At 46.0% G+C, this 285310-nt stretch overlaps 5 protein-coding genes across 13 annotated transcripts in view; 3 read left to right on the top strand and 2 right to left on the bottom strand.

Annotated features, from left to right (window-relative positions):
* Positions 1–86114, top strand: part of LOC102088147 (mitogen-activated protein kinase kinase kinase 3) — a 91104-nt gene extending 4990 nt beyond the window's left edge. Inside the window, exons 1-17 of one of the 3 annotated variants that reach the window (XM_065050353.1) lie at positions 19284–19367; positions 21326–21405; positions 38104–38213; positions 47692–47735; positions 48751–48850; positions 55159–55272; positions 56735–56846; positions 65356–65489; positions 68516–68589; positions 72574–72641; positions 74530–74622; positions 75599–75793; positions 76508–76656; positions 78374–78505; positions 81492–81621; positions 82198–82375; positions 83707–86114. In XM_065050353.1, the coding sequence (XP_064906425.1) occupies positions 21402–21405; positions 38104–38213; positions 47692–47735; positions 48751–48850; positions 55159–55272; positions 56735–56846; positions 65356–65489; positions 68516–68589; positions 72574–72641; positions 74530–74622; positions 75599–75793; positions 76508–76656; positions 78374–78505; positions 81492–81621; positions 82198–82375; positions 83707–83935 (1866 nt within the window). In that variant the 5' untranslated portion in view covers positions 19284–19367; positions 21326–21401 and the 3' untranslated portion in view covers positions 83936–86114. Of the gene's footprint in view, positions 1–19283; positions 19368–21325; positions 21406–38103; positions 38214–47691; positions 47736–48750; positions 48851–55158; positions 55273–56734; positions 56847–65355; positions 65490–68515; positions 68590–72573; positions 72642–74529; positions 74623–75598; positions 75794–76507; positions 76657–78373; positions 78506–81491; positions 81622–82197; positions 82376–83706 lie in introns of those variants that run through there. The other 2 variants (XM_065050354.1, XM_065050352.1) reach the window with 2 other exon arrangements.
* Positions 86115–86942: 828 nt separating this feature from the next.
* On the top strand, positions 86943–100805 carry ACAA1 (acetyl-CoA acyltransferase 1). Of its 2 annotated transcripts, XM_065050355.1 has the most exons (12): positions 86943–87189; positions 89259–89352; positions 89634–89691; positions 90448–90527; positions 91450–91492; positions 93986–94084; positions 94501–94581; positions 96427–96617; positions 96716–96895; positions 97792–97847; positions 98675–98820; positions 99717–100805. In XM_065050355.1, exons 1-12 carry the CDS (start codon positions 86992–86994, stop codon positions 99790–99792), a joined length of 1302 nt encoding a protein of 433 aa, XP_064906427.1. In that variant the 5' UTR covers positions 86943–86991; the 3' UTR covers positions 99793–100805. The 2 variants fall into 2 exon arrangements, with proteins under 2 accessions (XP_064906427.1, XP_064906428.1); XM_065050356.1 differs by lacking the exon at positions 93986–94084.
* Positions 100806–101873: 1068 nt separating this feature from the next.
* On the bottom strand, positions 101874–146294 carry DLEC1 (DLEC1 cilia and flagella associated protein). Its single transcript, XM_065050351.1, has 38 exons — positions 145885–146294; positions 144683–144823; positions 142339–142495; positions 141703–141813; positions 140427–140611; positions 139957–140177; positions 139605–139686; positions 139110–139197; positions 138155–138328; positions 137265–137401; positions 135713–135805; positions 134448–134538; positions 133376–133538; positions 130679–130871; positions 129305–129363; positions 128217–128391; positions 126420–126513; positions 126088–126218; positions 125617–125775; positions 123679–123818; positions 123308–123461; positions 121481–121591; positions 119461–119591; positions 118260–118445; positions 117718–117785; positions 116436–116587; positions 115801–115904; positions 114993–115063; positions 113998–114149; positions 112855–112989; positions 110372–110494; positions 108968–109062; positions 108795–108879; positions 107973–108173; positions 106933–107094; positions 105354–105507; positions 104634–104754; positions 101874–102333 (listed from the first exon to the last, which is right to left on the bottom strand). Exons 1-38 carry the CDS (start codon positions 145915–145917, stop codon positions 102183–102185), a joined length of 4983 nt encoding a protein of 1660 aa, XP_064906423.1. The 5' UTR covers positions 145918–146294; the 3' UTR covers positions 101874–102182.
* Positions 146295–165102: 18808 nt separating this feature from the next.
* Positions 165103–222714, top strand: PLCD1 (phospholipase C delta 1). Of its 5 annotated transcripts, none has more exons than XM_065050346.1 (15): positions 165103–165254; positions 179609–179773; positions 190743–190971; positions 196195–196324; positions 200288–200516; positions 202413–202614; positions 204313–204457; positions 205520–205669; positions 213567–213734; positions 215334–215490; positions 215810–215926; positions 216964–217142; positions 217669–217801; positions 221012–221161; positions 221520–222714. In XM_065050346.1, exons 2-15 carry the CDS (start codon positions 179746–179748, stop codon positions 221609–221611), a joined length of 2109 nt encoding a protein of 702 aa, XP_064906418.1. In that variant the 5' UTR covers positions 165103–165254; positions 179609–179745; the 3' UTR covers positions 221612–222714. The 5 variants fall into 5 exon arrangements, with proteins under 5 accessions (XP_064906418.1, XP_064906417.1, XP_064906416.1 ...); XM_065050345.1 differs by having other exon boundaries at positions 165254–165649; XM_065050344.1 differs by lacking the exon at positions 165103–165254 and adding an exon at positions 165311–165649 and having other exon boundaries at positions 200213–200516.
* Positions 222715–225497: 2783 nt separating this feature from the next.
* Positions 225498–263724, bottom strand: VILL (villin like). 2 transcript variants are annotated; one of them, XR_010469915.1, is made up of 20 exons: positions 263429–263672; positions 249919–250000; positions 248559–248633; positions 246287–246483; positions 244361–244469; positions 243940–244050; positions 241759–241958; positions 241593–241671; positions 240269–240367; positions 237827–237980; positions 236710–236810; positions 235920–236057; positions 234985–235143; positions 233666–233845; positions 232762–232907; positions 231858–232002; positions 231012–231200; positions 228630–228698; positions 227563–228071; positions 225498–226722 (listed from the first exon to the last, which is right to left on the bottom strand). XR_010469915.1 is itself a non-coding variant. In XM_065050342.1 (20 exons), exons 2-20 carry the CDS (start codon positions 249985–249987, stop codon positions 226609–226611), a joined length of 2586 nt encoding a protein of 861 aa, XP_064906414.1. In that variant the 5' UTR covers positions 249988–250000; positions 263429–263724; the 3' UTR covers positions 225498–226608. The 2 variants fall into 2 exon arrangements, 1 of the variants encoding a protein (XP_064906414.1); XM_065050342.1 differs by having other exon boundaries at positions 227563–227814; positions 263429–263724.
* Between the last annotated feature and the right edge of the window lie 21586 nt (positions 263725–285310).

Raw genomic sequence — 285310 nt, 5'->3', positions numbered from 1 at the left:
CTGAAAGTTTTGCAGCTAACAGTCATTAGCCCAAACATCACGTGCAGAAACGAACCCTGTGTTGTGCTGTGAGTTGTGCTGCTGCTGGTCTCGGTGCAGGGGTTTGGAGGAAGATGCTGCTTCTTTGGAGTGTCTATTGAGGCCCGTCCTTGTCCTTCAGTCCTCAAGGGGTCAGGCGGTTGGACTAGATGATTGTTGTAAATCCTTTCTTACTGTACTGTTCTATTCTGCAGATGTACATGCAAGTCCATTATGATGAGGATGGTTGGTTACTTGGCTTGCGTAGTGCTTTGGTGCTACAACCTCTGCATTTTTGCGGTTGAGCAGAGGTCAGATCATCACAGTTGTTACCTGAAATAGTGTAGCACTCTCTGTGGTAAAAGCTTAAAAATAATCAAGCAGATATTTGATCTCTTTACGGTGAGCTGTTTGCACCTTTTGCTCTATACAGTGGCAGCAGCGGTGCTGAGGCATGAGGAACCTGCAGAAGGGTGGTGGGCACATTTCTCGAGAATGCTGAGATCTCACTTCGGGTGTGGATTGAAGGGCTGGGGCATCCCCTGTGTGGGGCAGCCCAGGTGCTGTGATAGGGAAGGTCAGAGAAAATGGCTTGGGAGAAAGTGTAAGCTGAGATCTTTTCTAGCTGGTAGTGAAGCTGAACTAAAGTGAAGTCGTGTGTGTGCACAGAAACAGTGTTTTAAATCATAGAATGGTTTGGGTTGGAAGGGACCTTCTAAGTTCACCTAGTCCTGCCATGAGCAGGGACATCTTCACCAGCTCAGGTTGCTCAGAGCCTCATCCAGCCTGGCCTGGGATGTCTCCAGGGATGGTTCATCCACTACTTCTCTGGGAAACCTGGGACAGGCTTTCACCACCCTCAGTGTCAAAAATGTCTTCAAGTCCAGCTTGAATCTTCCCCCCTTTTAGTTTAAAACCATCACCCCTGTCCTGTTGCAACAGGCCCTGCTAAGAAGTCTGTCCCCATCTTTCTTATAGATCTGTGTTCAGCCCCTCACCTCTTCTCTGCCATTACCGGGGAAGTGCCCTGGAGAGGACTGTCCCTTTTTTGTGTGCTGGCTCAGTGCAGTGTGATTGCCAAGGGCACCTGATAGTGTTATTTGCATCTGGATGATGCTGACAGATTGATAACTCAGTATCTGCAGCAGAACTAACGTGGTGGCTGGAGGGAGGTGTGTGGGCTGGGACGGTGGGACAGAGCAGCCCAGGAGTGTGTAAGTGATGAATAACCAGTACCTGGAGAACGGAGATGTGGGCTGGCTTCTGTTGAGGTGGGTCAATGCATTGATGTGCTGTACAGCAGGGCTCGTTTTGCTGAACCGATAAAGCATCATCCTCAGCTAGAGCTACCAGGCTGGGCCAAGCTCCTGGAGAGCTTTCCTTGCTGATGCAAGGTGCTCACGCTGCAGCCTCGGCGCCTTCTGTTTGCCTTTCGGCACAGAACTACAGCACCGATCCTTCTGCTGCCTTTTGGAAACCTGAGCGCCCGGTTAATAAACCGGTGGAATGTGTTTGCTGCTCCTTGGTCTTATTCCCTCAGTGCGGGTGCTAACAGACTAAGTCATTAGAGAAATATGCGAGATATTTCAGTTATTTCTCTTTGGATGATGCTGGTGGTGAGTAAAAGAGATAAACAGAGACTGTATTGAGCTGTGCTTAGTTTATTGCATCACTGATTTTATTGAAAGGTTCAAGGTCCGGCTCTGAACGTTGTTGCTGCTGAACCCAGCAGCAGAGTGAATTTGAGCTGTTCCCAAGCTGTGCTGTGTCTTGCCAGAGGAAAAAGGGACGGGAAAGGTGGTGGTTTAGTGTTCCGGATGGGTATTCCCTCCCAATGGAGGCTGCAGGGGGTGATTGCAGTGCCTAAGGAGAATCATGATGGGGCAAGTCCTGTCATGCTTCCTTCTTGAGTTTTCACTGGAAAACTCTGCACTTGGCTCCTCTTCGCTCCCAGGAGCTGCTCCTGGGATGGTGACAGCCCAGGAAAGCCCTGCTGGTGTCTCCTCTTGCAGCCTTCTGGGTGTTGAAGCTGGGATGGGACCATCAGGGCTGCCTGGATGTGGGGCCACACTCCTGCCCCCCATCCTCAGCACTCCCAGGCTTTGCTGGACGGGAGGATCTGCTTCACTGGTGGCCTGGGCTGATGTCCCCTTGCTCCCCCTCTTGTGATACAGTCACTTGTGGCTGTGCTGCATGGGGAATACAAAGTGCTCCTGGATGCTGGCTGGAGTTACAGGTGGCTCTCACAAAAGGACAGTTCTTTTGTCTTCTACATACCCTGATGATGGTTTCTGTCTCAAGACTTGGCTTCACCTCACTTTGCTGAAATGTTGTCTTGAGCATGAAGGATTTGAGGAACATGCCTGCTCTGGCTTGTTTTTGTTTGCAGTGGGGATGCTTGCTGGGGCTCTCCACAATGCTCTCCCCAAGGCACTGCGCTAAGATCTTCATGACTTACCACTGTGTTACCTGGCCCAAGAAACAGGAAAAAGTGTTTAATTATCACAATATTTCAGCAACTTGACCTGCAGCATTGTTGGTGTGACCAACACCTGGTGCATGCCTGGTTGGCTTCAGGATGGGGCTGTAGGTGGTGAGGATGTCTTCTATTTGTAGTTTGTGTTATAGGAAGTGAGGCCAAATAATTGATTTTTGGACCCAGTGCAAAGGTGCTGAAGGTTGTAACTGCCTTCATCTCTGGAGGGAAAGCTGGAGATGAGCTTGTTCAAGTCTTGGTCTATGTCTGGGCAATCTTGTGCAGAAGGAGTTGCCTTTCATGTTGGACTGTCCCACGGGGGTGGTGTGGCCTGCTGGGCTTCCATCCTGGACCACCACAGAGTCCCAAAGCTATTTGGGACTAGGACAAGAAGCAGTAAGACTTTCCATACGTGGGAAGCTGATTTGGGTTTCATAGTTTGCGTTGGCAGAGGTGCAGTTTGGTGTCTCACGCTGTGTGGGAGTCACCAAGAGGTGAGAACGGTGAGAGGTAGTTGTGGAAGAACATGGAATTTGTTGGGCAAGGTCTCCCCTTGCTGCAGGAGGTATTTCCCACCTCTTTGACATGTCTTGGGCTGGATTTGCAAAACCTCAGAGCTGGAATTTGATGAATGGGTGCCTTGGTGTGGTTGAAGGGCTTTAGGCTGGGTCACCACCATGTTCAGGAGTGTCACCAAGGGCTTTGAGTCATGCCCCTGCAGTAATCTCTCTCACCCAAAAAGAATGGTAGGAAAATGATATATAAAAATATATATGTATAAATATATTTTGAAAGCCTTTGTGGTGTTCAGATAAATTGCATGTACATTAGTTGTGTCTACCAATGCCTCCAGACTCACAGAACAGTGTTCTCCTTAACCAGAGGCTGGCATCCTTCTGGTTATCAGCTTGCGGTTCTTCAGTAATAGTTTTAAACTAAAAGAAGGGAGATTCAGGCTGAAATTTGACACTGGGGGTGGTGAAACCCTGGCCCAGGTTGGCCAGAGAGGTGGTGGATGAACCATCCCTGGAGACATCCCAGGCCAGGCTGGACGGGGCTCTGAGCAACCTGAGCTGGTGAAGATGTCCCTGCTCATGGCAGGGGTGGCACTGGATGAGCTTTGAAGGTCCCTTCCAACCCAAACTAGTCTATTCTATGAAATTAGAAGATCAAGCCATTTGGTCAGCAACTGATTAAAGCTTAAGTACATCTTTTATGCACCTGTGTGCCCCGTGTGCGTAGAGTCCTGTGTCTATGGGCTGTGCGGTCACCACAGACCCCTGGTTGGATGGGGTCTGGTGGATGGAGCAGCCTGCAATTCCTCACACAGGCCTGCATGCCCCAGTGTTGGCTTTGGGTTGATGGGCAGTAGGTTTCCTATCTGCCCTGGCTTGTAGGCAGAGTGTGAATGAGGGACTTGCCTTCTTGCTGTTCCCCATCTCTGTCTGTCCCTTCCACATGTGTTTCCAGCTCCGGCTATTTTTGCAGGCTCTGAGCAACACCCCTACAATGCAGCGATCTGGACTGTGGGGGATCCTGGCTGCCAAATGCTTTGCTAAGTGCTTTTATAGGCCATGCTTTCTTACATAGCCTCCTGTGAGGTAAATTTGCCTCGAGGCTCTATTTTGGGGCCGTCTCTGTCACCTGTCAAGAGGTGTTCTGCTCTCTGACTTGGTGCCGAAAGGCTGGCTGTGGATGGATGACCAGTTGCTTACCTAGCATTACCAAAGCAACGAGTTGTTGCTTTCCATGACTCATGAAAATGCACTGTAGGCTCTCTTAAGAATGGCTGAGATCATTTTTTTGGCTGGCTTTGAGAATCTGGTTTCCTTAGCAAATAGCACTGGGGGTGGAGGGAGGGGGATTTCCGAGCTCCTTTCTTTGTATGTGTGATCTGGATTTTTGAGCTTGCCTAATAAAATACTTCATTTGAAAAAGCGGGGGGGGGAAAGACCTGTAACTTCCACCTCTGTTTAGTTTTCATAATGTGTCATTAAGTTGTGTTTAGCTGTAAAAAAAGGAAAGGTGCTAATAACATTAGAGCCGCATGCTGTATTTCTCTTAAATAAGCAAGCATAGAAATGTTATGGGTGGTGTTTTTGTTTTAAAGCAAATTCTTTTGGGGAAGGAGAATGTGCAGAGAAAATTTTGCGAACAAAACTCATAATTCTCAACAAAAAATAATTGATGCAAAGTTTGCTCAAATAGAGGACTGATTCTATAGCGATGCGGCAAGGCAGAGTATTAGCAAGAGGGGGTTTAGTGTTTGGTAAATCTAATTTTTTTAATTTATTTTGAAATAAATATTTATTTGTAGATCCTTGGTTCACTTTCTGGTTCTGTCTGCTCTGTCTAAAGCAGCAGCACCCGCATTCCTGAGAACCAAGCACTGCGAAATGAGCATTAACCGGAGGAGAATCAGAGCGGCGATGGCTGCGGTGACTTTGAGAGCAGGAGGTCCCCAAGTGTTTTGCGAACAGGTTGCAGCAGGCTCTGCAGGGTCTTTCCAAAGTCTGATTGTCCTTTGCAGTCCCTTGAGTGCTGGTAGAGAAGGGAGAGGAAATCCTTGGTAGGCAGAAGGTGTGGAAGGATTCCGTAAGGAGATACGCGGGGTGGTGGGTTTGAGATTTGCTTTGCAGATGGTGGAAAGAGTGAAGGTTGGGCTTGTTAAACCCTGTACACAGCAATGTGAGCTGAACTCAGTAATTGAATGGATGTGGACTGACCTCGTGCTGTGTGTTCTCTGCCGGTGCTCGGCTGTGGTTAAATTCCCCGCTGGGGTCGGCAGGACCGTGTCCCGAGGTGCTGCAGAAGGGGTTGGAGCTGCCCCAGGGCTGCGGAACAGCAGGAAAACGAACAGTAATGACCCGGCTGTTGGCCAGGGCTGAGCGGGAACTATGCGACTGAACAGGTTTGCGCTCACTTCCTCGTAATCTCAAAGATGAGATAATACAGAAACTCAGCAGCTTTTGCCAGCGAGAGCAGCGAGGCTTTTTTTTCTGCCCCCGTGCGAGGCGGGAGCAGCTGACTTGCTGTTGTCTCTGGTTGCAGGGCTGGTGAAAAGCAAACTCGTCGTGCTCAAGGAACACACAGTTGAGCATCCATTGCTTCAACTTGGGCTGCCCGGTGGGGTTGGCTCTGGGGTTGCTGCCTGAGCCAGCACCCAAAGTGGCTCCATGTGCCATGATTGCTCAGGTCCTTCCTGTTCTCTTCCTTCTGTGAATTTCTCTGCGTCATAGCTGGTTAGTTACTTGGAACTGTAGAGTAGTTAGGGTTGGAAGGGACCTTCAAGGCCACTTAGTCCAACCCCTGCAATAAGCAGGGACATCTTCACCCAGCTCAGGTTGCTCAGAGCCCCGTCCAGCCTGGCCTGGGATGTCTCCAGGGATGGTTCATCCACCACCTCTCTGGGTAACCTGGGATACTGTCTCATCACCCTCAGCACTGAAAATTTCTTCCTCATGTCTGAATCTCCCCCCTTTAATTTAAGACCATCACCCCTTGTTCTGTCACAACAAGACCTGCTAAAAAGTCTGTCCCCATCTTTATTACAGGCCCCTTTTAAGCACTGAAGGGCCACAATAAGGTCTCCCCAAGCCTTCTCTTCTCCAGCTGAACACCCCAACTCTCTCAGCCTGTCCTCCCAGCAGAGCTGTTCCAGCCTCGGATCATTCCTGTGGCTCCTCTGGCTCCACTCCAACAGTCCGTTAGCTTTGGGCAGAGTGGGTAATGACCGCTGCTTTCAAGTGTGGTGTTTACCCCCTTTGTCCATGGTTATAATCTATTCCATGCATAACATAGGACACCCCAGATCCAAATCTTCTAGATACTGATAGTTTTCTTCAGTAAAAAAAAAAAAGGAAATGGATGTGACCTGCAGTTACCTCGTCTTCATGGTGCTTGTGGATATTTGAATGCAGGGCTGGAGTTTATTACTCCTAGGTGGTGGTTATCTGCAGTCACGGCTGTAGGGCCATGGTGGCCACAACAGTGGGCTAGCACTGTCACAGGGCTCAGCAGTTGGATGAGCTCCATAAGAGCCAACCAAGGCTGTTCAGAAGGTCAAGTCCTAATTTACCATCTCGTTATTATCGTAAGTTATTTCTGCTGGGCAAGACCTGCCGCTGGCTGTAAATTTGGTAGTTTTGGTGAGCCAGCAGATGAGCTGGCAGAGCTGCCTTCCAGGGCTTCCCCTGCTTGCTGCTGGTTAAAAGTGCAACCACAATTTGCAAACTTGTTCTGTATTTTTTTTTAAACTGCTGTGCCTTCATATCGCCCCCCAATGCATAATATTCTTTTGATTAGGTAAGCCAGCATCAGGTACCTCAAAGGGGCTACCACATTTCTAGGCAGGTGTTGCTATGGTCACTGTGTTTTCCCATCTCTAACTTACAGGTGGAAATGTTGGAACCTCCCTTTCTGACCCCATATTAAGCTATTCCCAGCCCAGTCTAAGGTTTCCAGTGTATAGTGTTGGGGAAAAGAATCCGTTATAATTACATTCCAAATCCAAAAGAATCAATCATTCCTCCCCCAAAAACTTGAATAATTATATTTAAAATAGTGATTTATTTTCTTACTTTTTGCTTGAGCATTTTGAACGTCATGACTTATTCTTCAACTTTTGACATCTACAGCTCCTTTTTTTTAAACAAAAAAAAGGAAGCGTGGGTTCCAATGTAATCATATGACTCCAGGAACTGGGTACTCGTGAATAACACTGAATGCTATGAGAACTGGCAATGCTCAGGGTCATCCTGTGGTCCAGCAACTGAACTAGAGAATGGAGCAAAACCTTCTGCTCCCAACTCCCTTTCCAGTGTTCCTTCCCCATGCCTTGGTGTTGTCTTGTTGCAAGAGATCTCAATTGTGTGGCTTTTGTATTTTTATTTATAGGGTACAAGGTTTTTTTCTGTTTATAATGAAATTTGCTGAGCTCTGATCCTGAGTCCCTCAATTGCTGTCTGGATTATGTATAAGGATGGTCTCATGTAAACTGTGCTTATCGGTGCATGCTTTGTTTTAACACGCTTTGGAGACGTGGGAGAGATGTGACTGCTGGACCTTTCTCTGCTTAACTGCACTTCTTGGGCATTTTTAAACTAAAAAAGAGCCTTGATACTGCTAGTGGCATGAATCAATGCAAATTGCAATGTAAGCTTTCATTACACAGGGGGCTTAGAGGGAAGATGAGGACAGACTTATTAGCAGGTCTTGTTGTGATAGGACAAGGGGTGGTGGTTTTAAACTAAAAGAGGGGAGATTCAGGCTGGGCATAGGAAGATATTTTTGACACTGAGGGTGGTGAAACCTTGTCCCGGGTTGCCCAGAGAGGTGGTGGATGAACCATCCCTGGAGACATCCCAGGCCAGGCTGGACGGGGCTCTGAGCAACCTGAGCTGGTGAAGATGTCCCTGCTCATGGCAGGGGTGGCACTGGGTGAGCTTTGAAATCCCTTCCAACCCAAATTATTCTATTCTACATTGGATTATGTTCTCATCAAACCCTTTGGTTCCTTGCATTTCCCTTTCTGGTGTTTGGGGGTTTTTTGAGCTGATTTCTGACAGTGTCTCAGCAGGCTTGGCCTGGCTGGTCAATGGAGGGCATGCTTTTCCCTGTGCTCTTGCCAACCTGTTTTCTGCAAAAAAGTATATTGAGTGCTTCTGCACGTTGGACAGAATCAGGCTTGAGTGCTCAGAGAAGCACAGGTACTCAGGTACCACAGAAATGAGGTTTTTGTGCTGCTTGTGGCTGCTGGGACAAGAATTAGGGGACTTGCTTGGGTGCCTCGGAGCTCCCTGAAACCAAAAGCCAGGCAAATGCAAGTCTTTGCTGATCTCTTCTCCTATTAGCGTGAGTGTATTAACAGCTGGAAAACGAAATGTCTTCAGAGGGCAACGCTCTCCCAACATAAGCAGGCAAGCAAAGCCAGTGTGTTTCTTTACAACGTGGGAGATATTTATCTTATGACTAAGCATAAAAGTTGAGAGATGGAAAAGGTCCTATTAGATTATCTCATCCACCACCCTGCTGGAGTGCAGCTTTACTCCTTGGGGTCTATTTATTACTGGGCTGTTGGGCAGACAGGAGTAGTTTACTCGGGGTGCTATGGGTTAGTACCAGCCAGGCTGTGCAGGTGAGGACTCCACATGCCTGTGCCTCGACCTGCACAAGTTGCAGCAACAGGATTTTGTAGTAAAAGGACGAAAAGCTTTAGACTCGACATTGTTTGAGTGCTTGGAGCCTTCTTGTTGACTTGCTGGGACTCAGCGTGTGCAGGCATCAGCTCATCTTTTTTTAGTGTTTTAGGAATAAGCTTATTTTACCTTATATTTATGATGGAGCTGGTGGTTTGGAAACTAATAATAATAGCAAAAGAAGTCTTTTGGTAAGGAGAGGTCAGCCAGCTAGACATCTGCACAGCTGGCGTGGGCTCCGTTGACCATGATCTATGACAGTGGTGTGTGAGAACTCCCTGAGGGGATGTCAGAAAGGTGCAGGTGGGAATGTTATTGCTATGACAAACACAGCAGTGCTGGAGTTTCAGGCCTGAGCTTGGGGACCATCAGCACTACTTGGTTTATTACTCCTCAGTAACCATAGCACGGGCCCATGCACGTGTACTTTTTGTTTCGCACTCCCTGATTTCATTTGCTGCTCAAAGCACTTAGCATCTCCTAGATTGAAATGGCTGAGTGTTGAGTATAAAGGGACAGGTTCTGTCCTTACCTAGAGCATGTTAAGCCTGACAGTGTTCAAGAAGAGACTGGACAACGTCCTCAGACACATGGTGTGAACTGTGGGGTTGTCCTGTGCAGGGACAAGAGTTGGACTTGATGATCCTTGTGGGTCCTTCCAACCCAGGACATTCTAATGTGCTGAACACAGGGCATGGGAGCAGGAACTTCACATCTCGGCGTGTGCTGAGCTGCCTTCTTGTGTTGAGCCTGCTGGCTCTCACATTTAGGATCTCTCTGCTGGCTCCAAAGGTGTCTCCTGGTCAACAACAGTACAAGATCAATATTTAGGGTTTAGAGACCAGGACCATTCTGTGGTGCAGGTGAGCAAGCCTGTAGCACCATGAGCAAGATATTTTTGCTGGTGGTGGTACTGTGTTGAGCCCCTGGGGCTGTGCTGTGGCCTGATCCTGTGTTTCCTGACACCACAGTCCATTTTGTGCAGATTTCTGGAGTTACTATGGGACATCTCTTGGTGAAGAGGTTGATTTTTTGGAATCAGAAGCTATCCCCTAGATCCATGGAGGGTAGGGGCTGGGTGTCTCATGGTACAGACCGTGTCCCTGGCACCAATGGTCTTTGTCTTGGCATGTTCTGTGGAAGTGACACTATCGCAGTTGATGTTTTCCAGGAAAACTTCCAACCCTTGTAAACAAACTCCAAGATGGGCTTTGCCTCCCTTCCCTCAACTCAGTATCTTGTGGGGAAGAGTGAGTTGCAGTAGGGCACAGTCATGCAGGCAGCAAATCTGCCTTGTTATTATTTAATTTAGCCAAAACTTGGTTTGAAGATATTAAAAGCAATTTGAAACACTGTCTGGACACCGCCTCTTCTCATCAATTAGTAGCATTAAACACTCAGCGGGGAGGATTAATTAGAAACTGCAATCTTTCCATCGTGACAACCTTCTGGTTTCCATTGAAATGCAGCTGAAGAACTGGAGGAGCTTCTGTATTTTGTTTTGATATGCAGGCGTATGATTCTCTCCATCCTGGAAATTAATTCATTCTTTCTGTAAATGGGGCTGTGGGAATCAATACTGAGTTGAGCTCTTTCTCCAGAGCTTTCTTTTAAAATAAAGTAGTTGACTGTTTCCCCACTGTGCCTAATAAGTGACCTGATTTTTGGAGCAGCTGAGCAACTGTTCTGATGGTCTCCTAGTCTGGAGGTTTTGTGTGGCTGCCCTGATGGTTTGGGGTTCGTCAATGGTCTCTTGGGGGTGATGGGCTTCTGTCTTTCGAATATCTTCAGGTCAGGCTTCCTCTGAGATGGCATTAAAAGCCCACAGCCTTCTGTTGCCTGTGACTTTGCGTTGCACCACTGGATGCTGTAGGAAAGGAAGTTACTCATCGCTCTGCCTCCCTTGCAGATGTCTTTTGGCCTTGGTGACCTGTTGTGCTCTTAGCCTGACACTCTGCAATGCTGTAAGCTGCATTTAGAGTTGAGATCTGCCTTTTCCTCAGTTTCCTCCTCTTTTCTTCTGTCCACCAGACTCAGGGAATGAATGAGAGGCAGCACAGCAGCTCCCTTGCTGTATTGTACTGGGGGAGCAGGTCCTAGAATAGTTTGAGTTGGAAGGGACCTCCAAAGCTCACCCAGTGCCCCCCCTGCCATGAGCAGGGACATCTTCACCAGCTCAGGTTGCTCAGAGCCCTGTCCAGCCTGGCCTGGGATGTCTCCAGGGATGGTTCATCCACCACCTCTCTGGGCAACCTGGGATAGTGTCTCACCACCCTCAGAGGCAAAAATTTCTTCCTCATGTCCAGCCTGATTCTCCCCTCACTTAGTTTAAAACCATCACCCCTTGTCCTATTGCAACAGGCCCTGCTAAAAAGTCTGTCTCCATCTTTATCAGCCTCTTGGAAGCACTGAAAGGCCACAATAAGGTCTCTCCGGAGCTTCTCTTCTCCAGCTGAACACCCCAAGTCCCTCAGCCTGTCCCCCCAGCAGAGCTGTTCCAGCCTCGGATCATTCCTGTGGCTCCTCTGGCCCCTCTCCAGCAGGTCCATGTGTGTCCTGTGCTGAGGAACCAGAGCTGGACCAGCACTGCAGGGGGGTCTCACCAGAGCGGAGCAGAGGGACAGAATCACCTCTCTCCACCTGCTGGCCACGCTCCTTGTGGTGAAGCCCAAGATACAATTGGCTTCTGGCCTGCAAGTGCACATCGCTGGCTCACATCTGATCTCATATCCACCAAGTCCTTCTCTGTGGGTTGTCTTCACCCCCAGCCTGTATTGACATTGGTGTTGCACTGTTAAATGACAGCTGCAGGTCATGTTTGGGCAACTCAGGGCTGCTTCTCCTTTGGAAGAAGCTGCCTCTTGTGTGCTGCAGCCCATGGCAGTCTGTGTGTGTGTTCTGCAGAGCAACAACTGCATGACAGTCAGGTGGTGAAGGACCAACAGAGGCAGGGCAGAGGTGGGAGGCCCTGAGCACTTTGACTTTGGTCAATACATATGCTCTGCAGATACTTGAAGTTGTGTAAGTGTATGGCCATGAGGATATTGAACAAGTTCTTCACAGAAAGGGTTGTCTGACATTTGAACAGGCTGCCCAGGGAGGTGGTGGAATCACCCTCCCTGGAGGTGTTGAAAAGACACATAGACAAGGTTCTTATGGACATGGTTTAGTGACAGTGCTAGGTTATGGTTGGACTCTGTCTTGAGGGTCTCTTCCAACCAAAATGCTTCTGTGATTCTGTAACTGTGTGCGCGCTGACCAGTCTGGTTCCTGAGCTGTTGATGGCTCACTTATCGTGTCTAGTCACACACAGGCGAATGTACTTGAGTTCATGTGATGCTACAAGTGAAGAGGACAAGGAGAACAAACCCTCTGTGGAAGCTGACCCACGTGTTTGTTTCATATCCCTATCACCACCCCACCAATAGCACGCACAAGCCAGGAGCTTGTGGAGACAGCAGTGTCCTGGGGCTGTGCAGAAATATGGTCCTTCTGCCCCAAAACACAATCTGTCTTTTAATCTCTGCTTGCCACCAAGTGTTTGCCAAGCTCTGCTTACTCACCCTGGTCTAATCTTGATCTAGAAGTGCATGGCAGAAGCAGTGTGAGCAGGAAAAGGACCTTGCAAGTTCTGTGGTGTCTCTTGGGACCTGATCCTCAGGTCCTGGTCTCCCCATGTGCTGCGGAGCTCGTGCTTCTTGCCCATGAGGAAGAAGCAAAATAACCGGATAGCTGCTGAGAGAGCAGAAAGTGGTTAATTAGTCCCGGCCCTTGGTTTCGCACTCGATTGCAAAGTTGTGTTGTGATCAATCGAATCTAGATGGGCTGCGGGGATGGGGCCGCAGCTTGTTAAAAAAGAAGCTGTGCAGTGGGATGGCTGCGAGAGGGACTATTGATTGCAGCCTGTTGAGGGTAAATGGCGGGATACAAGGGCTGGTAGGACAACTCGTAGGAGATGTGTTACCCTGGATGCTGTCAGCGGGGTGTTGCAAGTGAGAGAAAGTGGGTCAGCTAGAAGATGGGATGAGTGTGGGAGATGGCACAGTGGCTGAAAAACCCTCATGCTGCTGTGAGATCTTGCTGGCCGCTTAGGTGATGGGTTGGACCTCTCTCCTTCCCAGTCCAAAGCTTGGTCACTTAGCATTAACCTCCCCATTAGAGCATGTTGGACCAGTCATAATGTTTGTAATGCTTTTGAAACTGAGGCAAAGCCACAGAGACAGGGTTGGTTCCCACCTGTTGTTATCCCTGGGGAGACCTGGGTGTCCCCATCCCCGGTTAAGGTGCTGCTTTCATTCAGGCCAAGTTCTCCTTGGCACCATGTTGGCTTTGCAGCTCTTTGGCGTCAAGCTTCGTTCACAAAGACTTCAAATTTCTTGGTCCGGATAGCAGCTTGGTGCTGTGCAGATGCTTTTCTCCCAGTTGCTTTTGCAGGGAAGATTTTGGTCTGAGACGAATGCTTTTCAGAGAGCAAGTTTGTTTTATGTGAAGATTTTAGTATCTGTTCCTCCTTTTCCATTTCTGCTCTTTTTTCTGTTTTCTCCTAGGGGCACAGGAAAAAAGAGGCCTGAAGCCTCACTTTTCCAGATATACTTCGTTTTAATTTCCCCCTCCCCAAAGTCTTCAGTCATTTGAGGCAAAAAAAGGCATGAAAACCTGCAGGAGGAAGAAATTAGTCTCTTTTGTTTTGGCTTTTATCTTGTGCATAGAGGTAGACCTTCCCCTTTGCTGTGTTAACTTATGGGTCACAGTAATGGAGATCAGAGGGTTTCTGTTGGTGTAACTGGCATCAGAGTTTCTCACTGCTTTACAAGTGCACAGGTAACTATTTGAGGGCAGTATTTTTGCCCTATAAAAGGGGGAATGATGCAGAACAGTGCTCTCCTCTAGCTGCAGACCTTCTGCAGACCTTCATCCCCAGCGAGCAGGGATGTGTGTTAAATAATCCTGGCTTGACTGGCTTTTGGGGAGATGAACGTACTGGGTTGCAGGAGATGAGGATCCTTTAGACTTTATCACATGAGTGCCTGATTTTAACATTTCCATTTAGGTGCAGCGTGTGGTGGGACTGAGATGGGCTTTGGGTGTAACCAAGGCGTCTGAAAATTGGTTGGGCTTCGCCCCTTGCTGGAAGAGGCAGCTCCTCTGTAACAAGGGGGAGTTAACAGGGATGCACTTCTGTGCTGTGCAGGCCTTGATGCAAGTAAAAAACCAAACAGGTGGGGACCATAGGTTCTTTGGGTATTTGCAGAGCAAATACACATTTCACCAAATGAATGCATGAATGATCATGAACTGGTTGGGTGGCAGAGCTGGGGGGGTGTGATGAATGGTGCAGAGTCTGGTTGGAGGTCTGTAGTTAGTGGGGTTCCCCAGGGGTCAGTACTGGGTCCATCCTTGTTCAACCTGTTCACCAATGACCTGGATGAAGAGACTGAGTGCACCCTCAGCAAGTTTGTTGATGACACCAAACTGGGAGCAAGGGCTGACACATCAGAAGGCTGTGCTGCTACCCACAGAGACCTGGACAGGCTGGAGGATGGGGCAGGGAAGAACCTGATGAAATTCAAATGCAAGTGTAGGGTCCTGCACTTTGGGAGGAACAGCCATGGGCACTGGTACAGGTTAGGGGTTGACCTGCTGAAAAGCAGCTCTGCAGAGAAGAGTTTGGGAGTTCTGGTGGACAACAGGTTGACCATGAGCTAGTGATGTGTCCTTGTGGCCAAGAAGGCCAATGGTACCTGAGGTGCATGAAGTAGAGTATGACCAGCAGGTCGAGGGAGGTTGTTCTTCCCCCTCTACTCTGCCATGGTGAGGCCACATCTGGAGTTGTGTGTCCAGTTCTGGGCTTCCCAGTTGAAGAAGGACAAGGAATTACTGGAGGGAGTCCAGTGGAGGGCTACTGAGATGCTGAGGGGTCTGGAGCATCTTTCTTATGAGGAGAGACTGAGAGAGCTGGGGCTGTTCAGCCTGGAGAAGAGAAGCTGAGAGGGGATCTCACCAATGTTTATAAATATCTCAGGGTGGGTGTCAGAGGATGGACCAGACTCTGTTCAGTGGTGCCCAATGACAGGATGAGGGGTAACGGGCACAGACTGAAACACAGGAGGTTCCATCTCGATATGAGGAGAAACTTCTTTCCTTTGAGGTGCCAGAGCCTGGACCAGGCTGCCCAGAGAGGTTGTGGAGTCTCCTTCTCTGGAGACATTCAAACCCACCTGGACACCTTCCTGTGTGATCTGCTCTGGTGACCCTGCTTGAGCAGGTGGGTTGGACTGGATGATCTCCAGAGGTCCCTTCAACCCCAACCACTGTGTGAAAACATTATCTCTGACCTTATAGGACTGTGTTTGTTTTTTGCTGATGGAAGAGTTGACTTTCTAATCCTTTTGATTTGCTTCCTTGGTTTATGGGTTTTAATAAGCTTGAGATCTGTATGCGAAATCAAAACTATTGTGTATGCCAGTGCAAATTACTGATTATTCCACTGAATTTGGTAAAAGGATTATCACAATAAGGCAACAACACTGAAAAAAACCCACCCTCATTGGAGCATGTTGTCTGCAAGGTTTCATTTACTAAGTCATTTGTGGGAAGAGAGAGCTGAGAGGGGAGAGATTTCAAGATCTCAATGGCTGTTTTAACGGGTTGTCAGGGAGGTGTTAAAGCTCATGTTGTGCTGGAGTCAACAGGATGGCTCAGGAGGTGTTTCTCTAGAAGCAGCTGTGGAATACAGCTGCATTGGCTGGGTCACTTACTAAAGGTATCCTCCATCATGCATGATGGCTCTTAAAGAAGCACAGGCTAGCTCTTCTCCAGCAGAATAGCATAGTTTGAAAGATGCTTAATTACTTTTTGGGTGCTGTGCCCAAAAATGGGGAGAAAAAACCCTCAAGTGATGTGTGTTCATGTGGCATGGCTTGTGGGGTTTTGTGTGGAGTAGCTCCCAGAGAACTGGTTTGCCCCTTTTGTGATCTGTGGTGACACATGTATGTCACTTCTTGCTTAGCAGCCTGGCTAGTGTGTGCTCAGGAAAGGTGGTTTTTTCCTCCTCATCTTGCCTCACACAGTTTGTCCCTTAAGGCCACTTGGGACATATTTCTGCAAACCCAGCCCAGTCACACGCAAGTCCTGGATTTTGCACCTGGGACACGGCAATCCTGGCTGTACACACAGACTAGGGGATGAGAGGCTGGAGAGCAGCTCCATGGAGAAAGATCTGGGGGTTCTGGTCAATGGCAAGTTGAACATGACCCAACAGTGTCCCTGGAGCCAAGAGGGACCCGTGTCCTGGTGCATCCAGCACAGCACGGCCAGCTGGGCAGGGAGGGGATTGTCCCACTTTGCTCTGCACCTGGAGCATTCACTGTGTGCAGGGCTGGGGACACCGGGTAAAAAGGAGATAAAGGTACTGGACAGTGTCCAGAAGAGGGTATGAAGTTGGTGAAGGGTTTGGAGGGGAAGCTGTATGAGGAGCAGCTAAAGTCACTTGGTTTGTTCAGCCTGGAGAAGAGGAGACTGAGGGGAGAGCTCATGGCGGCTCCAGCTCCTCACAAGGGGAGGAGGAGGGGCAGGGCTGAGCTCTTCTCTTTAGTGACCAACGACAGAACCCGAGGGAATGGCAGCAAGATGTGCCAGGGGAGGTTTAGGTTGGACATCAGGAAAAGGTTCTTCACCCAGAGGGTGCTGGACACTGAACAGGCTCCCCAGGGAGGTGTCACAGCCCCAAGCCTGACAGTGTTCAAGAAGAGACTGGACAACGTCCTCAGACACACGGTGTGACCTGTGGGGTTGTCCTTTGTGGGAAGGGAAGTTGGATTCAATGGTCTTTGTGGGTCCTTCCAACCCAGAACATTCTATGATTCAGTGTTTTCAAAATGTCCATCCCAGCTGCATGCTCACAGATGTAGGTGCGTAGTCTCTAACAGCTACTTGTTGGGTGACTCTGTGTGACACATCTAACCTGAGCAGAAAAATTCCAGAGGAGTAGTGTCTTCCATGCCTGAAGTGTCACCAACATTTAGCTGTTATTTTGTGTAACTTCTAGATATGGATCCCATTTCCAGGGTAACTCTGTGTGCACCAGATCAAGTGTCCTATAGCATCTAGAGCAAAATTACAAGAATGAGGTTGAGATGATCTGAGGAAACCTGTAATATTTCAGTTGCTTCTTCTTGGCATATGAATCCGTCTTTTCCAAGCCTGCAAGCTCTTTGAGCTATCAACATGCATACATTTGTCTTCTCACCATTATAACAATCTCACAGGCTTTGCTGTTGTTTTTAACACTACCCCAGCCCTGGCCTCTGAAACATTTTGAAAATACCGTTTACAATAATATTTTTAACAGTTCCGTAGTATACAAAACTCCAGTGCCCTGGCAGGACTCCCGGAAACTTGCTGAAAGTTAATGTGGTCAACGCTTAAAAAGGAGAGATTTTTTCCGCTTGACTCTTGCTTGTTCAACTCTGAGCCCAACATGTTGTTCCCTGCTGCTTGAAAAAACAAGGAAAGTCCCAATTTTAGCAGTGCTCGTTTGAGTAGCTTTCCAGCTGATCCACATTTCAGGGACAGTTGTGGCTTTTTTATTTAATGGTGGTGTATCCCCACGTCTTCGAAGTGTGAAGTGGTGCTCAGGTTGGATAAGTAGGTGCTGCTAGCCCTGGGGATGATAAACTGTGGAGGGAGATGCCAGTTGCTTGTGCTGTGGTGCTGGCAATATGTCCTGACTCAGACTGGTTTATGATGGATGCTGAGCCTTTCTGGGGTAAAACCAGCCTTTTTTGGGATAGCTGATACTATAAATCCCATTTCCAATCCATGGTAGGCTGTTGACTCCAGCTCTCAATGCTGGGCTATCTGTTTGTCCTAAATCCTTCCAATAAGTCTCTTCCAGTAATTTTTGTCTTCCCTCAAACCCAGGGAGAAATTGCTTTTCTGTCTTCCTCTGCTTTTCTTTGAGACTTTGATGCATAGATGCTGGAGCCATGTACATTGCTGTTCTCTCCCTTGAACTCAGTTTTGCTTAATCCCACCCTAGCCAGGAATATGGGGAGAAAAGGGAAGAACTGGGATTAATTTTTGAAATGAATTAATGCTCTTACATCCAGCTCTCATGCAGATACTCTGCACTCAACTGTAATGAAGCTGAGCCACTTCAGCTGCGGAATTTAGTTCCGCTCAGTCAAGTCAAAGCTGCTCTTATTCTCGATAAGAGCATCTATATTGGGTTTTCCTGCAGGTTAAGTTACCTCCAGTAGTTTCCTAAGCAGCTGAAGTATTTTGCGTGCACAACATAAACCTGAGACAGGAGTCCTGCATCACCCCGACATCCCTGGGAGCCGACACTTTGAGCTCTTAATTCCACTGCTCTTTAGGAAGCCTGTGTGCACGGCGAGGTGACCAGGGCAGCAGTTTGATGGGGATTTACAGGAGAGGCTGTGAGAACGGTGGAGTGTGGAGCAGGAGCCCAGTTTCAGGCATTCACTGGTTTGCATTGCAAACCACCATCACTTGGAGGCTTTGAGGGAGCTTAGTGGGAGGAGAAGTGGGATGATGCTGCTTTCAAGTGCATCAGAGTAGAAAAAGCATTTCCTTTTTTTCTCTTTTTTCCCCCCTTTTTCCTCGCTGTTTTTAAGGGAGATAATAAAAGGGCACAATTTGTCCTACAAACAGGAATTTGTCCTGTAACAGGAAGCTGCTGGTATATATTTTTGGGAAGCCACGGAAATTGCTGGTGTTTGCAGGCAGTTTAGAGACTGGCTGTCCTCAGGACTGAAGTGATCTGCTTAAACTGAATATCTCTTTTTTCTTGTGTATCTGTGGAGGTTTCTTGCACTGTGTGTAGGGGCTGCTTTGCTCATGAGAGTGGGGGCTTGGGGGCTTTTTATGGCTGAGGTGATGGAGAAGAGCACCAGGGAGGGCTTTCACAGAAACACACAATGTCAGGGATTGGAAGGGACCTGGAAAGCTCATCCAGTGCAATCCCCGCATGGAGCAGGAACACCCAGATGAGGTTACACAGGAAGGTGTCCAGGCGGGTTGGAATGTCTGCAGAGAAGGAGACTCCACAACCTCCCTGGGCAGCCTGGGCCAGGCTCTGGCACCCTCACTGAGAAGAAGTTTCTTCTCAAATTTAAGTGGAACCTGGAAAGGTCAGCGTTTTTTCCAGGTTTGCTTGCACGGTTCCTATAGGTGCATGTTTTGTAACTAGATAGAGATTGCAAAGGTCTGGAAGGCCTCCAAAAACCCCGTAGAGAAGTCTGTGACACTGATGGGAGACTTAACCTGGGCTAGCCCAGGACTTTAGGGTTAATCCAGGCTATCCATACGTGGCCTTTGGTGCAAACTGCACCAAGCTTAATTGCTGGAAGGGCTGCATCAATTTTGAAAGCAAAAGCAGTGAAGATTTTTGCACCGTTTCCTGCTGTTGTTATAATCAGATGGAATTTTTACACCACTTTTTGGTGCTTTTTCTGCTCTTTCAATCCACTTTTGCATAGACCAACCAGTTCCTTCTCAAGATAGGACTTTAAACCTTTCCAAACCTTTTAGTTACTTCCTTGCCTCTTCCTTTGTTTTGAAAAGAGTCCCTGATGGACGTGAGCTCTTTGGCTGAATGATGCTGTCCTGAGGAAGCTGCAGCAGCAAAAGGAACAACGCACTTTGGGGCACACGTATGTCTCTGTTCTTATCGCTTTCCCTTCCTGCTCGTCTCTCTCAAAATAGGCTGGATAAATATCCTCCTGCTTGCCAGCACCAAGGCGCTGGAGCTTCACAGAACGGTTTTAATCCACAAGTGTAGTTGTTCCTGCTTCACTTCAGATTTGTCACTCTATTTAAATAGATTTGTCTGAACTGGGAGGTTTTCTAAGTGCCTCTTTCTGCTTCTCCTGCCCAACCTGTGATGTGTAATACTGTGAAATTTGCATTTGTGTCCTGGCACACACACATTGTGTTGGCTTTGTGGTGATATTGCCTGTTGTGACTGCAGAACAAGGATGTTTTCCTCTCTCTGTGCAAGTCTGAAGTGTTTGAGGTGTCTCTCCATTTACTTGTGCTATCGCACAAGTTTTCCACCAAGAAATCCGTGTGATGATCAGCTAGCTCAAGTGGGCTGGTTTTTGCTCATCACGTCCATCACTGCTGCTTATAAACGGTGCCCATCTTGGGGTGTTTTGTGCCTTTGTTCTGTCTAAAATGAGGGTGAGCAGGACTGACTCCAGCAGGCTCAGCTGTAGACTCTTAAGTTTCTCAGTAAGCAAAAAAAAAACCCCTTTTTGCTGGGCATAGAGCTTTGGCTAAATGTAGCATGGTGGGTAACTGAACCCTGTTCTGCATCAATTTGGGGCTAATTAGCAGGTAGCCATGAGTACCAGTTGGCAACAGGCAGGGCTGTAGGAAATGTGATCTCCATGAGGAATGTATGGGACATACGTTGCTGCTGAGAGCTGCCCAGACTCAGTTTGTTGGTTTTCTTTTTCCCGTGTGGTCAGAGAAAGGCTGGTCCAGGGTTGAGGAACCTTGGCTGGAATTTGGAAGGCCTGAATTGAGGTCTTTGCTTTGATACAGGCTGCCTCTGGGACTGACTTTCCATGTCCTGCAGTCAGTCTGTTACCCAAGTGTTATCCCATAGGGAAGGTTCAGGCCATCCATGAAGAAGAAATTCTGTACACTGAGGGTGGTGAAACCCTGTCCCAGGTTGGCCAGAGAGGTGGTAGACGTCCCATCCCTGGAGACATCCCAGGCCAGGCTGGACGGGGCTCTGAGCAGCCTGAGCTGGTGAAGATGTCCCTGCTCATACTCCAATACTTTAACACCGTAGAGGTACCAGGTTTGTGGTGTGTGACCTTTGAGGTGTGCAGGGGAGGGCAGATTCCTGCTCTCAAATCCTGATGTAGAGGGTTTTGATTGCAGGGTGACAATAAAACCCTGGCAGATGAATTGTTAATCTCCTCTCTTCCCTCCCTCTCCCCCCTTCCCACTCAGGACAGGTGATTGGGAGGAAAAGGACAGAGAGAAGAAAGTTAGAAAACTGAAAAAAGTTTTACTAATGGTACTAGTAAGAATAGAGAAACTAATACAAAATATACAAAACCGATCTTGAAAGTCCCAGCAACTGCAGAGCCGGCAACCAAAGTCCTGGACTGGACTCTGCAGCCAATCAGAGCTGGATTCTATCTGTCAATGGCCTCAGTTTGCAGGGATTGCTAGCAAGGTCCTCTCCTAATGTCGGCCATAAGCAGAAGGGAAGAAAGGGACAAGATCCTTTTATGTGAAGTATTCACATGAATGGAATGTTATACACAGTTGGTCAGGTTCTTGGTCACCTGTTTCTCGTTGTCCCTCTGGTGAGATGTCCATCCATGCTTATCAATAACTTTGCATTCCATTGCTATGTTTACCAAAACATATACCTGGTTCTCCAGGAAAATGCAGCTAATATGAAGCTTTAGCTGACAGGCAAATTCACTGAAAGAGAAACTTGTTTTTAACAAAACCAGGATGTCTGATGAAATTCTTCTTTCTCCCAGCCCAGGTGATGGTGGGGAAATGCTTCATGAAGGGTGGTCCTGTGCAGTCTCTGTCCCCATTGACATGTAAAAATTAACCTGTAAACTGTTTGTTATTACAGGGTGGATACTTGAGAGCGGAGGATCAGGTACAAGTGTCTGGGACCGGTGGAATGGAGGCCTGATGTAGCTGGAAAGATGGGTAAGAGCTGGATTCCCCTGAAACAATTGATATTCTGCAGCCTGATAACAGAGCAAAAGACATTGCCAAGATGGCATGGATAAACAGTACACTGCTTTCTAATTTTTTTGCCTTCTAGTCACATCAAAATTGGATAAATTCTCTTTTGACTGTCAGTGTGATCTGGTGGGTCATATTCTAGGTGGAGCTTCTTCCTGAGTCTGCCTTGTATTTCTGGGCTGAACATCTTCATTCTCTGTATCTCTTCTCCCAAGGAAGCTTCAAACAGAGTCTGAGTATATTGCTTTTGTAGTCAGTGACCTGCATTACTTGCACCTTCTCCCTCTGCTGCTGGATTAGTTGTGTATCGGATGCTCTGTGGTGCTGAGACTTTTTAAAGTGAATATTATTTATAATTCTGGAGATCCTTGCAAACATGATAGAAAAGTGATTTGGAGATTGGTAGTGGTTTGAATTTAAAAAATGAATAAAGTGAAGCTATAAAAAAAAAAGGGGGGGGGGGGGGGAGAAGATAAGAGGAAGTCCAGATCTGCTTCTCCAATATGTAAAATGACAAATTTCAGCTTAAAATCCCTTGTGGAGAAACTCCAGGTTTTTAGGATGTTTTCACTTTGAAGGTGAAATCCACTGCTTTGTTCCTTTGTCAATGAAATATTTTAAAAAGGAAGTTCAGGTTTGCTCTGAGCACCAGTGGGGAATGACTTGCTGGCTCCGGTCCAGTTCTCAGCAGATTGTCAATTTGACTTCTTTTATAGAGAGTGTGGTTGGTGCAATCTGTTCAAGGTACCTTCAGACTGTCAGCTGTATAATTTATATGGGTACACTAGGGAAAGCAGTAATTGTGGGAATACTGTAGTGTGTGCACAGCACAGTTTGGGTTGGAAGGGACCTTCAGACTCATCCAGTGCCACCCCTGCCATGAGCAGGGACATCTTCACCAGCTCAGGTTGCTCAGAGCCCCGTCCAGCCTGGCCTGGGATGTCTCCAGGGATGGTTCATCCACCACCTCTCTGGGCAACCCGGGCCAGGCTCTCACCACCCGCAGTGTCAAAAATTTCTTCCTCATGTCCAGCCTGAATCTCCCTCCTTTAGTTTAAACCATCATCCCTTGTCCTGTCAAGATAGGACCCATTTGCGAGGCGCTATGACTGTTTTTTGGAAAGCGATATAAATTGGCAGGAGTTTTGTGTAGATTTGCAGTTCTGCTCGCAGTTGTGTGTGGGTGGCAGGTGCTGTGCGTGTCCCCTTCCCCACATGTCATTGCTGTAACTCATCACTAACGCAGCATCAATACCTGTGTAAGGATGGCTTAGATCTGTCTGGCTGCATTCAGAAAGGATTATTGTGTGGTCCTGAGTCTGGTCTCTGTCCTTCATGTTTGGGTGAGATGGATTAAGTTCTGTGTATCTTAATCAGTGTTACCCAGTGGTGTGTGTTAGTTAAGGGATAATTGCAACAGCTTTGCACAGAAAATTAGACTAAATTTTAAGGTTTTATTAGTTCCCTCTCTCCTCTTGTGTTATTCCTCTATGAATTGGGATGGGGGAGCATTTTCAATGGAAGAGCAGGAACATTGCTGTCGTGTCATTGATCCCCTCCTGGTAGACCACAGAGGTGGTGTGTTGGATGCAGTGATCTCTTAAGGTCTGTGCCAGCTCTCCCTTTCTTCCTAAGAACCTATTTATAGTCTGCTCAGCGTCTCAGAGTTCAGGACTGTCACTCCTGGACATGTTCTGGGGAAGCTGCGTGACCTCGTATGGAGACCACAAGGTGGGAAGTGGGGACTTTGGCTTCTGTGTGGGCTGCACATGTGCCAGAGCAGTGTGGCTGTGTCATGGGATGCAGTGCTGTGTGGATGAGCCCTCTGCAGCTGTGGCATTCCCGTGCTGCAGAGGTTGCTCTGCTTTTGCAGGTCCAAGACAGTTGCTCTACATGTGGCAGTGTGGGGCCAGTCTAAGAGGAGGTCCTTGGTGTTGGGTGGTCTTACGGTGTGTAGATGTGGCCATGACCACATCACTTGACACTTGAGAATCACAGAAACATTTTGGTTGGAAAAGACCTTCAAGATCATCAAGTCCAACCATTAACCTAACTAACTCCCAAGGCCACCTTTAAACCTTGAGAACCTCATCTCTGCATCTTTTAAACCCCTCCAGAGATGGTGATTCCACCACTTCCCTTGGTAGCCTGTTACGATGCCTGACAACCCTTTCTGTGAAGATTTTTTTCCTAATATCCAATTTAAACCTCCCCTGGTGCAACTTGAGGCCATTTCCTCTCATCCTGTCACTTCTTCCTTGGGAGAAGAGACCAACCCCCTCCATGCTCCAAGCTCCTTTCAGGCAGTTCAGAGATCAGAAGGTCTCCCCTCAGCTCCTGTTCTCCAGCTGAACCCCCCAGGTCCCTCAGCCGCTCCCATCACACTTGTGCTCCAGCCCCTCACCAGCTCCGTTCCCTTCTCTCAACTCGCTCCAGCACCTCAAGGTCTGTCTTGTAGTGAGGGGCCCAAAACTAACCCCAGGTTTCTTTTAGTGCTGTCTGTAAAGCACCTGGGCAATATCTCTGTAGTGTAGATAAGGTGTAATTTTGGACAGAATAGCAATTGGATGCAGCATAGGATCTCAGGACAGAATTTTTCTGGGTTTGCTTTACACTTTGGTCTTTGATAAATCGCTTGGGCTCCTGTTTAGTGTTGTGTGGGGACAGTTTACTCCAGATATGTAGTGGTAGTATTTCTACTGAAGGATTTGACTCTTTCTTTCTATGGAAAAGGAAGGTGATGAGAACAGTGGGATGGGAGGGCAATGACATTGTAAGTACTTGGTGATTTCTAGAGGGAGAGGTGTGACCACACACTGTGGATGTTCGCTTGCTGCTTCAGCAGCTGACCATGCGTTTCCTGAGTGGGTCAGGTCTTGCGTATGAAGTGGGTTAAGATGACTGAGCATGACTCAGAGACATCTTCAAGAAGGCTGGTTCTCAGTGCACCTCACTGGGTGCTGACTGATCATCTAAAATGGTCCCAGAGCCTGAAATAGTGATTTGCTGTCAGCTGGGTGCTGTAATTCCTGCTTGTTGGAAGAAATATGAACTCATTTTTAACACGGTTATTGGGTTGCCATTCTTCTGAGACCTCAGAGTCTGAGTGACATGTGCCTCTTACATTGGTTTTTTTCAGCCTCAATAATGGGAGAAAAATTGGAGTGGAGAACAAGTGTCCTAAAGCAGAATGTCCCACTTCTCAAGACCTCTTTATAATCTTACCAAAATGTAGCTGTGGAGCAACAAGTGCATATGATGCTTCTAAAGATATCCATGTCTCCAATGCAACACAGCGAAAGGACCACGGTCCATAGTGGTTAAAAATTGCTGTGTCTAAACATGACATCGCAGTAAAAGTACTACTAAAAAACTGCAGAAGTTGGTATAAAAAGCACCAGTATGTTTATTGCCTACTTTTTTCTTTGTTTAAAGATGGTTTAAGTTTTCTTTATTCTGGTTATTAAATGCTGTGTGTTCCTCATGCTAAAAACTCCAGGAATGCCTATCTCTTCTGCTCAGTGTATAACTCAAAGCTTTAAGTCTTTAGACCTTTTCTGGAGTGAGTGTGACTCTTGCTTCAGCATAAAGAGAACCTGAGTTGTGGGAAATGGGCAAATGATGCTTGTTTAAGGTATTGTTGTGACAGTTGATGTCTCAGCTCTCCCATGCCTTGTTTTCTTCATTCCTCAATCAAAGGCAATGCTTTTGCTCTTTGTATGCTGCGAGTTACTAAAAGTTCAATTGCTGGATTTCATCTTATTCGAAGGCACATCAAGCTTTCTGGCTTGGCTTTTCTTATTTTTAATAAGTGTCTGTTTCTCCTTCTCCCTTTAGTGGTGTCGTGCCCAGACCTGCATCGCTGTATTTGGGATGTTTTGGGATGTTGCAGCCATGGCTGCAGCAATAGATGAGGAGTTCACGGGCTCTGGGCTGCGGCTTTGGGCATTGCAAGTAGCTGGGCTGGGAAGGAGAAAGAAACCTTTATGAGCCTGCAAATAACCTTCAGAAGTATCAGAGGCAGTCAAGGGAAATAACTTGCTAGCTATGTTTCTTGCTGGGTAAACTTTTTTCCCCTTTCAAGTGTGCTCAAGAGAGAGGTATGGCTTGTGGGGAGAGGTAATACATTTTATTAGACCAAACTGATGGAGGTGGAAAAAAACAGGCTGTCTTTAAGGTGCATAAGCCCTTCTTCAGAGGAGCAAATTTCAAATGTAGTGGGAAAGCAGGCTGGAAAAATTGGCCTGGGTTTGATTTAATTATGTTAATCTGTGAAAGGAAAAGGTAACTAGTGTCTATGGAGCAGAGGGGGAGGCTTAGCAAAAAGCTGTGAAAGTTGGTTGTGGGATGAGGGCAGCCAGTACCTGGTACCTTTCAAGTGGTCAGGGGTTTTGTAGGCAGATGCTATGGGACAAAATGCATCACACCATAAAGCCAAACAGCCCCTCTATTTAACTTGTTTTAATGCTCAGCGGAGCCATAGGAATACAAAAATTTCTTAAATGTGGTTATTTTTGCTTTTTTTAAGGGTCTAGCCCCTAATTGCAGCTCCCCTGGACTAGCTAATCTGCAAAAGCAAATGAGAAACAATGGGTTTGTCTGAGAGGCAGAGATTTAGCATGGCTTATCTTGCGCTGCTCTGTGCTCTCACAGCAAACTCTGCCTTTGGTCTTCCTCAGGGCTGCAACTGGGAGCCACCCAGTTCAGGAGCCACTTCAGGGCTGGGAAACCTTTGGCAGCTGGAACGGTCAAGGCTGGGTTAAGTTTTCCTTTGGAACTCCATAAAGGCTTGTTCTTTGGCTATCATAGATTTGCTTATTTTATCTTGTGCTTTAGATATCTTTGAGCTTCAGTAGCAGGGGACTGGGGTGCACTCTTGATCCCTGTGCACCTCATGGGTTTGCAACCATGGTCTGTGTTACTGTCCCTGCCTCAGAGCCAAGTTTAGAGGCAAAGCGCCTCACCCAGTGACACATGTGGGAGCCAGCAAAGCATATCACAACCCATGCTTTGGCACTGTGTTTGTGGGTATGACCAAATTCCTTCCCCTAAATGGGGTGGTTTCATCTGCTCCCCTTACAGGAGCCAGCCCAGGGGTTGGGGAGCTGGTTTGGGGGCCCATGAGGTGGCATGGGGCAAACAGGCAGCAAGCTGGCAATTAACTATGGAAGATCACAGGGAAGATAGTGGAAGATCACAGGGCTTGGGTGCTGGTTTTGCTTAGTTGAGTAAAAATAAATATAGTCTAAGGAGCGCAGAGCTCGTAAGAGCTCCTCCTGTGGGTCCTGGCCCCATGTGGTGTGCTTGGCACTGATTCAGGGCTGGGTGCCATGATGCTGCCCCCGTTTTGGTAGCAAAATGATGCCTTCTGTGGGCTGGAGAAGTTTGAGAGGTGGCTTCCTAAAGAGAAGTTGTCCATGATCATGATACCAGGTTCCTGTCCTGTTCCTCATGGCCTGGGGACACGGCTGGGCCTGTGTACCTCATGGTAGAATGCGCTGCCATGGTGGCCGGGCCTGTGGTGACAGGGTGTGAGGACAGTTAGCAAGTGCTGGATAAGCACCAAAACCCTTTATATCACTGAAAACTGGTGTCATATTGAATACTGAACCATCATGTCTTCCTGCTCAAGGATCCAAGTTGCTGGCTGGATATAGAATCATAGAGTAGTTTGGGTTGGAGGGACTTTCCAAGCTCATCCAGTGCCACCCCTGCCATGAGCAGGGACATCTTCACCAGCTCAGGTTGCTCAGAGCCCCGTCCAGCCTGGCCTGGGATGTCTCCAGGGATGGGGCATCCACAACTTCTGGATATGAGGGACAACACCTATTTCCCCAACTTTGACCTCTTCAGCCAGTCTTTGCCCCGACTGTTCACTACCCCAGGGCAAAGATGTTTTGTCCATCTCCAAGCTGCCCAGCTCGAATACCTGCCATAGTGCAGCCTCTGAGCAGCTCTCCTCATTGTGTAACACTGCAAAATTTGTGCCCTAATCCCCAAGCTGCCTTGCCTTGACTGAATCTGGCTGTTGGGATGTTGTCTGGGGACAAAATGGCTTTTTAGCTGGGCCTGGCCACCCTCCATGTGTGCAGGGCTGTATGTGGGATGTGTGGTGAGAAATGGGATGGGGAGGAGGGCAGCACGTTGCAGAGCATGGGAAAGCTCTGCCGCCGGCTCTGATCCCATGGAATTTTACTGTACTGTCAGAGGGATGGCTATTTTGGGAGCAGAAGGTTGTAATGAACCACAGACGTAACCCTGCTTTCCCTCCCTGCTCAGCTAAACCAAACACCTTTTGGATCCTGAGTCCTTTTCCATTGCAGCAGTCCCTGGTAAATCTCCAGTATGAAGGTACATTGGTGTTGTGCCACAGCCCTTCACGTTTGGCAAGTGAAATTTCTTGTCTGATTTGTGTCTTAGCCAGTGAAACTTTTACATAAGTGATACCACTTGTCGTTCAGTGCTCTTGAAAGGTTTTGGGTTTGTTGTCTGCAAGGTACGAATCACTCAGTGTTGTAAGAGCATCGTTCTTGCCCGACCTAAACTGGGGTGATTTCCCAGTTGTGTTACCTTAGCTTTTTGTTTTCCCTGGGGAAATTCAGAGGCCAGTTCAAGTTCTTCATTTTCTCACACCCTGGATCTCAAATATGTTGTGACATAATGTATTTCTTTATTTGCCAGTTTATTCTCTTGCTGTTTTCTCAGTACTCTTATAAACACGTTAAGAACCCAATCACTTTATGTTGGTGTTTGCTTATTTGTGTACGTGTTTATTTTGGGCACTGGTTGGGTCCTGTTGGTGTAGTGATAAGAATTAGTTGTGTATGTGATACAGTTTTGCTAATTATAATTTAAAAGATAGCTGGTTTGGCTTTTTAAAATATATTTCCCACTTCCCCTCAGGCTCATTCCTGAGCACTAATTTCTGCCCCTTTTGCAAGGGGGTGTGAAAGGAAGGCTTGTTTTTGGTCTAAATTTGTTTTCTGATGTGTTGACTGTGCAATTGTACTGGTATAGTTTTATGGGTCACCTGAGGGTTAGTGTGGCATAGAGGGGGAATATGAGACAGCAACTCTCAAAATAAGCTTTACCCTGAGTAAAGGGTTTGTGAGATAACTGTACCTTAAAACCACAGCTGTTTTATTGGGCATTCGGTGTGATGGGCATCTGTAGCTGTCAAAAGCCTCTGATTCGGTTTTGTTTCCGTTCATAAAGTAGTCACTGCTTGTGCCATAAAAACAAAATTCAACATCCGAACCGATGTTGCTTATGGAGAACAAACATTTACTATTGATTTGTTTGATAAATTAGTAATAATTTTCTCTACCTATTGGATGGTGCACCCCTTGACATAATTCCTCAATAAGGAGAAATGTGCATTCAGGAGACCACAGCACCTCACAGCATTAATTATCTCCATGAGTTTGTGTATCCCGAGCCCAAGACGTCAGCGAGCAAACTCCTGCCAAGAAATCCTGCCTTATCACAAGGGTCTTTCCTCACTTCCTGGTGTATAATTGCTCGGTTCGACCTGCCGAGCTGTGCCCTGCCCTGCCGTCCTTCACGGGTTGACCTTGCCATCCCCTGGGTGGGGTTGCAGGAGGGTGAACCACAGCAGGATCCAGCTGCCGACCAGCCCTTTGACTTGCAAAGGGAACGTGCTCCGCTGGCGCGTCTGCTCTGCTGCAGCCCACGGTCATCTGGAGCAGGGGATTGATAATTTTTTCACTATATCAGATACTGAACGCTGCTCCAGACAGTGGCAAAATGCTTTGTGTGCGTGAACGGGATTAGTTTCTGCAGAGGTTTATCTGTGTCTCTGTCACTGGATAGACGTATTCAGCCATCAGGTCATTCACAGACAGCACTTCTAAGGGCGATGAGTTGCAAAACAGTAGTTGTAGCTGCCTGTGAGAGTGTCTGGGTCCCTTCTTTACTTGCTTAACAGCTGTTGTTATGGTCCAAGTCAGGCACTTGAGCTTGTAGCTCACTGGTCTCCTTCTTGGTCTTGACTGGGACAGTTACTGTGACCATGTTTACTTAGTAATTGATGCCTTCTGCTATGTAGAATCATAGAATCATTTAGATTGGAAAAGAGCCTTAAGATCATAAAATCCAATGTGTCTTGCTTGTGAAGCAGTGGAACAGGCTGCCCAGCCAAGTGGTAGAGTCGCCATCTGTGGAGGTGCTTCAAGGACCTGTAGATGAGGCTCTTAGGGACATGGTTTAGTGCCAGAGTCAGGTTATGGTTGGACTTGATGATCTTAAGGGTGTCTTCCGATTATTCTGTGTTTCTGTGGTACCTTTACGTCTGGTATTTTGTGCATGGCCTGAATCCTGGTGGCAGTACATGTCTATGGATGGTGTTTGCAGGTATTGCAGAAACCCAGAAGTCCTAGGTTTAGCTTCATTTCCAAATGTGTTGTATGTTTGTTTTCCTCTCTGGCTTTTAGAGAAAAAGCAGCATTTGTCTTCACAAACAAGTTCTTTGACATCTGCTTTCACATAGGTTAATGTTGTCAGGGTCCCTGGGCCAGCAAAGCTAGGACTGGTATGACTTTGACCTTCTGACAAAGGCAGTGAGTAATCCAAATTGCTGCTGGTCTAGTAGACATGAACTTTCACTCTAACACATGGGCCAAGTTTGTTACCCCATGCTCACATTGCAAATAGAAATGAAAAGGTGTTGTGGCCGTTGAACATTATAGGCCACTCTGTTTGCTCTGCTCCTCATAAAGAAACAAAATAAATTAAAAAGGCAACTGGAAAGAGCTCTAGGAATGAATTAAGGATTGCTCTAATGTAAGAAGCTATGTGTTTCCATTAAGTTCAATGAAGAAGGGTTAAAAGGGGGTGAGATTGCATTTGGTGAATACCTGCAGAGATGAGGGCATGAGATTTCTGTTAATAGAGGGGGTCTCCTAGATATAGGGGTGTCAAGATCTAATGAGTAGAATTCAAAGCAAGCTATACTAAAACTGGAATTTGGAGAGTTGTTACAGAGGGCTTACTAGAATAAGTGTGTGAGCTCTTCAAACAGACTTTCTGGACAGCTTTCTGAAAAAAAAGCTGTTTTGAGTGATTCCAGGTCAAGATCATGATGTAGGGGCTGCTGAATGAGGTTTTTTTGACCTTTGTATACAGTTGGGAAGGCTAGATCCAGTTAAATAATTTCTGAGTTTAAGCTCCATTAATGTATTTAGCTCTGGCTCCAGACTTGTGTCATACTGAACAAGACTTCTGTCTGTCTCAGATTCCTGTCCATTAAATGAGACATAAATGACAGCTCGTCTGTCTGTCTCACAGTTTAGCTGAAAGTCCATCTGGCCTTAACTGCCCCTTACAGATAGTGAGTGATGCTGAGGCGGTGAGTCATGGCTTTTGGTTGAGGTTCTTTGGTAAATGATAAATCACAGAATAGTTTGGGTTGGAAGGGACCTCCAAAGCTCACCCAGTGCCACCCCTGCCATGAGCAGGGACATCTTCACCAGCTCAGGTTGCTCAGAGCCCCGTCCAGCCTGGCCTGGGATGTCTCCAGGGATGGTTCATCTACCACCTCTCTGGGCAACCTGGGACGGGCTTTCACCATCAGTGTCAAAAATTTCTTCATATCCGGCCTGAATCTCCCCTCTAATATAAAACCATCACTCCTTGTCCTATCACAACAGGCCTTGCTGAGAAGTCTGTCCCCATCTTATCTACCTCTTTTAAGCACTGAGAGGCCACAGAAAGGTCACCCCAGAGCCTTCTCTTCTCCAGGCTGAACACGAACTCTGTCTTACTAGGAGAGATGTTCCATTGCTCTGATCATTTTTGTTATATACCAGTTAATAAATTTATGTTTTCCAAAAGCAGAGGAAATGAAAGGTTATGTCTATTGCAGGCCAAGGTTAAGATTGTCTGGTGTCATAGTCACGTGGTTCCATATTTCTTTTCACTATGTCATTTCAGTACTTTTGTCACTATGTGTTCAAAGCCTTGCCTTTTGAAAGGGCTTTTACTGATGGTGACAGTGTTCCTGTGAACATCCTTCCCATCCTCTCCTCATCCCCTCTGTCTTCTCAGGGGTGTCTGCAGGAGCTGCATCACCTTCCAGAAAGGTCAATCACACATCAGGGATTGGAAGGGACCTCAAAAGCTCATCCAGTGCAATCCCCCCATGGAGCAGGAACACCCAGATGAGGTTACACAGGAAGGTGTCCAGGCGGGTTGGAATGTCTGCAGAGAAGGAGACTCCACAACCTCCCTGGGCAGCCTGGGCCAGTGTTCTGATACCCTTCCTGAGGATGCTGGCGATGGAGGCTGCTAATGGAATTTACACAGGCACAAGGGCTGAGCTGGGATACCAACATCACGGCTGCAAAAAGCACAGTGAGATGTTCAGTGGTCACGCCTGTGGTTTTACGCTGGATCCGAGCAGAAGCGTGGTGACAACATGCAGTCCCGGGGCCGCAGGCTCCGGCCTCGCTCAGTAATGACTCAGGATGTTATTCTTCCCTTCTGCAACGCCCAGGATTTTTCCCCGATTTTTCCCAGCCCCAGCTCTGCCTGGTGTGTGAGAGAGGCCAAAATCACAACTTGCCATGTTTTAAAAGACTCCTTTACTTCTGCAGGCTGTTCTGTGTGCTTCATCCAACTGGTGATTTTTTTAATATTTGCACTGTTGATGGCAGCAGCTTCATGGAACTACCGTAAGCTGCCTCTTAGTAATGACCTATTAGTGAAGCCAACAATAACAGCACTGTCTAGACCATCTGAACTCTAAATTATTCTTTTGTCCCGTCTTCATTTGCTTCCTCTCCTGACTGAATTGTTTTGGGTAGTTCACGTTGACCTCCAGGTTCTCTATTTCTCTCTTGTTTTCAAGTTGTCTTGTTCAGCAGCAAACCTGCTGTACTAAGACTGAAACTCCAGGTTCCTCCCTCTCGCACGAACGCTGGAACCAAAGCAGTGTAACAGCACCAGAAATGAGTATCTGGAGGGTGGAGAGATGTGTCATCTTGGTGGTTTTTTGATTTCACGTGGTAGTTGATTTTACCGAGTGTTGAATGCCCTAGATTCACATTGGTAGTGCCTGGGACCTCTAAGTCTTCACATCTTACTGAACTGACAACTTGATGAGTATTTTGTGCCAAGGTATTAGGATTTTTATAAGATTTTGACCCAATGGATCAGTGGACTTTTTATGAAGGTATAAACCTAACATTCCCATGTCCACTGGTCATTGCTTCCCAAGGGGGCTCTTGGTTTCTTCTGTGCATTCCTCTCTTCTGGATGACTATGGATATTTCCTCTAATCCCCAAACCTTTGGGAAATTTGGAACTTTGAGGCTTCTCTTCTATTTGTTTGGAAGTGGTCCTTGGTTGGATGGGCTGGCAGTGTGATTGAATGAGCTTTGTCACATGAAGGTGATGTAAAAAGCAGAAAATTAGGGTATTGGTGTGAAGTAAGGAAGAAATGAGTCTCCTACTAAGGGAAACAGCTGATAATAGAGAAAGCTGAGGATGGAAGAAGAGATGCTGAGGATGGAAGAGATGCTGGGGACAAGGGGACAGTGCTAAACACAACTGATTTTTAGCTGTCAGTATAATCAGCTTTTTGTCCTGTTCTTTCATTGTAGAAATACTCCTGTTTACATGTTGTGCTCAGGAGAGTACAGGCTTCACTGTACAAGTAATTCACCCCGTCAACCTAAAGTAACTTGAATGAATTTATACAAAACAGTGTGAGAATGAAGCTGGGCCAGAAGGTTGTTCAAGAGCAAGAACCTTCATGTGTTGCGCAAAGTTGGTGGTTTCCACGAGTCTCCGTGTCCATCTGAGCTCTGTGGCTATTTCCTTGGTCAAAAAATCACAGAATCGACTGGGTTGGAAAAGACCTCAGAGATCATCAAGTCCAACCCTTGGTCCAACTCCAGTCCATTGACTAGATCATGGCACTAAGTGCCATGTCCAATCTCAGTTTAAAATCCTCCAGGGCCTGTGAGTCCAGCACCTCCCTGGGCAGCCATTCCAATGCCTGACCACTCTCTCTGCACAGAATTTCTTTCTAATCTCCAGCCTAAATTTCCCCTGGCAGAGTTGAAGCCCATGGCCCCTTGTCCTGTTGCTGACTGCCTGGGAGAAGAGACCAATCCCCACCTGGCTAGAACTGCCCTTCAGGTAGTTCTAGAGAGTGCTGAGCTCACCTCTAAGCGACTTCCAGCTGTTTTGCAGTGTTGTGCAACTTCCAGCTGTTCTGTTCTGGAGCTGCTGCAGACCTTGGGAAGGTGTTTGTGTAGGCTTAATGCTGCCTTCTCCCAAGGCCTGGAGCTACTTTGGGTCCTGCCAGTGCTGGATCAGGAGTACCTCATCTTGCTTGTCCCATGGGCTTGGGATTCCTCTCAATTCCCTGGCATTTTCCATCCCATACCCTTTTCTCGCTTGAACCAACCCAAGCAGGGGGAGCGAGCAGCCTGGGACAGCCCTTTTGCTGGAGAGCTTAGGAGCGGCATTTGGATTTAATTATCCAGTAAGTCTCAGCGCTTGTTTGAATTTTGCCTGAACTGGCTGAGCTGGCTGTGTGTTTCCATGGAACAAAGTCCTCCACCCTTCTTGGGAGTCAGCTCAGAGACCCCAAGAGCAGTAATTAGGATGGGTAAGAGGCTTATTCTGGAAAGCATCAGTTCCTGTGCGAAGCTGTCATGGAGAGGAGTGGGAAGCGTTGGTTTTGCAACCAGTGATGCAAGTCGTGCTCCTGCTCTGAAGTTGCTTCAGACTGCAGTATGGGGTTTTTCTCGCTTTGTTTTGGACAGTTGAGGCTTTGACCACAGTTCCTTTGAAACTGCAGTTGTCTCATTCTAAACACACACTGTGAAAAGTGGTTTAAAAGCTATTTAAGCGTATAGAAATACGTTACTTCAAGGAAATAATGTGTTTCTGCTTGTGCTTAAGTTATTCTTTCACACAGGAAGGAGTTTTATCTTATTTTTCTAGTAGTGATGGCATGGGTGTGTATTTTTGTTGTTTTTTTTTGACAAGTAACACAAGTTTTCTAATAAAAAATTGTCAAGTGCTCTTCAGAATACTCTTTGGCATCATATTTTTAATAGATGGAAGAACAAAGATGACAGCCTAAATATTAGGAATACCTTTATCTTTCTTCAAATACCTGATTCAGGGCAGCTGGGACCCACTGTTACACCACTGATTCTAGGCTGGTTAAGTTGATGGTTGGGTATCTCTGAAAATGGGCTGAATTTGTGTGGTTACTGCAAGTGAGTGGATGCTTCTTGGCTTGAGGTGTTGGGAGAGATGCAGGAGGATGCCCCTTGCAGAGATGTGCTGACTTTCTAAGGAAATGTGATTTTTGGCAGCCATGCAGGTGGGGTTGCAGCACCATGGATTTTTGAATCTTTGTTGGGTGGACTCACAAGACTGTGCTGCAAAAAGTTTTGACAGGATTGATGGGTAGGTAGAGGAGGAAGTTTCAGTTCATAGAATCATGGAATAGTTTGGGTTGGAAGGCACCTTCAAAGTTCATCTAGTCCAACCCATGAGCAGGGACATCTTCACCAGCTCAGGTTGCTCAGAGCCCCGTCCAGCCTGGCCTGGGATGTCTCCAGGGATGGTTCATCCACCACCTCTCTGGCCAACCTGGGCCAGGCTCTCACCACCCTCTAAGCAGTTATTGCTTCAAGGGCAATGAGATGTGAACCAAACCCTTCCTGGACACTGGGTGTCTCCTTGGTGTTCAAGGATAAGACAAGAGTCTTTGAGATATTGGCCTTCTTTGCTTTTTCTATCAGTAAGAACTTGTCACGAGTTACTTTGAATACCCTGATGTGGTGGCCAGTGTAAGCCCCATGTGGTAGGTGAAGCAGTGAGGACATCCAGGCTTTCAGTAGGTGCTGCAAAGGTGATTTCCAATCGCAGCCTCCCTGTGTTTTGCAGGGTTGCTCACTTCCAGTGTCCTCCTAGTGAAATTACATTCTAATCCCTTGTCACTATTGTCTTTCCAATGGACAACACAACGTACCCTGTAGGAATAACACTCAAGTGGTGACCCTGTATACTCATTTTGAGTGGTGTCAGTGGTAAGATCCACTTCAGCTCAAAGATCTCTCTTTTTTGAGGTCTTCAGTGGTGCCATGTGCTCATTAGACATCCTAAAAAACATATGGGTCATGGACCGGGCTGCCCAGGGAGGTTGTGGAGTCTCCTACTCTGGAGGCATTTAAGACCTGCCTGGACACCTTCCTGTGTAACCTCATCTGGGTGTTCCTGCTCTGGTGGGGGATTGGGCTGAATGAGCTTTTGAGGTCCCTACTAATCCCTCACATTCTGTGATTCTTTTGTTCTCGGCTCTGTGGTCAATCCTTGCAGGTACCTGTGGGATGTGGTGGGATCTCTGGTATGTGGCCTATGGGGGTTTGGGGCAGCTGCTGGCTCCTTTTGGGAAGGAATAGTGGGAGCAGCTGGCACTCACTCCAGAAAACCTTGAAGTTACTCTACATCTGTCAGTTTATCCTTTATTGTTATTACTGTTGCTTTCCAGAAGATACTGGAAGATCCATGAGGGCACCAGTGGGTTAACCAGAGATGCAGATGCTGCTGGGCATATCCAATGAGGTTTGGGGCTGATGAGTTGGTGGTGAATTGATGGTAAATACAGTGGTTTTGCCAGCAAAAGCCCAGTTTCACCACTGCCCATTCAGGCCCCATTTCCCCATGACATCACGGCCAGCGTTTGGTGTTGGTGAGTTCAGGAAACTCTTGTTGTGACTCGGGTTGGAAAAAAGAAAGGGGTGAGGGGCACTGTAGAGATTATGGCTTTGGTGGAAAATTCCTGGAAGGTGGCGTGTGGGGTTTTTTGTTGTGTGTTCTGTGTGTGTTTTTAAACTTATCCCTTCCCTGTTTCCCTTCCCCTGTGCTTGTCTGCAGAGGTCCCTTGTAACAAAAACAAACCAGAGCACTAAACCCCAAACTATGAGAACATTCTAGTTCTTTTTTATTATTATTATTATTACTACTTTTTTTTAGTATTATTTTCTGAACTAGAACTGAAAGTTATCTTGGCTGTTTTCTTGGAGCATTTCAGGTTGTGCTCCTGAACCCCTCTGGATAAAACATACCTTTGTTTTTAGTGGGTAGGGAGATGTGGAAGAGAGGACAAATGGAACCTTAATCCACTTTGATATTTTATTTTTATTTATGATATATCTAATATTTATATATACTCACAGTATATTCTTTATATATAAACACACATTGCCTTCATGAAATCGTATGTATTTTCCTAATGCCTGAGGTAGGCATTAGGGCTCATTTCTGAGCTCTACACTAAAAGTGACACTGGATTTTAAACATTTTCCCCCATTTCTTTTCCCTTATTTCTATAATGAGATGGCTCTGGTTGCCCAGCATCTATGAGAAGGCTTTTTCTCACACTTTCAATATCTTTTTCATAGCTTCAGACCAGAGACAACCCAGCAGGAAAAGAGGAGGTGATGCTGGATCCGAGCATGAGGATCCAGGGCATCTTTTACTGGGGAAAGAACCTCAATATTTGGGTCCAGTCCTGTGTGATCACATAGAATTACAGGGTCATTTTGGTTGGAAAAGACTCAAGATTGAGCGCAACTGTTAACCCAACACTGTCTCTAAGCCATGTCCTGAAGAACCTCATCTATGCCTCTTTTAATCACCTCCAGGGATGGTGATTTGTATAGTTTTTGACATCTTTGCAGGATTTGAGTTAAATCTGCCAGCTGGCTTGGGGTGGGGATGTCTCTATCCCTGGAGACACTCAGTTGTACACAAAATGTAGTAGCTGTGTCTGTATTTTTACATTAATAGCTACGTGTGCCTCATACCTGCCTGTCTAGACTGTATCGTGAACATGGTGGCATGCAACAGGTTTTCACACCTTCCAAAAGAATACGCAGAGCCCTTGATCTTGATGGGGCTTGTGGTTGGTATGTCGCAATGAAATAGTTTGTAGCTGCTTTAAGAGACCATGGGTCTAGATACAGAAGTATTGAAAAAGGAGATGGGTTTCAGATCAAATGCGTCACTCCAAGTTGTTTAATTACTGCAGGAATTAGAAATAACATATGGGCTCTCAATGTGTGTCTCTCTTCTGCCTGGGACAGTCAAGCTTGGTGCCTCTTCTAATGGTTTCTTGCCTTCTCCTGTGGTTTCTCATTGGCTTTAATTTGAAAGTCACTTGTTGCTCTTGAGCCTCTTTAATGGAGAGGGAGGAAGAGAGGAGGTGAAGAACTGCAGTGTATTCTATCACCTGCTGTGTGAGCTTTTTGGGTCTGGAAAGGTTTCCATCCTGTAGAGCATCATCTTACATCTCACAAACTGGATCCAGCACACTGGGAAGTACATTTGACCTATGGGTCCCTCTCCGAAGGGTCCCATGAGCAGCAGCTGGAGGAGCAGTGGCCACCAACACTCAGCCACTGGCTTTTCTGTGATCTGTCTCACCTGTGATAAAGAAACCTGTATTTCCAAGAGCCGGTGGGCTGCAAGGGACCATAAGTGTGGTCTTTGAATGTCTTTCTTAGGAATAAGGCTGGACATAGTGTCTTGTTACTGAGTTGAAAGATTGTATTGGTGTTACTGTGTTTTTACCCTGCACTTCCAGGGATGATCAGTTCTCTCCTTTTGCAGATGAAGAGGAAGCTCTGAACTCGATTATGAAGGATTTGGCAGCGTTGGGCAAATGTGGGGGGCTGCTGGACAACAACAGGAATAAAAACAGTGTCCACTCCAGCAAACAGGTAAGACATTGCTTGAATCAACCCCAAACTCCTGGAGACCAGAGAGGTGATGGGCATGGTGCTCACCATGCTGGAAGAACAGAGTTTAAATGTTAGGACTGAAGTTAAGAAGTGCTGCAGGAGCTCAGGACTTGAGAAATAAACTAAGTTAACATAGGCATAGGCTTTAGGACCTTTTGAAGAGCTGAAAAGCAGATACAGGCATCCCTGTCTCACAGAGGGACAACGGAGGAGCGGAGAGGAAGAATGATACCCCAAATCATTCCTAAATATAGTGATAGAGCCCCAAATTGGTTTTAAATCTTAAATCCCACCCCCCTCTGCCAAGGCACTTCTCTATCTTGTTTAGGACTGAAAGTACAAGAGCTTGTTACAGGCTATGCAGCTTTAAGCTTTGGCTTAGTCAGATGTTTTCTATTGACAGTGCTGATGAAATACAGTACTTATCATGTGCACATTTTACTTCAGATATTAGAAAGACAGACTGCCAACTTGGAGCTGTAGACACCCCGGCACTCTGGGGAAGGATCATGTCATTCTTACATAAAGTGTTTAAATATTAATTATTGGTGTTTATGCTCTAAAACACGAACGTTTTGGCCCTGTCGCTTGTTTGGAGTTGATTTGGTGAGCAAAAAGGTTGTCCCTTGAGCAATGTCAGAAATTATTCGCTGACATGGAGATAATAGCTCAAGCCTCTTTATGTATGGAACAGTTATACAGATGTGAAAGTGGGGAAGAAAGAATTCAGTTGTCAAAATAGCAAGGAAAAAAGGGGGAGAAATAGAGGGGACAGGGAAGCTGCTAGAGAAGCAGATCCACTTGGAATTCCGCTTCTAGTGAATAGAATAAGCTTGCAGTCAACTTTGCAGCTAACAAAGAAGAAAACAAATTGTCATTTATTGCTGTCATGCATATTTTAACTAACAAAACTCTGGATGCAGATGGGGGAAAAATCCTTTCCTGAATCCCTCTAGACTTCCGAGCCACATGCAGACGAAAACACGTGCGCACGTAGCACGTCTGTTTTAAACTGTGTCTTGGTGGTAGCAGCTGTCCAAGTTGAATCATTGGGTTTGCGTTCAGCTCATGCTGAAATAAGTCCAAGATGTTTACAAATCTGACCGGAGAAGTTCAGAGCTGGCTCCCTGCAGCTTCGGATGCTGCGAGAGCGGCGTTTTCTGTGAGCCGATGGGTGGGGACCGTACCGAGCCATTTCGGGATGCTTTGGGGATAGCGAAGCTTTGGGCGCTTCTCTTAAATTACACGCTTTTCTCACAATCGGAAGATCCCCACTGTCATGTTTGAAAACTGTAAATGCTGCAGATACAGAGTTAACCGGATATTTAGTTGAAATTAAGAAATGTAATAATTTTCATTGGCTGGATTCATACCTACAAAAGTTTCATAAAACTCAAGTCTCGCACTCCAATTTGTATCCGCAGCCCATGCACTTTGTGTTTCCATGTGTAAATCACCATTAGAGCGACATCGTTCTCTAACATGAGCTTTAGAATTGTCACCTGCCGCTTGCATTTCATTATATTATATTAGGAATCAAACTGTTCTTCCTGATTACAACACTAATGCTTGGAAAAATTGCCTCCTTTGTTTTCTTTATATCCATAAGCAGACCTGCCGTAGCTGTGTGCTCGGTTACTCAGAGCTCTCTGATGGAGGAGGCACAAATACTCAGCATCCTGCTTTCCTTGTGCATCCGTGGCTGAGGATTCAGACCCGCAGTCCCCACGAGATGATGGGCGTTGGAGTCTGAATTGTTGCTTCACTAAATTGGCCTAACTAGACCAAGTCTGGCTCGTGGGACGGCAGGAGTCTGGTCTGCGAGGTGGGGAGTGGCCAGAGTAGGTGGATTCAGCGAGGACTTGGTTCGTGTTTGCAGCTCTGAGACTTTTAATCAACTTGTTTGGGTCACTTTTAGTTCTTTTCCTTGTTTTTTAGCTGAGAAATTGCTGGGGGGAGGGAAAGATGGCTTTGGAAATGCTGTCGTCATGCTTGTGATTTGTTGTTCCTTTGGTACATGGTGTTCCCGTTTATTTGTTTTCATTTCTTTCCGGTGATCAGGTTGGCTGGTAGGGCTGAAGGATGCTCTGCACAGTCTCCCTTCTTGGAGGAGGGAGATTGAGGTGTTTAGATGCTAAATCATCCTCTTGGGAATCTCATTGTAGGTGTCTCTTGAGGCCCTGCAGCAACATGTTCCCATTGAAATACTTGGGTCTGGATGTTTAGATTTTAGATTAGAAAAAAGCAAAAATTTCTATGGAAAAATGCTTTCCTGAGGCATGAGAATCCTTCCGTCAGTGTTCCAAATTTCCATTGAAAAACACTTTAAAAGAAGAATGTGTTGACTAGCTAGTCTGTCCCTTTGTGGCTTGCAGCAGTTTTTTTGGTCCACAAAGCAGCACAACCAAAATGCTATCTCATCCCTGTCTCCTGGAGGGGTTCCTGAATGCTCTCTTGATAGAAATTGAAATTTGGAGCCTGCCAGATAATATTCCTGGTGGGCCTGGGCCACACAAAGTCTGTGGTGGTGTGTGCTTCACAGTATTTCTTCTCCAAAAATATTGACAGTTTTGCTTAAGATCATTTTATGAAATGAACTTGGGCAAATTGCATAAAATCCATCTTTTTTTAGTCTGCTTTCCTCAACAAATGAGTAAGGCTGAGGTTTTTGGATGTCTAATACTTCATGGTAGAACAAGCTGGAAATGAGAATGATGGCACTTGATGTGTGGTGTGGTTTTCTCCTTTTAGGTGGTCCAGGCAGCAGATGTGATGGATGAGCTTGAGTTTGCCAGGTCCTGGTCAGGTGTTGGCCACTGTGTTACGCTGCTTTTCTACCTTGGGAGAAAACAGGGTAGAGGGATAGGGATGGACACTGTTTTCCTTCCACATATGAGTCACAATCTCTAAAAGGGAGCTGTGATTGGGAGCTGAGGGATCATCCTGACATTATCCGTGGTGCATCATCTGCACTATTATTCCATTTATCACTCCGTTAGTGCTCGTGCATCCTCTGGCATGGCTGCAAGGAGCCCTTTCAGTCAGATTTCTGAGCAGACAGATGAGTTTGTTTCTAGAAGCTCCTCTGAAGAGGGGGAGGAGGAAATAACAGAATAAAGATCTGCATTGCTATCCCTAAGGAAAAAGATGAGTGGAGTAAGGAGAGAAACCACAAAGAACTAGAAATCCCAAACATAAGTGTGGAGGAGAAAGGAGCAATTATATACATTTATTTTGCATCTATCTGTATGTAATTTATTTATATAAATAGTGCTTGGCAACTTGCAGTATGATGCTGGTTGTCGGTGCATTGGTGTGGGGCTCCATTGTGGCTGATGACACCAAACAGCTTCTCTACCACATTCGTTTTGATTGCAAGTTCTCCCGTGGCAATGAAGTCCAATATTTGTGAGGAATGTTTTTCCTATGCACAACAAATGTCAGAATGACCTAAAAGTTGTTCTTTTAGTAAATTACCTCTGGACTCTTTGGCAGGTTGTGTACAGGACAAGGCTTGCTCATGTGTAGGAAGAATTACAGCTTGTGTTCTAGGGCTCTCTGTAGGTCTTCAAGCAGCCTAAAAGGAGTGTGGCTCTATCACCTTTGTTTTACCATTGGGGAATATGATGGGCATCCATAAATACCACCTTAAAGACAGGAGTTATGAGATCTGTGGGGTTTGCTGCATCTGTAGGGCAAAAGCGGGGGACCAAGAAGCAAGACCAGCTGGGAAGGGCTTGGCTGGAGGTAGCCAAGGCGATGGAGTCCCAAAGGTTTGGGGAAGAGGTTTTCCCTTGTCTGTGTGTGGAGCTGATTTGGGTGCTTAGAGGGTAATAACAAGGAATCGAGCTGGAAAAAGCTGTTCCCTGCCAGGTAGGTGGTTTTGGATAAACATTTTGAAGCCTGTGATTTCTGCTGCTGTATGAACCGAAGATACCTATAAGAGGGGGCAATGAACCCTCTAGACATCATCCTTCCAGTGGCCTCTGAGCTGCTCATGTGGAGGGTTTGTTTTTTAGGAGGATAAGTGTAAGGATCCAAGGGGACCAGGGTATTTTGTAGCTTCCACCCCCGCTGAGAGAAGGGGGCAATCCCAGACAAAACCCCTTTCTGTCTGATTGCTGAATAACCCGCAGCGCGTGGGGGTTCTGTGCAGATAATTCCTAATGACGCGGATTAGTCATCTCCTATTGCGGTTTAGGGCCGCGGTCCAGCCGTCTGGCTTCTAACGAACGTCCCGTTGCTAAAAGCAGGGGCGAGCGCAGGGCTAATGCAAACAACATGCACGTCGGGGAGGTGCAGGAGTCCCCTCAGCCTGGCCCTGCAGGGCTGGTTTCTCTTGGCCGAAGCCAGAAGTTGAGCAGAAATCCCACAGTGTTGTGGCTTTGTACAAGGAGTAACTAGAGCGCTGATGTTTGAACGCCGCACCGCTCAGCGGGGTTTTCTCATTGTTTCCTAAGCCAGCAAGTAGAAAATGAGAGAAGTGAAAATAATCACTGGTTTTACCCTCCAGGATGCAGAAGTGGGTCTCCCTCGTTGCCCCTGTTTTAACCAGGAGGGGGAAACTGAGGCAATTTAAGTACCAAGTGTCTCATTGGTGGGTAAGAGCAAAGCTGCAATGAGCCCCTCTTGGTGCAGCGATGAAGGGAAGAACCTTGCAGTGATTTTCCTGACTTCCTTGACCTAATAAGGGTTAATGCTGGAGTTGGAGGTTTTGTCTGTGTTGTCCCAGGTGGTTTGTGAGGCAGCCATGGATTTGTGTGGAAGGAGTGATACAAAAACCCTGGTTGCTGTGGTGTCTCAGCATGGACAAAGCTGTTGTCTGGTTAGGTTTGACCAGAGCAGGTTTAAAAGCAAACCCTAGATTTGAGGTCCAACAAAACCATGTTTCTGATGGTGGCTGAATTTGGGAGGAGGAGGGGACATGATGGGGGGAGGCTTTGGACTAGGTGCTGGTCCGGGATTTTGCAGTGTGGCAGTTTTAGGTGCTTCAGCTCTCGGTGCCACACATGTGGAGGCCCTTGGTTTGCAGTTGGTGGCATCAAGATGAGGCAACAAGAGTGTCCCCGTGCCATTTTTCACCCTTCTCCATGAGCATGGCATTGCCCTGCTTGGCCCCATACCCCAATCTGATCAACCCTCGGGGTGTTCAGCACCTCCTTGTTCCTCCAAAACCGCTTCCATTTTAGGCCCAAGAGCATGTTTTCCCGCTCTCCGTGTGTGCTTTTATTGCAAACAGCAGTCAGCTCTTCAGGGATCTCTGTATAAGATCATGATTCACCTCATTTGGAAACACTTTTTCCATATTTTTTCCAGTCTTTTCCTTAATCTAAACCAGTGTGCAGGGCTGTTAGATCCAGCTCTGGGGGCTGAGCTTGGCCGAGCCCACCGGGGTTCATGTTCCCCAGCCTAGAAGAAGCAGTCGCCCCTTTCTACCCGACCCCAATTCCTGTCAACGCTTCCTCTGAAGCTTGGCAGTTGTGATCTGGTCTTTTCTCTTTGTGCAATTAGAAGTTTTGAGGAAGGAGCTAAAAATACTTAAGGAAAGCCTGGAAAGATGGCGATGGGTTTGCGGCCACTGCGGTGGCTTTGCTTTTTCCTTTCCGAGGCGGATGGCAAGAAACAGTAAAATACCATTTGTTAGCGGGGCTGGAGGAAATGCCACTACAAGTATCTCTGAGAAGAAATTATTCCAGAAACGAAGGGAATTACTGTGGTATTTCCTGTCAGGGTTGTCGCTTATTTTGTTTGTGTCGCAGCAGGGCCTACAGGCGCCAGCCGAGATGGGGGCTCCTCTGTGCCCCTCATTGTGCGGAAACGCACGTGGAAAGGGAAAAGTTGCTTGGTATTTACGACCCAGGAGATCAAACATGTACATTTTGTGCTTGGTTCTGCCAGTCTGCTTCAGAGAATGAATCACAGAGTAGTTTGGGTTGAAGAGACCTTCAAAGCTCATCCAGTGCCACCCCTGCCATGAGCAGGGACATCTTCACCAGATCAGGTTGCTCAGAGCCCCGTCCAGCCTGGCCTTGAACACTTCCAGGAATGGGGCATCCACAACTTCTGCTTTTCTAGTGTCTCACCACCCTCATAATAATCAAGTTCTTCATTATACCCAACCTAAATCTAGTCTCTTGCAGTTTAAAAGCGTTGCCCCTTGTCTTGTCACTACAGGATGTGGTTAAAAACATCTTTCCATGTTATAAAGGCTGCAGTAAGGTCTTCCTGTAGCCTTCTCTTCCACAACTGGGGCTTTTCCTTCACACCCTTAGGCAAAGCACCTCCTGCCTTTGTGCCTCAGTTTCCCTGTGCTTGCTTTGTCATGTGCCTCAGCTTTTACAATGCTCCATGAAACCATCAATGAAATCTCCTGCCAGCACTGAAGGCTGGTTCCTTGTGACATGGCCTTACCCCTCTCCTCCACCACGTTTAACACATGCCCTTCTTTGATGTCTCTGCTTGTTCTACACTAAGTGGCCTCTTGATTGTGGGGAGAACAAGGCTGCCATTAACCTCAGTTGACATTTGATGGCAGGGGGAGGTTAAATAGCACAATTTGGATTGTGCAAGGAGAAGTCTGTGTTTCCATTCCTCATAAAATTACTTAAGTGAGTAGGACCCAGCAGCTTCCACCACCTGCATCTCTTCGACAACCTGTCCTGAAGCATTTGCATGTCGTGTTGACATCCTCACAGAGAAGATGCTGGTCCTGCCTTCCTCTTCATCACACATTTGAGATGCTGGCTGTGGGCTTGCGTGAGATTTTTGCTCCAGCATTTGGCACTGCCCCAGCCTCCCTCTGTAATCTCAACCCAGTTGCTCCAAACCAGATTTCCATGGGTGTGAAAAATCACAGCCTGCTCTGGCATTTAGGAAGTGCTTTGCATCCCCATGGGACTTCCTAGTGCTTTGGGTACTGCCCACTTTTTTAAAAAAGAAGGAAAAAAGTATTTCTTGATAGCAGTGGTGAATTCTGCTTTAGCTGTGGCTCAAAAACATGAGCAAGCCGAGGCAAAACTGCCAAATAAAACCGTAACGGACTTCTCAGATTATAGATGAATATGTATTTATCCCTTTTGGAAATGCTTGTGAGCTTAAGGTCTTGGTTTCTTTGAGGTGGGCTAGAGGTTATTGTGGTTTATATCAGAAAACAAATAGTATCTAATTAACAAATGAAACGAGTTTTCATTCCCCTGTTGCAGCTGGTGTGTGTGTGTTGCTCTGTTCAGAAATGGAGCGGAGCAGCTGCCTCTTTTCTCTTGGCTTCGGACCACAGCACATCCACAGCACATCAGCCCTGTTGTTGATGCAGAAGATGCAAAGTGGGGGCTCTTTTTTATTTTTCCTTTTTTTTTTTTTCTGCTCTCTGGAGCTTTAAATGAGCGTTTTGACATTTTTCCAGCCACAAGCTGTTTTTCACAACTTGTCTGTGCGATTTGCGTTGCTCAGCACCAAGGGGCAGCGTGTTCCGTCCCAGCTCGTGAAGCGCTGGGGTCTGCGCCGAAAGCGAAACCCGTGCTTTGAAAGGTTTCCTGCAGCGAGGCCGGAGCCACGGGAGCTTTTCCCTTTGCACCTCCTGCTCCTTTCTCAAGGTTTCTCCTTACAGTTCCTCACCTTGATTTTTAGTGGTTTTGGGTTTTTTTTCTGAAGCCACACTTGGCGATTTGCTGCCAGCATCCAGGGGGATGAACCAGCCAGGCCCTGTTCAGGGGCACGTGCAAATTAAAATTGGCCCAGAAGAGCCCGTATCTTTTCCCTTTTCCAACAGATATAATACAAACTGGCAATCTCACCTATATTAGTCTGTTTCTCTAGAATGATTTAGACCTTCAGCACTAGGCTGGTTACAGTGATCTCTTCTCCTTTTGAGTTTTGGACTATTTTAGAGTCAGTTTGGTGTTTTTATGGCTTAGGCCTGGTTCTAGAAGTAAATCTGGAGGTTCTCCAGACATTGTGGGTCTGGAGAACTGGCTGCAGATACCGAAGTGATGTAAGTGCTTGTTATAATGCTGCTGGAGTGCCCCATTTGGTGACTGTCACGGTACCGGTTCTTCCCAGCCTTTCTGGAAACGCAGAAAATGCCGCTAGCAGAGATAAAAAGGATGTGTTTTGGATGATCCAACATGTTTACTCTGAATCTGCTGGGCTTATTTAAGCATTTCAACCGAATCGTCTCCAGCTTTGACTTCCTGAACTTTGGGTGTTTGCAGAACTTGAGGAGCTGTCAGTTTAAAAATAAACCCGAGGATACCCGTCCAGCTCATTTTCCTCGTTAGGGACGGGACTGTTTCACTGCGGCTCTGCTTTCCCTCTGAGAGGATGGAAATTGTGCCTTCACACGCTGGCAACCCGGGGTTGGAGATAAGGCCCTTGCTCAGGAAGGGCTGTCACCCACCCATCGGGCATTATCCATGGAGATGCCGGCGATCCAGGACCAAACCCTTGTGTTACACCTCAGAGGGAGGTGACGAGCACTTTTTTCTCGGTGGGACTAAAACTACTATTTGAGGAGGCTTGTGTGCACTAGCAGGGACAGAGCCTGGTTAACCAGGGTGACTAAAACTCGTCTTGGGAGGTAAAGAGGGTTTTGATCTGCTTTGGAGGCCATTGGAAAGTCCTGGTGTGAGCCAAGGGCTGCTGGAGGGTTGCTTGGCTCAGGCTTGCTCTGAGCTGAATGAATGAAAAGTCTCCTTGTGGTCTCGTTTGCTGCTAAATATGTATAAATAGGGGATAGGAGAAGTGGCTTTTACTAGGCCCTGCACAGTTGTATGCCCAGTCTGCCCATGACTCTTCTGGCTCTTCTTTGGGCAAACTTAATGATTTCTCTTGAGGTGAGCAACAGGTCAGTTCAGGGTGGGCATTTACTGTGTATAGCGTAGTGATTCCTGATGTATTTGGCATTCTGTAGGTCCTAACAAAACAACAGCCACCACTCCAGCACCGTTGCCTTTTAAAATCCAGCACTCTCTCTCCACTCTCCACAGTATAGGGTGCTTGCTTTTACTTATTTCTTTGCCCCAAATATCCCTGTGGTCTATTAGACATCCTCTGACCTTTGTTTTCTGGGTTTCAAACAGGAAGGTACTGGAGTAAAAGCTTGGGAAGCACTGAATGTGGGCAGACATCAAGCACTTAACCTGTTTGTATCTTTGATAACAGTGCTTTGTTCCCAACTGAGTTCAGAGCATTCACCATTTTCCACTTTTATTAATGTATTTTATTGAAATTAACAGTTATACAGATGAGTGTTCTCTAGCTTATAGAAGACCTTATTCTTTGACAAGCACATTTCTCAGCAGTGTGGAGCTTCCCCAAAGTCCACGAGTCCAGTTGGCCTTAAATAGACCAGACCCAATGGATTTAGCGAAGTCTCTGTGGGAAATGCTGTCAGCTTTGGATCTGCTTGTCCATCCGGGATTCAGCTCAGGAACTAACCATGTTCTGCTTTTTCTTTCAGCAGCGAAATGTCAGGATCAAGTTCGAATACGAAGGCGAGAAAAGGTATGTACCAAACCCAGTCCCCCGCGTGTACAGGGACAAATTACCCTTTTTACCCGATGTTGTCCTACTGACTTCAGCCAGCTGCAGATGAGCTCACAGCAGGATCCATTCCCCTAACATCTACTACAGTTTTATATGCAAGAGCCTTGCCTCGTCATCCCATTTGCCACAAGTACCTCCTGGGATTTGTATTCAGGCTAAGTGGTTCCAAGCTGGAAGTCGTTAAATGCCTCTTACCAGGGACACAGGGCACATGCTTGGATCGTTCTCTCTTTAATTCTTGAGCCTTGCTGCGCCACAGCTGAGCTGCAACTGTACAGAAACATGTCCTTTGATTAGCAGCCTATGACACTTACTTAAGATAACCAGATTTTGGGCATAGGTCCCATAAAAATAGAGCTGGGAGTTAAAACTTGCCCGCCCTTCCCTGCTTGACATTTTCATAGAATCACCTCTGCTTGGTGCTGGGTGACAGCGGCAGGGCAGGACATGGGGTGGAAACTCACAGGCTGATGGTCCAAGTTGCACATTAAAGCCAAAGAAAACTTAGGTAACATTACTATAAGGTCAGATTGTACCTGCTGATAGGTGCCTATAGAGCAGCTGCATGTGATGGTATAGGAGAGTCACAGGATGCCGAACTGCATCATTCTCCTTTCCATCTCTCCTCCCTGTTCAGAGCCATGTGCTGAAAATGGAGATGATAAATACTGACCAGTGCCTGACTCTGGGTCTTCTCCTGTGAACGGCTGCTGGACTTTTTGTTTTCCACCTGTACCTCACAGCAGAGGGAAGAACAGAGGAGCTGCACTAGGATTTTTGGTAGATATTCATGCAGGGTAGATCAATCCTTCTCTTGGGTGTTGCAGATGAGCAGCATTTCTATGTGTAAAAGCAAGGAGCAAGCTTTATGCTTCATAAAAAAAGATGACAGGTCTTCTGAATTAGTCTAATCCCAAATTCCAGTGTGCTTCTACTAAACTGAGACTGTTGTTGTGTTTGTTTGTCTATATAGGATTATCCAGTTTCCAAGACCAGTCAAATTCAAAGAAGTGGTGCAGAAGGTCACAGATGCTTTTGGACAGACGATGGACTTAGTCTGTGTGAACAATGAGGTACTCTGCTCCTTATTGCTATGGGGGAGTTTTAGGGTGCCTGATACCCGCTCCAGACTTGAGCAGCAGTTTGTTTTTAAGGCCCTAATTTAACCTGGTACATAGATGTGAAGAAAAATACTCTTATTTAGTGGTTCCCAGCTGGTGAGCATACAAGAGCTGCTGTCTGGACACAGTTCAGTTGGACTCTCAGACTCTAAGCCAGGCCTTCCCCTCCTCAAAATTAAGGCCTATTAAGTGGCAATCCTTGCATTTTAAGGCTTGAAGACCTTTCTACTCCAACCTTCTTCATAACACAGGCCAAGTTGGCTTTCCAGCTTGTTCTTTGAGCCCAAAACTGTGTCTGAAAGGAGCTTTTACCTAGAAGGGGGAAATCCTTGGCATCTGTTTTGGTGTGCTCGGTGTCTTCCTATGAGCCATCTTGCTATAAACTGGGCAGGCAGCTGATGCCACTGGGCTCTCAAGGTGGGTTTGGCTTTGGGAAGGAGGAGAAAACCAGATGACAAATAGGTAGGGTTTTATAAACACAAATTCTTTTGGATCTGCCCTGACAGCTTGGTTGTTCAAGTATAAATTGCAAATGACTAACAACCTTTCAGTATGAACAGAGAGAAGAGGTCATGAAGAAAGCTTTCTCCCTTTTTGCTTGTTTTCCTTTCTGTTTCAATGGAGCTTTGATCCACAAAAACGTTGCTATTCTTTTATAATAGGTACCTCATGATACCAAAGCATTTGCTGGGTTTTGGCTTTGAATGCAGTCAGGTTTCTAATCTTGGGCATTCTCTGACAGCCCTCCCGGGAAAAGCCTGCCATTGAATTCTCCAGGAATGACTCATTTCATTCCAGGTCTCTTTCCACTGGAAGAGGAATTTTTTCCAAAGACAGCAAACAGAAGCTTAAATAATGCATTTTTATCCCATGTTTGAGACTGTCTTCCTGGGCATGTGCACAGCACATAGCAGGACCTTGAGCAGCCTTTGCCTACTCCTAATAGTGTAGAGAAGGACCATCAATGTTTTGGGCTTTTATACATAGATTCCTCCCTGCGAGAACCCCCACACCTTTGGGAAGAGGTATGAGCAGCAGTAATTCAGAGTTGTTATTGTGGAAACACTATAAATAGACAAAAGTGACCTTTGGGGAGAGATGTCCACATGGTAATACTCAGGTATCTGGCTCTTAACGTGTCCCGGGTCAGGTTTTTTGGTCTCGTGACTGCAGGTCTTAGAGTTAGTCTAACTCAGAGTTAGACTGACCACAGATTCATTACAACTAAGTGTTTCACCCTTTTTTCATGCTGGAAGGGAATCGTGCAGTAGTTGTTTGTTGCCATCAGATGTTTCTCTTGCAGTAGCACTTCGTAGACCAATATTACACTGAGGTCAACCAGCCCCTACACAAGCTCACTAAATGTTAGTCCCTGTCTGGGTGAAGCAGGAGTCCTGAAGCCAAGATCAGTGAGATGAACGTCCCAGCTGGGTGGAGCAGGGGCACGCATGAATCACATCCTGGTGGGACCACGGAATCAGCGGCTTTGGGCTGGTGTAGATAAAAGCGGGGCCTGGCCATGGGTGTACCGCATGGGGCATGTCTGCGTGTTAGTGTTAAGCTGGGCTCATCTTTCTGATGAGCTGGACAGCAAAATCTGCCTGACCATGGACAGCATGGTGTGGTGTTTGTTGTGCATTGGCTGTGTTATAGATTGAAAGACTGGCTTCTGCAGTGAGCACTTGGTGTGAATTTGGTCTGCGGGCTGCCCTGGGTGTTACAGGATCATAGAAAGGTTGGGGTTGAAAGGGACATCTGGAGATCATCTGGTCCAGGGGTGTCAAACTTATTTTCCCCACGGGCCACATCAGCTTCATGGTTGCCGTCAACAGGCCAAATGTAATTTTATGACTGTGTAAATGTAACTACTCCTACATGTATAGATGCCTAAAATTACATTTGGCCCTTTGAAGGCAACCGTGAGACTGATGTGTCCCCTAGGGAAAGTGAGTTTGACAGTCCTGATCTAGTCCAACCCCTGCTCAAGCAGGTCCACCAGAGCAGATCACACAGGAAGGTGTCCAGGTGGGTTTGAATGTCTCCAGAGAAGGAGACTCCACAACCTCTCTGGGCAGCCTAGTCCAGGCTCTGGCACCTCAAAGGAAAGAAGTTTCTCCTCATGTTCAGATGGAACCTCCTGTGTTTCAGTCTGTGCCCGTTGCCCCTCATCCTGTCGTTGGGCACCACTGAACAGAGTCTGGTCCCATCTTGACACCCACCCTGGAGATATTTATGAGCGTAACTTGTGACTTTGGGCAGGAGCACTGAACATCGGTGTGCCACCGGTTCCCTTCTGACCTCCCCTTGCTTGTCTCCTGTGAGACTGTCCCTCAGCATCCTTTTGGAAGGTTAAGGAGAGTTAAAGCCTAGGGAAGTGGTAGAAACTCTGTTGCTGGGGGGGAGGAGTGGTGATTAAAAGCATATTTAACAAACATTTGTCGAGAATTGTTGATGCCAGTTGGTTCTGCATTGAGCAGGAAGATGAACTAATTGACCTCTCAGATTTTTCCCCAACCCTGTTTCCTACTATTCTTTGGCTTTCTGCGGTGTCTTACAGAATGAGGTCTAGTAATACTGTTGTAGTCAGTGAAAAGTCACCCTTTGCGTTCACTTTCTTAGACTGCAGTGGATTGACTACCAAGTCCTATACTAAAACCTTTGACTTAAACAGTGTACTATTTAAAAGAAAGAAAGAAATCTCAAGCTCTGTTTAATGAAACTTCTGTGTAGGTGAAATTTGCTTATCAGTGGCTGCTCACGCTGTAGAGAGAATAAACCCAGTCACTGGAAATGCACCCTGGAAATTACTTCCGTGGTTTCACATGAGTTTACATTTAGTTTTGTGCCTAGTAGATAACTGTACCTGATATCCATATGTGCCACACTTTGGAAGCCGAATAGAGCAAAATTTACTTGCCAGATGCGGGTAATAGGTAAAGCCAAGCTAAAAACTGGCTCCAGTCCTTTTTACAGGAGGTCACTTTCTGCCTGATGGTTTTGGCTCCTCTGGAGCAAGCGTGCAAACATGGGATTGTTGTGATATTGGAGTGACCTGCAGAACGTCCCGTGCGAAGCAGTAGTGGAGGGATTGCAGCTCTGAGGAGCTCAGTGAAAGGATGGGTGAGCAGTGGGGCTCTAGTTAGAGTCCAGAGTCAAATTCGGCTTGGGGAGCAGCTCTCCACCATTCTCATTTCTGTTTTGAGGACTGTGGGAGAGAAGGTTTTTCTGGTTGATGCTCCTCTGGAGGCCTTGTGAACTTCATGAGGCTGAAGCAGTATACCAAGAGAATATATCTTAAGCTTTGGGGACAGCTGCACAGCATTTGGGGGACTTATTCAATACTATCTTTGTCTGGTATCTGCTGTGATCAAGGGTGATTCATTCAGATCCCAAAGTTTAACCGTAAACCACAGTCTAACCATTTATTCCATGGACCTACTGCAAACCCTGAATAGTTGAAATCTACCTGGAGAGTTCTTTCATTCGTGTCCAAACCTTGTCCCAGATTGGGAATCTGTTTCCAACCTTGCTTGTCAGGCCCAGCCCAGATGAAACTGGTGTTAGTGTTCTGGTTAGGTCCATTGCTTGGGGGCTAAGGGACATCTTAGAGAGCTGGAACAGCTCTCCTATGAGGACGGGCTGAGAAACTTGGGGGTGTTCAGCCTGGGGAAGAGAAGCTCTGGGGAGACCTTATTGTGGCCTTTCAGTGCTTAAAAGGGGACTGTAAGAAAGATGGGGACAGACTTTTTAGCAGGGCCTGTTGCAATAGTACAGGGTGTGATGGTTTTAAACTAAAGGAGAGGAGATTCAGGGCAGATGTGAGGAATAAGTTTTTGACACTGAGGCTGGTGAAACCCTGTCCCAGGTTGCCCAGAGAGGTGGTGGATGAACCATCCCTGGAGACATCCCAGGCCAGGCTGGACGGGGCTCTGAGCAACCTGAGCTGGTGAAGATGTCCCTGCTGATGGCAGGGGGGGCACTGGGTGAGCTTTGGAGGTCCCTTCCAACGCAAACTATTCCATAGTTCAATGATTTCTGTGAACTCTTTGCCCATCTGGTTTAGTTGAGAACTCAAGTCCCTACAGCCTGTAGGATATTCTGGGGCAAGGCATTCTCAAGAGTTCCTCTTGGCATCTTTTCCTACACACAAACAACTATCTAGTTTTCAGACAGAGGGTGCACAGCCTGATTATCCCTTTTCCTGTGTGGATGTGCTAAATGCTTTGCTCTAGAGTTTCTTTTTTGTCGTTATGTAGAATTTTCTCAACCACATTTGCATACCTTATACCAGAAGACCGCTCCTAGGCCACTTGGGAGTTCCTTGCCTAAGTATTGTTTGACAACTGGCCTTGTCTTCCCTCAGCATTTACCACTGCTTCCAGCAATTACACCTGGCAGCTTCCTTTCCTCACCTGTTAATCCTGGTTTTGGTTATCTAACTCTCTAGTGCAAGCTACAGGGGTCCTGGGTATCTAATTTGGGACTATAAACTGTAAAGAACAGAGGGTTGTGTTAAACTCAGCTATTGCAGTGCCCAGTTGCAGGCCTGGCTTTTAGCATCTCAAAGCTGGGTGCCTTAAGTAGGTATGAGCTCAGGGCTACCTACTATCCACAACTGTGGGAGCTTGGCTTTTTTGGGTCAGCCTGATGTTTATCATATGAAATAGGTGGCCTGCACAAGGCTCGGTTCCCCATCTTCAAGATGAGGACAATAGATAACCTCCTCAACACACAGGAGAGGAGGAACTCAATCCAAACCTTCAGGTGCTCACCCTGTAGAAACAACAGCCACATGAGCATCTAGGATGGAGCTTGGTGGGCTCAGGCTGTGGTCCTTGGGTGGAGAAGGTGACTGTAGGTGGAACCTCATCTGTGTTGGCCAGGACCCATGGCCTTTCCTTGACCTGTTATCCCCAAAGTTCTAACCCCCAGTGCACACAGTCTGAGGTGTATTTAGGTACAGGACAACAGCCAAACCCTTGGTAACACCCTGGGATCAAAAAGGTAGATACAGGTGGCTCTTGAGTGTTGTTTTGTGGAGTGGTTGAGCTGAGGTGCGTTTGCTGTGGCTGGTGGCATGAACCCTGATCACCTGGAGGGCTGAGCTGCCTTTCAGAAGTGCTGGGCAGCTGTGACTCCAGCAAGACCAGGGAGAGCCTATTGAGATCTCTGGCTACTTGATACCTTTAGTAGGTGGAACTGCTGTGTACTTTGGCACAGGCACAAGTGTAACATGTGCTGTGTTGGCTGGATTCGGTGCCAATGCCCAAGGCAACCCACAGAGGCTGAGGACTGTTTTTTACAAGATGAGGTACAATGAGGGGCAAAAAGCTGTGGTTTTAGCCTTAGCTTAGGGACACAGAACCCCTCTGAAGTGCAGCTGTGTTGGAAGCTGTGAGGCTGTCTGCAGGACGTGGTATACCTCACAGCAATGTCAGGAGGGTCAGGTTCCCTCTGGAGAGATGAGGGCCATAGTCTGCCACTTACCAGGAAAACATCAGGACCTTTAGCTGCCTTATAGACACAGCAGTGTGTAGCCCTCAGTTCTGTTTACCTTCTAAAGAGCAGAAGCTGAATTTGTCCTGCTGGGAGTGAAAGAAGTGGTTCTTGGAGGGAGAGCAATGCACGCCTTTCACATCAAAAGGGAAGAAACTCTTACTTGTGAGATGTTCCCTGATTTCACCTGATGCCCAAACACTTGTGAGACTGTCTATGTACAGGAACGCAGGGAAGAACATGTTCCATGTGCAGGAACGCAGAGAAGAACGTAGGGAAGACCACTGAGGAACTGCCAGAGTAAATCCTTGGGTGCAGCTCATTTCTTTTTTGGAACACCATGGCATGACCGCTTTCCCGGGGAGAATGGGTAGGGCTGTTTTGGGGCTGGGGAACAGCAAGGCTTGCCTACAAAGTCTAAGACCAGAGCAGCCCCAGGCTAGCAGGCAGCAAGCCTAAGGTTTCATCTCAGCCCTCTTCTCTTTCCACTAGCTGAATTGGTGGTGTGACCTTTAAGCTGTCTCCTTGCAGATGTTTTTTGTTGTGATATTTTTTTTTCTGTCTGTTCTTTGGTAGATGAGAACTTGGAAGAAAATTTAGAGCTCAGCAAGCTGGAGGGCATGGGGGCTCTGTTTTCCATTCGCCTCCTCAGGTTCCTCCTTTGTCCCCTGATTCCCAAGCTGCTCACTGTAAGGGTCTGGCTTCCTCTGTTTACCCAAAAGTGTGACACTACCATGCTCCGGTGTTTTTTCTGTCCGTTCCAGCTCCTGATCCCGCTGAAATCCCAGGAAGACTTGGACAAAGCGGTGGAACAGTTGGAGCTGAGCCCTTCCTTGAAGAGCCTGCGGATCCTTGTGAGCGCTCCAAAGAAAGCGAATGTGAGCCCTTCACCTTCTCTGCTCTTTTGTGTCCAGAGTGAAATGTCTTGTTATTGTGTTGGGGAGTGGAAACGAGTCTCCTGACAGTGCAGAGCAGAGGGCAAGCTGGTCATGAGGGGGGTCAGCCCTGCTCTGGCTCAGCTGCTGGGAAATCCTCCTGTGTTGGCAGCCCGGAGACTGAGCTCAGCTCCCTCTAGCTCCTCCTGCAACCTGGGAAGGGTTAAATAGCATTCTGATCCTCAAAGAAGGTTCAAACCCAAGAGAACTCCTTGTGTTTTCTGCCTAGCGATGCTGCCAGCACCTCCACATACATGGTGATGCTCTGGTCCTTGCCATGCTGGCTGCAGCATGGGGACCGTTCTATGTGGTCTTGCAGTGCTAAAGGCCAGAGAGAGCAAACTGGAGAATCCTTCAGTCTCGTGCAGCACTGTCTTTTTTTCCCTCCCATATTTATTTGTTTGTTTTGCCTGAGCTCAGTGGATTTGCAGTTAAGCCTTTTAGCCTGACCTCGCCTGCACGGAGTGTCTTGCCAAAGCACATGTCGTGCTGCCCCAAGCGCAGGCTATAAAGTAAGGGATTTACAGATGTTGCAACTCCGTTTCTTCCTTACATTTCCTAGAAGTACCAGAGAGGCTGAGAGTCTTGAAACTCGAAGCATTTGTCCTCATGCTACCCCTGGTGCTCTTGGAGCCTCTCCGCTCCTTTCAAGAGGCTCTCAAAAGGTGCAGGGGCCAGAGTCCCAAGGGAAAACTGAGCCATCCGCTGTGGTTTCCTAAACCCTGGGCAAAAATGGGGCGATCTGCTCTAATAACTGCAGGAATGTTGCAGTATTGCAAGTCAGCTACTCAGATTAGGGCTGCCAGATGGATTGAGGGTAAGTTGAACTCTTCCAGAAGCATGTAACCATGCAAGAACATATGGTTCCCAGGTCATAAATAAAACTATCACAAAACCACAGCGCATGTTAACTTAGTAAGACTTGGCTGCTACCTTTTAGGTTAGCAGCTGGATATGCATTTCTTTGCTCTCCCCCTTATCTGTTTTCCCTGGGAGAGCCTGATCCTCCACTCTCTGCCCCTCTGCTCTGTTACGAAGGAACCTCTGCAGTGCTTGGGCTGCCACTGAAGTCTGGGGACCCTAGAGGATTTTGGGACAGCAAATTTTGATTCAGGGCAGGGATCAGTGTTTCTATCCATCTGGAAATAATGCAATGCGGGAAGAGTCTTTTATGTCAAATATCTGTGCTTATTATTGTCAACTACAGCTCAATCTTTAACATTGGAGTGTTTTAATAACAAATGTGAATTGTTTGTGAAGGAGTTTTGGATCATCCTAGATTATATACGTGTCTTTTCAATGGTTTTGGGGTAATATGGTCATGGGGAGCCCAACACAGGGTTTCACATGGTGCATCTGCAAGGGCTCTGGCAGAGTCTGACCTTTCCCTTTGTCTCATTACCAGCTTCTGCAGCCAAACAACAGTAAACAGCACGAAATGAGGATCTCCAGATCCATGGGCGATATCATGGGATCCCTCTACAAAGACTCCGAGAGGACGCGGAAGTATTCAACAGGTCAGTGAAATGCAATGTTTTGCGGGGTGTTTTGTGCTATTACAAGCTGGACCCACCATCCTCTTTCTCTTCCCTATGACAACCCTGTAGCTGCTGTCACCCTGATGTCTCCCATCAGCAGCTCAGTGCTGTTACTGCTTCTCCTCAGCCTGAGAAAAAGACTCTGCAGGCTGCACAGATTGTGCTGAGCAGAGAGTCATGTTGGGCATGAAAACTGAGAAGAGCAGGGGAGCTGAGGTGTAATTTGAGGGGGAAAACGCAGTGATAAAAATCTCCAGTGAATATGGTGGTACTGCGCTTCACCAAAGTGAAGAGTGAGGCTCTACAGAAAGCCAAGGCTTTTTAGGCATCCTTTCTTCCTTTACCCATATGCTGTTGTTCTATTTGCATCTCTCCCACTTTCCCCCTTAACAGAATAACACAGATGACTGGGCTTGGGTTCCTCAGCTCCTGTGCTCACACCAGTTCCACTATGTGAGGACCAGATACAGGTCTCTGTGCCACCAGCCTTTTTTTTGTGGTGAAGTGAAGTCTGTGGCAGTTGCTTTTATGGTATCTCAGGAGGATGGATGTGTTCAGTGTTTTGCAGTGGTTACATTTCAGATGGACACTTTCCTTTGGAGGTGCTGGGAGTAGATGTGGCCAGTCTCTTCCTGAAGCCCTGCAAGGACTGGACTTTGTTCGTAGGCTTGTGTGGTCTTTTCTTTGGCTTTCTGTGCTTGATTTGATGCTTTTCTTGTCTTTCTTGAAGTGACAAGTACTCTTGATAAGCTGTTTGTAGGACCTTTTGTGTGGAGATACTTGTGGGATTTTACAGAGAGCAGGGGGCAGTGTTTGGAACTAGTAAAGCAGCCTGTAGGACTATATGGCAGGGGCATAATTACTCATTATAATCTCTGCTGCATCTGTGGGTGCTGGTTACAGGGTCATCTTTAAAGACCCCAATTGTTTTCATACAATTATTCAACAACTGTAGAAATGACAGCGTCAGAGGCCTTGAATAAAGTGGGGCCCTCCTATACAAATATACATGAAAATATGCTTCGTTTTTCAAAGCTCCTCTGTACTTATATGGCAGCAAACACTTCCAAACTCTTTTCTCCGTGCAACAAAGAGTACTTTTCTCCAAGGATTTGTCCTTTTAATGTCTCACAGCCTGTGCTGCCTTGATAACGTATCCTGTGGTTTGCTGCATCTCAGACAATGATACGTAGGAAACCTTCCTCTAGGGTAGGTCCAGCTTAGCCCCTTGTGTGGCCATGCCCAACTCTTTCTGAAGCCAGGGACGGGTGGTACGTGCACGTGAGCTCTCTTTGGGCCTGATGTTTGGATATGCCAGGGATGTCTTTTTCTATTGTGTCGTTTTTTTCTAGCTCAAATGGCTATTGAAAGTTTGCCCAAGTCTGGCAGAGTCATAGGTGATTCTGAATGAAATGCACACACAGATGGTAAGGCACTGAGCCTCAGCAGAAACTGCGCTTGAGCTAAACATCTCTGCTGCTCTTTTTTTGGCACTTCTTAAGCTGTTAGTGTAAGGCAGCAAAGAGCTGTTGCACCGGGAGCTGTCACTGATGTGTGAACCAAGTGTGATGGTTAGAATTGATCCCATGTGTGGCTATGCTAGTGAGAAATTCTTGGTAAGTTAGACTTTCCTACTGTTTTTTTATGCCATGCTTTGGCCTTTCCTCACTGTTTCGGAGCTGCTGTAATACCAAAAGAGTCTCTGACCAGGTCCTTGCTGACTGTGAGGTGTCACTGCCTTGAAGAGCATCCTGTAGATCAGACAAGGCAAGAGATGTCAGCTCTGCAAAAGTGTGAACCTGAGGTACAGATGGGATTTGGGGGAATGCCTGAGCAGCAGAGTATAATCGGAATAACATAAAATGGGAATGGGTATAACATGCTGTTTTGATCTAGAGAATCACAGAGTGGTTGGGGTTGGAAGGGACCTCTGGAGATCATCCAGTCCAACCCACCTGCTCAAGCAGGGTCACCAGAGCAGATCACACAGGAAGGTGTCCAGGTGGGTTTGAATGTCTCCAGAGAAGGAGACTCCACAGCCTCTCTGGGCAGCCTGGGCCAGGCTCTGGCACCTCAAAGGAAAGAAGTTTCTTACATTCAGATGGAACCTCCTGTGTTTGTGCACATTGCCCCTCATCCTGTCATTGAGCACCACTGAACAGAGTCTGGTCCATCCTCTTGACACCCACCCTGAGATATTTATAAACATTGATGAGATCCCCTCTCAGCTTCTCTTCTCCAGGCTGAACAGCCCCAGCTCTCTCAGTCTTTCCTCATAAGAAAGATGCTCCAGACCCCTCATCATCTTTGTAGCCTCCGTTGGACTCCCTCTAGTAGTTCCTGGAGGAGGAGGACTGGGCAGCACCAGATGTAAGATGCAGAATATTCTAACTTTGGGATCCTCAGGACAGTCTGCTGCTAATGGACCAAAACCAGTGTCCTCGGTGCTGTTATATGGTTGTGTAGCAAAGGTAACCAGCCCATGCTACAGCCATCCATCTGTTTTTTTCTATGCAGATAGTTCATCTTGCTCTTAGTTGAAAAAGTGGTTGCAACAAACCCTCTGCAGGGTAGCAGCACACCAGGCCTCTCTTTGGAGTTATCTGGGTTCTGTATGAAGCTACTACAGCCCTACTTAGGAGGTGTTCACAATCCAGCAGGTTGTTTTTTCACCTCCAGAGTCAGAACTGGGTAATGTAGCAGCTGGGCAGAAACTCCAGTGGGCGGAAAGGGAGAGCGGTGTTTCAAATGGAGCGTAGAACAAAAATTCAGGCACTAGGCACACAGACAGGATCCCGTGTTGTGGTTCCCTGAACGGGGTATTTCTCTGAGCTTGGTAGAAAGTTAAAAGGCAGACGAAGAGGCTGCGATTTCTATAGGAGAAATTGTTCTCCACAATACAAGGTATTTCACAGCGTTCCCTTCTGCTGTCATCTAAGCGATGGCTATCAAGAGATAATTCAGCTTTTCTCTTGAAACCACATGTTAAAGGAGGTTGAAAGTGACCTTATAGAAAAAGGTGGTTCAGGGTCATGTTCTCCATGTTTCTGAGATGTCTCATGTTTTTCTGCTGACTTTGCCATGTTAGCGGCAGAAAGACTAATAAAACTGCGTGTTGTTGGCACGAGCACATTGGAAGCGGGGGGGTAGGTGTTCTGGGGAAGATTTGGCTATTTTTGCTTCTGCTGGACAGAAAATGTCTTCACTCCATGTCCCTGAAAAACCTTATGCAAAGTCGGTTATTTTTTCCCATAAACTTTTTAACTTTTTTCAGTGGAAGTCCCCCCTCCCCTTTTTTATTTTTGGGAAGTGGAAAATGTTCAGTCTCTTGGTGCCCAGCATCTGCAAATGTGCAGCTGAGTGCCAGGAAACTTCAGCTAAAATCTATGTGGGTTCTGGATTTTCAGATAACCGAGGGTTGTTTTTATTTACTTTGAGGAAATACTTGTTTCAGAACACTATCCACAAAGTATTCAAACATTTGCCAAAAGCTTTATTTATAATTTTTGTTTGTGGTGGCAAACCAGGCTGCTGAGCTGTGGCACCATGTGTCTGCCAGGCCTCTCCAGATGAGGAGCAAATGCTGGTTGGGTCTGTGCTGTCAAATATGGCCCAGCAGAACTTTTGCCTTGGAGAATTGCCACCGTGGTGATGGGACACGGGTTTTCATGGGTGCCTGGACATGCGTACAGCTGCATTGAACCCCTGCTAGTGCCGGGAGGATTTGAATGCAGATCTCCAGAGAGAGCCAGCGCAGAGACTTTGCTGGTGCACTGGCTGGCCAGATGATCATAGAATCATAGAGTAGTTTGGACTGGAAGGAACCTCCAAAGCTCATCCAGTGCCACCCCTGCCATGAGCAGGGACATCTTCACCAGCTCAGGTTGCTCAGAGCCCCGTCCAGCCTGGCCTGGGATGTCTCCAGGGATGGTTCATCCACCACCTCTCTCGCCAACCTGGGCCAGGCTCTCACCACCCTTATTACACCCAGTTTCTTCCTCATGTCTGGCCTGAATCTTCCCTCTTTTAGTTTAAAACCACCACCCCTTGTCCTATCACAACAGGCCCTGCTAAAAAGTCTGTCCCCGTCTTTCTTGTAGGCCCATTTTATGATTCTGAGACACAAAGGACTGGAGGTGATATCTGTGCTGTTAAATTCACAGGGTCAAGACATGAGTGCTATCCAGCTCTTAATGAGATTGCTTAATTAATAGCACATTCCCTGGCTGACCCTGTACCAAAGGCTGCAGTCCCAGCAGTGCCTGGGTACAAACCGGGGGGTATCATGGGTTGGAGACCTGTTGTTAGAGTTGGGATGGATGAGACCCCTTTATTTTGAGAAGAGGAGGAGAATTTGGCTGTGTGTATCATGCCAGTTGCTTTAGGGTGAGAAAACAGGCTCTGTCCTGCGTATTGGTATAGAAGTACACTGAAGTTTGCCTGAAATCAAGATGTAGGAATCCATCACAGAATACTTGAAGTTGGAAGGGACTTTCAGAGGTCACCCAGTGCCACCCCTGCCATAAGCAGGGACAGCTTCACCAGCTCAGGTTGCTCAGAGCCCCGTCCAGTCTGGCCTGGGATGTCTCCAGAGATGGGGCATCTGCCCTGTCCATCCTCAGAGGATCAGCATGGAGAGCAGGGAGGCTGAAAAAGAAGAAACTGAGGGAGATTTGGTCTGTCTTCTCACACCTCCCCTTAATAGCCACAGAAGTGAGAAATTTCCTGCAGGGTTAGTTCTTCTTCTTGTGCCACTGTGGCCTGAGCCTCGTGGTTCTGCCAAGGTTTGGAGGAACGACACATCTTGATGTCATGTCCTTCTTTCGGCTCCGCGGCGACGTCATCCCAGGGCTGGGCTCTCCATGGCCGCAGCTGTGAGCGTAGGCGGCCACCAACAAACCCTCCCCACCTCTGACTTGTAAGGGGCTTCTGTTCTCCATCAGGACTCTTGCCGATCGGTGATGGATGAAGTTTTGGGAAGGATTTGCTGGGGAAGGGAAAGGGTGAAGCCAGAGAACACAGAGGCAGAGGGAAGCCAAGCCTGGCATGGGGAGCAGGCTGTACGTGCAGCACCACAAACTCCACACATACAGCAGGAAAGACGCTTTCTTAAATAAAAATAACAGAAAGGAACACGAAAGAACCCAGTAGATGCCAGCAGTGACTGAAAGTCTCCGTGCTGGCCTGGTTCAGCCTGCTCAGGACATGCTGTGCTTTAGGCTCAAACATATGGCTTTACACTAGTGTGTGTAACATGGAGCAGGAATCCCCTCCCAAAGCACCTTGCTCCAAAGGGTAACTGAGGTCAAATGCTCAACCAGTGCCAATCTGCAGAGTTTCTCCAAGTTTAGGAATCCTGAATAGAGTTGCTGAGATCCAGCCAGCATTCAGCTTATAAAGCAGTGCCTCAGAGCCTGCCCTGTCCCTGCTGGGCCTGAGGACCAGAGCTGACCTGTAATCCTGTAGAGATCCCAGGAGATCAGTCCCATGGGGGTCTCTGCCTGCTGCTGCTGTTTTTTGAGGATTAGGTCAAGTGTGAAGAGCATCCGTGTTGTGTCAACCAGACTTGTCTGTCTGTTTCTGCCTCAGGGTGGGTAAAGCAGTATTATTTATTATATCAAATGTGCCTTTTGTTGCCCCCACCATGAATTAAGCCTGCCATTGCGTACCACAGTTGTTCTCTCTCCCTGTCCTCTATTTTCCATCTCCCCCAGCAGCAACACTGAGATTGCCTGTGGTTTTGTTAACCTTATAGGGCTGGAGGGGGAAGAATTAACCTTGGTCTCTGCTCCCACCACCTCCCTGTGTTCCCCTTGGGTGGACGGGGATGCCTGGACGTGCAGCACCAGCAACCAGCGCTCCTGGAGGTGTGAAGCTGCATAAATTACTTTGAGCAGCACTTGTACCCAAACAGCCCTGCTGAAAGGGATCTGGTTCCATCCAGCAGTTTCCAGGCGTGCAAAAGCCTTGAGCGTTTTGTTTAACTTCCTTGCCTGCTGGGAAATGGCTGGTGTCTTATCCCCTTTTACAGTTTTTTGGCAGGAAGTGTGACTCTGGAGGTCAAACACAACTGACCTGATGACTGGGAGTAGTTGTTACAGGCAGAGCCTTAATGTGAGATCATGTAAAGTCTTTACGCTTGTGATAAATCACATTTAACTCCCTGGGTTCAAAATCAAACAGAGCATATATAACTCCAAGTCGAAGGCTTCCTGGGCAATGGGTGGGTTGTTGAAGCGGGAGATCCCTCGAGCGGACTCGCACCTCAACAAAAAGCTCAACAGAGCTCAGATACAGCGGTTACACCACAACAAATTCTCCAGCAGCATTTTGGAGCAAGAGCCACCCAAAATGTCTTTATGCAGCATTCTGGATTGACATCTGCTAAGCAGACGAGGGAACGGTAACACAATGATTTATCTGGGTGCCCGGAGTGTTAAATGGTTAAACATTTGTTTATTTGTCTTCAAAGAGAGGATGCCGTACTTCCCAACTGGTTTTGTTTTAGGGCTGGTGGAAAGCCAGTTCATTATGAGCACCACAGCACTCGGGAGATTCTCTCCCCTTGATCTTGGCATTACTTCAGTTGGACTTTTTTTTTTTGCTGTGTTCTTATCCTGCAGGAAATCTGTGAAGGAGAAAATAGGAAGAAGAAAAAAAAAGTAACTCAAAGCTGTATGACTTTTATTTTTACAATCTGAGCAAGCAGTTCGGAGGGAGATCTACCATGGGACAGAGAGACCTATGTATTTGGTGTAAATCCAGGAAGCCTGATTTAGCGGTCTTTAATGCTGGTGCGACACGGTGAATGTTACCAGCACCTGACGCCTATCAGCTCCACTGAAAGATGTGGATTTGTAGCGTTGATCACGCTGATGGATTTATGCCAGAGATCAATCTGGCACAGTAACTGTGGTGCAGAACAGCAGCAGAAGAAGCAGAAGTGTTGTGTTGATAGATCAGTGTTGACTGTTAGCGATGGGATAGAATCATAGAATAGTTCAGGTTGGAAGGGACCTGCAAAGCTCATCCAGTGCCACCCCTGCCATGAGCAGGGACATCTTCACCAGCTCAGGTTGCTCAGAGCCCCGTCCAGCCTGGCCTGGGATGTCTCCAGGGATGGTTCATCCACCATGTCTCTGGGCAACCTGGGGTAGTGTCTCACCACCCTCAGAGGCAAAAATTTCTTCCTCATGTCTGGCCTGAATCTCCTCTCATTTACTTTAAAACCATCACTCCTTGTCCTATCTCAACAGGTGCTGCTAAAAATTCTGTCCCCATCTTATCAGTCCTTTTTAAGCACTGAAAGGCCACAATAAGGTCTTCCTGCAGCTTCTCTTCTCCAGGCTGAACACCCCAACTCTCTCAGCCTGTCCTCACAGGCCCCTTCCTGGTACCTTTCTCCTGTGCTGTTGTGCTTCACCTGGGCATGCTGTTACCATATGGCAGTAATAAACCAAAGAGCTGGTAAGCATGCTGCAAAAATGGGTGCAAAGTGTGAAGAAACGCATCTCTGTGTGCTTTCTGACTCTTTAAGGATGTGTATTCTGTAGTAGTCTGCTTAAAAACAAGTTGTTGTGTTGTGTGAAGGCTCACATTGCACAATTGCTCACATTGCTTAAAGCTCCAGCACAAACCTCTGTCAGCAATTCCTTGCCATGAAGTGATGACAGCCCAGGGATGGAGGGGAGGGACTGCAGAAAGAGAGCCGAGCCAAGCCTGTGCATCTGGGCCCAGGGAGGGCAACGCTCCCTTAATCCTGAAAGGGTCACAAGGAATCAATTAGGGTGGATTTCAGAGAATAATGGGGAGGAATGGGCTGTCTATGTAAAGGAGCTGTGGAGTTGTTTCCCAGATGCAAAATAGAAACCCCTTTGCTAAACATGATGAGCTGATCCCATAGGTTGCTCCCCTCCCTGCAGTTCTTGGATTTGAGAGCTGGTTTTCCTTTCTCTATACTTTTGTATAGGGAAAGGGGAGAGAAGAGGGGTATTTGAGTGCAAATTGTTTTCTGTATAAGCAGCGTTCAGGTGACGTTGCACGGAGTTCACCCGGGCTGTTTCCCAGGTCACTGAGTGAGGCAGCCATGGGATCCAGGGAGGAAATGCCTGGAGGTCAAAGAGAGGAGACAGAGTTGGAGTTTCTGTTTTGCTTTAAGGTTGACTGATAGTATCACAACAAAACTCTAGAGCCCTTTTCGTCCTGGCATCACCAGAGCACCTGGATACAGCACACAGTGATTAGGATCCAGCGTAGGTTGAGGGCCAAGTCTGCTGGATGTCGTGTGGCCCCACAGGAACAAACTGTCCCTGTTGCAAAAGCTTCATAGGATGCCCATAAACAGTACTGCAGTTCTAGCTCCTCCGCTCTCTTCCATACAAGCTCAAACCCATCAGCATCCTCAGGAGGTCTGTGATCACAGGAACAGTGTCTCTGGAAGGACTTGCATGTGGCAAATGACCTTACCTGTGCATTTCCAATGTCCTAGGCTCTCTGCACACTGGCCGGAGTTCGCCGCCACCGGGGAGTGTTCCTGAAGAGCAGCAGCAGATTGCTCGCCAGGGGTCCTACACCAGCATCAACAGCGAGGGCGAGTTCATCCCTGAAACCATGGATCAGAACGTAAGTGGGGCCTGGAGTGTGTGGGTTAAACCGGGACAGCGTCAGGCACAAGGGAGGCTGCACTGTTAGTGCCGTTCCCACCGTTAAATCCTCAGTGGGCCTTGGGCACGGGGCTCAGGAATTCCAGGAATGGGTGCCCCTGAGCTTGACATGCTCAATAAATGGCAGGCCAAATTTCCAGGAGACATAAGAGCCAGGTGCGGTGGTGATAGCAATGTGCTCATGCACCTCAGGTAGCTCTGGAGAAGCATAGATCTGGCATACACGTGCACACCAGCTGCCAGGTGCCTGTGATCACAGCTTTCCTTGATCCTCGGTACCACGAGGGAATGTGCAAACAACCCATTGCCTGCGATTGCAACAGCCTGGGGATCATAGAATCATAGAATAGTTTGGGTTGGAAGGCATCTTCAAAGGTTGTCTTGTCCAACCCCATCAGCAGCTCTTGCTGCTTCCCATGTGCTGGTTCTGCCTGAGCTCTGGTTACAACTCTGTGGTTTTGTCTCTCTGTCCTTCCTCCATTAATAAAGTCCAGTCCCAATAAAAGAGCAGCTTGTTCTTCAGCATGGTGAGGAGCAGAACCTCTTCCTCCAGTCAATTTGGTATCCACGATGGGGGAAAATCTGGAGTGTTGAGGGATCAGAAGGGAAGCAGCTTCCACCTCCATCTGCATCTCTGCTCAAGCTATAGTTCTAAAGAACTTTGTACAGGTCCTGTGAAGTCAACTGGGCTGTCTGGGCGCACAGTTCCTTCTTGCAAAGCTCTTGGAAAGGCAGGAAAAGGATACACAATTTGCATGAGGGACATGGAAGGACATCTGGAAGGCACTAAGATTGCTCCAGGGCTGCTGTGACAGCCCCCAAGGATCTTGCCTGGGGAGCCACGCATTTCCTACACTCCAACAGCACCCACTGGCTCTGCTTTTGTGTGCAGGATGTGCCAGTGTTTCCATGGCAAAGTTGTGTTTTCAACAGTTTATTATACAGCCATTAATAAAATAAGAAGTCACTTCGGGTGAGTCTTGGCAGCCTCCTAGTACAGATGTATCTTGTGCTCCTTGCAGCCAAAAATTGGCTTTCTATTGTTTTCGCGTGCCTCCCAAACATGTTTGGAAGGATTAAGACAAATCGTGTGTGCGTGCGGGGGGGAGGGTCCATGCGAACCCCCCCTTGGGTGTAAATCAGCGCAGCTCCGCTGGCTCTTAATGGAGCATCGTTAACGCGCGCTGAGCTCTGAGCCTGCTCCCGGTGAAGGTTCCCAGATGCTCTCCTTGCGTTTCCCCAGCATCGCGCTGTGGGCGGCCTCTGGCGACGTAAACGCAGGAAAAGAGGGACTTGGGGATGGTTGGGTGTTGTTTGCTCTTCTCATTGAGCAGCTCTGCTTCTCCCCATATGGGCTTTGCCCTCAGAATGTCCTTGTGCCGGAGCTTCCACACGTGTCTCATGGAAAACCACTTACAACCCCGTGCTTGCTGTCTTTTGGGGATGCCCCTGTGCGAGCCTGTGGTAAAACTGTGCTCTTTGCCTTGAGACCAGCTTGGCAGATGGACAGAGGCTGAGTATGGAGACTTCTTGATTCCTAATTCCATGCGTTTGAGAAATGAATCCATTTCAGCATCATTTTAACTGCTGGGGGAGAGACCTGGCATGGCTGGCAGAGGTGGGGTCTAGCAGGGATCTTGCTCCAATTTGGCTGGTGTGCTTTGGAGAACAAGACTTTGGGGTAAAAACTGGGAAGCAGAGGAAAAAAACCTCCCTTTCCACTTGGGACTGTCCTGCCAAAACAACACGAGCTGTTATGACAACCGGTTGAGGAGGTTCTAACGCAGCAGCCTGTGGAGAGGGAGGCTGTTCCCCTCTACCGGGAAGGAGGAGCAAGCGAGGTGGGTCGGGAAGCCAGTGCAGGGTGACTGCATGTAGCATTTAACCCTCCTTGCTCATTTTTCGTGTGAAGGAGCTGGACTCGGGGCTGGCCGCGGGCTTAGTGAGTGTCCCCAGCGGGTCTGCACCCAGGAGGAAGCATCGCGCTGACCGCAGCACAGCGTGGCCCTGAGCAAGCTCCGCTCCACGTAGAGGTTGCACATCACCCCTCGTTTTGCCACTCAATACAAAACCTCTATTGTTATTAACCAGCTATAAATAACCCCGTCCAGTACAATGTCTCATCCAGGAAGCAACACAAATGCAGCTTTTGACTCACTGAGCTAGTGAGAGCCAAGCCGGCTCCTCCAGCCAAAAGCCCTGACGATGCTTTGCTTATCAGCGGAGGCAAAGGCTGGTCTCGTGTGCCAGGGCAGCCTGGGGAAGTCAAGGAGTCCAGGGCTGTGATTCTGCCTGTAGCACAATACCCACTCAGCCTTGGGCACATCACTTGTCTCCTGATATTCCTTTTTTATTGTTTTTTTTTTTTTTCACAAATTACTTTGAATCTCATTGACTTCTCAATGTGGTTTGAACGTCAGGGTGCTAATTCTTTTTGCCTCGGTTTCCCTGCTTGGAAATAGAAGTTGGAAAGCATGGAAGGTGTTGGTCTCTTCTCCCAAGTAGCAAGTGATAGCACAAGAGGAAATGGCCTTAAGTTGCACCAGGGGAGGTTTAGATTGGATATTAGTAAAAAATTCTTCATGGAAAGGGCTGTCAGGCACTGGAACAGGCTGCCCAGGGCAGTGGTGGAGTCACCATCCCTGGAGGGGTTTGAGAGGTGTTTAGATGAGGTTTTTAGGGACATGGTTTAGTGGTAGACTTAGGTAAGGTTATGGTTGGACTCGATGATCCTGAGGGTCTCTTCTAACTGAAATGATTCTATGATATTATTCTGTGAAAGAAAAATAATCTAGAGAGGGCATCGTAAATGGATTTTCACCTGGAAGAAAGCTGTTGTTAGATTGGATCTCATCCCCGCTGGGGCTGGCATCAGCTGGTATAAATAGTGCAGCCTCGTTGACCCCACAGAGCTCTGCTAGTGCTGGAGCTTGAGGAGCTAAACAGTGCATGGTTTGATTGTTTCCCTTTTTCTTTCGCTGTCAGATGCTTGAAGCTTTCATCAGCCCAGATGAGTCGCTGTCTGGGAGCTGCCAGTCGCTGGACAGATCTGTGGACAGGTGAGTTTTGTGTGTCACCATGTGCACAAGCTGAAGTGCAGCCTCTGCTCCATAGCAGGAGAGGAGCTGGGGTCAGTGGCATCCCCTGAGGTTCCTTTTGGGCTGAGGATGCGCCTGAGAAAACCAAATTTATCCTGAGTGCTAAAAACCAGATCATAGCACAGACAGCTGTGCGATGGTATGATTTGAATTGCAGTAATCTGAGCTGGATGAAACAGCTGAGGATCTGCAGACAAGCCTGGCTTTGTGTGCCCAGGTTTTGTGCTTTGGTCGGATCCTTCTCCTAACCCTCTGGCTTTCTGCAGGCACTGGGTCAATGCTCCATCAGCCTCTCCATGCCTTCTCCTCCTGGACACGCTGTCTGCTCTCCATTGACCACTTGTAAATTCGGCAGCCCCTGTGTGCTGCCAGCAGCCACAGACGTGTCAGTCAAGGTGCTCAGGACACCAGACGAGCAACAACTAAGTTTAGCTTCCCAGCAGGAAGCAACTGGGACACGTTGTACTAACACAGGCTGCCGCTCGATAGCTGGTGCGGCTGGTTGCTCCAAGCTCACACGTGCACAGCAACTGTACGTTTGCTGCTGTGTATAAGACAGAGTGTCCTTTTGGGAAACAGTATATATATATTTTTTCCACCTACATCAAAGGTTTTCTTTTTTCCAATGTCGCTTTTGCCATACAGCATCGGGGTCGCATTCCAGCAGGTCTGTGTTGTGTGCATTTGTGTAGCATGCTTTGGGTTTGCAGCTCCGTGTGCTTTGGATCTGTCTCAGCATCAAGGTCCGTTTCCTTTTTGTGGCTTTTAGGAATTTACTGTGATGCATTTGCTCATTGTTACAGCTGTATCGAAGCTGGATTCCTTGTGCTCCCAGCCTCTATGCCCCAGCTTTGCTTTTGTGTAGATTTTGCTAGGAAGACTTAGCTGTGATTCTAAGACTGGGTTAATTTAGGAATGTAAAGGGCTTGACTGGGTTAATTTAGGGCTTGACTGGAGAGCAACTCCTGAGCTAATAGTGAGTCTGTTACAGAAAAGCAACGGGTACTCTGAGCCCATCAGGCTGGAGGAGGGAATTTAGGGCGGTTTATGAGGGTCAGACACATTGCAGGCAAGGACTAGGTCGCTTTATTTCAGCAGCAGTCTACCTCATGCTTTAGTACTTGTTGTTTCAAGTTCATTTATAATCAAAGTAGCGTGGTGAGGGAATGCATTAAACACACAAAACCAACCTAGAAAGAGCACAGCCTGGTTGTAACACTTTGTTGTGAACTGAGAGAAAAGAATTAGGTGTGTTTGGGAGAGGGTGGTATGACTTGATTTCATGTGCAAAGAAGCCAGCAGCTGTGTCCAGTCACGGGCTCTAGGAGCTGGCAGAGGCACGAGGAGGGCTGTGTTCTTCAAAGCTAATGGCTTGAGGTGGCATTAGCCTCAAGAGGGCAGAGCCAGTCACCAGGCACGGTGACCAGTGTGATGCTAAGAAATAACATGACAAATTCCTCTTCACCATTGCAAACCTGCCATGATGAGCTTTGGCATGACTAGATTTCAGAGCACCGTACAAAGCAGATTTCTACTACTATGCACATGTTTTGTTTTTTTTAAAAGGGAGAGTGGAAAAGCAACCTGTCCAGATCACCCTGTTGGCCCTTACAGAAGTGAGGAGGAAATTAGGATTGCTGAGATCTGCTTGCAACGCTCAATCGTAGAATAACAGAATAGTTTGGGTTGGAAGGGACCTCCAAAGCTCATCCAGCGCCACCCCTGCCATGAGCAGGGACATCTTCACCAGCTCAGGTTGCTCAGAGCCCCGTCCAGCCTGGCCTGGGATGTCCCCAGGGATGGGGCATCCACCACCTCTGGGTAATGTGGGCCAGTTTTTCAGCACCCTTATCATAAAAAGGTTTTTTCCTCATGTCTGGCCTGAATCTCCCTTCCTTTAGTTTAAATCCATCAACCCTTGTCCTATTTATTTAAAGACCTCGAGCCTTGAAGTACCAAGTTCACTCTCTCCCTCCTGGTGTGTTGGGAGAGTGTGTGTGCCCAGTGGTGGGACAGACCCTTCCTGCATGGGGATGATATTGCAGAGAAAGGAACACCTGCATGAATCAAGAGTGACTGAAGGACTCCAGAGTGTTCATCTGCATCAACTAAGCAACGTTCACAGAATGCAGAGTTGCGCAGTCTAACACTTTACATTGAGGGAAGAGAGATCCATAGCTGTCCTTCTGTGCCATCTTGTGTGTAGGTGTGTTATGGGCTCTGGCTGCTTTGTTTCAGCCTGGTGACTCTGTTTTATGCAGCATTTGTTTCGTATGGCCACAGGAACAAGCTGTGATCTGGCAAAAAGGAGTGGCTGAGGGACCTGGGGGGTTCAGCTGGAGAACAGGAGCTGAGGGGAGACCTTCTGATCTCTGAACTGCCTGAAAGGAGCTTGGAGCATGGAGGGGGTTGGTCTCTTCTCCCAAGTAACAAGTGACAGGATGAGAGGAAATGGCCTTAAGTTGTGCCAGGGGACGTTCAGATTGGATATTAGGAAAAAATTATTCACGGAAAGGGCTGTAAAGCATTGGAACAGGCAGCCCAGGGAAGTGCTGGGCAGTCACCATCCCTGGAGGGGTTTAAAAGATGCAGAGATGAGGTTTTTAGGGACATGCAACTGGCTTAAGGAGAGAAGCCAGAGAGTGGTAGTCAATGGTGTGGAGTCTAGTTGGAGGCCAGTATCTAGTGCAGTGCCTCAGGGGTCAGTGCTGGGGCCAATATTATTCAATATATTCATTAACGATTTAGACGAGGGAATAGAGTGTACTATCAGCAAGTTTGCTGATGACACTAAGCTGGGAGGAGTGGCTGACACGCCAGAAGGCTGTGCTGCCATCCAGAGACCTGGACAGGCTGGAGAGTTGGGCGGGGAATAACCTGTTGAAATTTAACAAGGGCAAGTGTAGAGTCCTGCATCTGGGCAGGAACAACCCCAGGTTCCAGTATAGGTTGGGAAATACATATTAGAGAGCAGTGTAGGGGAAAGGGACCTGGGGGTCCTGGGGACAGCAGGATGACCATGAGCCAGCACTGGGCCCTTGTGGCCAGGAAGGCCAGTGGTACCTGGGGTGTATTAGAAGGGGGCTGGTTAGTAGATCGAGAGAGGTCCTCCTGCCCCTCTACTCTGCCCTGGTGAGACCACATCTGGAATATTGTGTCCAGTTCTGGGCCCCTCAGTTCCAGCAGGACAGGGAACTGCTGGAGAGAGTCCAGCGCAGGGCAACAAAGATGCTGAAGGGAGTGGAGCATCTCCCGTGTGAGGAAAGGCTGAGGGAGCTGGGGCTCTTTAGTTTGGAGAAGAGGAGACTGAGGGGTGACCTCATTAATGTTTATAAATATATAAAGGGTGAGTGCCATGAGGATGGAGCCAGGCTCTTCTCGGTGGCAAACAATGATAGGACAAGGGGTAATGGGATCAAGCTGGAACACAAGAGGTTCCACTTAAATTTGGGAGGGAACTTCTTCCCAGTGAGGGTGCCAGAGCCTGGCCCAGGCTGCCCAGGGGGTTGTGGAGTCTCCTTCTGTGCAGACATTCCAACCCGCCTGGACATGTTCCTGTGTAACCTCATCTGGGTGTTCCTGCTCCATGGCGGGATTGCACTGGATGAGCTTTTGAGGTCCCTTCCAATCCCAAACATACTGTGATACTGTGATGTGTTTAGTGACAGTGTTAGGTAACAGTTGGACTCAATGATCTTGAGGGTCTCTTCCACCAAGTTGGTTCTATGATTCTATCAAAACAAAACAGAAACAAACAAAACCAAACAGTTTTGATTCTTGTACATGTTGAGGATGGGAGCTCAGCTGGGTAGACTGGGCTGATCAGTGGCCAGTGTGTCTTGTGGTGCAGCCAGTACTTTCTGCCTGTAATCACTTCGGAATTCATTTCATAGCCTTTCTGATATAATAAAATGTATCCTTTTTTTCTTTTTTGTCCTCTTGCAGCCCTCCCTTTACCCAAACCCCTGTTCCTGGAAGGAAGAGCCACCCCAAAGACAGTCTTGATTGCATGGGTAAGCATGCTCAGAAGTTCTTATTTGCTTCAAAGTATAAAAAGCATGAGGTAAAGGAACTGGATAAAGAGGTGGCACTGCGTGAAAAGTAATTAAAAACAAGCAAGCCAGTTCCATTGCGTAGGTTACACTTCAAAAATGTCTCTGCCATGATCAGACATGAATGTTGTCTAAAATCAGAAGGCCCAGAGCTTCAATCACAACTCTTGTCATCGTTAACCCTTCTTGGCTCTGCAGCGATAGTGATAACACTGAAGAACCTTTGGGCCTGGTTTGGTAATCACTTTACAGCAACAACAGGCAAAACTGGGTAGGAAGGGCACAGAGGTAAGTGGGTGTAAGCAAATAAAGGTGTTGGAAGATCAGAGAGACCTGCTGTGTCGGAAGAAGGCGCTGAGAGGGCGTTGCTTTTATATTTGGAGTCAACTGTGAGGTGCTGAGAAGCTGGAAACAGCTTCATGGTATCACCATTTGTTTTTGTGAGTTGCACGTTCAGGATCCTGAGTTCCTCCACAACAAAACCTGAGTCTCAGACTCTCTAGGGAGTTATACCTCTTCCACTTGCATTAATAATAATCTGTAATATTGCAAATGCTGTTAGAAAAAGTGTATTGGTAACTTGCAAGATTTACGGGTTCCTGCTTCATCACTTAGAAACATCCAGCTGGTTAAGTCATGGAAACTCTGTAATATTATAATGACTTTCAAAATTAAAAATGAACAAATGGCAGTCAGCCTGTGGCACAATAACTCGTTTCTGACCCAAGGCAGGACTTCTAGATTGAATTGTAGAGATGAAGCTGCAGTCAGTCCGTATCACCGAAGGTTTTAATACATCCCCAGTGGCAGGGGAGGCATTTTAATTTGAGATGCCACTTGGCATTGTCGCTCACACGTGGCTCGCCGAGAACCTCTTGACCTGCCCTTGTTGCTTTTCTTGCTGACCATATTTCAGCCATTATACACTCGTTTTGTGCACTGCTGTAATGGGGAAATCATGCCGAAGCACATCCGAGGCCAGGAATGGTCTCCCAGGAGCGGCTGCTGGCCGCAGGCTAAGACAAACAAACAATCAGAACGGACTGTGTCATTAGAGTTGGATGGAAGGAAAAACAGGAGGTGGAAGATGGGGGGGCGAAATGACAGATATTTTAATCTCAAGTTATTCAGTGCTACCAGCAATGGCTTCCCGTGCTGTGTTTTTTTTAATTTAAAGAATATGTCCTTATCTCACATACCCATCCATCTCTCTCATAATCTCATATCTAATCCAAACTCTGATGGTCTTTAATCCCTTCTGTATATTCTAAGTCTATCTTTCTAGTACTTAATCAATACAAAAGTTTGGAGCTCTGGGTGTATAATTTGGTTTCTGGCTTTGAGTTAAGGAATCACACCTGAGAAGAAAGGAGGGAGGGATTGTCTGGTGTTAGCCAACTGTTGTTTTTTGTATTTCCCTGGAAATAGCTGATATCAGAACAGAAGTTTTGGAGTAGATGGGTCTGGGCCTGACCCTGCCTGGCAGTTCTGTTTCCATGCTAATTTTTGTGTTTACCGTGTATAAATAACAGGTTTAGTGCTCTGTTTTGGAAACCAGGCATGGTCAGTGTTAATCCCCTGCCTTGTATTTGAATAGTGTGGACCACAGTCCATAAAGTCATTGGTTTAGGGGGACCAAGACCGGTCTGTATAACCCTTATTTTCCACTAAGGAGTGCGTGATTTCAGGGTGATCCTTGGCGAATGTCTGGTCACATCAGCGAGCAGCTTGTTACCTCGTTCTTGCCTGTATTTCAGCGTGAAGACCAGAACGCTTTCCTGTAAGAAAGGCTCTGGGCGTTTGATACACACTCACACTCACAGACACCTCTCTCCTTCCCTCCTGCCAGATTTCGACATCCCGTTCTGCGAGAGGTTTGGGAAAGGTGGCACCTTCCCAAGGCAGTACCACCTCTCCCAGAGTCGCAAGGACTACAGTGATGGTAAGAAGACGATGGAGGGTTGGGGAGGGGGGCGCTTGGTCCAGGATCTTGGTGGCTTGTGACAGTTCCCAGGACTGAGGACTTGAGAAGGAGAATTTTCTAACAAAAGGGGAAGAACCAAGTAATTTGGGATTCACTTGCGTATTGTGAAGAGCATCTTCTATGGGACCTTGCAGGTCTGCTCTTGGGAAGCGCTGAGCGTCTACAGCACTTATGAAAGTCAGTGCTCAGCTCCTTCTCTGCTTATACCTTGTGTTTTAATCAGCCACGTGATTTCTCATCAACATTTCCATTCCCCTAAATCGCTTGCTTTTGAGGATACTGGTTTGTGACCTTTATAGCAAGTTTCTCACAGAGATGTGTGAAATCCCCTAGAAATTTTGGGGTATCAGTATCTGTTCACATGTCTTTTTTTAAGCTGGTAAGCTCTGAGCTTTGGGGACTGCTCCATCACCTTGTTGCTGTTCCTTCCTTCACTGTGTGAGGCTGCAACTGATGGGGGGCAAAATGGAACAAGGATCAAATTCCCATGGGGAAAAAAATACTGAGGACATGCAGAAAATATAACGAGCCTTCCAGAATGAACTTCATCCCTCACCAACACCACCCCTGTGCAAGCAGTTATCACGAGATCTGGTGTTGCCTGTGTGGTCATTTGTGCATGATCTTAGGAGATAATTTGAGTGTAAATTCCTGCCTGTTCAGATTTTAATTGTGGTTAACAACTAACAAAAACCCTACTGCAATGAAACTGTTTCAAACCCTTCTGCTAACATCGGCGTTAGCTGTAATGCCTGCTGCTAGCAGCTCTTAAATTGAATTTAAAATGTTCATGGGGCTTTGCTTCAGTCTCATTAAACGTGTTATGTTTAATTTGTAGAGGTGCCTCACTGGAGCTGGGCGGTGATGTGAGAAGGTGGTGACAGGTAGATCCAAGCTGGTGTGTGTTTGTTGTGACTCTCCTTTTCTCCTACAGGCCGGAGGACGTTCCCCAGGAGTTATTTCCCACAGGAGAACCTGTTCCAGCTTGTCCCTTCCAGCCGAACCAAGAGCTTTAATGGGGACAGTAAGCTCAGCACCTTGCAGTACGACGAGTACAGGCCCAAATGGTGGAGCAATTGTGAAAAAGGTCTGCAGGTCTTCAGCACCTCCCCTACGAAAGCCAGGAACTGTAAGTGAATCAAAGCCACCAGTGTCTGGGGGATCAGAACATCTGGGTCTTAACACAAAACTGAGTTACTGTCACCTCCTGTGTTTTCCTTTGGCCTTGAGTTGAGATTGTATATGAGGTCAACTGGTGTCCATCGCTTGCTGAGTTGCAGAAAATCGCTTGTGTTGTGCTGTCAGTGTGTTCACACAGCAGGAGCTTCCAGGAGGGATGTGGGAGCAAATACATCCACAGGTTCTGTTCCTTGGCTTGCATTCCTGTCACCCCAGCACCCAAAGGTGGTGTTGCAGGCTGCTCTGGTCATGCCAGACTGCCCATGCTATAGGAATCCGTGCATTCTGGGTCTCTTCAGTGATGGATAACAGCCTAGGAGTGACCAATGAGATAAAATTCTTTGCTGGTTGCTGCTCAGCCATGCTGTATCCTGCTAACCACTCCTAGAGCAGGGGAAAGTCCAATATTGGCTAAGAAAGCAGTTTTTGGAGAAAGAACTCTTAGAAATGTGACTTTTCTGGGACTTATTTCTGCTCTAAAGCAGACTGGGAGACATCGCGCCCACACATACTAGCACCAGTTTGTTGTGGTGCTGCTGGGAAAGGGTGATTCACTGCCTACCCTGGTGAGCTCACTGAGTCTGATCTGTGCTCTGGTGGGTCAGATGGACCCTGATGCTGAAGTCTCCATGCTCTTCTGCCAACCTTCTCCTCTCTCCTATAGCCCTGCAGGCGCCTGTGAACTGGAGGCTGGGGAAGCTGCTCGGAAGAGGAGCTTTTGGGGAAGTTTATCTCTGCTACGATGCTGACACTGGCCGGGAGCTGTCGGTGAAGCAGGTGCCTTTCGACCCTGACAGTCAAGAGACGAGTAAAGTGAGTAGGAGGGCAGGACTGTGTTCCGCAGCGCGTTGGGGAGTTGTGGGCTTAGAGCAGAGGTAGCAGAGAGCTCTGTGTCCCTGATGGAAAGCAGTGTGTGGAGACAGAGTGTGTTGTTTGCCGTTTTTGGAATGGTCCTGAATGGCTTGTGGCACCGGTCAGCATGCTCTGGTGATGTCTCTGCCTCACTGTTCCTTGGCCATGTTGGCCTGTTCTCTCTCAGGTAGCTTTTGCAGGTCTCTGCGCTTCCTTAGTTCCAGGCTTTTTGCTGCCTTCACCTTCTGCCCACTCTGGGTGCTGCGTGAGTGCAGGAACGATATGGACCTGCTGGAGAGGGGCCAGAGGAGCCACAGGAGTGATCCGAGGCTGGAACAGCTCTGCTGGGAGGACAGGCTGAGAGAGTTGGGGTGTTCAGCTGGAGAAGAGAAGCTCTGGGAAGACCTTATCGTGGTGTCGAGGGTTAAGATTGCAGAGTGACAATAAAACCCTGGCAGATGTATTGTTAACCCCCTCTCCCCCCCCATTTCCCCCTTTTTGCCCCTCCCTTTCCCCACTTTCCACTAAGGAGAGGCGATTGGGAGGAAAGAAGGACAGAGAGAAGGCAGTTGGAAAAATTAACAATGTTTTACTAATGCTACTAATAAGAATAGAGAAAATAATACAAAATATACAAAACCAATCTTGAAAGTCCCAGCAACTGCAGAGCCGGCAACCAAAGCCCTGGATTAGACTCTGCAGCCAACCGGAGCTGGATTCAGTCTGTCACTAGGCCTCAGTTTGCAGGGACGACTAGCAAGGTCCTCTCCTAATGTCGCCATAAGGAAAAAGGGAAAAAAAAAAAGGGACGAGATCCTCGTGATCTCCCACTTTTATATGAAGTATTCACATGAATGGAATGTTATACACAGTTGGTCAGTTTCTTGGTCTCTTGTTTCTCGTCGCCCCTCTAGCGAGATGTCCATCCATGCTTATCAATAAGTTTGCATTCCATTGCTAGGTTTACCAAAACATGTGTCTGTTTCTCCAGGAAAATGCAGCTAATATGAAGCTTTAGCTGACAGGAAAAATTCACTGAAAGAGAAACTTGTGTTTAACAAAACCAGGACACATGGCCTTTCTGTATTTAAAAGAGGCCTGTAAGAAAGATGGGGACAGACTTTTTAGTGGAGCTTGTTGTGGTAGGACAAGGGGTGATGGTTTTAAAATAAAGGAGGGGAAATTTAGGCTGGACATGAAGAGGAAATTTTGTCCACTGAGGGTAGTAAAACAGTGGACTGGGTTGCCCAGAGAGGTGGTGGATGAACCGTCCCTGGAGACATCCCAGGCCAGGCTGGACGGGGCTCTGAGCAACCTGAGCTGGTGAAGATGTCCCTGCTCATGGCAGGGGTGGCACTGGATGAGCTTTGGAGGTCCCTTCCAACACAAACTATTCCATTATTAGATTTACTGCTGTCTTCTTTCACATATTTCCAAAAAAACCCTTAGCACAAGTAATGATAAGTAAACCTGTCTCAAGCAAACCCCTTGTGTATCCCATCTGCCTTTCTCCTTGCCTTTTTTTTAGGACAGTGCTCCTCATGTCTGAGTGTTATGTGGCTGATGGGGGCAGCCTCACAGATGTTACAAAGAGAGTGCTCACCATTGAGAAATATTTGGATAATATTCTCAAAGTAACCATCCCCTTTCTTCACAAAGCATGTCTGTTTTCTTGCAGGAGGTGAATGCCTTAGAATGTGAGATTCAGCTGTTGAAGACACTCCGTCACGACAGGATAGTGCAATACTATGGGTGCTTGCGGGATCCCGAGGAGAAGAAACTGTCCATCTTTGTTGAATACATGCCAGGGGTAAGTGTGGTTCCTACTAAAGGTTATCCCGAGAGACAGAGAACAGGTTTAGATTGCCCTGGAGTTCGGCGAAATTTAGTTTTGGTGTTACACAGCACCTCAGTCGTAGACTTTGTGATGAGCCAAACGAAAATGGTGAATCTCTGCATCCATATGGCTTGGGAAAGCTTAGGTTGTGAGTCAGATGTCATGGGGAACCTCCTCTACATGCAGTGAGGGAAACCGAGAGCCTGGAAGGCAGGTTTTTGGTTGGAATCCTGGAGCAGGGTGTGTTCAGTCTGGAATCTGAACGTGGTGAATGTGGGACATGATCCAGATCTGGTTCCAAACACTGTGGCTTGAGCCCATCCTTAAGTATTTATTGCAAATCCCTGCAGGAGAAGCTAATAGTACAACTGTCCACCCACAGCTGTCACCAATTATTTATTGCTTTCAGCATGTGTGTATTAAAAACAGTGTTAGTTACTTGTAAGTCTTCTCTTCAGGACAGAGCTTCTTGTTGGTGGTGTTATCCTCTCGTGCAGGAATGGCTTCAATTTGTGGCTTTGATATAGGATGAAACAGCCGTGGGGAAAATGTTCAGGAAGCTTTGAGGCAGCTTCAGCATGGGCTGGAGAATGTACACAGATTAGTTGAACATCTTTCTCCATTTGCAAGCATGTGAGTTATATCAGCCATCAGGATGAAGTTGTCGGTTGGTATAAAGCAGCCTAACGCTATTTACATTGCTGGAGGATCTGCTCTCCTAAGTCCCGCCTGTACAGCTGGATTCATTCCCCAGAGTGTGGAAGAATAAACCCTTGTTTATACAGAGATTTGTAAGGTCAGAAGGGACTATTAAGTCATCTGGTTGCAAATCGTTTTGGTCATTAGTAAACATGCTAGAAGCTCTCCTAACGCATCTGGCACGTGAGTAATCAGGTGGACTTCCATGCATTCAAGTCTTTTCCAAGCCCTGTCCTCCCTCTCTCATGGTGAGCAGGCGTCTCGCTTTCAGGTCTTACCATGAGACGTGGACCCGGAGGAGTAAACCCTGAGAGTCTGAGTCCCCTTGACACTTATTCTGCAGCATGCCAATGTTTTTTAGCAGCCAGGAAACCAACAGTTGACGCTGGAGCAGCGTCCAGCAGGGCTGGAAGTTGAGTGTTTGTTTTTTTAATGATAAACCAGAGCTCTGACCAAATACAGATTGACTGTCGTGCTGCAATGATGGCTCATTTCACAAAAGCAGCTCAGGGCTTTGGTTTCCAAGGCCAGTGGAAGTGAATGGGTTCCCAAACCTTGCAGGACAGCAGCTCCACAGTGCTGGGTCTGGCCAGATTTTTCATTAAACACGACTAGCTTGGCAAAATGTTCACGAGACCAAGCTCGGGTGCACCATTACCCTGGCATTCCTATGACTGTCCTCATGAAGTAACTGATTGTGTAGTTTTTTTATTGTGCCCATTCAACTATTTTGTTCAATTTATGCTTGGAAAAGAGTAGCCCATCTGACCAAAGGCCTTGAAGATTCTGTTTCCCCTTCTTCAGTATCATGTTTGATGTCACCTCATCAGGGTGAGGGAGGTCCAAGATAAGAATGTTTGGGTTGTGTGTGAGGGAATATATCTGCATACAAGTTGTATGAGGGTGTAATTTCAGAGCATCTCGGGTTACTTCAGCAGCACTGTGAAAGGGGAAGGAGAGGCCCATCCACACGATCACCTCAAAAGAAGGTCAAAACAGTCGCTGGGCAGAGATGGGTGGATGTGGTAAAGCTGGTGCAGTTGAGTCACTGATGTGGAGCAGAGCATCCCACTCTTCCCAGAAAAGAAGGTCTATGGCAATCTTGGATCGACTCTGAAGCTGCAGGACTGGCAGAGATGGGATGGGTTTCCCCTCTTGCTCTTCAGCCAACTTGAATGCTTGAGGTGGATCTGGGTGTGACCTCTGCTTAAACCCCCAATCTGCCTGTGGCTCACTCCTGCTAGAACCCAGCTCTGGCACAGTCAGGGACATCCATTGCCAAGTAGGCAGAAGATATAGCTAAAACCAAGGGGGTCACTGCCATGCAGACAATAGATGTCTGCACCCTTCCTTCCTTCCTTCTTTGATCCATAAGACCAAACCAGGAGGAGCCTGCATGCTGGGTCAGAAATACAAGGCTGAGCGCTTGCAAATTGTCTACCCTGAGTCTTCTTGCTGAAGCAGTCCTATGTGGGGCTGACAGTGTCCCTCAGGAGTCTGTCCACTTTGTGGCAGTGGGTAGTTCTTGTGACAAGTTGGGGTGGAGGAGGCTTCATAGAAGGCTGACTCATCAGTTTGGCTGTGAACAACTAGTCGAGTTGACTTGTCACTTGAGTTGTAACTCCTCATCAGTTAGATGTCCTCATCATTATGATGGGGACAGACTTTTTAGCAGGGCCTGTTGCAATAGGACAAGGGGTGGTTGTTTTAAACTAGAGGGGAGATTCAGACCAGACATGAGGAAGAAATTTTTGACACTGAGGGTGATGAAACACTGTCCCAGGCTGGCCAGAGAGGTGGTGGATGAACCATCCCTGGAGACATCCCAGGCCAGGCTGGACGGGGCTCTGAGCAACCTGATCTGGTGAAGATGTCCCTGCTCATGGCAGGGGTGCCACTGGGTGAGCTCTGCAGGTCCCTTCCAACCCAAACTATCCAAGATTTTACGATCACTTTGGTCCTTCTCCATGTTGATGTCCAGCCACTAGAGGGGGAAAAGGCTCTGTAGCATTGGCAGAAGGTAACACTTGTACACACCAGTGACCTTTGAAATGTCTTTCTCCACCGGGATCTGAGACACTGGGAACAAGTCCTTGCTCCATTCAGCACTTAGTGGGTTTTTATCTGGCTGTTTCTACAGTAGAGTGGCTTTTTTAAACTAGGAGACAGAGTGGCCAGCAAAGTTTAAGAAGTCACTGCAACGTGATGCACCTGGTTCTGCTGGTCCTTACAGTTGCTGCGTGTTGTTTCTTTGCAACAGGGCTCAATAAAGGACCAGCTGAAGGCTTACGGTGCTCTGACCGAGAACGTCACGCGGAAGTACACCAGGCAGATCCTGCAGGGAGTCTTCTACTTGCACAGCAATATGATCGTCCACAGGGACATTAAAGGTGAGTAGATAACCCAGAGAGGCTTCTTGCTTGGATTTGTTCAACCCAACCTCCCTTTACCCCACTATAAATTCTTGTGCAAAACGTAGTGCTGGGATCTGGTGTTTGAAGTGTTTTTCTCACTGGGCTTCACCAATTCAAACCGTGAGAATCCTGAACAAGCAGCTGAAACCAACATCTTGTGCTGTCCTCCTGCTTGGGAATCCCAGATGAAATACATGAGAGAAGGGTTATTGTTAAATGTCCTTAAACGTATGAAACCTGGTGTAACATAGCCAAGAACTGAGAGGCCCTGGTGATCTGAGGCTCTTTTTCTGTCTACACGTGGGGAGGATGATCTGTCATCCCCCATTCACTGCTCACTTTTGGGAAACCTGAGACCATCCAGGAGAGCCCATGGGACTCAGCCCTGTTGGAGAGCAGAATGGGGGTTTGCTAATGCGGGGTCCAGCCCCACCAGGGCTCCCTCATGTCCTCCTTTCTGCCTTTGCCCTCCCTGCTCTCCTCACTGTAGCCACTTCAACTCACGTTGCTGCTTCATCTGTTGCGGTTTTTGTTTTTGCTTTTCACCCCTAGGTGCCAATATTTTGCGAGATTCTGCTGGAAATGTGAAACTCGGAGATTTCGGGGCCAGCAAACGGATCCAGACCATCTGCATGTCTGGGACTGGGATTAAATCTGTCACGGGAACACCGTACTGGATGAGCCCAGAGGTTATCAGTGGAGAAGGCTACGGAAGGAAAGCTGACGTGTGGTAAGGAGCGCAGCAGAATTCCCACTATTGCCGCCTAAACAAACGATCCCTTTGGGAAACTGGAATGAGAGTGAGAGGTGTAACTAGTAGCTGGAAGATGGAGCAGTGTGAAGGGTGGAAAGGGGATTAAAATGTTAGTATGAGCTGTGCAGATATGCAGAGGGAGCACGTCGTAGCTGGAAGTCCCAAAACAGGAGCGCTCAAAATCACAACTTGCTTTTGAAAGCTTTTACCACGTCTGAGAGTCACACGCAGCTTGAGCCCATAGCCGCTGTTTAGTTCTGGAAAGCAGGTTGGTAACAAAGTTTGCTGAAAGAGCTGCTGAGTTTTGGTGGCCTTGATTTTTAGATCAGCTCAACCCAGCTCAGCATCTCAGGGGGATCTTGCGCGGCCTCTCAAAAGCTGCCGCTGGGTGTTTACATGTGGCTGAAGCACAAAGCCAGCCAAAATCATCGGCTGCTTGTGAATGTGTTGATCTGTGGACATCCACAGGTGTCAGCTGGAGTCTAAAAGAGCTGGGATAACGCTACTAACCCTCTCAATAAATGGGAGGAAACACTGTTTTCGCAGCGTGCTTTCCACAAGGAAAGTGGGTACACCAGAACTCACCCTGCACCATCTGCTCCGGCTGGTGGGAGGGTTCAGTTCCTTAGGAGGATATATGAATGGAGGTAGCAAAGAGGGTCTGTACTGAGATGAGGACTCCTTGGCAAGCACAGGGAAACCTCTCAGGCTCTTTTTGCATCTGACGTGCTCCTTCTCGGGTGCACACTGGAGATGAAGTTGTATGTAGGTGAACATGTTTCATTGTGGCTCACCTTTCTGGGAAACTATGTGTTCTTGCTGAAACCATGGTGTCTAAACTTGTGCTCGGGTTTCCCTTCAGGGGATGCTTTGATAAGGTCTCTCATGCTTTTATGAAACTTAGTATCTGCTGGTTAACAGGCAGAAAAGCCACCAGCTTTAGGGCAAGGTTTGCGAGTCCACTCTGGCCAGTGGGAGCAGAGCCCTGTGCCAGGGACCTGTGTGAACACTGGGCTTCAGGGGGCCACATGTACTGCAGATGTGCTCCCATCTCACGTGGGTTTCATAGAATCATATAACAGTTTGGGTTGGAAGGGACCTCCAAAGCTCACCCAGTCCCACCCCTGCCATGAGCAGGGACATCTTCACCAGCTCAGGTTGCTCAGAGCCCCGTCCAGCCTGGCCAGGGATGTCTCCAGGGATGGGGCATCTCCGTGCAGTCCGTTCCAGGCAGGCACAATCCCAGAGCAAATAAATCCATGGCTCTTAGCCACTCTCTCACCCCTGCGTGCTTGGTGTTGTTGCAGGAGCGTGGCCTGCACCGTGGTGGAAATGCTAACGGAGAAGCCGCCGTGGGCAGAGTTCGAAGCCATGGCGGCTATTTTTAAAATCGCCACCCAGCCCACCAACCCCCAGCTCCCCGACAGCGTCTCCAACTGCTGCCGCAACTTCCTCAAGCAGATCTTCGTGGAGGAGAAGCGGCGGCCGACGGCCGAGGACCTGCTGAGACATCCCTTCGTCAACTGCGGGCTCTGAGCCCCCGGCAGCGGGGATGGGGAGACGCCGGCGGGAGGGGGGTGGCTGCCAAACCCGCGGCATTTTGGGCTCTGCAGTTCAGACCTTCACCTTGGGCTGTCCTGGCGGTGGCCCCCGTGGGTCCCTTCTTGCTTGTCACCAGCTCGGCACCCGCCACCTTGTTGGATTTCCAAGCTGCGCTGGGAAGTCAGAGCAAGAGATTTCCCAGACTGTGCGGGTGCTGGTCTTGGACCAAGTAACCTTCTTGCCGCCAGCAGTTTTGGGGTTGTCCCCCATTGCTGTGTTGCTTATTGCGGTGAATGGGACTTGTCCCCCACCAGCACAGCAGTGACACTGGCAGCATCCCTGGGACTGGCGGAGGAATAAGATGCTCAGTGGCGATCACCACCTTTCGCAGGGGAACAGACAGGGGCTTCAGCCAAGCCGGAGGAGATGATCCTCAGACCACGGAGTCGGGGGGACCTGGGTGTCCCCATTCACGAGGAGACCGAACCCTCCTGGAGGTCGCGGGCGCAGCCCCTGTCTCCAGCGGGACGGCGTTTCACACTGTTCTGTGCCTTAAGCGGTTACAATCAAGGAGTGATGCTCGACTCGGCATGAAGCAGCCGTGTTGACTTTGCCTTTGTGCGTGTGTGTGGGTGCGTGCGTGTGCGAATCTTGGAAGAAGGGGTCTTCTCGGGGCGCAGGAGGTCTCTGGGGGGTGACACCCACAGACGGATGCCCGGGACCTCTGCAGAGGCACGTCTAAAAGCCATCAGTGCTTGTGGTGGGATGAGTAGCAGCCAGTTTGTGCTGGGAACCATGAGGGAATGTCAGGAAGATGTGCCAGGGGAGGTTCAGGTTGGACATGAGGAAAAGGTTCTTCACCCAGAGGGTGCTGGACACTGGAACAGGCTCCCCAGGGAGGTGTCACGGCCCCAAGCCTGACAGTGTTCAAGAAGAGACTGGACAACGTCCTCAGACACACGGTGTGAACTGTGGGGTTGTCCTGTGCAGGGACAGGAGTTGGACTCCGTGATCCTTGTGGGTCCTTCCAGCTCAGGACATTCTGTGGTTCAGGTAGGAGCTTGGCGAGTGTGGCTTTCTGATCACAGCCTGTCCCCACGCTGCTACACCGGGACAGGACGGACACCAGTGCCTTTGGGAAGAAGCAGAACTGCAGGAAGAGCCCAGTACGTCTCTATAAAACCCAAGCAGGTGCCTAAAATTAGGCAGAGCTGGATGCCTTCTCCTCCACCTCTGATGGGACCAGCCCTGGGTGCAGGGACGGGGACATCACCTGAGGCGAGGCCACCTCAGACCAGGAGAGCAGAGCTCTGGCAGCTGGAAACAGATTTATTCCCCCAGTCTACTTGATATTGTAGGAGAAACCGGGCCAGTTGAAAGCAGAGTTGGGCTACAGCCTCTTCAACCAGCTCTACCCAGCTGGGAAACCCAGGCAGCGAGTGAGCATGGAGTCCCTGGAAGCTCATTAATTAATCATCTTGTTTGGTTGAGGGAAATTAATTGCACCATCCCACCTCCCCCTTCCCCGCTGTGTTAAACCATTTCCACCCAGCTCAGCAAAGGGTTAAATAAGCAGTGGCTGCTGGAGGGGGGGGCTTGTTTGGGTCACTGTGGTGGTGACCAGGTCACTGTTGGGAATGGGGGGGTAACATCATCTCCTTTTTTCATGGGGGAATGGAGGATTTTATTCTGTGAATAGGACCAAATCCGTCAGTCTGAATAATATGGGATGGGTGGAAAAAAAATAGAAGAAAAAAGAAATAATCAGTGTTGGCTGGGAGGGTTTTGTCAGAAGAGGGTGACCAAGTGTGTTCACCAAAGCTAAAACAAAAATACAATAGCACATTTTTAAGCTGTTTTCTCCTCTTTCCTTGAATCCGTTTGGTTTTATTTTCTCAGCCCTTTGGTGGGGGGTGTTTTCCTTCATTCCAAAGCCTTGAGAGCAAAACGGGGCTCCCAGCTGCCCCAAAACACCCAAATCCTCCCATGGATGGATGCGGCTCGTGTGTGTACATATGTGTGTATGATGTATATGTGTGTATGTATGTGTGTGTGTACATACGTATGTGCCACTCGCTCCTCAGGTGCCTTTGCCTTTTTATTTTGTTAAAACCCTCGCAGTGTCCTGATGTACAGAATGAAACTACGAGAATGTAAAGTTATCCCCTGTAAAGTTGTTTTCTTTTGTTGTTTTTGATTTGTGTGGTGCGGGCCGGTGGCTTTTCCTGCTTGTCACATCGTCGTGGACCCACTGAGAAGCTGTTATTGCTGGGGAATGGGACATTGCCCTTCCCCCCACTATCATCCCTTCCCAGTAGAACTGGTCCCAGTAGCAGCAGCTGGGTGGGGATGGGGACATGGTGACGGGGATGGGGACATGGTGACGGGGATGGGGACATGGTGACGGGGATGGGGGGGTGACAAGGCGGGGATGGGGGTGACAAGGCGGGGATGGGGGTGACACTTCGTGGGTTTGACTCAAAATAATGAACCTGTGCAGTTCTCACCCCCCACGGCTCCGTGTGTCCCTTTGTCCCGCTGTCCCATGTTGTTCAGATGCTCCAAATGCACTGGGTTTTACAGTTTAAAAATTTCGTTTCTTTTCAATTTCTATTTATTTAATTTTTTAAGATTTTTCTAAAGGAAAATTTTTCTTCTTTGTATTTCTTTTTTTTATTTCCACTCTTTATTTTTCCTTATTTACTTCCCCTCTTCCCTTCCCTTTTTCTTCTCCCCCCCTTTGTCCCCCTCCTTCTTTTTCCCTCTCCTTAACTTTTCCTTTGTTATTTTCTCTTTTTGTTTATTTCTCTTTTATCGTATTTATTTGAAGTTTGTTTATTTTAACATTTATTTGTTTTTATTCGGGTGTTTCGTTGGGTTTGTTAGTTTGGTTTATGTCTTTCTTTTAATTACTTATTGCTCCCTCCGTCCAGGGAGCCAACCCCCGGGTCAAGCTTGGGGGGCGTGGCCATCCGTGGAGTGGGCGGGGATATGCAAATGAGGTGGCGTGTTCACGCCGTCCCGCCCCCGGCGGCGGTGGCGGTGACAAGATGGCGGCGGCGCTGGGCTGTGGGGGGATGCGGCGGGCGCAGGTGGTGCTGGGGCACCTCGCCGGCCCTACCCCGGGGACAGGGACCGGGCTCCGGGCCGCGCCCTGCGGCAGCCACAGCCGGACCAGCCCGGACGATGTGGTGGTTGTGCACGGGCGGAGAACGGCCATCGGCCGCGCCAAGCGAGGCGGCTTCAAGGTACGGCCCGGGTTGGGGGGTCCTGCCCGCCCGCCCTGCGCCTCCCGGGGAGCTGCGGGTCCTGTCCGCCGATTGCTGAGCACTCTCGGGGTGTTGGGTCGGGCCGCTCAGGCACTGATCCCCCTCAGGTGGGGACCCTCTTCAGACGTTGATCCCCCCTCAGGCACTGACCCCCATCAGGTATTGACCCCCCCGGCTTTGCCCCGCCTCACTTGGGAACCCCCGCCGACCCCCCTTCCACACAGCCGGGTGTCCCTGCTCAGAGGGACACCGCCAGACTCTTCTGCCCTGCTGAGGCCGCATCTGGAGCACTGGGGCCAGTTCTGGGCTCCCCAGTTTAAGAAGGACAAGGAGCTACTGGAGAGAGTCCAGCGGAGGCTACAAAGATGCTGAGGGGTCTGAAGCATCTTTGTGATGAGGAGACTGAGAGAGCTGGGGCTGTTCAGCCTGGAGAAGAGAAGCTGAGAGGGGATCTCATCAATGTTTATAAATATCTCAGGGTGGGTGTCAAGAGGATGGACCAGACTCTGTTCAGTGGTGCCCAATGACAGGATGAGGGGCAACGGGCACAGACTGAAACACAGGAGGTTCCATCTGAATATGAGGAGAAACTTCTTTCCTTTGAGGTGCCAGAGCCTGGCCCAGGCTGCCCAGAGAGGTTGTGGAGTCTCCTTCTCTGGAGACATTCAAACCCACCTGGACACCTTCCTGTGTGATCTGCTCTGGTGACCCTGCTTGAGCAGGTGGGTTGGACTGGATGATCTCCAGAGGTCCCTTCAACCCCAACCACTCTGTGATTTTGTGATGGTTTTGTTGCTCAGGGGTACATGGCCCCGGTGCAGCAGGACCACCGGCACCCCCAAAAAGCTGCCCTAAGTTTCCTGGTTCCCCTTAAGGCCTGAGGTTTATCTATCCTGTGCTGCCTTTCTGTGCTGTGGACAAACAGAGCAACTGCCTAGACAAGCAGCGTCTCCCTCACTTGCTCGGGTACTGATGGTGCTTGGCGTAGACCTGCCACCCTTCTCCTGAAGTGGCTCTTCCTTGCCGGATGCCACTGCAGAGTCCTGGGGCCCTGACCGAGGCAAGAACTCGGTGCCAGTTGGCCCCAAAGGTCATAAGTTACCCGCCATCCTTCAGAACAGGTGTTGTCACACCCCCAGTGCTTCCTCACCAGCTGAGGGTCACTTGCGTTTCTTTCACAAAATGAACGCGGAGGGTCCACTTGCAAACTCTTGCGACATAACTCGCCATAGCTGTTTGGCTTCGAAGGCCCCACGAAGCGTCCTCATATAAAACCGAGCTAGGTGGGAAAGCAGCGTGTGTTACAGTGCTTGAAAGATATCCAGGGTAAAAATCATGCAGAACAATTCTGCTTTTGTAGGAAAAGGACAACGGTGATGAGCTGAGAAGTGGAGTAAAGCTGTCTGAGCATTGTGCAGCGGTTCTCTGAAGTAGTGTGAGGGTGAGCTGGTGACAGGGCAGGTTCTGGTGTTTAAGTAGAATCACAGAATCATTTCAGTTGGAAGAGACCCTCAGGATCATCCAGTCCAACCGTAACCTAACTCTGACACTAAACCACGTTCCTAAGAACCTTATCTAAACGCCTTTTAAACCCCTCCAGGGGTGGTGACTGCACCACTGCCCTGGGCAGCCTGTTCCAATGCCCGACAACCCTTTCCATGAATAATTTTTTCCTAATATCCAATCTGAACCTCCCCTGGTGCAACTTGAGGCCATTTCCTTCTGTCCTATCACTTGTTCCTTGGGAGAAGAGACCAACCCCCTCCATGCTCCAAGCTCCTTTCAGGCAGTTCAGAGATCAGAAGGTCTCCCCTCAGCTCCTGTTCTCCAGCTGAACCCCCCAGGTCCCTCAGCCGCTCCATCACACTTGTGCTCCAGCCCCTCACCAGCTTTGTCGCCTCCTCTGCACTCTCTCCAGTATTTCAATGTCCTTCTTATGATGAAGGGCCCAAAACTGAACACAGGATTCACGGTGGGGCCTCGCTAGTGCTGAGTACAGCGGCACTGTCATTTCTCTAGTGCTATTGGCTGGTCTCCTGTGTTATTAGGACACTACACCCGATGAACTGCTGTCTGCAGTGATGACAGCCGTCCTTAAAGATGTCAATCTTCGTCCTGAGGTCCTGGGAGACATCTGTGTGGGTGAGTGAACAACTTCCATCCAACCTGAAACTCCTGGGCTGGATAGTTCTCTGGGACCCGCTGCTCCTGGTCTCCCATGGGATATTTGCAAATATCATGGGGTTGGTGTGTAGCGGTAGGTTTACGAAACCAATATTTGTGACTGTTCTGTTGGGTGGTTGGGCTCTGATTTGAGTGCTGGGTGGTACCGAGCTGTGGTGACGTTCACGTCCCCTCGACACCTGCAGCAGCTCAGCGAGGGAAATGCAGCCGATTGACCGGAATCATGTCTTTGCCCTCAGGAAACGTGCTGCAGCCTGGAGCTGGCGCTTTGATTGCAAGAGTCGCGCAGTTTCTAAGGTAAACTCTGGAGGATATCGAGGCTCTTCCTCCTGTTCTCAGGCCTTGGCTACGGAGCAGCAGTGGGTGAGAGGTTGCGACAAGGCTCACGTGCTTCTAAGATGTTACAGCAAAGCACCTTTTGCTTAGAAATGAGACTTTGATCGTGCATTTGAAGAACTGTGCTGGGGTTTGGAGAACCCTGTTGTTAAAGGACAGGGAGGCAGAGATGGGGCTGATTAATCTGCTTGGCCTGCCTGTGTTGAGCCTTTTGTTGTGGGCTCCCAGCTGTACCTGCTGCTGTTCTGCTCTGCGTGGGCCTGAAACTGTGGAGTTGTCTCTGTTCGTTCCCCAGTGTTGTGGTTGATGGTTTATGTTGAGCTGGATCCCAGCTTCCAAATATTTCGGCCAGTGTCTATTGCGAAGTGCTTCTATAAATCAGTGTATAACCACCGCTTTGGAGAGGTGCAGATGCAGCCCACCAGAAATTATGAGTATCGTAGAGCTTTACTTATTTCTGGAGGGCCCTGCTTACAGAGATCTGAACACAGATCTGTGGGGAAACAGCACTTAGAGCCACTTGCAGATCAAGTTTGGAAATTATCTGTGAACTTTGCTTTCTCTTGGTGCAGGACCAAATGGGACAATAAATATGTCGAGAAATCTGTCTGGAACTTGAGGGTTAAAGTTTAATTGAGCCGCTTAACGCTCTCTTTAGAGGTTTGGTTTGTTGTGCGGTTTTCAGTGAGTTTTTGCCAACACTGTTTTATTTTCTAGTGGTATTCCAGAGACGGTGCCGTGCTCGAGCGTGAACCGGCAGTGCTCCTCCGGGCTGCAGGCCATTATCAATATAGCTGGTAAGTGTGATGGGCACTCATAGTCAATGCTCTCCCCACCCCAAGTGCTTGTCTCTCTGGGCAGTAAAAACACTGGTCCAGGTTGCCCAGAGAGGGGTTGGATGCCCCATCCCTGGAGACATCCCAGGCCAGGCTGGACGGGGCTCTGAGCAACCTGAGCTGGTGAAGATGTCCCTGCTCATGGCAGGGGTGGCACTGGATGAGCTTTGGAGGTCCCTTCCAACTGAAACTATTCCACAATTTTATGAGGTCTTCTGCCATCAGGAATTTTCAGTGTGTTGTTGGTTGAATACTTGCATCCTTGAGCGGGTGAGTTTGCCCCCAGAGAAGTAACTTGGTCCTCTGAGGATGAGTTCTACCATCACTTCCACATCTACCTGAAAGGAGGTTGTAGAATGGAGGGAGCTGGTCTCTTCTCCTAGGTAGCAAGTGATACGACAAGAGGAAATGGCCTCAAGTTGTGCCAGGGGAGGTTTAGATTGGATATCAGGAAAAAATTCTTCCCAGAAAGGGTTGTCAGGCACTGGAACAGGCTGCCCAGGGCAGTGGTGGAGTCACCATCCCTGGAGGGGTTTAAAAGGTGTTTAGACTTGGTTCTTAGGGATGTGGTTTAGTGCCTGAGTCGGGTTAGGTTATGGTTGGACTCAAGAGGATCTATCTAACTGAAATGATTCTATGAGTCTGTGATTCTATCAGCAGCATCTAGAAGGGTCCCTGCTGTCCTCTCTGCTTGTACATCAGGTCACAGTTGCTCTTCAGCCCCACCAGCTCCTTGACCTGCTCACGTCCGGGCAGGTGGGAGGGAGGTGGGAACGCACCTTTCAGCTGCAGCGGGTGCCTCAGGCGTTCAGGAAACCGCAGCTGGGCTGGAAGTGCTTTTGCTCCTCATGACAGTAAGGATGTTTCTGTGCTGCTCTTACAGGTGGCATCCGAAATGGATCGTATGACATCGGCTTGGCCTGCGGGTAAGAAAGTTTTTTGTGGCACTTGCTGATGCTGCCTGATGGTAACGCTCAGTCCCTGTGTGATAGCCCTTGTGTAAGGAATTAGAAACCCCTTCCATCCAGATCCGTGCCCCCCCGCGAGGAAATAAACGCTGTCCTTGTTTGACAAATGGGTGGATAAACTCTAAAATTAGGACCTGAGTTTAAGTGGTGGCTGCAGGTGCAATTCATTTGTTTCCAGAGGCTGCCGAGTACTTTCACAGAAGATCGGATCGTCTTTAAGGGTTTGAGGGAGGGAGCTTTAAAATCCTTTAATTCCCCTGGAAGTTCTGGTTTTGGTGACCTGTCTGCTGGGGTTGCAGTAAGAGGCTGAGTGTCCCTTACAAACACGCAAAAAGTGTGTTTTATTAGGGTCACCACTTGCGTGCAGAGCTCGGGCAGCCTGAAAGAGCCCTGCCATAATTAGCTTTTTAACTAACTTCCAATTAACTGATGTCTTAGAAGACCAGGAGCTATCTTGGATAAAGAACATCCTGCCCATGCTACTAACGGTTCTACAGACTTACACATGTTTTTCTGCAGTGGATGGGCATGCTGTTCTTTGCTTCAGTTCTAACATCATGGGAAGTGTTTGTTTTTTAGAGGATTATGTAAATATTATGTTGGCTTTGGAGAGATACTTGTGACCACATACACATTTGCTTCAGAAGGATGAATTTAAAAAAAAAACTATTTAGTAATCCTGAGGCTAAAATATTTGGTTTCTCTTTTTCTTTACCTTGGTAACTCTTAAGTCTCTCTTGAATTATTACTGTACACAGTCATCTGGTAGCCCTTAGGTAAAATACTTGTATTTACAACTTCCCAACACCTGCATATGCCTCCTTGAGCAAGATGTGATGCTGAGAACGCCCTTCTCAGACTGCTGTGAAATAAACAGCTCAGGAAACAGGCACGTTCCTCTGATGTAGGGTGAGCACTTGGTGTTCACGGCAATGCTGGTGCTTGAGCTCATGATGCTTTTCACTTGATCACTTTAACACACTCTTTTCAACAAGTTCCTTGTCAGTGTGCGCCAAAGTTAGATGCTTAAAGGTACTGACAGGCTCAAAGGGTTTGGGATCCGGCCTTTGCACCTTTGGACATGCAAGCCACCGCTTTTCATAGAATCGTAGAATAGTTTGGGTTGGAAGGGACCTTTAAGGGTCATCCAGTGCCCCCCCTGCCATGAGCAGGGACATCTTCACCAGCTCAGGTTGCTCAGAGCCCCGTCCAGCCTGGCCTGGGATGTCTGCAGGGATGGTTCATCTACCACCTCTCTGGCCAACCTGCGATAGGGTTTCACCACCCTCAGTGTCAAAAATTTCTTCCTCATGTCTGGCCTGAATCTCCCTCCTTTAGTTTAAAACTGTCACCCCTTGTCCTATTGCATCAGGCCCTGCTAAAAAGTCTGTCTCCATCTCTCTTACAGGCCCCTATTAAGTACTGAAAGGCTGCAATAAGGTCTCTCATTTCTATGGCACTGCTATGCAAAGATCCTCCCTGAAGACATAAGATCTATACATTACAAATAGCATTTATGAGCTGGGCTTATCCCAAGTCGTGCTATCCTCATGAGAGGACTCACCCACTCTGTAGGTGGAGACACTGAAGGAGAACACAAAAAGCTGTAGCTCTGGTTTGCTCTTACCTAAAACCTCCTTCAGGGAGCAGCTGTGCCTGAACTCAAGTAATGCAGTGTCCTGGAGTTATTTTAAACTCCTGATAGTGCTTCCTATAAGCTGCGCAGGGAAAAGCTGTATTTTCTGCTTGTCTTGCATTTTCCTGGAATAGTTGCTTTGTTATTTACTCTTCATGAATGTATTTGTGTGGGGCAGAGTGGAATTCAAACCCTTTTCCCATCACAGGCTTCTCAGTCTGGACTGACTTTGCAAAATCTCGCTAGTCATAAGCAATGCTGTGTGTGTGCAGTAAAACTGGATATTGTCATTGGTATCTCGTATGTAGGTGAGAGAGCAAAGCCTCTGGGATCTGCATTTTAAATTCTTTGTGTTGCGAAATACAAATGGCATCATGGTTTGCATAATAGTTATTATGCTGCCAATCAGTTCTTAAACTGTAAATGGCATTTTTATGGGTGGTGACAATCTGCTGAGAACTCCAGCTCTAGGACCTTCGGTTTTTCGTTACGTTTCAGGACAGAAGTGCCAGAATCTTTAGTGATTCCTTCCTAGCTGTGGAAGCAAGAGAAATTAACTGTTGACATTGGTATCCTGTTGTTAGTGAAACACGGACCAGTTTAATCCAGCAATCTGTTTTCATTTTGTGGTAATTCTTATACTGATGACTGAAGAGCTTCTGCCTCAGCCCGTTCTTAATTATTCACTGCATTTCTATAGGGTAATAGGAAAATATGTTGTCAAGATACTGAGTTTTGATCAATCTTAATTGAGCATTTGCCACAAATAGAGAATGAAAGCACTGGTAGCAAATTCAAATTTTTCTTGTGTTTAGTGTGGAAACGATGTCCCTCAGAAGTGCCAATAACCCTGGTGATATCAGTTCCAGTATGATGGAGAACAGCAAAGCTCGAGATTGTCTCATTCCTATGGGGTAAGTGTTTCCTCTTCCCAAAGTTGAAGGGTTTTCCAGCTGCTCCGTCTCCTCGGGGACTGTTTCAAATCAATCCGAATGTACTGAGCTCGGATCTGCATGTGCCGCCATCCTCCGTGGCTGTGGTACAGGATTAATTGTGTGAAATGGGGGAAGGTCAGTGACTCTGATAAGGATTTTCTTGCCTTATGTCTTAAGCTTAATGAGCAAAAAGTTGAGAGTGAGTTTTGAACCTTGTTTTGGTTCTGGATTTGATTCAAGATCTGCTTCTGCCAAGCAGTTCTAGGCTGAGAAGGCAGCGGTTTGTTTTGAGACCGAAGCCACTGCTCATACCTTGTGTTGTCTTTGTAGAAGCCAATGGCAGCTCCATGAGATGAGTCATTACGTTAATTCTGTGATGTTTTGTTTTTCCCCAGAATTACCTCGGAAAACGTGGCAGAGAAGTTTGGAGTTTCCCGAAAGAAGCAAGATGCCTTCGCCTTGGCTTCCCAACAAAAGTAAATGCCTTTTTTTTTAAAACCTTTTAGTTAAGGAATAAATACAGCTAGAAAACACATTGCTGCTTCCCCAGAGTGGTTAAGCGCAGCCTTCGTGTTGCCTTTCAAAGCTTAAGAGCGAGTAAAGAAGCTTGAGAGGCTGAGAGCGAAGGTCAGTGCCTGTCCTGGGTTCTGCGATAAGGAAACCCGAGTCCAGAGATCTTCTGGGAACTGCGTGAATAATCTTGTGCGTGAATCGCTGGGCACATGAACCCTGAGCAGTGGGTGCCCTGTGCTTTTCCGCACCCAAAGGACACAACCTCCAGAAGGTTTCTGAACTGAGGAGCAGTATTTTCATCGTGCCTTTGGCTCGGTATCGCTTCAAACTGACCGTGGCACTGGTGGCAGCAGGAACCTTTCCTAAACTGGAATATTTAAACTGTTTCTAGAGAACTGAGCTTATGAGTAGAGTGTCTGCAGGTGTTTGGCTCCAAGTTCTACCTCTTGTAACCTTCCTCTGAGGTTAAATCACTGCCAAAGTCAATGGACCCCCGGAATCCATGGGGCTGCAGTGGCAACTCCAGTGGCAGGTGATATATTAAAATTGCTGCTATCAAAGAGTTAAACCAGACTTTCAGAGCTCTGTTTAAGCATCGCCCCGGTCCAATTATTTATCTAATACAGGAAGCCACTGCACAGGCCAGTTAACCTTTAAATTCTGGCGCTGATTCTGGGGAACTCGGTGTGCCAGCCTTTCTCACTGACACGGGGCTGATAACGCCAGAGGGTATGTGAACGCGATCCTTGCACGTGAGGAAAGGGGCGATTTTCTGGCCGCGGTCTCAGGATGTCTGCGCAGTTACTGATCTGTCCTCCAGTGCTCTGCTCTAACTCGCTTACCTGGGAGGGTGAGATATTTACATTTTATTAGTAAGACTGTAAAGGGATGAGAGGTTAAACCAAGCTCTTGGTCGCTGATCTGTAATCCCTCCAAAGGGTGCTCTGCTGCTGGAAGGTAAATCTTCTAAGTCAGCTCTGCTGTGGAGGTTTTTAAATACCTTGTTGGTATAAAAGATTAAAACCATGCGCTCTGAGCTAATTTTAATTTAGCTAATTGCATTCTGTTTACTTACATCAGTTTGGCCATGTCAGTTGTTCCCTATGGCTAATGCTGCTGTCTCAGGGACCAGACCCTGTTTTCACCGCACATTTACTGCTAAATTCAATGATTCCTTCCATGTAGTCACACAGGACTATGCAACATGAATTGCAATCATTTTGGGTTGAAAAGTTACATCTAAATGCCAGAAGATTATACCCAAAGCCTGTGGTCTGAAGCTCAACTTGTCTTTAGTAGGACAAAACCAGTGATAAGGGAAACTTTAGCCATTCCTTACCTTGTCAGAAACAATTAGCATTATGTGGAGGCTTAGCCCACTTGCCCTGTTTAAAGTCATAGATCATAATTGAGGTTGGAATATGAGGAAGCATTGATTCTTCCAGTTGCGATGTGACTGCACCCCTGGACGTGCACAGCTTCACGCTGTGGGCTGGTGCTGCTTGGTCGGTCACAAAGCTGTTGAAGGGAACAGAACGAGGATCTCGCTCAGAAGCGGGTGATCCCGTGACCCGGCTTTGGGGTGAAATGCCCATAATGTCAGTGACATATTTCCTGTGATGTAGATTTAAGAAGTTTGTCTTCCCATGAATGAAAATAAGTGTTTGGTGTCTTCCCATCCACTGCTCAGCGATGATGTACCAGTTTACCATGTCATACCTTAGTTCATTCTCCTACTGACTGCTTTCCTTTACATTCGTTCTCTTGCACTTTGGAGTATTTTAACCTCTCATACTCTTCTCTGACAGAGCAGCAAAAGCTCAGCAGATGGGCCTGTTTAAAACCGAGATCGTTCCGGTGACAACCACTGTTGTAGATAATGAAGGCAACCGAAAAACAATCACTGTGCACCAAGATGAAGGGATCAGGCCATCCACGACGCTGGAAGGCTTGGCGAAGCTGAAGCCCGCCTTCAAAGAGGACGGTAGCACCACAGCAGGTCAGCTCCGCTGTCACATTTGTGTCATTCCAGTGGTTTATCTGCCCTGTCATAAACGTGCTTAGGCAAATAAGGTGTTAATAAATCTCTTCCAACAGGCAACGCCAGCCAGGTCAGTGATGGAGCAGCCGCTGTTCTCCTGGCAAAACGCTCCAAAGCGGCACAACTGGGGCTCCCGGTGCTGGGGGTGCTCAGGTCCTTCGCCGTGGTCGGAGTCCCACCCGACGTCATGGGCATCGGCCCGGCCTACGCCATCCCCGCGGCCCTGGAGAAGGCGGGTAAGGACCGCTCGCTGTTTGTACGATGGCAAATCAGACCCCGCGGGCTGAAAGTTGAGGTTCTGTTATTAAAGCACGTGTGGCTGTCAGCCAGAGGAACAGTGAACTTAAGATCTGGAATTTCAAAGAGCCCAGCTGGGATTATTGTAATACTCCTCACTTGTACTTGTGTATAAATTGTCATTTGCTCCCCTGGGAGAAGCTCAGGATTAAATCCCTGCACAGTCTCAACAAACAACAAGTGATTTTATATTCATTTAGTGCTGGTTTTTCTTCCTTAATGTGACCAGCCTGTGACAGGGGTGGTTTTATATATTTTCATGGCTTTGTTTGGTTTGTTTTTATTTGTTAGTTTTGTGGTTTGGCTTTGTTTTGTGGGGCTTGTTTGGTTTTGTTCTTGTTGGTTGGTTGGTTGTTTTCATTTCCTTTTGGGTTGGGCTTTTGTTTGTTTGCTTATTTGTTTATTTCTTTACAATTTTGGCATCTAACCAGCAGAACAGGCTTTTCTCAGGGTTCTTATACACATCAGGTTAAACAGCTTTTATAGCTGGTGATTATTGTTGAGTCCACATGTTGTGCTCACTTATAGTTTTAGCCTCAAAATATCCTTCAACCTTTAATCCCTCTGTAAAGAAATCACATCTGATCTAAGGAACCCTGGCAAACTCAGCGACCATAAACCGTGATGTTTTGTGGTGTTTAGACGTTGTACATAAACACGTTTTACAAGTAGAGACACCCCACATGGAGCCGAGGTCCCCTCTTACTGTCACCAGCGGAGCGGAACTATAATAGAACTAGAATTCATCAAGGGAGGCTTTAAGTGACTTATTCTCTTCAATACCATCTTAAGGCAAAAATATCCCCTTTTAAATCCTGACTTTTCTGAACCGTAGGTCTGACTCTGAACGACATTGATATATTTGAAATTAATGAAGCTTTTGCAAGCCAGGTGAGCGATCATCCTGTTTGATATTTCAGTTTGGTCTCCAAATTAAGATTTGCGCTTGTTCCGCATATCACTGTGTGCGCTTTGGATTTGTAACGTGGTTCTGCAGGTCTGGCTGGAGTCAGGTCTCCGAACCAACTGTTCAGTGCTTGAAGAACGGCTGCCACAACAAGGTGGATTTTGTGTAAAAACAAACATAGTTTGAGCTGAATTCATTTTAAGCACGAAACTTTTGAAGCCGTTAGAGCTGCCTGAAAAAGAAATGGACTCATTGTCTCTGACATGTTAGAAAAGTTTAAATTTGTAACACAGAATCAAGTTCTTTGTCCTGGCGTTTTTGCTCTTAATAATACAAGTGGGTTCTTGCAATATGTTCCTGTTCTTTTTATGATGATTGTTAGTTAAAGGCCGTGATTAGCTGGAGAGAGACCAGAGAATGCTTGGGGTTGGAAGGGACCCTAAAGCTCATCCGGTGCCACCCCTGCCATGAGCAGGGACATCTTCACCAGCTCAGGTTGCTCAGAGCCCCGTCCAGCCTGGCCTGGGATGTCTCCAGGGATGGTTCATCCACCACCTCTCTGGGCAGCCCATTCCAGTTTTTAACCACCCTCATGGTGAAGAATTTCTTCTTTATATCTCATATAAATCTACCATCTTTCAGTTAAAAGCCATTACTCCTTGTCCTGTCACTCCATGCCCTTGTAAAAAGTGGTAGTTTGCTGTCCCTCTTTACGGACAAGATCATCAGTTGTCCCTGTGCCGCTCTTAGCTGAGAACTAACGGGGTTCAGAGCATCTCCCTGAAACCGTTCCCTGTGTCTGTCGTTCCAGGCCATGTACTGCGTTGAAAAGCTGGGCATTCCCATGGAGAAGGTGAACCCCCTGGGAGGAGCCATCGCACTGGGGCACCCGCTGGGCTGTACTGGTGCTCGTCAAGTCGTCACTTTGCTCAATGAATTGAAGCGCAGAGGGAAAAGGTGAGCGCGGAGGAACAGTCTGAGCCTTAATGCCTTAAATGTAGGTGACTTAGGCCCAGAAGGAGCCGTCTGTTTGGCTTGAGCTTTCTCCATCCCATTGGTGGCTTTGAAGATGAATTCCCAGCGGTTTCTCATTGTAGAGGGTCATGTAACATCTCCCTGGACCAGAGTGCAGGGTCTTTTCTGGTCTGTGGTGGTGACATCTCTACCGTGCAGCATTAGAGCAGTGGCATCACAGCTGGTGGCTTTGCAAGGCTGAGCTAAGTCAGGCTTTGTGGCAGCTCGGTCTCAGGATTTTGGGGTCTTCCTGACATATGGAAGAAACCCAGTGTCTGCTGCTGGCTCTGTCACTGCTGCCTTTGGTGCTGGCACATCCCGTGTCCCCACACTGCACCTTAGGACAAGCTGTGCCCTGTCCTAGAGAGGAGGGCGACAGTGATCACAAACTATTAAATGCCATGCAAATCAGGTGAACAACATTAAAATCTCGAAGTGGAAGAACTTGCTCTGAAATCAGGCTCTGCAATCTGTCTTCCCACAAATCCTACTGCACATCGTCTGACTATCCAAATTACCTTGAACTTGCACACACTGAAGCGATGTGAAAGGCAGGGGTAGGAGGCAGGAAGGGAAGAGTTTCTTCCTCAGCCCATCTGAACCAAAGTGATTCTCCCACCTCACTGCTGGTGGTGGCCAAGGAGCTGCTTCTGGTCCAGAAAGCAGCAGAGTGAGAAACGTGTGTCCGTGTGCTCTGCAAACAACACCCCGTGACATCTCCAGGGCGCTGCTCCGGAGTTAGAATCTTGGTGACACAGCGGGTAGCTCACATTTATTGTATTCTTTTTTCTCCCCTAAACCTGATCTGTCTTAATTCCATGTGGTTTTCTTCATTTCAGAGCGTACGGGGTCGTATCGATGTGCATTGGCACTGGCATGGGCGCTGCCGCCGTGTTCGAGTACCCGGGGAACTGAAGTCCAGCGCAACAGCTTGTTCTCTGCCTTCTCTAGTGACAGCAAGTGATTTGCACTGTGGAATCAAGTGGGTTCAGGGATTTGTTACTAGATGTACAAATTTTAGGCGCAAATTGCAACTTAGAAAAAAATTGTACAGATCTACTAAGCAGGCGGGAAAATGCAAAACTGGCAAATGACATGCGAAGATAAATCAGTTCAGCTGAAGTTCAACTACAGGCCCTTGTGTGGCTATGATGAATTAATGTTTATAATGTAATCGATCCCTTTATTCTGTGAATATTATCAGAGAGACGTAGTTCATGGTACGGTATTTTTGTATGACAGATTGTCTGAAACGGTTGCTAACCATGAAAACAATTCCCGTGAAGAGGCTATTCCAGAGTTTCCTTAAAAAGATCTCACTGTCTCGCAAGAAGTCTGGAACAGCTGCTTCTGAAAGCGGCGCAAAGACTTAACACCTTTACGGCCGTGTCTGTCCTGTCCCAGTCATAAGTCGGCTGTGTCTTAATTGTCCCTGTGCTGGATGTTTTATTGTTCTACTTGTAACCGAGCTGCTCTGAAGCTGGAAGGATTAGGAAGTAATTTACTCAGGAGCTATCAAACTGTATAGAAGGGTTTTGGTGATTTGCTAGAAGCCAGGAATTGGAAAGCAGCCATTCTGTCTTTTATAACATATTTCTGATTATCAGCTTGTGTGAATCTAACAAATTAGAGACCAAGTTTCTGCTTAATAACATTTACTTACCTAACATAAAACAGGTCTCAGCATTATTCTTCCTGGAGGCACTACATGAACATCAGCAAAATCATCATGTGGTAAAATTCTCCCTTATTTGTTCTTTCTCTTATGAGGAATCATCAGATCACTGAAACTCAGAGCTAAAGCTTGAAAAAGAAATGTACTCGTTGTCTTTGATACGTTAGAGAAGTTTGAATTTGTAACACAGACTCAAGTTCCTTGTCCTGGCTCTTATTTTTGCACTTAATAATACAACTGGATTCTTGCAATATGTTCCTGTTCTTTTTATGCCGATTGTTAGTTAAAGGTCGTGATTAACCGGAGATAGACCAGAGAATGGTTTGGGTTGGAAGGGACCTCCAAAGCTCATCCAGTGCCACCCCTGCCATGAGCAGGGACATCTTCACCAGCTCAGGTTGCTCAGAGCCCCGTCCAGCCTGGCCTGGGATGTCTCCAGGGATGGTTCATCCACCACCTCTCTGGCCAACCTGGGTCAGGCTCTCACCACCCTCATGGGTGCTCTCATCTAAATCTACCGCTTTCAGTTTAAAGCCATTACTCCTTGTCTTATCGCCCCATGCCCTTGGAAAAGACGCTTTCCAGCTCTCCTGTAGGTCCCCTGTAGGTACTTGATGGCTGCTATAAGATCTCCCCAGAGCCTTCTCTTCTCCAGCTGAACAACCCAACTCTCACCCCGTCCTCACAGAGAGATGCTCTTTTATATTCTCAGCTTCTTGTTCTGCAGCCTGTTTCACTCAGCAATCACACACGCTTTGTTTCAGAGCAAAAAGATTAAATTAAAAGGGGCAGAGAAGAATTAGCATCTTCTGAGAGTCCTTTTTCATACTGAGGTTCCTGTGTATTAAGTGAGTACAAGTCTTTTAAACTAGGCAGGAGGCAATCGTGGGTCTTTGGTTCTCCTGCAGTAGGGAGTGCAGCCCTCTCCTCCCCACACACGCTCCCTCCAACGAAAACCTTTTATTTGGTGGGAGTGGAAAACTCAACAGGCTCAGAAGTGGGAATTTCAGTGACCTTTAGCTCAAGTAATACTAAAAACATTTAAAGAGAAGTGTGAGTAAATGGGAACCTTGTTGGGGGGAAGAATTAAAAGGAAGAAGGGATCCTCCCTCCGTGGCCAGAGGGGATGTTCTCAATACAATTTGCTGATTCAACATGCAGGTTGGTAATTTTCCAAGGAGTCCAGGGAAAGTTGGCTCTTCCCCTTTTCATGTAAAGCACTGAGAAAACAGCCAGGGGAATGCTGCTCTATTCCCTAATTCTTACTTTTATTATGTGTCAATGTTCATTTTAGTGTCAAACAAGGCAAAACAAAAGCTGCTTTTTAAGGTACAAAGAGTGTTTAATTGTAATTTGCTGTGATGTGCAAAAGGGTTTGGCCTGTTAACAGAGCTGCTTTGCAATTTAAAAACCATTATTTTGCAGAGTCTGGGTCTGTGGGTGATGGTAAACTTATCACAGCAATGGAAGGAAGAGCAGAGAGTGAGACTATGACTCTTTTCTTCAAAATACCATGAGCTTTTTGTCCTCATAACTTAAAATTTCATTCTGCTAAAATTCCAGGGTATATTAAAACAACTGAAGTAGGTGAAAATCCAGGCTCAGCTGATGGCACATCTGCATCAACACGTTACCTTGGCATGTCCCACATTGTCTTGCTTAAGTTAAATACGTCTTCATACTTCTCGTCGTATGTTCCTCGTCCCCGGATCTGTAGCTTGCAGGGCTTCTCCCCCAGCATTCCAGTAACGGTCATGGTGGTTTCATATTCAATGTCACTCCTAAAATGCAGAGGGAAAAGACAGTTCAGTTATACCTAGATGCAAATCTGGGTTTAAGGGTGAGATTAGTGGCTTTGTGGAGGAAAAAGGGGGACGTGGTGCCCTAAGACATGAACTGCTCCCACTCACAAGCACTGGTCTGTTATGGTGCTGTCAAGGCTATGGGTAACAATCTCGCTTCATAGTGTCACATCAGGATGTTTGAAGACATTAAAGACACCAGATTATTCATGTTGGAAAGAAGAGCTTGAGTATCTTCCTACTTGTGAAATTCTATTTTACCTCGTTTCCCCCAAAATAAGACCTACCCCATAAATAAGCCCTAGCAGGATTTTCAGGATGCTTGAAACATAAACCCTATGACAAAAATAAGCCCTAGTTACAGTTCATTTTAAATGTCAATTTCAATAGCGTCCAGGCAGCTATACATGTGTAAAAGTAATACGTTTTGGAGCAAAAACTCATATAAAACCCTCTCTTATTTTCAGGGAAACAGGGTAGTTAGATAAACAAAAGGAAGCTCTGCTGGGGGGAGTGTTTGGGAGCAGGTGCCTGTGCTGCCTTTCTGTGCAAACTCATCCCTGTGACAAAGTTTGAAACTGAGAAGTTTCCATCAGTTCCCCCAAGACCTGGGGCAGTCAGTGGAGTCCAGATTGTAACTGAACATCAAAAAGCTTACACCAGGTGGAGTTCTGCACCGCGTGCAAGTCTTACAGCAGGATTTGCCCAAGGCCGACGCTCCCCAGCGCTCCTGAGACTGCTCTGAAGACCTCTGTGTCTGTCACAGCGGCCTGAGGCAAGAGCCCTTTCTGCCAGACAACCTTGAGTTTTTCCTCCCCATAACAAAATTCCCCTGCAGGCAGATCACTGATTTCAGCAGGTGAATAATTAAAATCACCTCACCCATTGTATGTAATTATTGACTAATGCCACGCTGCTCCTGAGCTTTCCCGTGTCGGGAATTCTTTGTCTGGAGCTGAAGACCGAGCTGACTGCTCTACAGCAACATCTTTGCTTCCAGGCACAATACTTAGTGTCAGACACAAAGAGGCCTTTTTGACCATATTCACAAGAACTCCAGAAGAATTTAGACAGTGAGGACTCTCTGGCAGCTGCTCGGGGCTTTGTCCTGCTGAGACTTTAGTGGCTCCAGCCATTGGGATCTCAGGTCCAGTTCCAGGGAGCCCGAAGTTGGGACAGCAACGTGTCACCTGGAGTGTGAAATGTGCCTATTGACAGCGGTCAGTTCACTGTGACCACCGGGGTGGACTTGTCTTCCACTTTCTGGCACCTTGTGTCAACTTCCATTACAAGTTCTTTTCTTGGAAGCTGAATTTTCTAAGAGGAGCTGTAGCTCTCTAATTAGAGCGAAGAAATTAATGGTTTTGGGTCAATCCTCTGTCTGACCTCAACAAAAGCTTATGATAAGATCTCCATAAACATAATTAGAACAATATTAGATGTTTATAGGACAAAGTCATTGTCATCTGCTCCCTTCTGTTCTTTGCTGTCATTTGCCTGCAGCTCACATTGTTGTGTAGAAAACCTTTGGACTAGAGACAACAAAAATACATTGATTTTCTTTTTCTTTCTCAAACATGGACAAGACTTATGCTAAACACTGCACCAGGCTAAACAAGGGTAAAACAAATTGTATCATGGCAGTAAAATAACATTTTGCTCTATTTACTTCAGGAGGTATTCTGAATGCACGTAGGGAAGCAAAGACATTCAAAAGGTTTGAGAGAGAAGCCACATAAATAATAATGAAGGATCCCTGAGACTGAGTGCAGGAGACATTGCGCTTTCCTGCATGGCAAACAGATGCTTTACTGGAATTCTGAGCTACTCCAGACACGTTTCTCCCTCTGTCCTAGTAAAGTGCTGGTTGCATAAAGGACTCAACTGTTGTATCAGCCTATGCACTGAGCTATAGGCCTGAGACTTGTCCTCCGTTGATGACATTGCCCTAAAGAAAGGGATTTTATCCAGTGGTACATAGAGCAGTGTGATTTCGAGTGGCTAAATCTAAAGTCTGAAATTCTGGTGCCGGTTCCAAAAGAAATCTCATAGAAAGGAGCAGTTTGGGGAACACGATTATGTGGAAAATGTACCAGCTGGGAGCCTGGGACTGGCAAGTGGGAGAAGCAAAATGAGCAGGCTGGGAACACAAGAATGGAACAGAACTGCTCTTTGCTTTCAGTGGCCATTGCTCTTTGCTTTCAGTGGCCACTCACACCCCAAGTCTGGGCTTGATAGGGAGTACCAGCAAGATTTCAGTCCTGTTATAATAACGGTACCTTGCAGTAAAGCTGATGTGCAAAGTCTCTGTGGTAGGCTGGTCCCCTTCACGTGCCTCCAAAATGCCGGTAGTAGGGGAGATAGAAAACACTTCCAGGTCGTTTTGCCTTTCCTGTTCATCTGCAATGAAAGAAGCAAATATCAAATAAAACAATACAAGCAATACAAGGCCCTTTGTGTGTGTGCAGCATGTTGCACTCAAAACAATGCATCTCCTTGCCAGCCAACTAATAAATCACATCTTGCACTGCCAGAGGCTTTCTGTGTGTGTGGCCAGTTTCTGTTTTCATCCTCGGATCAAGGGGAGCGATCAATAGCCCCCACGTCAAAATAACAAGCCCCTGATCTTCTTTCCTTTGCAGCCCATCTGTTAACATCACTAGGCACAAGCTCAACCCGAACTCGTGAGGAGCTGCTGCTTCTCGTTGCCTCTTAGGATTGAGTTATGAATGAGCAAAGGATGTTCATGACTTGTGAGGGTTGTGATTTGATCTTTTGGTTACATCTGGAGTAACTGCTGAAATCGGTAAAGATACACTGATGTAAAAAGAGAGGAAAGAGACAAAGCCCAGATAAGTGAGAACAGAGGCAGATCTGATATGTTTTTAGCCAACATCGTCACGTATTGGCTATATATTGAGCAAGTGCAGTCTTGCTACATAAAACCACTGAACAGTGAGACTGTATAACAAGGAAACCCAGTTGCAAACCCAGAATACCCAGCGAAGCAGTCCAGTAGCTCCTGCAGCCACTCCTGTTACACAGGAAGACGTGTTCGGTCTCGGTCTGTGCCACAAAGCAGGTCTTGAAATCAACCGTGTGGCAGGAGAGCTCCAGCACTGGAACAGTGAGGTACGCGGTCACCGGGACCAGCTGCAAAAGAGGAAAAAACCACCAACTCCACATCATTTTTGTGGGGCTTTCATAATATCTGCTGTAGCTGGATCGTTCTTAGCTCAAGCACTGAATTAAGAGCCATTGTTCTGTGTTCTTTTGCAATAATCAATTCCCCTTTCTACAGCTTTGTGCGAATTAAGTTGTTGCTTGTTTTACAGTTTTGGGACAGGTTTTCAAAGCTGACGCTGTGGTCTTGATGAAGTAACACGGAGTGAACGTTCTGATTTGTTATTAAGGTTTTCTGAGGAGATGCAGACATTACAGCATCTCCTCATCCCTTAGGGCTGAATATGGCCCACTGTGAGTCATTCCATTTGTGCAGATTGCCCAAGATTATTATTAAGTTGACTTTATTTTAGAGATGGTGGTTGGATCTTACGCAGAAATACCTCGTATGAAAAATAAGAGTTCCTGCAGCGTACTGGAACTGCTGAAGGCCTGGGGGGTTTATAGCTTTCCATCTGGAAGAGATTGGTCTGTAAATGTGTGTGGGCTGTGACGCCAGCACAAGAGTTAGAGCTGAGGGGACTCAAGAAGCGCTGGGCGCTGCAGGAGGCCACGGCTGGTGACTCGGGCACTCACACAGGCCTGGTCCCACGTCTCACAAAAGGATGTTGAGGGTCATGCTGTGGCTGGGGTGCTGCACTCAGATGGAGCCACATCATCCAGGTCATTGTGCTCTGCATAGAGCTGTGCTATGAGCACCAGGGCGCTGACCCAACACTGCTCTGTCCAGCTGAGAGAAACCTGCAACAGAGACCTCTCGCCTTTTGAAAATCCTCACAACAGGAAAGCCCTGGAGGTGCTGGAGCGAGTTGAGAGAAGGGAATGGAGCTGGGGAAGGGGCTGGAGCACAAGTGTGATGGGAGCGGCTGAGGGACCTGGGGGTTCAGCTGGAGAACAGGAGCTGAGGGGAGACCTTCTGATCTCTGAACTGCCTGAAAGGAGCTTGGAGCATGGAGGGGGTTGGTCTCTTCTCCCAAGTAACAGGATGAGAGGAAATGGCCTCAAATCGCCCCAGGGAAGGTTTAGATTGGACATTAGGAAACATTTCTTCCTGGGAAGGGTTGTCACGCATTGGAACAGGCTGCCCAGGGCAGTGGTGGAGTCACCACCCCTGGAAGGGTTTAAAAGGCTTGTAGATGAGGTTCTTAGGGACATGGTTTAGTGACAGTGTTGGGTTAATGGTTGGACTTGATGATCTCAAGCATTTCTTCCAAACAAAATGGTTCTATGATTCTATTAAATCTCAGCCATTCACTTTAACTGGATGACACCATTTACTCTAGAGATGGATGTATTTCAAAGCTGAGTAAATCCTACAGGACATTCATTCTGAGTCAGAGGTGCTGACAAAACACAGCCCTGTCTCGGGGCCCAGAGATCTCCTCCTGATCTTACCTGGGTAGTGCGGTTACTATATTCAATGACCAGATTTTGATTAAACTTCAGCTTTCTCTCTCCGTTCTCACACTGGAGCACTTGGACTCCGGGAAGCAGCTGGGTGTCTGGCAAACGTTGATATGTAAGTAACTCCGGGGTTGCGTGGAACGACACTTTCACCTGTGGGAAGAGGAACTCAAATGACCGTCACATAAGAAGACACTGTGTGCAGGAAATCCAAAACAAACACTGCTCAAAGGCCCGGGCGCACATTTTCCCACTGGAGCCCAAAGGTGGCTGCCAGCAACCAAATTCCCATTGGAACAACGCATTATAATTAAAGAAAAAACGCAGCTATTTCCTATGAATCCAGTACACAGAGGTGGAGCGTAAAGGTGAACAGCTGATCTCTGAACCACGGGGAGAAAGTCTCCAGCCAAACAAAGGTTCTAAATTCCCAAGGTTACAAATGCCATATTCCCAAAGCTGCCTTAAACATATAAGTCATCTTCCTGCACACACAGAGTTAAGATGTGTGTGTCTATATGTCAAAATGAACACTGGAAAATGAGAAGCACACTTCAAAAATGCAGCTGTTACTCATTCTTTGCACCTTAGCTAATTCTTGACTCCAGGACTTCGTTTCCTTTAGTGTCATTTTGTATACTCAAAATTAACCAATTATTTTTCTGTGTGTGCTGCCTGCATCTAATTTGATGAAATGAGAGACTACAGTTTTTGGACATCTTTTAATTTGTCCAACATATATATGACTATTCATTTAGTTAAGCTTGAAAAACCACAGGGTTCTGTGGGAGTTTGCAACAGGTTGGAGTTGCTGAGAAAAGCACATCAGAGCCACTGGAGTAAAATATTTCACACCGGCAATATAGCAGACAAAAGTGCAGCAATGACCATCTGCTAATATACCACTATTTCCCCTGAAATGGGAAGATTTCTAGCCTGGTTGTGTTTTTCTTGTGGTTCATCTGGGCCAGGCTAACACCCCAATTACTAAACTGTCTATTCTGGCACAGGATTATTGTTTTTGAGCCTACCAGCGTGTTTTGCTGTGGATAAAGTACAAGTTGCGGCTGCTGTTCGTTTTCCTCCTTCTTGCTGTGGGATGTTTTGGTGCTCATTTTGGGATCTGTACTGGAAAGGCTGAAAGGCGTTGACAGAAGGAGCCTGAAGTACAGGGGAACCTTAGTGCAATTGAGGAGTTTCAAACTCTGAGTCATTACCGAATCTGTCAAAACCTGGAGGAGAGATGATTCCAAACCGGTCAGAGAGGTTTGTGTTAGTCTGTCTGGTCATTCAGCACCACCAGGATCTGAAGGACTTTACCCCAAAACACCACAGTATTTTCTACTTATGTTCTTTCAAAATGTCATGAGTAAAAAAATCATGAATAATGTAATAAAGTTTAGAAGTCTTTGAATGTCAAGGGTCACAGAAACTGACCACGCTGCTCTGAGTGACTCATTCCATTAGAACTTTATGTCCTGAAAATAAGTACTTATTCTTCTACTTAAAAACTCCTCTATGAAGAAAGAGAAAGACAGATAGTTCAGTGGTGGACTTGGAACTGCCAGATTAATGGTTGGACTTGATGATCTTCAAGGTTTCTTCCAACCCAGTTATATGATTCTATGATATAAAATAGGCATTGTCTGAGCTCAGCTTCGCTTATCCTGGCTAATAAGCACTTGTAGCCCTTTTGTTTTACCCACCATGTTACAAGCAATATGGAAAATTGCCTTGAGGCTACCGGTGATAAAGATGCATTTTAAAATCAAACCACGTGCATACAGCTCTGAATTCTCATAGCAGCACAGCAACACAAACCAGCTGAATATATCATGGTGGGAAATACTTACTCCTAACAGAGACTGGTCTGGTACAAGATCACTTGCCATCGAATGAAAAACCACTTCTCCATTGCGATCCGTGTCTACTCTTAACCTGTGTAAAGAACCGGAGCTGGTCGGAGTCCCGCCCTCCACACCGACTCGTTCTGCGAGCATAACAGTTGTTGTGTGACGATACTCACTGAGCGTGTATGACAAAACCTTGCAAGTCTACTCGTAACGGTGGAACGTCGTAGCCATCCCTGCGATGCACTTTGTTTGACACTGTCTTTGCGAGCTGACAATAAAAAAACAGAAACGATGTATAAACTGATAGCACCAAAAGCTGAAGTCCTACTTGTAGCCCGAGAGGCTTGTTAGCCAAAATAGGATCCTGCTTGGCAATGTGTTGCCTGTTTTTAAGACGTGATGGGAACACGCAAGGAACAGCAAAAGCAAAGCAGTAGTTGAACTCTGAATGGCTGTGGTTAACACGGACGCAGATATTTCTTCCTCTGGGAGTCAGGAACATTAGGGATGCTTTTATTAAATATTCTATTATCATTCATTCATTACACCTTATACCTTTGCAATGATTCACATCAGGTCCTCCTTCCCCTCTACTCTGCCCTGGTGAGACCACACCTGGAATATTGTGTCCAGTTCTGGGCCCCTCAGTTCCAGCAGGACAGGGAACTGCTGGAGAGAGTCCAGCGTAGGGCAACCAAGATGCTGAAGGGAGTGGAGCACCTCCCTTATGAAGAAAGGCTGAGGGAGCTGGGGCTCTTTAGTTTGGAGAAGAGGAGACTAAGGGGGGACCTCATTAATGTTTATAAATATATAAAGGGTGAGTGCCATGAGGATGGAGCCAGGCTCTTCTCGGTGGCAAACAATGATAGGACAAGGGGTAACGGGATCAAGCTGGAACACAAGAGGTTCCGCTTAAACTTGAGAAAAAACTTCTTCTCAGTGAGGTGCCAGAGCCTGGCCCAGGCTGCCCAGGGAGGTTGTGGAGTCTCCTTCTCTGCAGACATTCAAAACCCGCCTGGACATGTTCCTGTGCGACCTCACCTGGGTGTTCCTGCTCCAGCAGGGGGATTGGACTGGATGATCTTTTGAGGTCCCTTCCAATCCCAAACATACTGTGATACTGTGAATCACAGAGCAATTCATAAAACATTATTCAAGCCTCACATTCGCCTGTGAGCTGCACTTGCAGTTGTTGAAGAGGAAGTTTCCCAGAGGAGAGATACGCTGTCCAAATTCACACAGGAAGGTAGATGCAGAGCCAGGAACAGAACTCAGCAGTCCCGAGTCTCAGGCCCATTGTTAACTATTGTTATCAATAAATCCTGATGTTGTGATAGCGTTTCAAACCCGGGCCTTTCGTCTGGGGTCTGCTGCACCAGACAATGCAAGACGACGGTGACATTCCCGCCCCAGAACGCTTCCAAGCTCAAAGGCAAACGCAACGAACGAACAACCCTCATTCAGGAAGGATGTACAGGACTGTTTTTACAGCCTGGCCAGGTACACAGTGGCCTGGGCATAAATCACAGGAAGGGAAAGGATTCTTTTCTAGCTATCTTTAGTGATAGTCACCTTACCTCGTTGTCTAGGCTCATGAAACCCAGCACAAACCCTTCGCACTGCGCCTCAGACACGGCCTCTGGCAGGGCGCAGGGGGCGAAGGAGATGGAAACGAAGATGCTGCCACCTCCTGGAACCACCTGCAGCAGAGACACAACTGTTTGGCAGGGCAGGAGCTGATGAGATTGCGACAGCAGAGTTGCACAAGCAGCATGAAGTCCCCTGGGGATGGGCCATGCTCAGGCTTGCGCTAAAATGATGACATGCGACAAGAAAACTGGCTTAATTATTTCGGCTGCAAATATCGGTGTAGCTGCTTTTTAGCATCAACACAGTCACAAAACAGCTCCCTAAGTACACAAACACATGTATATACCTGTTTGTTTGTTTAAAAATATGCAGTTCTGCCCACTCTTACTCCGTGGCTAATTCAGATGATTCTCTCACAACCGACAGCACTCACAGATACAAGGGACAGTTTTTGAAGAGTTACAAATGCGAATTAAGGTTATTTTACAGTTCAATTTACTCTTGGCTATTTTTCTATTTTACATGACAGCAGGGAATATAATCAAATGCACTAGCCAGCTACAGTGGATTTTATGGGATTTACAGGTTGAATAGATTCTGTTTTCTTTAGGTTTAAATCCTGCTTTAGGATTAAATCCTGCTATTGCTGCAGAAAAACCTTTGCCATCTCCCTGCAGAGCCAATTCATGTCAAACTTGAAAGCTTGAGGGTCACATGGTACATTCTGCTCTCAGCTTAGTGCTCTACAAACTCCCCCACTTCATGTGATCACAGGGTGAGATGTGGTGACCTGTTGGATCAGCCTTGGGTGGCAAGACCCTGTCCCAGGTTGGCCAGAGAGGTGGTAGATGAACCATCCCTGGAGACATCCCAGGCCAGGCTGGACGGGGCTCTGAGCAACCTGAGCTGGTGAAGATGTCCCTGCTCATGGCAGGGGTGGCACTGGATGAGCTTTGAAAGTCCCTTCCAACCCAAACTGTTCTATGATTCTACATTGGGTAGAAGCAAAACCAGCTCAGCTCTCCTCATACTGTGTTCCCCTGCTCATAGTGGTGAGGAGCACAACAAAGCTCTGCTTAAGGTCTAGAAGGGCCAGAGCAGAGCTAGTAACCTCTGTCACGTCCTATAACACTGCAGGGTCTGTGGATTGTGGTCTCAGAGAGCTTAGTTGCTCAGACATGGATTTAAGCCAGGCCTGGCCAGCTGTGCTGCACAACATCTGAACTAGCAGATTTTCTTGGAGCAATAGCAGAAACACAGAGAACGTTTCTGCAGAGGAACACCTGAGCAACTGCACAGGCATCAGCCGCACCCCACATGGGCCAAGCTCCCTGGAAGTCTCCACAACAAGGCACTTGTTTATCTGAACTATCTCAGCCTCGCTCACCCCAGAGCTGACTGCCGGCTTCATTTCTTTGAGAATGCCATTTCTGTAATTATTTCTTTTATGTAATCTTTAGCTCATTCTAACTTGTAACTGAAACCCTTTGGCAAAAACTTGCTAATATTTAAGGATTAAAACTGACACACTGGTGTTTGGGACAACACTGTCACTCAGATCTTTCCAGTGCTCTCTTTGCTTATTTTATTCCTAAAGAATTGTGACACTGTGGCCCAGCTCTGCCACATCTACTTGGCAAATCTTCCCTGGTTAAATAACACGCTTCCAAAGCTCCAGGCTGGATGGTTCCCACCTAATGCCACTCATTTCACCAAGGCAACCCAAATGAGAAGATGAGATGCCATTCTAGGCAGACTAGTGTTGTCATCACTTAAAAGAATGAATCCTGTCTGCAATTGCTAACCTAAAGAGATATAAATCGTTTCAGCTTTAGGTCAGTCTGCTCATATAACAAAGAGTGACTTGCCAAACACCTAATCATGAACTACAGATGCTACTGACCTTGCAGCTTTAGATATTTTGAAGCCCACACAATTAGTTGAGTCTTGCTTTAACACATCTCTCAAGACTATTGGACAAAGTGTCCTTTAGCTGAATGTTGCTCGTTATATGCTAAGAGGATTATGTAATGCAATACGTAAATGTGTAACCAATTGGCTCTTTAGCATGTGAACGTAGTGATAAGATTTTGTGTATAATACATTCTACTTTTCTTGCTGGCATGCTGGCTTATTCCAGCACCCAGGCTTGCACAGCTCTGTAATAAACATGGTATCTCGTCTCTGTGTGCTAAACCTGGTAAAGAACCCTGTTTTGAGACAACATTAGTTCAACTGAACACCAATTTCCAATCAACAATTAACTGCTCAAATATAGGTGGGACACTTTCTATTTTTCTGTTGACTTCGCAAACTCTTCTTATTGTCATCTTCAAGATCCCAAAGCCTCTCAGCCTAGTGTTTCACTGTCTAGTAACCTCTACCCCAAAGCAACCTCCTCCTCCTTCTTTCTCCTGTGTTCTGCAGAAAAGATGCTAAATCTAAGGAAAAAGAAAATGTAAAGGCTTACTATCTGTCTCGGAGTAATGGAGTAGGGGTTGTCTGCAGGAATCCCTTCATGAGGTCGTATAAGTACAGAGACAATTTTTTGTACTGTAGGTTCCTGAGTGATGATCTCCTGTTCTTCACCGTCAGCGTCTGAAGGCTGCGGGGACACAAGGGTGGGGAATGGTTAAAGCTGTTACGCTGCAGAGCAGGAATGCAAGTGAAGTGTACAGGGAACTGCTGCACTAGGCAGTAAGCACGGCCAGCTCCAGTTTCTGCCTTTCTGGCACAAAATCTGGACACGTGGATGTGTCCCGTACATTAATTTTTTCATGCCTAGGTTTGCTCTCCTGAAACCGCTCCTGAACCCCTTGGAAAAAGTGCACGTCTGGGTCCTGTTCTGCTAAGAGAAGCACTCGACTGTAATATTTCTGGCCCATTATACAAACCAGCACTCTAGGGCAATAACTTCCCCTTGTTGCACAAGAAAGTTTGGAGGTGTACTCAAAACAACTATGCATTCTGAGCTGAAACAGAGGAGAGATGATTTTAAATATATTCTCTGCAAAGCTTTGCCAGATAAAGTTATATCTTCTGTATGATACCTTCTCCCTGTCACTCCCAGCCCTTCAGGGCAGTAAAAGGCCATATTAAATACCTCCAAAATATTAGCTGCAATTGGAATTGCAAACTTTGCAGATTAGATTCTGCTCCCTGGCTACAGCACCCATTGACACCCTAGAGCACCTATAAGTGGACCTAAATTGAGGAGTGTCAGTTATCTTAACGCTTTCATGAAAAATGGCATTAGTTTGTCAATGACAAGATTTTTAAGAATATCATCTGATCATCTGCTTTAAGAACTTTACGAAAAGGAAAAGCTGAACAGCTATTTGCTATGGCTTGTTCTGTAAACTTCTTGCTGATACCCATAGCCCTCTACCCACATATTGCTTTTTTGGCTGTGAGAGGAGCTGACGTTTCTTTTAACAATCCAGTTCTAAGTTACAAGTCATATCGCATGTTGTTGTTTTCAGCCTTTCATGCCAAGAAACCCAACATGTATCTCAGCAGCAGCATAAAAACCAGACTAACAGCTGACCTCATCTGTGGTTTGCAGAGCTGGATCAACGCTTCCGCAGGGAACGGCAGTTTGATCCAACTTTACCTCGATCTCGGAGTCTAAGTTGCTACCAATTGATGGAGTCTCTTTTTCATCCGTGTCCTTAAGAGGAAAAGGGTCTCCAAAGAACAGCAACAGGTCCACCAGCTTCGTATTGTCTTTGTCTTCATTATAAGTTTGCCAGTCCAGGCGGATGTCTGAATTAGAAAGGAGAAAAGACAATTATTTCTGGTCATTGAGAAGACTCATAGCTTAGTTGGTACCAGAGCACAAGATCAAGTAACAGATTTGTCTCTAGCAACTGGATTTGTGTTAAAGCACATCTTGAGCTTTCCATGCCTACTGTAAACTGAAATGATTTAAGACCGTGTGTACTATGCCCTTATTATAGCTTGTCTGCTCTCTAACTCCTAAACTATTCTTTCATTAACATTAAGATAAATCATGAGTGTTTTGTTTGTTAAGTAAATGTGTTGGGTGTCATTCAGGAAGAAGAAGAAACCTTTACTCTGAAGAGCTTAAAATCTCACTCAAGAGATAAAAAGACTAAACACAGAAGAGCCAGATGATGCCACTAAGAAGCAGGCAGCGTGTCTGAGTGATCAGGGTTAGTGCTGTAAGAGGTTTACAAAAATAGGATGGAAAATCCTGAATGCCCATCATTTCAATGAATGAAAACCCACGACAGGATGTGCTGTTTCATAGTAGTAACATGTCAAATCAATTACATTAGTTCTACTACGCTCTGGGTGGTTTACCCGCTTTACTCTTGCAGAAAACAAACTAATATTCATGGCAGTAATACCATAATGATAAACACCACTATGCACATAAAGACCTGACAACACGTACTATTGTTCTGTACTAGCCAAGTCAGAAAACAGCTTAGAAACTCTCTTACATAGTTATTATTTTTACAAAAAACATCTTAATTAGGAAACAAGAACATCAGTTAATTAACATGCTAACGGGTTCTGGTTTTATTATTATAAGGAATGCAATGCAGGTGTTGATATTCACTGTACAAAAGTCAGTCTTACCAAAGGGAGTAGGATTGTTGAGCTGGACCCTCCGAAAGACGGGACGCCCGTCAGAGACGTGAGTGCCAAACCTGCGGGAGGAAGCCTTGTTATCAGTACACACAGAAAATAGTCAATGCCTGAAATAATTTTCCATTAGAGAACTGTTTAAAAGTGGAAACCTATCTGGCTGCACCGGTAGACTGTTAATAGCAGCTATCAGGTAAAGTCATGTGAAGTACAATATTTCTGTATTTAATCAGCTTATTTCTTCTGATTTTATTAGTTGTCTCAGACGTTTCACGGCCAACACGTGAAGTCAGCTTTTGGGAAAGACTCCACAGCAAAGTGACCCAGATTCCCAGGTGCATAAGGTATTTTTTATGGTGGATTGCTAAATCTGTGTTCTGGGCCCCATTATAGAGTTGACACTGCAAATGCTCTTGGCTGCTGTGTGACACTGTCCTGCCTCTGTTTACCTGGGGGCTCCAGGTAAATGGACAGGGAGAAATGAACTGACAAGGAGAAGTGCCACCCTGTAGCAGTTCCCATCTCCACAGAGTCAGATGAGGCTGGAATGGGGGAAATTCTGTGACTGGAAGCCCAGAACAGTGATTGCTGGTAAACCTGAGAAGGTTTGTACGCAGATTATTTTCTAATTAAGCTGGCAGAGACAAATGTATTGGTATCACAGAAGGAGACACTATATCTTGACAGTCACTTTGCTGACCTTCTCATTATATCAAAGAGATGGGAATAAGCGTGTATGTTGGCTATAGTCTAATAATATTAAATTCTCTGACTTCTATGATAGTATTTTGGAATATACCTGATCATAGGTTGCTCTGTTTGTGGTCCTGTCATCTGCAGGAAGATTGGACAGCCTGTCACAGTCATTCGCATTGGAATTAATTTTGGTTCTAAGTCTCCCACCTATTAAAAATGAATTTTTTGCTATTAAATCAAGAGGAAACTTTAGGTCTCTAGGTTACAAAGTCTTGAAAACTGATTGGATTTTCAAATGTTTTTTAATTGGTTTCTTTTGACAGCACTTAAGCTACATACTAATGAAAACTCTTCTCAGCAGGAGAATGCAACACCTCATACATTCATGACCTTCCCTGACGCTTTTCCATACAACACAATATATTGTATTGGTAGAGTAACGCACTGGCCAGCTACCAGACAGATTTTATAAATCAAATCTGCTTCAATCATTTTAAAGGCACATGAAAACCCCCCAAGGGATAAACACGTTACCCCAAAACTAAACCATGCATTGTAAGCAAAAATAATCATTCCTTATATGCCACTGGAGGTAGCGATAGAGCAATATCTACCCTGAATTTTCACAGAAGTCCAAACAAATTGAAAATGTATTTTTAACAGAAAGGAATCTGGGAAATAGGATTGGCGTAGGATCTGCCATAGCAACACTTCACTTGGAACCGACGCCCCACCTACCATACAGACGAGATGATCCTGGTATTCTCCCCACATGTTGTTGTAAGCTGTTATTTCTATGATTAGCTGCTGGAAGGCCTTCAGAGTTCCCGTGGAAGGCTGGACATGGAAAGCTGCTCCCCTCCCATGAGACAGCACTGCTGCTGCGAACTCTGAAAGAGCACAGCAAAGAGGCATTTGATGAATTCTGAGGAAATGGAACAAAGTCAGCCTTTCAAAGAACATATAGGACTATATTTTTAGCTGGTGTTAATCAGCCTAATCTCACTGGTTTCCAAAACACCTGGGATCATTTACACAACCCACATTTATTCTACTTTACCGAGGTTCCCTTCTGCAGCAGGTTTTTGGTTTTGAGAGTTAGTTCTTGCAGGAGTTATTTCACAGGAAGACTCCCTTCCAGCAACCTGATGCAGGACTGTTTGAGATACACAAGGCACTAACTGGCTACATGACAACACACCCTCAATTTCAGAAAAAGAAAAATAAGCTGAATTTTTTGCTAACTCATTATCTTTCTAATAGCAGCTGTCTGCTTACCTTTGTGTGCTCTGCAACACAAAGAACTAATTACAAAGAGCAAGGCCTTTCCACATTCTGAGTCGCCTATCCTCCTAAACCAATAAGCTTGTCAGAACAGCATTTTCTCAATCTTAAGTACTAATTCAACAGCTGAAAAGCTCTGTCTTTGTAACAGATACGCTATGGCAAGGTACCAATATGTCCAAGTTTTATTTTGGATACAGGATACACATCCACACTTTACAGCATTTCGCTCCCATTTCCCCCCTCCCTGGGTCTCGTGTGGCTCCAAATATTATTACTTTTTCAGTTCAATACATCAGGAATGATGGATGGGCTGTGCTGTAGCTTTCCACAGTGGGGAGAGCATATAAAAGGGTTTGAGGGAGAAAAGTCTGCTGCAATGATATTGGGAGACTGCGGTGGAGGGAAATAGCCAAACGTTATGCGTGTCATAACCACCCATCTTCATTTCAAACCATTGGTTTCAAGAAAAATAAGAGGGAAAAAAGAGGGGGGGAAAAGGAGAGGGGGAGAAAGAGAAAAGAAGCAGGGCGAAAGAGAGAGATCGACCTCATGTTTGTGCAATGTGGGCTTGTAAACTCAAGAATGAATTGAGGAACTAAGTTATTTAACAGTGTAGACTTCGACAGATACTCCAAGAAATGATGTACCCAACTGGCACATTTAAGGCTGAATTTGTTAAGTCAGTTGGCTTTTGTCTTCTCTCCACTGTGGGGACAAACAGCTGGTCTCATACCTGACCGTGCTCTTCTGGCTGCATGTTTTGTGACAGGCCCTCGTCTTTTCAACAGCTGCCTTGAGGAGCTTGAGAAAATAAATAATAATAATTTAAAAAATCACAATGACAATTCTGTGAAAGGAGTAAATCTCTGCTAAAATAACAGCTCTACCTGAATCCTAAATTAATGGCCATTATAACCTGAAGAAGGACTGCGTACAAAGTATTTTTTTAAAGTAACATCCTTAAAAGCGAATCAGCTTCAGAGTTGTAAGGCTTTGCGTGCAATCTAACACAACAGAGCGGCCTTGGCTGGTGCAAACCAGCTCGTGTCCGTTGACAGCAACAGCGTTTTGCCATTTACAGCAGCTAAATCTGCAAGCTGTTTCTGCAGGAAACCTCAGCAGCAGGTTTCATCACCACAGTCGGAGTGAGAGCTTAAAAAACCCCAGCAGAGCACAGCAGAAAGTCTGTCTTGTGACAGAGGGAATAGCACTCCATCCTGATTTCAGATTTAATCCAGACCTAAATTAGTGATTGTGCAGAAAAGCAAGACTTACAGGCAGATTCCTTGTTCTGGAGTGAGCGAATAGCCAGTAAAATACTCAGCTTCTAGTTTGAATGGAGCACTGATGCCAGTGTGGTTGGTAAGAATTAACTGACGCTTTACTACATCTTTAAATGCAACTTCAGATCCAAAGTCCAAAAGAACATCACACGGGCTTTCGAATATTTGTCTTTTGTCACTGTCAGAAAAAAAAGTTACACTAGTATTGAAACATCAGTCTTATGTGCTTATGCCACAGATAATTTCAGTAGAGTTTAAAATATGCAATATGCAACGTGGTTGTGATGATCACTGTGAAGAGACCATGCAGCTTATGATTATTATTATCAGCTTTCACTGCTTATAATTTTTTTCATTTTTATATTTTGGGTAGAACTTTTATCATGTGCAACATGTCAGCCTACCAAATTAAAGCCCTTTTAATTTATATTGAAGTATATAAAGATGAGCATATTCCAAAAGACAGTAATCATACCACACATAAGAAAAAATAAAACAAACATCAGTCAGATATATCAAGTCAAAGAGGAGTATATTCATCTTTCTTTAATATCATGTCAAACAATGCAAGAATAAAGCTTAATGGTCCAAAAAACAGGGGTTTGGATGTGTATCCTGTATCCAATTTTAAATTCACATCTAAGAGCTGAATTTGCAAACTTGTGGCATTCCTGGAGATAGTTGTTCCTCACAAACATGCAAGGGACTGCAGAAGTCCCACACTTCTGTTACCATAGAGAAAGGTAATTTTTCATGCTCTTTATACATAAAAGTGTCAAAGGCAACTGGTGGGTGACAAGTGCCATGAACACAAGGGAGAACGGACATAACACAGGAAGAAGAGTTTCACCAACGTGCAGTTAGCTTCACACCCGTTTATTATTAATGAATTAATAAAGTCACAGTTGTTAAATTAATTTGATGCAGCTAAACAACAGTGGGAATGAAGTAGCGCTCTTCTCCACTCTTCTCTTTGGCTTATGAGGATGCTGAATTTGGCTCTGGTGTAAAGCCAGTGCCTTTTCTTCACACAGGCACCAACAGTGAATCCTCCCAGCACATTTTACTGCCTACACGAGGAGGAATGAAGTTTACACATAGATAAATGTGTGACTTTTTTTCCCCCTCTCTACTGTATTTTTGATTTAGGAAGAAGTAATTTTTGTTCAGTTCAAGGTAAGCCCTTGATTTACCTGGCAACTCCGCTGTCACAGGGTATGCAGTAGGTGACGTACAGTCCTTTTACTTCCCCAGAAATACTCAGAAAGAGGGGTTCAACCATGTCTTCTATGCTACAGGAAAGGGCAAGGTCTTTCAGCTCACCCTGAAAGGAGAAGAGCGGAGAGTCCTTGTGAATGAAGCAAACATCACAGAGGAGAGGCAGCCCCTTTAAGAAACGTGCTTAGAAAATATGTGTGAACTTCACTGGACTAAAACCAGAACTACAACAGAATCTTGAAGAGTTTCACTGAATTGTTTTAAGTGCATTATCTGTCAGCATCAGATTTGCTCAGAAGGCAGTACCAAGGTAAAAAATTGTGGCTGTTTCTTGGCTTTGTACTTGTATCAGTCTATAAGCCTAAAACTGCTCTCTTAGTGATTTTTGACACACTTTCTATATTGCAAGTGGTGAAGTTCTTAGCATTAATCACTTCCAGTCATGCTTCAATGATCTTCCTAAACCAAGATTTTATATCTACCTGGGTTTACGGCAGGACTTGTAGGCTGAATTATGTGGCCCAGTTGCACCGGTACACTGGCTGATTCAACACTATCATTCTTTTTTTCCCCCCTACCAATACATGAATTGGTGCATCCTGCATAAAATAATAGACTGGGATTCAGCTCTAGATTCAGACTTCTAAAAGTAACTGTTCAAATGTGAGCCCTTGAGTTCATCTATAAAGATGATAAATCTCCACTGAGTCATTCATGATGCTTGGCCATAAAGCTCACCTACAATGTAGACAACCTTTCTTCTTGCTGGCTCGGATGCGTTTGGATCCCCAGCCACACAACCAAGTGCTCTTTCAGATGCCCAACACATCCTCTTGAGCTTCCAGCTTTCCGTGAAGAAAGCTCAAGTTTACTGGGATCCTGTGCAACATATGCCAGACACAAATGGGCATCTAAGACCTTCTAGGGCACCCCTGACCATAGGACCAATTTGGTTGAAAAGACCCTCAAGATCATTGAGTCCAACTGTCGATCCAACACTGTCACTAACCCATGTCCCTAAGAACCTCATCTATGTGTCTTCTAATCCCTCCATTTTTCTTAATATCCAATCTAAACCTCCCCTGGCACAACTTGAGGCCATTTCCTCTCATCCTGTCACTTGTTACCTGGGAGAAGAGACCAACCCCCTCCATGCTCCAAGCTCCTTTCAAGCAGTTCAGAGATCAGAAGGTCTCCCCTCAGCTCCTGTTCTCCAGCTGAACCCCCAGGTCCCTCAGCCGCTCCCATCACACTTGTGCTCCAGCCCCTCACCAGCTCCTTTCCCTTCTCTCAACTCGCTCCAGCACCTCAAGGGCTTTCTTGTCACGAGGGGCCTAAAACTGAACACAGTACAGAACACCTACTTTTAAGCAACTAAATGAAACTTAGGTCTTCAGTGACTATAATGGGAACTAATACACCAAACCTATAGGAAGTACCTTTATCTAGTTGCATTAAATCAGCTGTTCAAATGCCCCTATAAAGTGTACAGCTGAATTCCTGAAGTTTGTAAACTCCGCAGTCTACACCCTATTTTTCAGAATCTCAGTCCCATCAGCTGCTTTGATGTTTTCAAATATCAAACCATCATGAGCCCAGCGGCATTCAGAAAACCAAATGTGTACCATATATGCCAGTCTGCTGCATTTCATTTGGGGTAATCCAAAGTGAGGGTCTGTGTGTTCCAAGGAAAGCGATGAACATAAAGAGCAACTGAATAGGCATTTGAGAAAGACAGACAGACAGACAGACAGAAAGAATACAAGAATGGCTGAGAAACAGAGAGGCAGGGTAGAAAACTGCACACCATGAGGACTGCTTCAATTCTTGCCTTCAACATGGCACCTCTAAAACGAAGCAATTGCAGAGATATCATACAAAACAAAAAAGAGCATTATGTTTTGTATATAAAATCCCTTCCTTTTGCCAGATGGAGGTAAGATGAGAATGCCAGTGTTGCCGTTTTGATAAAATTGTATCTGTTTTTAAACTAACCGTGATGTTAGCTGACAGCTCTACGCAGAATTCTTTTTCTTCATTCGGACCCAAGGTGCCACTGGCTGGGCAGACGGCAGCGGAGCAGGAAGGTGCCTGACTTCCAACGAGCTGCCAAACAGAAAGGACAGACGTTCAGCTAACTCTGATTCTTTCAGAGTTCCTCTTCACATCAAAGAGCATGAAAGACAGAATTATTCTCAGGTTTAGGACACTTTAAAGTAGCAACACATACAGTTTGTTGAGGTCTGCTTTACAATTCCCCCGTGGTTGATAAAATCCTCATGTTACATTTATTCCAAATTACTTCAGGTGCCGACTGAGGCATCTGAGCTGGGAAAAGAGTCATTGTGGTTCCTCTCACAATCACAAGCCTTTTCCAGGTGAAGTCAACCCATCAGATACTGGAGCAGGACCCTAGAGGTGCCCCATCTCTCTCCAACGACTCCAGAGGTGGCTTCCAGAGACAACCCTGATGCTGGTACCTTCCCAAAGTGACTAACTGCACATGACATGAATCCAGAGGTTCAACACGGTTACTCACATACGAACATCAGATACCAGATAAAATCCTGTGGGCATCCTCCTAGGCTCAAGCTGTCCCAAAATATTTTCTCATATGTCCTATATCATCCATATGCTCAGTTAGGACGTCTTGGGCACCTGAGGACAGCTTGGAAGGCGCTAAATACTTTCATGCAGGCAACTGAGTTGAACCCTGGCAGTCAGAGGAGACCTAAATGACCAAGGCACTGAGTGCGGGATTCAGCTTACAGGCTAATTAACCTAATTGTGCACACAGTGGGCATCAATGCCACCACTGTAGCCAACAGACATCCAGTTAGTTTGTGCTAGAGAGCATTCTGCAGCCTGAAGTCCATTTTAGGAAGAGCTGAATACTTCTCTGGACTCCATTGTATAGATTCAGTTGCCTAAACATGGGCACATACGGTGGCCAAGCCATATGAGTATGGCTGCCTGGTGTGACAGGACTTAGAACTGAGACCACACTTACTGAGTGGCGCCTGGAGGTCAGGAATAACACCCTACAGCACCCAAAATGACACTAGACATAAATATTCTGGTGACTGAGTTCCTGCTCGGATTTCCATTGACTAAAAAGAGAGTTCAGACTGTAGTTTACATACTGATATTAAAAGCAGGGGCCGGAATCCGTGAGCTGAATCCCACCCAAAATGTAATATTTAAGCAAAATTTAGACACCATTCAAAAGCAACACTGTTTCTATGATCCACCGAATTAAATGCAAACCCCAAACTGCCATGGTACTCTAGTAGCTTACATCCTATTTCATAGGATCATTTTGGTTGGAAGAGACCCTCAAGATCATTGAGTCCAACCATAACTCTGGCACTAAACCACGTCTCTAAGAACCTCATCTACAAGCCTTTTAAACCCCTCCAGGAATGGTGACTCCACCACTTCTCTGGGCAGCCTGTTCCAATGCTTCACAACCCATTCCATGAAGAATTTTTTCCTAATACCCAATCTAAACCTCCCCTCTGGTGCAACGTGAGGCTGTTTCCTCTTGTCCTGTCACTTCACAGAATCACAGAATCCTATTTGCCCTCACATCTCTGCCCACCCATTCTCCCAGGGATGACCCACAGACAGTAAGAGCATATTAATATCAACTAGCAGTTAATTTTTTCATAAAGGTTGGTCTCAAGTTCTGCTCATACACCAGTAAACAGCCATCACTACTCAAAAGATACATCAGAACAGCTTTTAAGAATAGTTTGTATTTTGATAGAAATTACAGTTTCTACCCCTGCTGTATTCTTCATCCATTAGAAGCACATTTACCTTTCCCCATAAGTACTTTGCTGGCAGCAGTGTCTGGTTAAAAAGTTTGCTGGTTGCTTTGGCAGGAACTCCGGTATAAATTTCAGTGAAAACTAGATGACTGGATATCAGGCATGCTTGGGGGGTCTGAACTTCAACCAAAACAGGAAGGTGACTGGAAATAAACACACAGATGGTCTATTGTTATCGTTAATGAATTGTGCTAGATATACAATAGCATGCTGGAAAGAATGATGATTATGTTTATTTAGCAATATTAATGATTGGATAGTTCATTGATAGGTTACACAACCCCACTCCAAATTCCTCCTATTTTTGTTTTAGGAGATAAAACTACCTAAAGTGAAAATCACACCACTTTTCCCCCTTACCTTCCTTCTCCATTTTCTACCTCCAGCTCTAATACCGTCTGGAAACGCCGGCACAGCAATGACGTGAACTGAACTGACACGCTGCATATAGCCAAAGGAGGTATTTCTCCAGCAGATGGTTGAATGGTAAAGGGAGATACCTAGGAGAGAAGAAAGGAAAGAGATTTCTTCGACACCTGAAAAGCAAATGTAAAATGCTGAAGCCACACGAGCTGATCAGGACTTGCGTGTAACTTTTTTCCTCAGTTGTGTCCTTTCTCTCAGCCCCTGGATTCACACTCCCCAAAGTCAAGGGTCTGAGCAGCAGCTACACAAGATGCCACAAATTAAGATTCTTGGACAAAAAGGTTGAGAAAAGAGGGCTGGAGAAGTGGAATCAGAAAGAGCACCAGTGTGGGATGGGGTGGAAAGGAAAGGGGTAGATCCCATGCAGGAGGAATGGAGCAGTTATCTGTGATCTTCACTGGGATATGAAGATGCTCTGGGATGACAAAGTCAAGAGATTAAGTCTAAAAATCTCTCTGGAGATCTGGGAATTGTTGGGAATGGCAGGGGACAAAGGAATAACAGTGAGAAGTAAGGGCTTGAAGACTGCGAGGACAGGGTGTCCTCTTATCCCTAATCAAGCACCTTTGATTATCATAGAATCATAGAATAGTTTGGGTTGGAAGGGACTTTTAAAGGTCAGCTAGTCCAACCCCCTGCCATGAGCAGGAACATCTTCACCCCGATCAGGTTGCTCAGAGCCCCATCCAACCTGGCCTTGAACGTTTCCAATAATTACTTGTTCTGTTCCATTAATTAATTGTAATTAATTAGTTGTTCTGGAGGAAAAGGGGTAGACACACACACACAACTGTTTTGCAAGGCTGCCATAACCACCACTCATAAATCTATTCTTTTTCCATCAACTTGCCCCCAAAGCTGGTGAGACACCTACATGATACATAGAAAACAAAGCTCAGGAACTCATGGGGATACAGTGCAACTTCTCGCAGGCTTCCATCTCCTGATGCTCAATGGAAAGTTCCTAACTGAACAAGCTCCTCTCTCTGTTGCAAAACTGACAGTGTATCCAGAAAAACAAAACATCTGGACAGCATTTAGACCAATTTTGCCATGAAATAAGTCAACTCAATTCCTTCCATGAGTAATTATGTAAAGAGCCCTAAAGGCAGAATTTGGTCTTTTGTCACAAGAAAAAGCATTTACCCCAGAGCCCAGATTTCCTCACTTTAATGCACAACACTAAGGAGAAATCTAGCTACAAAGTCCACTTTGTGCCACAGATAATCAAAATAATGATTTTATTTTCTTAGTTTTAGGAATACGTGATGGTCTGCTGATAGCAGCTGTCACTCAAACCTTCGTCACCAGTATTACCTCCAAACTGCTTTAGTTATTTAGTGTGAAATGGTGGAATGAGCTCTGCAAAGACTGGAAGGGACTGCATTTGAGACATCGCAGCCTTGATAATACTGAACAACGGTTTTAGTAATCTTTGTGGTAAGAAGTCATTTTGGGAGGCACCCGTGTGTTTAAAAACCATTGTTTAAAGCCAAAAGGCCCAATTCAGTTTGTCTGAGATTCTTGTTTGAGATGCTGATGTGGGTACATAGGACAAGCGTTTAACAACCTCAGTTCTGATAAAGTCTTGTCCTTTTATTTAGATCAGCAGCAGGTGAAATCCCTGTCATAGAGGAAATACTCCATATCTCTTTGAATCAGGCTGGCAGGGAATTTGTAATAAGTGGAAATAGAGGAAAAAAAAAACAAAGAAGCATTTATTCTCAAAAGAACTTGCACACTTCTGGAGAACCAGTCTCATAAGAAGTCACAGAAATGAGAACTTTTGATATCTGGGATGAATATTAAAACTCCTAAACATAAGGAAGAAGTATCTAAAGGGGAGCATGACCAGCTATAGCAGTGACTCACCTCTTCATTCCTTTCAGCCAGACAAACCGGGTTTTCTTGCATTCTCCATTGTGCTGGCAGCTGACACAGATTCTGAATCTCAAAGGTTCTTAACACACTCTCACCCCGCTTAATCAAACCTAACTGGAGCGATGGAACATCAATACGAAGAAGTGGACCCTAGGACGCCAGGAAACAGATGTCAGAATGGACACTTCTGCCAAAACTGCCTAATTAAGAAGCTACATTAGCTAATATTAACATTCATTTTCACGGAGAACAGCAGAAAGCAAATGCATTGCGTGCAATACAGAAAAACAATCTTACTGTCATGGGAATATCGACATTGGCTCAATAGTTATTAGACAACAAAAAACACCTCTTGTTTGTAACTGCATTAGATTTGTCAGGCCTTTAAGAGGCAAAAAGATTTATATGGACAATAATGAGGCCCCACAACAAGTCATCCCCCAACACCGAACTGTTCCGTACCTTAAACGCAGCCTCAACATGCAGCACAACTGGCTCTGGGCAGTGTTCAATTTTACACTGCAGGTTATGGCTGATGCACCCAGGTTTCCATCCAGTAACTGCCAGTTCGAATTCACAGCATTTATTCATTTCTAGGAAAAAATTAAAAAGAAAAAATATCAGGGTCCTGTCTCACTATTTTGCAAAGAAACCACCTGTTGTGGTTCCTGTAACTCCTGGAACCAAATTAAATGTCCTGTCGGCTTCAGTGGACTGGGGATCAGTTTTTTCCACTCATAGTAATTTAAATATTTCTGTTATTAACTGATGCTTGCAAGGCACAGACACTTTACCTATGGCACCAGTATGAGGTTCAACTTCCAAGATGTCACAGGCAATGATTTTCTCCCATGTGTACTTGATCAATGATTTGCTGTTATTCCACATCTGAAACAATTAAAATCAATGAGACAATTAATGCACTTGAAGCTTTCATAGCAACAAGCCAATTTGCTGAGAGTACTGGTGCACTGCAAACTGGGTTTCACAAGTCTTACATTACATACTTTGCAAACTCCAACCATATCATGACTTCTAAACATTATGACCTACTAACACACCTTGAATTTAGCTAAAGCATGCTGTATCTTCACTTAAATCTTGAAATAAATTGAGTATGGTAAGAGTGGAAAGGCACAGAACTTCATCTAAACTCTGACTCGACCACTACTAACTCAGTACCACACACTAACTACTGTTATTTTCATTATAATGTTTTGTCCTCTCCTTTCTCCTCTGTGATATAAAACAAGGACAAGAAGAAGTAGGATTCACCTGACTAGATTTCACGTGTCTGTAACATCATCACTTGACTCCATGTCCTAGGAATTCTCTTTTCTGAAAATAAAGCAAATTAGAGAATGCTGGGAGCAATTCCTCTGATCTATTTTAGCCTGGGGGATGAGACAAATCACCCGTGGATGCTGCAAACCAGATCTATAAGGAAAGTTGAGAGCAGGTAGCTCAGATACGGAATCTATGCTGCAATCACTATATTTAGTCAGACTAACTCAGCGGCTACCTTCATGCTCCTGAAGGTGTTTTCTGAAACTTAAAGGCAATCCATTAACCATTCTTTTCAAGAATATTTGAAGCCTTTTAAACTTTTTTCCCCATTTTTCAAAAACGTTGCAAGCCTTCAACACAAACTGGAAATCCTTCTTTTGAGAGCAGCCTTTATCTGCCAAAGGATCTGTTTGTGAGGGAGATGGAAGCTCTTGAAATCTTTGGCCTGCTCTTCAGATCTGTTTGGTCATTATTTCTTAATTACAGCAAATAACTTTGTTCTCTGAAGCACAATCGTCTCTAAGCACAGTCCAAAGTCTTATTTTTTTAAGACTTAATAAAATAGTTGGAGAAAAATGTGAGGAGTGTCATTATATTATCAGTAAGTGACTTAACTACCACACGTGTAGCTGTACTGGATTACTAGAAGTATGAAATAGCTGTCTTAAGCTGAAAATGCACTTCCAGAAAGAGAAAGCATAAAAATAAATGCTGATTAGTGGTATCTTTAAGAAAAAATGGAAAGACCATTAACTTGGAAATGTCTTCCTGTTTGGCTCTTACTAACAAGCCCATTATTCCCAAGTGAGTCTAAGATCCAAAGGATCCTCAGCTACAGTGAAGAGGATGCTGAGTGAGGGGGCAATTGCAGCAGCACAAACAGAAATTGTGCAGGAACCTGCAGGAAATAAAGTCCAGAAAGCTGCAGCACATCTGACTTTTGCAGCAATTCTGTGCTTGCTGTAGTCCTTTCAATAAACTGTGCCTCTGTTACAAAGCAATTAAATAATCTATTGGCTCTTCCTTCCAACTGGAAAACTTTTACTCTACAGCAGTGATAAGCAACAGGTTTGTGACCCAGAAAAACATTTACAAGGGTAATAACTCTGTGGTATCAAACTGGAGAGATGAAAAAAGAGCAAAGTGTGCTGCCTGGAGCATGGGGCTGAGCAGACCTGCAACGCGGCCCCTTTAAAAATATTTAAGAACAATTAAAAGAACATGGACTGTCTGATATCTTCTAATGACACCTATGACACCCAGTGACAAAAAGCAGACAATAACAAAGTCAAAAGCAAACAAACCTTAAATGTTTTTCTGACATTTACACCAATAAAGTTTTCTCCAGGGATGATGATGGCGTATGGTTCCAGAAGAAGCTGAAATGGTTCTGTTGAGCCTTTAACTTCGATTTCCAGCGCTATTACATCCTCTGCTTTGTATCCTGGGATGTTTTGAAGCATCCCCTCTCTTACTGAACTTTGGGAGGAAATGTGGTAGAATTATTAAGCATTTCAGATCAGTGTTTAAACTGGACCCATCTTTTAATCGCCAGATCAAAATCAATAATCATCCTATGAGGAGAGGCTGAGGGAGCTGGGGTTGTTTAGTCTAGAGAAGAGGAGGCTTAGAGCTGAGCTCAGCACTCTCTAGAACTACCTGAAGGGCAGTTCTAGCCAGGTGGGGATTGGTCTCTTCTCCCAGGCAGTCAGCAATAGGACAAGGGGCCATGGGCTTCAACTCTGCCAGGGGAAATTTAGGCTGGATATTAGAAAGAAATTCTTTACAGAGAGAGTGGTCAGGCATTGGAATGGCTGCCCAGGGAGGTGCTGGACTCACCGTCCCTGGAGGTTTTTAAACTGAGATTGGACATGGCACTTAGTGCCATGATCTAGTCAATGGACTGGAGTTGGACCAAGGGTTGGGCTCGATGATCTCTGAGGTCTTTTCCAACCCAGTCGATTCTGTGATTCTGTGAAGTGTCTCAATGACAAACTGCCAGTGTGCAACTAGGTTGGGGACAATTAAAAACTGGAAAAACATTCCAGTGGCTCTTTAAAGTGCCCCAGAACAAGTATGTAAGTCATAGGCTGCTGGGACAAACAGTAATAACAGGAAAAGCTGCTGGAAATCTCAGCAGAAAGTCTGAGAAATCAGCAGACAAAATGACAGTGTTATCTTTTTTCAAGAGGTGCAGTTCTGTTTGGGGCTCAGGCATATGAGGGAAGCTCTCAGGGACACTCTTTTTACCACTCTAAGTTGTGAGGATAAAATAATTTACAATTGTCAGTCCGTCATCACCAGAAAGACCAAGAATCCCAGAAACTTAATGTAACAGCAAAGCTAAAATGTGGCGACAGATCTTACTGGGAAATTCAGTTTCTTTGCTTACCAAGGTGATTCTGGGATGTCCCTCAGTACCATCTGAATCACACTGTGATAATTCTTCAGCTACACACATAAAGAAGGATTTTAATGTCAAGTAACCAGTTACGTTGAGGATTAAAAAAAAGGATGAAAAAGTAGTTTACGTCTAAAGGTTGAATGATCAGAGTGCTAAGCTCTAATAAACAATATTCAAACTCTAGAGTTACGACACTAAAACATGTTCGACTGCAAGATATTAAGCCAGATTCTGATCTCATGGTATATGGTTCCAAGAAAAATACTCATTTTTAACATGTCTGTTATTATTTCCCTAGTATATTGCATACTACATACAGGCATCTGCAAATGCTCCCCAAATTGAGATAAGCATTGCTGCATTAACTTAAAGTTTCTCCTAACTGCTCCAGGGTATTTAGCTTAATTGACCATCAGTCTTATTTTGAATAAGAAACACTACTTTTCCATCACAGGAAAAGAGGATGCCTTCTATATTCTAATGGGGGAAAAAAGGAAACATGGAAGTAGGCCTTACATCTGAAGGTCTTTGCAAGAGATTCATTTGTTTATAGAGAGATATTAATCTATGTGTTAATTCAATATATTTTTGTTAACAAATTAAAATCCTTAGAGCATCATTAATATATTTTTACAGTAAGTGTTAGAAAAAAATAAAAACAAGTGTTTAATTTATCTTCCATACTTACTTGAGGCATTCCTACATCTGTCAATCACCACAGCATGGGATATTCCCACTCTTGGGCTTACTTTGGATTGAGTTTCTTTAAATATTGTGAGCTCATGCTCTTTATTTACATGGATGAGGGAGCAGAAACTAAGACAACAGTCACTGGCACAGCTGCATTCAAACATCATCACACCCTCTTTCCCCACAGCTGCACACCAGCCTCTGTCTCTGCTATTGCCTCTTTAATTTACCCCACAGACATTCATAGGATCCATTTAAACCCCCCAAAGTGACAGCTGGAAACAGTTTAAATAATCCCTGTTTTCTACCCAAACTCATTGAGGCTACAGAATGTAGAGGACACATCCCCAGAGCAGATGGGAAGGGGATTGTGGAGGAGCTGGTAACTTCACCAGCCAGCACAGCTGCAGTTTTGAGGACGTGTCCACAGTTTCAGTGTAAAATTAATGGTGTCCAATCAGTCCCAAAACCAACATGAGGTCAGCAACTGTCTCAAATTTTGCAGTCAAAACATGTTTTCTTTTAGTAACTCTCAACATATTGAGCACTGTTTATCAGAGCGTAGTCCTGTCTAATTAAATTTAATTCAGAAAGCTGCACAGTAAGGCTTTTATGACTTGCATGAAAATACACAGCTGGAGTTTGTAGATAGGAAGGAATCATGAGCCGTACCTCCTGTGGAGTGTAAGTGAGAATAAATTCATGATCAGCATGGGGAAGCAAAACTCCCTGCTCAGGATTTAGGGAGAAGGCTGACTCTGTGTCTTGATCGTATTTGAGCTCCATCGAGGCTGCAGTTTTTTCTGGTATTAATGGTTTCAGGTTAGGCTTCATTATCTGCCAGTAGAAAGGCAGTTCTATGGGGCTGCAAAGAGATCAGTAAACAACAAAAAACTATAATTAAAAAAACAGACATTTTTGAGTAAGATATTGGGAGAAAATTTTCACTTTTTCCACATAGGGAATTCCTCTCCTTAAAAATTACAAGGGTTAGACTTAGCAGGCTTTCCAAGCTACAAAGCTGATGAGGCAGCATACAGAAATTGTACAAAGAGCATGCTAATATATGGAAGTACATTATATAAATATGCAAGATATGAAAACACTTTTTTATGGCCTTATTTCACACAGAATCCCAGAATGTCAGGGACTGGAAGGGACCTTGAAAGCTCATCCAGTGCAATCCCCCCATGGAGCAGGAACACCCAGATGAGGTTACACAGGAAGGTGTCCAGGCGGGTTGGAATGTCTGCAGAGAAGGAGACTCCACAACCTCCCTGGGCAGCCTGGGCCAGTGTTCTGTTACCCTTACTGAGAAGAAGTTCCTTCACAAATTTAAGTGGAACCTCTTGTGTTCCAGTTTGAACCCATTACCCCTTGTCCTATCATTGGTTGTCACCGAGAAGAGCCTGGCTCCATCCTCCTGACACTCACCCTTTATATATCTGTAAAGATTAATGAGGTCACCCCTCAGTCTCCTCTTGTCCAGCTCCAGAGCCCCAGCTCCCTCAGCCTTTCCTCACACGGGAGATGCTCCACTCCCTTCAGCATCTTTGTTGCCCTACGCTGGACTCTCTCCAGCAGTTCCCTGTCCTGCTGGAACTGAGGGGCCACAACTGGACACAATATTCCAGGTGTGGTCTCCCCAGGGCAGAGCAGAGGGGCAGGAGAACCTCTCTGACCTACTGACCACCCCCCTTCTAACCCACCCCAGGTACCATTGGCTTCCTGGCCACAAGGGCCCAGTGCTGGCTCATGGTCACCCTGCTGTCCCCAGGACCCCCAGGTCCCTTTCCCCTACACTGCTCTCCAACAGGTCATTCCCCAACTTACACTGGAACCTGGGGTTGTTCCTGCCCAGATTCAAGACTCTACACTTGCCCTTGTTATATTTCATTCAATTTTTCCCTGCCCAACTCTCCAGCCTGTCCAGGTCTCTGATGGCAGCACAGCTTCCAGTGTCAGCCACTCCTTCCAGCTTGGTGTCATCAGCAAACTTGCTGATAGTGCACTTATTTAACTTGTCATATAATGCAACTTCTAGGAACCTCTGTAATTTTGCTTTCAAGAATCTGAGGTCAACAGGACCGTTCCTGCTGATATCAATACGTTTGCATTGGATCACTGCTGATGATCTGCATAAAATTCTGGATTTAATCCAAGTGCAAACTGTGGCTTTTAACCACAACAAACCCAGAGGCTCCAGCTAAGATAATAGCAATGGTTCTATAATATTGTTTGTAATCCAGAAAAGGTTGCTTAACCAGATTGTTTCAGCAGGAGTATATTCCCTGGAATGGATTAATGGGTTTTAAAACCTTGCTCATGCTGACCTCAAAAACTTTGCCTTACTAAGGGGAGGAAGGACACTGGAATTTCAAAGTCAGTATCAATCACATAAAACTGAACTGATACAATTTCTTGTATCACTTTGTTCAGCAGACAAAAGTTTCTGCAGCTTTGTTTCATACAAATGCTGGCACCGGACGTGCAGGGACCCTTGTCGTGATTATAACACAGAAAATGTGGAAATTGGCATAGTCACTGTGCTAATTTCAGCATCCCACACACTAAATCACACTTTCTGTACCCAAACAGCACTTTGTTCTGGCACTATGCATGTGTGGTTTCCAGGTCACAGAACAAACTTCCGGAAATTCCCTGCAGCAAGAAGCAATTTGCATTAACGTATCTAAACCCAGTACTGACCTCCTCACTGCTTTGATGGTCTGCAGCCTCTAATTACTGCAATCATGCACACTAGTGTCCTTCTATTATTGCCCAGCTGATTTTGAGCAAAATCAACCTGTCTCTGTGTTCAGTACAACATAATTGTACATAGGTACATACACCTTGACCTCAAATAGCTTTTATATTTAAATCTATTAGAATTCAATAGTAGGAATAACGTGAAAGTTTTAATATGAGCCAGTTACACTGGGATCCTGTTTTAACCACTGGAAATCCAGTGGGGTCCAAGATGCGTTATGTCTTGTCCTGTGGGAGAACAGACAGAACTGCATCCTTAGAACCATCTAGATAGACCCTGTTAAATATTTCCTGCAACCATCCACACAAATCTTTTGAAATTGTAGATTTATCTATACTGAGGCAAATACATTGAGCTTGGCAGCATATGAACCAAATAACATGGCTAATGGTTGCCACAATGTTTGATCTATACACAATGTTCCTGCTCTGACGAGCATATCCTTGAACGTTACTAAATAACGGAGCAAAAAGAAGCAACGCTTCCACACAGATTTTATCAAGTGCATGAAGATTTCTCCAGCTTCAGAGAGTTTAGTATCACAAATGAGAGCCCTACCAGGATCGCAGAACATTACTCTAGTAATACCAGCTACGTACGTGGAGTTTCTTATAACCATTTTCTTCTCCTCGGTGCTGTGTGGGTTTTGGGGCTCGAATCGTATGAGGTGCTTTGCTGTTATGTCAGTAACTTCACCAGGTTCAGGTTTGTTTTCTCCACCCGTGACGAACAAAAGCTCCAGAGCTATCAGCTGTCCAACCCCTCGAAGAAATAAGTAGATATTACTGTTTACCGTTTGGCTATTAACGTTGTTCATATTACTCATTAGCAGCAAATGCCAGCAATGGGCATTACTGATTATATCTGGTGTTTCCTCAAGTTTCAGAACTCCAAAGTGTTAATTGTACGATATATTCCTGATGTTCTTTGTTCATCAACATATATTAATAGAGGTCTTCACTTTGTGAATTTAGCTGATCTGGATTTCAGGGCCACAACCTCAGCTCACTTACATCAGCATCGTTTTACTGAAGTGAGCAGTGTGTTCACAGTGGTTGATAAAGTGGCTCCCAGATGTTTTGAGTAGTATATAAAACCAAAAAGAAGCAGCAAATACACTAATAAAGAATTTCCAAAGGAAATACCTGTAATAAAGTTATTAAATAGATAAGTCAAGCCTAATGTTAGAGCATTCACAAATATATTACAGAACAAGCACTAATATTTACAATAATTTCACCTGCTTTCATTAGCTAATACAAAAACTGCCTCTTCTGAATACCCTAGTCCAAGATATGCCCCAAATTTGCTTCACACCCGAATGCACTTCTAGTTTGCCATGTTATTTTATTGATACAAAAGCCTAATAAATGAATTTCACCTGACTACAGCTGTTGTTTTCTGCTCCTTGATGGCATTTTACATTTGAAGTTTTGTATACAGTGGGTTAAGAGCTCAGTGCTTTCTGAATCCCGTGTATTTTATGCAACAGGATGGAGTAACAGTAGTAATAGTAATAATAATGAAATGCTTAGCATTTCACACTATCAGGGAACAAAGTATTTACTTAACCCACTGACATAAAATCTTATCATCATTTTAAGCCATCAGCCACCGCTCACATTATTTGAATATCTAAAACGCGATCTCTGAAAGGTGTTAGAAACAAACCTGTGACTGTAACATCCTTAACCTGGCAATTGTCACAAACAATGGTGTATATTTGCTGTAAGACTTCAGGAGTAGAAGGGAAAAACACTACCTGAAAAAGAGAAGTGAAATAGCAACATCTGTAACTGCTTTCTCCCCAGGAAGTAATAAACTTCAATTTGTAAATGTTTACTAAAGGACAGCTCTATTAGTAATTAAATTGTATATTTGCAAGGAAGAGTGTCACATTCCCTTAATACAGACCAGAAAGAAATAGGTGTTTTCTGGGTCACAAAGCTTACCTGTGTGTATCTGGAAGGTCACCAGAAGCATAGGCAGCCTGTTGGGTTAGTTGTACGAATTGCACCCTCAGAATTGGTCACTTACTGAGCAATGTCACTGCTGCCTGTCAAGCTACAGTGATGTGAGCCAGGCAGCTGCTGTGTGCACTCCCTCAGCTCTGCCTCAACAAAAAGGATTCAGGGGGCTAAAACTCTGCAACATTTGGCTCCAGCAATGTTCTTCTGCCCGCTATCCATCACAGCCTGCAAGCCTAACTCGTGCTAAATCAATCTGATCCTTCCCTCCCACACGTGCCTGGCCCTGCTGAAGCAATACAGGTGGGAAGAGAGAAAGGAGGAGAAATGTTTCTCATTATTCACACCTGCTTGACCCGTTCCTCTTATCAGCAACCAGGAGGTACTTGAGAAATGAAGGGCTGGAGGCTGGCCATGCCCTTGATGGCACTCTTCCTCTCTTCATAGTTATGCTATAATAAAATATGACCCACATCAGAGAAAGCAGAGGTGGCAGCTATTAATGCACACCTACCGCAGGATCTTTTTCAGGAAAGATCACAGCAAAAGTGGTGGATTTGTACCTGCTGCTCTACAATGATTTTTTGTTTTTGTTTTGTTTTTTTTTCCAAAATGTTCTTTCTTTTCAAGGAAGTTCAGAAATGAAAAGTTACTTGGACTTGATGCCCCAGCTGGAGTGAAATAAGGACTCTGGTGTTCTCAGATTCCTGTTTTCTCTACAGGATTCTTTGCATGTGGGAAACCTGAGTGGTCTCTGAGAGGTTTAAGGAAAACCTGGAAGCTGCAATGAAAGACCCTCCAATAAGACCCACAATTGCAATTCTTCCAGCATAATCGCACAAAAGGATTTGAGCACTTTTGTTCACACAACTCCAAATTCCCAAGGTCCAGCCAAGATCTTCTAGAATGATCTTGTTTGCTAAAGTATTTGGTAAGGTACAAAGACTTTCTATAGCAGTTGGTACTAACCTCTACTGTTATACTCTCCCCTGGAGCTAGCTTAAAAAGAGCAGGGTGGATTCCAAAAGGATCTTGAATCACAAAACCAACAGTGGCAACATCCTAAGGTGTTTAAAAATACATAAAAAATTGATCAGGTTGTTTATAACATACAGGGTTACCTAAAACAAGCAGTATGCTACAACATCACTGTTCTACCTCTTATGATCTATTTTTTTCATGCATCTGAAAAGTATGTGGCCTATGTATATGGTTTAATTAGAAGAAATGCTTCATGTTTTATAATTCACTTGGTGAAAGCAGGAGGGAAGGTGGCGTTTCCAAAGACAAATTCTAGTGTCAGTAGCCCCAGAATTCATGCTCATGGAAGAACAGCTACGCACAGAAGCTCTGCCTGTGTCTCCATACTTACAACTCACTTTGAGTTGGAACTGTAAAGCATTTCAGGGGGGACAACCTGGCACATCAGCTACCCCATTAGCCTTTCCTCCAGCACATAAAATGCCAATCTAGTAGTCACATCTTCTCTTCTTTGTCCCAGACCCTGTTTTGTGACGGAAAGCTAAAGACAGAGCATTATTGGAGTAGACTGTTAGTGTCTACAGGTGCAGAAAGGTGGTATCTTTGGTGAGAAGGGAGAGGAAATAACATCAAGGGGAGGAGGTGCCAAACTCTTCTCTTTAGTGATGAACAACAGAACCTGAGGGAATGGCAGGAAGATGTGCCAGGGGAGGTTTAGGTTGGACATCAGGAAAAGGTTCTTCACCCAGAGGGTGCTGGACACTGGAACAGGCTCCCCAGGGAGGTGTCACGGCCCCAAGCCTGACAGTGTTCAAGAAGAGACTGGACAACATCCTCAGACACACATGGTGTGAACTGTGGGGTTGTCCTGTGCAGGGACAGGAGTTGGACTTGATGATCCTTGTGGGTCCATGCCAACTCAGGCAATTCTACAATTCTATAATTAATCAATATTAGAATTTATTGCATTTCTATTTGCTTTAAGAGTAAGATTAAAGTTCAAACCAATTGTCCTTTCTCTAATCTATGCCTACGTTCACCTCACCGCTGATCAAGACAACTTCTTCCAGTCAGCCTGGAGCACAAGCAGGAGGTACCATAGAATCATAGAACACCAGGTTGGAAGGGACCACAAGGGTCACCTGGTCCAACCTTTCTGGCAAAAGCCCAGTCTAGACAAGCTGGCCCAGCACACCCTGTCCAGCTGAATCTTAAAAGTGTTGGGGAATCCACCACTTAGACATTGGGGAATCCACCACTTCCCTGGGGACATTATTCCAATGGCTGATTGTTGTCACTGTGAATAATTTTGTATGGAGATCTGGGGAGATTAGTTTTGATGATAAATGTGAATCTCTGAGGGATGGGGACAATATAGATGTCCCTAGCAAGGCACCATGACTTCTGTGCTAATATATCATGAATAGATTAGTGTCAGGGCATCTATACCATACCATACCATACCATACCATACCATACCATACCATACCATACCATACCATACCATACCATGTCCAGTATTTCCCTCCTAATCACTCACCCTGAAACTGGGAGGTGGCCAGGCTTTCTTTGGCATTATACAGAACATCCCAGTGCTAAATCCCTCATTTCTGCACAAAATCATCATTGATTTTATTCCTCCAACAAGACAGGAACCACAGTCTATAATGTGAGGCACTGCAATGAGTAACATAGAAAATCAGACTACATGGACAGCTGGAAAAGCCAGCTACTTCTTAAATAAATCCTCACAGACATTACTGCATATCAATATGCTAAGTGCTACGATCCTAAAAAGCCTTAAATTCTTTCAATTTGAAAGGTAAACACTATGAGGTGCATTTTTCTACATTTATCTTACTTTTTAATGGTGCTTCCTACTTAAAGACTTCATTGAATGACGACGAAATGATTATTTTTAAAAAGCTCCGTGTTACAGGAAAGGTGAATTTACAAAAAATCAAAGCAGGTTTCAGCAAAATTAATCCTGGTTGTTACAGCTGAGGCTCGATATCTGAGAGGTGAATCCTGCAGATATGTCATATCCCTATATAATTAATGTAACGCTCTGTGAATATTAATTAACAGCATCAAATAACTAAAACATAATTCCTTAATATTTAGGATTAGTAATTACAGTTAGTAGTTTGAGAATTGACAAGACACAAACCTAGAAAAGTGGCTCCTGCTCACAGTGAAAAAAATGAGCTTAATGCAGCAAAAATAAATAGTTGAGGAAAAATTTGACAGGATTGCATTTAGGAACTAATAAATCTGCTAAATAGATATCCAAATAGATATCCAATAGATATCCAAATGTAGAAAATGCTTGTCCACATTGTTTTGTGACATAAAATTGGAGACAGTCAAACAAACAAACTAAAGCGTCCATTTAACTTTACAGAAATGTAAGAATCGGACATTACTGACATGTTAACACTGGAGGTGGTCGTTTAGCTTGGATCGGGATCACAAGAGGTTCTGATACTTGGGTCTCCACTATTATACAATCTTCATAATCTCCTAATGATTCAGGAATAAATTGGACTGTATACTGACATGTCATCCCAGGAGCAATTTTTCCTCCCTTTCCTGGAAATTTTCCTTTGGAAAAAAAATGCAAGGAATTAAAAAATTCAAACTTCCCAAAGTTAGCATATGTATTTATGATCACATCTCCTACCGTAAAGGTGCCTGTGAACCCTTCCCATATTGCCTAAATCAAGCTGATAAAAACAAATGCCCACAAAGGGTTTGCCAGTGTAATCTGAACTGAACTCAAAGAAGACTTTTTGGCCGAAATATACTTCTTCTAACTACAGAAAACAGAGTGAGGAGAAACCTAGTGCCGTTACCCAGTTTTCCTCTGCCAAAAGATGAGACTTATGTGGGGGCAATTAACTTCTAAATATTCCTCCAATGATGCAACTGAGATACCACAATCTCCTCAGGCAATCTACCCCAGTGTGTGGCTATCCCACTATAGGAAAGACGTTTTTCTTTCCTCTTTCATCTAATCTTCCTTGCTGCAACTGATGTATGTTATTCCTTGTTCTCCCCCACTAATGGTTTCAGTGGTTACTATGTCTGTTCCAAGAGGAATTTTGGATAGGACTCAATCTGGTTATTCCGCAGATACATTTCAATCTAACCGCAAACATTTTAATGTTAGTTACTCTTCTTGAATTCCTCATTAGACCATTTGAATCTGCTTAGGAGTTGGATGTGAGTGGTCCTAGAGACATGAGTCAGCTTTCAGTTTCTAAAGAACTGAGCACTATGGGTAGCAGAACCAAACAGAATGTCTTTGCAAAACCTTTGTTCAAGCAGATAAATTACACCTCTTATGTGTTAACCTTTTAAAGGCAGTAAAAATAACCCTTACCTGACCCAATGGCAAATGCTGGAGTAGAGGGGGGGATAAGTCTTAATGAATGACACGTTGAAGTGATGTTCTGCAGCTCTACAGTTGTCTTCATTCAAAATAAAATAGAATATGCCATTGTATTTATCATCACTCATTATAACATTTACAATTCCCTAGTGCTCTGCTAGGAGTAGTTAATTTATCATCACAACCGGCCTAAAAATCTCAATTTATTCAATAAAGACTGAATCAGATACTAAAAAAATAACAAACAAGCAGAGACTGAAAAGGATCCCTTTTAGTTTTCATCAGTGAGTGTGTCAGTGGCAGGTATGAAAGAAGGAAGCTAAGGGGTCATTAATTCAATATAAGGGTCATTAATTCAATATAAAGAAGAAACTCAGACTTTTGTTAAACTGGGGAAAGCCAGAAAGATGGGGTGAACTGCGTAGATCATAGTGGGATGTAATGCTTCTCAGGGGTAGAACTAACCCTCTGCAAAGAAGTTCTTACCTCATAAACCTGGCCAACTTCATAATCAGAAAACAAAACAGTAGGTGGATTGGCAAGAAACACAGGAATAAATGAGGTATCACTGAAAGATAAAAATATTGAGACATTTCCTTACTGCCTAGTTCTTTAAATACCATATTTATTTAAAGTATTTATTTAAATACTTTAAATAAAATGAGAAATTGCAAAATGTATCCTTTGGCAAAACCAAAATGGCATACAGACATCCTGTTTCCTAAGAGACCATGCAGACATTTAACACCAAATATCTATGTGCGAATCCACAGCAATTCTATAGTGGAACTCTCTGTATGCTCCTGCTTAGGATCAATAAACCATATATACTTCATACCCTTTATTATCTTCTGCTTTTCTTCTGGCTGTGGTTTGTTCCACCTTTTCTTGAGAAATGACCAGAGATTTGCCTCCCTGCAGGGCATTTGGTGGGAAGAAGCGAGGGTTCTTCAAGTAATTCTGTCTTCTCTCAAGTTTGGCAAGGTAGGCACGCTCGCTTTCTTCCTCTGCTTTGCTCTTCTTATTTTTCCAGGCTGGCTTCTGGGAGGCACTAGTTTTCTTTGAAAAACAAAGACCATAGCGCAAAATTAAACACGGCAAATTCGAGGATGATAAAAAAGGGTATCTGTACATGCCTAATTAAAGCTATACAGCACTGAAAATTCATGTAGAAATACTGTATTTCTCTTAATAGATCAAATAAGTAACAGATCCAAATCAACATGTTGATATTCATCCTTTATTACAGGAGCAGCAGTACGCCCTACAGTTCTGCCAGACTAAACCAAATAAATCTGTAAAATGTACCTTATTTGTCTTTTTGGTGTGGTGGTCAAGGTCTGGAGTCGAAGGCAGAGTTAATGTGCTTAAAGAGATACGTGGCAGACTACTAAATACTTTCTGTAGGTGTGCAGGCGTGTGGTCCTGCAAGACCGAAGAAAGACGCTGTTGAAAAGAAAATGAGTCTCTGAGGTAGCCAGGTTCTGATTTTCCTGCAATTCAAAATAACATATAATTCTATAAGAGAAAAGCATGAATTATAAGCGTTTATTCTATGCCTGGGTATATTAATTTATTTTAGTCTTGCTGATGGTGAAAACACACTTTAAATCCTCTACAATTCATTTATAGCTTATTTTGCACAAATGAAGAATATTGCTTTAATAAGAAAGCTTGATAAATACTAATTAAACAAGCCATATGCAAAGCAATTTATATGAAGCTCAGAGGCTATGTTAATCTTACAAGTGATTGGGACTTAGAATGTCCTTTTCAGTTGAAAAAGCATCTACATGTTTGACTTACGGAAGTTAGAAAATTGACACACAGAGGATGTACCATCTAGTCCCACGTTCCTATAGTTAGACAACAAAATCGTCACCTCAGAGGAAACTCTGAGATGTTAAATTTTTGGCTTTGTTTGGAATTAGGATGGAAAAAAAACCTTTGAAATTTGTGACTAAATTGATTATTCTGAAATGTTTGTTTTGACTTGACTGAAAAACTTCATTTTAATGATACTAAAACCTTTCCCCAGGGCTCACAGATGCATAAAAGAAGTGAAGTCTTGACATTACCCAAAAGGTTTTTCTTACTGGTTTTCTTTTGCAAATTAAACCGATGTATTATTTTTAGAGCTGGAAAATGTTAAACCCAAAATAAAGAATACCATTTTATTTCACTGAAAACAGTTTTTACTGTAATGTGACACTTCCCTTGTCTGTATACAAGATGTAGTTGCAGTTTTGTGCTAATGGAATGGAACAGAGGCAGAGAAGTAACAATTAATATAGGTTTTGTGTCAGGTGCAAAGAACTGTAAATAAGTGTGCTACCACCATTGAATTCCAATTTAAGCATATTTAAATTCAATAATCCATTAATTCAATAATCCATTAATAAATTTAATTTATCAATTTTATTTTGACAATGTCCCTTCAGTGGTATTTTATGCCTGTAATGCTTGTTTGTTCTACTTTGGCAGCAAACTGTAAAAATATACTCAGATCTGCTAGATCCTCCAATGCTTCAATTCTTACAGCGTGTTCTAAAAAGTCTAAATGATTCTCTGCTTTAAAAGTTACCTCTTGGTGCTCTAGTAACAGGTGATTTATCAGTGATGTAATCATCAGGGCAGGTTAAATGATGTTTTCTGAGAAGCTCATTGTCCACAATCCACCTAAAAGAGGATGGCACTGCAACAGTAAAACAAACGCAATCAAAACCAAATGCAAAATCTTAGGCCCTTAAGATGCACTGTCTTGGTCAATCCAAGGTAATGTTGTTTTCGTAACTCAGCAGTCTCAGGTAATATTTTTGGATAGAGAAACAGTCTGGTATTTTAATGCCAAGACTCGGACATGCATCTCCACAATTCTAAATTCAGTTCAAACCCAGCTATGTAGCCATCAGAGAATAATTTGATGTCTGTTTGTTGCTGCTATATATCAAGGTGTATATTCTTGTAATAAAGTTATGTTTATGCCATTAATTGGAAATTTAATATCTTGAAAATGAGCTGGTTCATTGTTTTCTCACAGTGTTAAACAAATGTTACTCTAATCTCTGCACGAAACCCTTCAAAGTTGCTTTATTGATGTAAAGCCAAACTAAAAGCTCACCGAGTCATCAGTCCTACCAGTGATTCTGACAAATATTGTGTTGGTCTCCACGAATCATAAGTATAAACTGGTGAGAGACAGTATTTCCAGAATCCTCACCTGATGGCAATCCGATTTTGTGGAAATCTTCCCCCACATCAGCCTTCAGCATGTTCAAGGCCCTTTCTTCTTCAGCTTTTGCTCGGCTCTGGGCCCAAATGATCTTCTCTTCCACTATGTCAGCTTCTGTTAGTCGGCACTTGTACTCAGCAAGAAGCTGCCATGGGTGAATGTAGAGAAACAAGTCACAAATTATTTAAGATCTCCTTGCAAACAAATGTTTTCTTTGAGAGATAAATAAAGATAGCCCAGTAAAAACATCATTATTTTACAAGCATTAACTGGCCTGGTAAAACACCGTCATTGCTATCATTTAACTTGCGCTGGGTAAGAAGCACAACCCAAGAAAAATGTGTGGAAGATGATGTTGAGAGAGGTTCTCCTGCCCCTCTGCTCTGCCCTGGGGAGACCACACCTGGAATATTGTGTCCAGTTGTGGCCCCTCAGTTCCAGCAGGACAGGGAACTGCTGGAGAGAGTCCAGCGCAGGGCAACAAAGATGCTGAAGGGAGTGGAGCATCTCCCGTGTGAGGAAAGGCTGAGGGAGCTGGGGCTCTGGAGCTTGGAGGAGAGGAGACTAGAGGGGTGACCTCATTCATGTTTATAAATATATAAAGGGTGTCAGGAGGATGGAGCCAGGCTCTTCTCAGTGACAACCCATGATAGGACAAGGGGTAATGGGTTCAAACTGGAACACAAGAGGTTCCACTTAAATTTGTGAAGGAACTTCTTCTCAGTAAGGGTAACAGACACTGGCCCAGGCTGCCCAGGGAGGTTGTGGAGTCTCCTTCTCTGCAGACATTCCAACCCGCCTGGACACCTTCCTGTGTAACCTCATCTGGGTGTTCCTGCTCCATGGGGGGATTGCACTGGATGAGCTTTTGAGGTTACTTCCAATCCCTGACATTCTGGGATTCTGTGAACAACTCTCAGGGCATGAGAGATTTCAGTCTTTTACCTTCTGTGGGACAGTAGCAACCGCACTGTACTTTGCCTAGAAGCATAGGATTATATTTAAAATGAATGTTCCTTCCTAGTTACTAGGAAGGTTTCTAAAACTCCAAAATATCCCAGTAGTGATATTTCACTTCTCCTGACATATTTTTGGTTCACTCTGCCCACTGTGGTAAGTGCTTTACAAGCACAACTCAAAAGAAAATTCCTGTCTCAAAGAGGTATTAGTGTGAGTTAGAGAGAATATAGCAAAGACACAAGCCTGACACCAAGAGAAATTGATAGACATTGATCTCAAGAGTATCTGTAGCCCACCTGAGCATTCTGTAGATCTTTTAAGTCACAAGGTTTAATCTTTTGGCTCATTCAATTGAATGAAATATTTTACTTAATAGAATTAAATAAGTCCATTTCATTTTTTAAATAGAAAGGGTAGGGTGCATCTCAGCTAAAATGAGATGTTTCCTCCTGTCCTGCTCATTCCGGGATCCCTTCACTGTCACTGGAATCCAGGATATGACACCACCCCGTGCCAAAGTTACTGCTTCAAATGGATCTGATGGATTGTGGCCTCAAAGCACCTTGTTTGGTGCTTTTTTATCCTTTTTATGATGATACAAAGAGCCTTAAGTGACTAGTTTGGGTGCAACATACATGTTACGGACAGTAATCAATTGACATGAACCTTATCCAAACAGAAGCACTCCCATTTATTGCTCTCAACATACAGCATCCCCCAATATATTCATAAACTACTCAAAATAAATAAAAACTTCAGATTTTTCACATCTGATAACCTTTGAAGAGTATATGATGACACAAAAGTGAAAAAATACCTGTTGCTCAAGTCATCCAGCAACAGCCTCTACTTTTATACACTGATGATACCCATCAGAACAATGATTAATACAAGTATTTTGCATTTCTAGTGTTGATTTCATCCAGGATTCCCAAACAGTGTTGCTAATGGATTACGTGTCATAGTGCACCACTAGGGTAAGCATATATAAATAATAGTTTCAGTATATGGTTTCAAAATGCAGCACATGAGAATACTTTATTGTAACATAGTAAGTCTAATACACCGATCAGCAGTTACAGGGAGAAGTTGTCAACCAGTACAACAGGCATTTAAAGGGTTACTTGTTATACTGGTTTTACTCTGAAAAGTCTTCTAGACCTGAGAATATCATGAGGGAACATGTGGTCAATATTAATTTATATGAAAGGTATATGAAAAGGAAACTGTGCTTAAGTAAATTTCCATTAAAATGTCAATTCCAGGTTCTCCCCCTGCTTTTTTTATTTTATTTTACAGCAGAACTAGAAATTACAAAGTAGCAACAAAACCTGAACAGAGCCCCAAACTCTGACTTGACTTCGACTTGTACCTTCTGCAGCTCCTCCGTGAAAGCCTCGTGATAAACATTGTCTCCTCCTCGGGACTTGATCCAGTTTGTCTCCAAGTCCGCCCCAATGACATCTCTACTGTACAGGTCCCCAAAAGTGTCGGCCAGTAAGTGGGAGATGTCCTGAGGAAAGAAAAGGAGGATGTTGGTGCTGATGGCCTGAGATGGGATTGGAGAACCCGGGGTGAGATTTGAGGGCATGTGCAAATGGGTGGAATTAGTGAAATGAGGAGGAAAAGCAAGGGAAAAGGGCTGGGAAAAGTACCTGGGAAGGATCCCAAAATGTGACACACAGTGTGTGTGCAAGTGAATGCTGAGGTGTGGAGGTGAGGAGAATAATAGAATCATAGAACGTCCCGAGTTGGAAGGACCCACAAGCATCATCGAGTCCAACTGCTGTCCCTGCACAGGACAACCCCACAGTTCACACCGTGTGTCTGAGGACATTGTCCAGTCTCTTCTTGAACACTGTCAGGCTTGCGGCTGTGACACCTCCCTGGGGAGCCTGTTCTTGTGTCCAGCACATTAGCTTGCCAATATAATAGGCCCAGATCAGATGTTCTACCTAAGGGCTGACACACGGAATAGGGCAAAAAGCCCATGTTTATATCCCCCCCAATTCCTGGCTGCAAATTCCCTCCCCTGTTCCCCATGGGTTGGTACTGCAGGTTTACAGACTGCCCAACCCTGCCTCAGTTTACCTGTCTTATTAATTGAATTCTAACAACCCCCTTCCCCTTATTGATTTATTTAAAATATGGATTTCTGTCTCTCTGTCCACCCTTCGCATGCCGGGATTAGTTCAAAGAGACTTTGTTTTACACGAAGGATTCATAGTCTGATGTCTCTTTGATAAGGGGAAGGGGGTTGTTAGAGTTCAATTAATGAGACAGGTAAACTGAGGCAGGGTCGGGCAGTCTGTAAACCTGCAGTACCACCCCATGGGGAACGGGGCGGCAATTTGCAGCTGGGATTTGGGGGGATTTGCTGAGAGATCCTGCCTGGCCCTATTATATTGGCAAGGTCATTGTTTCCTACAGGGCTGGCATTGGGTTGTGGGGGGTGTGTGCCAGATCTGTGTATGTGTGAGGCTGTGTATATGAGGCTGGTTTCGGGGTGTGTGTGTGTATGAGGCTGTTTTCGGGGTGTGCGCGCCCCCCTGCAGCCCAGACCCACTCAATTACCTGCGTGCCGGGACAGGGGCTCCCCCCGGCCATGCCCAGCCCGGCGCTGGGGTCCCCTCGGCCCCCTCAGCTCCCGCCGCCCCCGGGGCCTCCGGCCGCGCCGCCGTTGCTGAGCGACCGTGTGTGCGGGCAGGGCCGGGCCGGGGCGGAGTGAAGGCACCGGGGGTTGAGCTTCGGCTGAGGCCGCCCCGGAGCGGGATAACGGGGGCAGCCCCCTCACTCCCCTCCTTTGGCTCCCTCACCCCTCACACAGCGCCCCGCAGCCATGGCCGCCCCTTCTGTTCGTGCTCCCGGTGACGGGAGGGCCGAGGGCAGCACCCCGTCTCTGTGAGCCCCATACCCGCTTTCTGCCCTACTGCTGTCAAAATAAACGCTTTTTGTTCTGTTTTAAAGCACAGATGAGCTGTATGACTTAATAAGAAAGGAAATAAAGTGTTGACTTGGAACTTCTGAGGGGATTTGGGCTTTCTGGGAGGCCTGGGTTGGCCTCTCCGCCACCGCCAGGCTCCATGGGTTTGGCAGCTGAGGGAAGGAGACAAATGGTCTCCCTTGTCCCAAGTCTTCCTTGTCCCATGTCTCCCCCGTCCCATGTCTCCCTCGTCACCGTGCAGGTCAGGACTCGTCCCTGCTGCTGCAGCTGAGCGCTGGGAGATGGGGTAATTCATCATCAGCCCGAGAAACCATCCATCTTCCCTTTCCGCCAGCCAAGGCGCCCTGGCTGTGTACGCCGGTTGCTAACAACAGCCGCTTGCTCCTGCTGAATTGTGTGGTATTTTCCATAGAAACCATCCTGGCATAGCATTTTCTGCTTGTCCCGCCTCCTCTCTTTTTTTTCTTTTTCTTTTATTTTTCTCTCCCTTTGCATCTTGCTCTGAGTGAAGGAACCAGACCCTGCAGCTTCTCCATCGCTCTCAGGGTCATTTGGCTCCATTTGGGTTCCTATAAAGAGGGTTTGCAGGGGCTGGAAGTGGAGATGGGCAAAGTTACTGCCCTCTGATGGTACTTCATGGAAAATAACCAGTGCAAAAATAATTATAATTTGCCAACATTTGTTTTTCCGTAAACAAATAAGCAAAAGGTCCCACGGCAGCCGTGGGGGTGGTTGAAAAAGTGATGTTTGTAGGTATGTGGCACATGGGCTTGTGACTATACTGTGTCACAAGCTTCAGTTCATCAGTTCACCAAAATCTGTGCTTGGAATAAGGCATCAAATTAGACTCTGAGGCATTGCTGTGCTTTTAGTTTCCCTGTAAAAAAGTGAAACTTGGCCAAAGGGAAAGCTCAGCAAATCTGCAATATCCTGTTCTGAAGTTCAAGGCGAGTGAGACAAGGGTAGGACCAAGTACCTGTATTTTCCCATAGAAAAGGCTCACAACTTTGTTTCTGTGCAGGCACGTAGATGGGTCCTTGCCTTTAAAAGTAGGTTAGAGCATCCACATTTTGTCACATTTCCATCTCAGAATTCCAGCTTTTCTCATCATGTGCTATTGCAATTGATTATAACGTCTGTTTGCTAACTGGAATGTTAATAAAATCCAGCATTTTTGGAAGAATTCTTTCCCAGCCTTTAGGAAAGCCTTAAAGTAGTGGCAATAAAGCAGATGTTTTTGTTTAAAATAGCATATAGATTTACATGAAAACTGAGTGTGTGGAAAAAACTTTCTGTACTTTCATCTTTATTGTCTTTCAGTAACATGCCAAGCAGATTATCTCCGTTTAGAAGCTCATTTATTTTTTTCCAAGTGCAATCCAGAAGCTCACCATGAAATCTGGAAGTGAAGGTGAGATCCATCTGCCCTCTACTCACATGCAAGATCAGAGGGAGGGCTTAAACACTCATCCAGATCTATACATAGTTTTTTCCCATATGACACTGATTTATTTTTCATTAGATCTCCATTTTCATACCGTCATCCTTTACTCATATAAACTTTAGAAGAATAAACACCACTATTCACACTATAAAGCTGTTTAATTCACATATCTATTCACATTTCAACATAAATACTATAAAAAATAATATCAATTTGCATATATATCATCTTTTGTATCATCTTTCCAAGGTACTTCCAAAGGCTAAAGTGAAACTCATGCATGTAGGAAATGGTAAAAAACAAACCAACCACCAAACACAAACTTTAGCCTACACTTATAGGTATAGCTTGTCCAAATGTAGACGATTTCTCTAACTGCCATATATGATTTCAACCAGACATTTTACCCTGCATTTCCCTTCTGTGCCATGTAAAGTTGGATTTTATGCTGAGATTTTGGTTTGGATTGTGTGTGTGGATCTGAAGAGACACCCCAGGGATCCACTTTGTGTTCTCGTGTGCAGTGTGGGGCACCACAGCATTTCTCTTGGAGGAAATGAACCTGAAACTAAGCTCTGTGTCTTGTCAGGATCGTATTGCTTTTCTGTATTTATTTTGTATATTTATTTTCTATATTTATTTTGTTCGCACTCTGCAGGTGGTTCCCACACATCCCTTGTTATCCTTGTTTTCTCTTAAAGATCAACTGTTCTCCAAACCCATGCTTTCTGATAGTAACGTATTCAGAAAAGGTTCTTCCCATTGTAACCCCCAAAAATCAACTTACAGCCATGGCAGTGGTCTGTCCAGGCATCCAGGTGCCAAATGGCACTGTGGATAAGGCAAACCCAACTCCTTTCTGCGTGTTAACTTTCAAAGACCATCAGTAACAGAACATATTTATATGTAAAATGGCCAGATGGGATATGTATAAATGGCCAGATGAGATTTGAATTCAATCAGGGAGCTCAAGTACTAATGAAATGGAGAAATAAACTTAACAGCAGAGTCAATTATACTGTTAAGGAGCATCCTTTATTTATCAGTGCTGGGCAACACTGGGGATCATCCTCTATAAGTGCTCCAATGACTGGATGACTTGCGTTGCTTATATTCACATAATTATTACATATGCATTACAATTTTTGAAAATTTTGACCTACATCTATACTAAGAAATAATTGATGATGTTAGTTATACTTGTTTAGCTTCTTACATACAATACATCTATTAATTATTACTTAAATATAAGCTAAGCACTCTGCTTCTAAACAAATTATTACTTTATCTTCTCTCTCCCTCTTGTCATGCAGAAGGATGTAAAACTTGAGAAATATCCCCTTGTTTTGCAGGTGGTCAGAAAGCATTCATCTCATGTCAATCAGTTAATGATGGGCATGTCTTTCATAACTTAATCACAGTATACATGAATTTGGCAGATTCTCTTCACTAGGAGGCAATGTGTACATAGCTACATTGCAGATGGGAACTGTATCTTATGCTTTTTACATAAATAAACAGGCTCAACAGCAGTTTTATTTGCTTTGCTCACATTTTATCAAAAGTTTAGATGGATGTTACGCCAGTAACATGGACAGCTGTGTTCGGCTAACTATAATCTCAAATTATTGTCAAAATACATTCCTTAAATGTGTAAATATTGGACTAGTAATAGCATCCTTTCACTAAATCAAAACAGCTTGTAGAAAAGTTCCTACATTCGTCTTTGTGGCAGCCCCCAAACCTTCACTAATGTCGTTGGACTTCCTTGCAGAGGGGGGGACTCTAAACTGATTCCATTCAGAATCACACAGAATCACAGAATCAACTGGGTTGGAAAAGACCTCAGAGATCATCAAGTCCAACCCTTGGTCCAACTCCAGTCCATTCACTAGATCATTCACTTGATATTTGAAAGGTTGCTTTGAAATGATTAAATTTAGGACACTCTTAAAAATAAAAATCCAAGTTAAAAATACTGCTGAACATGCCACCCCCATTACAGTAATGTAATAATATGGATCCATTTAGAAATATGTGTCCATACGTACCTCAAATAGAATTCAAATTGTATGTCTATAAAAAGATATAAAAAATAATCTTGAGTTATTGACTGGTTTTAAAAAACCCCACAAATCCACAGGATGCAGAATGCATTGAGACTCCAAATATTTTTGGATGTTTTCAGCATTTTTTGAAAACAGGACAAGTGATACAGGTTTCATGTAACATTCTTCATATGCAGGAAAGGGAAACAATACTACATACAATCTTTTGTGCAGGAGGAATTGAACCGCATTGTATAGTTATACCTGGGTAACAGAAAATTATTTCTAATTATTTCTATTTCTTTATCAAAGTCTCCTTCTTGGCTTTGCGTTTTCACGAAACAACTCCCAAAAATACCCTGATGAATTATTCAGTTTGACGTTGCTGCCCTCCAGTGGTGTTATTAAGATTTCCATGTATTCAGGAAAGCCTTTAAAAACAAACAGCATATTAAATCTTTGTTCTGATCAGGCAGCTGAGCAGGTAAAAACACCTCCATTTCAATCTGGCCTGTTTTATTACCCGTGTATTAGGTAATGTGTGTTTATTCACTACAGTTTCAAACCTATATATTATCCTATAATTACTGCAGATGCAGCCAAACAGGTATCACTGGAACGTGCGTCTCCTTTGCATGTTACCATGTATATCTCGAAGATGAACTGAAACCAGCCTCCACAGCTTGACTTTAAAACCCAAATAAAATTTGAAGACAGAGAAAATGGAGAAATAACCTTTGAGTTTCAGGTGAAAAATGCCCAAAGGCTCAGTTTCTGAAAGCTGCCTTCTCATAGTGTTGCAAAGTTGGTTTTTTCTTCTTCAGATGCCCTGGTTAGTTTAAAGATCATCCATTTCTTACAGACCTTGCCTTGCTGGCTGCACTTAGATCATCTCCAGTTCTTTTGGAGACAGTTTGAAATCACCTGCGATGGGCAGTTCCACCTGGAAATCCTTCATTATTTTCTCTTTAAACATCTTGTGTGGAATTATTTTGTGCATGTCTCCCCACGTGAGTCAACCCTTTCACTTGCTTCCACTTTACACTTTCCGACTTAAAGCTTTTCTTTGTCTCCCACTCCTCTGTCCCGTATCTCCAAGCCACTAAAACCCATCAGTGCGTATTGCCACGCTGCTGCTCAAATACTTACCCTGTAATTTCGCTCAGGCCACATGGGATTTTACAAACCACACCCAACATGTAGGAGAAGCGTGTGGAAAATGCATCCACAGAGGAGCCGCTCATTCCTTTCTGACAGCGTCTGCGCAGATATATCACTCTCTAATTAACCTGGAAATGGGCTACGCCTCCCCAACAAGATCCAGCTGCAGGGTGCAGGGCTGGTGTGACCTCTTTTTGTCATTTAGCCCAAAACAGTTTACCCAGTAACATGTTGCATTAAAATTGGTGGTTTTCACTCTGTACTCCACGACTAGCTGGGTGTCCACTGGTTATTTGTAAGGAGTCCACAAAAAAGATCAAGGAAAGCAGCCTCTGGTTAGATTCACAATCTAATATTTGGCTTCTGCTTCTGGATATACCTTTGTTCCCCAAATTAAAGTTTAGCATTTTCACACTTCTAATTTCTTTTTCTTTGGTCATAAAAGCCTTTCTTAATGCTGTTCTTGGTAAATGAGTCTGTTTCTTGGCACAGCATCTACATGGTGGTGGACCACAGGACCTTCATCTCTCCAGATCTTAAAGAATTTGTGATAACAACAAGATTTAACTGATGCATAATAGTGATCTTCCGCCCTTTGGCAACATCGCTGGAGAGATGTCTGTACCTCATACCTACACCATAGATTCCAGGTTTGCATAGTTATATATGTATATATGGACTAGCTTTGTGTGAGCTTCTTATGTCCTGGAAACAATCTAGCGTGGCACGCCAGAATTCCACAATAGTGAATTTACTCTGTTGGGAATAACCTACTGTTTGACTCTTTTCAGGAGGAATTATGGTTCTTTCTTCTTTTGATTTCCTTCTGGGTTTCAGTTTCTTTTGGAAGTTCTCCTTACACAGCAGCCAGGATTTCCAGAAACACAAAGAAACCTTGGAAGAGGAGAAATTTGGGGTCTGTTCCTTCTGCTTTTCTCCCTGCCCTTGGGAGCTCATGTCTGAGGTGACCCTATAACTTCCTTTTTTACCCCTTTATGACTTACCTGGCTGGGCTCATTCAGCCAAACCACGGCTGTCAAAAGGCCACGGCTTGGGCCTGTCTCATGCTGTCCCAGTACCTCCGTACTTTACCAGGCTTTCCCTCCTTATCTTGAAATCTTTTGCACAAGAAATTAAACACCTTTTTTTTTCTTACCTTTATCTGGTAAGTTTTTTCTCAGCTGGCTATTCTAGGGGCTCATTATACCACCTTTTAACATTTCAGGGCTGAATTCTAACATAGGAGCTTCCTAAGTGTTCTGAGCGAGGAAAGATCTCCCAAGGGAAGATTTACTCTTAGCACAGTGATGTCTACACTTCCCTACATTTAGGTGCCTGTCGTGTAAGAAGCCCAAGGATACATAATGCATTTGCCACGGGCTGACAGACATCGACGTAGGTTGTATTTGGGACTGACAGCCTTCTGGAGCAGAAGCAGAAGGCCAGCTGGGACACCACACGGTGCTTGAAATGGCATGAAGACATGAAATGACATGTGTTTAGGCAGCCAAATACTGTTTTTACAGTCTTTGAGTTCAAGGAGCAGCACTTTTACTCCACAGGAGCACCCCAGAGACTGTCAGTGACAGCTTAACAGTTGAAGTATGGCCTGACCATCAGTGCTACACTTTACCATTGAATCTGAGCTAATTTTGACCTGAAAACAACCAGTTTCCTAATGCAAGAAGAAATGCTTGCATTTTGGGGGCTTCACCATATTTTTCATATTCAGCAGAAAGGGTGAATTCTTTTAATTGCATTTGACCTTAAAAATATACACCCTGCATCTCCAAACTGCAGCCCAGAATTATCCCTAATGCATTAGAAAGTGAATGGAACCCTTCAAAAGCTCATTTTAACCTAGGCTGCAACCAAAGCCTTTGAATTAAAAGCATCAGGTCTGCATCCTCATTGGGGCTGAAGAATATAAGGCATGAAACAGAACATGTCACATCATATCCAGCTGGTGTGTTCTTGTGCTGAGACACTGCAACACTTTTAAGCGAAACTGTTCAACAAGCAGCCAAATCTGGGTTTTTTTGGGTTGTCTTATGTCTTGGCAGAGCAGCCCTTTGAACTTTGCATCTAAAGGAGATCCACCACTGATAAAAGCAGGAATGTGCCAGCAATGACGGCAATTTCTGTCGTAAAAGAAATATTGGTGGGGATTCTCACCTGTTCCAGTGAGCAAGTGGCCAGAGAGAGCGGGGAGGCTGAAGTTTTTAGGATTAAATTATTGGCACAGGAAGAACTGATGGCATCATTTGGACAAGGTGGATGCAGGAAGCCCTGGGGAGCTCAGGGTGGTGCCTGAGGTGCCACAAACAGCCCACAACTTCAGGGTTTTCTCCTCTGGTTCTTGTACAGCCCACAAACTCATAGCTGGGATCCCCCCAGTGTGTATTTAATAGCGATGGGATAGCTCTGTGTTCTCGTTTCCGTGTATTGTTCCAACAGGCACGTCTGCAGGCAGTTGCACAAACCAGGTCTCCTACAATCTGTGTAAAGGCTTCGCTGGTTTAGGTGCCCTGCAGTGGAGCAGGAAGGAAATGAGTCATTTAGCCTTTCTGCTTTGGCTGCACCAGGTTTGCAGAACTGATGAGGAGGCACCAAAAAACAACAAAATACTTCCTCGATGGGCAATATTAGTGGTTCTTTCTGCACCCCCTTGGTGTTTTCTTTTCAAAAAGAAAGGCCAGAGGAACGTGGCTGCTTTGGATTCTATCAGGAGTATAAATGCATGATTTTGGAAGTAGTAGTTGCACCTTTACATATAAACTTGAGTTCTACTTTGCACTTAAAGCAAAGTTTCATTATTCCCTTTGTAATAAAGTTATAGAATGTGATCTCAGACTTAAAACACTACCTTTCTGAAGGGTATTTGCTCTGTCTTTTTGAGATATTTCAGCATCTTAATTTGGTTCTCTTCACCTTTTTCAAAGGCTTCCTCTCTTCTGTTTATTGAACTGTGGTAACTTTCATCTTCTGAAATGAAACTAGATATGAAAAGAAGCTAAATTAGAGGTTACGAATACTCTTCTTGAATATGCTTGATAAGATTTTACAAGTTCATCCTTTGATTCATTCAGGAAATTTGTGAGTCTAAAAATTGGTCTAGTAATAAATTGTCACCTTGTTTGATTTTGGTTTTTTGGTCCTAAATGATTTCAGTCTGTGTCTTTCCATCTCATGTCCGGCTTTTCAAAGAGCTGCAATTATGTAGGGATATGAACAATTGCATCTAATTATTGTGATTATCCAGGTTACAGAGAATTAAGCTGACAGATGAACTATATTAAAAGGAACCATATTAATCATCAACCCTCCTCCCCACTTAACTTGTGTATCCCAGTGAGATTGGCTGTGAAGAGGCAATGGTGCAAGAAGGAAGAGACATGTCAAACATTCCTGACAGCAGATGACTTGGCCTAGAGACTGTGGTCTTTTCAGGTTAGAAACGTGCTTGCTAACGTGGACATTATAGAATCATAGAATGGTTTGGGTTGGAAGGGACCTCCAAAGCTCATCCAGTGCCACCCCTGCCATGAGCAGGGACATCTTCACCAGATCAGGTTGCTCAGAGCCCCGTCCAGCCTGGCCTGGGATGTCTCCAGGGATGGTTCATCTACCACCTCTCTGGCCAACCTGGGACAGGCTCTCACCACCCTCAGTGTACAAAATTTCTTCCTCATGTCTGGCCTGAATCTCCCTCCTTTAGTTTAAAACCATCACCTCTTGTCCTACTGTAACAGGCCCTGCTAAAAAGCTCGATGTCTCAGCTTTGTTGTAAACTGGGTTATCAGAGGAAGCCGTTCATGGGCACTGGGACCAGTCTCCCATTGATCTTCTTTCCTAACAGTGATAATCACTCCAAGTAATGTTTTCATACCAGTGAGTTTGGTACATTACCAAGTTCCTCAATCAGGTTATTGTTTCTCATTCATGCCACACTAACTTCATATTCATCCACACTTATAAATCATTTGTACTTGTATTGCATGGCTGATCTGTGCTGTTTGCTGATGCACTCAACTGAGAAGTCGCTAAAATATATACATGACTTTTTCTTTGTGCTCCTGATCAATGTTAATAGATGAACATTTCATACCTTTAAAAGAAATCTCTGGGGTCTCCCTCCTGCAAAAAAACCCACCTTGATAATAAGCATTTAAGACTATGAAACAAACAAATAAACTTAACAGCAAAGTCAATTATACTGTTAAGCAGCATTCTTTATTAATAGTGCTGGGTAATGAGTGCTGGGGAACACTGGGGATCATCCTCCATAAGTGCTCCAACAACTAGATGCTCTTGTGTTGCTCATATTCACACAATTATTACATATTCATTGCAATTTTGAGGAATTTTAAACAGACATCTATAATCATAAGGTTAGTATGAAGTTCGTTATAATTGATTAGTTTCCTATTTACAATACATCTATTAATTACTAGTCAAACATAAGCTAAGCACTCTGCTTCCAAACAGTGTATCACTGAATCTTCCGTCTCTCTCTTGTCATGCAGAAGGATCTAAAGCTTGAAAAATATCCCCTCGTTTTACAACTGGTTAGAAAGCATTGATCATGTCAATTGGTTAATGATGGGTATGTCTTTTGTAACTTATTCACAGTATACATTAATTTAACAGTTTCTCTCAACTAAATGTACTCTTCTGTACAGCTCTCTAGTAAAGACATTTTCATTATCCCAGAATCAAAATATTTAAAGTCAGGGAATTTGATGTTAGAGGGCTCTTTTAAATCTAAATTTGTTAAAGCATAGAAATGAACAAAAATGACGCTGAGACACTCGTAAATTTATCTTATAGTGACAGAAATTAAGTAAACAAACATGAAATAAAACTCTCGACTCTAATTAAAATTCGTCTGGAAACAAAATTAGTGAGATATTTGTATCATAGCACTGGTGGACAGAAGTAAAATTATTTGTCTCTTTTATAGTTAAATTCCTAGAGTTATAATGAGGTTTTTGGAATAACTAGGGAAACCTAGATCCTTTATTCCCAAATCTTATGCATAATCGTTTTCCTTCATTTTCATGTAATTTTTCAGTGTGAAATCAATGTGAGACTTGTTGAGCTGGTAACTCTAATTCTTTAATTATGACCAATTCAGTAATAAATAACCCTTTTGATTGTTTTATTACTCTATTTGGTATTTAGAGCTGCTCTTGATCACTTATACGGAGTGGAGGGAAATAATTTCAAAATATGTAAGATATATAGACTCAGGTAGGTGCATTTCTGGCTTAGTAAGTTAAATTTATCTTCTGTTCAAGCAGAAATAACTCTTTGATTTCAATGGGAATTGTATGGAATTATAGCAGCAGCAGGTTTCACAGAGTCACAGAATATTAGGGATTGGAAGTAACCTCAAAAGCTCATCCAGTGCAATCCCCCCATGGAGCAGGAACACCCAGATGAGGTTACACAGGAAGGTGTCCAGGCGGGTTGGAATGTCTGCAGAGAAGGAGACTCCACAACCTCCCTGGGCAGCCTGGGCCAGGCTCTGCCACCCTCACTGAGAAGAAGTTTCTTCTCAAAGTGGAACCTCCTGTGTTCCAGTTTGTACCCATTACCCCTTGTCCTATCATTGGTTGTCACTGAGAAGAGCCTGGCTCCATCCTCCTGACACTCAACCTTTCCATATTGATCCACATGAATGAGTCACCCCTCAGTCTCCTCTTGTCCAGCTCCAGAGCCCCAGCTCCCTCAGCCTTTCCTCACACGGGAGATGCTCCACTCCCTTCAGCATCTTTGTTGCCCTGCGCTGGACTCTCTCCAGCAGTTCCCTGTCCTGCTGGAACTGAGGGGCCACAACTGGACACAATATTCCAGGTGTGGTCTCCCCAGGGCAGAGCAGAGGGGCAGGAGAACCTCTCTGACCTACTGACCACCTCCTTCTAACCCACCCCAGGTACCATTGGCCTTCCTGGCCACAAGGGCCCAGTGCTGCCTCATGGTCATCCTGCTGTGCCCAGGACTCCCACGTCCCTTTCCCCTACGCTGCTCTCTGACAGGTCATTCCCAAACTTACACTGGAACCTGGGGTTTGCCTTTAACCATCCCAACCTCTGTCACTTCTTTTTCCTGTGGTCATGTACTGCTCTCCTGAACAGGAGTAACTGTTGCAATAAATGGCTTAAACACATGTACACATCAAAATCATTCAGTCTGAAGGTATTTTGACATAGCTGTCCACAGTGATTTAAAAAGACATCTATCTGCCCTACCCATTCTCTGAGCTTCCTACCACATTGTGTTAGTTGCATTCCAGCCCAGTTTATAAACTACAGTGAATTACTTTGTCCAGTGAGTTGTCCACAAGCCAAATACTATCACTGTTCTTGCAGAGTCTTAAGTCCCACTGATGAGCTTTTTCCAATTTATCTCCTGAGGGAGCCTGATTTCCAGAGGCGCTGAGCTCTGCCAGTTCCTGCCCAGACATCAGGATGCTCTTACCCACACAGCAACGTATTTCTTGCAGGTGAAGGACAAGCATCAATCTGATTTGGGAAAATTCACCGATGGATAATTGTTGGGTGGAGCAGACACAGTGGTAGGATCGGTCCTTTGAATCCCAGATCTTGGGTAGGCAGGCAGAGAGTGCAACCTGGTATCAACCAGAGCTGCGCCCACTTAATGAGGGACATTGTTGATAACGAAAGAGTAATGATACCTTTACAAAAGGTGTGGCATCAGGGTGACTGGCCTTCCAAATTGATATATAAACTACTTAATAAGAGCCCTGAGCAGTTCATAACATGTAAAAGGCATTTACATTTTGCTGTCTGTCTGTTGTTGACTTATTTATGTGACAGTTCAATGTTGACGGATCAGATAATCTGAGGATCATAGAATGGTTTGGGTTCAAAAGGATCTTAAAGATCATCTAGTTCTAACCCCCCTGCCATTGGCAGGGACACCTTCCTCTAGATCAAGTTGCTCAGAGCCCCATCCAGCCTGGCCTTGATCACTCCCAGAGATGGAGCATCCACAGCTTCTCTGGGCAGCCTGTCCCAGGGCCTCACCACCCCCATGGAGAAGAATTTCTTCCTTATACCTCATCTAAATCTACGACAGCCCATCTAAAACTGTAAACAGACTGGGAAAAGACATGAAAAAACAGTTCAGTGAACAGCCGGATCATAACAAGTATCTGAAAAATTCCAGTCCCGCTTCTGCATTGACATGAACTCTATTTAATATGACGTTTTCTTTTGTGCTGGTTTCAGTAATTATCCTGCTGACAAAAAAAAAATAACATCGCTAGTAAAGCTCCCTTCTGGCCATATAACCATGAAATGCTTCTCACACTCCTGCTGTGTCACAGTGGCAGAAATCCTGAGTGGTTTTTGCAAAGCAAACAAAGCACCTTGCTGTTATCTTTGGGAGAGGCGGTTGGGAACAGTTCTGTGTGACGAGGGTGTGTGTGAGAGGCTGAAAAGCAGAGGGAGCCAGGAGGCATCTTCTCCATAGGAAATACTTGGTGATCGGGCGGTGTAGCATTCCTCTGTGATGAATCACAGAATCATAGACTCATAGAACCACAGAATCATAGAATAGTTTGGGTTGAAGGGATCTCCAAAGCTCATCCAGTGCCACCCCTGCCATGAGCACGGACATCTTCACCAGCTCAGGTTGCTCAGAGCCCCGTCCAGCCTGGCCTGGGATGTCTCCAGGGATGGTTCATCTACCACCTCTCTGGGCAACCTGGGTTTTACCACCCTCATAAAAAATTTCTTCCTCATGTCTGGCCAGGATGAAAAGCTACTCCTTCCACTGTGTATAATTAAACCAACACTTGAGTCATGCTTTCCGAGCGGAGACAGGTAAACTGCTTTGCTTTGGGTTTGCTGTGATTGGTGGTTCGCCGATGAATTGAACCTTGTGAACATTTTTGGCTTTGAACACTGCAAGTGCTCTTTGCTGCCTGGGCTGGGCTGCGTGTGCACAAACAAAGGAGGAGAATGCGGAGAGATGCAGGTGTGCGAGGAAAGGCAGCTCTCCTTGACTTTGCACAACTTTCCTTGACTTTGCACAACTCTCCTTGACTTTGGACAACTCCAATTCAGCTGAAGATTTCGGCAAGCTGTGTAGACATGTGTTGGAGCGGGTTACAGAGGGAGGCAGGGTCCTCACCCAGCCTTTCAAGGTCATTTGTATGCTAGAGAACAAGAGTTAATCAAGGTGTGTCCTGGCTTTAAGACTTGACCCATGGTAAAACAACACAGTGCTGACCTTGAACTCTTTAGAAAAGTGGCAGCTTTGTTTTGGGAAGGCTGTGCCAATCGTACAGCCTGTCTCTGGGCCTAGACATGCCCTGACTCTGCTTCTTGATGACCTCAGAAAACGATGGTACGCACAAGAAGAAAAACAGCGTGCCCAAAGCAGGTTTCGGTGTTTTCTATTCATTTGAAATGTAATTGCCTTTGTCTGAGTGTGTGCGCATTGGTGATTGAGTCTTTTTGTCTGGAAGGTGAATTTGCGCAATGAAAGGCCTGTCTGAAACAGCCGCAGCAAAGAGCTGCATGTGGCTCAATTCTTGCTGTCTTTGCTGGGAGATCTTCGAGCCCAAATCTGGGCTGTGGCTGAGCCAAATTAAAGGGCCTGTGGAGCAAAATGGACTTTGTGAGGTTTTTGTTCCTCCTTTAATCAGGATCTAGGGGTACCAGTGTTGTCAGTGGCATAAGGTTGAAGCTCAGGACTGAGAAAAGGCCTTTTGTGATGGTCTGGGAGGATGACGCATATATCACAATATGTCGTCTCTTCCCCTCTCCACCTCTCAGGAGCTTCATCTCCCCACCCTGAGAACAACTTGGGAGCAGCAGCTCCGTAACTCCCGCTGCCCCAGGCATGTTTGTGCAGCAAATCCATATGCACGTAGTCCAGAGAGAAGCCCCAAGGAGGATCTCACAGCACCTCTGACCTCTTCACCTTATCACTGTCTACAACTACCTGAAAGGAGGTTGGAGCATGGAGGAGGTTGGTCTTTTCTCCAAAGTAGCAAGTGATAGGACAAGAGGAAATGGCCTCAAGTTGTGCCAGGGAAGATTCAGATTGGATATGAGGAAAAATTTCTTCCCAGAAAGGGTTGTAAAGCATTGGAACAGGCTGCCCAGGGAAGTGGTGGAGTCACCATCCCTGGAGGGGTGTGAAAGACATGTAGATATGGTTCTTAGGGACATGGTTTAGTGGCAGTTAATGGTTGGACTCAATGATTCTGAGGGTCTCTTCCAACTGGAATGATTCTGTGATTCTAGAGATTTCTCCCCTAGAAATACATCCTTCCTGCACCCCTCTCTGGTGCGACTGAGAAATGGGGGTCCTGGTCCCTCCTCCAGCTCTAGGAGCCCTTTCCTGAGGCTGAGGGGAGATCTGGGAGCAGGATGGAGGATGCGCTTTTCCTCCCCGCTGGGAGCCAGAGCCTCAAGGGACAATTTCCCTTGGAGGGAAGAGAACAAAAAAAATAACAGGTTGCTTTTTTCTTGAGCCTTTGCCATGTCCAGATTTCTTTCCACACTGGAGAAAATCTTATGATTTAGACTGTGGGTCCTTTCCTATCCTCTCCCTTCTGCACTGGCATTTCTAAACATTCCTTTTAATGCATTACTCTGCATATGGGTCCCATCCTATAGCTCCTCCCCATGCAAACAGGGAAAATAAACCCTCTGTATTGAAGCCATAAACGCTACAACTGCCTGCTCCTCTCCTTGATTTACATGCCCTTATCCTAACATCTTAATATTTATTGCTAGTCTACATTTTCACCCCAACCTTGCCTTGCTTTTGGGAACATAGTGAGGAGGAGCTTATGTCCAGGTGCAGCCATGGGCAGCCAGGATCTGACTCCAAGAAGCACCAGAAAGGTGGAGGGATACATTCCTGACATGCCACAGAGAATTCCTCACATTCCTCTTCAACCCTTGGGGATTAAAATCCATGACAACAAAGGCAGGGAAATAAAGCAGCTTCCTAAATCTTGGGGAGCCATTAAATATAATAACCTGCAGGGAGTGGAAAGCTGGGAGACACCAAACTGGGCTAAGTGTTCAGTGGGTGGTGGTCACAGGAGTCCAGAGGGAATAAATCCGGCCCTCCTTGTAATCTCCAATATATTTGTGGAATTCAGGAAAGCAGGTTTTTCTGTGAGGTTTTTGTCTTCATTGCTAAAAAGGTGTGTTCCTCCTGCGGAACAATCAGTGCGTGTTAACTCACCTGCTGTAAAACCCTGAAGAAGGCAATTTTACCAAGCAATAAATAGACCTAAGTCAGCATGGGCAAGGATTATGGAATCAACTCACTCAGTTACCTTGCAATAAATCAAAAGATTTTACTGTCCTGTTGTCATCTCACTGTAAAAGTTAATTTTTAAAGCAGAGAAGACAAACCTACAGTCCCTAAAAAAGCTATTGAAATGCCACCTTACGGATGCTGGGGCTGATCAGCTCGGAATAAATTGTATTTATTTACCTTTGATCCTTAGGAACAGTATTGCTGCTGTGAGTAGAGGCAACATGCACAAAGGAGTGCTGTTTAATTTTAATTAGACTGAACTCTTCCCTTCAGATCCTGGTTTGAAGATCAAGAGCCACAAAACTGGTTGTGAACAAGTTGGTGGATGGAGCTTGGGGGCTGCGTTTGGAACAGTCAGAAATTTGGACTTCTCTCAAAAAAATAAGCAAAGATACAGCAACAGTCGTCTGCAGCCTAACTTAGCTACATAGGAATTGCTCTCTTAGGGCTTCCAGATGAATGCTGACTTTTTGAAGTTCTGTCACCAGTTTTAAACTTGCCGCCCAGCTGTCATGCTGGCTTAACTAGGCCAAGGGCAACCCCCGCTTTGTACCTTGTGCCTTCTGCATCTGCCAAAAGCCAAACCAGGAGGGAATACAATAAATGCAGTGATTCAAAATGGGGATCTGAGGTTTGGTTCATATTGAAACAAAGAAATGAACATAACAGCAGAGTCAATTATACTGTTAAGCAGCGTTCTTTATTTTGTCAACACTGGGGAACACTGGGGATCATCCTCTACAAGTGCTCCAACAACTGGATGCTCTTATGTTATTTATATTCACAAAATTATGGCACAGGCCTTATAATATTTTGAATTTTTTAACATACATCTATACTAAGAAATAATTGATGAAGTTAGTTGTAATTGATTAGTTTCTAACTTACAATATATCTATTAATTATTAGTAAAACATAAGCTAAGCACTCTGCTTCCAAACCACGCATTACTCAATCTTCTCTCTCCCTTTTGTCATGCAGAAGGAACTACAACTTGGAAAATATCCCCTCATTTTGTAGGTGGTTAGAAAGCATTCATCATGTCAATTGGCTAATCATGGGTACGTCTTTTATAACTTAATCACACTGTACATCAATTTAGCAGCTTCTCTTCAATATGAGATTCTTAAACTGCAATATTATTGTTAGAAAACTGTTAGTAGGATTTCTGGAGCTCACAGGAGCATAGTAGCTCCTCATGTCATAGAATCAGAATCATTTTGGTTGGAAGAGAACCTCAAGGTCATCGAGTCCAGCCATCAACCTAATTCAGTGTCACTTTGATTTCATTGTTTGTCTGGTCATATCTTGGTTTCAGCAATGCAGAGGGAAGGGATTTCAAGCACATACGGCGTGCACAGAGCTAAAAGGACTTTTGCCTTCCGAAACAAGGCTCTGGTAAGACTTTTTCTGAGCGGTCTCAGCTTCTGTGTGTTTGCTGAAGGATATAATGGGCTCTGATGGCAACTGCTTTACTTTCTGATGAATTCGAGGAATGCAGTTCTGTCTGTGAGTGCCAGGCTTGCTCTGAGCACACAACGTCAAACCCAGCAAGGATTTAGGAATAGTGGTGACTTAGCTTAGGGTGGCAGAAAGGTGGTGAAGGGCTCAGAGCAGACAAACTGGTGATGCTGCTCATTGTATACAGAAGGAGGAAGAGTAAATGTAATGAGGGGAAAGTGAAAAGCTGGGGAAGGATTTGTGAATCCTCCTGACAGGCACCATTTCTGCTACCGCTTGCTGTCATCGTGGAGAATGCAGCATGGCGAGAAGGAAGCACGAGAAGATACAGTGGGCTGTCATAAGGCGTTAATGCAAGGGATTACCTTCAAATCTCATAATTTTGAGGGATGATGGCAAAAACCTCAGTCTGGCTCACTTGATGATGCTCTGTCCAGCCAGCAGTGCCAACACGGGGTGTTCACAGCGGTGCAGGGCAGTGATGGTCGCATCTCGGTGCCGTTGTGCCCTGCGCCCCTTTGAAGGGATTATATCCAGAAGATGATCCTCATTGGTTTGGGACCAATGTAGATCACTCACATGCCCCTCCTTTGCCACAGAAGGTACGGGGATACTGGCTGGTACGTCTCTCAGTGAGGGGCTTGTGTTCAGCAGTATGGGGGCACAATAATGTGTGATGTGTATTTCTATGGAAACTGTGAGGGTAGAAGAATGAGTTTTTTTAAAAAGTTTAATGGCAGCCAAGATAAAGGCTATAGACAGACATACAATGCTGTGTGGGCTATCCCCAGCATCCTCAATAGTTAAGTTGCAGCAAATAGGTGGAGTGGAGGATATATCCAGTATTTTAGCCTGAAGAAAAGGAGGCTGATGGGAGATCTTACTGCTCTCTACAGTTACCTGAAAGGAGGTTGTAGCATGGAGGCGGTTGGTCTCTTCTCCCAAGTAACAAGTGATAGGATGAGGAAATGGCCTTAAGTTGCACCAGGAGAGGTTTAGATTGGATATTAGGAAAAAACTTCACCCTGGAAAGGGTTGTTGGGCATTGGAACAGGCTGCCCAGGGAAGTGGTGGAGTCACCATCCCTAGAGGGGTTTAAAAGATGTGTAGATGAGGTTTTTAGGGACATGGTTTAGTGACAGTGTTGGGTTAAGGGTTGGACTTGATGACCTTGGTGGTCTCGGCCAAAATGATTCTATGATTCTACACAGAGAAGGTGTTACTATAATGCTATTTCCCACCACCACTTTCAAACTGCCCTTCTCTACTTCTCCCTTATAGAAACCACGATGTTCTCACCACCTCAGCCTTACCGGAGTTTCCAGTCTGGCTGACTCACCCACCAGCCTCTTGGACACTCCCCCCAGTGCTCTTCCCCATCAGCTGAAACGGTGACAGATTGATGGTGTTCTCTGGAAATCCCCATGCCCTGAGGATTTTAAAGTTGATGTCTCTTTCTCTGTAGGTTTGCAGGAGGGATTCTCCTTCGTGGGTCTTTCAGAAGGTGTTTTGTGGGAGATAACCCCCCCCATGCCATACTAATAGAAGGATGGGCTTTAGAGGAGTCATGGGGTGAAATCTCTGCTCTTTATTTTCTCCACTTGTTTGTTAGTTTTGTACTAGGACAGAGGAGTTTTGCTACATCAGGGCAATTTTCCTTGGGTGGTGGCAGCAGCCCTATATTTATGGACTGTAAAAGTATTTGAGATCAATGTCCCTGCTCTCAAAGGAGCAGCCCAGTTCCTGGCAGGGAGGGACAAACAGTCCCAGTCCCAAAGTATTTTTCATCATGTGCCTCCCAGATCTGTCAGCAGCACACAGGGACTTTTTCCCTTCTGTTGGTGGAGCTGCTGGGTTTGCAGCCACTGAGGAGCGAGGGCTTTGAATCTGCCAACAACTCCAGCAGTTGTTTGCATCAAGAAAACCTAAATAACCTGAAACGGAAATAAACAACAGCAAAACAATAACTGAATCCCTCCCCTAAACATTCAAGATTTCCCACACTGTATTCCCTTTCTTTCCCCCTCCCTGTTTGCCAGTGTCACCTTTTACCCTTAAAAAATTCCTAGTTTAAGAGTACGGGACAGAGAGGAACAAATCAGTTCCACTCAATAAAAGCCTCAGGATGGCGCCTTTTTTGCCTGCTTTCTCTGTCTCAAATGCAAAGCTTGTAACTTCTGTTCTAAAGTTTTAAATTCATGCCTCTGCGAGTGTTTGTGGTTACAGCTTCTATTTCTATATTGGTGGTTTCTGACCTGTCGTGGTGGTTTATTTATTTTTTTTGGGGGGGGTGTGTGTATGTGTGTGGGGGGGTGTGTATGTGTGTGTGGGGGTGTATTGGCTTTTTTGATTCGTTTTTATTTTTTGTTTTTGTTTCTTTTTTCCTTCTGAAAATAAATATACCCCTACCAGTGTCTAAAAGCCCTTTAGACCTTGACTCTGATCACCTGTTTAAGTCCATTTCTTTGATTCGGGGACCACGGAGGACACATTTACAGCTCTCCCCTTCAATCTGGAAGCCTCTGCCGGAAAGGAGCAGCATGAAAATATGCCAGAAACAGGAAAAGAGGTAACGCTGTGAAGCTGCGGCATCAGCAGGGGGCTGGGCCAGCGGCGGAGCCGCCGGGTTTGCGGGGAGGAGCCCGCACCAGTCCGGCGCTGGGACTCCGGGCGCTCGGTCCCAGTCGGGGCGCTGGCGCAAGCGGTGCCGTGAGGGATGCGGGAGGGAAATAAATGAGGAGTCATAGCGCAAGAGGTGATTTCCAGCCCGAGGGAAGGAGCAGAAGGCTCCGGAGGGAGCTGACGGGGGGGGGATCGGTGGAGCAGAGAGCAGGGGGAGCCGCCCGGGTCCGTTTTCCAGCCCGGTAACGTCTGGGCGCAGCTGCTGGCGGAGCCGTTGCTGCCGCTGCACGGCGGCTTCTTCTGCAAAAATGGAATCGAACGGCAGTTTCCTCGCTTACAACAGTAAGTCTATAGAAATAGCCTTGCGTTTCAGCTCTCTTATCTTGTCCAGAGCTTTGTTTTTCCTCCTGTCTTCTCCCCCCTCTTTCCCCTCTCCATTCTCTCATTTGGAAGCAAAGCAGCGTTTAATCTGTATTACAAATGATAGGGTTTTTTGCTCTGTTAATAGGCTTGGCTGTATTGGTAGGAACTGTGTCTTGTCTGTCTAAGTGTCTGCAAGCCCAGAAAAGTTGGTCCAAATCTCCTCCCCTTTGTGGTGAAGCTGAGAGAGGGACAGATGCTCAGCTGGGTAAATTCTCTGGTCTGTGGAGAAGACAAGCAGGATGAACCCCCAGCTCAGGGTCTGCCCACAGGATAAGTGTTTAGTACAAAATAAGTAGCGTCTCTAAAAAAGAATAAATCCTCTCTGCTCTCCTATCAAGTGAGATTTAATGCTTATTGGTATCAAGACTAGGAGGCTTGTCTGATAGAGTAATGAAGCATCCCTTAATCCCTGCTCTGCCTTTAACATATTGATTTGTTACCTCTATTGTATTTTACTTACTGTGATGAGCAGAAAGAACTTAAGATTGTTATAGCTACGGATTGAAATGGGGTTTTGTGACCCTACAGCAATGGGAAAAGTGCTTATTTTTGTTTAATGAGATATGTGCTTTCTTACTATAGATGAACTATAAACAAACAAACTTAATAGAGCAATAAGTGATTGGCACTAAACATAATCAGTTTAGTGTTACCAGGAGAAATGTGAGAAGATTCCCCCAGGCTCAAGAAATCTTCCCTCTGATTTTCCCAGATGCTAGAAATCTAACAGGAAGGTGAAACAGAGGTTAATGTTATACTTTGTGTAGGTATCTCATTCATTATATAACCACTGGGGAAAGCAAGCTAAGAAATACATCTGGAACTAGTAAAATATTTCTTATTCTGGCCTGTGGGTCATTTTTCAGTGAATATTATTTAGTCTTCTGGGGTTAGGAACCAAGATGAATTTAGTGGCTGCTTGTTAATCCATTTTCTTGTCTCAAGCAGAAAAATACACAGGTGTCAAAGGAACCAAAGCGTTTACTGAAATTCCTTAACACATAACACACAGAGATGCCAACGTCACTCTGAATGCCACTCGACTTAGACGAGTTGCTCACATGTTGCTTTGTTAGCAGGCTCAGGCTTGTGCTATGTAGTTTGTCAGAATTTTCTCAGATACTGTGATTTATATATTTTGCTTATGACCGTATGTTGAAATTCAGTTTCTTTCTTTCTTTCTTTTTCTTTTTCTTCCAACGTAAATACAACACCAGCTGTATTTACTATATCAGAATTAACCACAGGCACATCTGGGGAAATATCTGACAGTCAGTAGGAGACACTTCTATATTCTGGTGGCAGAAGGGGCTAATACTGTAGCTGGGACTTTCTGTAAACTCTATAGTGTTTTGTTGACTCTTCATTTGGATGGAGATCTGAGCCCAGGGAAGCAACCCGAGTGTGCTCCCCCATTTGCAGAGCTGTTGCGATTCAGTGTTCTGCGCCTTTTATTTTGAACGTGTTCTATTCAGCTGCTTCTTGCTTATGTTATAAAGCGGCATCTAAATTTAGTCCAGAATGAATTTGCTCGCCTCTGCGGGCTATTAATAATCTTTCCCTTGCCTCTTTGAGTTGATTTGTTTCTGAACTGGGAGCCCCTGTGCTCGCACAGATTATAGAATAGCTAATTTGTACTATGCCTTATTCTCATACACTGACTTTTTCATCCAAGACACTGTATACATTGTACAAGAAACACCACAACCTTGTTATGGAAATGTCCTCTGCCACAGCCCAGGGCGAGAATCAGCCAGGAAGGGTCAATAAAATCCTCCAGAACAGGCCATTTCCTTGTTTCTTCTGCCAGCTACTCCCGAGAATTAACTTCTCCTAGGTTTACATTTCCAAATGAATCATCTCCACCTGCCCTTCTTCACTGGGAGCACTGAGGAGGCTCCTTCTGGGCTCCAACCTCTGTGGGTGGATTTAATCCTGCTTGGAATCAACTAGGATCCGCTCTAAAGCAACTGGTGGCTTCAGTCTCCTTTCCTACAAACAAAACACTCCCACACGCCCCACTTGATGCAGGTTGCACCTGATGCCTCACGTGGGAGTTTTTTGAGCCACAGCGCAGGAGAATTTGCAATACTGGCACTTCTCAGTGCGTTGAAGATAAAGCCCACTGTTGGTTTTGAGGTTGTTGCTGGTGCACAAAGCCCCAACATCCCGCTCAAAAGTAAAAGAGTCAGGGCAAGAAGATGCTCAGGGCAAAACAGATTTTAATGAGGAAATGGAACAGGAGGAAGAAGGAAATGTAGTCGCTTGGAAAACTGCTGCAGGTAGCAGAGATGGAAGGATACGGCCAATTACAGGGAGAAGCAAGAGGGAGAGGTGTGTGGGTAAGAGATGGTTTGTGCAAGACCTGGCAACTCTGCTGACTGGGTAAGCAGCTCTGGGAGCCAAAGGTGTTGCTGATTTGAGAGCAAAATATAGTTTCTCATACAAGAAAATCAAAAGATGTAATAAATGGGTATCTATGAAGGAAAGCTGCAGACAACTATTTGGTGATTTCATCACCCAGTATTGTATTCAGCTGGCCAAATGTAGGTGTTTGGAAGAAATTTTAGGCTTATAGGGATCTAGACAGGTGAATCGTGCTCTGTCTTCTCCTGGCCCCTTGTTCAGTGCACTGTAAATATCTAAATATTGCAAAACTAACCCCTGGCCCATGCATCTCTTAGGTCCATACCATGGGTGGAGAGTCTCAGTCTTTACTCGGTCAAGCCCACCAGAATGGACCTTGGCCAAACATGGAGGTTTCTCTTTTTCTTTATGCAGGTAGCGAAGATTTTGCCACAGTTTCTTCTAAATTGAGATGCACCCACACCTTAAATGACCCAGTTTAGACAATGTGGGTGGGGAAATACTCACACCTCAGGCTGCCCCTCACATGGGCACCTTTTAAAGGCTTGTGTTGAGATATGAAACAATGACTCATTGGCTAGTTTTGGCTAAAGTTACAGAGTGCTGACATCCCAGATATATCACTTAGGGGGAGAAAAATGAAGAAAGGATTTTTTCCCTAGTTTTGCATAATTCAATTGTGCAATTTAACTATTGCACAAATTTTGCCCTGCTTTGGAATGCTGAGAGCGACCTGCATTTCTTCTGCACAAGAAATTTCAGCTTCTGAAGAAGATGTTGAGAAAAGTTGTTAAGTGGCCTTTAAAATAAAATAGCTCTGCCCTGCAGCTGACTTTGGTTTTACGAAGAGAACATCTTCATCAGCATGTTCCTAAGAACACGACTTAGGAATTAGGTAGCTAAGCTGCATGAGTGCTCCTGACTGTTGGTGCTGGTTCCATCCATCATGTTGATATCCTTCTTTTCAACTACTTTCTCCCCGCTCTTTTCGCATCAATTACTGGAAAAGCTGTGATTTACTGCAGGTCGGTGTTTGTTTTAGTGCCTCTCAGTCTGCAGCCACATGTCCATATGTGCCGGTGGAAGGACCAAACCAAACTTTCAGTCTGGTTTTGAGTTCCTGAGTGCAGCGAACATTGGGTGTTTTACCTGGATTTCATCAAGAGCTCAGGGCAGTAGCTTTTGCTGGGTCACAGCCGGTGTCACGCTTGGATCCCAGCTCCCTCCGAGTGACCCAGGCTGGCAGAAAGATTTATGAAGATTTTCACAAATAAAGGTCACAGTTTGAACTGGTTGTGAAATGTCTCAGCGGGCAGCCTGGCTTTGCCTGTATGACAGGAAGATATGCCAGGGGAGGTTTAGGTTGGACATCAGGAAAAGGTTCTTCCCCCAGAGGGTGCTGGACACTGGAACAGGCTCCCCAGGGAGGTGTCATGGCCCAAGCCTGACAGTGTTCAAGAAGAGACTGGACAACATCCTCAGACACACGGTGTGAACTGTGGGGTTGTCCTGTGCAGGGACAGGAGCTGGACTCCATGATCCTTGTGGGTCCCTTCCAACTCTGGACATTCTATGAATCCATGAAACCAGCTCCAGGGCTCTGCGCCATTTAGCTGCCAGTGCACTCCCCGGCATAATATCACAGAGTACCTTAAGTTGGAAGGACCCATAAAGATCACTGAGTCCAGTTTCCTGCTACTTGCAGGACTACCTAAAGCTAAACCCTGTGATTAAGAGCAGCATCAGATGCTCCTTGAACTCTATCAGTCTTGGCGCTGTGACCACTTCCCCAAGGACCCTGTTGCAGTGACCAACCACCCTCTCAGTGAAGAATCTTTTCCTAACATCCATGGTTTTGACGCACAGCAAGCTGGCACATGGCGTGATGTCTGCAGTCCTTCCTAGTGGGCAATCTGGGTATGGCCAGCCTGTTTTGGGGAAAGATGGCTGGGCCGTGTGAATGCATCAGAACAGAGCTGGAGAAGGAACTGTCCTCCTCCCAGAGATGTTGTAGACAAGGCAAGACAGCCAAAGGATACAGGGAGAAAGTGGAGCTGTGAAATATTGGGCAGGGTGACAGTGCTGATCGGAAACATGCTCATCACACGGCTTCTTGCCAGTATGTCAGCGGAGGGAGGTTTTAGGCAGTGATTTGAAGAACAGCCACAATGTGAAAGCTGGGGAGAACTCCTCCTATGTTAAACTTTAAGGTCACCCTTCTCCAGTTCAGCAGGACCTCTTGAGCACCCTGGAATGGAAGTAGAGTGGGCAGGGCAAGCCAATGTAAGGAAGAGAAAGAGATTTGCTGATGCTGCCACAGGTTTTGTGAAGCCCATTCTCAGTGTCACCACAAGGTGGAACTTGGTACATACCACATGCACCAAAGATGCACCCGCTGTCAACAAGCAGCAGCATCTTGAGCCAGAAAGGTACTGATGGGGGTGGTCGTCCTGGGGAAGAGAACGCTCCAGGGAGACCTTGTTGTGGCCTTCCCGTACTTAAAAGTGGGCTGTAAAAGAGATGGGGACAGACTTTTTAGCAGGGCATGTTGCAATAGAACAAGGGGTGATGGTTTTAAACTAAAGGAGGGAGATTCAAGATAGACATGAGGAAGAAATTTTTGACATTGAGGGTGGTGAGAGCCTGGCCCAGGTTGGCCAGAGAGGTGGTGGATGAACCATCCCTGGAGACATCCCAGGCCAGGCTGGACGGGGCTCTGAGCAACCTGATCTGGTGAAGATGTCCCTGCTCATGGCAGGGGTGGCACTGGGTGAGCTTTGAAGGTCCCTTCCAAAACAAACTATTCTACGATTCTATGATATTTATGGTCTCAGCACCCACTCCCTGGTCCCTCCTCCACCGCAGGGTGCAAGAAGGCAAATGCTGGCGTAGAGGAGCCACTGGCATTTTCTGCTGGTGGTGAGTAACTGGGTGTTCTCAAGCTCTGCTGTGCCAGCAGCAAGGCCTGATCTTCAGGTGGTGTGTGGTGTGACGAGGGAGAATAAAGCTGAGAGCAGCAGGTGGTGTCCTGCAGGTAGCAAAGAGTGGGGTATGTGTGAGTGGGATATGGAGGGGCATGAATGAAGATTGGACTCCAGAGGGACGAACCAGGCAGGTGGGACCCTGCAGACCTGGAAGGAGCCTTGCTGGCCTTGTCCTCCTGGCAGCGGCCTGAAGACAACTTGCTATTGCTGGGACCACAGTGATCCCGGGCAAAGGGCTGTTAAAGAACTGATGTAAAAGCCAGGTTAGATATAACCACAGGGTGATGACAGATGACAAAAGGGGGCTCTGCAAAGGCACATCACAGGTGACATCAGTGATTTGCAAAAGCTCTGGAGAAACCAACTAAATCCTTGTCACTTGACAGGTTTTCCGCTTTTCCGAGCAGCTGCCACTGCCCAACACTGCAGCTGGTTGTGCTCATTTCCAAGCAGATGCTGCACTGACAATATTCCTCATACTAAGTGTGAAAAAGTAATCCTCAAAACGTTATTTACCATCAGGAACTTCAGTTTCTCAGTGATCCATCACCTTAATAAGTTGTCACATCACTACAGAACGGCTGAACTAAAGCTTTTCCAAACTCATTGATTCTGCATTCGCCTGGATTTGGTGTCGTGCTTGCTGAGGATGAGGAATATGTAGGGACAGACATTGTTGTTCATTAATGAGCAGTGATACTTTGATTGTGCTATCACTCTTGTTAAAATAGTTCTATTGAATTTCACTGTGAGGGAGCCTGGAAGGGAAGCTGAAATTACAGTGTTCCTTCAAAGAACGGCATCATGTAAAATAGACCTAGTTTTTTCTTCTGGGTAACAAATGCAGAGCAAAGTGCAACCTTTGGCCTCTTTCGTGAGAAAATCTCATAAAATTACATGTGTTATATGCTATGTACCCGCCACAGGCATTGCTAGTCATAATAGAGTAGCTTACATCATGTGCATGATGCAATGGGGAAGTGGTGAGGCCATCACCAGCACAGGTATTTTAATTCCAGGCCTAAATTGTCACAAGTCTGAGCAAACCAGCAGCTGGCTTCTGTCGTATCTTTTGTGTCAGTGTGGTGTAAATAGACTGATCAGTATTAGGGCTGCACTGCTTTTGTTGTGGTGGTGGGGAGAGACCAGGTCCAGCCCCAAAGAGCTCAAAACCAACCTGCTTCTTCCTCTGTGAAGTGGTAATAGAGCTTCTTTAGCTCCTTTGTATAAGGACGTGGTGGAGCTTCATTAATTTTGGAAAATTGTCTGAATAGCAGTGCATTAATAGTTTTCTCACATAGCCCATTTCCTACCAGACTCTCCAGCCTTTCTATCTCAAGTGCCTGTTTCCTGGATATTCAATCACTTTGCTGACTTTGGGACCACATTCTGACATCCTCATTCGCATCGATTTCCATTCGCTCCGTGAGTAACCCAGCTGGAATCAATAAGGTGATTAGCACAGCCTTGATTCCAAGCATGGGGACATGAATAACTTCACCCATGTGACTAGTGCCATTGATTTCAGTGGGATCAGTCATATGGGTAAAATTGCGTCCTCGAGCGTTCGCAGGCTCCGGACCCAGCCAGGTGTTACCTGTGGTGAATAAAGGTTGGAGAATTTGTCCCTAGGCCATTTGCAGGAATCATTTCCTCCAGCGTCGGAGCGTGACACAGCATCATGTAACATCAACAAGCAATGCCGTGTAACCCACAGTGTCACGCTTACCCGTCAGGCTTCATCTATGAGATGTGACATTGTGTTTAAATGACCTCAACATCCAGATCTGTTGTTTCCCAAAGCAGGGCATTTCTGGCCCAATGGTCTCATATTTGTTTTAAAAAAAACCTGATTTTAACTGCTCTATATCTCTGAAGCCTTCACAATAGCAAAACTCACATATCGCTGTTCTGCAGAAGTATCTCAACTTTGTGAATGCCGATCTTGTGCTTTGTGTGTGCACAAACTTCAGGGATAAGTGCGGTAAAATGTTCTCTGAGTGTCTGGAAAGCTCTGAGCGGTGCTGTTTCTGGCATTGTTTATTAGGAATTAATGAGAAAATGAAGCAGAGGGGCTCTTTGTGCTCCCAAATCAAACCCTGTGGGACTGTGGCTGCTGCTGGACAGGAGAGCTGGTGCACAGAAGCAAATTATGTTGCTAAGTACGGGGGACCACTCTCTTCCACACTTCTTTAATTAGATCCATCCTCTCCAGTATGAAGTGGAATACGGGAAGTGCTCAGAGACTGCTAGATAATACATATCACTGAGCCATTAAATCATGGTGCCCACTGCATAGCCAGGGGGAAGCAAAGCCCCTAGCTCCCAGGGGAGGGCTACAGAGATTATGGATCTGACATCCACCCCTGTATGTGCAGGGGGCTCAGAAAAGGCTGGAGGTGTTTCTTCAAATGCCTACAGACAGGTTCAGCAATGTCCCATCCAGAAAATGCCTTTATTTCTCTCCTTAGCTGTCTGTGATGTGTAGTTGCTATGTGTAAATAAGGCGTTATTAGTTGTACCGCTTTTCAATGGCTCTGCCTTGTCCCCAGGGAGTTTCTTACATGTGACATATGGCAGCAATTAATTATTCTGATCGTGTCCTTATGCTGGTCAAACAACCCAGTCCTCTGTCCTTATCTGTGAGTGTTGGGAGGGCTTCCTCCTAAATGCACAGAAAGAAGGGGAAGATGGCTGGATCGCCAGACACAAGAAATGTAGAATATGTTTCTAAAACCTGTGTTGGATATGATGGGAGGATGGTGATGGGGAGCCTTCCATTAGGTCTCCAGCAGAAACAGTGACATGTGGTTCCCTGTTAAGAGTCCTGAGCATCTGCTGGTTCTGCAGCAAGGGACATTGACCCCAGCTTGACTCCATCACCCTCATCCTTGGCTTGCCTGGCAGGGCAGCAGCAAGCAAAGGCAATGACAAAGAAAACTAATCTGTAACAAGGTCTGTAAACTCACCTGGGATGGAAGAGCTTAAGAAGTAGAGCTGTTGTATTGCACCGCAGAAGGAGTCACGGCGAGGAAAGAGATGGATTTTAGTCCCAGCCATTGCCAGGACAGCAGGCGATGGTCATGAGTTTCAGCAAAGAAAATCTGTATTGGTCATAACAAAAATATTCTTCACTAAGGACACCTAATCTCTTGAACAAGGATCTAGCTTGGCTGTGGAGTCTCCGTCTTAGAGATATCCACAGCTCACCTGGACAAGGCTGTGAGCAGCCTCAGCTACCTTTGAATGTGACCTGACTTTGAGCAAGTGGGTGTTTGAACTAGAGATCTCCAGAGATCCTTTCCAATCTGAATTATTGTCTGATTCTGTGTAATCAGTGACTTGTTTAAACACTGGTGGGGGCTTATCCCCGTACCAGATCACAGCGTAAATTTACAGTAATAAACCCAGAGCTATGCGGGAGTATAGGGTAAGTGACTCACCCAAGTCATACAGGAAATCAGTGGCAGAGAAGACACTCCAGAGTCTCTGGAAAATGCTCTTCTCTAAGTGGAAAAAAAGAAAAAAAGCGTATTAAAATTAAAACACAGTTTCCGAGTTGCTTTTGGGCTATGTTTGCCCTGGTTAAAAGGTGTTTTTAGTTTCCTCTTCGCTGCCTGTCGGTGGGAGAAGAACGAGCTCAGCACAGCAGGGAGGAGCCAGGCTCTCTCTGATCCAGGCATTGGTGGGCAGGCTGAGCCGACACTGATTAGGAGCCGCAAACAATATTTGGGATTCCTCCAGCCCCTGGAAATGATGCATCAAACCCCATTGGCGTATGACTGTAGGAAAACTCGTTCCTTCTACCTGGGCAGCAGCCTCAGTATAACTTTTGCATCCAGCGTGTGCAGCTGGTGAGCAAAGCGAGGAGGAGAGAACGTCGCACGGTTCCACCCCCAGCTGGACTCTGCCCTCCCCTGCCCGCGTCCTCCTCTCCCGCTGCCTCCGCTCCTTCCTCGGAGCCCCCGTTTGACGCCGCTCAACGCCGGAGGCTCCTGGATGAGCAGGGCTCCCCGCCGGGGCGGCGTGGCCCCCCATCCTCCCCGACACCCGCCGTCCGTCCCCGAGCTCCACGCTGGATCATGCAGTGCTTCTGTAGGCAGCCCAAGCGCAGCGCGTCCCAGGAAAACATCCTCCGGGAGCAGAGCCGCCGAGTGGCCGCGTTGAATGGCATCAGGCTGGGTAAGGGGCACGTTGGCCAGACCCTCGGTGCTTCCACACGCTGGCAGCCGCTTCGTTTCTGCCTCTTTTTTCCCCTGCGCAGAGGCAGCGCTCCACCCTTGAGGTTATTTTTAAACTCCTAGAGGTTTCTTTTCCTTTCCTTCGCCTGTAACCACCCTCCAGATGTGTAAAATCGCTTCGTTTGAGGCATCAAAGCAAGCAGGACTTGTTTGGCAAAGGGTGGGTTTCCAAATATCTCGTTTGGGCATTTTGAGCTGTGGCTGAGAGTGTTTGGGGAAGGCAGTGCCCTTTTCCTGCCTGATTTTAGGACTTCTCAGTGGTGTCGTGCCCGTTGCTATTAGAGCCCAAGGAACCACGCAGAGGTTTGCAGTCACCAGATGAATAGAAACAGGAAACCCAGGGAGTTTCATAACTTCTGTGTCTGGCTATGAACTCATCACTGGTTCCTGCTCTCTGGAGAAACAGCCCAAGTGGATGCAAGTCCCTTGATTTCTGTGGCTACAGAGGGCAGGTGGAAATGGGAAATCACTGTTTACCCACCCAAATTCTTTGGATTTTGTCAGAAAAGCTTTCTACCCTTTTAAACCAGCAAACATGAGTTATGCCTGGTCTCAAACTAGGTAGGAAAGGGAGAGCAGGCAGGAGGAGGCTTATTTTATAGCAGTTGTAATTAACGTATTTATATAGGATCAGCAGATTTACAAGCAAGCAATGCAGAAATACGGATTATCACTGTCTGCTGTAGACATCATCCGAACTATCTCCTTAGTGAATGCAGAGCCTGGTGTCTTACCGTGACAGCTGTTGTTTTATTGTCTTTCCTGCTTGCTGTAAACCTGAGGCAGGTAATACAAAGGTTAACATTTCTGGTCTCTTAGTGTATAAAGCTTCATAGTGTAGTATATTAACTTCATAGTTATTGCGGTGCTGTGTGTGCTGGAGGCGTTTCTCCTTTTGCCAGACATGATTTTCACTCTGAACTTTGCCGTATGTTAAATATATTGTGTTTAGAAAATGTGCGATTGATATTTTGCGAGGAGGGGGGGCTGACCCTTGAAACACACCCTGCAATTTTGCATGCTGAGTATGTGTTCAGTATTTCAGAGAGGATGCTGAGCAAGACACAGTCCTGCCACAGGTTTCAGGCAGGATTTGAACATCTATTTCAGTGTGGTGATTGTGCTTCTCCTGCCTGGTATTGTTAGATAGTTGGAAACCAACATCTTTGTTCTGCTGCACAGTGTTTTTAAATTTTTAAATGGTTTACACGTATGATGCCTACGGTTTCTTTCATACAAGTTTCCATTGCTGTGAGATGGAGCTCTGGACCACAAACCTCCTCAGCTCTGTGGGGTTGTTAGATAGAAACCCTCAGGAGCTGGTTCAGGTATAAAACCTGAAGTGAGGTTTCTGCTGGGAAAAGGCGGTGTTTGTTTGTTTGTTTTTTCCCTGGAAAGCAGCTCAAATGACCAGCTGGGAGTAATGTCCCACTGGCACATCAGGAACAGGTTTGTCGTTCCTGTATCAGCAGATCAGAGCGTCTTCTGCTCCATCTCTGGCAGGTGCTTTGTAGATAGGAACAGAGAAGCCAAGTGACTCACCCAATGTCATTTAAAGAGTCCGTGTCAGTGCTTGGGTGGGACTTAGGTGACAGGACCCAAAACTCTGGCCCTCTTTAATGCCAAGTTTAGCTGTCTGAGCTTGAACTGCTGCTGGGCAGACAGAGAGCAGGCCTGAACCAGGCTGTGCCCACCCGGTTAAGGGGATGTTCTTCCTTTCCCCAGTCCCACCGTTGGGTTGTTCGGTCAGCACTTGGGGACATGAGCAGCAGAGGTGAACGCTGGGTGACCACTCTCTATCCCACATCAAAGGAATGGTGGAGCTGTTAAGCACTGATGATTAGCCCTCTCACCCTTTTCTGGCCAAACACACTGTCTTCTAGAGCCAAGCTTGTCTCCATCCCCTCCCTGACTTCTCTCACTGACTCACTCCCCATCCCATCTTTGATCTTTGCTGTGCTTTCACTGTGCACTCTCCATCCTTCCCACCCACTCTTGCAAAGTGCAGTGGCCTCCTTTGCTAAGTCATTTAACTTGGCCTGGTCTTCAGGCGTGGTGGCCAAGGATGAGTGGGAAGGCTTCACCCAACCTGTAGTTAGATCCTCTGAGGAGGATGGGAAGTTTTAATCCACACTAACCCATGTGGACACATTCCTGTGTGATCTGTTCTGGTGAACCTGCTTTAGCAGGTGGGTTGGACTGGATGATCTCCAGAGGTCCCTTCTAACCTCAGCCATGATTCTGTAACGCACTGACTGGGTTGTGCTGGTGAGCAGGTTGAAGGGCTCTGAGCTCCAGCTTGTGTCTGACGTGTGCATCGGGCCTGGAGGAGAGGAATCTGCCCTCGACCATGGCCTGTGCCCATCCACATTTGTCTGTGTTACACTGGTGCAGCCCTTTGGGATGTCCGGGTAGTATGACAGTTTACGTGTGCTGCAGATGGTGTCTGTGTAACAAAACATGCCACTGTTAATTGGATTTCTCGTTTACATGCTTATGCACACAGGCACCCGAAGGAATTGAGGGTTTTCCTGCTTCCCTCCTCGTACCACCTGAGGATGGCATGTCCTCCTCTTAGGCCAGTAATGATGCCTCACATGGTTGGGATCTGAAGAAAAACAGGGAATAAGGCTGGGAGCCAGACCAGAAATGCTGTGGGTGAATAGAGAGAAGGAATGAGTTTCTTTCCTCTCTGGGAACCTTGAGAGGTACCACAATGATATTACTGAGGCCAAAGTCTGTGGTGTCTTCTCTGCACTTGGAAGAACTTGCCTCGGAGAGGAAGCCTCAACACCACAACTCAGGAGACCAAAGACCTGTGAAGCTATTGTGGTGTCTGTCCTTCCTCTGCATGACCTGCCTCTTGCCAGCCCTTCAACCTCAGCAAACCCAGGAGGGTGTCCCAGATCCCATAGCTGGGATTCCACCCTTCCGTGCTTTGCAGGAGATGCTTTTTTTTCTTCTCTCCATGAGTTTCTTTCTGAGGTTTCCAGAGGAAGAAGCATTCACATTCTCCTCTTTGGAACCTCCAGACCAGACGTGAGCTGAGAGGCCCAGGGGATGCTGTAGCATGGGAAGACAATTAACAAGATAGCTAATTGAATACAGAGGAAAGAGAGAGACCATAGCCACCTTTTCAGGATCTCCAGGTCCCACTGGGACACTTTCAACTCTGGATGTGAGCAGCTCACTGAGTGGACATTGGACATCCCTAATGTTTATCTCTGGAGATCTCAGGCCTTTGTTGGCAACCTAAAATACCCTCTTTAGGCTAACGTGTCCCAGCTACAAGCCCATGGTGCTGCTTTTTGCTGGTGCCACCATGACCCAGCTTGGTGGTCTGCAGCACCTGGCACTTCAGTCTCCTATATGAATTGTCAGGGGTCTGAGGCTTTGGCCACTTGGATCTTGGTTTTGTTTTTTAAGCAGGCCTAAAGTGATCTTTGGTAGTTTATTGCCTTGCCCTGTTTAAAAAAACAACAATTCAAAGCAGCCGTGTGTTCCAGAGAAGAACAAACCAAATGTCACAGGGCAATGCCACACGGCAATATAAATGTTACTGCATAAATCAGTTAACTTGGATTTCTGCAGTTTGAGACCCTGCATTATGTTGATGTAGCATTGGGAAATTTCCCATGATGTGAGTGTCAGGTGGCTGCAAGTGGCCAAGAGGTGACCTGCATCGTCAAGACAAGGTAAGCAAAAATCCCGTTGAGTTGGCACGTGCTTGGTCAGTGCTACAGAGGTAAATGCTGTTTCACCAGCTTCAAACCAGCTTTTCACGCAATGTTGGAGAGGTGCAAGGTGCCTATTACAGAAAGCCCAGGATGTGTTTCTCGTGTTTCATGCTCCCACCCTCCCCAGCCCACACACTCCAGATCTGTAATTAATGGTTGGTTTGAGGGACAGATTCTCCAAGGTATGTAGGTATGTGGAAGTCATATACTGCTGAGACATTCAGAACCATGTAGAATTGCCAAATGTATGTTTTCAAAGTCTCAGCAGATGCCTGTTACATCTCTAGATGTCTAAGTGCCTCCCTGAATCTAGCCTAAGATGTGAAATCTGAAGTTCCTGGAGCCAGAAGCTCTGGTTATTATTACTTGGCCTTGTGGTGATCTAGTAGGGCAAGAAAGATAAAGTCCTCTCAGATACTAGCTGGGGAATGAACAGGGCATGGTTTCTACCTTACTGATGTGATGCTGCCTGTCACCAAACTTATCTGTGTACGTCCTAAGCTTCATTGACTTGACTCCTGCAATATTACCATGACTGTTTCTCCGCAGGCCTGAAGGATGACAAGGATCTGAAGTTTCTCCTGAAAGGCAGCCAGCTGCTAAAAGTGAAGTCAAGTTCCTGGAGAAAAGAGCGGTTTTATAAGCTCCAGGAGGACTGCAAAACCATATGGCAGGAATCAAAGAAGATGCTGAGGTCTCCAGAGTCACAGATCTGTAAGTAAAATTTGCTTCATCACAGGCGTGGGGCATTGTGGGGAGAGGTCCTTGGGGTGAACCGGGACCATTGTACTTGTTGTGTGGAGGAAGGCCTTGGAGCAATGAGACCAGATCCTTCCCACCTGTAACACACAAACTGATGCTGTCAGCTCTGGAGACAGCTGAGAGGAATCTGCCGAGTCAGGAATGACCACATTTCCCAAGCTCTTGAACTACCACTTAAAATTGTTGTGGGGTGGGCTGTGCTGGACTCAGCAGCCCTGCCTGGCTTGTTTCCTCCCCAAAACAAGAGTTCAGGTTGTTCAGGTGGCTGAGCCCTAATTTTTGGTGTGAGACATGGCTTGAGCTTCTGTGGTGTGGTGTGGTGTACCTGAGCTGCTGGTCTGGGCTCTGCCAGGACATCTCTTGTCTGGCTGCAGCACTTGGGAAATAATCTGGAATTGGAACCTCACAAGGGAACCACAGAGATGTGGAGATCCGAGGCAACTCAGGATCTGCCCTGTTGTAAAAAGTCCTGATACAACATTCACCTTTGTATGGGCACAGGGAAAACCGTTCTGTGCTGGAGGAGCAGCTGAGGGACCTGGGGGGTTCAGCTGGAGAACAGGAGCTGAGGGGAGACCTTCTGATCTCTGAACTGCCTGAAAGGAGCTTGGAGCATGGAGGGGGTTGGTCTCTTCTCCCAAGTAACAAGTGACAGGGTGAGAGGAAATGGCCTCAAGTTGCACCAGGGGAGGTTTAGATTGGATATTAGGAAAAATTTCTTCCTGGAAAGGGTTGCCGGGCACTGGAACAGGCTGCCCAGGGCAGTGGTGGAGTCACCACCCTGGAGGGGTTTAAAAGATGAGGTTCTTAGGGACATGGTTTAGTGCCAGTGTTGAGTTAATGGTTGGACTCAATGATTTTCAGGGTCTCTTCTACCGAAAACGATACTATGATTCTACCACCCAGCTTGGGGCTGTAGTTGTGACCAGTAGCCCAAATGTGCAGTCAAAATGGGATAAGGGAGAGTGTGTATTTGTTTATATCTGTTTTTTCTTCTCATTCTATATTTTTCTGACATATTTCTCTGTAATAAATCACCACAATCTTGTAAAGCCAGGGGGTAAATGGATCGTGTGGAATACATTTTATGGCATGTGGAAGTGTACAACATACTGCTTGTGTTATTTACGCAATTTTTTTTTTTGTAACAGTCACAATTAACTAAATGAAGGGTGGGTCTTCCAAATTATCCCCTCCCACAGGGAGTGATAAGATTTTCAGTAGGAGGACTGAGGTAGCAGGGCAAAATATGTTTGTTTTATGACCCTGACCGCCGTACTCTTCTCACATGACTTTGGGCAGCTCATTTAATTTCTCTGTGCATCCTTCCCCACACATTTCCTTCCTCCTCCTCTCTCTGGCTATAACAGGCTTTGGCTTAGAGGCTGTCCCTGGGTGTGTGGTTGTTTGACGGGGCTCAGCTGGGTTGTTTGGGTACCAGTGTAATAACCATGATAACAAGAAATGCAGAGGCATTAGTGAGCGTTTGCTCCCTAGGAACGTCTGCTCTGTTGAGCTCTGTCCCATGCAAAAGAAAAGGCCTTTCCAGGATCATGTCTTACTATAAAAGAAATAAGGATGTGAGTTGAGAAAAATGACTTTCAGAGTTTTCCTTCCTGTGCTCTGAGCCAGCGGTTTCCAAATTATGGGGATTGCAGGCACTTCCAGCTACAGTCCTGATGTGGTCCTCTGAAGTAAAAGGGAGGGGGTCCTTGTGCTGTGACTTTAGAGACCTTGACATCTGCTTGGAGAAGCACCGACTGAACCTGTTGCCTCCATCACTGAGGCCGTGGCATGGAGAGCTGGCACAACTGTGACTTTTTTAGATCCTGACCTGCAAAAAGAGCCCAGCAGCAAGACCAGATCCTTTGAGCTGCATGTTGGGCACAGGCTGGCAGTGCGTGGGTGCGGACACTTTGCTAATTTGGAACAGCCAATGTTGCCACACTGCTGGAGATGCAGACAGTGCCGCGGCGGGAAGGAGAACTTGCTGTGCCCTGGGAGTGTCCTCAGTGCAAAGTGAAGATGGATTAATATTGCTGATCAACCCGCACATCTGCTCCATAACACCCCCATGCATGCACGCCCTTCCCCAGAGAAAGATCCCATTTTTTTGTCATCATGATAGCAAGAAGGGTGACAAAGCATTTGAGGCAGAGCTTGCCCTTGCTGCTCTGAAAAAGCAAGTTCTGGCAGGGCTCTGGCTAGCCTGGCTTTGCCCCCCTACACCCAGGTGGCCACAGGAGCATTCCTGGTGCCAGGTTGACCTACTAAGCATGCCGGGATGAGTCGTGTCCCACATGCCTTTGGGAAGATGTGAAGCTGTGCCTGCAGCTTTTGGGAGGGTTGGAGGGCCACCTGGGGGCTGCTTTCAACAGGTGCTCTGGATGCACCTGAACCTGGAAGTCAACAAGAGAGATGAATACTGGACTGATGCCTGCCCAGTCACAGAATCATAGAATAGTTTGGGTTGGAAGGGACCTTTAAAGGTCAAGAAGTTCCTTGTCACTGTGCATCAAAATTAGACACTTAAAGGTACTGACAGGCTCAAAGGGTTTGGGATCCAGCCTTTGCACCCTTGGACATGCAAGCCACCACTTCTCATAGAATCACAGAATAGTTTGGGTTGGAAGGGACCTTCAAAGCTCGTCCAGTGCCACCCCTACCATGAGCAGGGACATCTTCACCAGCTCAGGTTGCTCAGAGCCCTGTCCAGCCTGGCCTGGGATGTCTCCAGGGATGGTTCATCCACCATGTCTCTGGGCAACCTGGGATAGTGTCTCACCACCCTCAGAGGCAAAAATTTCTTCCTCATGTCTGGCCTGAATCTCCCCTCCTCTAGTTTAAAACCATCACCCCTTGTCCTATCACAACAGGCCCTGCTAAAAAGTCTGTCTCCATCTTTCTTACAGGCCCCTTTTAAGCACTGAAAGGCCACACTAAGGTCTCTCCGGAGCTTCTCTTCTCCAGCTGAACACCCCAACTCTCTCAGCCTGTCCCCCCAGCAGAGCTGTTCCAGCCTCGGATCATTCCTGTGGCTCCTCTGGCCCCTCTCCAGCAGGTCCATGTGTGTCCTGTGCTGAGGAACCAGAGCTGGACCAGCACTGCAGGGGGGTCTCACCAGAGCAGAGGGGCAAATGATTCTATGATTCTATGGAGAGGTTTACCCCTGGATAGCATTTTTTGTCAGGCTCTAGCACTACAGCTGCCTTCTTGTTTGGTCTGGTGTGTGTATGCGGTCAAAAAACAGAGGAAGAGTGCAGGGTCATGATTTGATACTCAATATCAGGGACTTCAAAGCAACTCTCCAGGGGGTCACTCTTCCTTGTTAACAGACAGTAAATTTGCCCTCCAATACAAAGCCTTTCTAAAACTGCAGATAAGCTGCCTTTTTTAGGAAGGAAAAAGAATGAGCAGAATGGAAACTGGGAGGTTTTAGCAGCAGGTCTAATCTTATCTGCAGCATTGGTGAGAGCAAGCAGATGGAGGCACCTCAGAGGAGCAAAGTCTGGGTAGGGTAAGGGTTGTGTTTTTGTTTGGACAGTTTCCTGTTATTCCTGTTACTGTGCTTATAATCATGCAGAAAAACTACTTGTAAACTATTGTGTGGTGGTGTCTAGCAGATAAAAATGGAGACTGCCAGGGTTGGAAAGAAGAATCTCAGATGCTTGAAGTTGAAAAAAACCCAATATATCAGGGTTGTCACAGGCACAGATGTTGCCTGGATCGGATACATGTGGTACAAGCAGTCCCTTCCTCTGTTGTCTGTATTTTAAACCACTGGAAGTTTAGATTGGATGCTATCTTGATAGCTGTGTTACCCACAGGGCTTCTTGGGGGATAGGGTGCCGTTCCAATATGGCTTCTACACAGGTAGAACATGGTCCATCTTTTGCATATTATCCATAATCCATTATTTTCAGTATGTTCCTTTTAGGCCCAAGGGAACAGCCCTTGAAGCATCTTACACAGTCAGCTTTCCAACAAACATGTAGTGCCCTGTGCTCTCTGGTTGGCTCCTACAGAAGCACAGGAGTTCTGGGCATGAAGGGCTGCACAAAAGCACCTTTCAAAATCCATTTTTCACCATAACCTGCTCCACCCTGTGTCTGAGCTGCATACCTGGCCCATAAACACATTGTTCTCTGTTATATTCAATATTCTGTAGACCCAGAGTCAGGGCGGATGCTGCTTTGGCCCATGAGGCTTTTACACATGGCACAGCTTCCTCCTTGAGGCCAAGACAACAGGGTTCAAGTGGCAGGATTAACAGCTTTTGGTCAAAGAAAAACTTTGTACAAGAAGACTGGTAAAGAGCTGGTTCTGTCAGAGCCATTTCACTCCTGAGCATCACTGCAGTGGGAAGGGAACCAAAGGAGACACAGGGGCTTGTGTTCAATGCACTGCACCCTGTCAGTAACACTGATTTGTTTAGCTGTGGTCAAATATCAGATCTCATCTACATGAAAAGAAAGGACAAAAAAACATGTGCTGCTTTCAGTGAAATCAATTTTTTGAAAGTGTTTTCTCAAACCAGCTGAAATCCCCAGTGTGAACTCACTTAAGCCAGGCTCAACCCTTTTAAAACTCTCCGAGCTTGGGTATTCATCGAGGTGCTTGAAAACTTTCCAGTGAAACATCCTTTCGCGCATTTGGTGGAGAAATAATATTCAAAGCCAGAAGGAAAAGACTGAGTTGTTTAGATTTAGGGGTGCTACAGTGGAACCCCAGAGAAGCTGGTGCTTTCTGCAGGACCCTCGAGGTGACATTTCCTATGACATCCCTAACTGAGCTTCCAGCGCTGCACCAAGGGTGACTCATGGGGGGTGTGTCACTGAGTCACCGTGTCCTCAAGAAGGAAGTTTAGGAGTTTGGGATGAAATATTTCAATTTCTGGCCAAAAGCTGTACTTAAAAATGTCTCTTTTTTTTTTTTTTTCCTGTATTTTGGTTAAACAAACCATTTTTGGGAGCAATTGACAAAGGTGAGCTAAATTCAGTTGCACAAGGGAGTGTTACAAGTGATGATTGTATTATTATTTAAAGTCATGAAATCAATCTTTTGATCTAATGATTAATTATCCTTACTGTTAAAAACGCACAAAATTATTTTCCAGTTCCTCTGACTTCCAGCCCAACAATAGGATATTTTGGCATGGTTTAAACACAGTACAAAAGCTTTGTGTTCATAGCCTACTACCAACGTTCAGCAGAAAACTTTTTCCTTCATTTCTGAGTTCCTGTGACATTTAGGAACGCCTTTAAAATGCCATGCGATGAACATGCCGTACCATTTTTGTGGAAGAATGCTTGATTGTCTCCGTTGAATTAATGCCCTGAACTTGCTTGTGGAAGGACAGAAAGGACATGATATTGCTCTGTGCTTGCTCAAGAAGTGAAAACCTGAAATTGTTCCTGATAAGTGCCTAAAGTCAATAGAAACTCTCAGGAACCCGTACACACACAGCAGGCAGCTGCCCGCACCGACACCTTCCCCCTGGAGCTGTTTAGGCGGTTTCTTTAGGAATCATCGCTTTACAGTCAGACACATATTTGTCCCTGGAAAAATATTTGCTGATGCGAATGTGTTATACAAGGCGGCCGGCAGCTGTGAAAACAAACCCGTCTGTCTGTGGGTCTCATTAGTTTTTATCAAAATCACTCAACCCATAAAACAAGTGGTTTCGAGTGCCGAGCTGCCTGGTTTTTCGATTTGAATCACGGCACAGCATGCGCTGCTGGGACGGTTTTCATCACAGGCAGCGTGCTGACAAATATTGACCTTATTCTCCATCGCATATGTTAAATGCAAAGGCAGAAGTGTTGAGAGCCTTGGATCCAAATTTAGCAGAGTTGTAACAGCAGGAGAAGGAGGAACTCATTGCAGAAATAGTTTGCAGGGCCCTGGTTGTGACGTGTGGAAGGAACGCAGAGATCACTCTGTTTACATCAACACCCCAAGTTGTGATGGGTAGACAGAAAGACCGGGTAAAGATCTTCTATTAAAAGGTATTTCCAAACAACCTGTAGAATTACATGTGCGTTATATCACTTGTTGTCAGCTGGTGACACACACCAGCAAGGAGGGCAGACTGCTGTGCAGATCTCAAGTTAAAATGATGTGCTGAGCGAGTTGGTGGAGAGGGAGAGGAGAAGGGATGAGGAACCAGCAGCTGGGACCTGGATTAATTCACACACCGAGAGGCGAGAGAGCAATGCGGTCAGGGCTGAGAAGGCACAGCACAGTGGGGCTCGCGCTAAACCCACCCTAGAATCATTATATTAAATAATTTATGTTAAAGCATCTGTCAGCAATGAGGGTGATGGACTGGACAGCCTCTGGTGCTCCTGCTCCGGGCAGCTGACAATGCTCCAGCTCCTGCTGATTCCAAAGGTCTGATCCTAACTGCGTTTGGCCACCAGCATCAGCCACCTCTGGTGAAACTGAGATCAACTAAACTGCTTTTTTTTGGGGTGAAACCAAAGAGAGAAGGGCCACGAGTGCCACTTGGCTCCCATGTGTTGTGAAATCCATGTCGTCTTGCTGCAGCCATCCTGGCAGGGCGGTCCTGGGGTCAGGTAGCAGCTTGTTAGTGACAAGATGCTGAGCCAACCTGGCTGAGCTGTGGCTGGTGAGGCTCTGATCTCTCTGCAGATGTGTCACATTTATGTGCAAATCCAGTGCAAGCTCTTAACAGCTGAGCACATTTCTCATCTGCATTTCCTGACGGTAAGCAGAAGTGACTTATTGAGACAATTAGAGTGGGATGGAGTAATTAAACATGACTGAATGCCACATTGCAGAGATCACTTGTTAATGACAGGGAGGCAGGATAAGGAAAGGATCTGAGGAGCATTTCCCTCAGAGTGAAAAATCTGCCCCCTCCCCTCATGAGTAGCTCAAGCTGTTTTGGCAATGGCTCCAAGGGTCTTTACCCTGACCCTCCTCTCCCTCTTTATCAGCACAAGGAAGGAGAAACACCTTTTGGTCCTTGTCCTTCAGATGCTCAGTGTTTTGCAGGAGATGTGGATTCAGTTCCCTGTTCCCTAAGGCAAAATATCTCCTCTCAAGGGGCTGCCTGCTGATGTCATGGGTGAAAGAGGAGATGGGTTCCAGGCTTAGCATTAACAGGGGAGGAGCACAAGGGCAGGACCCAGTGATAAAAATTGAAAATAAGATCAAAAAGCAAGTTCTCACATCTTCCTGAGACTGGTTCAGACAGGAATCATGTCACCAGCTTCAGGTGAAATTACTGCTGGATGTCCATGTGAGCAGTGAAGCATCTCCTGTGGCACCAGCCAAAGGAAGGGTGGCTGGGAGTAACCTGTTCGACTCGATGTCTGGAGGCCAGGAAGGACACAAGCTTCCTTGTGATGTGTTTCACGTTTTGGACTTTGCACAAACCACCTCCTCAGCAGACCTCAACACTCAGGAGAAGTAGATGCCAATTTTCCAGATTTCCTTCTGCTCGGGGTTGCCTCCCTGCTGTGGTGTGATGGGGAAGGAACAGGGAGATTGCAGGGAGACGTGATTGATGGGTGTTGTGTTCCTCTGCTCTGAAACAGCTTTGTCCCCCAGTTATTTCTGATTTCTCCTTGCAGATAGCTCAGTTGAGCACACAGTTAATTTGGGACTGCTAATACAGTGCGCTCACTGTCCGGGAGCAGCTGATAATGTATTCACACTGCGTTAAGATTTTCCAGAAAATAGATAACATTTGCAGATGGCTTGGGCTGACTCCTTTGGCTTAAGCCTTTTTATTGATAGATGAAAGCAGTACACACAACCAAGCTATGGAAAGCTTACTCTGGATCTGATCCCTTACTCTGCTTTTTTAACAATTTCTGCATTGATAGTTTTTCTCCTTGTCTCTTGTGTGACTACAGTAGATACCGATCCTGTTCTTCAGGCTTCCTTGTACCTTTTCTGCATGGAGGAGCTCTGTGCCCTCTGTCATATATCTCAGCACATGCCACAGAGATCAAGGCAGCCCTTCCAGACACAGGTTTTTAATCGTTCTTTCCTCCCACACAGCTCTCTTTTCCAGTGGATTCGCTTTGCCAGATAACGGTTTCCAAAGAACCCATTCTAAATTTCCAGTATTTCACATCAGATTTTCTAGTCTTGGAAACGCTAGGTCGTTGCCAACCCAAAGCTGAGGGATTGATTGCACAAGCAGACCAGTCACTCTGAAGGGACAATAACTCCTCTGAGCCGGGCAGTGGTGAGCAGCTGGCAGGTGATGGGGAACAACGGGACGATCCTTCCACTTGCACTGCCATAACCAAGAGAGACCGGGAGGGGAGGGGAATCACCTACTTATCACCCACAACCATCTGCAAGACACACATCTGGATCTGAGACGCTCAGCCTGGACTTCCTTTCTGGTCAAGAGTCCAATGTAGTCATGGATTAAGGGTACTGAAACAAAGAAATAAAACTAACAGCAGAGTCAATTATACTCTTAAGCAGCATTCTTTATTTTGTCAGCACTGAGGAATGCTGGGGATCATCCTCCATAAGTGCTCCAACGACTGGATGCTCTTGCACTGCTTATATTCACACAATTATTACATATGCATTACATTTGTTGAAAATTTTGACATACAATACATCTATACTAAAAAAATAGATGATGTTAGTTATAATTGTTTAATTTCTTACATACAATACATCTATTAATTATTAGTTAAATATAAGCTAAGCACTCTGCTTCTAAACAATGTATCACTTAATCTTCTGTCTCCCCTTGTCATGCAGAAGAATCTAAAACTTGAAAAATGTCCTCTCATTCTGTAGGTGGTCAGAAAGCATTGATCACGTCAATTCGTTAATGCGCATGTCTTTTGTAACTTCATCACAATATATATTAATTTAGCAGCTTCTCTTCAGTATGAATTATCTTACTCTAAAGTTTTTGTCGAAATAGGACAGAGCATTTGTGTTCCAAAAGCTTCTTTTGTTGCCCATTGGCTCTAAAAGGAGCTTAACTAAACTTTAGGCTGTTTGACTGAACAAGGATGGTACCAAAATCACAGCGTCTCTCTGTTAGCAGCCCAGCTTCAGGGGAATTGCAGCCCTTTTCTTTCACGGGTGGTTTTAGTACTCAAACCCATAAACTTTCACTCAAAGGTAATTGGCCAGATGATATAATTCCACAGCAGCCCATCCCAACCCAACCTTCTCCTCCCTCCCCTCTGACTGATCGACTGTTGGCCTTTACAAAGTGATAATAAAAGACCACACAAAGATAATTGCTCGTAATTGTCAGGGAGGAGCTTTTTCGGCTCCAGGAAGGTCCTCGTGATATGTTTTTGTATAGGAATCAAACCAGCAAAGTGCGGTGGAAGATGTTTGACCACCTCAACATGTGGTAGGAATTTAAAGCAAATGTCAGATGTTGGGTTTTCAAACTCTAACGAGCATCTGATGAATTTTGGATGATCCCATGGTAGAAACTTGCAGGGTGGATGCTGAGTTGTGTTTTTCTGCAGTGTTGCCTTTGAACGAACTGGGCACTTTAATGGTGAAATTGCACCAGTTTAAATGTAGGAGCAGATAAAATGGATGTTTAAAGGCAAGTTTCTCCCATTCAGCTAAACAATGGGGATATTTTACACTCACGTATCGCTTTTCAACAAAGGTCCTTCAAGATATGCACAAATAAAATCAATCTCACGCATCTATGACACAGGAAATTGTTTTATATGTAAGTTACAATTTGAGGCAAGAAGTTAAGCAATGTCTTTTTTCTTTCCAAATTCCTGGCAAGCTTGTTGTAGAAGGTGGCTGAATTTCTCTCAAGTGTGTTGCCTTTTCTGTGTGTGTCCTGAGATGGTATTGATAGATGTCTGCAATATGTGAACTGGTCTGTCTCCCACCCAAGAAAATGCAATGAGACTTTCTTAGTTATGGACTCCAACACTATTTTTGCCATTTATTGTGTGTCAATTCCATCCCTGCTTTGCTGTTAAGTAGCAGCAGTCAAATGTGATTAAGCAGTTTCTTCCCTTTCAGTCCTTCATAGATGTTTTTCGTAGATGTTGTAAGTGCCCCATGAAAGACAAAAAGGGGTTGTGGGTAGTGAGGTTTCAACACAGTTTGAGGTCTCAGGGGCAATATAGGCATGTTTCAGGTATTTACATTTGTTTAATAACATAGTCTCTTGAATGCACCACTCCATATGGATTGCCTTGTGCGTGCATTTTGCAAATTTGGTGCAAATTTGCAAGTTCAGGGCTCATTTCCACTGATTGGTTGGCAGGGACGGAAACGGGGAAGGATGGTCCTGAAAGCAGCATTTTACTTTCTTACAGCACAAAGGATCAAGTTTCCCCTTGACGGGGGGCAGGACGGGGCATGGGTAACACCAAACCGCTCTGAAGCTTGGGTCTTTGCCTCCCTAATTCACACTGGTGTGGCTGAGAAGAATATATAGGGTTTAAAATTTTAACTTCTCGCTTATTTGCAAACTAAATAATGGCTATTTTGGTCCCTGCCCTCCTCCTCTAATTTTGCTGTGAGGTGATGTCCAGGCCCAGCTCTGCTCTCCCCACTCTCGCATGGGGGCAGAGATCAGATCAGGGATGCCCCAAGGACTGAAACCAAACTCTTGACAGTGATTTGTGTCTCATAAACGTGATATCACAGTACGGCATCTACTGCATGTTCTGTTTCTTTGAAAAATAAAGTGGGAAAAGAGGTTTTTATTTTTTTTTAATTATTTTTTTATTTATTGCTTTTTATGCTGCTTTCATTTGAACTTTCTTTAGTACCCAGATTTGGGAAAGAAGGGCAAGGAAAGGGAATCCTCCAGAAGTCACAGGAAAAGGATAAAGAGTAATTTCTTAATCTCCCTCAGCAAGTTGAGATAAGGCTGGCTGCACCCCTGCTGACAGCAGGCTCTGCTTTCTTTCCACAGTCTCCATTGAAGATATTCGGGATGTGAGGTCAGGCCATAAAACAGAAGGTATGGAAAAATACGCCAAGGATGTCCCAGAGTATCGCTGCTTTTCCATCATTTTCAAAGACCAGCGGAAAAACCTGGACCTCATTGCGAGCTCAGAGGACGATGCCAACCACTGGATCTCCGGCCTTGCGAAAATCATAGCCCACAGCAACTCCATGAACCAGAAACAGAAACTCCAACAGTATCCTTTGCCTTATAAAGTGATTAATCACACACAAAGACGCACTTGTCTTCCTCTGTGGGTGGAGATAGTACACTAACTCCTTTTTGTTTTTCTATTAGCCCTGAGCACTGAGTTTTCTCTCCCATTGATTTTACACTCGGGCGAACTCCCTTGTATCCAGTGCTTTTTTCCCCCTTGTTTTACAGAGATATAAGCAAGAGTGGATTTAAGGCTTCACGTAGCTCCTTAAGCAAAGAATTGCCTCTTTCAGGGAGTTCCAGCTAAAACAATCATTATTTTTTGTATTCCTCAGGGGTCTGTTTCAACTTGTATTGCAGTAAACTCCAGGACAGGCACTTCTTGGCAGGGCATGAAAAGCCCGTAGTGTTTATCATGTTTCTGAGTAATACAAGGCGAGGGAACTGATTCTCCCCTCCTGACTGCCAAATTTACTCCGGGGTAGCTCCTCTGATTTTAGTGAAATTACTTCTTATTTGCCTCAGGAGGTTTTGCCCTGAAAGAATTTGCAGTTGCTCTAGTGACAACGCAGAGATTGGGAAGGAAAAGTAGCAGAGCAGGGAAAAAATAGTGAATTAGTTGTGAAATAGAGAGTGAGTTAGTTATTGGGTGAAATCTTGGCGCGGCTGAATTCACGGAGCATTTTCCCCTGGGCCTGCATTTCAGTCAATAAGTTGCTTTGTGACCACAGGTCTCGCATCCATATAAAAAGAGAGAATATCTGTGGGAGTGAAAATCTGATGGATTTTCTGCAGTCTGTGTGTCTGGGGCCCTGACTGCGACATATGAACCTGTTGGTCGATTTTACAGAGCCTCAGCAACCATAAAATATTAAGTTCCTTTAAGCTTCACAAAGATAAGTATCCAGCTCTCAGAGAGGAAACCAGATAGTGGTCTCGGTGAGAGAAGGCGGTGTGAGCTTCGTGTCTTGTTCAGCGTCAGAGTCTCTATGGAAAGGAGGGAGATGCAAAATCCTTGGGGAAATATTGCAAAGCTGGCGTTTGAGCCTGAGCAAGGACCAGGGATTCTTGCTTCACTCTGTGTGGGTTCCCTGCTGGATAATAATGTCCTCGTGATGAAGGAAATGGCACGTAAGTGCTGAGTTTTCATCAGGTTTTACCCTTCTGTGGATTCCCTGGAGTCTAATAAGCACTTGCAAACCACAGTGCTGTTGGTTCAAAGGAATTGGACACCACTGTGCCCTTGTGGCCAGAAAAGCCAATGGTACCTGGGGTGTAATAGAAGGGGGGTGGTTAGTAGGTTAGAGAGGTTCTCCTGCCCCTCTACTCTGCCCTGGGGAGACCACACCTGGAATATTGTGTCCAGTTGTGGCCCCTCAGTTCCAGCAGGACAGGGAACTGCTGGAGAGAGTCCAGCGCAGGGCAACAAAGATGCTGAAGGGAGTGGAGCATCTCCCGTGTGAGGAAAGGCTGAGGGAGCTGGGGCTCTGGAGCTGGACAAGAGGAGACTGAGGGGTGACCTCATTCATGTTTACAGATATATAAAGGGTGAGTGTCAGGAGGATGAAGCCAGGCTCTTCTCGGTGACAACCAATGATAGGACAAGGGGTAATGGGTTCAAACTGGAACACAAGAGGTTCCACTTAAATTTGAGAAGAAACTTGTTCCCGGTGAGGGTGCCAGAGCCTGGCCCAGGCTGCCCAGGGAGGTTGTGGAGTCTCCTTCTCTGCAGACATTCCAACCCGCCTGGACACCTTCCTGTGTAACCTCATCTGGGTGTTCCTGCTCCATGGGGGGATTGCACTGGATGAGCTTTCGAGGTCCCTTCCAATCCTTGACATTCTGTGATTCTGTGTGATGTGCAGGGGGTGCTGTGTCTTTTTGGATGTTTTTTCAAGCTTTAGGTAATTTCTCAGCATTGTTATCAGTTGTGTGTCCATGATGGTAGGGAGCACAGGTAAATTGAAACCTTTAAACTTTGGTGCTGTTGGAAATGTTGCACACTGGCAATTTTCCTTTTAAACATGAAGGCTTCTTCCTCCCCACAGCATGTGGGGAAAATCTGGGCTACAGAAAGTTGACCCTGAAGCGTGTCAAATTGAATAGTGTGCTGAAAAACTTCCCTGTAAGAAAGACAAGATTGCTAAGGAGGGGGGGAAATAACAATGACATTTGCAAGGGAAGAAGGCTGTAAATTTCCAGCGTGGAAAAGTGCCTCTCTGGCTTTGGAAAGCAGAATCGAAGCTAAATAGGGTGGGTAGGCAAACCGTATTTCTGGAAGAGTAATTACCGTGCAGTGCTGGCTTCCAATCTGGGATTGTCTTGGGCTGTTTAACGTAACCTGGAATTACAGAACAGCATGATTTCTCATTTGAAATTTGATGATGTTTAATTAAAGCCTGGGATTTTAAATTTAGTCTGTCTTCACTGGGTTTGCTTGGCAGTGTGGGTTTACTTCCTAAACCTCAGAAGCGTTCTCTGCATAGGAGAACACAAGGGGAAGAGTCAGTATATGAGGAGAGGTGTTGGGTCCCCTGTTTGTCCCCCATTGCTGGAGAATTGCCTCGCAGTGTATCTTTTCCAGCCTCCAAAACCTTGCAAAGCCAGTAAGGAATGTGCAGGATTTTGAAAACAAGCACTGAAAGCAAAAAAGTTCATAGTTTCAGATGGGATTTGTTTGATTTATAATATGACAGAGTTGCCCGTCATAGCAAGGCACTCAATTTAGTGTCTTATGTGTCCTTTCCAGTCCTGTATTCCTACAAAGATAAAACTTCCACATGCTTGATGAGTACTTCTGTTGTTCCTACACACACAGCACTGTTTTATTAAGCCTTGGATTCAACCCTGCAACAAGCTGGCATAGGTTATTTAGCAAATATTGCAGGTATGTGTGCAGGGAAGACTTTAGACCAGAAAATACAGGGGACTTTTCATTTGGGCAGCGTGGCACCATCTGCTTCGATTCTGGGATTTATGTATGAGCTTTTCTTCTGGTTGGAAATCACTTACCAGAAGTTTTGCAGCATTTCTGTTCTGAGCACATTCTTGGGATATCTGCCAGATATCTCTGGTTTCTAATAGAGAGCTGGTAGCCCTGAAGCTGATCCTTTAAAAACAAGAGGCAGGGAGCAGGCTCTCTCTGGGGGTATAAAGGAATAGGAACAGCTTTTTCCTAATCCACTCAGGCCCAAATTGACATGTAAGGTGAAAGGAAGACCCACAACCAGGGCTGCAAAATGGTGTTTGTATCTCTTGTAGATGCCATTTACTGCCCACATCTTGCCTTCCAGAGTCGACTTTGGATATGTGCATGACCTCTGAATGCTCAGAATCAGTGGAAATGACATCAGACTTTAAAAAAAAGGTGTTTTTTTGCAGTGGTTAGAGCAAGAGTAGCTTCCACACACAGTTAGTGTTGTCCAGTCCTGCTGCTCAGCTCTGGCCACAACAGGCTGGGTTTCCTCTTGGCTTGCTAGGATTGCACATTAGTCTTGCCTGTTATTTTTAGGGAAGGCTCTGAAGGGGACCCAAAGTGCAGGGATCAGATATGAATGGGTGGTACCACCACTGGCACCATGTTGACATGCTGAGCAGATGCTCTTTGGAGCACGGCTGGTGGAGGGCGTGTTCTCCACCTTGAGGTGGGTGGTGTTGTCCTCCCAGCAGAGCATCCTGTGTGCATGGGAGCTTCATGACTCAAACTTGGTTTTCTGGTCAAAGCCAGACCCTGTTTCAGGGCCCTAAGAGTGTCCTTGGGAGCTGGGGAAATCATAGACTAGTTTGGGTTGGATCTTCAAAGCTCACCTAATCCAATTCCCCTGACATGAGCAGGGACATCTTCAACCAGATCAGGTTGCTCAGAGCTCCATCCAGCCTGGCACTGAACGTCTCCAGTTAGCCTCTCGTTATTTTGGTTTCCATGCCTAAAGAAGGGGAATATTAATATTACCAGGCTAAGACAGATGCGGTGTGAGGTCATTGCTTAGAACCTGCCAAGATTCTTAAAGACACAAAGTTCAACTTCCCATGAGACAAACAATACTTACAAACAGTTTACACGTATCTCCATAGTTCGGAAATATTTGAAAGCAGCGGTAGCTATGGCGAATACTCTGTTTCAGGGTTATGTCTACAGCCCTTAAGGCTGTGAGTTAACGTCCTTTTTTGGGGTTATTCTGAAAGGCCCAGTTAAAATGCTGTGGTACTCTATGCCTCAGCTGGTTTTTGCTAATCCTGACATTTACTCTGCCCAACACCCAGGCTGGGCACTTTTTTAAAGAGTCTTTTAGAATGAGTTGGAAGCAACGCTTCCTATGCAAGATGTGGAAGGTTACATTAGTGGAGATCAAATTGTTCCTTCCATCATTTTATCTATTGAAAAAGAGGAGATTTTTCAGGATCTTTATTTGGCACTAAAGCAAATTAGAGAGAGACAGTTCCCTGATGCAAATTTTTTGTTGTTGTTGTTTTGTTTTGTTTAAAACTGCAAGATATCTCAACTGTCTAACATTATTTTCCCAAGAGACTGCAAGAACGTGGGAAATTCAGTTCAAATTAACTGACATCACATCAAAAAGTTAATTTTTTTGGCAATTACTCCAGATCCATAGATATACTGAAGTTTTTATAAAACAAGCTCTTATCGACTATCAACACAGTGTGATATAGTAATAGATTCCACGTATTTCACAAGGGGAAGGCAAGACCCACAGAGTTTGGTTTGATTCTGCTTGCAACAGAGTTCTTAAGACACATAGGTAGAAATCCCTAAATAAATACAGAAGGTGAAGGTGAGTCCAAAAAATAACATTAATTTTTCTTTTGGAGAATCCCCATTCAGCTTGGTATACTGAATATTGGTCAAGTCTACAATGATCAGTTTACCACTCTTGGAAGGTTTTTTCATCCCTTCTCTATCCTCTTTTAATAGTCTGGAGCAGAAGGGACTTTCTGTCATAAAAGAGAAATCAAGACTGTTTTGTGATGTGGCTGTGGCCAGAGACTCCGAGAAGGTAAAGAGAGCTGATCCAGCTCCTCCTGCATCACTTTTATAGAGCATTTTGATTCTGTCAAAGCACCGTTTTGCTCTTTCAGAGCAGAAGGTGAGATGCTGTTAGCTGTTCAGTGGTAGCACACTGATTTATGGCAGCTGGAGAGGTGGTTCAGGGTCTTTAGAACAGATTTTGCCCCCAACCATGGCCAGCAGAAGGGTGGTATGTAGGCTATTGACCTGGAGAGATTTCCTTACATCATCCTGCAGCTGGATTCATACGTGCCTGCGGAAAGCTGATAAAAACAAAGACAACAAGATGAGCTTGAAAGAGCTCAAGGACTTCCTGAAAGAGGTGAACATTGAAGTTGATGACTATCATGCCAAGAAGATTTTCCAGGTAATGAGATCAAAGTATTTGTTGTTGGCTGAGGTCCAGGTCTAACACAGCTTTCAGCTTTGGTGGGATACCTAAGCTAAAGTGCATTTCTAATATCTTTTCTTGTACCAAAACCTCTTGGATTTTGGTGCTCAGCAGATTCCCACTAAGTTAGACCAGCACAATGCTTTTGATGAAAGTGTAATAAGGCCTTTCTTTACCTGTGATGCCAAATATTGCCAGGATCCACATAAGATGAGGTGCAGACATAGATAATATGAGAAAAAGGGAAAAGTTCAAGTGCACTTTGAGTCTCAGGTGTTTCAGGAGTTCAGCGTGCCACGCCACACATGTCAGTGTCCAAGTCTGGCTGAAGTTGGTTTAGTTACAATTATGTATCCATATCCTCACCTTTTCAGAGGAGGAGGGTGCTAAGTCATAGGTGTAAATAAAAAGAAAGTGCAAATTAGGAAAAAAGCCACCCCAGATTTATGATAAATTGCAATGCAGAATGCAAACCTGGCTCAGTCTGGTTGATTTAATACCTCCAGGCATATTTAATCCAGCTATGGATATACATTTTTAAATTCTCAGGATTTGGCTTGCTGACTGAGCCTAGCAGAAGATAAAAACGGGATGGTTTTGGTTTCTCTCTAAAGAAGCCTTCCTGCTGAGGTGAGATAAAGCATCTGGATAATTTCCAAACTTCCATCCTCTCTGAAGCAGGATTTGAGTTCATGGGTGGGTAGTTTCAGAAATGCCTTTTCTGATCAGTGGTAAACGTGTGTGTGGTTTCGGGTACTGGGCAGTAATTCTGCTCCTTCCCGTAAGAAGATAACAGGGAAAGCTGGTCATTAGGACCTTCCCAAAAAGGAGGTACAAGTTTCCTAATCTGTGCTTTATGAAGGATGCGATTCAGCTCATCTGAGAGGATTCATCTCACATTTGTCAGATAAATCACTTCAAAAATCAAACATCTGAAAAGACACCCTTTTATTTTTTAACTTTTTTTTAGAAGTGCGGTCTTTTTTTTCATGCAATGAACCTCTTTTGCTATTGCAGTAGTTACAAGAGATCTCTAGGAGTGGGAACTTGATGAAGTTCAAGTCTCTTTTTGCTTAAGGACTCCAAGTAATTACCAAACCTCTGTTCAACCCATCTAAATGCAGGCAGCTGGTTGAAGTACCCTCATTAAGCATGTAATTGTTATAAGTTTCCTGTATAGCCACTGGAAAGAAAGACTCTTCAGAGGTTAATTCAGATTTCTTTTGGGCTGAGTTGCCTCCAGGAAGAACCTGTCTTGCTCTTAAAGCAATTACCTTTTCAGATTACATACTACTTAAACTTAGATGGACTGAGAGACATTACAGCATATTAAAAGGCTGATCTTTTCTGTCTTGGCGAGTTGTTCTTCATTTAGTCACAGGAAGGAAAGGTGATCGAGGGTTCAAGCGAGAGCTGCAGGGCACGTTCTCACATTATTCTTGCTTTTCATCACATAACTCTGTGCCCACATCTGGGTTTTAGACACACCTGAGTAAGACATCTGCAATGCAACCAGAAACTGTGCAAAGCTCTTCCAATTGCTGACTTCATTTCAACCTGAATATTCATTCTGGTGCCTCAGGAAGGTTCTGGCTTTTTCTGGCAGGTCAAAGTTCATTCAGAACTCATGGTTCATGATCTGTACAAGTGAGGTAAAACACAGTATTTCGGCTTGAGATTCTCTTTCTGATTTGGAGCTTTTGTAGCCCAAGCAGAAGGAGCTCACTTTTACACCATACATCTGATCTGTCCTGGAATGTGACTATGATGCAAATGCTATTGTCCTATTGTCGTCACAACCTTTAATAACCACTTCCCAAGGCGCATCACTTATAATGCCATTTTTCTAGAAGTAATATAATAATTTTTCCATGTCTTAAGGAAAAGAACGTCTGTCATTTATGACATCCCTGCATACTCCACCCGTTGATTTCCCTCTTTATATTCCTTTTTTAATTGCCAAGCATCATGCTCAGCTTAGCTTGTGAGATCTGCCAAAGCCACATGCACATGGAAGGCTGAAAGGAAAAGAGAATTCCTGGATGGCTCAATCCTAATTTGAAGTTGTCTGTAGAACATTTCACAGGTTGTCCCATCCCTCAGATGAGCCCATAGCTTCTACCCAACAGATTCTGAAGTGAGGACAAGTTGAAATTTTTGATATCGGTTTGGTTCATGAAATGCTGTGCATCATGATCATTTTATTTGGTTTTATATGTGCACTATAAACAGCTAGTATAGGACTTCAGTTGAGGATTTGCAGGGGATGAAACTTTCTCATTATCATCTTGCTTGGGGCACTGCCAAAGCCACCAGGGCCATCATTGAGATCATTAGCAGAGTTAGGCTGAGATTAATATGATGACTGCTTAAACTGAGATAAGCATTTTGGTCATAAAACCCAGGACAATAGCTCTGTCTGTCATAGGGGTTTAAAGATGGAAAGCAATTTAATTCCTCTGGTTTGACAAGTCACCATCTGTCAGCTAAGTCGTGGTAACTGATAGCAACTTGTCCAAGGGTGAAAGGAGATGCGCCACAACCTCCTCTGAGTGGCCTGGAGCACATTTTCTGTTCCACATTCAGGCCTGGAGAAGAGAAGTTCTTAGGCCAAAAACTAAGTAATGTCATGTCCTGAAGGGGTTTTGGTGTCCATAGCAAAAATTAGATTTTTCAGACTTACCTGAAATGTAAGATATGAGTGGGTTGTATGAGATGAGGACTCTACTGTTAAGGGTCTGTTTGCTTGATATAGATATTGAGAGAGAGGGAATCATCATAATAACAATAGATTAACTAGAAGAGGGTTGATTGCTGAAATTTGCAGGGAAAAACACTTGGAAGTGGTATAACTCTCCCTGCCCATAAGTGATTCCCCTGAGATACATTCTTGCTTTCCATTGTAGGTTATTTTGCTCAGCCCATATTTGATGCAGAGGTTTACATCCCAGAGGTGACTGAAAAATAGCTGTTCGCCTCTCCATGAAGAATTCTGCTAGGAACAAACAGCAAAATGCATATTGGGATTTTCCATAGAAAAATTGTAATTTCTGATGAAAATTTGAATCCAGGAATATTTTTAATAAACGGGAAATATTTGTTGTTGGAAAAGATGTTGTACTTCATGGGGGCACTAACGTGTATATCTTAAACTCCTAATCTTCATGGTCAGCCAAGTTCTTGGCTGTGGTTCTTTGTCAAAGCTGTTATCTAATGGAGAAGTTCAAACCATAGAGGGACATGGGACCACAAAGAATTTGAATTACAAATCCTTGAGAAGCTGATATCTGACTTCAAATTTTGTGGACATTTTGTTACTTGGTGGTTTTTGAATGAGAATAGGAAAATTCCATGGGAAAAGGGATTTTTTCATACCTAAACATGCACATGTTTATCAGGATTTTTTGTAAGCGAGTTCTGATGCCATCTTTGCAACCAGCCCTACTACTTGTCTTGACAGTATCTTGAGGCCTGAGCTCAAACTCACCAAGATCAAGGAGAAGGCCCTTTTCACTTTATTTACTGGATTTTAGGCCACACTATCAATAGCTGAAGATACGTTGATTGTTTTTCTATATTCCTCCACCTCTTGAGATCAAGAGCTACGTTTCTCTTGAGCCTTGGTTTGTACTTAGACTGCCAAGAGCCGTCCTTTTAACTTATGGTTTTCACAGTACATAGTGCAGTGGAGCTCAAGGCCATGCCTGGTGCTTTTCAACACATTGATAATATGAGTAAATACTCATAACTGTAACTGTGATATGACTGTTGGCCTTGTCAATGAGAACCGTTGTCATTGACCAAGTGCTTCTCGTTCACTGGCCAGTAACTGTTTTCAATTATTTTGTGTTCTGCGTTGTGTAGCCCTGGTGCAGATTACGGCTGGCGTATGCCAGAAGGAAAGAAGGTTTTCACTCCTTCTCCCCTCTACGTTTACAGCACTGTGACAAGTCCAAAACAGAGGCTCTGGAGGATGATGAGATAGAGGAATTTTACAAAATACTGACAGAGAGGAAGGAAATAGATACAATTTTCCAAAAGTACTCGGATGCAGCAGGGTTCATGTCCTGCCAGAACCTGGTGAGGTTCCTCTATGAGACGCAACAAGAAGAAGATGCTGTTGTTGCTGCCCCTGCCTTAATTCAGAAATACGAGCCCAATGAAAGAGGTAGGTTGGAAATCCTGGCTAGTTTCATTCAAAATCTTGCTTTCTTGACGAAATATGAATTGCTCTGCTGCTGCTTTCTTCTGCACCCATGTTTTTCATTTTCTCCTCTTGGCTGCTTCTAGAACATCTGTCTTCTAGGGGAGCATTAGCAGCTCTAGGAGAGGAGGGCATAGGAGAGCCTGGGAAATATTTCTCTTCAATTTTGATTTGGGTACACAAAGCAGCTGTAGAGGGGTTGATATAGAGTTGGCCAGAGGCTGATGAAACTCCTGAGGGAAAGACTCCAATGGCTTATTCAAATGTCAAAACCTCACGTGGCTTTACAAGGTTAAGAATGTAGCAATATTTCCTTTCTCCAAAAGCAGGAATGGAGGCAAATGTTTTTGAATGTGGGTGCCTGAAAAGCCATTAGGTGATGATATCTCTGAGTAGAGGACCAAGAAGGTGATAGCTGTTTAGGAGACCAATCACAGAATTGTCTTTCTGCTCAGAAATTAAGTGATTTGCCAGTCTGGAGCATGTGTTCAGTTGTGGGAACTGGGGAACTAGAGATGGTTGAGGGAATTTGGGCTGTTTAGCCCTGAGAAAAGGAGGCTGAAGGCAGACCTTATCGCTGTCTACAACTACCTGAAAGGAGGATGGAGCATGGAGGGGGTTGGTGTCTTCTCCTGAATAGCAAGTGACAGAACAGAAGGAAATGGCCTCAAGTTGTGTGAGGGAAGGTTTAGGTTAGATATTAGGAAAAAAAAATTGGATATTAGAAAAAAATTCTTCCTGAAAAGGGTTGTCAGGCATTGGAACAGGCTGCCCAGGGCAGTGGTGGAGTCACCATCTCTGGAGGGGACTAAAAAGCATTTAGATGAGGTTCTTAGGGCCATGGTTTAGTGCTAGAGTTAGGTTATGGTTGGACTCAATGATCCTGAGGATCACTTCCAACCGAAACTATACTATTCTATTCTATTGTATTCTATTCTATTGTATTCTATTCTATTCTATTCTATTCTATTCTATTCTATTCTATTCTATTCTATTCTATTCTATTCTATTCTATTCTATTCTATTCTATTCTATTCTATTCTATTCTATTCTATTCTATTCTATTCTATTCCGCTCCGCTCCGCTCCGCTCCGCTCCATTCCATTCTATTCTATTCTATTCTATTCTATTCTATTCTATTCTATTCTATTCTATTCTATTCTATTCTATTCTATTCTATTCCATCCCATCCCATCCCATCCCATCCCATCCCATCCCACCCCACCCCACCCCACCCCATCCCACCCCATCCCACCCCATTCCAACTCAGGATAATAGGCTGGTTTTGCACTATCTTGATGCGTTGTTCTCTTCAGAGAGGGACATTGCTTTGCAGATGTCATACTTGGGGATTAGACTGAAATCTGTCTCAGTCCTTTGGGATAGGAAGATCTCAATTTCTCCCCAGAGCTGGGTGATTTTTCATTTACTCTTTGCAAATCGTGTATTCATTGGATGACATATACAGGATTTATCTGGCTATGTTTAGACATCTGACAACTTCTCTGTGTTGGCTTGAAGAAAGCTTCACATGTTCAAATGGAGATTTTTATGCTGTAGATCTCTAGAGAGTGGTGAGGTAAGTGCTGTCTTTGACGTTTTAAGGTGTTATCAATGGACAATAAGTGTTGCAAAAAGCCACGCTTGTGAAGGGGTTTTAAAAACGTTTTCAGGCAAATGAAGCTGTCATTGTCATCTCAACAGCAGCAATATCTTTACTATTATAATAGCTGAATGCCTGGGGAACACATTTTGCATTTGGGATCCTCTGGAGAGCATCAGGCTTGATGTTGAAGATGATGTCACAGACCGGTGGTGTCAGATTTTCAGTATGTGGTTTCTGTCTGTTTTATCTGGCAGCCAAGAGGGGTAACGCCATGACCAAAGATGGTTTCCTGATGTACCTGCTGTCCGATGATGGGAATATATTCAACTCCTCCCACCGTAAAGTTTACCAGGACATGACCCAACCTCTCAGTCACTACTTGGTGTCATCCTCACACAATACCTATCTCATGGAAGATCAGCTCACAGGTCCAAGCAGCACAGAAGCCTATATCAGGTAACGTATGTGCATGTTCATGTTTATATGTGTGTGAGAGGTTGACGTCTTTCTTAAAGACATAAGGTGCATCTCTAGATGCAAGAGGACCAAGAAGCAATCTCCCACCTCAAGACCAGGTAATGTGGACTGGCCCATGTTCATATCAGGGTGAGCTGTTTCTAAATCAGGTTGGCTATGCCCCCCTTTTCACAGCACCTTGACCTAAATCTCTGCTGGGCCTCCTGTGGTGTCCACCTGACTGTAAGATGTATAATTACTACATTTGGAAGTGGTTTAAAATATCTGCCATCATGTGGAGGCTGGATTGCAGCCCTCTAGCATGGTGCTTTCAAAGTGTAATGCTGAGGGGGTGTGTAGTATTCCCCAGAGTATGACATGAGATAGTGCCAGGAGCTTACAAGCTGCAAAGATTTGTTGGGCAGAGCTGCAGGCTGTATTGGGACTGGAAGGAGCCAAAATGACGCTTACTGTGTATGATCTATACTGCCTCTTGGCTATCCCTAGAACCATGCTGGGGTTTATTATGAAGAGACCAAAAAGAAGTGGGGTACGAGCTAATGAAACAGTGTAGGTGATCAGGAGACTTATGCCTGGTCCTTCTTTAGCAGCTCAGATGCTCCCACAGTGTCCCTGCACAGAACATTAGGTGTTGCCTAGTTCTGCCTTTAACGACCGACTGCTGTTCAGTGTCTCACAACCAGATGTTTGCAGTGGGTTCTACTAACTTGCACAACCACCTTACATCTGCTATGTTTTGTACTTTTATCAAGTGAGAAAGTGTTTCTTTTTAAGCAAGGTAAGGACTGCAATTCTGTCTTTATCACTTATCTGATTCTCAAGGAACGACGGTCCAGAGTCACAAGCTCAAAAGACTAGAGAGTGAAATCTGGCCCAGTCTGCTTTTAGATGTCTGTTTGAATTCTTCTTACAGAATCTTAAAATTACAGAATTACGTTTTTGATGTAAAAAAATAATCCCATGATTCTTATTGCAATGAGTTGAAGGAGTTGTGTTATCTGAAACATATAGGGAGATATAAGATCACCTCCTAGATGGTTAAGTCTGTACAAGGAGAAACTACATTTTAAAATAAATGAAAATGAAAGTATGGATATGTAGAGGTGGGAGTTTCATGTGGGGATTCAGTCTGTGGACTCAGTTTGGGAAACTGGCCCTCAGCAGCCTCCCCAACTCTGGTGAAATTCCCACAGCTCCCACCCTGACAGCTCTGAGGATTCATTTCTTATGTCTTATCAGTTCTAGATGAAGAAGTAACATCATTCATGCTTTGTGGCCTGGGTTCTAAGACTGACTGTCTTTCTGTCTTTCTTCTAATGTAGCCACTCTTGATTTTCTCTTATCTTCACCTTCTTTGGGAAAAGACTTGGGGTACAGTCATGACTGTCCTTTCTTATCTGGCACTCACTATGTCTTCCTCTTTGGATAATTCTTACCTTGGACTTTCACCACCTCGTTTCTCAGATCCCACTGTGCTTTCCTTGCTCAACCTGACTCTGAGCTCTCCTGATCCCATCCTTTCTCCAACTGCTTTCCCATTTTTCCAAGCTCCTCTTTTCTCCCTTGCTCTCTAAACTTCCCATCAGCCTCTCCAGGCAATACGTGTGCCCACTGCACCCTCATTTTGCGATGGAACAGAAGGTTTGGAACCCAACCAGGTCCCTTCTTTGTTTCCAGAGCCCTCACCAAAGGCTGCCGCTGCGTGGAACTGGATTGCTGGGATGGCCCTAATTCAGAGCCCATAATTTATCACGGCTACACTCTCACCTCCAAGATCCTCTTCAGTGATGTCATTAAGGCCATCAAGAACTATGCTTTCAAAGTAAGGACAAGGCACCCTCTAAGATTTCTCATATTGCACAATCCAAGACTGGTAGTAGGTCTCTGCACTTCCAGCAAAGAGCATAAATGATGAAGACTTCACCTTAGCATTTCTTGTGGGTACAAGACGTATCCTTCTGTCTGGGCATCCATGTTCTGCTTTTTGCAGTGATCCGTTCCTGGGAGTTGCTGGACAGGCAGAGCACTTTCAGAGGATGCATTTGAATCTATAACAGCTCATCTGCATTCTGGACCCCACGACAATGAAAATGCCTGATACTTTCAGCATACCTGTTGGGAAATGCAAACAAGCCCATGATTTGTGTGGCTTTGATGTCTCAGGGTCTATTCCTAGTTCAGAGGAACCCATGTCCATGTATTTTGGAGGGACCGATGTGAAGGAACTGCTCCTACTCTGCTTTAAAAGGAAAGAGCAAATCTGGATTCTTATATGGCAGTGCTGGGCCTGCAGCCTTCAGAACCCCTTATGTCTGTCCAGATTTACTGGGCTTTCTGCTATTTTCTTTTAGTGCAACTGAGAGCTTGTATCAAGTGTCCTTTGGGACTACAAAGCAGTGACAATGACAATGCTTTCAGCACACAAAATGACTAGGGGGGGCACAAGGAACCAGATCAAGCCTATGTACGAATGGAGGAGGAAGGATTCATGTCACCTGGGGATTTGAGCAAAATCAAAAATCAAAGCCTCCCTTCTCAGTCTTTCCTCTGAGGTAGGGAGATGCTGTGGTCCACAGTGCAAGTGGAGAACAGAGGCACAGGGATCCTCATCAAAGTGCCCCAGCAAGTCTGTGGGAGGCATTCTGACCCAGCCTGATGCCCTGTCCATTGAATCATCATCTCTGGAAGGCATCAGAAGAGATCTGAGGAGCTGCTGCACAGTTAAATTCATCCATTTTAGCAGAATGTACATTTTAGCAGAATAGTAGACCCTACTGTTGATGCACTCATTTCCAGAGAAAACAGCACTGAGGTTTATATCAATTGCTATAGACTGGTGAAATTGCAGAGTGCACTGATGATGTATGTTGCTGTCTTGTTCTAGACCTCGCCATACCCTGTCATCATCTCCCTGGAGAACCACTGCAGCGTTGAGCAGCAGAAGGTCATGGCTCAGCATATGACGACAATCCTGGAGGACATGCTCTTGGTAGCTCCACTCGATGGAAACAAATCCCAGTTCCCCTCTCCAGAGGTAAGCAAGGCCACTCCAGCACTTTCTACCTACTAAGGGTGGGACAAGAGAGAGGTCTGTCTTCTTGCTGGTTGCCAAAAAGTGGACAATATACCTGAGGACTGGTGGGAACTGCACTTGCTGAGGAACAGAGATTGTCTGTGGGCAGTGGTGGAATAAGAAACAGGAGTATCTAGAAGTAGCCTGTGCACATCAAGCACAAAATGCCCGGTTGCTCCCTGTTTGTGGTCTAATGTCTCAGAGGAGACATCCCTGCAGGACTGAGTACATTCCTGGTCCATTTACCAAGACCAAGGAATGTCCTTCATCCCATCAGGAGGTTGCTTTGCTGGCTTGTCCCAGGGGAGCTGAATCCTGATGCTCTGTCTTGTGTCTGCTCTCCACATCCCAAAGCTGAATGTGACCTTCTTCTGAAGCACTATTAGGTTGCTGCACATGCAGGGAAGATTAGCACCACAAGGAGGGACTACAAGTGGTTTTAATCCAGCAAGACTGGACACTTCCTGATTTCATGGTAGGTGAGATATTTTGCTCTGTGCTGAGGGATGTCACACACATTTTCCTCCTCCTTTAATGCCTTGGGTGCTCTACTGTGGTGACCCAGCCTGCTGATTAGGACACGATGAGGGCTGGAAGGGCAGCTGTGATTGCTCACCCCTCAAAACTCAAGGGGAAAACCAGTAGTGCTCAAACTGTATCAAACACAAAGTGTCCTTCCACTGAGAATGGCCTGGGGTGGTGGGGATGGAGATGTCCGTGGAGGACATGGGGAGGCAGGAGGTTGCACAGAGATGTCTCTTCAGTTTCCATGAATCAGGGCAGCCATGAAGCTGGGAGATGAGCTGGGACCCTGCAGGGGGAAGGAGCTATACAGCCTTCAACAGTGGACCACCACTATGAAATCATCAGCTGACGATTAGAAAAAATAGGAAATTGAATCTTGATATATATTAAAAAAAAAAAGAAAAGTTGTTTCCAAAACTGAAGCCAAAATGAATCATTAATCTGTTTCCACCCTTGGAGTTTGTGCTTTCTTTCTTTTCTCTTAAGCACTTTACAGAAACAGACTTTTGTGTGGATAGCTGCAGTTCCCTTTAAATAGCTTTTCTTTGCTAAAGAAATAATTTGCCAAAGATTGGATGAGAATGCCTAGCCAGAGCTGGAAGGAGTTTGTGGGTGGGATAAATCTGGCGGTCAGCAGGGGAGAAAGGAGAGGAAAACGACCCACCCAAAATATCTTCTGTATTTGTTTTCCCTCTCCCTTTTTCTCTTTTCCCTTTCTGACTTTCCCCTTTTGTTTGGGAGCGTCATGCCTCACTTGATACAACGCCTAGAACAGAGGGAAGCTGCTCTGGGTTGGTCCCCAGGCGCCAGTGCAATAAATTAGGATGAATCATAACTTTTAATGCTGCTGCTTCAGCAAGACCTTTGCACTGGCACAGATGAGGTGCCTCCATTTAAGAAGTGACTCTCTCAGGGTGAGGATACACGCAGCATGGAGACAGGTCTCTGCAGGTTGTTACTGAGTTGGAAAAATCAAATTCTTCAGTGTCACCTCCTGGATTGCTATTTATCCCCAGTGCAGGGCCAGGAAAGCTGCTGCTGGCTTTTCAAAACACTGCCTTGTGACCAAAGGAATGATATGAAGACAGAAAGGAGAAACACCAGGGAAAGAAATGTGTGATGTAGGTGTAAGGGAATGACCCCAGCTTCCCAAAGATGTTTTTTCCATTCCTGTGCTCTTCTAACCTCCTGTTCTTATTGCCCAGATGGACATGTGGCCCCTTGCTGGAACAAAACATCCCGAATCTACCTTAGTGAATGGATTTGGGCTGATATGGTCCATTGTATCCATTTAGTTTAAAGGGAGAACAAATGCCAACGTGAACTAAGAGCATGCCAAGGGCTGAACTGCTGATTTTTTTTGGTGGAAAATCCATTGAAGCTGAAACATTGAGGAAAAAAGAACAAAACCAAACAAACAAACCAAACAAAAAAGAAAAACCAACCAACCAGCCAAACAAACAAACAAAACAAAGCAGAAACTTATTGGATTTTCCACTTCCTTGTGAAGCTGGCGTGGGGAAACCCGGGATGACGTTCTGTTTTTTATGTTAGAAAAAGGGTGGGATCTGTCACTGGGAAGAGGGCTGAAAGGCAGTAAATGAAAACAGGCAAAGGATTGCTGCAGATTGTGTTAGCAGGGCAGTCAGTAATTAAAGAAAGACCAATGCAGTTTGGATTCACACTAATGATTCATACCACAGCCCAGGGCAAACATCTGATTTATTAACCTCCATCCTGGAACAGTGTTGGATTACACAGAGCATCTAAATATCTCCCTCAAGCTGCTGGTTTTAGGTCCCAGTAGTAAATTAAAGGTCTATAGGATGAAAGGCCAAAAGGCACACAAAAGCTCCAGGCAGTGCCAGGGTTGTAGGGAAAAGCTGCTCCAATCTCTGCTGCTGGGTTGCAGGACCTTCTGTGCCATCCCTGACCTGCCAGGGCTCCTTCTCCATCTCCCTGCATCCCAGACAGAAATGCTGCAAAAACCCAGCGCTGGAACAAGACTAGACAGCTATCAACAGTGCATGCAACTCTTTGGTGCATCAAGCATATCTGACACCCCTTCAGCTCTTTGTTACTGGGCTCGCTTGTTCACAATGACAGTAGCTTTGGATTTAAAAGACCTGTCTTGATAGGTGACCCTTAAGACTATGAGCTGCCCAGTAGGGAGCTCCAGTGCAGTGGCCTCTGCCATCGAACACCTCTACTGTCCCACCATCTGTCCCATCAGTCCTGTCTATTGTCGTGTCTGGTCCCCCCATTTGACATAATTTTGAGCCACATGGCTCAGGAACCACTTCCAGGATAGCAGTGGCAAGGCAGGGCTCAGCACAACTCATCCAACTAGCAGGGTGGCTGACGTGCTCTGCCCTGTGCTCACAGCAAGGCAGTGAACACCTCTAGATTTGTCTCAGCTAAGTCCAGACTAGGTTCAGTCATGGGTTTCTAAGTCAGCAGTGGACCCTGGGAGCCATCTGCCCAGGAGGGTTTCCTTTGCATAGATTCATAGAATTGTTTTTGTTGGAAAAGACCTTTAAGATCATCTAGTCCAAACATTAGCCTAACACTGCCAAGTCCACCTCTAAACCATGTCCCTAAGAAGCTCATCTACATGTCTTTTAAACACCTCCAATGGTGTTTAAAACCACTTCCTCAACCACTTCCATCATACACTCAGTTTGAAAGTATCTTCAAAACCCTTGGCCTTTTGTGCCTTTCTCCAAGGTTAGTCCAGCCTGTGTCAGCCTTGTCTGCAGTGCATCTTCTTAGCTGAAGTTCTTGAGCTCAGTTTCCTTCAGTCTCTCAAAACCTCCTTTGATAATGTGTTTTTACCCCATTTCTGGAGATCCTCTTCATCCTCTGGTGCCACTCATTGTTAAGCCCTGCAACATTTCAGTTTGCAACCAGGCTGAAAGTCACACACAAATGGAGATGTGATATCAATTAGTGCATCTGGTCTGCACATCTCCTGGTGAATGTGAACATGTTAATCCTCACAGCTTCTCAGAAACCTGGGGAGATGGATATCTTCATCCGGAGAGCAAAATGTAAGGTGGCAGTGCTCAAACCTGCATATCCGTGTAGGTGAGCACTTCACTTTGGGCTCCTTTTGAGAAGTAGTTAATACAAACAAGGTGGCTGGAGGTGTGCTCCACCTCGTCGTAAGTGTTTGTCCAAATAGACAAGAAAAATCACACCCTGGGAGTGTTTAGTTCTCTCTGTTGACTCGAAAGGAGGTGTTGGAGGCATGGAAAGTTTGATGAGGTGGATCACTTTACAAATCTTCCACTGAGGAGAAAACTGGAAGTCAGACTTTGTCACAGCTCTCAGGTTCCTAACAGAAGCAAGAAACTTTCAGGTAGGACAAACACGTGTATGCACATCTTTGAAAACTCTCTGCTCTTTATAGCTTTACTCCTGATAAAATCAACAGTACTCTTGGTTGCCACATCCCAATTCACAGACTCCCAGAGGAAGCAAATCCATATGTCAGAACCATTTTATTTGCAGAGCTGAGCTTGTTCAGCATGCAGCAGAAATGTGAGAGAGCAGGGGAGCTCCATTTGTGGAGAACTAAGGCAATTCAATTTACAGGGCATCTATTCCAGCAGACACTCCACTTTATGTTCTCAGTAGAGTCCAGTGTCCTTATAGCCTTTCACATTTTCTTAGGTTGTATTCTTCCTAGGGCTTGTCACAGGCAGCTGGAATATCTTTATGGTCTACTTGGAGAATATTTATGGAATATTTCAGCTAATTCTTCTTCCTAAGCAAGGGATCTGCTCAACAGAGCTGAACTGATGGGCTGAGTGTCTTTTGCCTCAGGCTAAAAATACTTAATATCACATGAAGTGGAACTAAGAGAAATGAAACAAGTGCATGTGTGTGTTTGTGTCTGTGTGTATCGCCTTATTTAAAACCTTGCTAAAGAAGATAAGCACTCAAATTTATGACTTGTCTTCCTAATACCTGTATACTAGATGGTTTAGTGCTAGAGTTAGGTTATGGTTGGACTCTATGATCTTGATGGTCCATTCCAACTGGCATGATTCTATGATTCTATATTAAATGAAGACAATGTTTGCAATTGGCAGCTTCTGCAGGATGGATTCAGTGCAATGCTACTATAGAATAGCACTTTCTGCAGAAAATGGAGTTGGAAGTGCTCTGGTTTGAGGTGAATCTTGCCCCTCATTGTGGACCAATAAGCTAATGTATCTCCTCTGGAGTTAGGTGGCACATAGACTGCTCTTTCTTGTAGGTGTGGCAGATGTCACCTGCACAAGGGGATGCTAAATGTCTGCAACAGGACTCCAGATGGGAGCCAACCTCTTAGATTTCAAGGCCAAAGGAGACCACTGTAATTGTCCTGTGGAGTGTCCCATATGACACAGTCTGGGCTGACCAGTGCCCCTATGCCTGTGGGGAACATCTGCAGCAAATTCAAGGTTTCCCAGAGTAATCGCAGTCTAGATGGGATAAAAGAAGCAGTGAAGACCCACTGGTAGCAGTGGTATGGGCTGTGGTGAGGAGAAGAGGTGGAGGCTGCATTGCTTTGCCTTCACTGCTGATGTTCTTCAGCCATATAGGATGGGGCTGTGCCAGAAATTATACCTCCCACTTGCTGGACAAGCTGTCCTGAACTGAGCAAGCTTAAAAAGGGCTAGTAGCCCTACTGGTAATTAAGAATTAAGCAACCTGCCCCAAATACCTTATCCCTATTTCTCTACTGTTGAGCTGTGGGCTGAGGTGGTAAGGTTTCTTCTGGGACATTAGAAAGCAAAGGCAGAAAATAATATATAGCAGGATGCTCTTTGCAGCCTGTGAAGGACAAGAGAGAGTTGTCTGCGCGCCTCCCTGTGTCCTCAGTGCAATCCCTCCAGGCTCATCCAGTCAAAGTGTTGACAGAGCTGGATTTCACCTTTTACCAGAGAGTGTTGTGGAAGGACAGGGAAGAGCTGGATATGGAGGGAGGGAGGGTGGTTAGAGATGTGTGAGTAGCAGACCGAAGTGAGGCTCTGAAGATGAGCTGACACATCCCCCAACCATGGATGTGAGGAAGCAGGTCACAGCTCTGCCTGGAAGACGACTGAGGAGCTGGGAGGATGAGGATGGTCTGGGCAAGGGGAGGGAGACACTATGACCCTCCAGCTGCTCCTTTGAGTCTTTTATTCCCAGTCACTGGTACATTCCTCCCAGCAGCCTCTATGCAGCTTTTGAGTGACAGGGAAAGTACCCCAGTGTAAACAGATAATTTGTGGTAGCTGAAGAAATATGCTCTTGGCTGCTGCCTCGAGTGCCAGTGTCTGATTTCAGCTCAAAACAAACTTCATCCACAACTTAGCTGGGTTGTGAGGAGCTGGGTTGGGCTCTGTAAAGTCATGATGCAATTTGCTAGTGCCCACAAAGGGTGTTGATTTATATCATATCCTTGATTTTCCACAGTCCTGTAATTTGAGAATGTTGCTTTTGCTGTTGTGGAAAGGACAAATACAGGGTGTCACTGAGAAAAAGGGGGGACATGCTATGCAGACTGAGGGGTTGTACTGGATAACTCTGAGATCGCATTTTTCTGTAATAATTAGCACTCTCTAAAGTCAGGAGCACCAAATGCACCCACGTGGCAGCAAATTTCCCACTGACTTCACTGAAAGCTGCAGGATTTAGGAATGCTCCTGGGCTGAATTAACTGATTCTGAGGCATAACCTGCTCACCTGGAGGTTGCACCCAGGCAGTCACGCTTCTCAGAACTGCTCCTTGCTGCCAATATCGCTGCTGCCTGGTTCGGGTCCAGAGTCAGCACTCTCCAGGCTCCAGCCTTCTTCCCACAGTCAGATCTTGAACTAGAGATATATCAGTATTATGGTGGTCTGCGAGCAACCACGTGCTCTTGGTGTGTTCCTTCACCTGAGGGTTTTATGTGGACTTCGAAAGAAGCTGGAGGCTGGCATGTGAAATATCTCCTTGGATTAGCTCTGCAGCCAACTGTGTTAACATTGGCATGTCCTGGGTTGCATCAGAAATAATGTGGCCAGCAGTATCAGAGCAGTGACCGTCCCCTGTACTGGTCACTGCTGAGGCTGCACCTTGAATCCTGGGATCAGTTTTGGGCCCCTTACTACAAGAAAGCCCTTGAGGTGCTGGAGCGAGTTGAGAGAAGGGAACGGAGCTGGTGAGGGGCTGGAGCACAAGTGTGATGGGAGCAGCTGAGGGCCCTGGGGGTTCAGCTGGAGAACAGGAGCTGAGGGGAGACCTTCTGATCTCTGAACTGCCTGAAAGGAGCTTGGAGCATGGAGGGGGTTGGTCTCTTTTCTTGAGTAGCAAGTGACAGGGCAAGCAGAAATGACCTGAAGTTGTGCCAGGGAAGATTCAGATTGGGTATTAGGAGACATCTCTTCCCAGAAAGGGTTGTTGGGCATTGGAACAGGCTGCCCAGGGCAGTGGTGGAGTCACCATCCCTGGAAGTGTTTAAAAGACGTGTAGCTGAGGCTCTTAGTGACATGGTTTAGTGCCAGTGTTGAGTTAATGGTTGGACTTGATGATCTTAAGGATCTCTTACAAACAAAATGATTCTATGATTCTATGCAGCTGGTTATTAGTGTGGTATCATGATAGCAGCCGCAGCAGGAGCTCTTTTCAGAAGAAGAGATGTCCTTGGGAAGAATCTGAGAACTCTTCCTTATGCTGTCAGCACCTTACAGTTTCACCTTCAAGAATCCCTAATATTTAAATCTCACATCTGCTATACATGAGGCACCTGTCCAGAAATTAATGGACCTATCTCCCCATTAAAATGTCTATTGGAGAAAATGACCGCACTGCCTCAGTCCCTCTATGGATCTCATACCATTTCCGAAGCTGTGTGTGTGTTTGTAACCATAAATTGCAGAGAATGGGGTAGATTAAATGAAAGGCCCACACAGAAGGGCAGAAACAGTGCTGTGGATAGCTCCCATGAGCCATGACACCCAGGCTTGGCCTTGGTTGCTGAACCACACTCGTTTTTGAAAAAAAAATAGTATATTTGTGTTGCCTCTAGCAGCACAACAGTTTAAATTGTCTAGTTGAGAGGATGGACAGCTCTGTATCAGAGGAAAAGCCATGGGCTATCTGGCGTTTTCAAGCTCGTGGCTTGTAGCCTCAGAGGCAGATCAAGGCCTCAGTGGAAAAACAGGTTTAGTTTTGCCTGTATCTATGGATAACAATTGATGCAACTCCAAAAGGCCCTGGCCCTGGTTGCAGCTGGAGAACTGTTATATCCTTGCTCCTTCAGGGCAGGCCAGAATATTTTCTAATCACCATCTATTTTGTTCACTTTTGCTTGTGCAGCAACTGAAAGGGAAGATCCTTGTGAAAGGCAAGAAGCTGAGCAGGCAGGAGGACCCCACCGGAGCAAATGGGAACAACAACCTGGAGGCTGAGGATGTCTCTGATGAAGATGAAGCTGCTGAAATAGAAGATGAATCTGTAAAGACCGAGATACAACAGAAGGGGAAGGTAAGTAAAAGAAGCAACAGAGTCCAGAAAAGAGGCAGTTCGGGAGAAGCAGAAAAACTATAAACTAGATCTTTGGCTATTTCAGAAGGCTTCAGAGTTCTGCACTTGGAAATCCTGTCTTGTTACCCTATCCCATGACTCATGCTGGCAAACCACTTTCTAGGTGGGCTTTGTACCATGCCAAAAAAACCCAAAAGCAATTGAAATATTCTTTCAATATGTTCCCAGCTAAGACAGTGTGTTCTCAGCTGGGGATAGGGAAGGGTGAATTGTTGAAATCACTGGAGCTAAGGATCCTGGTCACAGAGATCTTGCAGAGCCAAGTATGAAGGTTGTCGTCTTTCCTTAAAGCAAGGCTGGAGGACCCTTGCAACTGGGACAGGCCATGTGGCATTTGTGGAAGCAGTGGAAGGGCACATGCTCAATCTATCTCTGCCTGATTTCCAGACATCTGTTTGTCATGGGACCATCATTAATTTGTTTCTTATCAGAGGCTGATGCTTTTCTGGTCATGTTTTGGGACACACCTGCAGCCTCACTGGTCATGTTTTTTCACCCAGAGGAGGCAGGGAAGGATTTGCTGATTTGTACACTCTTTGAGGGTCCTGTTTGTTTCTCTGAGGTGTAGTCAATAATATGTATAATCTTGAAGTCTGTCATTTTCTTTCCTTGCCTCTGATGGGAGCTGGTGGCTTTCACTTCACGCTCACACTAATGAACGTGGCTGTGGAGTAGGAGGCATCTATATTATGAGAACTTCCCAGCTCAAGAGAAAAAAGCTCAAGGTCTGTGGAGGCCAAAGGATCATTCCCTTCCCCTTATTTTCCAGTTTGCATGCTTGGCACCAGAACAGTGTGGAAAACTCATTGCTAAGACTCAATTGTAAAGTTTAGCAACTAGAGGAAGCCACTGATGTTGAAATACAAGTGATCATGCAGAAGGCAGCAGAAAGGGTATCCCACCAGCAAAGATAATCCATCTGGAGAGCATCATGCCACAAGGATGCTCGGGCACCAAAGATATTGTGTGAAATCCTTTCTTAGCTCACCAACACAGGCAGTTTGGGTTGTTCCTGTGTTTGTAGCCATAGTCACTTGTGAGGTGTGATAGTGGAGCTGAAATACGCATTCACGTAATAACATGCAAATAAATGCAGATGGAGAGATGGGGAAGATGAAATGAAATATTCTTGGTAGTAACACTTGGAAGGTCAGGACTCTGAGCAACCTGATCTAGTTGAAGATGACCCTGCTCATTGCAGGGGAGTTGGGCTAGATGAACTTTGAAGGTCCCTTCCAACCCAAACTGTTCTATAATTCTATGATTCTATGATATGGTTGGATGGGCCTGAGAGGGCAGTGATGCTCTGAGAGGAGGGATTAGCACTCTGCATGCAGGGCAAGGGACATGGCAAGGGCAGCCTGTCCTTTTCCCACCTTCTCTCTGCACAGAGGTGCCAGTGAGTGTTGATAGTTTGCATTATTTTCATCTGAAGATGGTGGAGAATAGAAGCCTCAGGGGTCCTAGACAAAACATGATTATTACTTTTGAGTATGACTGCAGCAACTCCCCACAAACCTCTTCCTCTCTTCCTTTTAGAGTGACACCTTGAAGCTGGCCAAGGAGTTGTCAGACACCGTTGTCTACTGCAAGAGCGTCCATTTCAATGGCTTTGAGGACTCCAGCCATCCTCGGCCTTTCTACGAGATGTCATCGTTCACAGAGAGCAAAGCTCTGAAACTGGCCCAGGAGGCTGGTATGTACATTGTGCCCTGGCAAAAGGCCACGCTCTGTCCCAGTCCACCATAAAGGGACAGCTAGTGTGGGCTGAGCATGAGGAAAAGGCATCCTGAAAGACATCGGTTTTGATTCTTTGGCCATGCATGTCACTGAGAAACAATGGGAATAACAATATCATAGAGGCTGGTACCAAGAAGGGCATTTTATATGGGTAGTTCACATTCAGCCAGACTTACTAGACAGAGGAACAGTACATACAGCAGCATCAAGAAAAGGTAGATCAGCCCCCATCACTGAAAGCACCATTTTCATCTTTTTCTTTTTTTGTTCTGTAGGAACCAGTTTTATTCATCACAACATCAGGCACCTGAGCCGGATCTACCCTGCAGGCTGGAGGACAGATTCTTCCAACTACAACCCCATCGACCTGTGGAACGTCGGCTGCCAGATCGGTGGGTGCAACTGGGAGGTTGGAGAGGGTCAGCATGGCTGGGTCGCCCATGACTTGGCTGTGATCGGGCTTCAGTTGGGGTAGATGTGTGATCTCAAGACATTTACAGGCAAAGAGTCTCACTGGTTGGAGAAAGAGATCAGCTCTTCAGGCTATGCTCAATGACTTTTCATAGACTATTTTCTGGCCATCCTTAAAGCCATTAGGAGAGCCTTTCCTGGCATCTCTGCACATCTCTGCAATTTCACTGGGAGCAGAGTTATCACCATTTAACAGAGGAGGAGAGAGCCAGGAGTTACAGCCACTTACTGAAAAGCGTGCTGATATCTCTGGCGGAGATGGAAATCAAACTCAGACCTCTTGAGCCCTAGAGTAAGGCCATGACCACAACAGCCAAGCCATGACCTGAGCTGTTCTCTGTAGTCAAAGCACCACATCATACCTGCTTCCAGGGTGTTGAGACCCTGATGGTATATTGATAGCCAGAGATATAATGGAAACAAGTGTCCCAGAGCCTGTTAATTGAATTATGTTGTAGCTCTCATCAAGGAAACTCGATGCAGTGATAAGTGGGCAAGCTGCTGATGGCATCTTGGCTCTCTTGATGATGCTGGATGTTGGAGATGTCCCAGTTGTGGACAGGAGGTTTTGCAATGAGGCTTTGTAGCTGAGAAGCAATCCGAGAAGGATTTGCTGACTTCCATGCAGGAGACAGCTCCTTCGGCATAGTAGCGGATAGGTTTATCTAAAAGATACAGTTGCCCAGCCAGGTGACAGAAATTCAATGCAGGACACTTTTTGACCCCATGGCAGGCAGGAGGACAACTGAGAGGGCTGTAGTGGCTCCTCTTGTCTCCAACACCTCCAAATGCAAGAAATCCTCAGTGGTAGCAGATTGTGAGGGTCACAGTTTATTACTGTTCTTCGAAGTGTCCGTGTTTATGTCCAATAAGTGCAATTTCATGTGAACATAATTAGTATAAAAAGACTCCCATTGATGTATCTGAAAGTGACTGAATTTATTTATTTATGTTGCAGTTGCCCTAAATTTCCAGACAGGAGGCACAGAAATGGATGTCTACCAGGGTCGGTTCCAGGACAATGGGTTTTCTGGGTATGTCTTAAAGCCGGAATTCCTCCGGGATGAGCAAACCAAATTCAATCCAAAATCCATCACAGAAGGAACATGGGGGACAAAGAAGAAGCTTCTACTTAAAGTAAGAATAGACGTCGGAAAAATGTCTCAGTAGCATCCACATTCAGGGGGGAGGCATGTAGGTTGTACCTTCTCCTGGTCCCACCTGGGCAATGTCGTCCTAATTTATTTCCCACCAGTGGGGTCTTTGCTTCAGTCCTGTGTGAGCTCTCCTCCTTCAGAGACTTACATGTTTAACGTTTGGCCATAGGAGAGGTTGATGGCAATATTCACCGTCATTAGAGAAACACAGAGGTAGACATGCAGTCAACAGTCACCACTCTTGTTTCCAAGTATCATCAAATCATTGTGGGGACAGTTAGAAAAGTTGCCTGCCCCCTGCCAGCTGGCTGGGCTTGAGCAATGTTCATTAGGTGCTTTGGCTCATGACTGCTTCCTCTGAAGGATGTCACAACATTGGTTCTGAAAGGCCAGCACCAGCTTGTCACAGCAGGTTCTATGCTCCTGGAGATGGAGAAGGATGTTTACCAGGTAGCCTCCCCCACCTCATCATGATGTTATGACCTCTTCCTCTGTTTCCTCCACAGATCATATCTGGTCAGCAGCTGCCCAAGGTGAACAAAAGCAAAAACTCCATCGTTGATCCTAAGGTAACAATAGAGATCCACGGTGTCCAACAGGATAACAACAAGAAGCAGACCAAAGTCATTGAAAACAATGGTAAGGGGATTTCTTCCATGCTTTGCTCCCCTGGGTCAGTAACCCGGTGGCTTCCCATAGCAGAGTTTTCCTTGCCCAGACTGCTGCCCTTCAACCAGACGTTCCCAGGTGCCCTCAAGCCTTCACACACTACGCAGATACATGAGATGTTCTTGGCTTACTTCAGTGCAGGGGCTGTTTATAGATTGCTGGTGGCATGAACTAGCTCCACAGATAGATGTCCCAATGGACAGTTACTTTCAGGGGTTCTTTCGTATCTTCTTGGAGAAAGAAATTCCTTGCAAAACATCATCAGCCATAAGAGTTTCTTTGAGGCTGGCTGCCAACTCTGCAGAGCTAGAGCTTTGCAGGTGCTCTTTACCTCCATACAGCTGGACTTGACCAGAGACCCCACCAAGATCTTCCAAGAGAAGGCTTCTTGTGGGGCTGATTTTATCTCAAAAGTGTCACAAACTCACAGAAGATTGAGGTTGCAAGAGACTTTGGAGGTGTCTGTTCCAGCCCCTGCCCAAAGCAGGACCAACCGCCAAGTTAACTCAAGTTGCTCAGGGTATTACCCAGATAAATTAAATATCTCAAAAGGCAGAGATTCCCCAGACTATCTGGGCTCTTTCAAGTGATCCAGTCTTTGACTGACCTGATGATAAGATATCACTATTCTTAACCAGAAATCCCCCTGTTGCAGGTTGTGCCCATTATACATCATGGTTTTGTAGTGCACCTGTAAGAACCTGGCTGTATTTTCTCTGTAAGGAGGTAGTGGAGGATGGCAATAGTAATGCCTTTAGCCTTCTCCAGGTTGAATAACTCCACCTCTCAGCCTCTTCTCATGTGTAACATAGTCTGTGCAAAAACCTCCTGTAGCTCAGAGCCTCCTCATGATGGGATGAGAGGAAATGGTCTCAAGTTGCACCAGGGAAGGTTCAGATTGGATATTAGTAAAAATTTCTTCATAGAAAGGGTTGTCAGGCTTTGGAACAGGCTGCCCAGGGCAGTGCTGGAGTCATCATCCCTGGAGGGGTTTAAAAGACACAGAGATGAGATTCTTAGGGACATGGGTTAGTGCCAGTGTTGGTTTAATGTTTGGACTTAATGACCTTAAGGGTCTTTCCCAACCAAAATGATTTTATGATTCTATGATCTGCTTGTCCTCTTGGCCAAAGTGGCACAGGTGCTAAATTAACACACAATGTGACAGGTGAGGGGTGAAAGCCATAGCCCCCATCTCCAAAGAGGTGGGCTCAAGCCTTACCCAGCACTGACTTCAGAGATCTCACGGACATTTCACCTCCCTGTGCACCATTTCTCATCAAACACGACTGCAACTTTCTGCCATACAGTGAAAGCCTGAATACTGTGGCCTTCAGAGATCATACAGGGCAAGTTCAGCCCTCTCTCCTGTGGATGTAATGAGGCAGTAGAAGTCTGAAAAATCAACTGTCATCCTCCTACTGACAAACACACATGTATAATATGTGTGTACACACACACACTCTGATTTTTTCTGTGTTGACTAAGAGCCAAGTACTAGAAAACGGGTGCATTTTTTCCTCACTGCTAATGTTTCCTTTTTCCTCTTTCCTGTTTGAGTAAATCTGGCCTGGCTCCTAAAGCTCACGGCCCTTTCTTTCACGTAGAATGATTTTTATAATGCCTCGAGTGAAAGCTGTGTAGAGGAGGTTTCAGACCTGCCAGGCCTGTTCCTCAGGGCTGCTCAGCACACCCAGACCTTGACTGGATGAAGGGACACTGGAGGGATGCTGGAGGGAGTGTTTCCCAATAGAAAGTGAATCAAAACATGAAAACATCGGTGCTAGAAAGGGGCAGCTGCAGGCAGGGCTGCATTTTGTGGGCTGAGGTTTCAGATACATGGCCACGCTTCAGCAGCTCACCTGGTTTGATGATGGTGGGACTGAAACAGGAGCTGTGGGCACAGATGGGGTCCCAGGGGTGCAGCTGTGGAACTCGAGAGGCTGTGGGAACCTGCTGGCTTCATCAGCTCTGAGCATCTCACTATGGCTCTAAAATGGGTTGAAAGTCCCTCCCCAGATACCACTACAGTGAAACCTGCTGTCCTAGGGCTGGTGGGTTTCCCTCAGATTTCATGATTGCTTCTGCCATGGGATTGGCATCACTGTTTTGTTTGGTCTTTTTTATGCAAGGGTGAAGGGCATCAGGAGCAGATGTGTGTTACCTGAACGGTTCAGTTGATTTAAGCCAATGAAAATCAAAATAAAGTGCACCAACCCAACACAGATATTTCATGATGGCATTATCCATAGGCCTATCTCAGCACCTTCAGGGCCATCTGGCAGATCTCTGCCTCCTGCCGAATCGTCCACAAACCCTCCATGACCAGAAGGCTTAAGCTGAACTTTTTCTGCCCTTGGGCATAGGCTGAGCTGATGGCAGCAGGTTTCAAACAGGATGTTCTCTTGTCCTGTTTGTTTCTGGGGAGTGGTTTATTGAAACTGCAAAGGGCACCTGCCGTGACCTGCAGAGAGAGCACTGAGCTTGCTCTGCATCTCTCATCTGATGTGACAGTCACAGTTTTGTTTGCTTTTTAAGTCCGGATCACAAGATCCTTATCCATAATAGAAGTGGTGTTAGTCTGGCTTCCTCAGACAATGCCCAGGGAGACATAAAATATGTTTTCCATAGACTTGGTGATGTTTTTTGTAATCAGACACTCCTCATTAACCTTTCTTGCAGGCAGGGAAACTGAGGTACAGAGTAGTGGCAGATGGGTGTGCCTCGAGCACTCAGTGAGGCTGAAGGCCCCAGAAGGCTGTCACAACACAAAGACACAGCTCTCCTCTCTGCTCCCCCTTGATTTAGGTCTGTAAAAATTTGCAGCAGGTCCAATGGCAACCAAAGAGCCTGTGGAGAAGAACAGTTGACCTCCTTCTTTCTCCTTGTCTTCTGGGAGTGTGGTGCCGAGGTCTGAAGTGAGCAGCCTAAGCTGAAGGGCTTATTAATACCAGGTAGCAAATCAGTGTCAGAGCTGGAAACAATGGTTTTGGCACCTCCTGAGGCCTTGGGTCTGGGTTAGATTAGGTTGTCAGTCAGTCAAAGTCTCCATCCATTTGCAAACATCTCGGACCTCTATCCTACCTGCCAACATTTCTGACCTCCATCCTTGCTTGTGAGCATCTCTCCCTTCCTTGTTGGTGAGCAGCTCTGATCTCCATCTTTGTCTGTGTTACCCAGGCTTTAACCCAAAATGGGATGAAGAATTTACATTTGACATAGAGATCCCTGCACTTGCCCTGGTCCGGTTTGTGGTGGAAGACTTTGACATGTCTACCAAGAACGACTTCATCGGGCAGTACACCCTTCCCTTCACTAGTCTGAAGCAAGGTAAGGCCCTGTGACTTGTTCCTCACAACTGCTGAGCCCCCTGGGAAGCTCCAGTGTCCTAGATGAGAGATCCAGACCCGTCACGCTTCAGGTCAGAACATGTCCAAGATGGGCAAGATGATAAATGGTTTATTGGGCAGCTGCTAACAAGGGGAAGGGATGCCCTTGTCACCAGTGGCCTTGGGCACGATGCGTTACCAATGCTCAAAGCCATCCTCTTAGACCTACCTGTTCTGTGGGGTACTGGGAGGAAAACGCTAGGAGACAAGGAAATGTTTTTGCAGGGTCTTGGCAAACGTTAGCAAATATTTTTCCACCCGGACTAAAGGCCACTTTCCATCTGTGTCTCTGCTTCCAGGTTACCGCCACATCCATCTTCTGACCAAGAATGGAGACCCTTACTCCTCCTCCACCCTCTTTGTGTACATCAATATCCAGGACTGCGATTAGCAGCTCAGCTCTTTCAGAGCACAGTGAAGCTCATTACAGACCTTGAAGGAATTCAGCGTGCGAAGTCTGCCAACATAAGGGTCCCATCAAATCCCCAGTGCCTTCTCTGGAGCAGCACACGGTGCCCCATGGGACCCCTGATGTGAAATAGCCATCAACCTTCTCCCTTCTGCGTGCTGGAAACATCCTAATGCTGCTGTTGAGATTAATCCTTTTGTACCCTTTTGACCAATCCAGCTGTGTTTTTAGTTCACTTCACTTAGCGTGATTTTTTTAATTCTGCTTTTGGCAAGAGGACAGGGACTCATTTTTAGCAAAGTACAGCTCTTGGGTTGGGTTGGGTTGGGTCAGACATCTGGACAGAAAACCCAACATCTGCACAAGAAAAAAGTCCACCCCCCCACTGAAATCAGTGGCCAGGTGCCAGGTGACTTCTTGCAACTTCAGATGTCAAACATCTTTCACCATATGAAATCTTAAATGGGAACACAATTGTCCTCTTATCTGTTACAGATTAAAAGAGAAAGCTGCACTACAAAGGCCCATGTTATATAACTCGTCTTTCCTTTTGTATTGTAATAAGAAATACATGAACACTACTCTGCCTGTGTGCCTGGTTCTCCGCCATGTCGCTTTGCATTCAACGCCTGGCTCTCTCGTCCTGTGAAAGAGAAAAAAGCTGCCGAACGGCAGATTTCCCTCTAACCCAAAGTGAGACCCACTCAAAGGAGCCTCAGAGAACGTCTTTTGCCAGTGACAGTGGAAATACACTCAACTGACAGTAGGGCTTTTTTTTTTTTAACACAGTAAAACTTTCTTTGTTTGTGTTTTTATTAAAAAAACCCCAAACACCTGTAATTTTTTAACACAGAGGAAATGGCAGTAGAAACCGTTGTAAATGTTAAGCCTGGTTCCAGTTGCACTGTAAAGGTAAAACCAGAGTGGTTTGGACAGCAACACAGTATTTATGGCAAAAGGTGGTTTTTCTTCAAGTACAGCTACAGAGTTAAGGGAATATTGTTGAAATAAAATAATATATATTTTGAAGTGACAACTATGTTACTATGTTAGACTGTTAAAAGTAAAAAAAAAATTGAAGTCCAGTTACTTGTCACTGTTTGCCTCTTTGTCTTACTTGAATGTGACACACATGAAGTTGGAGATAAACCTGCTTAATTTCATATAGGTATCATTCTTTCTGGGGCTTTTGATGCCTGGCAGTGGAGAGGATGGGCTGCTACTGAAGAGGTTAATGTCCTTTTAAACAAATTCCATTTCACTCGCTCCCTCACCTATTTTTGAGTCCAAAATAGCCTGGATTGGGTGATCCTTGGGCCACGGCAAAACTGGGTACTATTTAGCCCTACCTGCAGTTTGTTTTGCTGCAGTAATCATTGCTGGACACATCACTGAATTTTCCTCTTCACTACAATATTGTGATGTTGTAAACTACCACCAGATTAAATGTGAACTACATCCACAACTCAAAGGCTCATATCAGATTAATAACGAGTGGTTACAAGAGCACAATAGTGGCAGAGGCCACTGAGGCAGACCGGGGTGTCCGGCAGTGGTATGGGATCTCACATCTGGCATGGGGCATGTTGTATCAGGAGACACATTTGGAGGCCAAGGCTGGAGCATCCTTGACTGCAGCTCAGGGACAGCCTGGGCTCAGGATAAAAAAAGGAGCCACAGGATAAAAAAACCTTGAATGAAGGATATCCAGGGCTGCCTTGTACCACACATGGCGCTTGTACCACATAGCCTGAGCACAGACATGACCAGAGCCATCCCTGCCCCCTCTTCCGTGGTGGCACCAGCTCTTGGTGAACCTGCCTTAGCAGGTGGATTGACTAGATGAACCCCAGAGGTCCCTTCCACTCCAACCAGCCTGTGATTCTTTCGGGGTGAGTTGGATCAACCCACTGAGTTGGCTGAGAACAAATTATTTGTGACTTTGGTGTTGCAGGATTAGATTTCAGTTGGATTATTGATCTAAACAGCCCTCACCTACATGCTGTGGTCAGCACTAGAAAACTCATTGACAGGGAGCAGGACCACACTGTCCAGGGTCAGGGTGGGCTTAGATGGACTACAAGAGAAGCCAGGGTTTCCTCTGCCTGTTGTGCACTGAAATAAAGGCAGGCAAGATCCATGGGAAGAGAGAACATCCCTCATCAGGTAGGTACAGTTGGGTGAAAACTACTGGAGCCAGGTGGGAAAGAAGCTGAGATGGAGATGGCACAGACCAGACCACGATTGACAATGCTGCAAAGTCTCCTCTCTCCCCAAAGAAAGGGACATGATCCATGCCATTACCAATGGAACCCACCTCTGAGCAGATTAGGAAGTGCTGGAGCCCCCATCTAGGGAAGACCTCTTGTGAAAAGAGCAGCAGAAGGAAAACCAGACGCTGCAACAAAAGCAGCAAGTGGCATGAAAGGTGGGATGTCGGTGAGAAGCTTTCCTTTAGAAATCACAGGCAATGAGTCAAACCAACTCTCCCCATGAGAAGAGCAGGAGCAGTTTCCAACAGGCCTGAATATCAGAAGGATTTGTTATCTGCACAACTCCATGCTGGCTTCCGTGTCCTGGCAGGAGCACCCCGTTCACATGATCCGATAAGCATCACTGATGACCAACTTGTAGGGAACCATCCTTGTCTCCCTAATTGGACTGTATTTCTACCCCTCTCCATTTGATTGCACGATGCTCGTTAGACCCGCAGTCATGGCTGATAAGTGGAATCACTGTGTTTTATTGAACAGCACGTGCAATTCGTTAATTTGGGAGCTGGCAGGAGCGTGCCACAGCGGCGCGATCCAAATATTATTGCTTCCAGCAGTGGTAATAGAGGCTGAAACAGGGATAATGTGCACTGATTGTATCCAGCGTGAACACAACAGGAGCAATCATGCAGGTAATCAGGTTGATTTGTGTCTCTGCTGGACTCTTACCTTATTCTGCATGAGAAGGGTGTCGGTGGGTTCTGGGCTGGACCCTCAAGCAGAAGTGGGATGAAGTAATGTCAGGAGCATGGAGACAATCATGGGGTTGGGGCTTATTTGAAGTAATTACCAACTCTTAAACACAAAGATCTGTCCAGAAGACCCCATTGCCTGGAGGTCCCTGTCTCCAGCCCAGCCAGATGGTGACACTTCACCACTACTGCGTGGTCCTTGGTGTTGTGTGAGGGCTTTTGGCTCCCCAACCATCATCTGCCTGCAGGTCCTCAGCTCCATCCCCACACCCCTGCAGCAGGGGTGGGCAGTCAGACCACCTGCTGAATGGCCAAGTACCCACCATGGGCAATCTGGGGGCTTCAGGAGCAGGGTATGTGGGAATAGGGAGACAAGTGGTCCTGGCTATGTGGTGTTTGGGAAAAAACCTTACTGCAGCCTTTCTGTACTTAAAATGGGCCTGTAAGAAAGATGGGGACAGACTTTTTAGTGGGGCCTGTTGTGATAGGACAAGGGGTGATGGTTTTAAACTAAAGGAGGGGAGATTCAAGATGGACATGAGGAAGAAATTTTCGACACTGAGGGTGGTGAAACACTGGCCCAGGTTGGCCAGAGAGGTGGTGGATGAACCATCCCTGGAGACATCCCAGGCCAGGCTGGACAGGGCTCTGAGCAACCTGAGCTGGTGAAGATGTCCCTGCTCATGGCAGGGGTGGCACTGGGGGAGCTTTGAAGGTCCCTTCCAACCCAAACTATTCTATGATTCAGTGGTTCTATGATTCTATGATTATCTGATTATCTGTTTATTATTTTCAAAAAAACCCCAAATCTCATGAAAGACCAAGTGTTTGAAGGATCTGTGACCCTGCAGAACGTTCCTCTGCTCCCACCCTACCCCACACGCTGATCAAGGACACTTATGGTGCTGCTGCTGGCTGTTTATTTGGAATCATGGATAGGGCTGGAAATGGAGTAAAGCTGCAAAACCACATCTTCTGAGTTTTTAAACATACGTGTTTCTCCTTTTGTTTACAGCTGTATCCCTTAATCTCTGATAACTCACATTTCCCCCTGCCCTCCCCAGTCAGACTGAGCTCATGGTGTGGAACAGGCATTCTCAGCCCAATGTACATCACAGGGATGGAGCCCTGACAAAAACCTTCAGTGGGACACACTCTGCCTCAGGTCATACCCAAAGCCCTCCTGGTCTGCAGGCAGGTGGACTCTTATGGTCACCTGCACCCAGTTGTGCACATGGAGGCCGGGTGAGATTGGCAATGCTGTCTGAACGAGACAGAAATAGTCAGAGTCTTGTCTGGCAGTCAAAATCAACAGCTGTGTCTAGCCCTAAATCTCATCATCCTCTTGAAATAGATCATCTGATAAATATACTCTAAATATATTATTTTTCCAATTGTTTTCCATTTGTTTTACCTGCACTGGGGTGTGCATGTCAGTCTACAACTGATTCTTGCTGTTCTTTGGTGAGTAGTTTTTCTGCAAGGTGAGAAGGGGCAGAACTGGCTGGTGTCACTCCGTGGGCTGCCCCGTCACCTTTTTTCCTGACCTCAGGGCTCCCCCTCTGTCCTCCTAGGACTTCCACCTCCTCTCCCCAACCAGAATTTACACAGCAGCTGCAAGTGGCCTTTGTCTTGCATAATTTTAAACTTCTACAAATAAAGGAGGATCATGACCTTGTGCACGTGGAAATTTGCAAAAGGGAGAGGAAGGGGAGGCTACAATACAGTTGTGTGACACACACACTTGTCTTCATGGCTATAAAGTGTCAAAGAGGCAAAAAACCCTGCAAAGTCATTCCTGCAGAAGGGATTTTCGTGCCTTCTTATGTTCAGGGTTTTCAGGGAGAAAGGAGCCGTTCCATGAACAGTGGCTGCTGGAATAACTGCATTGGAGCTTGGCCTAATTGAGATGTTGGGTTGGGTTCATTGAGCTGTTCTGCGGTTCTTTCCTGCAGCTCCTAAGAGAGTGAGGGTTGGTCCCAGAGTCACCAGATGGCAGATGGCCCCTGCAGTCTCAGAAGAGTCCACATTGCTTCTTCTCATTCTGCTGCTTCCATTTGGGCATCTGGTAGAACTCTTCCTTGGACTTCCCAAAGATATCGTGGAAATCGGCATCAGAGAGATAGCACTGCAGTGGGAGGAGAGAGCAAGGAAAGGTCAGCTTTGGCTTTTGCAGAGGCTGGGACATCTCCGTTGGTTGTGCCCCTTCCTCATGGTGCCACTGACTCCAACAGTTCCTGTCCTGCTACCTGTCTGCATGGTGGGAAGTGGAATGTCCCAACAACTGCTCCTCATCCCCCTTCCCAAAGCACCAGGGGAACAAAAGCCCACCATCCCTAAGAGATTCCCTGGTTTTGAGGGGTTGTCACGCTCTGGCTGGAATTTGGTCCCTGCTAATCACACTGAGGCCAGAACAATCAATACTGTGTTGGAAAAGTTCTGCTTGGCGAAGTTTTGGGTGGTTTCTTAGATAGTGATTCACAGTGAAAGCATCTCCCCTCAAAATATTCCACTGGAAATCTTCACTCCCATTGCTGGAAGGGCAGAAATTTTTGTAGATAGTGAGCTCAGTGGTGATACTGAGAAGGACCTTGTAGAGGTTTAGGTTTCCTCAGCATTTTGGGTAGAATAAAACACTCATGTACAGCCCAGCTGAAACACAACCATGGGCATTGCTGTGGGGCCCAGCTGTAGATCCACTCTGCAGGTCTGGGTGTTGGCCTTTGCCAGGAGATCTGCTAGGGCAAGATGTTGGTCAAACTTGTGTTGTAGAGAGTAGAGGGAATCAGTCCCCTCTGTCCACAATTTCCTCTCACATGAAGCTCTTGTTTTTTTATGAGATCTATGTGTCCAGCTAGTATCTCCTTGAGCCTGAAGCAGGACTTAACAGTCAAAAGTACTAGTGCACTTAACCAAAGAGTAAGTTGCAGCTTAAACTACAAAGGCATCAAAACAGAAATGCTGTCACCTCTTTTTTAGTGGGATCCACGCCTTCTGGAAGTTCATCCACCGTCTTGTTCATCAGCACCTCTCGGGAGTAAATTCCTTCACCATTGGGCACCAAGGAAGGGCTGTTGCTGTTTTTGCTGCCATTGCTGTAGCTGTTGCTGACATTGTGGTTGAAGTGTGATTTATACTCAGTGGAAGCACTTGTCGTACTTGGACCAGACAAGCTGGTCATGCTGAGGGTTCTCTTGTTCAGGCTGATGTTGTTAAGGTCCTGCCAAAGGGATGAAAACACATCAAGAAGCTCTGGCAAAGCAAGTTGGGGGTTATCCTAGGATCTTTCTCTCTGTTGGGGTTGGGGTGACTCTTTCTGGCACTGGTTATGTGTTGGTCTTTTGCTTCAGAGTGGCAAGGAGAAAGTCTGAACTAAAACATTAGTGTAGCACCTCCACCAATGTTGCATCTTGATGTTAGGATTGCTAAAAGCACAGCACTGATGAAATAACTGAAGATACTTACAGCAGCCTCATTCTTCTCAACAGCAGGGAAAGGTACATGTGGGAGGACAGAAGGTATGATTAGATATCTACCATGTCTAAAATTTCTAAATTGCCTGCATATCCCTCCCTGACACACCATCTCTCCTTGCTCAAATCCCCTGTCCTTCCTTCCTGTCCAGGGCAGGACAGATCCTGTGCAACAATCACATTTGGGATTGTTGGGACCTTGTTTTCTTCTATGCCCTTCTTGACCAGGGGCCCCACCACTGCAAACTACTCACACAACGCTTCATTGCACAATCTTGTAGCTACACACACTTTTATTTGCACGTGTAGTTTAGAAAGCAGGTGACCAGACTCCTGCTCACAGCTCTCTGCACAGGACTGTAAAAGTCCCAGGAGATCTGTGTGTATTTATGGGTTACTAATCACTTCTCCCTCTGCTTTCCACAGAGGAGCACAGCTCTGATCCTAAGGTCCCTGTGCCTGCTCTGATCCTTGTGTCCTCTCCTTCGTGCCAACAGGCTGGGGGACACGATGATGTTTAAACCCAGGTGTTTCACACCCATATGGTGGAGAAGTCACTCACCACTTTGATCTCGGATATAGCCGACACGTCTCCTAAGCTGTTCTTCATCTCCTCATAGGACTTGCCATCCTAAAGGCAAAGAGGGTTGTAAGAAGCACAGGCCACCTTTAATTGGCACATGGTCCTCTTCTCTAAGGGGGTCAGGAGATCATATGAATTTTAAAACCCAGTGATGCCCACTGAGGTGGCGGCTGGTGCCTCCTTCCATCCCCAGCTCCTGGAACCAGGACACTGTGCCAGAATATGAGCTTTCACTTGAAAACAGAGAAACAAATGTACTTTAGCCTTTGCAGTTGTACAATAACAGGTGAAAACAGGAAATTAAAATACTTCAGAGAGCAGAAGGCAAATGAAGGGAAATCATATTTACTGCTGGATTTAAATCTTCTAAATTTTCAATGAATCTTGTAATGCATTCAGGATAAAATAATATTCCCTCTTTTTACCTTCCCTGATTCATTTAGCTAAAGCAACAGATTTTTCAAAGCCTCAGTCTCTGAGTTCTTGCAATTTGGTGCTATGCATTACCATCTACCTTGTATTTCCTAAAAAAGGAATATACAAGATATATTGGCAAAGCTCATGATTGTGTTTTCCTAAGCAGCCAGGAGATGTCAGTTCTTAACAGAATAATCCAACAACTTTCCCCAACAAGAGCAAACAACGTAAACACATGGACTGCAGAGCAATCAGATTTAGACCCAAAACTGAGCAATGAACGCACACACCAGATGTTTCTGGGATGTCAACATTTTTGATTGCTTGTCTGCAGTTGCTGAAGCTGCCTACAGGGGATATTTTTAAGGGTACATACTTTATGAGCTATATCCTTGCTTTTCAGTAGGAAAACGAAACAAAAAAATCAAACCAAACCAAACAAACAAACATACAAAACAAACTAAAAACCCCCAACAAACCAAAATGAACAAAAAAAACCCCACAGTGCCAAAAAAAAAGCCCAAAACCAACCCCCAAGTTTTGACCTTAATTCTAAGCATCAACAGTGTTGTAAGGGTCTGGGTATTGCTGTCTTATTTATCCAATCCAGTTGCCAACACAGGCTCTCTACCACCAGCCCAGTTGCAAAGAAAGATGCTGCAAACCCATCTACAGGAAATAAAATATCTCTGCGTGAGTTTTCCTTCAGTGTGAAGTCCCCTGGGGACCTTCACACCATTGACCTGGCTGTCCCACCTCTAGGCTCAATCATGGGACTTCACTGGCAACCCTTTGGGCAACGAGCAGAAGGGATTGCTTGTGAACTGGCTGAACACTGATGTTCGTAGAAAAAAAATAGCAGGAGACAGAAGGGACAATTAGTGGCAGCAACCAGGGAGGGTTCTGGGAATATATCACTTGGATGCTGAGATTTTCCCAACATCATCTTCCGCCTTTGTTGTTCCTAAACCCTACACACCAGTGCCATCGGGTGGCAGGAATTTAGGTGCACAGCCTGGCAGCATTGCCTGCTGTTTGTTACGAACAGATATGCTGGCTCTATTTACCACAAAAACCTCTCCAGGTTCGGCCTTTATTCTCAATATATTCTGTACTGCTTGCATAGTCTACATGGAGTGCATCGCTCCTTCCTCCAATCATGCTGTGCACAACCAGGGTTGGAGGTGTGGTCCTGACTGTGCACAGTCAGGACTTATGGCCACATGAGCATATGTCTGCTCTACATTCTCCTCCTGAAATGACCTGAATCCCATGTATTTGAAAGAGGAGATAAAGGACTTCTTCCATTCCCAGGCATCTCTCCTGGGGCATGCTTACATTTCTATGTAGCGAAGAGCTGGTATTCATAAATCAGGCTTTGAGAAGGCTTGTATGTAGGCACCAAGGGTGACCTTGCTCGGGAGCTCCTGGGCTCTGATGGGCAGTCTACAAACATGGACACGAGACCTGTATGCTCACATCTTTCTTTTCACTGGAGTTTACCCTTTAAGCTGGGTCATAAATTTTACTCTGTGACTGCATTTTGAAAAACGAGCATTGATATCCCATTTTTTTTTTTAATGATGCGGGGTGCTTCTGTTTTCAATCTGAACTTGATTCTACTACTAGCAGCCCCAACATATTTTTGGCTGAAATCACAAACCTGATTTGGAACCTAATATATATATATATAATAAAAATATCAATATTGTGAATTGAAGCACATCTATTTATATTTGCAAAAGCCTCAGTTTTGCCAAACAGGTACTTTTTGTTGGCAAAGGAGTAGAAGCTGCTCAGGTACCACCAGGAAGCTGTGAAGCTCAGGACATGTCGTAGGAAGGTTTTACTCCATGCACCATAAGGGATAAGTTCACTGACAATCACACCCTTTAAACACTGCTGAGCATGTGTCCATACCACTGGGCTTCTCCAGCAACTTACGCTCCATTTGTAGGGGTCCCAAGCGTTGAACCATCCTGTGAAGTTGAGGGGTTCATAGCCCTGCTTCACCAGAATTATCGGCGTTGCCAAGTCTCTCCCTGCTGGATGGGTCTTGAGATACTCCTTAGCTGAGGCAATGGCCTCGTTCTTCTCGTATGTGTTGGAGGCTTTGCCAATCCAAAGGAAAATCTGCAAGGAGAGAAGGTGTTGAAGATTGGTGAGTAGCTAGGACCTGTGCAGACATGGCTGTTTGTTCACCCCTGCCAACTGAAGCAGAGATAAAATGGGAAATGTTTCCCAATAGTCCCCTGGGAATTTGGTCCCAGATTTACTCCCAGCCAAGAAGGACTTTGCTTCTGTGACAAAGCATAAATATTTCAGAAAACAGCTTTCACATTCTTGAAGGTAGCTGAACCCCACCCTTGCATGGCTAAAAACTCCAATGGCCTCAGAAAGTAAAGCCCTCGAAGTCAGTTTCCAATATCCTAAAGCAAGTTGTCACCACTGGTGCTGGGAAATGAGGGGGAGTGTTTCTGGGTGCCACCCCCTTGTCTGAGCTGACAAAGACTGAAGCAGGTCCAGGTCTTCATGCCTCAGAGCAAGGCATGGACCAGGTGTCTCCATCTCCCCTTTTCTTGTAATACCACCTCACTCATGTGTTTCGTATCTGGGTGAGAAGGATTGGACATACACCTGGTTGTCTGATCAAGCACCATGAAGGGTTTGGAGATGGGACAGAAGGCGTATTGCCCTCGGTTTCAAGTTGAATAACAGATTCAAGCAAATTAAGCCATAACCTCTTTGAAAATATGTCTGGGGGGAAGAGGAGGAGGCATCAGTGCTGACCTCTTCCCATGTGTCTAGCAGCATGACATCATCTTCATCCAAGTCTTCCTGGCAGAAGCCCACCACTTCTGTCATGATGAATCGACCCGTCTGGTTGGAGCACTCGAAGAGGCGAGGCTGGTAGTGTGCGACCTGCTCTTGAAACCTTCCTCATGCATGGCAGGGAAAGAAAAAAGAGAAGAGATGGAAACTTTTCCCTCCTGGTTCCCAGCTGGGCTGTGCTGCTGCTTGTCATGACCCTGATGGAAGAGGTGGGAACATGGCAGTGCTCATCTGAGGGCCTGAAAGTCAGCAATGTCAGGCCTCTGGGCTGATTCTCAGACCATTTTAACAATTTTTAAAGGTAACTTTTTCTCCACCCAAAGAGTTCAAAAGCAGAACCCTCCTCTCATTGTGGAGATGAGCCTGATGTCAGGCAAAACCCACATCAGATCACTTGGTTGCAAAGGAACCCATCACCTGCCCAGAGGGACGGAGAAATCCAGGTCGTTCAAAAGCAGATTTAGTTTCATGACTCTTCTGCATCTGCCGGTAAAGCTAAGAATGGCTGGAAATGGAGCATGTGGTTCATGTAACCCTTATTATTATGATTATTATTATATTTTTTTTAATCATTTTGGTTGGACAAGATTTGGGATGCATTTACTGTAGGGAAAGGAGAGTGTAGCACAATCTTTTCTGCAGGGTTTGGATATGGAGCTCCTACTTCACAGCAGGCCTGACCCAAAACCTAGGAAAGAGACATTTTAGTGTGGTTTCTGACCAAGTTTTGGTGATATTCTGACCTCATGCTCCCTTTAGTGAGGACACAGTATCAAAGTGCTTACCCACCTTCCTGCAAAGTTTTGATCCCTTGACTAATGTCAGTTGGCCAAGCCCAGAGGAACAAGGAGGTCACTATTACCTCTTTTCACTGGCATAAGGTGCTTTGCCTCCCAAGGCTTCCCAGAACTCTGCTGGCTCTTGTCCTTCTGAAATAGTGTGCTTGTCCCGTCTGGAAACGATGTCAGCCACCATTTTTGCCATCTCCCTCTCATCTCCACTGCATCCCTGTGTTCAGGACAAAGATTGGAGTTAGGGACAGACTGGAAAAACTTATTTGTGGGGCTGGCTTAGTCCTACCCTCCTCAGGAGAGTTTTAGACATGCTTGAATGCTTTTGAGGGTCTCATCTGAGCTGGTCACTCAGAATCCATTTATAGTCTTTGAAGGGACATTCAGTGCAGTCAATGGCACCTAGAGCAAAACTCATATAATCGTAGAATGGTTTGGGTTAGAAGGGACCTTTAAAGATCGTCTAGTCCAACCTCCCTGCCACGGGCAGGGCTTTCTCTCATTAGTGGCATCTTTCACTAGATCAGCTTGCTCAAAGCCCCATCCAACTCGATCTCAAGCACTGGAAATGTTGGGACATCTGCAACTTCTCTGGGCAAACCTTTTGTTTCAGTCTGATCTACAATCTCATCTTGAAACACACGACTAACCCAGGATAAATGACTATGCTCTAATCCTGAGTAATTTCTTACAGCTGGAGAACCTGGGATGCTTTTTTCAGCTGAAAGCTGCAGGAACACCTAAAATGAGGTGAGATGAACCCCAAGATGAGTTACTTCAGTAGACAGAGGGCTGTGTTACTGCGGATCCTCCACAGATGGAGCCTTTTTCTGGTGACACCTTTCTCCATTGAAATTAATGGGCTACCTGCCCAAGGATACACCTCCACAGCTCAGTGGTGGTAGGAGACTTAAGCCCCACACCAGCAATTTTGGCTTCCTTCAGCTGCCTCCCCTGGACTCCCTGCAGTCTCACCTTCCCACACCACAGGTAGCAGACTTGGCTAGTCGTCAGCAGGAAAACATCATTGGAGTTGAGTGATGAGGCCCGGGCTGGCACCTCGGTGGCCTTTGTGTTCATCTCGTCTGTGCCCCTCACTTGGAAGAGGCGAATCGCTGGCTCAGGAGTGGTTTTCTGACCCCGGCTCGTGCCACCCTGCAAGGAAACGCAGAGAAGGATGGTACTGGGAGGAGAAGAGGACATGCAAATCCAGGAAGTGACAGATTTGAGGAGAAAGACTTCTGGGCTCACAACCCTCCGTGCTGCTGCAATGACAGACCATGGTCCTGTACAGAGGAAATCCAAATATCTTCTGGTTCCAGGTCAGAATAAAACCCACATGGCATAATTTCCACATTTCTCCCTGATTACTCTGAGTCTTGACCAGCATCCATCAAGATGTTCAAGTTCAATGTGAGCAGATCTTGGTGTCTGCAAAGCATTTGCCACGCAGACTGAGCAAGGCAGCTGGGATCTGATTTCCAGGTGTACTCAGCTTAGATGAACATCTGTCATGACAGCTGTATGGTGGGACCAACACTGAGAGCTGAGGGCAATCCCCATCTTCCCCAGCCATTTGCAATATCTCCACCACAGATGTCAGCAGCCAAAGCAGCAAGTAGAAGGGAGTTAGTAGTTAACGTGATATAATTCAGGCAGGGACAATACAATCATGTAACTCTTTGTAGCATATTTTGGAGGACACTCTCTGGGTCATGGTATCTGTAACTCACAGGATGATTGTCTTATTGCAAATCTGCGAAATATTTTTAGATAGAGTTGGAAAGAACATCACACATTAATGCTGGAACTCATGGGTGGACAGCTGAGTCTAGGTTAATCCAGGACTGTGTTTACACATAAGGTGTTTAGACTACGTTGGAAGTAGTAGAAATGTTCCACCACTTCCATCTGCCCACCCATGTAGACCTGTCAGGCTCCTTTCACAGAATTGCGGAATCACAGAATGGCTGGGGTAGGAAGGGACCTCTGGAGATCATCCAGTCCAACCCACCTGCTCAAGCAGGGTCACCAGAGCAGATCACACAGGAAGGTGTCCAGGTGGGTTTGAATGTCTCCAGAGAAGGAGACTCCACAGCCTCTCTGGGCAGCCTGGGCCAGGCTCTGGCACCTCAAAGGAAAGAAGTTTCTCCTGGTGTTCAGAGCGAACCTCCTGTGCTTCAGTCTGTATTTCCTGAATATCAACTCCTTTTTCTGAAGTATTTCCACTGCAACTGCCAAGCCACTGCTAGTGCTTGCACCTTTCATTGCCCACATGCACAAAGCCGCGTTACCTCGTAAATGACCAGCTTGCCCTTGAAGATGGCCAGGAAGTGTGTGGGCTCCTTGCCCATTGTCACGCGAACCTGCACAGCCTCATCCCCATACTTCTTGTCCAGCTCAATGGCATTGAGGGCACAGGCAGTGATTTCATCCACAGAGGCATGACGTCCCTGGGGAAGAGAGAGATCATAGAATAATTTTGGTTGGAAAAGACCTTTGAGATCATTGAGTCCAACCATTAACATAACATTGTCAAATCCACCTGTAAACCATGCCCTAGGAACCTCATCTACCCATTTTTTAAACCCCTCCAGGGATGGTGACTCCACCACTACCCTGGGCAGCCTGTTCCAATGCCCGACAGCTCTTTCTGGGAAGAAATTCCTTCTAATATCCAATCTAATGAGATGCCACATGCGAAGTTATGAGATGAAGTATGTAAACACCATTGTTACACAGTGTAACATCTTTCCAATCCCAAGCCCTGCATATAATATCATGAGATCAGAGTAAAAACTTCCAGATGTTTACATTTAACTTGCATTCTATTTTTTGCAGACTTTAGCATCCTATTTTCAAAGCTTAACTCTGTATTCCAGAAAAGGAAAATATACTTTGAAAAGGAAAGCAAAGATATTCATCTACCCACATCACCCCAGGAGCCTTTAGGGACAATTTGAAAGACTGCAAAGTTTGACCTCAGCACTGTAAGCCCCATAATCCTTTACTCTGTGTGACATTGCTGGCTCGCAGTCTGATTCCAGCTTGAGCTCTGTGTCCATGCTGCCTACAAAGCACAGCTTGGGATATTGCAATGGACAACTGATGAGCAAAGGGTATCAGTTCTTCTGGATGCTTTGGTTGGGATTTGTGTGTGCAACTGCTTCCCTCAGTTTTAGGCTTCTAGGAGACACAGCAGAGTCCCTTCTGCTTTGGTTTGACCTACCTGCCACATGTAGAGGACATAGTGAGGCCTGCCTGATCTCTGGTAGGTGTACAGGACCAGGTAGCAATCACCCCCGTAGAACTGCCCATATGTCTTGGGATTCACTGGCTGCATTTTCAGGTTCTCAATCCTCCACACCTAATGAAAGAAACATCTTGGTGAGCAGCAGTGGAGTCAACATGAAGACAGACCACTGAAATTCAGGTCTTCGATTGGAAAGATAATGCTTTCTTTCTCTCCTGGATGCCAGCCTATATTCCCCCCAAGCTTGATTAAGTGCTTGCTGGCAAAGTCAGGACTGTCACAATACATGTGCCATTAATGGACTTTCAGCAGTTGGTGGCCGTCAAGGAGGAGCAGCCTTCAGGTCCCTCTTAGACCTACAGTCCCTCTCTCAACCAGCTCCATCTTCCAGGAAAGGCCACAAGAATGGGAGAGGGGCCTCTGCTTTGTACAAGTTTGGTTGATATGGACCAAACTGGGAGATGGTGTGAGAAGGGTGTTGACTGTATCAGTCTCATGACCCACACTCATGGCAGAAGAGGGGTCATCTTGGTGACTGCTTTGCTCCACTGGTCATGGGTTCGAGAAGAAATGTCCATGAGCTACTGCAACTGCTGCATTAGGGAGAGTTCTCAAGCACTTTGCTCTGGCTACAGCCATGGTTCCTTGGGGAGGGTAGGTGGGCACCTCCTTCACAGCTCCCTACAGCTGCTGTGTGTGAAAAGACAGAGATGTTTGGAAACACGCTGGTTATTCCATCCTGTGTCAGCAAAAGAAGTTCCCTCACCTCTATCTCCCCGGAGGCATCATCTACCATTCTCTGCTCAGCAGCAAGCTCCGGTCTGGCATGGAGCTGAGTGGTGTCAAACTTCACCTGCTCCACCTTGGCTGCATGCAAGGGCAGAATAAAAACAAGAACACAGTGAATGCACAATAACATACCAATCCTCTGCATCACCCTCAGGTACACACAGAATTGTTATACATGTGAGAAAAACATGGTCCATGGTTGTAAGACGCCAGTCTTGCCACCTGTAAGCCAGTGTTGATTTTGGAATATGCGAGAGGTCATACACTCCAGCGTTGACCTGTTACAGGTTGGCAACTGGACATATAGTGTGTTCCAGTGATGACTGCCTGGTAAAAACATTAATTGTCTTCTGACATAATTGTTTTCCAAGTCTATACATACTCCCCTCTTTCTAAAATGTCACTTTCAGAAATAAAATGGCTACACTTCTCCAGGTCATGATAAAGAGAGTATTTATGGACAGCATAGAGAGAGACAGAGATGCAGAGAAAAGAAGGAACTTGCAAGGGAAAGAGATTTGCGGGTCTCAGGCTGTTATTGAGCATCTCTGTCACCATCCCGTCGTTTGTCAACGAGTCCTCTCCCTTTGCTATTTTTTACTCTTTGGGGTTAATACATTGTAATAGTCACTTCAGCAGCGTGATAATTTGAGGCACCGTTTACACTCGCAGTAAATACAGAATAATTCCATTGACGTCAGGAGGGTCTTGGGTGGATGCCAGTGTAAATGAAAGAAGAATGTTGTTCAACATGTCCTTATCAGGTTCAGCATTAGCCTTTTATAAAGAAAATTAGGAAGTTCTGCAAATGTGAAATTTTGCATACAGTTTTTCAGATGAGAGAGGTCTTCTGCCAACATTTACATTTGGAATAAAGGGCAGTTTGGTTTGTATAAGAAGCCTCAGCAGTTCTGAGAGTTGTTCAGTTCCTGAATCCTTTGGAACTGCTGAAGAAGGTGGAAATACAAGGCATGAGAAGAATGCGCACTAGATTTTCAAGATACTGAAGGCAGGATATAGTTGATGTGAATGATGTTCCCTCAGCAGCTGCTTAGCACAGGTCAGAAAGCCAAATCCAGGACTAACACACTCACCAATTTTGCCAGTAGTGTAGATTTTGCCCAGTCCTTGTGTTTCATCCTTTTCTGTCCACCTCTGGAAGAGCTGTTTAAACATGGCTGACTCTGCTCCATCATTCATGACTTCAATGTTGGTGGATGAAGGATAACCTTTGGCTTGGATAAAACCCTAGTGGGGTTGAAAAATGACATTAGTGGGAACACGATGAGATTTTAGAGACATGAGAAGAAAGATGTGGACCTGAACCAGCCCAAAGAGTGAACGTCCCCCACTGAACACAGTGACATGATCAAGGGCAGAATTCACCCCAAGACTTGCATTCAGACTTACAAATGGAGGTGTCTACAAGCTCTCACTCTTGTATCCATGTTTATTTATGTGTTTAGGGGACTGAACCCTATTCCTAGAGACTGGTCACCTGGATCGCATCCTAAACTTAATCTCTGCATGGTACCTTAGTCTTGAAGGAAATCTCACTCATTGAACCTAGTGACAAGCCTTCTCCCCTATCTCAGATAGCTCCATAGATGGCTTCTGGTGATGGATCTAGGAGTGGAGGGGAGAGAGCAGTGATGGGGTGTGTCCATGGCTCAAGAGCCTAGTTTAGTTCTTTGCTTTCCTCCGAACTTTTTGTGCCTCTCTAATACAGCAAGACTGTCCTCCCTGTAGCATGATAGAGAGCCTGAATGACAAGGTAGGGAAGGGATGGAGGCAGCGTAATACACCAGAGCATGATGTGTGTTCTGAAGGGACTAAACTCTCACAAATCTCTGGGGTTTATTATTTTGTTTTCTCCCTAAAACCAAATCATTTGTTTGCAATAGAGCTACTATTGAGCTAAAAGCCTACTTCAACAGAGTTGCTTGATACCGTATGAGAGGGAAGAAAATGATCTGTGTTCGGCCACAATGCCAAAGTCATTGTTCTGTTTTGAGAACTGCTCTTGTATTTATCTCAGCAGGCTTCAGGATGACCTGGAGGTAACAGTGCTGACAGCAGTGGCTTGGGGAAGGAGCCTGATTGAGGGCTTCTGAGCATTTATCTTCTGCTGTAAATACTGCAGCCACACACTACCCCCAGGGAAAAGCAGAGCAGATGGTCTTCCCATTCCTCCCACCTGCCACATTGAAATACAGAGATATCTTTTGTTCTGCATGCGTAGCTCAGGGCCAGGATTTGCAGAGCTGATTGCCTACTAAAAAGCATCTGAATTAAGCTTGTGAAAGGGGCATAGAAGACTGCAAGGTAAGTTTTAAGGCAAAGTTTGTCTAAGCTTTTCTTCTGCCAGACAATAGGTGCAACTGGTATTGAAGCTGAGCGTCTCCAGTTAAGACCTTATTGAAAGTGAGGTCACTGAACTTCAGTATCTCCAAGTAAGATCTCATTGAAGATGAGGCTGTTTATGGTCTTCGCATAAGTGAACAGATGAACGAAAAGCTAAGTTTCCTTGTAGCATTCATTTCAACATGCCAACTTGTAAAAAAAAAAATCCAAACAAATGCCTTGCTCAGGCTCCCTTGAGGCTACTTATTTTTTCTGAAAGGAAGTGTTGAGACACGCTCTGCCAGAAAATAACTGCATGGCAGCTCACCTGGAGGAGTCACACAGATGCCAAGGCACTGTGCTGGTGTGCGCTACCTTAACATGAGCCCTGGGATCACCTCAGGCTGGCTGATCTGAATTTGTAAGAGTTAATAACAGATCTCTTTCTACCCAGTGGAAGAGTCCTGTACCATCTTCAAATTTAGATGTAGAACTGAGTCCAGACTTGTCAGCATCGTGAAGATTTGTTGCATGTAATGGACTTGGGGTTGAGGCCTGTAGCACCTATATAAAACATCTGGCTTTTCCATAGACCCCAAGTAGTCAAGTTCCCCACTGACCTGTCCAAGGTGTTGCTCTTGGTTGGGAACACAAGAGATGCCTTTCAGGGTCAGAGCAGTGGTCCATGCTGCCTGGGACAGTGGCACTAAGAGATGCTGTTTATTGAGCACACGTGAGCTTGGTGGCTCCCTTCACTCCCCCCAGCATCCACAATATTGAGTCATGAATGTTAGAGAGGATATAAGAGCCTCTTTAATATCCATTTATGGGACTGTTGATCATTAATTTGTCTAATCCCATCTTGATCATGCTGATCCTCTCTGCCTCCACCATCTCTTGAATCAATAAATTCCAGAAGTCCATCATTTACTGTGTAACAAAGTATTTTCTTTTATACTTTCTTTTGTTCAACCAATTTATTCTCAGTTTTATTGTCAGGTCTTAGTTCCAGTGCAATGTGCTGACTAACAATTTTGTGTCTGCGCCATCAACGCCTCCCTTAGACATTTAACTTCTCTCTTTGTTATTTCACAGGCCAGCTCCTCCAGACCTACACTTGATTGTAATTAGTGGTCACATATAGATTAGCACTTAGCCTCCCACGACATTATTTGCACTATATTACAACTCACCACGGCTCGAGTGAAGGCTGCTTTTTTCTCTTCCAGGCTGGAGGCTTTTCCTCTCCAGACATAAATCTTAAAACCGCCTTGGTCTAAAATGTAGCAGTCCTGAGGTAAAACAGAAAAAACAGATGTAAAAAGCTCTGCACAGGCAAAGGCCCTCATTTGTAGGCTGCTCAGGGTGGATCCTTCTTCAAGATTTAGATTAGATGTAGATCTCACTTCCTTGCCTTGAAGAGCTCTAATGTTGGTTCAACCATTAAAAGGGGCAACAGAGGATGGTTTTACTGTGGTCCATAAATGGAGTACAACTATCATCAACCCTACAAGCATAGGAGTTAATGGTTACGTTGAGTTTGTGAGGACACGTGACCCATGCAGCTGCCCTCTAACTGTAATGAGTTAAAATATGTATTTTTCTTAGACATTGTTCAAAACTGGCCATTACCATCTCATGAGAGATGTTCCCAAACCAGCGGAAACACCAGCTCCAAAAGGCTCCCAGAAAAGTGTGTGCTGAAATACCATCCACAACATGCTGTGCTTCAGCACTGCTGACAGTGGTGCTCATTTATGCCAAATCTGCTACTACAGGAGCAGGAAAAACCCAAGCTGGACATATTCTGCACGTCTCCACTGCACAGAACTGGTGCTCCAAACTGACAACCCACTGTGTGACCACAGGTTTCTCATTTTTCAAAATGAACTTTGACAATGAAAGCAAAAGCTTCATATCTCTGTAAAAGGAGACTGAGATTTAACAAGGCTGACACCAGGGTGAATAAGGGAGCTGGAGCCTTGCAGCCCAACACTGGTTTGGAATAGGCTGGCTTGCACTGCAGAGAATTAAGGATGAGAAATTCTCTGCCAAATTTTAGCCAGAGGGATACTAGGAAAGCTTCTGTTTTCTTAAAGACTTTGAGCAGAGGGTATGTAAGAAATCTTCATGATTATATACTTATTTGTTCTTAATTCTGCAGGTGGAGGGCTACTCCCAAACATCAGGTATTAAGGAGCCTTATTGCCATCTGGAATTTCTTCCTGGCCCCCAGCTCTCCTTGGCTCAGATTGCCAAGCTATTATCATCCTTGGCTGAGAGGGTCAATTTGCCACCTCTCATTAGAGCAGCTTCGACACACCAACTACCTCTTGCCACTGAGGTTGTAGTAGGGATAAGCTGTCCTGTTTTCAGAGGACGCATGATAAAATTGAATAATGGAAAGGCTGGTAATTTTCAGGAAATGGGGTATCCCATTGAAACAGGTGCTCAGCTGAAAATAAAACAAGCCACAGCATCCTTTTCTCGCTGTAAGGTTTGGTGGCTTTCTCTCACCTCGTGCTGGAGCAGATCCTGTGTCAGGGGCCGGGTAGCTATCTCCTGTACCACCAGGTCGTTGTCCTTCTCATAGACACTGAAAAACAGAGTCATCGAGCAGAGTCAGGCTTCATAGCGCTTGCCATAAAAAAGAAGAGGGTTTGGAGCCCATCCCCAGACTTACTGGTAGAGTCGGACATTTGCTTTCTGCAGCTCATCTGCTTTCGCATCTGGGATGGCCTCTCGGAGCTCCCCGCGCCTCTCACCCAGCACCATCTTCATGATCTGCATGAGGTCCGGGGAGTCTTTCTCGTTGTCAATGATGCCGATTTGAGCACGGCCGCCCCTTTCGCTGTCCCTGATGCTGCGAGCCAGCGCCAGACCCTGCACAAGGATCAGCAGATCATGGAATAGTTTGGGTTGGAAGGGACCTCCAAAGCTCATCCAGTGCCACCCCTGCCATGAGCAGGGACATCTTCACCAGCTCAGGTTGCTCAGAGCCCCGTCCAGCCTGGCCTGGGATGTCTCCAGGGATGGTTCATCCACCACCTCTCTGGCCAACCTGGGACAGGGTCTCACCACAATGTAAAAAATTTCTTCCTCATGTTTGGCCTGAATCTCCTCTACTGCCTGTTTATTAACTAATTCTCAGGAAAATATGGCATGTTACAGTTTCTACTGGTGCTTGCTCCTGCACAGCACAGGCGTGTGGTAGCCACAACAGGCATTGCTCATGTGTGACTGTACATAAGCAGGTCCAACCATCTTGTGATGGTCTGGGAGAGAGACGCACACATGCTGAGGAAAACGAGGCTGGATGCTTCAGAGCTGCAGGACCCTGGGTGTCCTGTGGTGACATTTTACATTTAAATGTTTCACGTCTTCAAAAAACTTGGATGTTTTCTGTGAAAAAAGCAGCGTGAAATGCCAAGCAACTAATTAGGCTGAAATCTCCATTTCCCACTGAATTAATTTTCCATTACTCTTACCGCAATAGCTTTGAAAGGGGCCCCTCTTTGTTAGACTTAGGAGATGACCTGCTTGATTGCCAGGTCTGAGATGAACCATGGCCTGTTCCTCACAGCAGCCATCCCTCTACTGGTTCCCCCTCCTCTGTGTCCTGATGGTTTATTTGTCTCTTATCCAGTTTCTGTTGGATCTTCTCCTCTGGCCGTTATGTCCTGGAAAATCTTCCCTGTGAAGCTTCCCCCCACTCCTACCTTATCAGGTGACACGATGTGAAGAGCAGACCCACCTGCCTTTCTTTTAATGTGTATAATGCCTGGCTACAAGTTTGGCCACCAACTTTGCTGATGACCCATTAATATATCTTGCTTTATTACTTCTCTGTATCTCGGTTCCCCTCTTAGTAAAATAAGGATAATGACCCTTTGCAAAGTGCTTTAAGAGCTATGGATATGATCTATTGACACTTGGGTTACGTGTTCCTACTTGTGTTATACTGACCAAACTGGAATTCCCTGTGACACTGCAATTACTGCACCCAGACTGAGTGGTGTTGCTAGCTTTGTAGTCCTATGTCATGCAAACTACAGGGCACAGAAGGATGGATATGGACCTCCCCAGAAGGAGCTGGATGCCTTTTTGGAGGCAGAGCTAGTGATGTTATGGGTCTCTCACTACAGGAAAGACATCAATGTGGTGGAGATTGTTCAGAGAAGGGAACAGAGCTGGTGAAGGGTCTGGAGCACAAGTGTGATGGGAGCGGCTGAGGGACCTGGGGCTGTTTAGCCTGGAGGAGGCTGAGGGGAGATTTTCTTGCTTTCTACAACTACCTGAAAGGAGGTTGTAGCATGGAGGGTGTTGGTCTGTTCTCCCAGGTAGCAAGTGAAATGGCCTCAAGTTGCACCAGGGAAGGTTCAGATTGGATATTAGGAAAAATTACTTCATGGAAAGGGTTGTTGGGCATTGGAACAGGCTGCCCAGGGCAGTGGTGGAGTCACCATCCCTGGAGGGGTTTAAGAGACATTTAGACAAGGGTCTTAGGGACATGGTTTAGTGTTAGATTTAGGTTATGATTTGGCTCAATGATCCTGAGGGTCTCTTCCACCCAAAATGGTTCTATGTGCCAACGGCCACCCATGAAACTCAAGCTGAGGCCAGGTCTGAATGTGAGCAAAGCATTCTGCTGGTCCTCCAATACCAGCAGATTGGCAAGTAGAAGATTTGCAATTATCTTATCGGCTCATCTTTGTGTTGCTGGTTTTACTGAGATTTTCACTGTGCAAACATTGAGCGCTGTTTCTCTATTTTGTTTTGTTTCATTTTGTTTTGTTTCTTGTTTTGTTTTTCCAGGCATCAGAATATACTGCTGGTAAACTAGGTGGCTTTTGCCTGTACTCACCCTGGATTTCTCAGCAATGCTGCAGTTGGGTCCGTTCCACTGAATCAGCACTTTCCCAAGGTCCAGCAAAAAAACATCGCCCTTATTGAAACTGTCCCAGGAAAGCGCTACCTGTCATAAGGAAATGAAAGTGTTTGGCAAACTGGGGAGGACAACAAGAGCTACAGGGGACAAGTCGCAGCCATTGTGAACTCGCCCTTGGGGATGTAGCAACTGGTCTACAATTACATGCTCATTTTTCTAGCACTCAGCTATTCACTGAGCCCAATGGTTTCAAAACCCCAAGGGACTTCTTGAAAACTGTCCTGTAGTAGGGGTCCTTGAACAGAGATGAGCTATCAAGCAGGCAAACTGGTGAGAAATGGGTGTAGAAGGAGAGGAAAGAGAAATTATCCATAAGAAGAGGGGGTCTTCTAATTACCTCTGTGGCTGACACGTGCTTCTTCCCCTTGACGTGAAGAAGACGCTTGATGTTGTACATATTAGTCTCCACATGCCTAAATCCTGAAGCCACTCCTCCCTTCTTGTAGCTGTTGTGTAGCAGGGAATCAAGAATTAGAACTGGTTAGAAAATACCTTCCCCTCTATGCTCTGAGAACATCTCCAGCTTTTGGTGGCAACTAAAAAATCTGGAGCCAATATAATCTCAAAGTCCTAAAAAGGGAGTGTGAAGGCTAGTGTGTTGACTCAGTCTACTGTTGATGGCTCCTGCTCAGATCATGACTACTCATGGTGCCCCTCCACCTGTTGTGGGTGCTGTGTTGCTGCTGTGCATCTTGGGAGAAGGTGTGTAGATGAACAGGCAGGTCAGGGATGGCAATGGAAACACAACTACCAAACTGAAAATCCCATTAACCATGGCAGTGGCGTCTCAGAATTGAAATATTCCATAAACATTTAATTAAAATATGAAACATATTTTGCAGAGAATAGACTTTTTGTTAAAATCTATTTTTGTTCAAAATACTTATTATATTAAACATAGCTATGAAATTGTTGTGATAAGCAGAGCAAAATGGCAAAGGGCTTCAGGACACCGTCTTTCTTTCAAATTTAATCTACCAATTTTGTTGTTCTTCTGTCCTTGAACACAGACTTCGCAATAGCTGCTGCTAGCACTGTATTGTTGGACTGCACGATGCCATCCCCTCCTTTCTGTGCAACTTTTTAAGGAAGATGCAATCACATCACGAGAGGACACAGTCCCCCAAGGAAGTTCCAGTGCCTTTTTAATGTTTTTTGGGCAAGTCCAACCCACTTCCACATATCTGAGACCATCTTAGAAAACAGATGCAAAGCTCATATAATTGCTTTTTATGGGAAAAAGAGACAAATGCTGAGACTCTTAGAGTTTTTGCCATGTATTTTATCATAGCTTAGAAGAGACCGGCAAATGTGGCCAGGCATGTGAGCGATTCACAGTACTTCAGACTTGTTAGGCCCAGTTTAACTTATCCACAGATGGATGTTCTGGTGATTAGTCCACCTGTCAAGGTGTGGAAAGAGCCTGCATCAATTTCTCATTCTGCCTCAGACTTTCTGCTTGACCTTAGGGATGTGGTTTAAACCAAGTCTAACTCACACTGATTTCAGAGGCAGATATATTTCCAAATAGACATCTAAACCTATATGGTTCTGAGGGTCTGAATTTTAGTCCTTCATTATCCCTTATTCATCTTCAAGATGAGGATAAAAGGAAACTCATGAGAGGTTGTAGAGATGCACAATACAGAGGTATAAAAGCCAGTCTGGGATAAAGGGCATTGACCAAGGATGGGTTTTCATTTGAATTTTCTTCAGCTGTCTAAGAGCCAGGCTGTTTATTGTCAGGGAAGGTCCTCCTGGAGGACAGCTATTGGAGTCACCTTCCAAAGACCCCAAAGTGAGCCAAGACCTCAGGACTGGATTCCACGGTATCTTTTAGATGGTAGAAATTCAGAGTCAAACTTTCCTTCCACTACAGGAATATTATTCCCAGTGTGAGCCAAATCAGCACTTCTTTTCAAGGTGGATATTAGTCTGAAGCGCTCTGAGTGGGCAAATCAATCTAAAGTATGTGTAGGAGAAGAAGGAAAATGCCAGGGTGAACAAAAGGGAGGTTAAGATGCAATTACAGCAAATAACTGGGAAATGACCAGTAGAAGAGAACGGCATGGTTCCAGTCCCAATGCTTACAACTGATTTTTTCAAAATGGGAATTTTTTCTTCTGAATTTTCACCAACTTCAGTGCTGACCCATGTTCTTTTCAGATATTTGAAATGTTGATGGCTCCGGGATGTAAAGAAGCAGAGCGATAACCCCAAGGAGCACAACCCTCCTCGTTGCAGGGTGTTTTACACTACTCACATAATGCCATTGCGGAAATAGCTTTGGAAGGTCTCAGACTCGTGTCCCTGTGCTTCCCGGTGCTGCACGGGGTTCCCTCTGAGCGCGTTGTCCAGCTGGGTGACATACATGGCTGCGGCACCTTGCTCATCCTGAGATGAGTCCTTGCCAATCCAGTAATGCAAATCCACAGCGGAGCCGCGAGAGGTTCTTTTGGTCTGGAAGAGGTGGGAAAGACGAGTCAGGATGAAGAAACAGCTTATATGAGTGTTTCAAATAATATCTCTGGGCAGCGAGACCTGGCAAAACCCAGAGACCGTGGAGCCCTTTCCCAGGGCCTGTCCAAGCTCTGCGTTTCTTCTGGGCAAGGGGAGATAGGATGGAGCTTTAGGGTGTTCCCTGGGAGATCAGCTTGGAGCCAGGGACCTAATTCAGGAAAGAATTTATGGGTCTTATATACTTATTGCACTGAAACATGTTTCTGTCTGATATGCTTTTATAGGTCTTGCTATTCAGGAAAAGCGAGCACCTCACAATTACAAAAAATAACACATTCAACCTGTCCTCCTTTTGTAGAGTTTGGTATCAAAACTTAAAGGAGACTCTTCTCACAGATCACCTTTTTAAATGTAATATACACTGCTATTTATTTGCCTGGAGATACTATCCTTTCTTTCTTGTTCTCCTTCTCATCTCACAGTACACAGGAACACAAACTGCCTCCGAATTCCTGCTGACTTGCAAAACAGACATCACTCCAAATGAAGCTGAGCCTGTGTGCGCATGCTGTGATTCATCTTATTACAGAAAAACCCAATAGCCTAGAAAAAGGAGGCAAGCGATCTGGGAACAGGTGTGCTTATCGTTCTGTGAGTTGTGCCAGTTATTTTTCAGCACCTACTGTGTTAAACCCTGTCACAGACACCTGGGAAAGGTAATGGAAGCTTGTTTTATAAATTGGATTTGACACTAAGTTCTATTTATTTGCTTTGTGCAATGATGCCACAGTGAAACACACCAAAAGAACTTGAATAAAACACAGCTCGGTTCCTCCAGGCACAGCTAATTAATTTGTTGCAAAATCGCTCAATTTAATACACTGCTATTGAAGAAGATCAAAGTCCCGTTGTCCTGTGGGCTCTCTTTGTTCGAAGAGCCTCCAGTCAAGACATAGAATGCAAAGATGAATATTTTTACCGTCCTGCCTGCAGGGGGGAAAGGGACTTGTGGGCTGATTAAGGGCTTTTCTACCTGAGGAACCTTTTGCAACACACGCTGAGCCTGTGAGCATCAAAATCCATACTGCTCTCTATAGTCACCTCCTTGCAAGGACACTCATATCCTGCTCTAAGCTTGTCTTTGGGTAGCTGCTTCCAATCGATTCAGCACTCAAAAGGCAGCATAAAGGCATGTGCACGGAGAATTAGAGAATGAAACTCATTCTGCATCGCTTTCCCAACCTACTTTCCCAGCATGATGTAGAGTGGATGGGCATTTGGTTGTTGTGGGATAGTGGAGGCTTTGCAGGAGGGATCACTCAGACCCAGGAACTGGGAAATGCTTCTGTTTTCCACCATATGGACATTGTTTGATGGCAATGAGGCCTGGTTTGCTCTACGCAGATGAAGAGTTCTGGAAGGAAGTCTGGGAGGTGAGTGGAAAGCCTCTTCCTCCCACAGAGCCTCAGGAACACGAGGTATTTTGTACAGCCCATATAGTAGAGCTGGTTCTCAGAAGTTCCTCATGCTTCTGGCTAGTGTGGGTTCAGCTGGTTGCAAGTGGGTCTGGACCAGATTTGGGAGGGACAGATGAAGTGTCCTAATGGGGACATGAGAAAGGCTGCAGAGCCTCCCTGATGCTTGTGTAACACAGAGTAAATGGCAGACCTCCATAACCCACATCATCTGCTGAAAAGGAGACCCTCCAGTCAATCAGCTCTCACACCCCCAAAAGATTCCCATAAGCCGTGCAAATGTGGGCCCTGATTTAATTTGCCAGGAATGTACTGGCCATTTTGCCATGTCTGGACACTACTCAGTTGATTAGAGTTGAATCATTTCAGTAAACTACTAAGTTAATGGTTCCTCTGGACTTCTGATTTACTAAACACACAGTGTTTTCACAAGAGCCATTCACGTGTGTGATTAGATGGTGAACACACACTAACAACCACATTCACCCACAGCATGTGCTGCTCTCGCCAGTGACAGTACAGGGTCAAGACAGCCAAACAAAAAGAAAGGGTTGAACCAGTTACCTACCAAAGTGACCAATGTTTGTTGTCTTTACTTACATGCAGAACTATGTAACAGTCTCCTTCAAAAAAAGTCCCATAAGCCTTTTCAGGTACAGGAACCATCTTCATATTCTGTAAGAAAATGAGGGTTTGGGTCATTGCTAGAACTTCAGAGCTAGAAGCTGGTGGGTGTGAAACAGGACAGCTGGGGTGCATGAAATGCTAAGGTGACAATCTGAGTTTAGAGAGGGCTGTGCTCATAGGCTGGAAAAGCCACTTCTGGGGGAAATCCCAAAATTACTAAGGGGTGAAAAGGGGTAAATGATAGTGCTGCTTGGTCAGATTGACAAGTACTTTTTACTCTTCTTCTCCATCTGCAGTCCTGTAGTTCTAGAGCAAGAAGACTTAGTGGTCAGGTTGAAGTGCTCCAGAGTTTGCATGTGTAGGGGATTTCCCAGTGGAGTGAGCACATACCACCCCACGTTTAGTTTTGGGGTGTGGTTTTTACTCAGTACCCACCAGGACACAAGCAGGTCCTGGGCTTGATCTGGTTCTGTGGTTCCCTGGAGTTAGGGACATACATTCTTCTGGTGGCCTGACTTGTTTCCCAGCATACCAGCCTGACCCTTGTGAACTGACACGTTTCTAATTACAGATCCTCTGGAAACAAGCTTAGTACAGTGCTTTGGAGAGAAATGGAAAAGCAAATATCCTGTGATGTTTGAAACATAGCTGGGACCTGTAGAGAGCCACCAGCACTTGGAGACACATGTTGGAGCCCCTTCCCACCCTCCCTGGAGTGGATTCTGGACCTCATTCTAAGCCACCTCTCATTGTGGGGGAATGTTCTTGGTTAATTGGCCCAGAAAAGGACAGAATTGAGCACAGCCTGGCTCTGAACCAAAATCAAACACCACCACAAGCAGAAGGTGACCTCGCAGGCTGCAATATCTCTCCTTGCAATGACCCATCGACCGGATTAGGAAAGACAAGGATGAAGTGCAACGAGACTCCATGGGATACCTTTGCTGCAAAAATGGGTGTGTTTCCCATGGAAGCTGCAATGATCACCTATGTGTAACCCCACTTCTTGGAGAAACAGGGAATTAATTTCTGCTGTGCTAAAGCAGCTTGCATTGGTTCCTGAAGGGGGAGAGAAAGCCTCCAGTGCTGGAGGAACAGCTTCAGTCCTAGCAAATTCGTGTTTCCTTAGTCAATATCATGCCTGTTTTACAGAGAAGGAAACCAAAGCAATAGTATGTTGAAAATTGCATCAAAAGAAGTTGGGTCTCCTGGTTCCCACTGTATCCCTCTTTTTCCACCCAGATTACTTCAATAATGTCTTTTTTCTTGAAACATATGCACCCTGCCATACACACAAGCAGAGGACATATGCCATCATCGTCTCTTGTCATACCTCTATGACCCATATCTGCAGTCCCAGCTTTCTCTCGATAGTTGGGAGATTGGTGTCACCGTCTGTCATCCTGCAGTCTGAGCTAGAAGGAAAAAGAAGAAGAAAAAACAAAATAACTATATAATTGGATAGGACAGTAAGTGTGCTAGTCAGCTGCGTTCCTTTTACCATCAGTGGAGGTTTAATCCAGATAATCCACACCTTGAAGTGTTGTTGTCTCTCTGCTGACTACAAAGAGGGGACAGTTATAGTTATCAACAATAAGGTGGAATGAACCCCCATTGCCAGGGTATCTGCGCTCATGAGGGGCCAAAGTGTGGGATCACAGCCCAACAAAGACTGGACAGGAGGCAGTTCTTCTGGTGTGGGATTATTTTTCCTCTGTTCGAATAGATAGAAAGGATTTGCTGGGATGTTGGACCTGACGTCAGTACTGCTTTGTTCCTACCATGGCATGAGGGGTGGCAGGGACAATAGTGATCTTGGACACCCATGACCTGCTGGAGAAGCCACCCTGGGGCACTGAGAGCCTGAGGAATGAAGCCCTTCCACATCAGGAGGAGATTCAGGACTAAACTAAGACACCTGCAAGGTATTTCGGTGCAGCGCACCAGGCTCTCAGCTCCATGAAGGTCAATGGAGACACAGTCAACAGTCAGCAGAGCATAGGGAGTGATCCAACTGATGACTCCGGTGTCTACTTTACACATCGCTGAGCATCTCCCTAGGCTTTGCTTGCCTGTATAGGGAAGAGGTAGGTTTCAGTTGTCCACACAAAGGTATCTGGGGACATTTGTGATGTGTTTCATATCTCCAGCTGCCCCTCTGACAGCTAAAAATCTCTCATCCATCCTCTATCATACTTCCCAGCTTTTTTTCTTGAAAAAAGGAATACCCTTAGCTACATTCCATCTTCCTACTGCTCGGATAGCTGAGGTTTTGCTCATAAAGCAACTTCTGAACCCACCTTGTTTACAGTTGAACCTCCTAAAGCAAATCAACCCCTAAAACAATGTACGTGAAAACACTGAATTATATCCTAGAATTGCTGGTTGACCTGTGGGACATGGCAGGTGCCTCCTGAGCAGCTTTGCTCTGGTGGAGCAGCCTTTGGACAGGTTGTCTTTGTGTAGGGGCAAGACCCATATCACCCTTTACCATATGAGTCAATCCTGCTCACAAATCAAGGCCCAGCTTTGAAAGAAAAGACGAGTCACTGATTTCTGTGTTTCGCATTTGTGCGCTTGGCCAGGGCGCTCCCCTGATTTGCATTTGCTTGTGACAGACTGAACGATTGTCCTACGATAAAAACAACAATTCATTTGACTGTGTTTTCTTCTCTGTCTTCAGATGAAAAGGCTGTGCTGGTTGTAGGCCATGACCTCTCCTGTGCTCCTCTGCTTAGCTGTAGGAAACTGCTTGGCACAACAACCGAGCCACAATGACAAAAAATAAAATATATGGTACAAAGACATGGAATAAGCTTCTTCTGATGGAGGAAAGGAATGAAGACAGGTAATCCTCTGCCAGAAGGCTTGTTTATTTTTTGTGTTATGAGAGCTTGGAGAGATGTGCTGCACTTGGAACCATAAAGTCTTAAGAAGTGACAGTCATTCTCCCAAAGGGTTTGCACACTAAGAGCAAAAAAATTGCAATTCTAGGCAGGAACATCAGTCCGTCCAGTTCTCCCACAGCCCAGAGCTGCCAGACCCCGGCTCCTTGTACAGTCAGTAGAAACATGCAGGTACTTCCCAGAGTGTTTTGAGCAGAGCATCAACACCTCTTTGCTGACTGAGCAGGCACCCACAGCCTGTCAGTGCCCAGTAGCAGGAGTCAGACATGCTCACTCCTTCCTGAGCACAGACACATCTGAAGGACTGTGGAAAAATGAGTCCGTGTGGCCTCAGGTACCCATCAGGAGCACATCCAGCAACTTTCATCTCCCCCTGAGGTGTTCCAGACAGCTTCTAGGCAAGAGGACAAACGACAAGGAGGAAAAAAACCCACATTTTTCATCTCAATTCCCAGAAAGGTAATTGAGATACAGAGAGATTAAAAGCCAGATCCAGGAAGATACTTCAGTGTCTACAGAGGAGCTAGACACTTCTCTGAATGAGGTCCTGGCTCACCTGTCATGAAGACCAGGCCTATCAGGGACTGAAGCCTAAATCAAGCTCCCAGATCATGTCTTTAACCAAAGACCTTGCCTTTCTTTTAATATGGCATTTAAAAGGTCCCTATCAAAGAAAATAGCCCAAGTGAAGCCTCCTTCTCTCACTTATCTTTTTAATTTATTTAGGGATTTTTCCTTCCAGCATCAAAGCAGGAACAACCTGAAAACAAAGCTAATAAAGGTGTTTACATGCAAGGGAGAATTCAGGAGGGGTGAAGTTTTTTAGCACATCTGACACTGCTCCCTGTGGAAAGCAGCAGGCATCTTGCTTGCCTGCTAACAGCGTAGGAAGCCGGCAGCTGGACAGATGTGAGGCACAGCTGGCTCCCCAGCATCCCAGCATCTCCCATCCAAAAAGTTAACCCAAAGGATGCTGAGATTCCTCTGAGCGCAGGCAGACGCGTTGGACAAAACCTTTTGAAACACAGCAATGCTCTGATGATTCCCACCCAAACCTCAGTCTCAAACCAGGGATCTTGGATCTCCTCCGCTCCTGGAGCTCTTTTCTCCATCTGAAACCTGCCCATTAGTGCTGGTCACAACTTTTCTGGGATATTCTGCCCCTCCCTTCCTCCTTAGTCATTAAGCTTGGGTGGGGCAGGGGGTGCATGAAGCACAGACAAGGTTGGCTGTTTCTTTGGACTTTCCATCTCCTTTCAGCTGGTGGCCAAGTTAGAAATAATAGGAATATTACTTATATAATCAGACAGCTCATTTCATTAATGATTTAATGTGCGTTTTTAATCAGATGTTCCCATAATTCAGCTCCTGCCCAGACACAAAATCCAATATTTATGGAGTGAAAGCCTCCCATCTGTGCTGAAATCAGGAAAGGCAGAAACTTTTCTAATTTAAGAAGGAAAAAATGGGATGTTAAGAGGCTTGGGTTCACTGTGGGGTTTGAACAGAGATGTCAGGGTCAGTTCCTGTCTCAATCAAACCACTTTTGTCCAGGACTAGGGGAAACACAAATTGGCAAGAAGTGTGAGGCAACTGCCTCTGGGGCAGGAATCCACCAGAAAAAAAAACCTGTTTATGGGAATGGACATTTGTTTCCTTGTACACAGACACAACTTTACCTCTGAAGGGGGAAGAGAGACACTAAAGCAGCTGTAGCTCCCCTCTTTGCCTCTGTGTTAGTGTTATGAATAAATGTCCACCTCCAGGGCCAGCTACTCTATTTCCACCATTTCCAGGGACTTTTGCAACCATGGAAAGAGGAGACAAGTTCACACCATGTATGTGGGTTTAGAGGTGACCACGGCGTAGCAAAGTTAACTTCTGGCTTGGAGGTTCTCTGCTGGGTCACCACACTTGGTTAAGATACTATAAATTAAACTGCAAAGAGAAAATGCTGCTGCTGGGTGAGGGCAGAGGAGCTGGAAACCAAACGTTGGTGGGTTGGTTGGCTGGATGTCACAGTGGGTACAACCTGGAGCCTCCAGAGCTAAAAGAAAAGCCTTCCCTAGTGCACTCGAGGTAACGGAGCTGGTGGGTGAGGGCAGATGAGTCTCTGTTACACCCGCTTCTCTTCATGTGCTGCCAAAATCACAGCAATGCTCCCACTTGCAAAATATGATCCCCCTCTCCAGCCAGCACAATATGGGGAAAAGTTTTGCCTTCAGTACGGACTAGATGACTAATTAAGTGTCAAGGTCACTCTCAAGATTGGTTAATGAATAACAGCTGGGGTGGAAGTGCCAGCAATCACTACTTAATTTTGGTCAACCTGGTACGTGTTGAACAAGCAGATCTAGTAGGACATTTCTTTGGGCAGACTTGGTCTGTTTGTGTTGGGAGGGAAAATGAGGACTCAGAAGGGGGATAGAAGATAATTTCAAACTCCTGAAGTACATTCTGAATTAAGCCTGATTTGGCCTGCCTGGGTTTTGGCGGCACACTTACTCGGCTGCAGTCACGGTAATAAAAAACCCCAGTGAAATGACTAATGCTCTGTACAGCTTTGGGAAAATAGGAAGCAGCTGTGGCTCCAGCCTTTCCAGGCTGAAAGGCCTAATTATTGGGAATACTTGGACTGGCATTAGATGAGGTAAACCAGGGCTGCTGAATTGCTTTCATTGTCTCCGTTATAGTTGGGCATCTGGGCCCAAGTAGGTGCCATATTTTGTTTGCAGCAAGGACAGCAGTTAAGTCTTGTTTTGTCCAGAGGAATGAAATTCTATGTCCAGTTACCTTAGGTGGCTCACCAGCTCTTGCTTGCGATTGTTGCTTTAAAAGGGGTCTATAAGAAAGATGGGGACAGAATTTTTAGCAGGGCTTGTTGCGACAGGACAAAGCGGGGGAGATTCAGGCCAGACAACAGGAAGAAATTCTTTACAGTTGGGGTGGTGAGAGCCTGTCCCAGGTTGGCCAGAGAGGTGGTGGATGAACCATCCCTGGAGACATCCCAGCCAGGCTGGATGGGGCTCTGAGCAACCTGAGCTGGTGAAGATGTCCCTGCTCATGGCAGGGGTGGCACTGGATGAGCTTTGGAGGTCCCTTCCAACCCAAACTATTCTATGATTTTTATGAATGGTGACTGTCCCTGGCAAGGGACTGTCCAGAAATACAGCACTCAACAATGTGAGCTGACTTTTATTTTCCTGTTGCAAGACCAGAAAAAGTGTTTCTTATCTTGCATGGAAATGATAGGTAAGAAGGTCCAGCAATGGGGCTTGGTTTCTCATATTGTCACACAGTCACATAATACCCTTCTCCAATTTTTTGGCAGGAAGGCGAATTTTGCAGAGGTGAGAGCACCTGCGACATATGTATCTATATGTGTATGTGTGTGTAGGTGACAGCTCCCATCCTCTTGCACGATCCCAGGAAGGTTTACAACCAGAGAAACTGAATCACATTGCCATCTTGGATGTTCTGGGACATGATAATGAGACAGTGAATGGGATATGTGCTTCAGGGGGTGGAAAAAGAGGGAAAAGTCCACCTTAGCTCACCCTTCTCCCCCAGGTCCAGTGAGGTCCAGGTTCAGGAGCTCAGTGTGACCAATGTGCCAAGGTGAGGGAAGTGTCCGGCTGACCACAGAGAGCACTTCAGCCTTCTTGGAAAGACCTGTTCCCTGGCAGCTAAAATTACGTAAAACAGGCCTTGAAATGAGATGCTATTTCTGACCATGGTGAGTAATTAAATATTGGAACAGCTTATTAGGGAAGCTGGCAGGCTCGCCTGTAGTTAATGTGTTTGAAATGAGATGGCTAAATGGCAGGGGTGTGCTCTCTGGCTTGGCTCCTTGGGGTCTATGACCACAAAACCCTGTTCAGGTGCTGCACTTACAGCAAGATGTGCCTTCCCATCAGTTTGGTATTAAGACAATAACATGGATTGATCATAATGCTTCAGAGCTTCACCCAGCCACCTCCACAGGGCAGAAAAGACTGACTGTGTACCAAATCATCTGGGTGGATCATGAAAGGGTTGAAGGTTTTTTTTTTAGTTTTAGTTTAAGTAGAGATGGATCAAAACTTGAGATGAGGCATAGAAAAGGATGAACTAAGATTGTGAAGAAGTATCTCACTCATCTTCTCAGTGTCAGTGGCTCTGGATATCAGAAGGAACTTCACTGGGTTCAGAAGGGCAGGTTTTCCCTTTCTCCAGAAAAGGCTGCCAGGGATCATCAGATCATGTCTTGTCCAAGCAGGCAGTTGTTCTTTTCTGTTCTTTGTTCATGGGGCAAAGGCTGGGATGCTGAGGACTGAGATGCTGAAATGCATTCAGTGTTAATGAGAGTGAAGACTTAAGGACCTGGGATGAAGAGGAGAACCACTAGGACCATTTTAGGTTCTTGACAGCCTCTCGAACTGGAAGTGCTCTGTACACCAGGGGAAGTTTGAATTCCCTGTTCAGTAATTCAAAGGATGGACAAACCTGGATCCACCTAGACAAGTGATTTCTCAGGTTCTCATGAGCAATAACCAGTTTGCCCTGTCTGACAGAAGCTGATCAGTCTCCCCAGGTCCCAACTGCTGTATCTCTTGAACCCTGCATTTACTCCAACTCTAACCACTGCCCCAGGCATTATCAAGAAGCAGAGCTTCAGCTTAGTGTGTTTTCCTATAACCTGTTCCTTCACCTCCTCTCCATTTCTGAAACCTCTGACTTACTTAGCAGCTCGATCCCAATCTTTTCCATAAACCCCCTGATGCTGTGAGCCTTCACCTTTCAGCCCTTTGTGAGCCACATGCAGATGGGCTTTGCATTCGTTCTCCAAACCTACCATTGCGCCTTACATGAAAGAAAATAGAACAAGGAAATACTAGGAAATAACCACCCATCCAGTTACACCAAACCTCAGTCTGCATCTCATCTGTCTCTTCACATTCCTCAGGGGACATTTGATTTAGAAGGACAGGCAACTCACCATTCATCTCCTCTGACTTTGACTTGTCCCTGCAGCTGCTCATTTCCACTTGCCATAAATTCCAGCTCAACACTTTGCTCCATGCAGAAAATCTTGCTCATCTCTCCACACCTCTCTTTACAACATCCTTTGTCCTCTCTATTTATCTCACTGCTGGTAGCTTTCCAGCCCTCTGATCCTCAAGCAGATGGTCTTGGGAAACTGATTTGTAGGAACAGATTTTTTTCCCCAAACTGCTGCTATTTCTGAATCCTCCCTCAAAAAATTTTAATGACTGACTATTTTTCCTGGGAACAGTAGAGCTGTATTGTCCCAGCAAACTCCTCAACAATGTTAAGAACAATGTCCTGACAATTCAATCAGAAAGCCATAACACCAGCTGCGGCTCCCAAGTCGTGCAGGCTGAGTCTCCACATTCATCACGCTGGATGCAGAGCCCAGTGCTCACCAGTGACTGGCACTGGAGAAGGCAGAGCAAACTGGGTGAACAGGGAGGCTGGCAGTCCCTGCCTTGGTGTCCTATGGAGAAGGTCAGAGCAAACACACAGCTCCTGACTGAGTGTTTTCCCGGGAAGTCCTTCTTCCCTTGGATGTCTTTGAAAGCAGCAGGTGGCATCTCTGCAGGGTGAGGGCAGCCCTAATAGACTCAAATCTTTCAGAAGCAGCAGCAGAATCTGAGCAGAAGTAACTTCCCTCTGAGATCAGTCCCACTGCCTGATAATGAACTCTTTTGGTGCAAACCCATGGGTGTTCAGCCTGGAAAAGAGAAGGCTCCAGGGAGACCTTATTGTGGCCTTTCCGTACTTAAAAAGGGGTCTATGAGGAAGATGAAAACAGACTTTTTAGCAGGGCCTGCTGTGACAGGAGAAGAGGTGATGGTTTTAAAATAGGAGGAGGGGGGATTCAGGCTAGATGTGAGGAGGAAATTTTTTATGAGGGTGGTGAAACCCTGTCCCAGGTTGGCCAGAGAGGCGGTGGATGAACCATCCCTGGAGACACCCCAGGCCAGGCTGGACGGGGCTCTGAGCAACCTGATCTGGTGAAGATGTCCCTGCTCATGGCAGGGGTGGCACTGGGTGAGCTTTGGAGGTCCCTTCAACCCAAACTATTCTATGACTCTATGAAACCCACCTCTCTGAAGATCTGTGAGAAAAAACAGGGACACAAGAAGCTGTTAAAAGCCTTCTGCATGCAGGCGCCTTGCAGCAGCGTTGCCCTTGGTATGATGCCAGGTACGTTATTTCTAATAATAAAATGCAGCTTGGAATTCTACTACTACAGAGGTATCCATTCCACCTCCGGCTCCTCATCGTGAGGTTATTGAGTCAGTAACAGTACAGAGTCATCCCAAGGGAAAGGTGAGCGTGTAGTTTGCCAGTTCATTATGAACAAATCTCTCTTTCAGCTCTTTCTGCCCTGGTGAAAGGGAGAGATCACTGGCTCAGGACCAGCACTGTGTCTGTAGGCAGGGCTTTGTGCCACAGCAAGGGCAGGAGACACGTACAGTAGGAAAACAAAGCTGAAGCCATTTTAATTCCTCTTCCTGGTTTCCAGAGAAGTGCTTCACATTAGAAACGTTCTCAGAAGTTAACTTCTAATTACTCACCACCTCCAGGAAAAGAAGCTACAATTCTCTCCCACATCAGCATTTTAACAGAGCGTTATTGAAGCTGATGACTTCAGGTCAGTAGAACAAAAGCTGAGACGCCAGGGAGGAGAGCATGTATGTTTGGTCATGGGTACAGGAGCTTTCTGAACCCTGGGGTGCACCCGTGCTTCAAAAGGTTACAGGAAGGGTGTGACAGCTGGAAGTTGAGGAAGGACCCCCAAAAGAAGGTATTTTCCCAGCTGAAGCTGAGGAATGGCCATGATTTCCTATGCAGGGTTACAAGAGTCTGGAAGAAGGCCAGGAGAGGGGGTCAGAGGCTGGGATTCATCCACCCTCACTTGGATGTCTTAGCTTTAGGTGCTTAAATCTGAGGAGGACTCTCCTTGGGTCCTGACATTGGGTCTAGGGCAGATCAGGTGACTCTTGATCAGGAGGGACTAACTGTCCCCGTGGTCTATGGGGTAACTCCCTGGGTGGAGAGCCCAGCTTGCCACACTGCACATCACATCTCTCAGGACACAGGAGCTCAGTCCCATCCACTGTGTCCCAAGAGCCTGGTTGCCAGGTATGTCAGCAGGAACTGAGCCAAATACTGTATATAAAACCACAGTTAAACCCAAGCACCAGTGCCCACCTGGCACATTGTTCTCAAAAAAGAAGCCTAAGAGTTACGATTTTTGATACTGTGTATAACAGTTTTATAGTTATTGTAAGAATGTGCATGCATACATGTGCATACAAGTATGTGTACAAGGTAAATCACAGAGTCATAGAATAGTTTGGGTTGGAATGGACCTTCAAAGCTCACCCAGTGCCACCCCTGCCATGAGCAGGGACACCTTCACCAGCTCAGGTTGCTCAGAGCCCCGTCCAGCCTGGCCTGGGATGTCTCCAGGGATGGTTCATCTATCACCTCTCTGGGAAACCTGGGACAGTATTTTACCACCTTCATTGTAAAAAAAGTTATAAAAAACAAAACAAAAAAAAGCACAATTGAATAAGCCATTGCTATCAAGACCTTTGTTTGAAGGTCATGGAGCAGGGGTGCTGGTCTGGCTCCACTCAGACCAGCTGGAGAACTGGTTCCCACAGCATTGTCTTCCTAGTGGAAAAACATCAAGATTAATATTAACTATCAAAAGGAAGGGACTGTTCCAGTTTTGCTCCAGTTCAGACCTACAAGTGTCACATCCAACTCAGGAAGAAAAACCCAGGACTTCCAGGTTTACATCTGAGATTGCAAATGAAATGAACTGGACTTAAGCATGGTGCTTGGTAAGTGACTGCATTTCCACCACTGCCCTGATGAGTAGCAACTGATTTATTCAAGGGAAAGGGTTGTTTCTCGAGCTGCAAGAGATAGTTCACCCTTTGTGTCTGTTGGATGACACACCTCTGCCGAAAGGCACCTAACTTGTGTCAAAACAAGCAGATACCAACCAACCCAACCCAGGCTTCTATGCTGAAGGATGGAGTGCTGAGCAAAGGTGTGAGTTACCTTATATGAACTTTATGTCTGAAACAGAGCCAGACCATCATGAGATCTTCTTTCAGTGGAACACCAGCAACACCTGCCCTTTTGGTACCATGACCCGCACTAGTATTATTGTCTAGGTTTGCATTAAACCAGAGGGATGTTCAGAGCCACATATGTGGCGTATTTATTACCGTTTCATCCAGCCCTTGCAACTCAGGGTGGGCTGCAAGGCCACTCTTGATCCTTCTGTGACTTTGTGGATGCCAATCAGTCTCCACCTGCATCTCCCTGCTTTAAGAGAAGACGCCTCCTTGAGAAGATACCTCCCCACCATCCCACCCTCCAGAGACCCACGTGGTTGTGTATCCTCCCCAAGATGGCTTTTGGTGGCTATTTGGGGGCACAATGGGGCAAACGGAGGTGGGGTGGATTACTGGGAATGAGGAGTGGAGGAACATGGGGCAACAAGGGGCTGTCGCTTTGCCCCTGTGGTATCACGTGCTGTGTGATGGATGGAGGTGGTTCATCATGATTTTGTGAGTTAAACAACATGCTGCCCAGCTCTGGGGCTCCTGCCCGCCTGAGAACAGCTCACAATCAACATGACACAGCAAGGAGCAAAGCCCCAGCCCACAGCACTGTGTGTCTGGCACCCGCTTGGCATAAAGAGTGAAGCCCCAGCCCACGCAGGACCACAGCACACGAGCACGGGAGGAGTGTGCGGTCCCGTCTTGGCAGAAATGAAGGCCAGCTTTGAGAGAGAAGCCCATCAACTGTGTAAAGCCAAATGAATAAAACATCTCTGCAAATACTGTGAACAGCTTTAGAAAGAGCCATTCATTCAGGACGGCCTTTTGCACCCAAAATTGCCAACTCCAGTTTTGTTTGAGCACAGGGAAGAAAATCAGGCATCTGAAGGATTGGGTTGGGTGAGATTTGCTCAGACCCAGAGTTCTATTTCATAGATACCAACAAAGGACAGTAATTCAGGCTCCAGCACACTCCCAAAGGGCAGGTGGGTGTCTAGATAGTCTCTATCACCCCCAAAATAATATCATTTCTAGCATTGCCTGTTTCTTACCCTGTTCAGCTGTTTTTGTAAGACCAGTTTTAAATAAAGGGCCAGACAGAAACCTATCCTTTCATCCCAGGGCATGGCAACGGGCCATTTTTAGGTAGGAGAGGTCGGCCGCTCTGAATAGCACATTCCACAGGAACTGCCCAGGATGGAGCTCAACCATGCAATTTAGCATCCCCTATTCTCATGTCTTTGACGTGGATTTAAGGTAATAACAAGTTTCACTGTTATTCTACCCAGAGCTGCCTCAGATAAGCATGAATAGGCTCAGATAATAATGGAAAACAAATGGTAGGATTTCTTTTTCAAGAGGAGGTCCTTGGAAATCAAGGCAACTGAAGCAAATGCACATCATCTGATACTGGACATTAACATTATTTCTCAGAGGACTTTTCAGACTGAAGGATGCCAAAGACTTAGTGACAATATTCACCCCTTTCTGCATTCCTTTTACACCCAGAATGGGTGGAAATATATAATCATCCAGGATAAATCCTAATTAGGCCCATTTCCAGGGTTGTATTATGTAGAAAGACAGAGCATGAGAAGAGAGGCTTTAATGAGTCGTAGGAGTGTGTATGCCCTTGTGACTATACAATCTGTTTCTCTAAGGGGCCAACAAAAGCTGAAGAATAAATGTGAATAAACAAAGAGCTGGAGCAGAGCTATTTTGGGTGTGGTGTGTCCACACTGGCGTCCTTCCTTGTGTAGTTGGACGTTTCATACATAGAAAGCCCAACCTATGGATTTGTCTCAGTCCAGAGCAAATTTCAGAGGCTGCCAAAGAGCCCATTCCCTGTGACAAAGGAGGGACCTTGAGGAGGGTGGTGGTGACACGTGTGCTCCCAGGGGGCTGAGATGCAGCTGGGCCAGGTACCCTGTTTCCCCAAAAGTAAGACCTACCCCAAAAATAAGCCCTAGCATGATTTTTCAGGACGTTTTTGGATGCTCAAAATATAAGCCCTACTCCAAAAATAAGCCCTAGTTACAGTTCATTTTAAAAAGTCAATTTAAATAGATTCCAGGCAGCTATATGTGCAAAAAAAAAGGCATCTTTTGGAGCAAAAATCAATAGAAGACCCTATCTTATTTTCAGGGAGACAGGGTAGCACTAAGGTAGCACAAAGGCTTTCACTGTGCCCCAGGCTCCCCCTCACTGCACAAGGCATTGCAGGGCTCAGTTCCAAGTGGGCTACTATTAATTTAGCTCTATTAAAACTGAGCGAAGGTTTTTGGTCCAGCAGGACGTGCTCAGCACAGAACAGAGCCCCAGCATCTTCCAAGCATGGGGCAGGTGACTGAGCCGGTCTCATCCTTTGCTGGGGATGAACGACTGCACCATGGGTGGTCCTGGAGGACCAGGTTGTGGGACAGATCCAGCCTGAAGTCACAGAGACCATGATGCTTCTGTTCCATGTCACATGTCCCACAACCCCCTCGGGGGTCCAGAGCAGTAAAGATAACGAACTCCATGCTGAAAGTCCAGAAGAACCCGCACAGCTCCATGGAAAAGATCAGGAGACATTGTGAGCATCTTCAGCATCCCTGGCCATGCACGAGCAGGGATTTATTGTCCCAACCTAACCAGAAACCCCAAGATATAGGGGAAGGTGGGAGAACAGGGTGACACCATTTGTGGCCATGGCATGAAACCTTTGCTCTCAGCTGGGAGACCTTGGCAACTGCTGCCACAAAGTCCTGCCTGGGAAAGAATGTCACGAGACCTACGTGTCCAGGGAGCTGGAGGAGGAAAAGGGCAGCCTGTTGGTGCCGGGAGGAGGAGGAGGGGAGGCTCACCTGGCTCTGCCAGGAGGAAGGAGAGGGAAGACGGTCTGGGCTTTACTGATCTGCACTACGCTGGCTGGAGCCCGTCCTTGCCTTGCCTTCCACCCATCATCTCCGGCTGTGCAGCAGGAAAGGTAAAACCCCTCCAAAAAGGCAGGCTGACACTCTCAGATTGTCTAATCTCTATTTTGCAGGCTCTAATCTGCCCATTTAGCGGTGTGTAAAGAGCACCTGGATGATTCACCATCTAAGTGCTGCTCTGGTGGGGCCAGTTTGCTTCAGCTGTTGTAACATTTGTTTACCTCTGTGCTGGGGTAGCCTTGAATAAGTGCAAACCTCCCACAGACACTAATTCATATCGATTCTCCTTTGTGTTAAATATTTATGTTCTTAACAGGCACGCCTAAGAAAAATATTGGCAAGCAAGCCTGCGGCTCAACTCCATTACAACTCAATTTTATCTCAGTGCAATTTGCATCTCGACCGAACAGGATGAGAAAACACACTGTACTTACGGAGCAAAACAGCCCAGCAGTTCAGCCATTAGCAGATCTATTGATTAAACGACAACAAGCCCTATGGATGAGAACTTCCAACGACTTCTTGTCACTGCCCGGACCCGTAACTGCGTTGCAAAGCCAGGCGAGCTTTAAGCAAATCCCCATGGCAGCGAAGCATAAAACAAATCAGGCCAAAACAAAACGCTGTTAATTGCTTGTTGCGTGAAATCAAAGCCGGTCTGTGCAGAGATCTAAATGAAAAGCATGTGTCCTGGGTTCATGGGGAGCTCAGACAGATGATTGTTCCAAGCCCAAATGGTGCAAATCAGGATGAGCTCATTGCTTTCAGATAGGACACCCTGGCTTACACCAGGTGAGCGATTTATTAAAAAAAATATGAAATCTATTAATTTTTTTGTTGTTGTTTCTTACTGTCCCACAGAACAAAAGTCAATAAACAGTTCTGGCCTTTAGAAATAAAACTAAAAGCGGTGCAGGGAAGTTTCTTACCTTGCTGGAAAGCGCGCGGTGTCCTTGCAGGTCTCCTTTCTCCGCCAAACCCAGCGCGTTCTCTCCCCTTTGGTGAGCTAGTTTCAAGGCACTTTTGTTTGCTGTTCTGCTACCTTGTCGGCTCGGGAACAGCAGCGTTCCGTAATTCAATCCTCTACTTATCCGCGGAGACACTCCTACTCGGAGATCACACCCATTCCCAGGCTCACGGGGGACAAAGAGGGAGCCAGCATGAGAGAGTTTCAACCAACTCTCTGCTTGCATCAAATATCCACCAGCTCTGCATTCAAAGAGCAATAATGATTTAATTAGAGACCTGTTTTGTCCAGATTTAAAAGGGCCGAGGAGGGATTTATTCCCTCTTTTCTCTGTCTTTTTTTTTTCGCAAAGCAAGGTGCTGCGCTGCTCATTGCCACGTTAATGCTTGGGCCCAAGAGACCCAGCTCCAGCCCCTGCTTCTGTCCCGAATTTTGGCACGGTTGTTCGGAGGGGAGAGGTGCTTGGGGCAGACAACCTGCTCCCCTGCTCCCTGCGAGCCCGAGCTGGGTCTCCCTGTACAAGCTGGAACTTTACATGTATTGCAGCCCGGGGTGATGGGGAGCAAGGGTGAGGATTGTCATCAAGATTACTGCCTGAAATGAGGACGAAACAGAGCATTGGAGCGTGCAACTGGGCTGCCCTCCCAGGAGAGAAGTAATGATAAACCAGAAAACCCCAATGAAGCTGGCGGTGTTTGCTGTAGCCACCTTCTGCATCACAAAGCTGTGTCTGTGGATAATTATTGAAATATCATAGCTTATCATTAAGAAGCACAGAATCATAGAATAGTTTAGATTGGAAGGGACCTTCAAAGCTCATCCAGTGCCACCCCTGCCATGAGCAGGGACATCTTCACCAGCTCAGGTTGCTCAGAGCCCCGTCCAGCCTGGCCTGGGATGTCTCCAGGGATGGTTCATCCACCACCTCTCTGGCCAACCTGGGACAGTGTTTCACCACCCTCAGTGTAAAAAATTTCTTCCTCATGTCCAGCTTGAAGCTCCCCTCCTCTAGTTTAAAACCATCACCCCTTGTCCTATCACAAGAGGTCCTGCTAAGAAGTCTGTTTCCATCTTTCTTATCGTCTCCTTTTAAGCACTGAAAGGCCACAATAAGGTCTCCCCAGCCCTTCTCTTCTCCAGCTGAACACCCCAACTCTCTCAGCCTGTCCTCCCAGCAGAGCTGTTCCAGCCTCGGATCATTCCTGTGGCTCCTCTGGCCCCTCTCCAGCAGGTCCATGTGTGTCCTGTGCTGAGGAACCAGAGCTGGACCAGCACTGCAGGGGGGTCTCACCAGAGCAGAGCAGAGGGGTAGAATCACCTCCCTCCACCTCCACCTGCTGGTCCTGCTCCTTGTGATGCAGCCCAAGATACAACTGGCCTTTTGGGCTGCAAGCACACGTTGCCTGGTCATGTCCAATCTTTCATCCACCAGTACCTGTGAGTCCTTCTCCATAAACACAGATCTGTAAAGTGTGGCTGCAATATGCAGGCAACCTCTCTGAAAGCTGCCCTGATGCCACCATCTGTGGGTGACCTGAAGACAAACCATCTCCTCTCAGTCACAGCTGCTTCTGCATGGCTTCTGCATGGTGCTGCTCACTGCTGGTGGAGGGAACAACCCTTGGTGGAGGCACCACTGTCATCACCAGACTGCTCTGCCTTTGGGGGCCCCAGAACCATGTCCAGCTGAGTTTTGAATACCTTCAAGGATGAAGACTAAATAACCTCTCTGGACTGGTAACCATCCAAGTCCTTCCTACACATCAAACTTCTCTTGCCATTTCCTTAATTTCTTATATTAACCCGCACAAACCAAAAATAGATATGGATCAGCTCATCAGGTATCAGCTAAACCAGGTATAAGCATAGGTTTAAACCAACACAGTCACCACAGTCCACTGACCCCAATGGACACCTAATGGGAAGAGCACCCAAAATACCCGTGGCATTAGCTACAGACCAGTGTACCAGTAATCACAGCTGCAAGTCAGGGTGCGGGCTGAACCTGCTCATTCAGCCTGGGTGTGCCCATATCTGAGAGCGACACTTCAGAGATCTTAGTTTCATGGTTGAAGATGCAAAACTGACTCTTAGCAAGCAATTTCTCTCTTGGTGTCAGCAGGTTACAGCTCACAAAACCCGTGTAAGCCTTTGCCTTTCATTTTTCATTCTTTTCATTTCACTGTGCTGAGTGTCTTCCTCTGCTGCAGGGAACAGAGAAACCACATTTTGTGTCTTCCTCCAGTCCATGGAAGATGGGGACCTGCAGCAGGGTCTGCTGTTATCATTGGTGAGGTGAGGGTCACACAGCAGCAGCTGTGGTGGGTGGCATTAGAAGATGGGTTGAGGACATCTGGATATCTCAGAGGATGGGCACCAAACTCCATCATGCTCCGGTCCCCCTTTTGCCTCATGAAGTCATTATCCCCAGCACCAAGGGCTTAATTAATAGCTGCTATGTGTCTGGTTCCTTTACAGTGCTGATATATACTGATATAAAACAACCTGTTTCCATGGCTGCAGCTACATGAATTTGAGCTTTGGGATGGAACGTGTCATTCCTATACCCACAGGTTTGGTAACACACTTCAGGCTCAGGCACAGGAGGAGTTTGAGCTGCCTGTCGCCACCCCTTTCCATTGCCACAGTGAAAAAGTAGCTTTTAAGGAGCCCATATCTATAGAAATACATGTACAGCAGTTTAGAACAGTCAGTGCCGAGGAAAAAGAAACTGTTTGTTATAAAACATGGGGTCATTTAGTGCTGAGCTGTAGGCACTTTTGCTTCCTGCTAATTCTGGTCATGCCATGGGGTTATAGAGCAGAAAACATTATTTCCAAGCAGTTTAACTCAGTAGTGGTGGAAAACAGAATAGCCTGACTTTCACAACTGCAACATGATCTGAGATGTTCCTATTCCAGCTATTTTTCCCATGTGCACGACCTGCTGCACTTATATTCTGGTCCTAAGCCTTGACTCGGTATCCCCAGAGCTCAAAGACCTTGTGGTTTGGTTTTGTTTCATGCATACAGATGGTAGATGAGGCTGTTTTCAGTGTCCCCGTGCAAGCCTAAGACACTGAAGACATTGTCATGGGTTGATGCTGGGGTAAATCAGAAACTGCTGGGAGGAAGACTCTGCTAAAGTACAAAATCAAGATTTGGCAGTGTAATGGCCCACATCTGCCTCAGCCCGGGACATCCCACGTGCTTGTGGATAAGGTTGACATTGTGCACGGGGAAGCAGGCTCTGCCAAGGATGTATTTGCAAAATGACACGTTGCAAAGGTATTTCCACCCTGCTTTTGGGTATGGAGCTCTGGGAGGAAGAGGGAAGGGCCAAACCCTGCAGATGAGATAACACTGCAGGGGCCTCACGCTTTGGAGAAGCAAAGGGAAGGAGGCAAAAAAACCCCACAAGCTGCTCAAGACATCAGTGCAAAGAACCGTCACTGCCTATGTGAGGTTAAATGTCCTGATTTGTAGCAGCCAAAGTATTGCATTAATTTCTGATAATGTTTCAGGAGAGCTTTTCTTGACCCGCAACCAAAGCGAGTGACACTTTACTATATATCCCTCACGTAGCCTTGCTCAGGCAATTTTCTGCCCTACAAAAATGTGATAACCTAACAAAAAATTGACATAATGCCTCTTATAAGTCTACCTACAGATCTAATGGAGAAGGACTGGGTTATAATTTTCTGCTCCCTCATGTGCTGTGCTCCTGGGTATGGGGAAAAGGAGAAACCAATAGGCATGCAAGTATATCAACCGTAAGACATGTGAGGACTTCACTCGTTGGGGATCATAACCATAGAATCACAGAATAGTTTGAGTTGGAAGGGACCTCCAAAGCTCATCCAGTGCCACCCCTGCCATGAGCAGGGACATCTTCACCAGCTCAGGTTGCTCAGAGCCCCGTCCAGCCTGGCCTGGGATGTCTCCAGGGATGGGGCATCCACCACCTCTCTGGGCAACCTGGGACAGTGTTTTACCATCCCATTTCTTCCTCATGTCCAGCCTAAATCTCCCCTCCTTTAGTTTAAAAACATCACTCCTTGTCCTATTGCAACAGGCCCTGCTAAAAAGTCTGTCCCCATATTTCTTAACTTGCTGAAGCAAAAGCCCCCTGAGAAGCACATCTCCGCCAGCCACAGCATCTAACCCGGGAGCAAGGCAGGGGTGAACAGCAGCTCTGAGAGACTGGGAACCAGCCTCAGGATTTGGCCCAAATGCCAGCAAGGGAGATTTGATGCAGGAAAATGAACATGGTTTTGCTCTTTGGCCTGATGGGCTCAGACCGGTGGAGGTCAGGCTTCATGTTGGAAATGATTTGTAGGCTGCGAGCTCCAGCTGACCGGGCAGCACAGTCTCTGACAGGTAACAGTGTGCTGGTTAATGGTTAACACCAGCAAATGGAAATGTCTTGGAAGGTGCCCGGCTGTGCTGCACCGACAGATACACAACCACCTCGAGCTGTGGGGAGTCATTGCATCCTCCTCTGATCAGGTCCTGTGAGTCGATGGCTCTCTCAGCACACAAAGAAGCCTTGATCCTGCAAAGGACCCCTCCCAGCACAGCTCTGGGGCAATGCTGTGCACAGAGCCATGAGAACAGCGGATCACATGGAGGAGGGAGCAGGACGGGCCAAATAATTTTCTCCCGATTCAGAAGAAAGGAGTGGCCTTGGCAAGCCAAGGACACAAGGGTAAATGCTAATTTCGGGCAGGAACAGCTTTGGCAAGAGCTCTAGAAATGCAGTTTGGCTTCCCGGAGCCAACAGCTTGCAGCAGGATAAGACAGGAGCAGTCTCTCTGGCACAGGGGTTGCAACACTGAGGCAGAAGAAACCTGTAGCTGTTGCTCCAATTAATTGCTTGGCACTCTTAGTGCAAAACCCATTTTAAGCCAGATATGCTAGGCTGTCAATTGGGAATATAAGGCTCATGTTTTCTCAGGCTTATGGGAAAATGTATTCCCCCTGCAAAAGAGGAGAGGGGGCCAGAGACGGTATCTTGTAGCACCATGGCTTCTGATCAGTCTCAAACCCCTGGTTGATCCTAAAATATCTATAAGGGAATATCTATGAGGGAACTGGGGCTGTTTAGCCTGGAGAAAAGAAGACTGAGGGGAGACTTTATCACTGTCTACAACTACCTGAAAGGAGGTTTGGAGCACGGAGGGTGTTGGTCTCTTCTCCCAAGTAACAAGTGATAGGACAAGAGGAAATGGCCTCAAGTTGCCCCAGAGTAGGTTCAGATTGGATATTAGGAAATAACTATTCATGGAAAGGGTTGTCAGGCATTGGAACAGGCTGCCCAGGGCAGTGGTGGAGTCACCATCCCTGGAGGGGTTTAAAAGGCGTTTAGATGAGGTTCTTAGGGACATGGTTTAGTGCTAGAGTTAGGTTAAGTTACAGCTGGACTCGATCCTTAGGGTCTCTTCCAACTGAAATGATTCTATGATTCTATAACCTATCCTTGATGGTGTGAGGCACAACTTTAAGTCTCTGCTAGCAAGGAGAAACACCTCAGTGAATATGATTGTCCTGACTATACTGATGGGATATAACAACACTGATGGAAATGGCCATACCCTGCCAGACTTCCCTTGGTCTTTCTATTAACACAAGAGCTCTGGCTGCTACCGAAAGCTTTGCAGAGTGAGATGCTGCAGCATGTTTTCTTTCCCAAAACTACTTTTGGGGGATCGCAGAGGAAAGTGTTTCTTCCAGCCTCCCGCTGGTGAACAACTCCAGCCTTGGAGCAAAATTGCTACCATCACGTTTTGGGAGGTTAATCTGCAACCCGGCCGGGTGCGGGGTGAGCCGGGGGGACGGCGATGTCCGGGGGCGGCTGGCCGTGCCTGTGTGCACTGTGGGCGTGGGTTCCTCTGCACCTCTCCCCCTTTGGTCTCATGCCTCGCCGCCAAGAATTAGCAGGTGCACTGAGAAAACAGGATAGCCGAGGTGGGACCGTGACGTGGCATGGGCAAACAGCAGCCTTGGCCGCCTTCCAGCCAGAGGAAGAATGCGGCAGAGGGGCCCCAGTTAAGATCCGGGTGTATTCAGACTGGTTTTTCTAATCTGTGGAGACATCCAGAAGGAGCCAAATCCCCGGGATCCATCACCCCAAGGTCACCATCAAACCCTACTCGTAAAGCTGATGCCGGAATTTGGGCACCCGATGTTCTTGGGGTTATTGGCTGACTATCTGCTAGGGCGAATGAGGTTTGTGCTAGAAAAGCTTAAATTTGCTAGTACTTCAGAAAATTAGCGTGCTTTTCCAGAACACCAAAAAGCTTTAGGGAAGTACTTGGTGACGATGAAGACTCAGCAGGAGGTGGCCCTTTAGGCAAAGAGATGGAGGGTCTAATGGGGTGAGCATCAAGCCACCATGGTAGACTTCACAGAGTCTAACCATGGGGTAACGATGTGCAGGAAAAAAAAGCTATTGTGTTCCTGTCCCTGACTGTTTTTCTCATTTTTACATAAGCCTCAAGCAGCTGAGCTGAGATCCAGATTATCAGCTGCTGATTACTGTTATTAAATTGCAATTTTCTTCCAGAGACCTTAAATTCTGATTCAGCCATTTGCAAAGCAAATGCAGACGATTTACAAACTTAATCCCAGGATAAAGCACCGTGGGAGCCTTGCACTGAGATGTTTACCTGTCTCATGTCTGTCTTAAGATGGTAGTGGGGATTATCGCTTGCTGTTGTAGGGATGATAGCACAGAGAGAGCACAGGGTATAGACGGATAAGGTTTCCCAACCAGTATCGCTGCAGGAACAGGGTCATAAAGACAAGAACAAACCCAGATCACCCAGGCACCAGCCTGGCAACTTGGTAATGAAGACCAACCTCTTCCTGAGCATCCTGTTGCCATCGTGTCCTCAGTCATCAGCCGTGGTACAGAGTCACTGTTTCCCCTAGGTAGAGCAGCCACCTTGAAGAGGAAGACAATGAGGAGAGGAAGACAAAAAAGCAAAGAGGATCACTAAAAACAAACATCCCTGCAGACGGGACAGTTTTGCAAATTGCTGCACAGATAGTTTAGGAGTTTCATAAAACCTCAGGGGCTCTCTCACAGCACTAATGAAAACCTTATGAAACCCAGCGAATTCCAGCGCGCTTTGGTCAGGGTCATCAAGCAGAGCCTCTGTGATTTCCAGCGTCAGTTGAATCCGGCAGAAAGGAGACATTTCGCAGTAAAGGCTGAACAGGCTCCGCCGCTCTGGTTAATGGCTGTGCGAGCCTGGCACAGGTTGTCCCATGAGGGACAAGTGAGGTTGTACTCACTTGTTTCACAGTGGGGACACTCCATGAGCTTCAGGCTCCTTGGGACTGTCCTTTCATGGGAATCACACTGCAAACAAAATGAGGGATTAATGATTAATGTCTTATTCTCACATGGGAGCTGAAGATAATAAAGGTTATTTATGCCTTTTGGACAAAATTACATAGGATGTCCATGCAAGAATCAGCAATTTGACTCAAGTTCCCAGCAGCAGCTCCTCACCCTGCAGGAGATGTGACCCAGGCTTCTCTCCTGTGGGGTAAAAGTTTGGTCCTTTAGCACCTGGTGAAGCCAACTGGTCCTAATGGTTTAATATGAGGCATCACTGGACACTGAAAGGTGTAGTGCAGGACACACTGGCTTCAGTGGCAAAAGCTGCTGGAGCTCCCACGCTCAATATTTATTTATTTTTAGCATTCAGGTGGATCAGCAGTTTCCACAATTGTGGGAAAGCTGAGTGCTCACGTTAGTGACCATACCTGACTGCCCACGAAATCACTGCACCCTCCCTTACAAACTTAATTTTTAACCCGTCTCGTTTCAGTGACCCAGCTGCACGTGTGACTACACAAAGTCACTCTGCTAAGGGTGGGGGATGAAACCCCGAAGCTGTGCCCTTCTGCCAACACACACCACCCCCAAAATTAGTGTCATAGCAGCTGCCAGGCTGTGGTGCAAAGAAGTGGGGAGTGTGGGGGATGTCCATGCACCATGTCAGATAGGAACTGTGTCCTGGGAGTTTTTCTCAAGGACTTTTGCATTTATTCCCAGGTCTTTCCCTGAAACACAGCAAAAAATTTCCCCAGGATGGTTAGTCTGGTTGCTGAGCTGAGTTTATGAACTATTGTCTGCATCTGCTAAACAGAGCTAATGAATTTCAAACCTTAAGAGGCGAAGGGGTGCAAAGACAAATCGTACAAGCTGTTGAGCCCAGGGACCTGCGGGCAGAGCCAAGATGATGCCTGCAGGGGTGCAGCAGGTAGCCAGGGCTGGGGCTGGCCCAGCAGCCAACTATTGTTTGCAGGAATGCAGCCCAGCCTGTGCCAACCAGGAAGGAGCAAGAAAAATCAATCACCCTAAAGGCTGAGAAATTGTCACCCTGCTAAATGTTGCCCCTCCCTGGTTTTCAGGGTCCCCAAAGGGCACAGGGCACTGTCTACACCTGCCTGACGTGGGTGCTTGGCCCATTACTCCTACACATCAGATGTTGTTCACATTACACTGTTAAAAGAAGCATGGGAAGGGCACCAATACTCACCACAGCCTCGGTCAGTTCAGCTGATGAATGAAGATCAGACACTTTTCTGGGTGCTGCACACACTCCTCCGTGTGGTCTATGGCCTTCTGCACATCATCTCCACCTACTTCTTGAAGACCATCCCAAGGATCACAAGTAGGAGACCACGTGTTGGATGGGCTGGAATGTCCTGGATTAACTGGGAGGCACAGAACTTCTCAAAAATGGAAGATGAAGGGCTATTTAAGGGAAATTATTTGTATTATTACAGCTTTTCAATGTCTGAAGAATCCATGCAGCCACTTTTTGGGCAACATCAGCCTAGACAGTTAAGTTGCCTCATCAGTAATAATCTTTGGAAAGTCAAAGCCAGCAATGAAAAGCGTGTCTCTTGTAATCCCTGTACTACCCACTGGGCCATAGGTCCTGTTTTGCATTTGGAACTAAAAACCCAGCTATAAGCTTGAGTAACAACAAGCAATGGTGTCCCCAAGCTGCCATCAGTCTCTGGATGAGAGGCCAGTGAGGAACAATGCTACTCCCTGAAATCCTCTCATTTTCAGGAAAATCCTTGCCCTGAGGCTGATTAGTTTCTTCTCCCAAGTAACAAGTGATAGGACAAGAGGAAATGGCCTCAAGTTGCACCAGGGGAGGTTTAGATTGGGTATTATGAAAAAAAATTCTTCATGGAAAGGGTTGTCAGGCATTGGAACAGGCTGCCCAGGGCAGTGGTGGAGTCACCATCTCTGGAGGGGTTTAAAAGATGCAGAGATGAGGTTCTTAGGGATGTGGGTTAATGCCAGTGTCAGGTTAGTGGCTGGACTTGGTGATCTTGATGGTCTCTTCCAACCAAAATAATTCTATGATTCTATGAGACACCCAGTTCCTCCTGAGAGCCTTTTGGTGGTGAGTCCATGCAAACCCCAACACTGCTCACCATTAATGGGTCAGAGCAATGGCACCAGCAAGGAGCTCCCGTGAGCCACGAGCCTTTTCCTGGGCAGTTCTGGTTACCCTGTTTGAACACTAAACACGAAAACAGCCTTATTTCCATGTGGGACAGAACTCTTTCTAATACAAGCAAGAGGTCGTGCTTGGGGCACCCTTGTACCACTCCCCAACAAAATCTGGCCAGTTCAGTGTTTCTCCTTCCTATGTTTCCTGGCTTTTCTAAGCAGCAGCACTCGCATAAAGAGCTCATCCTGCAAAGGGCAGTATTACCTTAGCAATTTTTGTCATGAAGGGAAAGAATCACAAGCCACAGAACTGCCTCCCATATGCCCAGGGCTTGGCTTACTTGGATTAAACACATTATCCAACAGAGCGAATGGACGCCAGCTCTGTCCGTAGGCACCTGCACAACGCAATGAGCAATTCCACCTCTTACCAAAACTTCTTGGAGACAGACAATAACGAGATACCAGGAACATCGCCACGCACGTGTTGCGTCAACATGGGCTCACATGTGGCCATTCTGGCTGTGTTTGCACAGGTTTTGCTTCTCCTGGAGTCAGAAGCGTCGCTCCTCTTGCAAACAGGGAGGAGGAGGAGGGTGATACTGAGGCTCGGCAGCCCTGGGAGGAGGAAAGGGCCAGTTCTGGTCCTCAGGGCAGATCTGCTGCACCCGCTTTCAGTTTCACAATATTTTCTCTCTCGGGTGAGGATCTGGATGAGACTGGGACTCAACTCCTCTTTGCTCAGCGATTTACTGGGCAGAACTTTTTCAGACCACATTCATTCCACATAGAAATCCAGCTCCAGAAAAGCGTTTCGGGAAAGGACCATGAACGATGCCTCCAGGCTTGCATTCCTAGGCTGGTGGATGAATCATTTTCCCATCCCACAAGGGAAAAGCCCATCTCTAGTGCACTGAGGGCCAGGAACTAGTGGTGGGAGGGAATGTGAACAGGATGAACCAGTTTTCAAGTTTCAGGCAGTGTGAGGAAAGCCCAAGAGAGCAGTTAGCACCGAGCAACATGTGTTTGCACATCTTGCTGTGCAAGGTCTTTGCTTCCTTAGCAAAGGACCTGCCATTTTAAAAGGATTACACTTTGCATGTAGGAAGTACATGGTCCAGGGTTACTTTTTTTTTGCATGAACGCCTGACATGCTAGAGATTTCACAGGAACATTTTCCGCTTTACTGAGAAAGTGGTGATTATTCAATAAAAACCCACACCCCAGCTTTCAGCCATCTCAGCCAAACTCCAAAATGCTTCACATCTCCGATGATGCAGGTTTGAAGCTATTTCACAAGGGAAAGTGTATAGTCCTGCATCTGGGCAGGAACAACCCCAGGTTCCAGTATAGGTTGGGAATGACCTGTTGGAGATCAGTGAAGGGGAAAGGGACCTGGGGGCCTGGGGACAGCAGGATGACCATGAGCCAGCACTGGGCCCTTGTGGCCAGGAAGGCCAATGGCATCCTGGGGTGAATTACAAGGGGGGTGGTCAGTAGATTGAGAGAGGTCTTGCTTCCCCTCTACTCTGCCCTGGTGAGACCCCATCTAGAATATTGTGTCCAGTTGTGGCCCCTCAATTCCAGCAGGACAGGAAACTGCTGGAGAGAGTCCAGCGCAGGGCAACAAAGATGATTAAGGGCGTGGAGCATCTCCCGTGTGAGGAAAGGCTGAGGGAGCTGGGGCTCTTTAGTTTGGAGAAGAGGAGACTGAGGGGTGACCTTATTAATGTTTATAAATATATAAAGGGTGAGTGCCACAAGGATGGAGCCAGGCTCTTCTCGGTGGCAAACAATGATAGGGCAAGGGGTAATGGGATCAAGCTGGAACACAAGAGGTTCCACTTATATTTGAGAAGAAACTTCTTCTCAGTGAGGGTGGCAGAGCCTGGCCCAGGCTGCCCAGGGAGGTTGTGGAGTCTCCTTCTCTGCAGACATTCAAAACCTACCTGGACATGTTCCTGTGCGACCTCACCTAGGCGTTCCTGCTCCAGCAGGGGGATTGGACTGGATGATCTTTTGAGGTCCTTTCCAATCCCAGACACACTGTGATACTGTAATTTCCTTACATCCCCTTTCTCCTCTCCTCTCCTAAACCAGCCTTCCCAGATGGATTACGCTTCCCAAAGGTGCCTCTAAATGCTGCTTCACAGGTTGCTTTGGACCTCACGCCGCCTGGAAGCAAAGCAGCAGCAGATCAGCGTCCTGCCTGGTCACTGGGAACTTGGACAACATTTGCTTTTGAAGATAAGTCCAGATGTATTCATGCCAGAAAATTCCAGCTGTACCTATGGAAATGGATGGTGCCTTGTGGTCCCAGAGATGCTGGGGTGCTCAAGGGAAAGAAGCATCACCTCGTGATGGTGGTGACGGTGGCAGGGTACATGCCATGTTTGTCCAGAGGAGGGGTGTCCCAATTTACACCAGGGAAATATGAAGTGTGAAAGATCCTGAAGAGTCTACACAGCCTGTGCCCAGCCATGTTTGGAGCCTGAAGACTCATAGAATCACAGAATAGTTTGGGTTGGAAGGGACCTCCAAAGCTCATCCGGTGCCACCCCTGCCATGAGCAGGGACATCTTCACCAGCTCAGGTTGCTCAGAGCCCCGTCCAGCCTGGCCTGGGATGTCTCCAGGGATGGTTCATCCACCACCTCTCTGGGCAACCTGTTCCATGCTGACAGAGTCTGGTGGCTGGATTTGTTGTTCAAAACCTCCACTAAAGGGAGTTCACAGCTCCTCCAGCTATCCTGCTGCAGATTTCAATAGAATAGGATAGAATATTTCCATTGGAAGTGACCTACTACAATAATCTAGTCCAACTGCATCATACGCCCTTCTAGTCAGGATGCAGCTGCGTGGTAGTCCTAATACACTGCTGATTTTTTTTTTTCATTGAATATTAATCTGTATTCTAGACATGACACAAATCTGACATCCTGCTTAAAACCAGGCATTTATGCTGGCAAGTGATCTTCTCTCCCAGCTTGAAGAACCTCACTGTGTGTTGCGTTCCTAGGGGTCCCTCTGTGGCTCTGCCAGCCCACTTTATCTGTAATTTTTGTCTTTCAGCGCACTGACACTGACCACAGCTACGATTGACGTCTCCCTGGCATCCAGTAGAGCAGCAGCAATTATTTCCCAGCTTTTACATAACTATCCTTTTGTATATATTCCTCAAATTATATTTTTTTTTTCATTTTTCCTTGGCAATGGTTTGTTTTTTAAGCTTGTGGCTGTTTTTCCTCCTGAAGGATGGCATCAGTGAGCCAGATATATCATCATATACAAAACTGGATATATCATCATCATATATCTCTGCTCAAATCCCTAATTTTAATCACCACCAGAAAACTCACCTCTACTCTTGAAGGCTTTTGAATTGCAGATCACTCCTCCATGGCTTCAGAGACACACGACCGCTTCCCTGGTTTGGCTGGGAGACCATCAATCAGGTGTGGTTGTATCCAAAGTCCTACTGACAGCAATGTGATTTGGCATGGAGCTTCCTTAAAATAACAGTGCTTTTTTAAAACAGTGTCTCTATTTTATCTTCCTCTAGCACAATAATTTGATTTGGCCAAGGCAGTAACCGAAACCATGTGGGAAAGGGTTCTCCCTGGGGGAAACTGCATTAAGAAATGATCTTCGAAAAGCCTCACCAAGCCCACCGAGCTTAAGCAGATGACTTTGAGACAGGGGGTTTAGTTCTTTCCACGGGGCTTTGGGCATGACTAAAGCAATTTCTGCTCAGATTTCCTGTAAGCAATGAGCTTCGGATCAGGCTTGGGGAGCTGGACGATGAGAAAGCTGCATTATGTACCTCTGGACATGCAATTGATGGAGACAAACGTGGCCTGGAACAAATAACAGCAGAGAAAACACCGACCTCAAGAGGATACGACTCTTTGGCCATTGCCACCCAACGATTCGGGCTGACCAGTGGTGAGGGACACTTCTCCCACAACCACGTTTTTCCCAGCAAAAAGCATCTGATGTTATTTTTCCTGCTCTGGCACGATCACTCAGTCTTGTCGAAGTGCTTTGAAGCTGCTGCCTCTGTTGTAGATCTGAAGGCAGCTCCGGTACCTGAGAGCTTACACTTCCCATCCTCCCACCTACCGCAGCCTGATCAAATCATTCCCTTCTCCCCTCCTACCTTGCAACTCTGCATTTTTAAACAGAGCATCGGGATAAGCTCTGAACAGACGTTTAGGAAATTCGGACTGTGCCTTCCCACAATTTACAGACTTGGATTGGGACCATTTAGAAATCAGCATTTCTTTCCACTTCTTTTCCTTGAACAGTGTTTTAGCCCAGCTGCAACTTAAAATTGAATGTTCGGAGGCCAAACAGGGCTCACTGGTACTGTAGCCGCCTTTGTTTTCCCATATCTGTGTTTCTTTCATTACAGCAGTGCAGCTTATTTATAGCAACCCTCAGACCAGCTCTCAAGGCTGTTAGCAGATGAAAGTAATTAATTAGGTTATATTTGCTGCTCATTTAAGGAAAAAAAATAAAGGGGCAAATAATAATCACAGCACTGTTTTGAACTTGGAAAATGCTATTAAAAAATTTGTCATGTTTTCATTGCTCTGCGGGCAGCCATAAAACTGGAGAGGTGAGCAAAAAGTCTGTAGGAATTGATAAGTTCACGCTTTGTTTCGATAATATCAGCATTTAAAAAAGCAGCTTTCACGTGGCTCTAATTGCCGTCATTACAGTAGAATGAGCTTTCCAGAGCACCAAGGATGGTGGTGGGAGGACATAGTGCAGAAGATCCCGCTCCACGCCACTCCTGCCCTGGCAGGATTCCCCAGCTGTGCCACGGCAGGAGGGATTTCTTCTCCTAAAGTGAAACATCTGGCGTCTCATGATGAAGTCAGAAGTCTCTGGGATGAAACACTCACCCCCCAAACCCCACCAAAATCATAGAATCATTTTGGTTGGAAGACACCCTCAAGATCATCGAGTCCAACCATAAATGACTCTCTGGTGCTCACCACGCACTTGTTAAACCTTTTGCAGGAGAGATAGGGCAAGATTCACCTTAACTATTGTATTGCATCCAGATAATTTTATAAGCTACAGCTGAGGCTCATCCACACCCTGGATTTACTCCAGTTTTCCACCTTCTGCTGAAAATAATTAATGAAGCAAGCACCTACCACGAGGCAAGAGACGGGAGGTTTGTGAGGCCTGGTGGACGGGCCACCTTGAGGTGACGTGCTGTGTCTGGAGTTGATACCTGTGGGAAGCAGAGATGGGAGATGGTTTGTGGTTTTATACCAGGAGGCAAAGAATTTATTTCAATCAGTGAACCCAAGTTCTTCTAGCGCCTGAGTGTTAGGTGAGCACAGCCTGGGTGGTTCAGATCCAAACCAATGGTGGGATATAGAGACACAAGCAAGATTAGGCTTTAAGAATCCTCTTGAGTCCTTCAGCTTTACCAAGGCACAGGTCACTGCCCTGGATGTGGTTTCTCATAGCCAGTCTGGCCCCTCACTACAGCAAATATCACAGGGGCTGGAGGGGTGATCTGGAGAGCCAGGAGGGTGATGCTCTCCTATGGACATGGAGAAGCGTTGCCTACAGTTGGGGGTGTCCTTCCTCCCCAGCCAGGGCTAGGAGCTTTGGCCTGCAAGCCTGTATGGACCTGTAAATCAAATATAGAATAGTTTGGGTTGGAAGGGACCTTCAAATCTCATCTAGTCCTGCCATGAGCAGGGACATCTTCACCAGATCAGGTTGCTCAGGGCTGTGTCCAGCCTGGCCTGCAATGTCTCCAGGGATGGTTCATCCACCACCTCTCTGGGCGCTCCAGTGTGTGTGTCAGTCCAGTAGACTGACAATACTTAATTAAGAACAGCCCATGCAGCTGTGAGTACCTGGGTGGTGAGCGTGTGGGCTCATAAGATGCTTGAGGAAGCAACATTGTGGACCATGGAGTGAGACACAGGGGACCCAGAGCCCATGTCCAAGCTCTGCCACAGGTCACCTACATGATCTGGGGTGGTGTCTCCCCTTCCCTCCTACAGCTCCACTTTCCATCTGCAAAATGGGTACGTTGCCCCTTGATGGAGCTGAGGAACATGAAACAGTAACCACCTTCTGCTGCTCTGAAGGCAGAGACCCATAAACTACTTTGATTTCTCGTCCCACCAACCATCTCGGCAGCGAACCTATGTTTCACTTCCCTCTGGGTTACGTTTCATCAGATCCTGAACCGCTTCATTTGCTGCTTCTGTGCATTTATCAAACCGCTTGTCTCGCCGGAGGATGAGCTGCCGTTCTCTTTAATTACGGCACTTCATAATGGTCCCATTTCTGCTTCACTAATATCATGCAATGGTTCTTGGGGCGTATCTGCTCTAAAGCTGAAAAAGACATTAGGGAAGGGAACCGGCTATTATGACTAATTAGTCGCTTTGCTTCAACACTTCTATCTCCAGGATGAAGTTGATACCGATTTTAGTGGTGAGATCCCTAAAAAGGGGTGAGAGCATACGAAACCTGAGCCTGTCAGAAAGCACATCAAATTCATTATTTTAAAAAACATGGTGAGGAAGATCTGACCACCCATTTACAAAGAAGTTAAAATAAGGACTTGATTTTCTGTGAAGCTGGAATGTATAAAATCTAAAGCAGCAGCAAAACTGGTTCCTTTGCTGGCGGCAGCTGACTCACTGCAGGCAGAGGAAAAGCGTTTATCCCCCAGCTCCCAGAGCCTGGATTCGCAGCAGAGCCAGCGTGATGGGGAATCAAACCAGACCGGGCTGCAGCCTTTACAGAACATACAAGAAAATATAGTATTTGTGGATTTTTTTCACCCCTCAGCTGATGGGAACTGAGATAATTTCCTGAGAAGCACCTGTGCCCCAACAGCATTTGAGAAGCTGAAATTATTCGAGGAGAAACAGGATCTTGGAAAGATCAGAGCTACATTTAACACGAGTAATTAACTGGAGCTTGACCTTTTCCCTGGCATACGGTGTTCACCGTAAAGCTTGGGAGACGCCTCTTGAGGGATTTTTCTCCTTTTAATTTAAATTCTCCATATTGGCTGGGTTACGTTACTCCAGTTGCACCTTCGCGTTGCATCTCCTGGGGAATACGTATTCGCAGATAATGTGATTTTTGGAGCACAGAGAACATGTTTTGCTCACAGACAAGCAGGCGTCCCCATGCCTCAGCACCCTGTGCTGCTGGAAGCTGGTGTGACGGGCAAAGGTGTCACCCCCAAAAGCCGGGAATGTGGCCCAGGCATGGATCCCAACCTGGGGTTTAAGTTTTTGAGGCAGCCTCCCCAGTCAGACGAATCCTCATTGGCAACAGGAGCTGCAGAACTCCCCTCCTTCACCAGGAGGGGGAAGAAGACATGTAGGAATCATCCCCAGGTTGGAAAGGACCTTAAAAGATCTTCTTTTCCAACCTTTGATGGGAAGAGGTGCCTGGATGAGGTTACCTAGCACCCTGTCCAGCTGCATCTTGAAAACCTCCAGCAATGGAGGTTCCACCACGTCCCTGAGGGGGTTGTTTCCGTGACTCACCATAAAAGAATTCTTGCTTATGTTGAGATAAAACCTCTCCTGGCGTAACTTGCACTCATTGCCTCTTGTCTTCTCCATGACGCCTTGTGAAGAAAGAGCCTCTGTCCTCTTGGTAGCCAACTTTTAAGTACTGGAATGCTGTGATGAGGTCCCCCTGCACCTTCTCCAGGCAGAAGAGACAGAACTCCTTCAGTCTCTCCTCAGAGGGCAGTTTCTTCCAGGTGGGAAGGAGCAGCAACTGGAAACACAACGAGAGAGTTGGGGTGTCCAGCTGGAGGAGAGAAGCTCCAGGAGACCTTATTGCGGCCTTTCAATGCTTAAAAGGGGCCTGTAAGAAAGATGGGGACAGACTTTTTAGCAGGGCCTGTTGTGATAGGACAAGGGGTGAAACTAAATGAGGGGAGATTCAGGTTGGACATGAGAAGGAATTTTTGACACTGAGGGTGGTGAAACCCTGTCCCAGGTTGGCCAGAGAGGTGGTGGCTGAACCATCCCTGGAGACATCCCAGGCCAGGCTGGACGGGGCTCTGAGCAACCTGATCTGGTGAAGATGTCCCTGCTCATGGCAGGGGGGGCACTGGATGAGCTTTGAAGATCCCTTCAACCCAAACTATTCTATGATTCTATGAACAGAAAGCCATGGAGATGGGCTGCAAGGGGGTGTGGATTATGGGTTGTAAAACCACCTTTTTTGCAGCAAATGAGGGTGTTGGGCACATGAAACCAGATGACGCCCCAACCAACAGGAGGATGCAGCCTTGCAAATGTGGTCCACCCTCTGGCAGATGCTGCACTTCTGGCCTGGGCTCAACGCGCCCCCGCCCGGCCCGGCCGTGTCCCCATGTCCCCTGCACTGGCTCGGGGTGTCACCCACGCTCAGCACTTGTGGGAAGCGGACGAGGCGCAGGGAGCGATGCCGTGTTACGTACTGTTTTCTTCTTTTTCTTCTCCCCCTCCCTCCTGGAAACTCAACACTTGTCCACGGTTCTCCTGATGTCCTTCAGCCAAACGCCAAACTATTTAAAATGATGTAGCTTGACAAAGAAAGAAGTAGGTTAGCAGCAAAGCTTTTGGAGGAAAAAAGGTTTACCACACTAGGGACGGTGTAAGGACATAATTTTGAACTTAACTACTTGAGAAGTACTGATTTCCCTCTTTATTTTTCACGTGTTGAACACGTTCCAGTATTTTAATGGAAGGAAAATAATAACCAGTAACTAAAATGATCACGAATACTTACCTGCTCCGTATTCAGTTGTGGAGACACCTGTTCCTTTGCAAAGGAAACTCAGCGTTCTTCAGGCAAATGAAGAAATTGCCTCTGAAATACTAAGAGAGATTCAGATACTGAAGTTGGGGTGATGTTTTCACCTGATATAATCTCCCATTACGAGGCCTTTAAAAGCCAACGCTGCACAGCTGCACCATCTCGTGGTGGGACCAAGCCCTGCGTGGCCCAAACCTTTCAAACCTTCATTTTCATAAGATTTTGGTCATGGTTGTATAAAAGCCAAGTGTATCCACCACCAGACCACGTCACAGCTCGGCCCATCACAATCCAGTGCCACAAAATCACCCCAGAGCTCCCGTCCCTTCTGCCTCCTCCTCTCCAAGTCCAACCATTTTCCAACCACAACCATCAACATCCCAAATATTTGTTCACAATTAGTATTTTAACAGCTATTCAGCAGCTCAGAGATCAGGAGGGTGAACTATTATTCTGCTGAACCTGCCCTTAACTGAATTATTAAGACATGCTAGAGAGGATTCAGATGAAATCAAAGCCCCACTCGTTATTTAGAGAAAATACTAAACAGGAGATGAAGGGTCCCAGCACTCACACTTATAGTGTGATTTTCCTAAGAAAAACATACATGAGAATGTCAAGACTTTTATATTTCTGTGGGCTGATCTGCTACCTTGTTTCCCCGAAAATAAGACAGGGTCTTATATTAATTTTTGCTCCAAAAGATGCTTCCTTTTTTACATGTATAGCTGCCTGGACACTATTTAAATTGGCTTTATGAACTGTAACTAGGGCTTATTTTTGGAGTAGGGCTTATATTTCGAGCACCCTCAAAAATCCTGAAAAATCATGGTAGGGCTTATTTTCGGGGTAGGGCTTATTTTCAGGGAAACAGGGTAGCACTTGCTTAATTTCTACCACGCTTCTTCAGCGTAATATTTCCTGCAGACACGCTGCTGTCTGCAGAACCAGCTCGAGGATGTGTCAGACAAAAAGCAGCTTCACATGTTCACCTTGAGCCAATTTGAGTTCCCCAGTTCCCTCCAGTCTGCTCAGGGTATAAATGTGTGATCACAGACTGGTTGTCACTGGTGAAGCCAAGACCAGCATCAGGTCACCTGCTCAGAAGCACCACGAACGGATGAGCTCACAAGAGGCATCTCCAAGTGCTGCGGATGCCTCTGTAGCCTGGAAGAACATGCAGCGATGTGCCCCGCAGTCCAAAAATCAGCCCCCCGTACCTGTGCAAACCCAGGGCAGCGAGTGGGGGATCAACCTTCTCTTTCACAGGGTGCCCTGGAATGCGATATGAAGGATGCTGCACAGAAACCAAAACAGGGTTGGATGGGAAGCCCCACCAGCCTGCGTCGTGTTTTCTCCCAGCACCTCAATTCTACCCCAAATCCAGGATCTTTCTCCTAGAATCAAAATGTCCTGAGCTGGAAGGGACCCACAAGGATCATTGAGTGCAACTCCTGTCCCTGCACAGGACACCCCAAAATTCACACCATCTCCTTTCTCATCTCCAGCTTTGTTACAGGTTTCAGTGGCTTTGGAAGCTGCACGATTGTTTAATTCATATCTCAGCAGGTTAACAAAACAAGGATGGGAACTGAACCTCCCTGCCAAATATGCTGTAGGGAAGAGCCCTTGATGCTGAGCAGCCAAGGCTTTAATCTTTATTAAGCCCAGGAATGGAGCAAGCAGAACTTTCTGGCCTGATGGTATAAAGACTTTGGGTGAAATACTGTGGGGAAAAGCAAAGAGAACAGCATGTGGAGGGAGAGCGGGATTTCTGGGTTGGACCTCAACTATACGCATTATCAGACATGGGTTCCACTTAAATTTGAGTAGAAACTTCTTCCTGGTGAGGGTGGCAGAGCCTGGCCCAGGCTGCCCAGGGGGTTGTGGAGTCTCCTTCTCTGCAGACATTCCAACCCGCCTGGACACCTTCCTGTGTAACCTCATCTGGGTGTTCCTGCTCCATGGGGGGATTGCACTGGATGAGCTTTCCAGGTCCCTTCCAACCCCTGACATTCTGGGATTCTGTGAGAGGATGAAAAAAAAAACGAACACAGTTTATTGTCCAACTGAATCCAAGCATGAAAAAAAAAAAAATCCGTTACACTGTAAAGAAATTTGGTTTTCATCACAAAAGCTCATTAAAATCTGACAAAGAAAACAACTCGTTGTTACTCCTCCAACAACCCTTTGACTGCAACATTTACCGAAACACTGGGAGCTCAGACGGGATGTACGTTGCATTTGGGTGGACAAACCCACCAACCCTCACTCCCAAGGAGGAAGGTGGTTCTCCAAGGGGGTGACACGTTTCTGGTTTCAGTGGTGACTCCTCTGGTCGCCTTCATGCGGCATCAGCCCCGTCCCAGGTGACAGCTCAGGCTGGCGGGACCAGCTGCGTCTTGTTTCTTTGTCCAGTGTTTTCCTGCCATCTCCATCCCGACCAAATGCGTCCACATCGCTGAATTCAAAGGGTTGCAGAATTAAACGATGCCGGTCGCACAGAGCGGTGGGAGGGATGGGGGCGGCACGGGGACGCGGCTGAACCGACGCAGCCCTCACCGCCAAAATTGAGTTCGCTGCTGATTTAAGTGATGACAAACTCCAACCTATTGAAATCGCTGTTTGGGAAGGTGCGTAACCGCAGATGCAGACCTACCGTAGCGAGTCAAATCAATCTCTAAGAAGTCGGAGGTGTTAGCGTGCGGCCTGCGCTTCAGAAACGCTGATTAACGAGGCCCCGGGCAATTAACAGGACAAGCTGCTCCTCAGCACAGCTCGAGAAGCCTTGAAACAAAACACGCCTGGAAGCTGTTCAAGTTGGGAGTGTGCCAACCTGTCCCAAGCAATCTATTACCCCAAAGATCGCTTGTTTTCCAGCAGAACCAGCCAGGAGAACTCTGCCGTGTCTCCTGTAGCACAGCTGGATGGGGTGGACATCTGGATGGAGAAGGTCGCTCACCACATCTGCTGGAACAGCCCCGTCCCACCTCGCAGGGAATTCCAGAGCGGTTGCATTTCCTTCCGAGTCAGAACACAATGAAAAAAGGGGGAAAAACAACTAGTGGAAGGCGTAGAGGTGCAGTTATAGACTGTGGGTTTGCAAATGCTTTCAATCAGCTGGGATGGAACAACAGGGTCTTTCTCAGCGCTATAAATGAGCTGGTTTCGGAATTTCGAAACGCTTGTTTTACTGAAAGGCGTCTTTATGCTCAGGAGCTGCTAAGGAGATTGGTAAAATAATAATAATTTTAAAAAATTAAAAAACCCCAAGCTACCAGTATAATATGAAGGCGGTCTGGTCATTCCAACACATAACAGAAATAACTAACAATATTCTTCATTGCAACTAATGTGCTGTCCTGAGCCAGTTGCTTATTCTAGCAGGTTTTCTGCTCCTAATAATATGCGGCTTTTGATAAAAAAAAGGAGGCTCTTCTTAAAACTTACTGAAAAAAGTCCCCCAAAATAGGCTTTCCAAGCAAATAAAGTGTTTTATTCAGATATTCGTTGGGATACGGCAGTGACGCTAAGAACAG

This window comes from Columba livia, chromosome 2 (assembly GCF_036013475.1).
Source record: "Columba livia isolate bColLiv1 breed racing homer chromosome 2, bColLiv1.pat.W.v2, whole genome shotgun sequence".
Lineage (NCBI taxonomy): Eukaryota > Metazoa > Chordata > Aves > Columbiformes > Columbidae > Columba > Columba livia.
This window is presented reverse-complemented; position numbering and strand designations above follow the sequence as displayed.

Coding starts and splice junctions, on each gene's coding strand:
- ACAA1 (XM_065050355.1), top strand. CDS start 86,992: ATGGCGGCGGCGCTGGGCTGTGGGGGGATGCGGCGGGCGCAGGTGGTG. Junction 89,353..89,633: donor CCTGGGAGACATCTGTGTGG/GTGAGTGAACAA, acceptor CTTTGCCCTCAG/GAAACGTGCTGCAGCCTGGA. Junction 96,618..96,715: donor GGACGGTAGCACCACAGCAG/GTCAGCTCCGCT, acceptor CTCTTCCAACAG/GCAACGCCAGCCAGGTCAGT.
- DLEC1 (XM_065050351.1), bottom strand. CDS start 145,917: ATGGCCGGGGGGAGCCCCTGTCCCGGCACGCAG. Junction 121,592..123,307: donor CAAAGTACTTATGGGGAAAG/GTAAATGTGCTT, acceptor TCTGTTTGGCAG/CTCGTTGGAAGTCAGGCACC. Junction 108,880..108,967: donor GGTTTTGTCATACACGCTCA/GTGAGTATCGTC, acceptor TTCTTTACACAG/GTTAAGAGTAGACACGGATC.
- PLCD1 (XM_065050343.1), top strand. CDS start 175,164: ATGCAGTGCTTCTGTAGGCAGCCCAAGCGCAGCGCGTCCCAGGAAAAC. Junction 215,491..215,809: donor GAAACTGGCCCAGGAGGCTG/GTATGTACATTG, acceptor TTTGTTCTGTAG/GAACCAGTTTTATTCATCAC. Junction 221,162..221,519: donor CTTCACTAGTCTGAAGCAAG/GTAAGGCCCTGT, acceptor CTCTGCTTCCAG/GTTACCGCCACATCCATCTT.
- VILL (XM_065050342.1), bottom strand. CDS start 249,987: ATGACAGACGGTGACACCAATCTCCCAACTATCGAGAGAAAGCTGGGA. Junction 236,058..236,709: donor ATGCCTCCGGGGAGATAGAG/GTGAGGGAACTT, acceptor TTCTTTCATTAG/GTGTGGAGGATTGAGAACCT. Junction 228,699..231,011: donor GGGACCCCTACAAATGGAGC/GTAAGTTGCTGG, acceptor CTTTGCCTTTAG/GATGGCAAGTCCTATGAGGA.